The sequence below is a fragment of the Salmo salar genome, chromosome ssa01 (genome assembly GCF_905237065.1).
Source record: "Salmo salar chromosome ssa01, Ssal_v3.1, whole genome shotgun sequence".
In the NCBI taxonomy this organism is placed as follows: Eukaryota; Metazoa; Chordata; class Actinopteri; order Salmoniformes; family Salmonidae; genus Salmo; species Salmo salar.
The window spans coordinates 80,253,559-80,493,920 of record NC_059442.1 but is presented as its reverse complement, the minus strand read 5'-3'; the positions used below and the strand labels follow the sequence as shown (position 1 = coordinate 80,493,920).

At 40.8% G+C, this 240,362-nt stretch overlaps 9 protein-coding genes and 1 pseudogene across 15 annotated transcripts; 3 read left to right on the top strand and 7 right to left on the bottom strand.

The window, feature by feature from the left end:
• Window positions 1-1,483: 1,483 nt before the first annotated feature.
• LOC106612465 (serglycin) lies at window positions 1,484-17,017 on the bottom strand. Its single transcript, XM_014213617.2, has 3 exons — window positions 16,759-17,017; window positions 7,657-7,795; window positions 1,484-2,290 (listed from the first exon to the last, which is right to left on the bottom strand). Exons 1-3 carry the CDS (start codon window positions 16,829-16,831, stop codon window positions 2,080-2,082), a joined length of 423 nt encoding a protein of 140 aa, XP_014069092.1. The 5' UTR covers window positions 16,832-17,017; the 3' UTR covers window positions 1,484-2,079.
• Window positions 17,018-22,385: 5,368 nt separating this feature from the next.
• On the bottom strand, window positions 22,386-24,616 carry LOC106611525 (KIF-binding protein-like; annotated as a pseudogene).
• A 14,187-nt stretch (window positions 24,617-38,803) lies between these two features.
• On the top strand, window positions 38,804-42,118 carry LOC106612476 (interferon regulatory factor 2). Of its 2 annotated transcripts, XM_014213663.2 has the most exons (9): window positions 38,804-38,865; window positions 39,297-39,424; window positions 39,806-39,905; window positions 40,584-40,763; window positions 40,877-40,969; window positions 41,121-41,273; window positions 41,396-41,448; window positions 41,585-41,678; window positions 41,812-42,118. In XM_014213663.2, exons 2-9 carry the CDS (start codon window positions 39,338-39,340, stop codon window positions 41,889-41,891), a joined length of 840 nt encoding a protein of 279 aa, XP_014069138.1. In that variant the 5' UTR covers window positions 38,804-38,865; window positions 39,297-39,337; the 3' UTR covers window positions 41,892-42,118. The 2 variants fall into 2 exon arrangements, with proteins under 2 accessions (XP_014069138.1, XP_014069119.1); XM_014213644.2 differs by having other exon boundaries at window positions 41,585-42,118.
• A 233-nt stretch (window positions 42,119-42,351) lies between these two features.
• LOC106612469 (nucleolar RNA helicase 2) lies at window positions 42,352-62,144 on the bottom strand. The gene is made up of 14 exons (XM_014213631.2): window positions 61,976-62,144; window positions 60,785-61,018; window positions 58,827-58,967; window positions 58,631-58,703; window positions 56,218-56,396; window positions 52,176-52,293; window positions 49,570-49,755; window positions 49,267-49,412; window positions 48,543-48,692; window positions 44,137-44,298; window positions 43,668-44,021; window positions 43,369-43,503; window positions 43,143-43,187; window positions 42,352-42,812 (listed from the first exon to the last, which is right to left on the bottom strand). The coding sequence occupies exons 1-14, from the start codon at window positions 62,057-62,059 to the stop codon at window positions 42,582-42,584; spliced, it is 2,238 nt and encodes a 745-aa protein (XP_014069106.1). The 5' UTR covers window positions 62,060-62,144; the 3' UTR covers window positions 42,352-42,581.
• A 13,883-nt stretch (window positions 62,145-76,027) lies between these two features.
• LOC106613509 (B-lymphocyte antigen CD20) lies at window positions 76,028-84,153 on the bottom strand. Of its 3 annotated transcripts, none has more exons than XM_014215828.2 (8): window positions 83,990-84,149; window positions 83,345-83,496; window positions 82,356-82,481; window positions 81,986-82,096; window positions 81,731-81,787; window positions 77,048-77,224; window positions 76,691-76,804; window positions 76,028-76,253 (listed from the first exon to the last, which is right to left on the bottom strand). In XM_014215828.2, the coding sequence occupies exons 3-8, from the start codon at window positions 82,479-82,481 to the stop codon at window positions 76,215-76,217; spliced, it is 624 nt and encodes a 207-aa protein (XP_014071303.1). In that variant the 5' UTR covers window positions 83,345-83,496; window positions 83,990-84,149; the 3' UTR covers window positions 76,028-76,214. The 3 variants fall into 3 exon arrangements, with proteins under 3 accessions (XP_014071303.1, XP_014071314.1, XP_045579189.1); XM_014215839.2 differs by having other exon boundaries at window positions 83,345-83,491; window positions 83,990-84,136; XM_045723233.1 differs by lacking the exon at window positions 83,345-83,496 and having other exon boundaries at window positions 83,990-84,153.
• An 8,009-nt stretch (window positions 84,154-92,162) lies between these two features.
• Window positions 92,163-110,976, top strand: LOC106612488 (chitin synthase). 2 transcript variants are annotated; one of them, XM_014213682.2, is made up of 19 exons: window positions 92,163-92,311; window positions 94,459-94,594; window positions 98,350-98,535; window positions 98,649-99,730; window positions 99,960-100,061; window positions 100,440-100,604; window positions 100,775-100,922; window positions 101,096-101,161; window positions 101,312-101,546; window positions 101,867-102,067; window positions 102,318-102,602; window positions 106,822-107,001; window positions 107,383-107,899; window positions 108,020-108,165; window positions 108,600-108,943; window positions 109,409-109,519; window positions 109,612-109,829; window positions 110,013-110,079; window positions 110,288-110,976. In XM_014213682.2, exons 1-19 carry the CDS (start codon window positions 92,265-92,267, stop codon window positions 110,357-110,359), a joined length of 4,308 nt encoding a protein of 1,435 aa, XP_014069157.2. In that variant the 5' UTR covers window positions 92,163-92,264; the 3' UTR covers window positions 110,360-110,976. The 2 variants fall into 2 exon arrangements, with proteins under 2 accessions (XP_014069157.2, XP_014069148.2); XM_014213673.2 differs by having other exon boundaries at window positions 108,017-108,165.
• A 253-nt stretch (window positions 110,977-111,229) lies between these two features.
• LOC106612504 (mitochondrial pyruvate carrier 1) lies at window positions 111,230-120,715 on the bottom strand. The gene is made up of 5 exons (XM_014213689.2): window positions 120,421-120,715; window positions 118,120-118,123; window positions 117,654-117,750; window positions 117,217-117,349; window positions 111,230-111,752 (listed from the first exon to the last, which is right to left on the bottom strand). Exons 1-5 carry the CDS (start codon window positions 120,489-120,491, stop codon window positions 111,731-111,733), a joined length of 327 nt encoding a protein of 108 aa, XP_014069164.1. The 5' UTR covers window positions 120,492-120,715; the 3' UTR covers window positions 111,230-111,730.
• A 1,535-nt stretch (window positions 120,716-122,250) lies between these two features.
• On the bottom strand, window positions 122,251-170,127 carry LOC106612512 (ribosomal protein S6 kinase alpha-2). Of its 2 annotated transcripts, XM_045723232.1 has the most exons (21): window positions 169,378-170,127; window positions 150,018-150,134; window positions 149,820-149,901; window positions 148,812-148,892; window positions 147,744-147,823; window positions 141,875-141,981; window positions 139,141-139,178; window positions 138,844-138,986; window positions 137,953-138,023; window positions 137,783-137,871; window positions 132,939-133,003; window positions 132,356-132,458; window positions 131,609-131,742; window positions 129,900-130,025; window positions 129,335-129,424; window positions 128,905-129,063; window positions 128,630-128,791; window positions 128,464-128,540; window positions 125,691-125,808; window positions 125,456-125,593; window positions 122,251-124,517 (listed from the first exon to the last, which is right to left on the bottom strand). In XM_045723232.1, exons 1-21 carry the CDS (start codon window positions 169,474-169,476, stop codon window positions 124,392-124,394), a joined length of 2,205 nt encoding a protein of 734 aa, XP_045579188.1. In that variant the 5' UTR covers window positions 169,477-170,127; the 3' UTR covers window positions 122,251-124,391. The 2 variants fall into 2 exon arrangements, with proteins under 2 accessions (XP_045579188.1, XP_014069194.1); XM_014213719.2 differs by lacking the exons at window positions 149,820-149,901; window positions 150,018-150,134; window positions 169,378-170,127 and adding an exon at window positions 149,135-149,388.
• Window positions 170,128-184,621: 14,494 nt separating this feature from the next.
• On the bottom strand, window positions 184,622-195,070 carry LOC106612524 (ribonuclease T2). The gene is made up of 10 exons (XM_014213728.2): window positions 194,813-195,070; window positions 194,281-194,364; window positions 193,828-193,882; window positions 193,642-193,691; window positions 193,462-193,519; window positions 193,241-193,305; window positions 193,016-193,129; window positions 192,845-192,890; window positions 186,049-186,120; window positions 184,622-185,804 (listed from the first exon to the last, which is right to left on the bottom strand). Exons 2-10 carry the CDS (start codon window positions 194,355-194,357, stop codon window positions 185,622-185,624), a joined length of 720 nt encoding a protein of 239 aa, XP_014069203.1. The 5' UTR covers window positions 194,358-194,364; window positions 194,813-195,070; the 3' UTR covers window positions 184,622-185,621.
• Window positions 195,071-195,722: 652 nt separating this feature from the next.
• LOC106612511 (myomesin-2) lies at window positions 195,723-225,786 on the top strand. Of its 2 annotated transcripts, none has more exons than XM_014213695.2 (36): window positions 195,723-195,942; window positions 197,716-197,827; window positions 198,945-199,002; window positions 199,498-199,652; window positions 200,337-200,423; window positions 201,954-202,042; window positions 202,222-202,272; window positions 202,790-202,954; window positions 203,078-203,239; window positions 203,451-203,592; window positions 203,859-204,058; window positions 204,160-204,213; window positions 204,808-204,935; window positions 205,675-205,858; window positions 206,104-206,278; window positions 206,372-206,493; window positions 207,345-207,532; window positions 207,661-207,787; window positions 208,105-208,286; window positions 208,367-208,481; window positions 209,074-209,236; window positions 209,588-209,694; window positions 210,093-210,137; window positions 212,192-212,328; window positions 212,769-212,913; window positions 213,016-213,078; window positions 213,416-213,483; window positions 213,726-213,839; window positions 220,474-220,561; window positions 220,664-220,702; window positions 221,196-221,301; window positions 222,235-222,398; window positions 223,576-223,612; window positions 223,851-223,873; window positions 223,970-224,025; window positions 224,754-225,786. In XM_014213695.2, the coding sequence occupies exons 2-36, from the start codon at window positions 197,736-197,738 to the stop codon at window positions 225,207-225,209; spliced, it is 4,287 nt and encodes a 1,428-aa protein (XP_014069170.1). In that variant the 5' UTR covers window positions 195,723-195,942; window positions 197,716-197,735; the 3' UTR covers window positions 225,210-225,786. The 2 variants fall into 2 exon arrangements, with proteins under 2 accessions (XP_014069170.1, XP_014069178.1); XM_014213703.2 differs by lacking the exon at window positions 195,723-195,942 and adding an exon at window positions 197,438-197,606.
• Window positions 225,787-240,362: the final 14,576 nt, after the last annotated feature.

Sequence of the window (240,362 nt, the reverse complement as noted above, 5' to 3'; positions counted from 1 at the left end):
AATTAATCAAGGCATAAGAGAATCAAGGCATAAACTACAGCTAGCTAGCACTGCAGTGCATAAAATGTGGTGAGTAGTTTACTCAAAGAGAGCGATAGACAATAGTTGAAATGTTTTGAACAAATTAATTTCTTCAAAAATGGAGAAACAAGAGCTATATTTTGTCCTTAGTTTCAACGCTAGCAAATGCAGCAAGCTAGTTTAGTCTACTCAAACAGAGGGATGCTATGTTAGCTAGTTGGCTATCCAACACAACACTGGAACTATTCTAAGTCAAGTTAAGGTTTACCTAATTTATTGCCACTGGGCCCACCGGTGTAATTGCTAAACTGCTTACTGACTATACACTGTACTGCATGATTTAATTCTTTTATACCTTTATTTAACTAGGCAAGTCAGTTAAGAACAAGTTCTTCTTTACAATGATGGCCTAGAAACAGTGGGTTAACTGCTTTGTTCAGGGGCAGAACGACAGATTTTTACCTTGTCAGCTCAGGGATTCAATTTAGCAATCTTTCTGTTACTGGCCCAACGCTCTAACCACTAGGCTACCTGGCGCCCCATGATTAGCAGGGTTACGAACACGTTAGTTCTATTGGCTATGTTGACTATGATGTTACTTTAGCTAATATGGTGACAACGATGTAGACTGTGTGTAGCAGTCAGCGGTTATGATGTGGTTTGGCTTGGAAAGGTTTTTTCACCTGGTCACAGACAGCTGATGTATTGTGCATTGAAGTCCACAAGCAAAGGGAAAAGGTGAGAGCAGGAGAGTGTGTAGATGCGAGAAGGAATACAACGTGGCTGCTATGAAAGTGAACTGTGTTTAAGTGTGATGAGGGGTGTATTCATTCTGTCGATTCTGTTGAAAAACTTTTCTTAGACAGGAGCAATCAGAATGAAACGGGCATAAACAACCCTAATTTTGCAAATAGAAATTATTGTTTGCAAATGTTGGACTAATGATTAAGCCCTAGATCAGCAAGATGCAGGCAAGTGTATGCAAGGCAGTGTGTCACTGTCTGTCACCTCAAATTTGTCTCTCGACCTGTGTGCACCTACATTAAAAACATTAATTCATAGGCTATGTTGTAGCATCCTCCTGATGGGTGTAGAGAAAATTTGAGTATCATGTTGTAGCCTAAACCTATCGATGTTACTTTGAGCTGGGTGAATGGAATGAATGACAGTCATCCAATATGCTGTAATTGAAATAAGGCCATGCTCATAAGAAAAAGAATCGTCCTCCCTCATCTTAAACGGCACCCATTGCCACTGGATCTGAACCATGGTCTCCCACAGGAGAAACCAATGTATTGACCATTAGACTAACAGGGAATACCATGTGGTGTTGAGCGTGACTGATTCTGAAGTCACAGGCATGACTACCTCATCACGAGACCATGAGCCCGACTCATGTCCGCTACAGAAGCATAGGGAGCTCATATCCTCTCTAAAACAGTATTTGAGTTATAAATCATTGGATGATTAAAACATATGTTTATTTAATCGTTTAAATTGTCAAAACATTTTGCTCGGATGAGAAAATACAAGTGTGGAATGATATCATGTTAGATTGTGACCATCGTGGAAATTCTGAATAATATAGTTTTCATTGTGGCTCAGTTGGTAGACCCTGGCGCTTGCAATGCCAGGGTTGTGGGTTTGATTCCCACAGGAGACCAGTACTAAAATGTAAACAAATATATGCACTCACTACTGTAAGTCGCTCTGGATAAGAGCGTCTGCTAAATGACTAAAATGTAAAACAATAAAAGCACGATATACCCCTGAAAATCGTGTTTAAAAATCTAATTATTAACATTCTTGGCTGGTATTACAAATAATAATAAAAATACAGAAAAAAACACACGGAAGACTAATTTAATCTCTTTGGTTCCATGGGAAAATAACTACACTTCAGTTACCTAAATCAGATTAAATACAATCTTACACAGCCAAGCATCAATAACTGGGTCAAAAAGCATGTGCTACTGTAATCTTGAGAGGTTGCAAGAGCCAATTCATTTTACACAACCAGATTAACATCAACATTTCAATATTTTGCATTCTGGCAGGCTACAGGATCAGGTGATCCTCTTTCAATTCCCGAGCAGGAGGCAGAGCCTGATCCATGGTCATTTTCTGTGGGTAAACAAAGTCAGAGTAGTCAATCCCGTCCACATCTGCACTGGCCAACTGGTTGCCAGAGCCCTGCTCAGTGAAGAGGATTCCAGTGTCAGAACCCTCGCCTGACTGCTCTAGCTCGGAGCCACCCTCTTCCAGCACTCTGGAAGAAAAACAAAAGCACAGGACCATTAGTCATTACAGTCTACATCCTCTAAGCTCTTCCTGTGATTTTTCACTACAGCACAGGCTGGGGCGTCTCTACACTCCCATCATCCCTGCTTCCTTTGTCTGGGAGCCTTAAGTCGTATTCAGTTGAATTGTGCATTGAATCAAGAATATTTCACAAAGTGATTAACAAGAAAGGCTGAGTGATAACTCTAAAACCGTTCTATGAAGAGAATATATTGTTGAAATAGTGTTCCTTTGCTTACATTATCAACTAAGTAAATTAGAAAATAAACACATTTAGATGAATCTGTTGTAAAACATTAAAAAGTTGCTCTAATACCTGTGAAGAAACACTTATTACTCCAGTCACTACATTGGATTTGTTTCATAGTAAGAGTGGTGGAAAAAGTACCCAATTGTCATACTTGAGTAAAAGTAAAGATACCTTATGTCACGCCCTGACCTGAGAGAGCCATTTTTCTCTGTTTGGTTAGGTCAGGGTGTGACATGGGGTGGGCATTCTATGTGTCAAATTTCTTTTTTTTCTTTTCTTTGATTGGCCTAGTATGGTTTCCAATCAAAGGCAGCTGTCTATCGTTGTCTCTGATTGGGAATCATATTTAGGCAGCCCTTTTTCCCTCCTTCAGTGTGGGATCTTGTTTTTGTACAGCTCAGTAAGCCTGCAGAACGTGACGTTCGTGTTTCCTTGGGTTGTTATTTTGTTTGAGTGTTCAGAGTTACTATAAATATGAGCACTTTCCACGCTGCACCTTGGTCTACTCATTACACTTTAATAGAAAATTACTCAAGTAAAAGTGAATGTCACCTAGTAAAATACTACTTGAGTAAAAGTCTAAAAGTATTTGGTTTGAAATATACGTAAGTATCAAAAGTAAATGTAATTGCTAAAATATACTTAAGTATAAATAATTTCAAATTCCTTATTTTAAGCAAACCAGATGGCAAAATGTTCTTGTTTATTTTAATTTACGGATAGCCCGGGGCATGTTCCAACACTCAGACATTATTTACAAACGAAGCATGTGTTTAGTGAGTCTTTCAGATCACCAGAATATCTAGTTAACAGAAGAAAAGAAAGAGAAAATCAGGACAGAAAAAAAGGATATCAAAGTGAAACAGTTCTCTAAAGACACAAGAGACAATAATACAAGAAACAACACTTCTGTAGCTTGTCAACTATGTGTCTGTCTATCCCTGTTCTCTCCCCTCTGCACAGGCCATACAAACGCTTCACACCGCGTGGCCGCTGCCACTCTAACCTGGTGGTCCCAGCGCGCACGACCCACGTGGAGTTCCAGGTCTCCGGCAGCCTCTGGAACTGCCGGTCTGCGGCCAACAAGGCTGAGTTCATCTCAGCCTATGCTACCCTCCAGTCCCTAGACTTCCTGGCGCTGACGGAAACATGGATTACCACAGATGACACTGCTACTCCTACTGCTCTCTCCTCGTCTGCCCACGTATTCTCGCATACCCCTAGAGCATCGAGCCAGCGGGGTGGTGGCACTGGAATCCTCATCTCTCACTAGTGGACATTCTCTCTTTCTCCCCTGACCCATCTGTCTATCTCCTCATTTGAATTCCATGCTGTCACAGTTACCAGCCCTTTCAAGCTTAACATCCTTATCATTTATCGCCCTCCAGGTTCCCTTGGAGAGTTCATCAATGAGCTTGACGCCTTGATAAGTTCCTTTCCTGAGGATGGCTCACCTCTCACAGTTCTGGGTGACTTTAACCTCCCCACATCTACCTTTGACTCATTCCTCTCTGCCTCCTGCTTTCCACTCCTCTCCTCTTTTGACCTCACCCTCTCACCTTCCCCCCCTACTCACAAGGCAGGCAATACGCTTGACCTCATCTTTACCAGATGCTGTTCTTCCACTAATCTCATTGCAACTCCCCTCCAAATCTCCGACCACTACCTTGTATCCTTTTCCCTCTCGCTCTCATCCAACACTTCTCACTCTGCCCCTACTCGGATGGTATTGCGCCGTCCCAACCTTCGCTCTCTCTCTCCCGCTACTCTCTCCTCTTCCATCCTATCATCTCTTCCCTCTGCTCAAACCTTCTCCAACCTATCTCCTGATTCTGCCTCCTCAACCCTCCTCTCCTCCCTTTCTGCATCCTTTGATTTTCTCTGTCCCCTATCCTCCAGGCCGGCTCGGTCCTCCCCTCCTGCTCCGTGGCTCGACGACTCACTGCGAGCTCACAGAACAGGGCTCCGGGCAGCCGAGCGGAAATGGAGGAAAACTCGCCTCCCTGCGGACCTGGCATCCTTTCACTCCCCCCTCTCTACATTCTCCTCTTCTGTCTCTGCTGCTAAAGCCACTTTCTACCACTCTAAATTCCAAGCATCTGCCTCTAACCCTAGGAAGCTCTTTGCTACCTTCTCCTCCCTCCTGAATCCTCCTCCCCCTCCCCCTCCTCCCTCTCTGCGGATGACTTCGTCAACCATTTTGAAAAGAAGGTTGACGGTATCCGATCCTCGTTTGCTAAGTCAAACGACACCGCTGGTCCTGCTCACACTGCCCTACCCTGTGCTTTGACCTCTTTCTCCCCTCTCTCTCCAGATGAAATCTCGCGTCTTGTGACGGCCGGCCGCCCAACAACCTGCCCACTTGACCCTATCCCCTCCTCTCTTCTCCAGACCATTTCCGGAGACCTTCTCCCCTACCTCACCTCGCTCATCAACTCATCCTTGACCGCTGGCTACGTCCCTTCCGTCTTCAAGAGAGCGAGAGTTGCACCCCTTCTGAAAAAACCTACACTCGATCCCTCCCATGTCAACAACTACAGACCAGTATCCCTTCTTTCTTTTCTCTCCAAAACTCTTGAACGTGCCGTCCTTGGCCAGCTCTCCTGCTATCTCTCTCACAATGACCTTCTTGATCCTAATCAGTCAGGTTTCAAGACTGGGCATTCAACTGAGACTGCTCTTCTCTGTGTCACGGAGGCTCTCCGCACTGCTAAAGCTAACTCTCTCTCCTCTGCTCTCATCCTTCTAGACCTATCTGCTGCCTTTGATACTGTGAACCATCAGATCCTCCTCTCCACCCTCTCCGAGTTGGGCATCTCCGGCGCGGCCCACGCTTGGATTGCGTCCAACCTGACAGGTCACTCCTACCAGGTGGCGTGGCGAGAATCTGTCTCCGCACCACGCGCTCTCACCACTGGTGTCCCCCAGGGCTCTGTTCTAGGCCCTCTCCTATTCTCGCTATACACCAAGTCACTTGGCTCTGTCATATCCTCACATGGTCTCTCCTATCATTGCTATGCAGACGACACACAATTAATCTTCTCCTTTCCCCCTTCTGATAACCAGGCGGCGAATTGCATCTCTGCATGTCTGGCAGACATATCAGTGTGGATGACGGATCACCACCTCAAGCTGAACCTCGGCAAGACGGAGCTGCTCTTCCTCCCGGGGAAGGACTGCCCGTTCCATGTTCTCGCCATCATGGTTGACAACTCCCTTGTGTCCTCCTCCCAGAGTGCTAAGAACCTTGGCGTGATCCTGGACAACACCCTGTCGTTCTCCACTAACATCAAGGCGGTGACCCGATCCTGTAGGTACATGCTCTACAACATTCGCAGAGTACGACCCTGCCTCACACAGGAAGCGACGCAGGTCCTAATCCAGGCACTTGTCATCTCCCGTCTGGATTACTGCAACTCGCTGTTGGCTGGGCTCCCTGCCTGTGCCATTAAACCCCTACAACTCATCCAGAACGCCGCAGCCCGTCTGGTGTTCAACCTTCCCAAGTTCTCTCACGTCACCCCGCTCCTCCGCTCTCTCCACTGGCTTCCAGTTGAAGCTCGCATCCGCTACAAGACCATGGTGCTTGCCTACGGAGCTGTGAGGGGAACGGCACCTACATACCTTCAGGCTCTGATCAGGCCCTACACCCAAACAAGGGCACTGCGTTCATCCACCTCTGGCCTGCTGGCCCCCCTACCTCTGAGGAAGCACGGTTCCCGCTCAGCCCAGTCCAAACTGTTCGCTGCTCTGGCACCCCAATGGTGGAACAAGCTCCCTCACGACGCCAGGACAGCGGAGTCAATCACCACCTTCCGGAGACACCTGAAACCCCACCTCTTTAAGGAATACCTGGGATAGGATAAAGTAATCCTTCTAACCCCCCCCCTTAAAAGATTTAGATGCACTATTGTAAAGTGGTTGTTCCACAGGATATCATAAGGTGAATGCACCAATTTGTAAGTCGCTCTTGATAAGAGCGTCTGCTAAATGACTTAAATATAAAAATGTAATGTAAAGATCAGAGGCAGTAGGGATGACCAGGGTTGTTCTCTTGATAAGTGTGTGAATTTTACAATTTTCCTGTCCTGCTAAGCATTCCAAATGTAACGAATACTTTTGGTTGTCAGGGAAAATGTATGGAGTAAAAAGTACATTATTTTCTTTAGGAATGTCGTGAAGTAAAAGTTGTCCAAAATTTAAATAGTAAAGTACAGATATTACGTATTAGTAAACTTACCGATGCTTCTGTTTGCATGGTACTTTTAACAACCGTAGTACACAACATTTATAATTAAACAGTATTTCCTGACTTTTTGCCAATGTTTTTTTTAACATGCTTAGAGGGAATTTATAATGATAAGCCCTTTCTGTGCGACCTACAGTATAGGGAAGAGGGTTTCGTGAGATCCAACCCTTTTGGGTCCTGATGTTTTCTAACTGATACAATGTCTTGCTGAGGACTTAAACCACTAAAGGGGAAGCGCTGTCTTAGGCCATATGATAGCAAATAACCATATGATAGCAAATGTCTAGCTTCCTCAATAGTGAAAATGTTTAACAGAGCTGAGTACATATTGTTCTCTTCTGTCTGCTGTAATATAATTAATGCAGATATTAATGCTTGGGTGCTCCTTCACCCATGTATAATTAGATCACCTAATTCATATGGCTTGTAGTTTAAACACTCAACTTTCAGCAGGATAATCTAGAACCATAGAGTGTAGTTTAAACTCATAGTAGTAAGTCAATAAAGTGCTTACTTCTTGTATGCTACCATCACTCTCGGAATGAGAAATAATATGAGGCCATTCAAGTCACAGTACGCAACTACCAGACTGATTCTGTCATTAAAAAACATTTCCTACTACAGGAAATTGTATAATGATTCTTGAAAATTCTGAAATGTTATTGATCAAGTCTATTATTGCAATCCTTTATGGGGACATATCTCATCAAAAACAATGGAGCAAAGAAGCTAACTTAGTCAGGACAATTCTATCACATTATGTTCAATTCTGAAATTCAATAGCCCATCAAGCTTTGGTCTCCTGATAAATACATTTGCAATGACGTATACTTACATATCCTTTACTGCAAATGGAGGGAGTCTGTCAGGAGGCCCAGGCAAGTCCATCCAGGGACCCCTCTGTGTCTCACAGTTGGGATTCTTGGTGTCTGGCCTGCACTTAACCCACATATATCTACCTTTTGCTGGAGCACCTGTGTTTCATAAGGGAATAACAATATATAAACATAACTCATTTGTGACAGAGAATCTTCATGGACAATATTCCTATTGAATATGAAATGCAGGTTACTGCCAAAATAAAGGAAACTGAGTAAATGAGGGATATAAAGTATATTGAAAGCAGGTGCTTCCAGGTGTGGTTCCTGAGTAACATCAAATGAAATTAAATTAAATGTGATGTTATTTGATGCATTTGTCACATGCGCCGAATACAACAGGTGTAGACCTTACAGTGAAATGCTTACTTACCTAGGCGCCGAATACAACAGGTATACCTTACAGTGAAATGCTTACTTACAAGCTCTTAACCAACAATGCAGTTATAAGAAAAATACCTACAAAAAATAAATAAAAGTAACAAATAATTTAAGAGCAGCAGTAAAATAACAATAACGATGCTATATACAGGGGGAACCGGTAAAGTCAGTGTGTGGGGGCACCGGTTAGTCGAGGTAATTGAGGTAATATGTAAATGTAGGTAGAGTTATTAAAGTGACTATGCATAGATAATAACAGAGAGTAGCAGCAGCGAAAAATGGGGGGGGGGTAGCCATTTGATTAGATATTCAGGAGTCTTATGGCTTGGGGGTAGAAGCTGTTTAGAAGCATTTTGGACCTAGACTTGGCGCTCCAGTACCACTTGTCGTGCGGTAACAGAGAGAACTGTCTATGACTAGGGTGGCTGGAGTCTTTGACAATTTTTAGGGCCTTCCTCTGACACCGCCTGGCTGGTATATAGGTCCTGGATGGCAGGAAGCTTGGCCCAAGTGATGTACTGGGCCGTACGCCCTACCCTCTGTAGTGCCTTGTGGTCGGAGGCCGAGCAGTTGCCATACCAGGCAGTGATGCAACCCGTCAGGATGCTTTCAATGGTGCAGCTGTAGAACCTTTTGAGGATCCGAGGACCCATGCCAAATCTTTTCAGTCTCCTGAGGGGGAATAGATTTTGTCGTGCCCTCTTCACGACTGTCTTGTTGTGCTTGGACCATGTTAGTTTGTTGATGATGTGGATACCAAGGAACTTGAAGCTCTCAAGCTGCTCAGCTACAGCCCTATCGATGAGAATGGGGGCGTGCTCGATCCTCCTTTTCCTGTAGTCCACAATCATCTCCTTTGTCTTGATCACGTTGAGGGAGAGAATGTTGTCCTGGCACCACAATCCCATCATGCTTAGGGTCTTGCATAAAGATGTCCAGTTGCCCATTATTTCGCCTACCATGGTTAGAAGAGATATCAATGACTTTGAAATAAGCAAATAGGGGTCTGAAAGGAGCATCGAGGGTTTAAATGGTGTGTGTGTGTGTGTGTGTGTGTGTGTGTGTGTGTGTGTGTGTGTGTGTGTGTGTGTGTGTGTGTGTGTGTGTGTGTGTGTGTGTGTGTGTGTGTGTGTGTGTGTGTCTCAGTGACCAGATCACAACTCAATTGAAAACGTATGGGAGATTCTGGAGCGGCACCTGAGACTGCATTTTCCACCACCATCAACAAAACACCAAATGATGGAATTTCCTGTGTAAGAATGTGTAAGAATTGTGTAAGAATCCCCCCAATAGAGTTCCAGACACTTGTAGAATCTATGCCAAGGCGCATTGAAGCTGTTCTGGCAGCTCGTGGTGGCCCAACACGTTATTAAGACACTATGTTTGTAAGGTTCTGCTTTTCTTTTCTTAGTCAAACTTGTGTTATTTTTCTTTGTGTTCTTGAACGTAGCCTTGTTTCTTTGTGTTCTGGAACGTAAGCCCTGTTTCTTTGTGTTCTGGAACGTAGCCCTGTCTTTCATTTTTGTTCATCGATTTCACCTGTGTTCGTTTCTCACCTGGTCTCATCAGCTCCGTATTTAGTTCAGTTCTTTCTGTTTGTATGGTTGTGAGGTATTGCTTGTTTTTGACTGCCTACCTGTGTTTGACCATTGCCTGCCTGTGACCACAATTCCTGCCTTCTGGGAAGGCTTAATAAACATCTGCCATGCTCTGCGTGTGAATCTACACCTTTTTCTCCCTGAGTATTCATTACAATGTTGGTGTTTCTTCGATTTTGGCAGTTACCTGTACATGCTTATAACCATTGTATCTGCTATTGTAGCAAGAAATTGGTAAATATTTGTCTAGAACCAAAGTAACAGGACACAGTGACTTGCTTTATAGTGTTAACCTAAAGGAACTTGATTGAAGTGATTATTGCGAGCCATCAAGTTGTAGTTGTGCTTGAAAGGGTATTGTCATCTACATACACTAAGGTTATTCATTTCTACACATCTCGATGCTGATTATAATGCCTGCAGCCTGTGCATAATCAATAGGCCTGAAAAGGTTTAGGGCAGGGGTGTCAAACTCATTCCACGGAGGGACGAGTGTCTGCGGGTTTTTGTTTTTTCCTTTCAATTAAGACCTATAGACAACCAGATGAGGGGAGTTCCTTACTAATTAGTGACCTTAATTCATCAATCAAGTACAAGCGTGGAGCGAAAACCCGCAGACACTCGGCCCTTAGTGGAATGAGTTTTACACGTGCTCTATCTAAACTCTTCTGGGGCCTTATGTACCAAGCAGACTAGGAGTTCTGATTAGGGATCAGTTATGCCTTTAAGACCACAGTGGACAGAGGGGACCTGATCAGCACTCCTGCTCTGAGACGCTTGCCCATTTCTTGCCAGGATACTTGTTCTTGCAATCTGTGAGTAAATTATTGCTTTTGAAAAAATATAAATAATAGGTAGCCTACAGCTTAAGTCTTTGTTGGACAGGACCATTACTGCATTCGACAATTGATATAGGTCAACTTATTTGTATTTTTAAACCGAAAAGGTACAAATTCATTTTAATAAGGGGTCCTTATTACAGTGTAATTACACTGTAACAAGTATTGTAGTTAATTGTCATAACTCATAGTTACACTGTTATAACATGTAACTGGTGGTAATTGGAGTCTGTAATTACAGATGTGTAACAGCAAATGCTTGTTACAAATGGGCAAGTTTCCACTAAATTCACCAATTTAGTGTTAAGTTTCTTCTCAGCTGCATCTGATTCAGTAATAACTGTCCCAAGGCTGTAATCTCTTTTGGACAGATGCACTGGGAGTCAGAGATTACAAAGGTTGGAGGATCACTAGGCTATAATTACCAACCCATCTACAAAATCGCCACTCAATGTTGTATGTAATGACTTATTACTCATTACCAAGTGAAAATACCTACAAACAAATGGACAACCTGGCCGGCCAAACCCTCACTTAACCTGGACGACGCTGGGCCAATTGTGCGCCGCCTCATGGGTCTCCTGGTTGGCCATGACACAGCCTGGCATCGAACCAGGATCTGTAGTGACGCAGTGTCTTAGATTGCTGCGCCACTTGGGAGGCCCTTTACTATGACTTTTTAACCCAGCAGTGCTATTTGCAGAGTTAGCTCCAAGTAAATGTTGCAATTCTTCAACCATTCCTGAACCTGCGACCAGAATGACTGTTGCCTTTAGTTAGAGGTCAATTTTTTTATATGTAATAATTTCTACCCTCTGATTTCATATTCTGTAATGCGTGTATATGGGAGGCGAAGTCAAGTGCAGGAGAGCAGAGTAATATAAACAGACACACTTTAATACCGGTTACCAAATGACAGCGCATAACACATACAAGTGCCAAAAACACGGTCTAAAACAAAAGTACAACGCCTGACAATAATCCACGTAACAAAATAACAATCACTCACAAATACAACATGGGGAACAGAGGGTTAAATAATAAACAAGTGATTGGTGAGTGAAGCCAGGTGTGATAAGACAAAGACAGAACAAATGGAAAATGAAAAGTGGATCGGCGGTGGCTAGAAAGCCGGCGACGTCGACCGCCGAACGGAGTCCGAACAAGGAGAGGGACCGACTTCGGCGGAAGTCGTGACATATTCATTATATAAATAGGCCCGTTTAATTTTGTCTGGCTTGCCATTCCTAATAAAATTGAATATTTCTTGCACATATCATTTTAAAAAAACAAGTCGCTAGGTGTAGGCAAGGCCATAAGCAAATAGGTAAACTGGGATATGACTAAAGAGTTAATCAGGGTGATTTTTCAACAAATAGACAGGTATTTTCCATTCTACGGTTGCACGATCTTATCTGTTTTTACAAACTTTCTATTAAAATGTATTGTAATGAGATCATTTCTTTTTTTCGGGATATGAATACCGAGGATGTCCACTTCACCTTTAGACCATTTTATCGGTAAACTACACGGTAATGTAAAAGTTGTAATTTTTTGTGATTCAATACTTAATATTGTAAACATATCATACATTTGGTTGGAATCCAGAGACGTTAGAAAAAGTATCTAGATTATTTATGAGGCTGAGGAGGGATCCAATTTGTGGATTTAAAAGAAAACATGAATCTTTAGCATACAATGACACCTTTGTTTTTAAGACCTGGATTTCCAGGCCCTTGATATTATTGTTGGATCTGATTTTAATCATCTAACATTTCGATGGCCATATTAAATAGATATGCTGATAGTGGGCAACCTTGTTTTACTCCTCTTGACAGTTTTTATTAACCCCTTGTATAAGATTCCAGGCATTTATACATAAATTCCAGTCGTACTTTATCAAAAGCCTTTTCAAAGTCAGCTATGAATACCAGGCCTGGTTCCCAGATTTTTCATAGTGTTCTATTGTTTCCAGTACTTGTCTAATAAAGATCCAGTCCATTTAAACAATTGGAGGCCCTTATACCTAATCAGACATTTTTTTTTACATGGACAATACATTATAGATAATATATTTACCACTTGGGTCCTGTGTCAGTAATAATGAAATCTTGTTGAGTATCTGATAATCTGCCATTTGTATTGGAGTGGTTAAAACATGCTAATAACGGTCCTCTGAGTACATCAAAAATGGTTTGGTGTACCTCAACTAGTAAATAATAATAATAAGGATTTTTTTATTGTTAATACATTTATTAATTAGACGAAACAAAGATATAGGCCTACTCAATAACATAAATCTGTATCCTACAGTATGGTGAGTAGCATAGATCATTGTTTCCCAACTACAGTTCTGGAGTATCCCCAACACTACACATGTTTGTTGTAGCTCCAAACAAACACACCTGATTCAACTAATTTAAAAATATATCTATATTATTTCACCTTTGTTTAACCAGGGAGGCTAGTTGAGAGCAAGTTCTCATTTACAACTGCGACCTGGCCAAGATAAAGCAAAGCAGTGCAACACAAACAACACAGAGTTGCACATGGAATACACAAACATACAGTCAATAATACAATAGAACAATCTATATACAGTGTGTGCAACTGAGGTAGGATAAGGGAGGTAGAGGACTTGATGATTAGTTGAAAAGTTGAATCAGATGTGTTTGTCCTGGGCTTCAATAAAAATGTAAATACTGTTGGGGGTACTCGAGGACTGGAGTTGGGAAACACTGGCCTAGACAGATAATTTAGAAAAACAGGATTGTCTCTTTCTTCCCTTTTTAACATTACAAAATGGAAACTGACAACTGTCTTTGTCTTCATCTGTTTATTTATTGTAAGCAGAGACCTTATAGTCCAGTTCTCTGCTGCCAATGACTGGAACGAACTGCAAAAATCGCTGAAGCTGGAGACTCTTATCTCCCTCACTAACTTCAAGCACCAGTAGTCAGAGCAGCTCACAAATCATTGCACCTGTACATAGCCCATCTGTAAATAGCCCATCCAACTACCTCATCCCCGTACTGTATTTATTTATTTTGCTCCATTGCACCCCAGTATCTCTACTTGCACATTCATCTTCTGCACATCTATCACTCCAGTGTTTAATTGCTATATCGTAATTACCTCGCCACTATGGCCTATTTTATTGCCTTACCTCCATTATCTTACCTCATTTGCACACACTGTATATATACTTTTTTTTCTCTACTGTATTATTGACTGTATGTTTGTTTATTCCATGTGTAACTCTATGTTGTTGTATGTGTCGAACTGCTTTGCTTTATCTTGGCCAGGTCGCAGTTGTAAATGAGAACTTGTTCTCAACTAGCCTACCTGGTTAAATAAAAGTGAAATAAAATAAATAAAAAATAAATAAATAAATTGTAGGTATCTGTGGTAGAGAAGAAGAATATATATGACAATTTAGCATAGACACCATTACCTCTGGTTATCTTCATCATGATTTCTATGATTTAGGCATAGCTTGGCCTACCTAACTACCTAGCTAGTTTGTTGTGATATCCCACTTGCCATATTAGTGCTTGCTAACACTAATAACAAAGATTTGTTTAACTAACCCAAGATAGATCAGAGTCTGTCGTTTCCAATTGGAGCAAATTAATCATAGAGGGCAGAACAAGCACAAGCTAGTGAGAACCTATTGGCGCATTCTAGCATTTATTTGCATATTTCCGTTAGGGAACGCCTACTCTGTGAAGTGCGCGTGTGCAATTACTCGATTCACCCTTGCACTCATTCTAAACAACTCCATTTTTTACACTTTGGCAAGAGTAAAGTCTACAAAACGCAGTCCAATCTGTTTGTTACAGATTCTAGTTTTGGAAACAGAAAACTGTAGGAGATCAAATGTTTCATCGATGAGAAAATGATCAGAATGTCGGCCAAAATCAATCTTCTCGCACTGCTGGCTACTGGTAGTGAGTGGATACGCCAACCGGATGCTTCACAATTACACATCCGGTGAAATATCTGTCTCACTGTTCTATCTGTGCTGATAAATTATCTAGTGTTAAATTATTAGCTACATTGAAAATGCACTAACTTTACTCATAGTGTGTTGACACAAGTAGCTAGCTAGCTAACATGCTGGGTGTGTCTCACGTTATACCCAAGGTTCAGGGAAGATAAGACCATCGAGCCAAGCTAACGTTAGCTAGTTAGCTAGCAAGTAGCGACCATAGCATAATTGACAGCTTTAGCTAGCTAGTTATTCAAGGTTAGCATGCTAGCTAATCCCCAAAAAACTATATTAGATGGTAACTAGCTAGCTAACCTTGTTGGTAGGTCAAACAAAAACATGAGCTAACGTTTGCTAGGTAGTTACAGTTAGCTAACTAACATTAGGCTAGCAAGCTAACTACCTATGCTAAATCATTCAGCAGAATTCATGTGTTCAAAAAAGCAAAATAAGTTGCATGGAAACTATACTTTCTCTCTCATGTTGATGTTTTTGACCTACAACACTTTGTTTCTTTCATGTCTGGATTTTTGGTGCTTACAAGACACCTGGGACCTCGGAAAAACCAGATCAAATCATGACGTCAGGTCGGAAAGTCAGAGTTCTGGAAAGATGCCAGAGTTTCCGACTCGGAATTCTAAATTGGATGACCTTTCAAAACAATTTTCCCAGTCAGAGATAATTTTTTTCCGAGTTCCGGAGATTTCCCAGTTGTTTTAAAAGTGGCATTTGCACACTGACCTACTCGACAATATTCTCTGCGCACTGTCACATGACGCCAGTGTCAACACGTTCGACATGTTCGAGGTCATTCTTATTTCGAGCGTGTTGCACAGATAGGCAAATCTTGACATGATGCCTTAATTCCTGGGATAAATAAATAATTGCACCAATGCATCCCATTAAAAAGTGATAATGCTCCTCAACAGCGAAACCCTTGCAAGGTTACATGATGGAATAAGAGTTTATCTTATGATCATTTTAAGTGCATTTATAAACCATTATTCAACCAAGCTTAATAGGCTTACAATTTGGCAATTACGATTGACTATTTCACAAGTTTAACCATAACCAGGGGTGAAAGTAAGCCGGTATGGTCTGGTACAGCATCACGGAAAAAATAAATATTGGGGGTGTGCTGTACCGGTAAAACGTGAGCCTATCACAATAATTAACACAAAATCACATGAAAAATATAGGCTATTTTACACCATTATTTAACACTACCGCATGTCAGCCACATTAAAAAAATTACATTTTGACAAGCGGAGATAAGTGGCAACGACCGAGACGCGCTTGGACAGCTGTGGTTGCATCAATGCAGGCTGTGTAAACCTAATGACAATTGCAGAATGTCATTACAATACACGTTTGGGTGTTTTGTGACGGATGTCTCTTTCCATTCATCAAATTGCAGGAGCACAATGCGTGGACGAACATGCGCTGGTACCCTACAGGAGAGCCTTTTTGAAGTGATTGTTTGACAATCAGATGAAAACACTATGACTGGTTGTGTTTATGCCACATTAAAAGGTAATACATATTAAAAGTGATAGGACAAATATTTACAAAGCCTAGGCCCAAAGAGATCATATGAAATTAAAATGGATTATATATGTACTTGTCTGATTGAATCTAGGCTATAAAAACGTGTGTGTATGCGCTTGGGTAACATGCATTCATTGTTATACCTCTGTAATTACAGACTGCAATTACCAACAGTTACATATTGTTATTACAGTGTAACTATGAATTATTACAAGTAATTACAATAATTGTTAGGTTAATTCCATATGTAATTACGCTGTAATAAGGACCCATTAAAATAAAACGTTTCCGATCAAATTACACTTTCACTTATGCAACCACCCCTTTTAAATGGCAGATTAAAGTTATAAGCAACATGTGCATTGTTCTAATTTGTGGTTCTTCAAATGTTTTAATACTCTTACTCATACTTTATTCTGGTAGTGAAAAAGATATCCTTCAGACAGAAAATACACAGACGCGGTTTCGTGACATTTTGTCAGCAACCTAGGGTATTTTGTCAAGCGTGCCAAAAGCAGACATCAAATTGATAGCAGAAGTTCAGATACGTTTTCAACATGAATTAATCAACATAAATGTTATTGTTACAAATCCGTAACTACACCTACTTACTTTTCTCAACAGTTAAATACTGTAGAACCCAACATGTGGCTAATCCAAACATTTGATATAGCCTATTATTTATTTGAATAGGCTACTTACCAAATCCGTTATCTGCGAGAAAGAAAATAACAGCCAGTGTCAGACAGATCTTCAAATTCAGTAGTCCCTTCATTATTTCCTTTGTAATGAGAAGACGTCAATATATCCTTTAAAGAATAACCTCTGTGTGAATATTCTTAAATACACTTAATCGTGCTGTTGAATGTCTCCAAACCCTGCCCATATATGCGTCATTATTTCCTGAAACCAGACGTCTTCGTAAGAAGTTTAACATCCGCAGTGGAAAGTTATTGTCTTCCATATCTGGCATGCCGACGTTCACCACATTGAGTTAATAACGTAGATATAGCCTAAATAAAGATGATGAATACAGTATATCTGAACATTCAACGGCTATAAAAATTGGTAGTCCCACTGTAAAACTGCAGTAGACCATAATCTGTTGACACATAGCATCATTTGAATCATCAAAATTCTCTCTTTGACCCAATAGATAATCCAATAGATTAATTCATAGTAGTCACTCAGAAATGTCCTTGTTTTCCATGAAAACATACATGAAATGAGTTGCAAAATGAATAGGAAATATAGTCAAGACGTTGACAAGGTCATAAATAACGATTTTTAATTGAGATAATAATTGTGTCCTTCAAACTTTGCTATAGTCAAAGAATCCTCAATTTGCAGCAATTACAGCCTTGCAGACCTTTGGCATTCTAGTTGTCAATTTGTTGAGGAAATCTGAAGAGATTTCACCCCATGCTTCCTGAAACACCTCCCACAAATTGGATTGGCTTGATGGGCACTTCTTACATGCCATACGGTCAAGCTGCTCCCACAACAGCTCAATAGGGTTGAGATCCGGTGACTGTGCTGGCCACTCCATTATAGACAGAATACCAGCTGACTGTTTCTTCCCTAAATAGTTATTTCATAGTTTGGAGCTGTGCTTTGGGTCATTGTCCTGTTGTAGGAGGAAATTGGCTCCAAATAAGCGACGTCCACAGGGTATGGCGTTGCAAAATGGAGTGATTGCCTTCCTTCTTCAATATCCCTTTTACCCTGTAAAATCTCCCACTTTACCACCACCAAAGCACCCCCAGACCATCACATTGCCTCCACCATGCTTGACAGATGGCGTCAAGAACTCCTCCAGCATCTTTTCATTTTTTTATGTCTCACGAATGTTCTTCTTTGTGATCTGAACACCTCAAACTTAGATTTGTCTGACCATGACACTTTTTTCCAAACTTCCTCTGTCCAGTGTCTGTGTTCTTTTGCCCATATTAATATTTTATTTTTATTGGCCAGTCTGAGAAATGGCTTTTTCTTTGCAACTCTACCTAGAAGGCCAGCATCCCGGAGTCGCCTCTTCACTGTTGACGTTGAGACTGATGTTTTGCGGGTACTATTTAATGACGCTGCCAGTTGAGGACTTGTGAGGCATCTGTTTCTCAAACTAAACACTCTAATGTACTTGTCCTCTTGCTCAGTTGTGCACCGGGGCCTCCCACTCCTCTTTCTATTCTGGTTAGGGCCAGTTTGCACTTTCTGTGAAGGGAGTAGTACACCGCGTTGTACGAGATCTTCAGTTTCTTGGCAATTTCTCGCATGGAATAGCCTTCATTTCTCAGAACAAGAATAGACTGATGAGTTTCAGAAGAAAGTTCTTTGTTTATGGCCATTTTGAGCCTGTAATCAAACCCAGATGCTCCAGATACTCAACTAGTCTAAAGAAGGCCAGTTTTATTGCTTCTTTAATCAGAACAACAGTTTTCAGCTGTGCTAACATAGTTGCAAAAGGGTTTTCTAATGATCAATTAGCCTTTAAAAATGATAAACTTGGATTAGCTAACACAACGTGCCATTGGACACCAGGAGTGATGGTTGCTGATAATGGGCCTCTGTACGCCTACGTATTCCATAAAAAATCTGCAGTTTCCAGCTACAATAGTCATTTACAACATTAACAATTTCTACACTGTATTTCTGATCAATTGTATGTTATTTTAATGGACAAAAAAATTGCTTTTCTTTCAAAAACAAGGACATTTCTAAGTGACACCAAACTTTTGAATGGTAGTGTATATTGTTGTAAGTGACTGTATGGATACTATATATTACAGATGTTATTGGTAACAAGTGAAATGTTGAAGTGTGGTTAGTCACCATCTTGGATGTGGTTTGAGTCGGAAAACAAATGACTGCTGGAATGTAAAACTGTGGAAAACACCAAACAACTTGGTGCATTACAAGCCATACTCAAAATACACAAGGGTGAGAATATTAGAATTAGATGCATCTGACAAGCAATCTAAGCACTTTACCTATTTTGGTCACCTTAAGTCATATAAAATCTTAGTACATTAATGAAAAATGCTGAATGTGCTCTATCTGAGTTTAATTAGGAAAATTAAGTTAACTAATTAAGTTTGCAGTTGCGCTGTTGAGTGAGTTTGGGGGGGTGAATGTAGCAGATGGGGATCTGTGAAACTCACTCCTCAGCCTGAAGTGTCTCCACTTGCGCTGCCAAATAGGTAGCGTTTCGGTTGCGCAACTGGGTAAGACGCTTTCAGGGGGGCAGTCACATGTGTTTGTGAGGCAGAGGTCCTGGTATGAGCCAAATCAGGAGGAAGCGGTACAGCTCGCTAAACAAGACAGTCCTTTACTCTCATGTGAAGTTTATGCAACACTCCTCCAAAAAGTTTAGTTAACTCAAAAAGGCTGTGGAACTACTTACTAAAAGATCTTGAGCTGGACCAGCTAGATTTTTTTACACTGTACTGTAAAGTATGATGATTGATCTCTTTCATGTTAATTGTTCTCTTGAAATTCTTATTTTGAAAGGGTCATGTGGATGTGTATGAACGCTTGTTTTCAGCTGTGAGAGGATACAGGATGTGGGTGTATCGGGCCATTTTACCTTTCCTCGGGAAATTACATTTCAATCTCTTTATTGAGACATCCAACGCCACTACTGCAACTCATAACTTTATAAAATCTCAATCTCAATTTCAGATTAGATTTGTTTTCTTGGTCCTGTGCAGTTGTAAATCAAACAAATACATGTGTTAAGACAAAGTTTTTAAATTTCAACTTATTTTAAAATAGTGAATCGTGCTAAGGTGCCAATATATTTGACTGCAACTGTTCTTATGGGTCTAAACATAAAGCTCTGCCAAACTGTCCTCTTCAGAAAAGATTGCACTGGAGACCAAATTCCATATATTTTTCTTTTACATGAGAATCCTCTAATTTCTTCTAAGCAGTCATCTGATAATCCAGACTCTCTCTCTCTCCTGAACTGTTTCAACTGTCTTTAGTCAAATGCATCTGTAGGTGCCATTATGCCTCATCCTCTCCTTGTGTTGAGTATGCTGTCTGGTCTTCCACCCCCTTATGTCTGCTCCATATTTATCTCAATCTTCCTGTTGCTACCTGCTGTCAGAATAAAGGTTACATTCATCCAGATGTGGGAATCTCCTCAATTTTCATTAGAGTTCCATTATTTACATTTACATTTAAGTCATTTAGCAGATGCTCTTATCCAGAGCGACTTACAAATTATACTTTACCCTTCAACCACATATCCCATGAAAACACATTTCTTGGGATATTTCAACTATTGGACTAACTTTACTAATACCACTAAACATTTTATGACTGATAATCAAGTGTTTGTTTATGTTACTTGTACTCATGCTGTTTTTCAGATCAATCCTCATCTGGAATAAAAAGCAAGCTCAATGGATAATATCCATAACAAAAAAAATAGTTGTCCAGGACTAGGCTAAATCTGTGTCTGCAGGAAACCATCCCATTATGTTGAGCACTTACGCAAACAGAAGATTTTCTGGAGAAAGGTAGATATTTGAGACATTTTATTTTCTGCTTAGACAAGTTCCTAACTGTAAGGGGTGTTTAACTGGCGGCAGAGAAGTCCGACGTAGGAGAGAAATAACTTTTCCAACGGCGCAGTTTATTACAACAACAACAAAAAACACCGGAAAACATAATAATAAAAATCAATGGGTAAACATAACCCGACGCACACCAGTACATGTAACCGATGTGAAATGGCTAGTTAGTTAGCGGTGGTGTGCGCTAATAGCGTTTCAATCGGGTGACGTCACTCGCTCTGAGACCTGAAGTAGTTGTTCCCCTTGCTCTGCAAGGGCCGCGGCTTCGTGGGTGTCAATTGTTGATGTGTGCAGAGGGTCCCTGGTTCAAGCCCAGGTTGGGGCGAGGAGAGGGACGGAAGCTATACTGTTACATACACACCAGTACAGACGTACACATTCACTTACAATAAACAATCTCCGACAAGGACATGAGGGGAAACAGAGGGTTAAATACACAACATGTAATTGAATGGGATTGGAACCAGGTTTGAAGGAAGACAAGACAAAACCAATGGAAAATGAAAAAGGGATCAGTGATGGCTAGAAGGTCGGTGACGTCGACCGCCGAACACCGCCCGAACAAGGAGAGGGACCGACTTCAGTGGAAGTCGTGACACTAACGATACTACCATTAAAACTGCAGTGAATGAGGTCATCTAAATTATTTGCTGCCTGTCTGTCTCAAATATCAGTGGGAGTAAAATACCCTAGGTGAGCAAAAACAGAAGTGTTTGATGTGCAGTTTGATGACCTAGTAAATTAAATGTCTTAAACCAGTCATATTTCTAGAGCAGTGAGAAAGCATGTTTCAATTATAATATTGTTGTTTCTTTTAGTTTGTTATTGTGGACACCATGTTTGTTTAGTAAAATATATGAAATTCACATTTTTGACCCACAAAAATAATGATTCTCCACCTTGCCACCGAAATCAGCTTTTGCTTTAATAAAAATAAGTATTAGCTACTATTTTGGAATGTTTATAAAATAACAAGCATGCTCGTCAGCTGTCATTGCGGTCTGTAATCTCTCTTTAGCACACACAGAGAAAGGAAAATACTTCTTCATTGGGGTTTTGAAGACTGCACTGTCATTGTCAGGCTGAGGTTTCATCTTACAGCCAAGTCATACCAAGACGAGCTAAATGCTATCCACAGCTCTGTTTACGTGTCACTCTAGAGAATTCACATTCGGATGGTTTTGCATTCAAAGTATATTTAGAGCTGAAGTGGTAATACATCTTGGCACAGATACACATATATGCCTCTTAAAATTGTAATTAACTACTCACAGGACCTGAAAGTTACAATTATGTACATCTAAGTCTGTCTAAGCTGTTTTAGGGTCCATTTATCGATGGCAATCTTTTCTTATTTAAGAAATGTATTACACGTTTGTGTGAATGTTACAATAAAATGTTTCCTTTATGAAATAAATATTCATATACATCAAGCAACTTCCAACAATGAAAGCTTTTGAGAGGCAAGAAAAGGTTATTTGCACGTTATGTTTATTTATGGTTTCGGTAGTCAGTTGGAAATAGACAGATCCTTTTCAAAATAAATATCACATCAGTTAATTCATGTTTCCATTATATTGTTTTTAGCTACATATCTACAAACCATACAACATTATAGTTATTTTCAATCAGCCAGGAGAACAAATAAATTAGGGAATGAATGTGGCATCATGCATATAACTAATTATTTTCAGTGGTTAATTAGTCATCAGGAAATGCAGAACATCAAATGGGGGTTGAGGAGAATGACCTATTTAATATATGATAGGGGTGTTTAACCAGGCTTTGTAGTGTGGAGTTTAGGGCACATTCAGAATCAGTTAGAGGAGGCCAACTTTGCCTTGAGTCGGTTGATCTTGAGGGGCAGATGGCTGGCCATCTCTTCGCTCAGCTCCAGCTCTGTCTCGATGGCGATTTTGGCCTCTGAGTTGTCCTTGCAGTACTGGACCACAAAGTTGTAGCACTCCAGGGACCGGTTCAGGTTCTCCAGCTGAATGATTGTGCTGGTCGAGATGAGCCTGCTGTGGAGACAAGCCACACGGAACTTAGCCACAAGAACCGGCCTCAGTACCTCGTCCTCCAATTTATCCGGCCACTTGCCCTCTGGCGAGCGGACACAGTCGAGGAACATCTGGTAGAACTTGGTGGAGGAGGAGCAGAGGTGGTTAAACTTCTTGACCTTGTGCACGTCCAGGTCGTCCTGCTTGTTGGCCATGGACAGCTTCAGATCCATCATCTAGTAGTAGGTCCTCGGCCAGCTCAAACTGCAGCTGGCGGCAGATGAGGAGGTAGTACTGGGCGTTCAGGTCTTGCAGATGGGCTCCATCATGTCCACCCGCCGCTTGTGCATTTTGCAGCGCCGCTCCAGGTCCTCCTCAAAGAATGCCAGGGCCTTGAAGAGAGCGCTGTGGTCCTGCAGAATCTCAATGTGATCTGTGACATGGCCGTCCATCTCAAAGTACTCCTTAGCTTGGTTTACGTAGGCCTGGCCAACCAGAAAGATGGCGCGGGCCTCCTCAAAGTTGACGGTGAAGACACAACTCACCTTCTCCTCCAGGCCACAGATGGAGTCAAAGGTGTCAATGGAACCAAACAGAACAGCACTCTTCCTTCCTCTCTCCTTCTCCTCCTCCTCTTGTAGCTGCGTCACTCTCAGCTCTGCCTGTCGATCCACCTCTAGCTCTCCAATGTTGTCCTGTACAGAGAAGCAGGCATACAAATTAGATATTGTCTCACAATATAGGCTAATCAGCTACAAAATTACATATTGTTTGAAGATGTCTAAATTACCTCGAGAAGTTTCTTGGCATCTTGCAACAAATTAAGACAGTATTTTATCCAACACCTTGCAATTTCGTCTTTCTTCTGTCTAAGTTGGTCTCACTTCTCAGCCTCATCTTCACCTAAACACAAAGGTTTGAGATGTGTGTTAATGAGTACAGAATGATCGACAACATACAAACATTTCAGAATGAACATATACAGTCAAGGCTGAGTATATGACTTTAGAGTGAGAACTTACTCTCCTGGGCAGCGGCTTCTGAGGGGACCTCTCCAGCTAGGCCTGCTATGACAATGGCAGCAGATAGACAGTGCCTGCCCTCCATGTAGAGGGTCTGGCAGACAAAGTGGTGGGAAGAGAAAGATGTGTTAGATTAATCTATAAAAATATCATTTTAAAGAAATCAAGTCATTTACGCACTGCAAAGAAATGATAAGTAATTAATCTTGATGAAGAGATTACATACAGTTTATAATTTACCTTGGTGATGTAATATTGCGATAACGTGGCAGCGTTGATGGCCCATTCCAGAGGAATGAACTGGTTGAATTCCAGCTGTCTCTGAAGAGTGCTGTGGCAGTAGCCCCCAGCTTTCTCATACAGCTCCAAGTTCTTGTACATTTGTGCAGGATAGTACAGTGTGTGGGTGTAGGCCATTTGAAATCTGTTCGAAGAGAGTGAAAAGTTAAAGTTAAAAGAGCAACTTCACTTATTTCTGTCATTTATGAAAGACTCAACACAAGAATGACTTCCCTACCTCTTTATCCTCTCCTGTTGTGGTAATGCATCTTTCTCTGCCACAAAGAACTCAGTGAGGTCCATTGGGGGTTGCCCATCCTATGTTGTGAAATAAAACAATAGATTATCCAGTCTGAATTGTCAAGGTCACATTTAAACAGATGCCATAGGATTCAGTCTGCCGGAACAGTAAACCATATAGAATGCACCACAGCTGGCCTTCCAGATGACAGATGATGAGGCCTGATGACAATGATGCTGCTGCTTGCTCTTCTCCCAGAAAGAAAATGATAATGTAGGCAAATTATGCATAGGCAGGCAAATTGCACATAGACAGTCTCATGCCTACCTCTTTCATGTAACAAATATACATTGCTTCTGCAGTTTCCAAAAATCCTTGGGTTCTCTCAATTTCATCCCTACCAGCCCACAGAATACCCAGTTGATAAAATATATATATATATGTCAGTCCACAACATTTAGGGTAGGGTCATATTCATTAGATTAGGGCACACGGTAGCCATGCGTTTTGCAACAGAAAACATGCATGAGCGTTAAGTCACAGAGTTTCTAAACCCAGAGGCGCAACATCGCAACACTTCCGGGAACGCTTGCGAAACAGACCAAACAGACCAGGCTGGGGTTTGAGAAGTCAACGAGAGCGGTCTTCTTCTTCGATGAGGTTTAACGGCGGTTGGCATCCAATATGTTGCATTCTCGCACCTCCTAGACTGGAGTACAACTCCCTTATAGTTTGCTTGAAAAATAAATAAACAAATATCCTACCACCATACCTTCAAGACTGTTGGAAAAGCAATGGAGTGTGCAAAGAATGCCAAGAGTGTGCAAGGCTTTCATCAAGGCAAACGGTGGCTACTTTGAAGAATGTCAAATCTAAAATATATTTTGAATTGTTAAATACTTTTTTGGTTACTACATGATTCCTTATGTGTTTTTCATAGTTTTGGTAGCCAATAGTTTTGCAGAAAATAGTGAAAATAAAGAAACACCCTGGAATTAGTAGGTGTGTCCATACTTTTGACTGGTACTGTATATTTACCCCCAAAATATATGGGGGATTGGAAATGATGCAGACATACAGTACTGTTCAAAAGTTTGGGGTCACTTAGAAATTTCCTTGTTTTTGAAAGAAAAGCATTTTATTTTTTTTGTCCATTAAAATAACATCAAATTGATCAGAAATACAGTGTAGACATTGTTAATATTGTAAATGACTATTGTAGCTGGAAACGGCAGATTTTTTATGGAATATCTACATAGGAGTACAGAGGCCCATTTTCAGCAACCATCACTCCTGTGTTCCAATGGCACATTGTGTTAGCTAATCCAAGTTTATCATTTTAAAAGGCTAATTGATCATTAGAAAACCCTTTTTCAATTATGTTAGCACAGATGAAAACTGTAGTTCTGATTAAAGAAGCAATAAAAACTGGCCTTCTTTAGACTAGTTGAGTATCTGGAGCATTAGCATTTGTGGGCCAGAATGGCCAGAAACAAAGAACTTTCTTCTGAAACTCATCAGTCTATTCTTGTTCTGAGAAATGAAGGGTATTCCATGCGAGAAACTGCCAAGAAACTGAAGATCTCGTACAACGCTGTGTACTACTCCCTTCACAGAAAGTGCAAACTGACTAACCAGAATAAAAAGAGGAGTGGGAGGCCCCGGTCCACAACTGAGCAAGAGGACAAGTACATTAGAGTGTTTAGTTTGAGAAACAGATGCCTCACAAATCCTCAACTGGCAGCGTCATTAAATACTACCCGCAAATCACCAGTCTCAACGTCAACAGTGAAGAGGCGACTCCGGGATGCTGGCCTTCTAGGCAGAGTTGCAAAGAAAAAGCAATTTCTCAGACTGGCCAATAAAAATAAAATATTAAGATGGGCAAAAGAACACAGACACTGGAACTTTGCCTAGAAGGCCAGCATCCCGGAATCGCCTCTTCACTGTTGACGTTGAGACTGCTGTTTTGCGGGTACTATTTAATGAAGCTGCCAGTTGAGGACTTGTGAGGTGTCTGTTTCTCAAACTAGACACTCTAATGCCATTGGAACACAGCAGTGATGGTTGCTGATAGTGATCCTCTCTACGCCTATGTAGATATTCCATAACAAATCTACAATAGTCATTTACAACATTAACAATGCCTACACTGTGTTTCTGATTAATTTGGTGTTATTTTAATGTACAAAAAAATAGCTTTTCTTTAAAAAAAAACAAGGACAATTCTAAGTGACCCCAAACTTTTGAACGGTAGTGTATACATTGATGGAAGCTACAATCTATCCGCAATATTAAAGCTGATCTACCCCCTGTTAAAATATGAATAATAAAACATTCAAAAAACAGTTTCTCCTTATCTTCATACTGTACTGTCTTTGGTTTAGTGTTGGAGAACTTCAGGTAGTCCCTCCCTGTTTCAGTCTGTTTGGTTTCGGTTGGTGCCTAAAGAATAGAACCTTGGTCACACTCAGTACATATAGATGCCACCCAAAACAAGTGGGAACTCGGAACTGGGAACTCGGAAATTTCCGACTTCAGTGCGTTCAAAACCAATGGAACTCGGGAAAAAAATGACCTCCGACTGGGAAAGATCGATTTGAACGGTCATTCAACTCGGAATTCCAACTCGGGAACTCGGGCCTTTTTCCATACCAGGGTTTCCCAAACTTGGTCCTGCCCCTACAGCTTAATTTTAAACACATCATCAAGCTTTGATTATTTCAATCAGCTGTGTAGTGCTTAGGGAAAAAAACAAAATGGGATTTTTCAGTTAGCTAATTGAATTCTATATTATCCGAGTTCCCAGATGTTTTGAACGCTGCAAGTGAGTGATGGAACTCCGAGTCGTGGTGAGGCAGACATGTTATGTTTTTGTTTGTTTTGTGCATGAAGAAGTATGGTAAGTAAATCATTCACCACGAAACAAGCGTTAGTGTAACGGATGTCGTCGGATTGAGACCAAAACGCAGCGGGTATATGTGTACTCATCTTCTTTTATTACGGAAAGAAGGAAAAACCTAAATAAACATGTACACCAAACAAACACAACGACAAACAAACAGTCCTGTAAGGCCATAAGCTATACATGGAACAATCTCCCACAAACACTAAACCAAACACATACCCATATATAGGACTCTCAATCAGAGGCAACGAGAAAACACCTGCCTCTAATTGAGAGTCCAACAATAAACAAAACATAGAAATACAAAAAACTACACAGAACATAGAAATACACTAACATAGAACAGTACCCAAAAACCCGAAAATAATAAATCAAACACCCTACTAAATAAACCACCACCCCGAACCACATAAAACAAATACCCTCTGCCACGTCCTGACCAAACTACAATAACAAATAACCCTTATACTGGTCAGGACGTGACAGTTAGATGCGACTTTGAAGAAATGTAAGAAGGAAAGAGATGATCTGATCCAGACAGTTTTCTTGTTATACTTGTAATATTATTTGGAAATATTTACTGTGTCGTAACGCATTGGCTATTTGGTTTATTTTAAAACATTTACTATTTACTGTGTCGATAACATAGCGTCCAATGCATTTTATTAGCCTAGTCTACAATAACTTTGTTCCGTTATTATATATTTAATTGATAAATTCAATTGTAAATTCAAATATACACATTTGGTGATACAGTGTTGATTTTATATTGAAAAAGGCCTATATCATTAGAGGCTACAGCAAAAAAAATCAACAATGTAGCCTACTATGCTATATTTTCACAGCACAGAACTTTCCTCAACCCCAAGGCATTGTATTATTTCACTATATTGATATTGACAATATACACACTTGGTGATACAGGGTTTATTTTATATTAGAATAGGCCTATAGGCTACAGCACAGAAAATGTACATTGAATGCCAAATATGCTACATTTTCACAGCACAGAACTTCCTCCAAACCGCTACCATTACAAGAAAACAATAGCATAGGGCAGGTTACCGAGGTAAAGACAGTTTCAGGTTGGATATTCAATGGATATTCACGCTTTCAAACCTCAATAGCTTTCAAACCACTTGAGCCACAGACTCCAAATAAGTGTCATGATGTTGGAAAAATTGCGCACAACATTGCACAGGTCTTATTTTCACGATTTGGACATTAATTCGCTTTCCAAAGCAAATAAATATGTGGAAATGTGAGCAGCATTTTGTATTTCTAGTGGAATTAGTTAGGGAGCATAACTAAAGTACAAACTTTTTTACATTCGAATATTAATAGCTCCTTGGTCATGTGACCTACTAACTTCAAACAAGGTTTAGAATGTCCACCCAGTGGGCCTACACATTGCACACCCTTTAGTTTGTCCATTTTCATCTCAGATGATTTTACATGAATGTTTTAAAATTTAAAATTTCAATAGCTCCTTGGTCATGTCTCTGGTCACCCCCAAAGCCAGTTCCTCCTTTGGCCATCTCTCCTTCCAGTTCTCTGCTGCCAATGACTGGAACGAACTACAAAAAATCTCTGAAACTGGAAACACTTATCTCTCTCACTAGCTTTAAGCACCAGCTGTCAGAACAGCTCACAGATCACTGCACCTGTACATAGCCCATCTATAATTTTGCCAATAGAACTACCTCTTCCCCTACTGTATTTATTTATTTATTTTGCTCCTTTGCACCCCATTATTTCTATTTCTACTTTGCACTTTCTTCCACTGCAAATCTACCATTCCTTGCTATATTGTATTTACTTTGCCACCATGGCCTTTTTTGCCTTTACCTCCCTTATCTCACCTCATTTGCTCACATTGTATATAGACTTATTTTTCTACTGTATTATTGACTGTATGTTTGTTTTACTCCATGTGTAACTCTGTGTTATTGTATGTGTCGAACTGCTTTGCTTTATCTTGGCCAGGTCGCAATTGTAAATGAGAACTTGTTCTCAACTTGCCTACCTGATTAAATAAAGGTGAAATAAAAAAAATAAAAAAATGTGACCTACTGACTTCAAACAAGGTTCAGAATGTCCACTCATTGGGCCTACACATTGCACACGCTTTAGTTTGTCCATTTTCATCTCACATGATTTGACATTTTTCTACATTTAAAATTTCAATAGCTCCTTGGTCATGTGACCTAATGACTTCAAACAAGGTTCAGAATGTCCACTGACTATGCCTTCATATCACACAGTCTGATGTTTGTCTACTTTCATCTACTGCTATTAGACTTAAATCTGTAAGCTTTGCAGGCCTTCATTTACATGGGTGTTCAACTTTTTTTTTAAAGTTATTAACAAATGTTTCAGCCTCGCAATAACTATCTTTCACATGGACACTGAAAAGATCCGCAAATGGCTGTATGTGGTATGGATCAAGGACAGGAGAGGTGTTCAAACAGAGGTGCTTAAAGGAAGGCGCACAGGTGGGCCTCATGAAAAACAATGTTTCATATGCTCTTTTTAATCACAGTAATAGGCAGGGATTTGTCAGTCAGAGTGAGCTTGATAACGTGAAATAATCATTTTCATAGCATCACTTTCGTATACTGAATATTAACACAAATCCTTCTACTGTGAGTATTAGCATGCAGTTTACATAACTTGATAATGACTTGATATTTGAGTGCATTCACAACAAGCCACCTGCAGACAACTTACAAAATGCTATAGTGCATTTGAGGGTTTCCTTTTCTGATGAATATAGTTATTTGACGGAAAAATAAATTCCTATGTCTTTGTGTAACACCAAAATGTATAACATTCCAACCACAACTACACGTTGAAACTACAGTTTTCCTGTGCAGTGATCAACTTACATTTTGATAGCTTTTTGTATTTCTGAGTGACGTAAAGGAATCGACATAGTGATTAATTAACTTTTTATTGTCATTACAGAAAACATAAAACAACAACAAAATGACAGAGTTAACAACACATTAGAAACAGAGCGTGTCATGAAACTGGCAAATAAAGATGACAATGGAAAGGGAAATATTGATGATGGCCAGAAATTCAGTCAACACCAACTAGTTCATTACTCCAGAGACAGAGGGACAGAAGGTGAGGCAGAGACTCTAGAGGACTAGAAAGATGACATGCAAGCACAGTGACAATGTTTTTTTCCCCAAATGTTAAAGGATTGTGATATTTTGTTTTCAGTTCATGTTTAAGAGGACAATAACTCTTCTAAATGTGTTTCATTTGCATATTGCAGGTCACAGCTCTGCGGCGAAGAAACAATTGCAAGGTGGCGGTTGCTGTTGTGAGGTCTACAGACAAAAAGTCCTCTTTCCTTCTCCATCATTCAGAGTTTAAAACTCTGCAGCCCCACAAATGCTTATGGGTGAGGTAATAAATACTAGTCATAACATGACAATATGCATTTTTCTAATCACAATTCTAAACGTATTGTGTAAAAAAATTCATACAGTATGAAAGATGAACAAGTACATTAGATGTGCACCTAACCAAGTCTAAGGACATGTAATATCATTATGTAGTTAACTGGAATTGTAGTTGAATGTTTTTGATGACATACACTTGAATATTTATGGCCCTTATTCTGTCACTTTAAAGTAAATAGCGAAGATGTGTCATCATGTAAACACAGTATTGTCAGCAATAACACACTTTTTTGACTACATAACTGCTTATGTATGATACTTAATCTCCCTAACAGGGCATATATACAGTTGAAGTCAGAAGTTTACATACACCTCAACCAAATACATTAAAACTCAGTTTTTCACATTTCCTGACATTTAATCCTAGTAAAAATTCCCTGTCTTAGGTCAGTTAGGATCACCACTTTATTTGAAGAATGTGAAATGTCAGAATAATAGTAGAGAGAATGATTTATTTCAGCTTTTATTTCTTTCATCACATTCCCAGTGGGTCAGAAGTTTACATACACTCAATTAGTATTTGGTAGCATTCCCTTTAAATTGTTTAACTTGGGTCAAACGTTTCGGGTAGCGTTCCACAAGCTTCCCACAGTAAGTTGGGTGAATTTTGTCCCATTCCTCCTGACAGAGCTGGTGTAACTGAGTCAGGTTTGTAGGCCTCCTTGCTCGCACACGCTTTTTCAGTTCTGCCCACATATTTTCTATAGGATTGAGGTCAGGGCTTTGTGATGGCCACTCCAATACCTTGACTTTGTTGTCCTTAAGCCATTTTGCCACAACTTTGGAAGTATGCTTGTTTATTTGGAAGACCCATTTGCGACCGAGCTTTAACTTCCTGACTGATGTCTTGAGATGTTGCTTCAATATATCCACATCATTTTCCTCCCTCATGATGCCATCTATTTTGTGAAGTGCACCAGTCCCTCCTGCAGCAAAGAACCCCCACAACATGATGCTGCCACCCCCGTGCTTCACGGTTGGGATGGTGTTCTTCGGCTTGCAAGCCTCCCCCTTTTTCCTCCAAACATAACGATGGTCATTATGGCCAAACAGTTCTATTTTTGTTTCATCAGACCAGAGGACATTTCTCCAAAAAGTATGATATTTTTTCCCCATGTGCAGTTGCAAACCATAGTCTGGCTTTTTTATGGCGGTTTTGGAGCAGTGGCTTCTTCCTTGCTGAGTGGCCTTTCAGGTTATGTCGATATAGGACTTGTTTTACTGTGGATATAGATACTTTTGTACCCATTTCCTCCAGCATCTTCACAAGGTCCTTTGCTGTTGTTCTGGGATTTAGTTGCACTTTTCGCACCAAAGTACATTCATCTCTAGGAGACAGAACGCGTCTCCTTCCTGAGCGGTATGACGGCTGCATGGACCCATGGTGTTTATACTTGAGTACTATTTATTGCTTGTACAGATGAACGTGGCACCTTCAGGCGTTTGGAAATTGCTCCCAAGGATGATCCAGACTTGTGGAGGTCTACAATTATTTTTTCTGAGGTCTTGGCTGATTTCTTTTGATTTTCCCATGATATCACGCAAAGAGGCACTGAGTTTGAAGGTAGGCCTTGAAATACATCCACAGGTACACCTCCAATTGACTCAAATGATGTCAATTAGCCTATCAGAAGCTTCTAAAGCCATGACCTAATTTTCTGGAATTTTTCAAGCTGTTTAAAGGCACATTCAACTTAGTGTATGTAAGCTTCTGACCCACTGGAATTGTGATACAGTGAATTAGTTGTCATGCACAAAGTAGATGTCCTAACCGACTTGCCAATACTATAGTTTGTTAACAAGAAATGTGTGGAGTGGTTGAAAAACGAGTTTTAATGACTCCAACCTAAGTGTATGTAAGCTTCCGACTTCAACTGTATGTGACAAATTGCATGTGGCCAGAATATATTAGACAAATGTATTTGCTTTTGTTTTAAATCTCAATTAACAATCATTCTAACTAACCAATATTCTGTGAAATGTCTATGTATTTTAGATTATGCTTAATTATTTGTATAATGTTCTTCACATTCAAAGCATTTGTGGTTTTACTTTCTCTCCTTATACAGACAATCGAATGGTACTTTCAAGCAATCACAAAAAGCTGCGGTCACGGGACAAAGATTTACATCCTAAATCACTACTCAGCCCAAGTCATTCTAAATGGAGAAAGAAGTTTAGTGCGCAAGCAAAGTCTGGCAAAGGTACTTATACAATCTGTTAGTGGAATTTTAAAGGATTAACTATTGATAAAACATTTTTGGCTTAGTGGCAAGCATGTGAAAATATTTATTTCAGGTGAACTTCAGTAACTACAATGCTGTCATGAGTTTCTTGAACGTGAACCCGAACCACTGGAAGTTCATTGTGAGTAAAATCCTTTTTCCAAAATTGATTTAGGTACATTTTTGTGAAGGGGTACGAGGGTTGTGATATGGGTCATTTAATAGTAAAATATTTTAAGGGATCAATACATTTCTATATTGCTTCCCCAGTATCTGCATAAACCATCAGGCCAAGTGTTTTTGGTTGACCCTGCTGGACAGAAAGAGAAGGAGGAATCGGAACACGCTGCATTCAAATTCAGCTCTTAGTTATTCCATTGTACTGGATCTAATACATATTAGCATTTTACATACATTCATAAGTGTAATCATTTTTTATGACATACTGTGAAAAGCTGTCTTGGCTGCTGGCTTTGTCACTAAGGAAGTTGCACAGAACTTACCCAACAACCCCTCCCAAATTGATATAGAACCTTCACAAAAACACAAAAAATGGCTGAGGATATACTGAAAATGTCTGGTTTGTAATGACATTTAATTCTAAGTAAATGCTAATTCTTTATTTTTATGTCATTGTGTGGGACAGCCATATGTTCAGTTCATACCTATGATTTTAGAGTTCAACAAAGCCAACAACTGCTTCATGTGTGCCACTGATAAAGAACCTGGATGTGGCCCAAAGACTGACTGGGTAATTAACTATATTTACATGTTTATAATCTTTTGACAACAGTGACGGCATGTAAGATGTAAGACAATTTATGATATAACACAATGGATGGCTAGTTCGTCATACTGCATTGATATTTGATATTATTTACATGACCAAGGAGCTATTGACATTTTACATTTGAAAAATTCATGTAAAATCATGTGAGATGAAAATGGACACACTAAAGGGTGTTCAATGTGTAGGCACACAGAGTGTACATTCTGAACCTTGTTTGAAGTCAGTAGGTCACATGACCAAGGAGCTATTGTCATTTTAAATTTAGAAAAATGTATGTAAAATCATGTGAGATGAAAATGGATAAACTAAAGGGTGTGAAATGTGTAGGTCAACTGAGTGGACATTCTGAACCTTGTGTGAAGTCAGTAGGTCATATGACCAATGAGCTATTGAAATTCAAAAATCAAAATAAATAATTTAAAATAGTGCGAGATGTAAATCAACAACAAAAAAGTGTGTGCAATGTGTGTCTATGCCATCGGGTTAAATACAACCAGATTTGAATGTTTTAGGAGTAATGGTTAAAGAGCTATTGAAATTTGAAAAATTTGATTTGTCACTATGTTGACGGTCCCTAACTACTGTTGGTGGATGTAAGGAAATCTACAGGCAAATATCCTTCGAATATCCAACCTGAAACTGTCTTTACCTTGGTGGGCAAGTTATAACATTAACCCCTTCACACCACTGAGCTGAATGGAGGGAAAAAAACACCACTGAAAAAAAAAATATGTTGGTAATGAAGGATTTTCTGCTTTTGAAATGTGGCAACATTTTTACAATGTAGAACTAATTTCTAAATAAATGTTTATTTTAGTCAAGAAGATGAGATGAGTCAGACCAAACAAGATGGGCACTACAGTACTACCACAGACAGAACAATGAGCCAGATATTTCACCGGATGTATAAATTTGAAACATCCGCTTGACGTTTCCACTCACTACCAAATAAGATGGAACGAGAAGGATTTTGGCCAACATTCTGCTGATTTTCTCATCAATTAAACATTTGATCTCAATACAGTTTTCTGTTCACAAAACTAAAATCTGTTACGGACAGAGTGGACTGCGTTTTGTAGACTTTACACTTTGCCAAAGTAATTTTTGTTTAGAAGTAGAGCAAAGGCGAACTGAGTTATTACTCATACGTATATCACAGAGTAGGCGTTCCCTAAAGGAAATAAGCAAATGTCTGCTAGAACACGCCAATAGGATCTCACTAGCTCTTGTTTGGCTCTGCCCACCTCCTTGCTTGTTCTGCCCACTGTGACTCATTTGTTCCCATTTGAAACAACAGGTTTTATTATTATTATTATTATTATTATTATTATAACATTTTTTACCTTCATTTAACTAGGCTAGTCAGTTAAGAACAAATTCTTATTTTACAATGACTGCCTACCCCGGCCAGACCCTCCCCTAACCCGGACAACACTGAGCCAATTGTGCGCTGCCCTATGGGACTCCTGATCACAGCTGGTTGTGATACAGCCCAGGTTTGAACCAGGGTCTGTAGTGACGCCTTTAGCACTGAGATGCAGTGCCTTAGACTGCTGCACCACTCGGAAGCCCCATCTTGGTGTAGTTGTAAAAATCTTTGGTACTACACTGTGCCCCACAAGAGATGGTACAGGACCCTTTAACAAAAACAAATTCAGCTGCAACTTCATGTACAACAACAATGCCTATAAAGTCTTTCCCTAAGGCGCAATACACATGAAAGGCCAGTGGATGGGGAACTAGTCCCACTAATGAGGTGACCCAATGTGACATTAGGAATGGCTTCCAACTGTGGCATAACATGTGAGTGAAAGACATGGCAATTCTGTGTGATTGGGATTTTTGTTCTGTTGAAAAGCACATGTGGACAGTGGACAGTAGATGTTGGTTTGTTTGAAATTTTTCCCCCCTTAAACTTATAGAGGTACTCAAGACCTGGGTGAACCACAATCTGGTGTTGGATATCTTGTTCATTATAGTTTGCAGTGCTTTTCCAATAAAAAACAAAGAATTTCAATATGAGTTTTTAGATTTTTTTGCCTTTATGGCACATTATCACTCATATACAGTAAGCGTCTCAAAACTTTGTTTTGACATATATTTTTTGTAGCTGACAGTGTGCTGAATACATAGACCTAAAACAGTTGATGGTGCCTATTACATAAATGCCTGTAGAAGCCAAAATGTGAAGGTAATGAAAAATGGCAAAAAAAAAGCCTTAGTCTTTAGGGTTTCTTAAAGGATTCCACTCAGAGGGACGGAAGCAATACTGTTACACATACAAGTGAAATCTGAGGCTGCTGAGGGGAGGACGGCTCATAATACTGGCTAGAATCGAGTGTAATGACCCGTCCTCCCCTCAGCAGCCTCCACTGAATCTGACCATTAATCTTGAGCAGAAAGTGGACACATGGAGACAAGATACAGTTTTTTGCCGTATGCCACAATGAGCCAAACTGCAAGCTCTCAACACTCTATCACGACACTGAAGTTCCATTAGGTAAACAAACAATATCATGGCACAGTATCCATCCATCCTCATCACACAACATTCATGCAAGTTATTCATTGAAATAATATCTCAAGATGGTATTTTTCTCTTGTCAATTCATATGCCAGTAATCAAACTATCTTCATAAATTTAAGAACTCCTCACGTAAAGCGTTGTCTTGTCTGATGGTCCACATCCTGGCCACTGAGCAGTATTTGCACTTTCACCACCCTATGAATAGCTTAATCAGAAAGTGAATAACTTAATCAATTTATAGTGACATAATTAGATTACATTTTTTGTCTCCTCCACTATGGTTGTAGCTCAGAATCTGAATGTCAAAGAAATGGATCAATGATATCTCCATATGCATTGGAGTCAGGTCTTTCCTGGGTGTTTTACAGCTTGTTTCTAGCATAAAGCTTTGCCGACCAAAGCGCTGTTATACACTGAGTGTACAAAACATTAAGAACATGCTCTTTCCACGACATAGACTGATCAGGTGAATCCAGGTGAAAGCTATGATCCCTTATTGATGTCACTTGTTGCATCCACTTCAATCAGTGTAGATAAAGGGGAGGATACAGGTTAAAGAAGGATTTTTAAGCCTTGAGACAATTGAGACATGGATTGTGTATTTGCACCATTGAGGGTGAATGGTCAAGACAAAAGATTTAACTAAGTATGGTAGTAGGTGCCAGGCGCACCAGTTTGAGTGTGTCAAGAACTGCAATGCTGCTGGGTTTTTCACGCTCAACAGTTTCCCATGTGTATCAACAATGGATCACTACCCAAAGGACATCCAGCCAACTTGACACAAATGTCTGAAGCAATGGAGTCAACATGGGCCAGCATCCCTGTGGAATGGTTTCGACCCCTTGAGAGCCCATGTCCCGACAAATTGAGGGTGTTCTGAGGGCAAAAGGGGTATCAACTCAATATTAGAAAGGTTTTCCTCATGTTTTCTATACTTAGTGTATGTAAGGCTACAAGTTGTTACAACCAAGTTTGTTTTTGTGTGGGAGTCATATTTCTGTATATAATGTACAGTGGCAAGAAAAATATGTGAACCCTTTGGAATTACCTGGATTTCTGCATAGATTTGTCATAAAATTTGATCTGATCTTCATCTAACTCACAATAATAGACAAACACAGTCTGCTAATAACACTAATAACACACAATGTTACGTTTTCATGTCTTTACTGAACACACTGTGTAAACATTCACAGTGCAGGGTGGAAAAAGTATGTGAACCCTTGGATTTAATAACTGGATGGCCCTCCTTTGGCAGCAACAACCAAACGTTTTCTGTAGTTGCCATTCAGACCTGCACAACAGTCAGGAGGAGTTTTGGGCCATTCCTCTTTACAAAACCATATCAGTTCAGGATATTCTTGGGATGTCTGGTGTGAACCGCTCTTTTGAGGTCATGCCACAGCATCTCAATCGGGTTGAGGTCAGGACTCTAACTGGGCCACTCCAGAAGGCATATTTTCTTCTCTCGAAGCCATTCTGTTGTTGATTTACTTCTGTGTTTTTTGTTGTTGTCCTGTTGCATCACCCAACATCTGTTGAGCTTCAATTGGCGGACAGATAGCCTTACATTCTCCTGCAAAATGTATTGATAAACTTAGGAATTCATTTTTCCGTCGATGATAGCAAGCTGTCCAGGCCCTGAGGCAGCAAAGCAGCCCAAACCACAATGCTCCCTCCACCATACTTTATAGTTGGGATGAGGTTCTGATGTTGGTGTGCTGTGCATTTTTCTTCTCCACACATAGTGTTGTGTGTTCCTTCCAAACAACTCAACTGTAGTTTCATCTGTCAACAGAATATTTTGCCAGTAGCGCTGTGGAACATCCAGGTGCTCTTTTGCGAACCTCAGACGTGCAGCAATGTTTTTTTTGGACAGCAGTGGCTTCTTCCGTGACGTCCTCCCATGAACACCATTCTTGTTTAGTGTTTTACGTATCGTAGACTCGTCAACAGAGATGTTAGCATGTCCCAGAGATTTATGTAAGTCTTTAGCTGACACTTTAGCTGATTCTTCTTAACCTCATTGAGCATTCTGCGCTGTGTTCTTGCAGTCATCTTTGCAAGACGGCCACTCCTAGGGAGAGTAGCAACAGTGCTGAACTTTCTGCATTTATAGACAATTTGTCTTACCGTGAATTGATCAACATCAAGATTTTTATAGATACTTTTGTTACAATTTCCAGCTTTATGCAAGTCAACAATTCTTAATCTTAGGTATTTTGAGATCTCTTTTCTTCAAGGCATGGTTCACATCAGGCAATGCTTCTTGTGAATAGCAAACTCACATTTTGTGAGTGCTTTTTATAGGGCAGGGCAGCTCTAACCAACATCTCCAATCTCGTCTCATTGATTGGACTCAAGGTTAGCTGACTCCTGACTGAGCTTTTGGAGAAGTCATTATTAGCCTAGGGGTTCACACAGTTTTTCCAACCTACACTGTGAAAGTTTACATGATGTATTCAATATAGACAAGAAAAAAAAATAATGTGTGTTATTAGTTTAAGCACATTGTGTTTGTCTATTGTTGTGACTTAAGACGAAGATCAGATCAAATTTTATGACCAATTTATGCAGAAATTCAGGTAATTCCAAAGGGTTCACATACTTTTTCTTTCCACTGTACATAGAGGAGGGGCCTTAAAGGGTGCTGTGTGGGTGTAATAGAGTTTCCTAACTACCTGTTAGTGTGGGCACCTGTAGTTTAAGGAAACCCGTCAGTGCGAGCACACAGGAGGTTTGAGGATTCCATGCGCAGGTTAGTGAAGTAGCTATTATCAGGATTATTCTAAACAGTGGGGGATCAATTATAGTCAAATATGAAAGGATAAGTATCACAAAACATAGACATCAGTCATTATTAACCATGGTCTGGTTCATGTCTGAAAAGCAGTCTAGTTGGACAAAATTGTGCATGGTGATTGCAGAATTGAGTCAGTTGTATAACTAGTTGAGTGGGATCGTTTAAGAAAAAAGCTGTCGCAGTATTTATTTCTATTTGTTATAATCTTTGAGAGATTCACCTGACTATTTAGGGTCATTCCTCACCTCATTTTATAATCACCAGGACATACACATACTCACTTATCAAGCACAGTTCTGAATGCTGAATCCCCTGGACAAGACGTTGATGTAGTTGAACATAGTACAAATACATTTTGGTACAAAATGTGTTTTATTGGATGTCAGGTGTGAAGTAAGGCAGACTGCAACCCTAGGTTCATTAGAAGATGCATCAAGGTCGTCTAAGACTGCGACCCTGGCTTGAGGAGCAGATACAGTCAGGGAAATACCCAGGGGTCACCTGGCGTGATGAGGTAAATCATTGTTTCAGATGTTTTAAATCATTTTACAATAAAAATGTCATAATCCAGATTGTCATTGCTTTTGTTCTTGTATATTTGTAGTATGGTTATTCTGTACACTTAAATGCATTTATGTCCAACGTCTGATACAAAATATCTAACAAAAGCAAGATTTTTATGTAAGACTTCACTCACACCAGAAAATGCTTAAGTCCATATCCAACAGGTATCATATCTCAAGTGAAATATCTTTCTGGTTATAGCCAATATAATTTAAGTCCCCTCTCTAATAGAGGTCTCAGTTATTTATTTTGGGAATATACTGCTTTTGTCACAGTCCAGATGTGAAAGATAAAAGGTTTACCATTTGGACTACTCTGCTTTGATCTTTAGACAGCTCAAGTTTTTCAGATTCCTTGGAAGCACGCGGCTCGACATGGTTGGAATATAGACAAGGACGCCACTTTGTTCCGAAACTGGGCGATACACACAGGTAAGAAGCAAGTTCAGACACCAATGGACAAAGCTCTCTGATTGCACCATGAAAAGCTGTCTTCCACCATGGCATGAAGGTATTATGTATACCCAAGTTTCGCATGGTCCGTTGCCAGTAAAGTGCATTTATCACATCTCTAAAGCAAGTTAGAATAGCAGCAAATGTATCAGTTTGCTTGCTCCAATATTTGTCACTGATACTTGATATTATAAATTATAATACATCCAGGTCAGCACTAAATATCCACTTCATTGTGTCTAGTGTTTGGATCATGGACCTAAAGAACAGAGTTCTGCATTTTTACATGACCCTTGTGGATTAAACCTTATCAAATATTTTAATCTTATTCTCATCTTCAATGTTCAATGGCCATAGCAACTGAATCCCTGAAAAGCCATCTGCCTGTAAACACATCACACAACAACATTCTTATGATCTATTCAGATCTATGGATGGGAAAATCCATTTCCATTGTTGTAGATATGAATGTTTTTATCAATTGCCACAATTTTTTTCTGTACTGACAAGGGCAACAAATTGACCTATTTGTGCATGTTTTCCAAGTCAGTAGTGAGAACCTTTGGGATAAAACAATACTTTCTCATCCTTGCTTGTATGTAAAATGAAACTGTTCAGTTTTGCTTTGATTAATTCATTTTATCCCTTTGGTTTAAGGCAGATACAAACCTGGGATAGACAAGCCTGATCCAAAGACATGGAAAGCTAACTTCCGATGTGCCCTGAACTCTTTACCCGATGTGAAAGAGCTACAAGACAAGAGCATCAAGAAGGGCAGTAATGCTTTTAGGGTTTACATGATGCTGCCTGTTATTAAAATGACCAAACAAAGAAAAGGTGAGTAGCTTTAGAAAGCTATCAAGAGTAAACATCTCAATGACGGAATATAGCCCAGTGATAATAATGACAGTCATATGTTATTTGCTGCCATTTACTTTGTTGCTGTCTAGGACTAAAGGAGTCAGAAGTTGCCATAAAACAAAATTTGATCTCCCTCTCAGAAACTCAGGCAGGTTCTTGTGCGCCACTGGATAGATTTGCAGGTAGGGACAACTAACTACATAGTGTATTGGCAGAAAGTCACTGTCCTGCATTCTCTTATGGCGTGTTGATCAGTGAATTGGGTTCTCTTGGTATCAAGCCTTCTGTCAAATTCAATGTTTAATTAAGCATCAGTCACCCCTGTTTCCATAGAGGTTTTCCTGAAGTATAGAGGCGGGCAGGCCAGTCACAGCCCTGGTATATTTCATGTCAATGACAGTTACCCTCCCTACAACACCATAAAGGATGAACAGTCACCAGAACAGTCCTACTCTCACCAGTCTTCCTTAACACCTGAAGTGCATGGTAAGAGCTGCTAAGTATATAGCTAAAGTGCCAATGTATGTACATACAAAAGTAGTTCAAGCGCATAACGTTTTTTCTTTCTAGAAATAACTTTATGCATGGCCTCCTTTTTACGTTTACAGAAAGATCTGATACTACCACTGACGACAATGAGCAAGCAGAGGCTGTGTTCAAGGTAAACTAGCAGTTGAAGTTACTGTGATTTCAGAATTGTAATTTGTAAGCTCATTAATATGGCTAATATATGTAGATAAATTAAAATGACATTCCATGCATCTATAATTTTAAACCAGTGATATGTGCTCCTGCAGATAGTTGACCACCTAAAAACCATAGAGCACTGGAGCCAGTCTAATGAAAACAGAAGCTGGAGGGCAGCAGCCACCGGCTGGGTGGACTGTTACTGTAAGGCACTTGGCTACTGCCTACTTTCTCTTTACTCTCTAAAACAGACAACTTTTTCAAATAATTTCCTCAGATATGGTTAACTTTTTTGGGTGGGAAATTCTTCTCAATATGTTTATCCTCCACTCTACAGGTGAGGATATGGATTACTTGGGGTATCCCTTACAGACCGATTGCTACACACACAGTGCACAGCAAAGACCACTTCTATAAGACGAGTGGGATCAACATGCATCTAACAGACTGCCGTGCTAAAATCCCTGAAAAAGGTGGAGACATTTTTCTTCCAAGCCAGGCACAACTCTATAATGCTGTATTCAGATGAACTGGAAGACTGACCAAGCAGTTGAGAGCACATACAGTACATTAAAAACTGAGTTTAACACATTAAGCTGAACAGGTAACGACTGTCATTGTAGAATAGATGTTTTCCCCTAAAATGTTTGCCTTTTATTAAACTTAAATTGACAAAAGGCCTATATGTTTAAAGTTGTTTTCATTATAACTACAAACTCTTCTAGAAACTTAAATTGAGAGTATTAGCACAGTATCTCAGGAAATGCCCTTCAAGATACATAAAGCAATGTCCATGGAGGAATTTCTTTCTTTAGGATAAAAAGGAGCAGGTACAAAAAAGAAAGAAACCCCCCCCCCAAAATAGAGCAGATAACCATTTCATTCCTCAGACCACCTTTAATGAAAAAACATCTCATTCCAATGAATGAGTTTATCAAGTAGAGATAGTTAAATATATAATTGCAAAGCAATCAGCTCATACATATTTTGGGGATATACTTTCGGGCACAGGGTTAGCCAGTCCCACAAACACAAGTAAAAACCACCAGCTTGCTGTGCAGGAAACAGACAGCCATGTCATCAGTCCAGAGAACGGGAAGTCTGTGGTTAATAATCAAATGCACTGCTGAAGCTGCGTTTATGACTTCCTCCACCTCCTCTCCAGTTGCCACCACCGCTGCCGTTTCTGAAGCCACGGCCACCCCCCCGTCCTCCACCACCACGTCCACCGAAGGAGCGTCCGTATCCACGGTCACCACCCATGCGCTGTTTCTCCTCCAGCTCAGGGAGCTCTGTGGCGATTGACAGCTGCCAACGCCTACCATCCTGCCATGCATCCTGAGGAAAATAAAACTGGAGTGGTCACCACAAGTACAATAGTGTCTCTGTGTTACTAACCACATTATCTACGTTTTTTGTTTTGTTTTGTTTTTTTACGAATGAGGGATTGCTTTTGTTGTGAAACTTGAGGAGTAGCATCACTCATACAAAGCTTGACAGTACGGCTGGGGAAATAATACTCCAAACTGCACACGATGAAAATTCTGTTTGAAAAAAAAAGGGCTTGGATAATTGCTCCTCTTAGCTTTGAATCACCTTACACCAAGCCTTTTACATGTGTCCAATTGCTCACAGTTAAGAGGAAAGGTATCTCTGCTTTCTACTTACTTGGTACTCCTTTACTTTGTCAGCTGGAACATCAAAACAGACTCCCTGCAAAACAAAATTCACTCATAATATTAATATTTTCACTTAACATTAGGCAAGTCAATTAGTCTCAACAGTATTGTCATTATAGTACCAACAGTAAATGAGGGTGGTTTTATTTCAAAGATGAAAACAGAGATGTCACCTGTCCCCTCCCGACCTGAGGCACATTAAATGAAAAGCCTACCATTTTGCCCTTGAGGAAGGTCATCCCCCGGATCACATTGTCAATCTCCTCTCCCAGCTGCTCCTTTAGACCACGCCAAGCGCAGCCAATGTTGTGCAGCTCCTGGGAGCAGTTCATTGTCATTGTGGTGTAGCCCTGGAAGGTTTGAACAACAAACATGAACATTAAATATAAGTTCAAACCATTCAAGATGCATTTTAAACCATTCAGGGCATTTACATGTCAACATGTCATTCATTATTCAATTGCTGCATATAAATGGCACTGAATGTGTGAGTTAGTAGAGCCTGAACACTCACAGCGTCAGAGTTGAGGAGGGACCTCTGCTCCAGGGCAGTAGCACCTGATATGTGTGCCAGGGCGGCAGCCAGGGCATCCACGGCCCCACGCTCCTCAATCAGCTTGGTAGCAGACACACGGAAGTACTCAATGGCTTGGGGAGGCACAGAGTCTAAAAACCTCACTGCGTCTTTACTGGAGGATTTGATGATGTCATTGGCAGTGGGCACTCCAACTCTCTTAAATGTGATTCCTGCTTTCTGCTCTACGTATCGGAGCTGGTCTTCCTCTTTGCGTTGGTAGAAACAGATGCAGACGCCTGTCCTGCCAGCCCTACCAGTGCGACCTGACCGGTGAATGTATGACTCCACATCCTGGTAGAGGGTCAAAGCAACGGTCATGTTTTAATACATTGTTCTTACTAGATCAATTAAAGTGTTCCTACACAGGTATAAGAGCAAACGAACAGTTATCACAGTATTTGTCTACCTTTGGGGGTGAGCACTGCACAACCAGGTCTACCTCTGGGATGTCCAACCCACGAGCAGCAACGTTGGTGGCCACCAAGACCTCAAAGGTGCCACTTCTGAAGCCTTTCAATGTGATCTCCCTCTGCTTCTGAGGAATGTCCCCATGAAGTGACTGGGAACTCTGTAACATTCAACATTTATCACAATCAGATAATGAATCAGCCAATGAACCCATTAGAAATAAAGTCAACTACCTCACTTCATTTTCAATGTAATTTACATCTCAAGGTCTAACCTTCCATGTTTATCCTGGTCAGAGCCAGGCGGCCCTATACACTCACTACGCAATTTGCGTAGGGCCCTGCAAATTACGCAAGGGCCCCGCCTCCCCCTCGTGTCAAAGTGGGTGTCAATGTTTACAACTTCAATGAGAGGATGAAGCAGAACTATCCTTCTGGTCACGAAAAGAAAAGAAAAAAAACACAATGAGAGTGAATTGCGGGAACAGCAATCAGGTAAATTTGTGTTCTCTCCAAGATTGATGTCAGCAAATAACATGAATGTTAAGTTGATGTGCTAGCTTACAGTGCATCTCTCTCTAGTCTGTCTGTCATGCTAACCTAGCTGGGCAGTGCATCTCTTGGTCTGTCTTTGTCTTGCTTGCTTGCCAGCCACTTCCAGTGCTGTGTCCTGTGACTTTGTGCCTGACAAAAGTGAGAGGGAAATACAACTATTTATTACGTTTGATAAACGCCAACGGGCAACGGTGTTTATAAACTGCAGCTTGGAAAAGATAACCACGTGAACGAAATGAAACTCGCGCTTTCCAGCAGCAACCTCTGTGGGGACCAGTCCAGACAATATAGGGGCGTGATGGCACTCCTCATAGGTGCACATCATTTTAAAACAAGACAATGATTATCTAGTCTCTCAGTCAAGGTTTAGTTATAACTCTGGACTAATGCAAGACGGAAAGCAATGGACTGACATTGATTTATATATTGAATTTAAAATGTTGATTAGCTGGGCATACTGGGAAATATGGATGCACATCACTCAGTAAATAATAACCATCAAGTACTCAGCCAAGCCATAGTATAAATAGTATTTTATATTTGAAAATGTATAAAATGAAATCTGGGGGAGCCAGTTTGAATGGGCCTAATGTAGCTGATAACAATACTATTATTAATTTTACCTATAATTTACAGGTACTATGCTTACATTTGTCAATAGAGGAGATGCTGGATCATCAGCCAGTTCAAGCACAGACTCAGTTGAGTCTGGATGTGGATCCATCCATCCTGTTGATCCACATCCAGCCTCAGTCAGTACTAACACAGACCCAGTACAGCGGGCTTCAGCAAATACTAACACAGACCCAGTACAGTTAGCTTCAGCTAATAGTAACACAGACCCAATACAACCGTCTTCAGCAAGTACTAACACAGACCCAGTACAGCTAGCTTCAGCTAATAGTAACACAGACCCAATACAACCGTCTTCAGCAAGTACTAACACAGACCCAGGTGAAGTACAGGCAGCCTCAGCCAGTACTAGCACAACCAGAGGTGTACAGCCAGTATCAGATACAAGCAGCTCAGACCCTAATAGAACAGTTGCGGCTCCACCAAATTACCCAGCAGATTGGCCCCCAGTCTTAACATAATTAGCGTGCAAAGGTCCATTCAAACCAAGATTGAATTTTTCTTACCCTAAAGACAAGTCCAGAAGAAGTTTCCATTCAGGCTTATTACAGAGACAGCTGTCAAATGGGGAAAAGATGACCAGGAGCTGGCTTTCATAATCAAAAACTACGCTTTGTATTGTTTTGCTGTAAGCTCTTTTCTAAAAGACTACAAAAAAAGGAAGGTGCGAATGTCTGGTCAAATATCAACGCCATTCTGAAACACCATGTGGGTAGTCCTGAACACACAAACAATATGATTAAGTGGAGAGAACTTGATCTGCGCCTAAGTCAGGAACAGATTCTTGACCGGATACAAATGACAATTTGAGGCTGAAAGAAAGAGATGGCAGGATGTCCTTACACGTTTAATAAGTATCACCCAGTCTCTGGCTGAAAGAAACCTAGCATTCAGAGGTTCATCAGACAAACTCTTCCAACCAGATAATGGAAGCTTCCTGAAAGAGGTTGAATTACTGGCAAAATTTGACCCCGTTATGGAAAATCATCTCAGCAAAATCAAAGATGGAGAGACACATGCTCATTACCTTGGGAAGTGCGCATAGAATGAGCTGATACAGATTGTGAGTGACAAGATTCTGGAAGCAATAGTGACTCAACTAAGAGACTCAAAGAACTTATCCATTATCTTGGACTGTATATCTGACAGTCACCAGGAGCAAATGTCCATTATTCTGAGAAGTGTGGCTTTAAAGGGAAAGCCAGAGATCAAGGAGCACTTTCTCTGCTTTGTGAATGTTGAGGTTACAACAGGCTTGAATCTGTCCACTGTCATCTTAGATAAGCTGAACGAACTGAAGATTCCATTTGAAGATGGCAGAGGGCAAGCTTATGATAATGGGACCAATATGAAGGGCAAGCACCAAGGAGTACAAGCCAGACCGCTCAAAAAATATCCCAGAGCCGTGTTCGTCCCATGTGGAGCACATACTCTAAACCTTGTCATTGCAGATGCTGCATGTGCAAAAGCTCTTCACGTTCTTTTCAGCTGGCACACAAAGATGGGAGTGTTTTGAGGAAACATGTGAACATAACCGTGAAGTCATGGAGTGACAAGATGGGAGAGTAGGCTCCAAAGTGTTCATGCAATCAGGTATCAGGCTTCTGAGGTTTGGGAGGCATTACTGGAAGCCAGTCAGATGATCAACAATCCTGTAGCCAAAGTGGAGGCAGAAGAACTTGCAGAGTAAGTTGGGTCCTACCGCTTCTTGATTTACTGTGTCGTATGGTGAGATAATGAGAATGACAAACAAGGTGAACAAGCTCCTCCAATCCGCCTCAATGCAGTTGGATATCGCAGTGAATTTAAAAAGCAAAGGCCTCCCTCACTACATACCGGGAAACAGGATTCGCTGAGGCCCAGACAACAGCTAAAAGCATTTATGAAGAAATTAATATGGAGGCTATTCTGAAAGAGAGTAGACTGAGAAACAGCAAGAGGCATTTAAGCCATGAGGCTCCTGATATACCAGTGACTGATGCACTGAAAAACCTTGAAGTCAACTACTTCAACATTGTGGACGACTCTGCTGTGACATCCATGGATGAGAGATTTGAAACACTCAACCAGGTGAAAACCAAATATGGAGTGCTGCTGAACTTCAGCACTGCCTCTCAGATGTCCCGTGGATCTTTAAAGGCTCACTGCATGGAAGTTGAAAATACTCTAACCTTCAGAGATGACTGTGACATCAGTGGAATGGATCTGGCACACGAGATTCAGAATTTACTTGATCTGACATCAGATAAGATGACTGCCTTTGAGCTGCTTTCCTTTCTCTGTGAGAAAAACCTGGAGGAACTCTATCCTAACCTTTGGATAGCCCAAAGAATTGCAGTCACCCTACCAGTAACATCGGCAGAGAGGAGCTTCAAAAAAAATACCCGAGGTCTTCCATGTCACAGGAACGTTTTGAGTCATCTGGCCATCATGATGACATCATTGATGATTTTGCCTCAAGAAAGTGCAGAAGAGGATTCTTTTTTTGGTAAGATCTTAATTCAAACATTCAAATGTTTACACACTTAGTAACATTTAAGATTGTATGGCAGAAGTGCATTTCTGTAAATGACTGCTTAACTATGTGACATACTCTTAATTTCTTCCAGACAGTCCAGATGGACTGGTGCTGAAAATGCCCAGGCTGTAGAGGGAACCAAAGTTAATCACACAGATGTATAGGTTTTATTTTACTATTTTAAGACATATAGCTGCAGCCATAGCCTATAGGCTTATGTTTACATTGTATAGACAAAGCTAATTGTATAATATTGTGAGGACTGGACTAATTACCAGGCAGCAAAGCCAAAGCTCACTGTTATATTTGATTATTTTCTCAATTTTATATTTTCTACAATTTCTTATGTTAATGTTAATATTCACTTATCTTAAGATTCTATAGGAAATATTATATTCAATAAATATTGTTTGTTTATTCCTCATTCTGTATAGGTCTACTTATTCTTAGATCCACAGATGGAGCAAGCTGTTTTAAATGAGGGAGGATTGTAGTGGGAGCACTGGGGTGTCAGGTGTGACAATGGCAAATGGTTTACATGGCTCATGGGTCAGGCAGGAGGGCCCCTTAGCAGAATTTTGCTTAGGGCCCCTGGGAGGTCAGGACTGGCTCTGATCCTGGTATCAATGCCATACCTCACAAATGTTCTGTATGCACTGTGTAACAAATAAAAAAAACGCTATGGCAGGTTTCTGGTACCTGTTTTATGGAGGTGTTCATTGACAGCTCGTTGGCATCCTTCTTGGTCTCACAGAAGACGATGGTGCGGCCGTGGCTGCCACTGTACACCTGGACCACATCCCCAATGACTGCAGCCCTCTGAGACCAGTGACACGCAATGGCAAGGTGCTGGGTGGGGAGCAAGAGACGGAGAACGTTTAATAAAGTGCTGATAAGTGTGAAAACGACAATGTTCAGTCGGCCCGAGTGAACCAAACATAAAATAAAAACCATTTCTAAATGACTGCCAAGTCAGTATTGTGTGGTATTTTACCAGTTTGACATGAACCACAGAATAATGTAGACGGCGTGTAGGCAGGTTAAATATCTCTGCTATATGGAAACTGGGTTGCGTGTGTCAGAAGTGGCAAAAATGTGGCTCACATAGCTTTAGCCAGAGGAAACTGGTTCAGCAAGTAGGATATTTAAGAAACTTGTTGTACATTTCTTAAGAATCATGCAACTATTAACGAAATGTCCATGACCTGGAAAAAAAGTATTAATAGCAGCCTGGTGGCTTCACGTTACTCAATAGAAAAAGGCATAAATTATACATTTGTTTTCTAAAATGTACATTTCAAAGAGCAACATTTTCATCTGAATTAATCTTAAGTCTGACCAATATTTTAACCAAAGTGGAAACCATTGTCAATCAAAATAAAACATCACTTGTTGAAAGCATAACATATGTTTTCTTTGTTACCTCTACTGTGGTGGCAGCTTTCTGGGTCTTTTTGCCAATGAGGTCCACATGCTCATAGGTTGGCCTCATGTACTTCTTTGCCACAACATACACCCATGGTGGGCATGTGGCAGAGAAGAGCAGGGTCTGGGGATTGCTCTCAGAGTCTGCACACAGAAAACATTGGATCAGATGTGTGCATTTACTATCGTCTGACTCAGTACTACTGATGAGGTATACTATCAAGGCCTCCCATCCAACCTAAGGTAAACCTACAGCATATGGCCTAAAATCAAACAATCCTATATGAAAACGTCTCATTACCTTTTTGGTAAGATGCAGAAAGTATCTCCTCCACCTGTTCTGCAAAGCCCATATCAAGCATTTGGTCCACTTCATCTAATACAACGTGCTTCAATTGAGACAGGTCCAGTTTGTTATTCTGTAGATGGTCCTTGATACGACCTGGAGTTCCCACTAGGACATCGATGCCACTGCGGATTGCATCAACTGAGGAGGAAAAAAACAATTTTCCACAAATATGATCAACTTAACCATATGCAATTTACAGTATTACTTTTCACCCAAAAAATAAGGCTGAGGATCTGACTTTTCTGCACCCCGCTTCCCGGCGGCTGGGGCCGTGTGGCTTATGTGCATGTGTTGGATTCTCTACTTTTGCTCTACCCGTAGAGAACCTCACTTCACATTTCTCACTGTCAATCACGGATGATAATTCTTCAAATTTCACCGGTAAAACATCCATGCAGCATCTGTATAACTATCATTTGATCTCAATCAGTTTCATGGGGATATGCACTTAGATCAACTTTAGCTATAAGCTACAAATTCGAAGTAGCCTACAATGTTGTTTTGAATTATGTGCAGCGAGTGAATTAGAGCAGATGGTGTTAACAAACTGTAGCATAGCCTACCTATGTTTAGTTTCAATCAAAGCACATACAGTGAGGGAAAAAAGTATTTGATCCCCTGCTGATTTTGTACGTTTGCCCACTGACAAAGAAATGATCAGTCTATAATTTTAATGGTAGGTTTTTGAACAGTGAGAGACAGAATAAAAAAAAAATAAAAAACGTATGTCAAAAATGTTATAAAATGATTTGCATTTTAATGAGGGAAATAAGTATTTGACCCCTCTGCAAAACATGACTTAGTACTTGGTGGCAAAACCCTTGTTGGCAATCACAGAGGTCAGATGTTTCTTGTAGTTGGCCACCAGGTTTGCACACATCGCAGGAGGGATTTTGTCCCACTCCTCTTTGCAGATCTTCTCCAAGTCATTAAGGTTTCGAGGCTGACGTTTTGCAACTCGAACCTTCAGCTCCCTCCACAGATTTTCTATGGGATTAAGGTCTGGAGACTGGCTAGGCCACTCCAGGACCTTAATGTGCTTCTTCTTGAGCCACTCCTTTGTTGCCTTGGCCGTGTGTTTTGGGTCATTGTCATGCTGGAATACCCATGCACGACCCATTTTCAATGCCCTGGCTGAGGGAAGGAGGTTCTCATCCAAGATTTGACGGTACATGGCCCCATCCATCGTCCCTTTGATGCGGTGAAGTTGCCCTGTCCCCTTAGCAGAAAAACACCCCGAAAGCATAATGTTTCCACCTCCATGTTTGACGGTGTGGATGGTGTTCTTGGGGTCATAGGCAGCATTCCTCCTCCTCCAAACACGGCGAGTTGAGTTGATGCCAAAGAGATCCATTTTGGTCTCATCTGACCGCAACACTTTCACCCAGTTGTCCTCTGAATCATTCAGATGTTCATTGGAAAACTTCAGAAGGGCATGTATATGTGCTTTCTTGAGCAGGGGGACCTTGCGGGCGCTGCAGGATTTCAGTCCTTCACGGCGTAGCGTGTTACCAATTGTTTTCTTGGTGACTATGGTCCCAGCTGCCTTGAGATCATTGACAAGATCCTCCCGTGTAGTTCTGGGCTGATTCCTCACCGTTCTCATGATCATTGCAATTCCACGAGGTGAGATCTTGCATGGAGCCCCAGGCCGAGGGAGATTGACAGTTCTTTTGTGTTTCTTCCATTTGCGAATAATCGCACCAACTGTTGTCACCTTCTCACCAAGCTGCTTGGCGATGGTCTTATAGCCCATTCCAGCCTTGTGTAGGTCTACAATCTTGTCCCTGACATCCTTGGAGAGCTCTTTGGTCTTGGCCATGGTGGAGAGTTTGGAATCTGATTGATTGATTGCTTTTATATAGGTAACGAGCTGAGATTAGGAGCACTCCCTTTAAGAGTGTGCTCCTAATCTCAGCTCGTTACCTGTATAAAAGACACCTGGGAGCCAGAAATCTTTCTGTTTGAGAGGGGGTCAAATACTTATTTCCCTCATTAAAATGCAAATCAATATATAACATTTTTGACATGCATTTTTCTGGATTATTTTGTTGTTATTCTGTCTCTCACTGTTCAAATAAACCTACCATTAAAATTATAGACTGATCATTTCTTTGTCAGTGGGCAAACGTACAAAATCAGCAGGGGATCAAATACTTCTTTCCCCTCACTGTATTTTGCCTCGCTCGCTGTTGTGGCCACATGAGAAAAATGCGACCATTCACACAATCATCTTAAAATTTCATAAGAAATGGGTGGTGTTTTTTTTTTATCTTACACTGACATTATACTATGGTATTATATCCTGTTCTATTATGTAGAATACATGTGATCTTTATTAAGCTTTGATCTAACTTTAAAAAACAAGCAACATCTGCCAGAGTAGCGTTATCTCTACGATTGTGTGTGGAGTGAGGCTCCGTCACATGCGCAGACTTCGGAACCTTTAACTGTTGGGAAGGTTCTGAAAGGTCGGACCCGCAGTCACTCGTAAATAATAGGCACTTTGCAATGAAGCCAATTTTTTTTACCAGATCAATTGTAGGAATACTACTCACGTTGAGGGTTGTAGGAGCTTCCACCATAGAAACAGGTAACAGACAGTTTCTTTGTCATGTCCTTGAAATCCTTGGCTACTTGAATAGCCAATTCTCTCGTTGGAGCAAGGCACAGAACCTACAAAATTACAAAAAAAAGAACCGGTTAATGATGGGAAAAACAAAGCGTTCCGGGAGCCTTCTGGTCAAAAGATTATGGATGCTCCACAAAACTATTCTTAAGAAATAAGGCACGACGGGGTGAGGTATAATGGCCATATACCCCCCAAAAAATGTAAAACAGATACCCGCCTTACTGCAATTATAAATCGGTTACCAACATGAATATAACAGCAAACAAGTAGATTTGCTTCATACCTGTGGTATATTGTCCGATACATAGTGCCTTCAGAAAGTATTCATACTCCTTGACTTATTCCACATTTTGTTGTGTCACAGCCCGAATTGAAAACGGATTAAATCAATTTTTTTCACTTTATTGAAAAAGAAATACAATTTACATACAGTTGAAGTCAGAAGTTTACATACACCTTAACCAACTACATTTAAACTCAGTTTTTCACAATTACTGACGTTTAATCCTAGTCAGATAGGATCACCACTTTATTTTATGATTGTGAAATGTCAGAATAATAGTAGAGAATGATTTACTTCAGCTTTTATTTCTTTCATCACATTCCCAGTGGGTCAGAAGTTTACATACACTCAATTAGTATTTGGTAGCATAGCCTTTAAATTGTTTAACTTGGGTCAAACGTTTTGGGTAGCCTTCCACAAGCTTCCCACAATAAGTTGGGTGAATTTTGGCCCATTCCTCCTGTCAGAGCTGGTGTAACTGAGTCAGGTTTGTAGGCCTCCTTGCTCGCACACGCTTTGTCAGTTCTGCACACAGATTTTCTATAGGATTGAGGTCAGGGCTTTGTGATGGCCACTCCAATACCTTGACTTTGTTGTCCTTAAGCCATTTTGCCACAACTTTGGAAGTATGCTTGGGGTCATTGTCCATTTGGAAGACCCATTTGCAACCAAGCTTTAACTTCCTGACTGATGTCTTGAGATGTTGCTTCAACATATCAACATAATTTTCCTTCCTGATGAAGCCATCTATTTTGTGAAGTCCACCAGTCCCTCTTGCAGCAAAGCACCCCCACAACATGATGCTGCCAACCCCGTGCTTCACGGTTGGGATGGTGTTCTTCGGCTTGCAAGCCTCCCCCTTTTTCCTCCAAAAATAACAATGGTCACTATGGCCAAACAGTTCTATTTTTGTTTCATCGAACCAGAGGACATTTCTCCAAAAAGGATGATCTTTGTCCCCATGTGCAGTTGCAAACCGTAGTCTGGCTTTATTATGCGGTTTTGGAGCAGTGGCTTCTTCCTTGCTGAGCGGCCTTTCAGGTTATGTCGATATAGGACTCGTTTTACTGTGGATATAGATACTTCTGTACCTGTTTCCTCCAGCATCTTCATAAGGTCATTTGCTGTTGTTCTGGGATTGAGTTGCACTTTTCGCACCAAAATACGTTCATCTCTAGGAGACAGAACGCGTCTCCTTCCTGAGCGGTATGACGGCTGCGTGGACCCATGGTGTTTACTGAGTACTATTGTTTGTACAGATGAACGTGGTACCTTCAGGCGTTTGGAAATTGCTCCCAAGGATGAACCAGACTTGTGTAGGTCTACAATTATTTTTCTAAAGTCTTGGCTGATTTCTTTTGATTTTCCCATGATGTCATGCAGAGGCACTGAGTTTGAAGGTAGGCCTTGAAATACATCAACAGGTACACCTCCAATTGACTCAAATTATGTCCATTAGCCTATCAGAAGCTTCTACACCCATGACATCATTTTCTGGAATTTTCCAAGCTGTTTAAAGGCACAGTCAACTTAGTGTATGTAAACTTCTGACCCACTGGAATTGTGATACAGTGAATTATAAGTGAAATAATCTGTCTGTAAACAATTGTTGGAAGAATTACAGCTGAGTCTTTCTGAGTAAGTATAAGAGCTTTGCATACCTGTATTGTACAATATTTGCCCATTCTTTCCAAATTCTTCAAGCTCTGTCAACTTGGTTGTTTATCATTGCTAGTCTTGCAATAGATTATCAAGCAGATTTAAGTCAAACCGTAACTCTGCAACATTCAATGTCATCTTGGTAAGCAACTCCAGTGTAGATTTGGCCTTCAAAATTGATTTGGTCGTCAAAATCAAAAGTAACAGACAGTATCTGGTGTGGCCACCAGCTGCATTAAGTACTGCAGTGCATCTCCTCCTCATGGACTGCACCAGATTTGCCAGTTCTTGCTGTGAGATGTTACCCCACTCTTCCACCAAGGCACCTGCAAGTTCCCGGACATTTCTGGGGGGAAATGGCCCTAGCCCTCCGATCCAACAGGTCCCAGATGTGCACAATGGGATTGAGATCCGGGCTCTTTGCTGGCCATGGCAGAACACTGACATTCCTGCCTTGCAGGAAATCACGCACAGAACGAGCAGTATGGCATTGTCATGCTGGAGGGTCATGTCAGGATGAGCCTGCAGAAAGGGTACCACATGAGGGAGGAGGATGTCTTACCTGTAACGCATAGCGTTGAGATTGCCTGCAATGACAACAAGCTCAGTCCAATGATGCTGTGACACACCGCCCCAGACCATGACAGACCCTCCACATCGATCCCGCTCCAGAGTACAGGCCTCGGCGTAACGCTCATTCCTTCGACGATAAACGCAAATCCGACCATCATCCCTGGTGAGACAAAACCGCGACTCGTCAGTGAAGAGCACTTTTTGCCAGTCCTGTCTGGTCCAGCGACGGTGGGTTTGTGCCCATAGGCACATGGCTTACAACAGGCCTACAAGCCCTCAGTCCAGCCTCTCTCAGCCTATTTGCGGACAGTCTGAGCACTGATGGAAGGATTGTGCGTTCCTGGTGTAACTCGGGCAGTTGTTGTTGCCATCCTGTACCTGTCCCGCAGGTGTGATGTTCGGATGCACCGATCCTGTGCAGGTGTTGTTACACGTGGTCTGCCATTGCGAGGACGATCCGCTGTCCGTCCCATCTCCCTGTAGCGCCGTCTTAGGCGTCTCACAGTACGGACATTGCAATTGCTTTCCCTGGCCACATCGGCAGTCCTCATGTCTCCTTGCAGTATGCCTAAGGCACATTCACACAGGGACCCTGGGCATCTCTTTTTGTGTTTTTCAGAGTCAGAATAAAGGCCTCTTTAGTGTCCCAAGTTTTCATAACTGTGACCTTAATTGCCTACCGTTTTTAAGCTGTTAGTGTCTTAACGACCATTGCACAGATGCATGTTCATTAATTGTTTGTGGTTCATTGAACAAGCATGGGAAACAGTGTTTAAACTCTTTACAATGAAGATCTTAAGTTCTGGATTTTTACGAATTATCTTCGAAAGACAGGGTCCTGATAGAGGGACGGTTCTTTTTTTTGCTGAGATAGACATTTTTCAACTGGTGCCCTTTTGTAGGAGGCATTGCAAAAACCTCCCTGGTCATTGTGGTTGAATCTGTTTGAAATTCACTGATCACCTAGGGGACCTTACATATAATTGTATGTGTGTGTGTTACAGAAATCATGTTAAACACTATTATTGCACACAGAGTGAGTCCATGCAATTTATGTAATTTGTTGAGCACATTTTTACTCCTGAACTTTGGGTTTACCATAACAAAAGAGTTGGATACTTATTGACACCAGACATTTCGGCCTTCCATTTAATTTTTTAAAATTTATTTTATTTTTATTCAAAAAACATTCCACTTTGACATTATGTGTAGGCCAGTGACAACAAAAAAAAACACAATTTAATCAATTTAAAATTCAGGCTGTAACCCAACAAAATGTGGAAAAAGTCAAGGGGAGTGATTACTTTTAAGGCACTGTACACACTGCTGGCATGCTGTTTCAGCCAATCAGCATCCAGGACCCAAACTACTCAGTAATAATATGCAATTGACAACATCTTCGCACTAACAGAAAATGCTGAATATTTTATGGCAGAATCTGCAGCAGACCTACCTTTGGGGCTCTGCCCCGCCTCTTGTCATCCGGGTCATTTTGGATTTTCTCGATCAGCGGAATGGCAAAAGCTAATGTTTTGCCAGTACCTGTTCTTGCCTGACCAATTACATCCTTTCCCTCATACACTGAATTGAAGGTTTGGGTTTGGATGTCAAAGAGGAAAGATATGCCTCGTGCTAGGGGGAAAATAAAGTTAAAATGTAGGTTAGTGAATTAAAGTTGTTTTACCAGAAATGAAAGGGATACTTCAGGATTTTGACAATTAATCCCTTTTATCTACATCCCCAGAGTCAGATGAATTTATGGATTATTATGTCTCTGCATACAGTTTGAAGGAAGTTGCTAACTAGCATTAGCACAAGTGTGCAAAAGATAGAATATACTTCCAGTCATTGTGCTAAACTACCTCTTAACTTCCTTCATACTGAATGAAGAGAAAAAAAAATGTATCCATGAGTTTCTGACTCTGTGGAAGTAGATAAAAGGGCTTCACTGGAAAAATCCTGAAATAACCCTTTAAGTAAATGGATAACTAGTCACCTTAAACAATGCCACTAAATAATACCTACATAACTTATATTACTCATATCACATGTATATACTGTATTGAGACCCAATCACTGGACACTTTAATAAATGGGTCAAGTCACTAAACAATGTTTATATATCTTACATTACTCATATCACATGTCTATACTGTATTTTATACCATCTACTGCACCTTGCCTATGCCGCTCGGCCATCGCTCATCCATATATTTACAGTTGAAGTCGGACGTTTACAAACACTTCGGTTGGAGTCATTAAAACTAGTTTTTCAACCACTCCACAAATTTCTTGTTAACCTGTTATGGCTAGGGGGCAGTATTTTCACGGCTGGATAAAAAACGTACCCGATTTAATCTGATTATTACTCCTGCCCAGAAACTAGAATATGCATATAATTATTAGCTTTGGATAGAAAACACTCCAAAGTTTCTAAAACTGTTTGAATGGTGTCTGTGAGTATAACAGAACTCATTTGGCAGGCCAAAACCTGAGAAGATTCTGTACAGGAAGTACCCTGTCTGACCATTTCTTCCCCTTCTTTGTCATCTCTATCCATTACAAAGGATCTCTGCTGTTACGTGACACTTCCTACGGCTTCCATGGGCACTCAGAGCCCGGGAAAAAGCTGAATGACGTAATTCAAAGCCCTGGCTGAAACACACGAGCGCTTTTGCTAAGTGGTCTATCAGAGGACAAAGGGCTTAGGCGCCTGCACTGGCTGCCCCAGTCTTTCTGTTTTTCCCTCTATTTACCGAAAAGCAGATTCCCGGTCGGAATATTATCGCTTTTTTTACGAGATAAATTGCATAAAAATTGATTTTAAACAGCGGTTGACATGCTTCGAAGTACGGTAATGGAATATTTAGAATTATTTTGTCAGGAAATGCGCCATGCGCACGACCCTGATTTACCATTTTTTTTTTTTTTTCTCCTCGGATAGTGTCTAGAACGCACGAATAAAACGCCGCTATTTGGATATAACGATGGATTATTTGGGACCAAACCAACATTTGTTATTGAAGTAGAAGTCCTGGGAGTGCATTCTGACGAAGAACAGGAAAGGTAATAACATTTTTCTTATAGTAAATCTGATTTTGGTGAAGGCTAAACTTGCCGGGTGTCTAAATAGCTAGCCTGTGGTGGCTGGGCTATGTATTTAGAATATTGCAAAATGTGCTTTCACCAAAAAGCTATTTTAAAATCGGACATATCGAGTGCATAGAGGAGTTCTGTATCTATAATTCTTAAAATAATTGTTATGCTTTTTGTGAACGTTTATCGTGAGTAATTTAGTAAATTGTTAGTAAATTCCCCGGAAGTTTGCGGGGTATGCTAGTTCTGAACGTCACATGCTAATGTAAAAAGCTGTTTTTTGATATAAATATGAACTTGATTGAACAAAACATGCATGTATTGTATTACATAATGTCCTAGGTGTGTCATCTGATGAAGATCATCAAAGGTTAGTGCTGCATTTAGCTGTCTTCTGGGTTTTTGTGACATTATATGCTAGCTTGAAAAATGGGTGTCTGATTATTTCTGGCTGGGTACTCTGCTGACATAATCTAATGTTTTGCTTTCGCTGTAAAGCCTTTTTGAAATCGGACAGTGTGGTTAGATTAACGAGAGTCTTGTCTTTAAAATGGTGTAAAATAGTCATATGTTTGAAAAATTGAAGTTTTCGGATTTTAGAGGAATTTGTATTTCGCGCCACGCCTATCATTGGATACTGGAGCAGGTGTTCCGCTAGCGGAACGTCTAGATGTAAGAGGTTATTAAATAATAGATTACACCTTTAAAAAATAGGTAACAACTCAAACAGCATTTTAGTTGCATGAAAATTGACAAACAAGGAAAAATACCTTGAAGTAGTTTGATGGTGTTGGGGGAGATTCTGAAGTTTGAAAAGGCTCCCTCTTTTTGTTCTGGTGTCTCCTAAAGGCATGAAAAAGAAACACACTGATACAATGTTCTTAAAAACTCATTTAAATTGTTTTTCCACAAACCACCATGCTACATCTTCACTGATGAATGAGAATGTCACTGGGAAAGACTCACGATTTCTTTTTCCCCGTCACTGCCGGAGTCTTCGCTAGATTGTGCTGGAGTTGTCGTCGTGGAATGTCCATTAGTTTGTGCGATCAGCTTGGGAGTCTTAGGCAACACTCTGTTGACAACTTCTTCTGACGTCTTCTTTCTCTGTTGGTAATGACAAAATGGGACATAGTAAAGATGCCTTGCCATGGTGATTACTAATTAACATTTGATTATATTCATTCCTATTTTAAGACGAGCAAAAATAAATGTATTTGATAAGAGATATCCCGTGTAGCTCAGTTGGTAGAGCATGACGCTTGCAACGCCAGGGTTGTGGGTTTCGATTCCCATGGAGGACCAGTATGAAAATGTATGCACTCACTAAGTCGCTCTGGATAAGAGTGTCTGCTAAATTACTAAAATGTAAATATCAAAATAAATAAATAGCCATCCGTTGTAATGCAGTACTAAGTGTAGGAATGTTTTAACCTGTTTAGGATAGGGGGCAGTATTGACACGGCTGGATAAAAAACGTACCCGATTTAATCTGGTTACCACTCCTACCCAGTAACTAGAATATGCATATACTTATTACACATGGATAGAAAACACCCTAAAGTTTCTAAAACTGTTTGAATGGTGTCTGTGAGTATAACAGAACTCATTTGGCAGGCAAAAACCTGACAAGGTTTCAGGCAGGAAGTGGCCTGTCTGACAAGGTGTCGTTCTTCTTGTCTCTGTTTATTGAAGAGTGAGGATCTTAGCTGTCCCGTGACACTTCCTACGGCTGTCATAGGGTCTCAGAAGGCGGCAAAAAGCTGAATCGTGTCTTTGCAGGCTCTGGCTGAAAAAAAGTAGCGCGTTTGGGTAGTGGCTGGTTACAGTACTGTGAGACTCAGGCGCGTGCCCGCGTCGACCGAAAGCTTTGTTTACTTTCCTCAGTTTAGCTAAATGGACATTCCCGGTTGGAATATTATCGCTTTTCTACGAGAAAAATGGCATAAAAATGGATTTTAAACAGCGGTTGACATGCTTCAAAGTACGGTAATGGAATATTTAGATTTTTTTTGTCACGAATTGCGCCATGCGCACGACCCTGATTTACCATTTCAGATAGTGTCTGGGACGCACGAACAAAACGCCGCTATTCGGATATAACGATGGATTATTTTGGACCAAACCAACATTTGTTATTGAAGTAGCAGTCCTGGGAGTGCATTCTGACGAAGACAACAAAAGGTAATGAAACTTTTATAATAGTAAAGCTGATATTGGTGAGTGCTAAACTTGCCGGGTGTCTAAATAGCTAGCCCGTGATGCCTGGGCTATGTACTTAGAATATTGCAAAATGTGCTTTCACCAAAAAGCTATTTTAAAATCGGACATATCGAGTGCATAGAGGAGTTCTGTATCTATAATTCTTAAAATAATTGTTATGCTTTTTGTGAACGTTTATCGTGAGTAATTTAGTAAAATGTTAGCGAATTCCCCGGAAGTTTGCGGGGGTATGCTAGTTCTGAACGTCACATGCTAATGTAAAAAGCTGGTTTTTGATATAAATATGAACTTGATTGAACAAAACATGCATGTATTGTATAACATAATGTCCTAGGGTTGTCATCTGATGAAGATCATCAAAGGTGAGTGCTGCATTTAGCTGTCTTCTGGGTTTTTGTGACATTATATGCTAGCTTGAAAAATGGGTGTCTGATTATTTCTGTCTTGGTACTCTGCTGACATAATCTAATGTTTTGCTTTCGTTGTAAAGCCTTTTTGAAATCGGACAGTGTGGTTAGATTAACGAGAGTCTTGTCTTTAAATAGCTGTAAAATAGTCATATGTTTGAGAAATTGAAGTAATAGGATTTTTAAGGTTTTGAAAAATCGCGCCACAGGCTTCAAGTGGCTGTTACGTAGGTGGGACGAATTCGTCCCGCCTAGCCCATAGAGGTTAACAAAACACTACATACTATAAGTTACCTCAGTTGCTTTGTCATTGTCTGTAGACTCCTCATTGGAATAAGATGTGTTGTTCTTCAAAGGTGATTCAATATTTCCATTAACATCAATGGATTTGTTCACATCCCCATTTGCTTTGTCCACTTTTTCTTTCTTCTTCTTGGGAACAGGAGGTTCACAGTCAGGTTCCTCTTCAACAACTGTTTTATGTTTCTTGATTTTCTTTCCCTTCTTGGTCTTCTTCTCCTTTACTTTCTACAAACCAAACAGTGCGCCATGGATTAGTTTAAGGGGAAAGAATAGTAGCAAGCTATATCAATGTATAGCTACATTTCTTACCACATAACAGCGCTAGTGAACTTGAACCTGAGTAGAATGACAGATGGATCATTATTGACATACTGTATTGGATACATAGTTGCAAGTTCAATGCTGATTTGCTAGGTTTGCTGCAGTTCAACTGATAGTTGGAACTCGGACTCTTCTTACCTGAATGAACCTTGCACGTGTGTCTAACTACAACCAATTAGAACGTCGGGCATTTCTGAGTTTCCTGGTTCTAACTAGCATGTGAACGCGGAATTATGCCGCGTTCAAAACAATTGAGAACTCAAACTACGAAGTCAAATCACGACGTCAGGGATCTTCAGATCGGAGGTATAGAAAGAGGGCCGAGTTGGATGACCGTTCAAATCGATATTTCCCAGTCGGAGACCGTTTTTGTCTTAGTTCCCAGTTGTTTGAAAGCACTGAATTTGGAGATTACCGAGCTCCCAGTTGTCTTGAACATGGCATTAGAATGGCAACATGTCCAGCAACGTCATCAAGTGCTGTACGTTGCACAAATTGATCGGATGTGATTGTACCAGAGCACGCCGAGGCACGTTGATCCTTCTGTTATGAAGATCAGCTAAACACGTGTCATGGGCACGAGGCTGCGTGCACTGGTAGCAATGAACATGTCATGTGCGGCGCTACCTACTTTCTACAGTGATTGACAGATATTTAAATCTCGAACTACTTGTATTTTCCTTACCTCTAGCTAGCGTAATGGAAATAATATTAGAAATATGACATAACGTTAAATTAGCTACCATGCGGCTGTAGAATGTAACTAGCAAGCTACGGTAGCTGCTAACAGTCGGTGCTAACGCAGTTTCGGCTGTTTTAGCAAACGTAAACAACCAGCTATTTGTGTTCTATTTTACTTACTTTGGGTGTCGTACTGCCCGCACTAATGTCCAGTTCACCTTCCATCCCGATGTCTTCGGTTTCAAAAATAATCTTTGATGGCATCTTCCCGGGTTGTTTTCCCTTCGAGTGGACACTAGCTAACCCTACGGGCACGCGTACAGAAAGGAACTACACCACTGTGCGGTGTTGAGGTAGACCTTTTACAAGCATAGAAATTAAGTAGGTAGAATGGACCTCCCATTGGAAGCCAGTACAATGCAACTTGCACGCCGTGATGTGGAACTTTAAATTTGTTCTTTAGTTTATAAAGATTAGTGTATTCTTTGTAGGTGCTTTATGCGCCTTGGACTCCATACATGTTCATTTCTCAACAGCGCAGACATATGGTTTTATGAAAAATGATGTACAACATATATATTTCTGCTACTTCTAGGGATATGATGGAAAGCCAGAGTCATAACACATTGGTATTTCTATGTTGATGGGCTTTCCTGTGTCAGAGTACACAGATTATTTTGTATTTTTGCTTTATCCCAACACCTCTTAGAGATTATTTTTTATTATTTCACCGTTATTTAACCAGGTAGGCTAGTTGAGAACAAGTTCTCATTTGCAACTGCGACCAAGATTAGACTACGTCTGCCGCAATGCAGCGCCCCAGCAATTTAGGTGCCTTGCCTTCCCTTCATCTACACTGATTGAAGTGGATTTAACAGGATACATCAATAAGGGATCATAGCATTCACCTGGTCAGTCTATGTCATGGAAAGAGCAGGTGTACCTAATGTTTTGTACAGTTAGTGTGTGTATATATTTTACCAGAGAAATATTAATGTTTTTCATATGTCACATGTGCTTATCTAAGTCTTTTTACAGACTTCATCATTGGCAGTGTACAAGATCTTACTGCGAAAAAATGCCATGCTATTGTTTGAGGAGAGCTCCTAACAACAAAACACTTTTTTCACCGTGATAGGTTTGATAAATTCACCTCTGAAGGTGAAATGTGTACTTACATTCTGAAATCTTGCTCTGATTTATCATCCAAAGGGTCCCAGAGATAACATGAAGTGTTGTTTTGTTAGATAAAATCCTTTTTCATGTCTTAAAAAGGTCCATATAGCATGCATCGATTTTGTATTCCCACTTGTTCAATTTGCAAAGAAAGGAATCTGTGAAAATCTAACCCTAAACGTTGTTTCAACCAGTCAAATCATGTCCGTATGTATTCCTCAGAGATTTACATCCTAGAACGTAACCAGACTTCACTATATCTTTAGGGGTGTAGTATATCCTATACGACACCAAATTTGGTCAGAGAGCGACACCTTCATGGCACGCCGATGACGCGGCGGTCTACACTTGATCGACTCTAACTTTGTCAAATAAGCACCAATTGGGGTCAAACAAAGCTAGCTAGATAGCCAATGAGCTGGGCCCAGAAACCCTGTATCTGTCGCGAAATGTAGCTGCTAACCTTGTGCGACAGCATGCCTTTTCCTTTTGGACCAAAATTTTAAGAATATTCAGAGTTATGAAGTTATGAAAACTGGTTGTTTTGCAAATGTTGAACTTATAATATGGCTACTATTACTGGAAAAGCTAAATCAAAGTCCAAGTATACAGATTTGACGATATTCTTGCAGAAAAATGTAATATGAATGCAAATGTCTCCTTCACGATTTGCCCAAATATACCTGGGTGACTTCACACTAAATGTCATGTAGTTCGCTGATACTTCAAGTTATCCATCTGAAACTTTGCACATACACTGCTGCCATCTTGTGGACACCATCGGAATTAGAGTGATGGCTAGAATTTGGACTTTTATGTTGCATTTCAAAGATGGTGGTAGAAAAAAAGAAGTTTTTTTCCCCTTTGTATTTTCTGCTACCAGATCTATTGTGTTATATTCTCCTACATTCAATTCACATTTCCACAAACTTCAAAGTGTTTCCTTTCAAATGGTACCAAGAATATGCGTAGTCTTGCTTCAGGGCCTGAGCTACAGGCAGTTAGATTTGGATATGTCATTTTAGGCAAAAATTGAAAAAAAGGGGGCTATCCCGAAGAAGTTGTTAAAGCTTTGGGGGACCTGACCAAATTCACATAGACATGTGAGCTATAGATCTCTCATTCTCATTAAAATTAAGTCTAAGAAGCGTAGATTTGTTCTATGTGTGTGATTTCTTTGCTTCCTGTTCTTCAGTTTCGTTTTTGCATCTTTTACTATCAGTTTCAAACAGCTGAAAATACAATATTTTTGGTTATGGAAAAAATATTTCGTACACACAATGTATGTCATTGGTTGCAACTGATACTAGATGTCGGCAGCAACCCTCCAGTTGACAGTTCACTCACTGACTTAAGATTCGAACTGGCAATCCTGGGACTGCTGGCCAACCTCTAGCCTACCTGGCGCCCACACCAGACAAACACAATGATATTCTGGGCCGATGGGTTGTGGTATATGGTCAATATACCATGGCTAAGGGCTGTTCTTATGCATGATGCAATGCTGAGTGCCTGGATACAGCCCCTAGCTGTGGTATATTGGCCATATACCACAAACTTCAGAGGTACCTTATTGCTATTATAAACTGGTTACCAACGTAATTAGAGCAGTAAAATAAATGTTTTGTCATACCCGTGGTATACTGTCTGATATACCATGGCTGTCAGCCAATCAGCATTTGCGTGCTCGTCTCAACCTTTGTTTTCTTTAAACATGACATAACAAAAATGTAACATTAACCTAATAAAAACAGTTCTGTAGGAATGAGGTTTGTGCAGTAGGCCTAATACATTATCACAGCATATTGGCTATATACCTGGCCTACCAATATTGTATTCTCAGACCATATTATATTTGAAAACTCGAGCTTTGATAACAAAATAGATCAGTTTGTGTATCACTTGCAAAGCATAGCTGAGTATAAATTGAAATAATTAGCTTTTTTATTTAACTGGATTGATGGTTAAGGTGCTTTCAAGACAAATGGGAACCTGGAATAAAAAGAAGACCGAATCATGAGTAAGAAAATATTTACCAAATAAACTAAAGTAAAAAAGAATAAAAAAATTACATAATAAAATAACAATAATGAGGCAGTACCCTGTGTATATATCCTCGTTATTGTTATTTTATTGTGTTACTTTATTATTTTTTACTTTAGTTTATTTGGTAAATATTTTCTTAACTCCTTGAACTGCACTGCTGGTTAAGGGCTTGTAAGTAAGCATTCCTCGGTACTACACCTGTTGTATTCGGCACGTGACAAATAAAGTTTGATTTGAAGTCAGTGATCTTCAGGTCGGAAAGTCGGGGCTCTAGAAAGATGCTTGAGTTTCCTTTCCTATTTTTCCCAGTCGTCTTGAAAACACTGAAGTCGGAAGTCTGAGATTTCCGAGTTCCCAGTTGTTTTGAACACGGCATTAGTCTCAGCGGAGGGAGGGAGGGAAAGAGAGACAGTAAACAGGGCCCTGACAGTACATCTCAGTAAGACAAAAGCAATTGTGTTCCAAAAAGGGTCCAGTTGCCAGGACCACAAATACAAATTCCATCTAGACACCATTGCCCTAGAGCACACAACAAACTATACATACTTCAGTCTAAACATAAGCACCACAAGTAACTTCCACAAAGCTGTGAACGAGCTGAGAGACAAGGCAAGAAAGGCCTTCTATGCCATCAAAAGGAACAGAAAATTCGACATAGCAATTAGGATCTGGCTAACAACACTTGAATCAGTTAAACAACACATTGCCCTTTATTGTTGTGAGGTCTGGGGTCCACTCACCAACCAACAATTCACAAAATGGGACAAACAACTAATTCAGACTCTGCATGCCCGAATTCTGCAAAAATATCCTCTGTGTACGAAGTAAAACACAAAATAATGCATGCAGAGCAGAATTAGGCCGTTGCCCGCTAATTAGCAAAATCAGAAAAGAGCCGTTAAATTTGACGCTGGGGCAATTGTGCGCCACTCCATGGGACTCCCGATCACATCTGGTTGTGATACAGCCTCGGGATCGAAATAGGGTCTGTAGTGATGCCTCTAGCACTGCGATGCAGTGTCTTAGACCACTGCGCCAGTAGGGAGCCCATATTGTATATATACAGTTGAAGTCGAAAGTTTACATACACCTTAGCCAAATACATTTAAACTCAGTTTTTCACAATTCCTGACATTTAATCCTTGTAAAAATTCCCTGTCTTAGGTCAGTTAGATCACCACTTTATTTTAAGAATGTAAAATGTCCGAATAATAGTAGAGAGAATGATTTATTTCAGCTTTTATTTCTTTCATCACATTCCCAGTGGTTCAGAAGTTTACAAACACTCAACTAGTATTTGGTAGCATTGCCTTTAAATTGTTTAACTTGGGTCAAATGTTTCGGGTAGCCTTCCACAAGCTTCCCACAATAAGTTGGGTGAATTTTGGCCCATTCCTCCTGACAGAGCTGGTGTAACTGAGTCAGGCTTGTAGGCCTCCTTGCTCGCACATGCTTTTTCAGTTCTGCCCACAAATTTTCTATAGAATTGAGGTCAGGGCTTTGTGATGGCCACTCCAATACCTTGACTTTGTTGTCCTTAAGCCATTTTGCCGCAACTTTGGAAGTATGCTTGGGGTCATTGTCCATTTGGAAGACCCATTTGCAACCAAGCTTTAACTTCCTGACCGATGTCTTGAGATATTGCTTCAATATATCCATTTAATTTTCCTCCCTCATGATTCCATCTATTTTGTGAAGTGCACCGCTCTTTCCTGCAGCAAAGCACCCCCACAACATGATGCTGCCACCCCCATGCTTCACGGTTGGGATGGTGTTCTGTGGCTTGCAAGCCTCCCCCTTTTTCCTCCAAACATAACAATGGTCATTATGGCCAAACCGTTCTACTTTTGTTTCATCAGACAAGAGGACATTTCTCCAAAAAGTACGATCTTTGTCCCCATGTGCAGTTGCAAACCGTAGTCTGGCTTTTTTTAATGGCGGTTTTGGAGCAGTAGCTTCTTCCTTGCTAAGCGGCCTTTCAGGTTATGTCAATATAGGACTCGTTTTACTGTGGATATAGATACTTTTGTACTTGTTTCCTCCAGCATCTTCACAAGGTCTGGTGCTGTTTTTCTGGGATTGATTTGCACGTTTCTCACCAAAGTACATTCATCTCTAGGAGACAGAACGCGTCTCTTTCCTGAGCGGTATGACGGCTGCGTGGTCCCATGGTGTTTCTACTTGCGTGCTATTGTTTGTACAGATGAACGTGGTACCTTCTGGCTTTTGGAAATTGCTCCCAAGGATGAACCAGACTTGTGAAGGTCTCCAACTTTTTTTTCTAAGGTCTTGGCTGATTTCTTTAGATTTTCCCATGATGTCAAGCAAAGAGGCACTGAGTTTAAAATATACTGCTCAAAAAAATAAAGGGAACACTTAAACAACACATCCTAGATCTGAATGAAATAAATAATCTTATTAAATACTTTTTTCTTTACATAGTTGAATGTGCTGACAACAAAATCACACAAAAATAATCAATGGAAATCCAATTTATCAACCCATGGAGGTCTGTATTTGGAGTCACACTCAAAATTAAAGTGGAAAACCACACTACAGGCTGATCCAACTTTGATGTAATGTCCTTAAAACAAGTGAAAATGAGGCTCAGTAGTGTGTGTGGCCTCCACGTGCCTGTATGACCTCCCTACGACGCCTGGGCATGCTCCTGATGAGGTGGCGAATGGTCTCCTGAGGGATCTCCTCCCAGACCTGGACTAAAGCATCCGCTAACTCCTGGACAGTCTGTGGTGCAACGTAGCGTTGGTGGATGGAGTGAGACATGATGTCCCAGATGTGCTCAATTGGATTCAGGTCTGGGGAACGGGCGGACCAGTCCATAGCATCAATGCCTTCCTCTTGCAGGTACTGCTGACACACTCCAGCCACATGAGGTCTAGCATTGTCTTGCATTAGGAGGAACCCAGGGCCAACCGCACCAGCATATGGTCTCACAAGGGGTCTGAGGATCTCATTTCGGTACCTAATGGCAGTTAGGCTACCTCTGTCGAGCACATGGAGGGCTGTGCGGCCCCCCAAAGAAATGCCACCCCACACCATGACTGACCCACCGCCAAACCGGTCATGCTGGAGGATGTTGCAGGCAGCAGAACGTTCTCCACGGCGTCTCCAGACTCTGTCACGTCTGTCAAATGTGCTCAGTGTGAACCTGCTTTCATCTGTGAAGAGCACAGGGCGCCAGTGGCGAATTTGCCAATCTTGGTGTTCTCTGGCAAATGCCAAACGTCCTGCACGGTGTTGTGCTGTAAGCACAACCCCCACCTGTGGACGTCGGGCCCTCATACCACCCTCATGGAGTCTGTTTCTGACCATTTGAGCAGACACATGCACATTTGTGGCCTGCTGGAGTTCATTTTGCAGGGCTCTGGCAGTGCTCCTCCTTGCACAAAGGCGGAGGTAGCGGTCCTGCTGCTGGGTTGTTGCCCCCCTACGGCCTCCTCCACGTCTCCTGATGTACTGGCCTGTCTCCTGGTAGCGCCTCCATGCTCTGGACACTACGCTGACAGACACAGCAAACCTTCTTGCCACAGCTCGCATTGATGTGCCATCTTGGATGAGCTGCACTACCTGAGCCACTTGTGTGGGTTGTAGACTCCGTCTCATGCTACCACTAGAGTGAAAGCACCGCCAGCATTCAAAAGTGACCAAAACATCAGCCAGGAAGCATAGGAACTGAGAAGTGGTCTGTGGTCCCCACCTGCAGAACCACTCCTTTATTGGGGGTGTCTTGCTAATTGCCTATAATTTCCACCTGTTGTCTATTCCATTTGCACAACAGCATGTGAAATGTATTGTCAATCAGTGTGTTGCTTCCTAAGTGGACAGTTTGATTTCACAGAAGTGTGATTGACTTAGAGTTACATTGTGTTGTTTAAGTGTTCCCTTTATTTTTTTGAGCAGTGTACATCCATAGTTACACCTCCAATTGACTCAAATGATGTCAATTAGCCTATCAGAAGCTTCTAAAGCTATGACATCCTTTTCTGGAATTTTCCAAGCTGTTTAAATCCACAGTCATCTCAGTGTATGTAAACTTCTGACCCACTGGAATTGTGATACAGTGAATTATAAGTGAAATAATCTGTCTGTAAACAATTGTTGGAAAAATTACTTGTGTCATGCACAAAGTTGATGTCCTAACCGACTTCCCAAAAATATAGTTTGTTAACAAGAAATTTGTGGAGTGGTTGAAAAACGAGTTTTAATGACTCCAACCTAAGTGTATGTAAACTTTGCTCTTGCTGCTGGTGATTCTCTGATCCACCTCTATGCAGACAACACCGTTCTGTATACTTCTGGTCCTTCTTTGGACACTGTGTTAACTAACCTCCAGATGAGCTTCAATGCCGTACAACTCTCCTTCCGTAGCCTCCAATAGCTCTTTTAAATGCAAGTAAAACTAAATGCATGCTCTTCAACCGATTGCTGCCCGCACCTGCCCGCCCGTCCATCATCACTACTCTGGACGGTTCTGACTTAGAATATGTGGACAATTACAAACACCTAGGTGTCTGGTTAGACTGTAAACTCTCTTTCCAGACTCACATTAAGCATCTCCAATCCAAAATTAAATCTAGAATCGGCTTCCTATTTCGCAACAAAGCATCCTTCACTCATGCTGCCAAACATACCCTCGTAAAACTGACTATCCTACCGATCCTTGACCTCGGCGATGTCATTTACAAAATAGCCTCCAACACTCTATTCAGCAAATTGGATGCAGTCTATTACAGTGCCATCCGTTTTGTCACCAAAGCCCCATATACTACCCACCACTGCGACCTGTATGCTCTCATTGGCTGGCCCTCGCTTCATATTCGTCACCAAACCCACTGGCTCCAGGTCATCTATAAGTCTTTGCTAGGTAAAGCCCCGCCTCATCTCAGCTCACTGGTCACCATAGCAGCATCCAAGGCGAGCACTTATTTAACTACAACCAGTAAGCAAGTCGGAAATGTCAGAGTTTCCTAGTTCCGACTAGCACACGAACCGGACATATACCCAGGTATTTCTATCAGAGACAGAAAAGGAAGCGAAACACCGCGCTTGCTGTTTTTTGTTGTTACTTTTTTTGGTTCAATTAAAGTCAATGAGCCAAGTAGGTAAAGGTAAAAGGTAAAAATCTGTCGTTCTGCCCCTGAACAAGGCAGTTAGCCCACTATTCCTAGGCCATCATTGAAAATAAGAATTTGTTCTTAACTGGCTTGCCTAGTAAAAATAACATAGACCAGACCAACCTCCAATTGCATTGGTGTCGATGGGAGACACACCCAGTTAAGTAGACGGGAACTGAAAAAAAAGAAAAGTTCAACGGCCTGATTGAATTATTGCTTCTATTTAGATGTAACTTTTGCAAGGATTCTATGCACTTATTTAAGAAGAGTGCCTTCACGATGAATGTAACACAATAAGTCTGTCTTATTTTATTGATTTTCGATTATCTTATATGCTATTAACCAGTATATAAAACTATAGGCCTACTTAATGAAAATGTGAAATGTCATTATTTCAGAATTTAATCCAGTGTTTCACACTTATTGCAGCAAATGCCAACTTTATCACAGTAGGCCTGTACATACTGAATATTACTTATATTTTTTAATGGTCAATTTATTGAGTGAATCAGTGGCGACCCGTCATTCAGGGCAGGTGGGGCAGAGCCTTAACATGTTTTTTGCATGTTATTTTGGCATTAATACGTGTCACATATCAGTTTGCCAACAATGTAAAAAAATGTCTATATCATTGTTAATAAAGCCGCATACAAACATGGTCTCTTTTTTGTTTTCTTGAGTAAGGCAGCTCCAAAAGGCAGGTGTTTAAGCCTAGCTCAGGCTTTCTGTGGTGATGGGGCAAGACAGCAGAAAATAGGAGCATTGTACCGTGATTGGCTGAGCATTGCACCGTGATTGGCTCAGTGTTCTGTCACTCATGGGGACACTATGTCACCCACCTTTAGTAAGGGTAGATATCAAGAATGTGAGCCCTTTGGGTGCTGCCATAGAGTTACATTAGAAGTGCCCTTCCAAGAAGGCTAAAGGTCATTGGCCACAGATAAAATGACGTCAAATCGCGTTATATCTACAGTCGCTTTGATTGGACTGATGATGTCAACATCATCCTTTCAAAATCTTAGTTAGCAGTCATCATCATGAATCAAGTCGACAATCTACTGACAAATCCTTTTTAATCATTGTCATATGAAGAGAAATAATGAAGAGAAATTATAGATAAAACGTATCGGTGCTCATCGGCCATTGGACATAAACATTACACAAATTGGAAATCGCAAATTCAACAATGAGTGGTTTGGAAGGAATCAGTGTGTCTAACTGCAAGCATTGCAAAACAGTCATTAGCCTGCTATTCAGTGGAGTGGCTGTGTGGTCCCAAGTCTAAGATTATTGGTCTCTTTTCCTAGTTTAAAATGATAAACATACATTGGCCAAGCTGTCAATGAAGCATGATTTGTGCCGCGCTCAAAACAACTTAACTCGGAACTGCAAAATCTGACTTTAGTGAGTTCAAGACAACTGGGAACTTGGGAAAAACGAGCTACGACTGGGTTGTCTTGAACTTTGTCTTGAACTCACTAAAGTCAGATTTTGCAGTTCCGAGTTAAGTTGTTTTGAGCGCGGCACAAATCATGCTTCATTGACAGCTTGGCCAATGTATGTTTATCATTAGAATTTTCATCCAACTCAAAATTGTACATTTGGGACTTGGGCCTCTTTCTAGAGCTACAACCTGAAGATCACTGATCGTTATCATGATTCAACTTTTTTTTTCTTGAGTTCCCAGTTGTCTTGACAGAACCATAAATCCAGAGAATGCCAGACTTTGAAAGTTTGATGACAATTTGTCCACCTTTCTGTTCAAGTGAGCACAGCACAACAAGGTGAGTCCAAAAATGTATTGTATGCCGATGCATAAATGTAATAAGCGAGGGAGATATGTATAATGTAGCTAAAAAATATGTTGTATGTTGTGTAGCAAGCTGTTAGTGGCCCATGTGCCTCACCCTAATAATGTTGTTTATTTTCTCTTAATTTCACCTACTGTTCTGACTTGGTGGTGCACATGTAGCCTATAACCTGTTGAGAAATGTAATCTAATATTGTAAGAGCTTTCATTTTCTGCTTATATGCCCCCTTTATCCTACGGCTCTGACTTGGTGTACAGGGAGAACACTAAGAACGGCCCATGTTCTGAATTCTGTTGCTGTACATTTCAAAAGTGCTGAACAAATAGTTATATTGACTCTGTCCTAGCTCGCTCATGTCTTAATTGAAATTACGGATTGCCTCTTATCCGTTTGTCGTCCCCTTATGCCATAGTTTGTACATCTCAATTGTCATTAGAAACCACATTTGTTTAAGCAAGTTAGCCATATCAGCTATATTTTTGTAAAAGGCAGTAAATGAGGCTGATTAAACTGTTTCGGCTGCCAGACAAGGCTCCGCTGATAGCCAGGTGTAGCTGTGATAAGGTGTTGGGACTGCTGTTGGGACTCTGCTGTTGGGACAGCTTTATGTAGGCCCTAACTGTCACGGGTGTCGTAGGGTAGAGACCAAGACGCAGCGGGAAAATGTACACTCATCTTTATTTGGTGAAGGAAAACACATAAACGTATACAAAACAAACTTGACAGTCTTGTCAGGCAAACAAGAACAATCTCCCACAAAATCCCATGAAAAACAAACTCCTAATTATAGGACCCTCAATCAGAGGCAACAATAACCAGCTGCCTCCAATTGAAGGTCCAACCCCAATTAACTAAACATAGAACTACAAAAGACTAGATACAACATAGAAATATACTAACATAGAACAATGACTAACAAATCCCGGACTAATAAATCAAATACCCCTCTACCTAAACACATACACAAAACACACCCTGAACCACATAAAACAAACTCCCCCTGCCACGTCCTGACCAAACTACACTGCTCAAAAAAATAAAGGGAACACTTAAACAACACAATGTAACTCCAAGTCAATCACACTTCTGTGAAATCAAACTGTCCACTTACGAAGCAACACTGATTGACAATACATTTCACATGCTGTTGTGCAAATGGAATAGACAACAGGTGGAAATTATAGGCAATTAGCAAGACACCCCCAATAAAGGAGTGGTTCTGCAGGTGGGGACCACAGACCAGTTCTCAGTTCCTATGCTTCCTGGCTGATGTTTTGGTCATTTTTGAATGCTGGCGGTGCTTTCACTCTAGTGGTAGCATGAGACGGAGTCTACAACCCACACAAGTGGCTCAGGTAGTGCAGCTCATCCAGGATGGCACATCAATGCGAGCTGTGGCAAGAAGGTTTGCTGTGTCTGTCAGCGTAGTGTCCAGAGCATGGAGGCGCTACCAGGAGACAGGCCAGTACATCAGGAGACGTGGAGGAGGCCGTAGGAGGGCAACAACCCAGCAGCAGGACCGCTACCTCCTCCTTTGTGCAAGGAGCAGGAGAAGCACTGCCAGAGCCCTGCAAAATGACCTCCAGCAGGCCACAAATGTGCATGTGTCTGCTCAAACGGTCAGAACCAGACTCCATGAGGGTGGTATGAGGGCCCGACGTCCACAGGTGGGGGTTGTGCTTACAGCCCAACACCGTGCAGGATGTTTGGCATTTGCCAGAGAACACCAAGATTGGCAAATTCGCCACTGGCGCCCTGTGCTCTTCACAGATGAAAGCAGGTTCACACTGAGCACGTGACAGACGTGACAGAGTCTGGAGACGCCGTGGAGAATGTTCTGCTGCCTGCAACATCCTCCAGCATGACCGGTTTGGCGGTGGGTCAGTCATGGTGTGGGGTGGCATTTCTTTGGGGGGCCGCACACTCCTCCATGTGCTCGCCAGAGGTAGCCTGACTGCCATTAGGTACCGAGATGAGATCCTCAGACCCCTTGTGAGACCATATGCTGGTGCGGTTGGCCCTGGGTTCCTCCTAATGCAAGACAATGCTAGACCTCGTGGCTGGAGTGATTCAACAGTTCCTGCAAGAGGAAGGCATTGATGCTATGGACTGGCCCGCCCGTTCCCCAGACCTGAATCCAATTGAGCACATCTGGGACATCATGTCTCGCTCCATCCACCAACGCCACGTTGCACCACAGACTGTCCAGGAGTTGGCGGATGCTTTAGTCCAGGTCTGGGAGGAGATCCCTCAGGAGACCATCCGCCACCTCATCAGGAGCATGCCCAGGCGTTGTAGAGAGGTCATACAGGCACGTGGAGGCCACACACACTACTGAGCCTCATTTTGACTTGTTTTAAGGACATTGCATCAAAGTTGGATCAGCCTGGAGTGTGGTTTTCCACTTTCATTTTGAGTGTGACTCCAAATCCAGGTTGATAAATTGGATTGCCATTGATTATTTTTGTGTGATTTTGTTGTCAGCACATTCAACTATGTAAAGAAAGAAGTATTTAATAAGATTATTTCTTTCATTCAGATCTAGGATATGTTGTTTAAGTGTTCCCTTTATTTTTTTGAGCAGTATACAATAACAAATAACCCCTCTACTGGTCAGGACGTGACACTAATAGTTTGTGGCCACTCGTTGTCACCTTTATAGTGCAATTAATGTATTGTTTAGTGTTGTGTAGTGGCTTTGCTGGCATGCATCCCAAATTATTTATTTTTTGCCCCACCAATATCTACATGCTACAATCGCCACTGGAGTGAATTAATGCAGATTCTGGTCATTTAGGCTATAATAATAGGTCTACAATCTAGGTATTGACAGGCCTATAAAATGTCACTATTCTGTCTTGTTTCATGTTGGGATGTTAATTGTATTTTATAAATGCAAAACCAAATCGACCTGTTGTGTGCATGAAACTCAAAATCAGTTCTACAGGTTTGAAAAGGTGTTTATTGTTGCACAGAAGCCCTCTAGAGTCATTGAAAAATGTTTTTTATATTGTTGTCATAATATTTGCAATTGTCTAGCTAGCCTACAGATCTCTTCACATTGAACAAAAAGACTCCACGCTCTAAAGAGTTAGATTAAAACAAGTAATTAAAACACTCTGTAACCGAGATGAAAGCTGTGGGGTGCATGCTGTGGCCCTGCTGAGGAAACTATTTTTTCAGAGAATAGAGCAAAATCTCTATCTGGCCCACAAAATGTCCTGGCAGTTTATAGTCCCGTCCTGTCTTCTCTTTTCCCTAGTAAAGGTGCACTGTTGGACTTGCAGTTTCCATTCCCTTCCACTGAAATGATGGGGTCTCTGTTGGTATTGATCTACATTGGGGCACTACCCACACCAGATCAGGATGAATCTCTTCTCTCTGCTGCAGCTGCTACTTATTTGCAAATGGAGGAACTACAGCAGACTTTATTAAGGAGCCACCTGGACCCATCATCTAAGTCAGACTGCTCTGTTGCAGGTAAATAATCCATCTGTTCATTATTTCAATCGTATAAGAATAAAACACTTTTGGTAATATAGTCTGTGCTACCAGCCATTTGATGAAAAGGAAATGCTTTCAGATGTTCTCTCTCACTAAACAATTTGGGAAAGCACTTTTTGGCATTAGTCTACTGTGCCATGTCGTTTGATGAAGTGAAGACGACATTAAGATGGATTTCTCTTCAACTCTAATTCAAGTGGTCTTATACTGTACAAGTGACCGTCTTTGTAAATCACATATCTAAAGTAGGCAATGAGGCATTATAAATTGTGTGTAGAGTGACGTGACCTCCTTTTGTAGAAACCTAAAAGCAGTGAAAGAGAGTTCTCTGGCTCTTGTTTCTGGCATAAGAGAAAGGCAATGATATTTTGGACCATCAAGATGATCAAAACAAATGTCTAGTGGACATTTGTATGCACTTAACTGAGTGCTTTACTCATACTTGAGCAAAAAGTGATTTTTTAATAATGAGTAAACAAGCCGACAGTGTTCTATGAAATGATAATGCTGTGAGTGGCATATAATGAATGATCTTGTTAAATACTACTGTATTACATGGATGTGTTATTTTATTTTATTACATTTATTTCAAAGTAGAAATGAAAAGTGTATACAAAGACAATTTCTATATGTGGATTTAATGAAATGTTCTACACATTGAATACATTTATTTTATATCATAAATTCCAAGTTTTCTATCCATCCATCATGGCAGAGACAGTCATAAAAGGCTTGCTTTTTCTTCATTCAGTCTGCTGATGGTAGATTGTTCATTACCACAATTGCCTGTAAAGAAGAAAAAGGACAGAGTTTATCTTAGGCATTCACCTTGCAAGAGAAAGACAAAAAAACATTATGTACACTGTATACAGTACAAACATACCAGAGGAGGTTGGTGGCACCTTAATTGGGAAGGACAGGCTTGGGGTAATGGCTGGAGCGGTTGAGTGGAATGGTATCAAACACATGGTTTCTGTGTTTGATGCCATTCCAATTGCTCTGTTCCAGCCATTATTATGAGTCGTCCTCCCCTCACCAGCCTCCACTGAAACATACACTGTATTAACATAATTTACAGATAAGATTATGTCAGATTCTTTAGGGCACTTAATAAAAATCTAAATGTATTTGATTAATTGCACTGGCATACTTACCACAGTCTACAAGCCCCAGGCTAGGATAAATAAAAGGTTATAAAGTATGTCACTGGCACAGTACTTTACCTGTGTCTTACTGGACCGCAAGGCAGCCCTGGCAAATGCTGTCATCATTATTAGGAGCACCATTCCCACTAAGCTCTGATACATGAATACAGCCTCAAGGCTGAGCAACTGGCCCTGTCAGGAGAGAGAGCAAAATTAAGGGTCTCTTTGTTTAGAAAGAATGAGAAAGTTTACAGTTTAAAGCTGTGTTATAAGATGTTTATCCTTTCTTTATTCCATTTACTGGATGTGATTTTAAAGAGATTGTCACAAACCAAATACCCAAGAGAAGAGTGCCAATAATAATTTTTACAGATAGCAGTGATCCAGTTTCACAACAACAACAGCAAAAACAACAAAAACAACAACAACATTTACCGTATGATGTTTACGCCAGGGGACATCAACGCTGGTAGAGTTTGTGATGTCATCATAGTAGGAATGATAATAGCGGTAATGGTAATACTGCATGTTCAGGATGCCTTTAAGGAATTCAAAGAAAGCCACTGTGGCCCCCAATATAGAGATGATACTAAGGGCCAGGCTTGCTGTCACCTGGAGGGTGAGAACAAAGAAAATTGTGAAAAAACAGCAAGCACGGTGACTAAGCCTCTTTCAAGGCACGCATCGGAGTAGGATTCTATTGCATTGACAAGCCATACTCTACACAGACCTGCGTGGCATAATCGATCAGAGCTGCAGGAGGCCTATATGCAAATAGACCATTGCATGGAGCATGGAGGAGGTGTGATAGTGTGGGGATGCTTTGCTGGTGACACTGTCTGTCACATCCTGACCATAGTAAGAGGTTATTTTCTATGGTAGAGTAGGTCAGGTGGTGTTTTGTGTTTTTCTATGTTTTGTATTTCTATGTTAAAGTTCTAGTTTTTCTATTTCTATGTTGTTGTTTTTTGGGTTGATCTCCAATTGGAGGCAGCTGGTCCTCGTTGTCTCTAATTGGAGATCATATTTAAGTAGGGGTTTTGCTTCCTGGGTTTTTTGGGGTTATTATATTTTGAGTAGTGTTTGTTTCTCTCTGCGTCACGGTTTGTTGTTTTGTCATTTTCAGTTATTTGTGTATTGCAAAGTTTCATGGATTTAATAAACTGGAACTACAACCACGTTGCACTTTGGTCCGCTCCTTTCGACAGCCGTGACACTGTCAGTGATTTATTTAGAAATCAAGGCACACTTAACCAGCATGGCTACCACAGCATTATGCAACGACATGATATCCTATCTGGGACTATCATTTGTTTTTCAGCAGGCCAATGACCCAACACACCTCCAGGCTGTGTAAGGGCTATTTGACCAAGAAGGAGAGTGATGGAGTGCTGCATCAGATGACCTGGCCTCCACAATCAACAGATGGTTTGGGATTAGTTGGACCGCAGAGTGAAGGAAAAGCATTCAACAAGTGGTCAGCATATGTGGGAACTCCTTCAAAAGCTGGTTGAGAGAGTGTGCAAAGCTGTCATCAAGGCAAAGGGTGGCTACTTTGAAGAATCTAAAATATATACTATTCAAAAAATAAAGGGAACACTTAAACAACACAATGTAACTCCAAGTCAATCACACTTCTTTGAAATCAAACTGTCCACTTAGGAAGCAACACTGATTGACAATAAATTTCACATGCTGTTGTGCAAATGGAATAGACAACAGGTGGAAATTATAAGCAATTAGCAAGACACCCCCAATAAAGGAGTGGTTCTGCAGGTGGGGACCACAGACCACTTCTCAGTTCCTATGCTTCCTGGCTGATGTTTTGGTCACTTTTGAATGCTGGCGGTGCTTTCACTCTAGTGGTAGCATGAGACGGAGTCTACAACCGACACAAGTGGCTCAGGTAGTGCAGCTCATCCAGGATGGCACATCAATGCGAGCTGTGGCAAGAAGGTTTGCTGTGTCTGTCAGTGTAGTGTCCAGAGCATGGAGGCGCTACCAGGAGACAGGCCAGTATATCAGGAGACGTGGAGGAGGCCATAGGAGGGCAACAACCCAGCAGCAGGACCGCTACCTCCGCCTTTGTGCAAGTAGGAGCAGGAGAAGCACTGCCAGAGCCCTGCAAAATGACCTCCAGCAGGCCACAAATGTGCATGTGTCTGCTCAAACGGTCAGAAACAGACTCCATGAGGGTGGTATGAGGGCCCGACGTCCACAGGTGGGGGTTGTGCTTACAGCCCAACACCGTGCAGGATGTTTGGCATTTGCCAGAGAACACCAAGATTGGCAAATTCGCCACTGGCGCCCTGTGCTCTTCACAGATGAAAGCAGGTTCACACTGAGCACATGTGACAGACGAGACAAAGTCTGGAGACGCCGTGGAGAACGTTCTGCTGCCTGCAACATCCTCCAGCATGACCGGTGTGGCGGTGGGTCAGTCATGATGTGGGGTGGCATTTCTTTGGGGGGCCGCACAGCCCTCCATGTGTTCGCCAGAGGTAGCCTGACTGCCATTAGGTACCGGGATGAGATCCTCAGACCCCTTGTGAGACCATGTGCTGGTGCGGTTGGCCCTGGGTTCCTCCTAATGCAAGACAATGCTAGACCTCATGTGGCTGGAGTGTGTCAGCAGTTCCTGCAAGAGGAAGGCATTGATGCTATGGACTGGCCCGCCCGTTCCCCAGACCTGAATCCAATTGAGCATATCTGGGACATCATGTCTCGCTCCATCCACCAACGCCACGTTGCACCACAGGCTGTCCAGGAGTTGGTGGATGCTTTAGTCCAGGTCTGGGAGAAGATCCCTCAGGAGACCATCCGCCACCTCATCAGGAGCATGCCCAGGCGTTGTAGGGAGGTCATACAGGCACGTGGAGGCCACACACACTACTGAGCCTCATTTTGACTTGTTTTAAGGACATTACATCAAAGTTGGATCAGCCTGTAGTGTGGTTTTCCACTTTAATTTTGAGTGTGACTTCAAATCTAGACCTCCATGGGTTGATAAATTGGATTTCCATTGATTATGTTTGCGTGATTTTGTTGTCAGCACCTTCAACTATGTAAAGAAAAAAGTATTTAATAAGATTATTTCATTCATTCAGATCTAGGATGTGTTATTTTAGTGTTCCCTTTATTTTTTGAGCAGTGTATTTAGATTTGTTTAACACTTTTTTGATTACTAAACTGAGCAAAAAAAGAAACGTCATCTCACTGTCAGCTGAGTTTATTTTCAGCAAACTTAACATGTGTAAGTATTTGTATGAACATAACAAGACTCAACATCTGAGGCATAAACTGAACAAGTTTCACAGACATGTGACTAACAGAAATTGAATAATGTGTCCCTGAACAAAGGGGGGGGGGTCAAAATTAAAAGCAACAGTCAGTATCTGGTGTGGCCACCAGCTCCATTATGTACTGCAGTGCATCTCCTCCTCATGGACTGCATCAGATTTGCCAGTTCTTGCTGTGAGATGTTACCCCACTCTTCCACCAAGGCACCTGCAAGTTCCCGGACATTTCTGTGAGGAATGGCCCTAGCCCTCACCCTCCGATCCAACAGGTCCCAGACGTGCTCAATGGGATTGAGATCCGGGCTCTTCGCTGGCCATGGCAGCACATTGACATTCCTGTCTTGCAGGAAATCACGCACAGAACGAGCAGTAGGGCTGGTGGCATTGTCATGCTGGATGGTCATGTCAGGATGAGCCTGCAGGAAGGGTACCACATGAGGGAGGAGGATGTCTTCCCTGTAACGCACAGCGGTGAGATTGCCTGCAATGACAACAAGCTCAGTCCGATGATGCTGTGACACACCACCCCAGACCATGACGGACCCTCCACCTCCAAATTGATCCCGCTCAAAAGCACAGGCCTCGGTGTAACGCTCATTCCTTCGATGATAAACGCGAATCCGACCATCATACCTGGTGAGACAAAACCGCGACTCATCAGTGAAGAGCACTTTTTGCCAGTCCTGTCTGGTCCAGCGACGATGGGTTTGTGCCCATAGGCGACGTTGTTGCCGGTGATGGTGAGAACCTGCCTTACAACAGGCCTACAAGTCCTCAGTCCAGCCTCTCTCAGCCTATTGCGGACAGTCTGAGCACTGATGGAGGGATTGTGCGTTCCTGGTGTAACTCGAGCAGTTGTTGTTGCCATCCTGTACCTGTCCCGCAGGTGTAATGTTCGGATGTACCGATCCTGGTGTTGTTACAAGTGGTCTGCCACTGCGAGGACGATCATCTGTCCGTCCTGTCTCCCTGTAGTGCTGTCTTAGGCGTCTCACAGTACGGACATTGCAATTTATTGCCCTGGCCACATCTGCAGTCCTCATGCCTCCTGCAGCATGCCTAAGGCACGTTCACGCAGCTGAGCAGGGACCCTGGGCATCTTTCTTAGTGTTTTTCAGAGTCACTAGAAAGTCCTCTTTAGTGTCCTACATTTTCATAACTGTGACCTTAATTGCCAACCTAAGCTGTTAGTGTCTTAACAACCATTCCACAGGTACATGTTTATTTATTGTTTATGGTTCATTGAACAAGCATGCGAAACAGTGTTTAAACCCTTTACAACGAAGATCTGCGAAGTTATTTGGATTTTTACAAATTATCTTTGAAAGACAGGGTCCTGAAAAAGGGACGTTTCTTTTTTTGCATATGTGTTATTTCATAATTTTGATGTCTTCACTATTATTCTACAATGTATAAAATTGTCAAAATAAAGAAAAACCCTTGAATGAGTGGTGTGTCCAAATTTTTGACTGATATATGTTTTTTCCCCCTGAGCTTTCTATATCTCCTATATATACGAAAGATGCTTCAAAGCCTTATTCCTTATGATTTATTTTTTGACTGTCTTTTTTGCCATTTATGAATGTGTTATTCAATGCGTTTCTTTGGGATTTGGTACTAAAGTACAAATTCAATATTTTATAAAATCATTATTTTATTTTTTATATATATACCTAAAGGGGTCATAAAATTCAAACCAAATGTCTTATACTAAAGAGAATTACATTTCCTGCAGGAAAGTTATCCTGGAACAGGGTGATCAAATTAAGATCTTACATCTGTAATGCCTTTGCACTGAATTCCAATTCATGTTACTCACCAATTGTTTTGAAGTATTCTTCTCTGTGAGCACGTATAACAGCCCACAGATGATGAACTGCAAAACAGCGGAGGGAGCGGGTTTATAAATTCAAAAACACAAAACTGTCATGGGAGAAAGATATCATTGATTGGAAGATTTGAAAATGCGGGCTTAAGACTCCAAGTTATGTCTTACTGTAAGTTAGATGTTATGGTATGACATTTGGATTGTCAATATGATAGATTTATATATACACACGCAAGAAATGCATACCAGGATTCCTAGCCAAAAAGAGGTGAAATTCTCCGCAGAGGACTCCAGTGGATCCATTCTCATGGGAATCGCCAAGATGAAGAGTGATGAGCCCATGAACAGCATTACTATCTAACCAACCAGACAGAGAAATTATATATTTACACATAAATGACGGGGTATCTGGGCATATAATGTTTTCATTATGAGTAACTGCTGCCTGTTACCATGCTATTACCATGTTATTACCACTTTATTTGTACTGTAATGTAAAGTGCTACCACTACATTAACGGTAAATCCTCAAATTCAAAGTTTACATTTTTGTCTGCAATGATATCTTGGAGTATTTGTTAACAATGAATACATCAGTTCTCTGTTTCCAGTCTCACCCCAATACTCTTCGGCTCCCCTCTTATGAAGCGGTGCAGGGGTTTACTCCCTCCCACTGTGGCAGAATGTGGCTCTCTTACTCCCCCTGCTGGACTGATGTCAGACACCATATTCACCGACATCATCTGTTGAAGGATACAGACCTGTTAAGATCTGTAGGCTTAACAACACAACACTAATAACATAGTAACACAATAACAGCACAATAACAACAATAACACCATGACAACACTGATAACACCATGACAGAGAAACAAAAGAGGGACATAAACAAGATCAGCTTTGATTAAAATAATTGAACTCGTGTGGTTTTATTTACACTTTAAACTATGTGGGAACAGTATAAGAAAAGTGGCAAAGCAAACCTCAGAGCAGCCAGCCTTGAAAATACTTCTGTAAAGGGCCAGACCCAATCACAGGGGTCTAGAACTTGGTGAAAGTTCATAAATATGCTATGGTATGCATCACATAAAAACAATCTAGCAACAAATTAAACATTTGAAAAAAACCACTGAGCTCATCTTTTATACATTTGACAATCATCATAGGCCATAAACTGATAAGGCGGTTATAATGTATAGCCGGTTGCTATATGCCTCATCAAACCAAGATAGCCTAACTTTTTAGTGTTTTGAAAACACAATCAGGCTGAGATTAAGTACTAGGTCTGAATCTATAAATCAAAACTAACAAATGTCATAAATAATGTATTATACTGTATTTGTTTGAAGAGAACTGCAATATTCACCAAATAGTTCACCACCAACAAAAACAACACTAGAATTGCACAGAGCACCACAGAACCTATGACATAATATGGTCGTCATGTTCAAATGGACTTTGATTACTTTTGGTGACATATGTAAAGATAAGGATGTCCAATGTGTTGATAAGAGAACCTAACCTGTTCCAAATGCACAAATAATTGAATTGCAGAATATTTAACTGATATATATATAGCATAGAAAGTGGTAAAATAGTTACAGACCTGGCTTGAAACAGAACAGAACCTTGTCGATGAACAAATATTACACAATGGAGGGAGATATTGACACGAGGGAGACGGGTGGATGTGGGGGTGGTTGGGCGGGCGGTGGATGGAGGATAGTGCCACAGAAATGTGTTTACAATGAATCTGTCCTGAAACATTAAAAGGAACTGAACACTTTTGAACAGGTTTATTTAGTTTTTTCATGTTGAATGTCCATCAGTTGAACTTAGAGAAATGACATAGCTAGTTTGTTCTGCAACTGTTTTCCAACATGAGAGATGAAGACAGAGAGACCATAGAGAGGAGCAGTGGGGGAGGGGAGAGGGGAGAGGCGGTAGGGGGTTAACAGAAAGCAAAGGGAGTGGGAGGGAGAGAAAGAAAAAGTTTTACACAATGCATACTTCTATTTGGCAGGGGTTGAGATTAGTACAGTATTCCAGAAGAATGAGGAGAGGGAGGAGAGGGGAGAAGGAGAAGGAGATGGATCATAAAGGGTATAAAGGAATGGCTTGAAGCAATGTCTGTGTGTAACATCCTATACATTCAGGATTCAGAAAATGTTCCATGCAGAGATGCTTTCTGAGCTACCGAACAAGGGAAGAGATCGAGACATATAGGGATCAAGATCAAATTGTAGCTTACCAAACTTTAGAGACTTGATCCGTTGACTAAATCAAGAGGTCATCGATCTGAACTTTTCAACAAACTTAAACTTGGGCATTTCCTCATCACTGAAGCCCTCTTACCTGACGGCTCGTAAATAAGCTTTTCTAGCAATGTACAACTAACCTCGATTTCATGATACCACCTCAGCCCCCCCCCCACTTCCAGACCCAGCTTCAACCCCAACCCCCCTCTTCCCCAAAACAGCTGTGGAGTAAATAATTATCTTTGCCCAAACTAGTGTAACATCTCTCTCTCCACACACACACACACACACACACACACACACACACACACACACACACACACACACACACACACACACACACACACACACACACACACACACACACACACACACACACACACATACATACACACACATAGAAAGTGGTCAAATAGTAAGAGCTGTCTCAAATGTTTGTTCTCTCGGTGCTTCTGTAGGTTTATTGATTATCATTTGACAACGAATAAACAGAAATATCAGGTAACCATGCAACCAACATATCCAATTAAATGTTATTAACTTGCCAATCTATTGCATTGAAAACAATTGAGTATGAGTTAGGGTTGGGTTTGCTTGCTGGTTATGATAGTCAGTGTAAATGTGTGTCATATCAAAGTTCAAGTTGAATAGATGGCTGTAATTTACTGTAATAGTATCAGCTAGACCTGGCACATCGGCCAAGGGGTCATATTGCCCTCTCAAATTCTTCTGAGTGAACAACAGGGATATTTTTCGTTCTATGCTAATGATCTGTGATACCGTATTAAGTTTATAAAGTGCATCCCTGTATTTGTAATTCAGTTGAAAATCACAAAAACCTTTAAAAAATATATACCTAAAGAGACTAACTTGGATGAATAAATGTGAAATAAATTACATAAAAACTATTTATAAAAAAAAAAAAAAATGACTATAACTACCTATATTAACTATCCCTGAGGTTGAATGCTTAACCTTGGCCAGTCAAGTATAGAAGAAAATCTACTTTGTCATGTCATGTATAATGGATAAGGTCAATTCAGACATATTGATTGCTCTAATAACTTAAATTGTTTTGTTAAATCAAAAGGTCTTCACTTCCTCATGTCCTACATCCTTGGCAGGATTTTTATATATATACTGCTCAAAAAAAATAAAGGGAACACTTAAACAACACATCCTAGATCTGAATGAAATAAATAATCTTATTAAATACTTTTTTCTTTACATAGCTGAATGTGCTGACAACAAAATCACACAAAAATAATCAATGGAAATCCAATTTATCAACCCATGGAGGTCTGGATTTGGAGTCACACTCAAAATTAAAGTGGAAAACCACACTACAGGCTGATCCAACTTTGATGTAATGTCCTTAAAACAAGTCAAAATGAGGCTCAGTAGTGTGTGTGGCCTCCAAATGCCACCCCACATCATGACTGACCCACCGCCAAACCGGTCATGCTGGAGGATGTTGCAGGCAGCAGAACGTCCTCCACGGCGTCTCCAGACTCTGTCACGTCTGTCACATGTGCTCAGTGTGAACCTGCTTTCATCTGTGAAGAGCACAGGGCGCCAGTGGCGAATTTGCCAATCTTGGTGTTCTCTGGCAAATGCCAAACGTCCTGCACGGTGTTGGGCTGTAAGCACAACCCCCACCTGTGGATGTCGGGCCCTCATACCACCCTCATGGAGTCTGTTTCTGACCGTTTGAGCAGACACATGCACATTTGTGGCCTGCTGGAGGTCATTTTGCAGGGCTCTGGCAGTGCTTCTCCTGCTCCTCCTTGCACAAAGGTGGAGGTAGCGGTCCTGCTGCTGGGTTGTTGCCCTCCTACGGCCTCCTCCACGTCTCCTGATGTACTGGCCTGTCTCCTGGTAGCGCCTCCATGCTCTGGACACTACGCTGACAGACACAGCAAACCTTCTTGCCACAGCTCGCATTGATGTGCCATCCTGGATGAGCTGCACTACCTGAGCCACTTGTGTGGGTTGTAGACTCATGCTACCACTAGAGTGAAAGCACCGCCAGCATTCAAAAGTGACCAAAACATCAGCCAGGAAGCATAGGAACTGAGAAGTGGTCTGTGGTCCCCACCTGCAGAACCACTCCTTTATTGGGGGTGTCTTGCTAATTGCCTATAATTTCCACCTGTTGTCTATTCCATTTGCACAACAGCATGTGACATTTATTGTCAATTAGTGTTGCTTCCTAAGTGGACAGTTTCATTTCACAGAAGTGTGATTGACTTGGAGTTACATTGTGTCCAAATCAAATCAATCAAATTTATTTTTATATAGCCCTTCGTACATCAGCTGATATTCTCAAAGTGCTGTACAGAAACCCAGCCTAAAACCCCAAACAGCAAGCAAAGCATGTGAAAGAAGCACGGTGGCTAGGAAAAACTCCCTAGGAAAAACTCCCTAGAAAGGCCAAAAACCTAGGAAGAAACCTAGAGAGGAACCAGGCTATGAGGGGTGGCCAGTCCTCTTCTGGCTGTGCAGGGTGGATATTATAACAGAACATGGTCAAGATGTTAAAATGTTAAAATGTTCATAAATGACCAGCATGGTCAAATAATAATAATCATAGTAGTTGTCGAGGGTGCAACAAGCACGTCCGGTGAACAGGTCAGGGTTCCATAGCCGCAGGCAGAACAGTTGAAACTGGAGCAGCAGCACGGCCAGGTGGACTGGGGACAGCAAAGAGTCATCATACCAGGTAGTCCTGAGGCATGGTCCTAGGGCTCAGGTCCTCCGAGAGAAAGACAGAAAGAGAGAAAGAGAGAATTAGAGAGAGCATATTTAAATACACACAGGACACCGGATAAGACAAGAGAAATACTCCAGATGTAACAGACTGACCCTAGCCCCCGACACATAAACTACTGCAGCATAAATACTGGAGGCTGAGACAGGAGGGATCAGAAGACACTGTGGCCCCATCCGATGATACCCCGGACAGGGCCAAACAGGCAGGATATAACCCCACCCACTTTGCCAAAGCACAGCCCCCACACCACTAGAGGGATGTCTCCAACCACCAACTTACCGTCCTAAGACAAGGCCGAGTATAGCCCACAACGATCTCCGCCATGGCACAACCCAAGGGGGGGCGCCAACCCAGACAGGAAGACCACGTCAGTGACTCAACCCACTCAAGTGACGCACCCCTCCCATGGACGGCATGGAAGAACACCAGTAGGCCAGTGACTCAGCCCCTGTAAAAGGGTTAGAGGCAGAGAATCCCAGTGGAAAGAGGGGAACCGGCAAGGCAGAGACAGCAAGGGCGGTTCGTTGCTCCAGCCTTTCCGTTCACCTTCACACTCCTGGGCCAGACTATACTTAATCATAGGACCTACTGAAGAGATAAGTCTTCAATAAAGACTTAAAGGTTGAGACTGAGTCTGCGTCTCTCACATTGGTAGGCAGACCATTCCATAAAAATGGAGCTCTATAGGAGAAAGCCCTACCTCCAGCCGTTTGCTTAGAAATTCTAGGGACAATTAGGAGGCCTGCGTCTTGTGACCGTAGCGTACGTGTAGGTATGTACGGCAGGACCAAATCGGAAAGATAGGTAGGAGCAAGCCCATGTAATGCTTTGTAGGTTAGCAGTAAAACCTTGAAATCAGCCCTTGCCTTAACAGGAAGCCAGTGTAGGGAGGCTAGCACTGGAGTAATATGATCAAATTTTTTGGTTCTAGTCAGGATTCTAGCAGCCGTATTTAGCACTAACTGAAGTTTATTTAGTGCTTTATCCGGGTAGCCGGAAAGTAGAGCATTGCAGTAGTCCAGCCTAGAAGTAACGAAAGCATGGATTAATTTTTCTGCGTCATTTTTGGACAGAAAATTTCTGATTTTTGCAATGTTACGTAGATGGAAAAAAGCTGTCCTTTAAACAGTCTTGATATGTTCTTCAAAAGAGAGATCAGGGTCCAGAGTAACGCCGAGGTCTTTCACAGTTTTATTTGAGACGACTGTACAACCATCCAGATTAATTGTCAGATTCAACAGAAGAGCTCTTTGTTTCTTGGGACCTAGAACAAGCATCTCTGTTTTGTCCGAGTTTAAAAGTAGAAAGTTTGCAGCCATCCACTTCTTTATGTCTGAAACACAGGCTTCTAGCGAGGGCAATTTTGGGGCTTCACCATGTTTCATTGAAATGTACAGCTGTGTGTCGTCCGCATAGCAGTGAAATTTAACATTATGTTTTCGAATGACATCCCCAAGAGGTAAAATATATAGTGAAAACAATAGTGGTCCTAAAACGGAACCTTGAGGAACACCGAAATTTACAATTGATTTGTCAGAGGACAAACCATTCACAGAGACAAACTGATATCTTTCCGACAGATAAGATCTAAACCAGGCCAGAACTTGTCCATGTAGACCAATTTGGGTTTCCAATCTCTCCAAAAGAATGTGGTGATCGATGGTATCAAAAGCGGCACTAAGATCTAGGAGCACGAGGACAGATGCAGAGCCTCGGTCTGACGTCATTAAAAGGTCATTTACCACCTTCACAAGTGCAGTCTCAGTGCTATGATGGGGTCTAAAACCAGACTGAAGCGTTTCGTATACATTGTTTGTCTTCAGGAAGGCAGTGAGTTGCTGTGCAACAGCTTTTTCTAAAATTTTGGAGAGGAATGGAAGATTCGATATAGGCCGATAGTTTTTTATAATTTCTGGATCAAGATTCGGCTTTTTCAAGAGAGGCTTTATTACTGCCACTTTTAGTGAGCTTGGTACACATCCGGTGGATAGAGAGCCGTTTATTATGTTCAACATAGGAGGGCCAAGCACAGGAAGCAGCTCTTTCAGTAGTTTAGTTGGAATAGGGTCCAGTATGCAGCTTGAGGGTTTGGAGGCCATGATTATTTTCATCATTGCGTCAAGAGATATAGTACTAAAACACTTTAGTATCTCCCTTGATCCTAGGTCCTGGCAGAGTTGTGTAGACTCAGGACAATGGAGCTTTGGAGGAATACCCAGATTTAAAGAGGAGTCTGTAATTTGCTTTCTAATGATCATGATCTTTTCCTCAAAGAAGTTCATAAATGTATTACTGCTGAAGTGAAAGCCATCCTCCATTTGCGAAGGCTGCTTTTTAGTTACCTTTGCGACAGTATCAAAAAGAAATTTCGGATTGTTCTTATTTTCCTCAATTAAGTTGGAAAAATAGGATGATCGAGCAGCAGTGAGGGCTCTTCGATACTGCACGGTACTGTCTTTCCAAGCTAGTCGGAAGACTTCCAGTTTGGTGTGGCGCCATTTCCGTTCCAATTTTCTGGAAGCTTGCTTCAGAGCTCGTGTATTTTCTGTATACCAGGGAGCTAGTTTCTTATGACAGATGTTTTTAGTTTTTAGGGGTGCAACTGCATCTAGGGTATTGCGCAAGGTTAAATTGAGTTCCTCGGTTAGGTGGTTAACTGATTTTTGTCCTCTGACGTCCTTGGGTAGGCAGAGGCAGTCTGGAAGGGCATCAAGGAATCTTTGGGTTGTCTGAGAATTTATAGCACGACTTTTAATGCTCTTTGGTTGGGGTCTGAGCAGATTATTTGTTGCAATTGCAAACGTAATAAAATGGTGGTCCGATAGTCCAGGATTATGAGGAAAAACATTTAGATCCACAACATTTATTCCATGGGACAAAACTAGGTCCAGAGTATGACTGTGGCAGTGAGTAGGTCCAGAGACATGTTGGACAAAACCCACTGAGTCGATGATGGCTCCGAAAGCCTTTTGGAGTGGGTCTGTGGACTTTTCCATGTGAATGTTAAAGTCACCAAAAATTAGAATATTATCTGCTATGACTACAAGATCCGATAGGAATTCAGGGAACTCAGTGAGGAACACTGCATATGGCCCAGGAGGCCTGTAAACAGTAGCTATAAAAAGTGAGTGAGTAGGCTGCATAGATTTCATGACTAGAAGCTCAAAAGACGAAAACGTCATTGTTTTTTTTTTTTGTAAATTGATATTTGCTATCGTAAATGTTAGCAACACCTCAGCCTTTGCCGGATGCACGGGGGGTATGGTCACTAGTGTAACCAGGGGGTGAGGCCTCATTTAACACAGTAAATTCATCAGGCTTAAGCCATGTTTCAGTCAGGCCAATCACATCAAGATTATTATCAGTGATTAGTTCATTGACTATAACTGCCTTGGAAGTGAGGGATCTAACATTAAGTAACCCAATTTTGAGATGTGAGGTATCACAATCTCTTTCAATAATGGCAGGAATGGAGGAGGTCTTTATACTAGTGAGATTGCTAAAGCGAACACCGCCATTTTTAATTTTGCCCAACCTAGATCGAGGCACAGACACGGTCTCAATGGGGAAAGCTGAGCTGACTACGCTGACTGTGCTAGTGGCAGACTCCACTAAGCTGGCAGGCTGGCTAACAGCCTGCTGCCTGGCCTGCACCCTATTTCATTGTGGAGCTAGAGGAGTTAGAGCCCTGTCTATGTTCGTAGATAAGATGAGAGCACCCCTCCGGAAAACAGTTTTCAACCAGCGATTGAGTTGTGAGACTCTGCTGTAGAGCTCATCACTCCCCCTAACTGGGAGGGGGCCAGAGACAATTAATCGATGCCGACACATCTTTCTAGCTGATTTACACGCTGAAGCTATGTTGCGCTTGGTGACCTCTGACTGTTTCATCCTAACATCGTTGGTGCCGACGTGGATAACAATATCTCTATACTCTCTACACTCGCCAGTTTTAGCTTTAGCCAGCACCGTCTTTAGATTAGCCTTAACGTCGGTAGCCCTGCCCCCTGGTAAACAGTGTATGATCGCTGGATGATTAGTTTTAAGTCTAATACTGCGGGTAATGGAGTCGCCAATGACTAGGGTTTTCAATTTGTCAGAGCTAATGGTGGGAGCCGTCGGCGTCTCAGACCCCACAACGGGAGGAGTAGAGACCAGAGAAATCTCGGCCTCCGACTCCGACTCGCTTAATGGGGAGAACCGGTTGAAAGTTTCTGTCGGCTGAATAAGCGACACCGGTTGAGCATTCCTACAGCGTTTCCCTCCAGAAGACATGAGAAAGATGTCCGGCTGCGGGGACCGTGCGAGGGGGTTTATACTAACGTTACTATCTGTACTTACTGGTGGCACAGACGCTGTTTCATCCTTTCCTACACTGAAATTACCCTTGCCTAACGATCGCGTCTGAAGCTGGGCTTGCAGCACAGCTATCCTTGCCGTAAGGCGATCGTTCTCCTGTATATTATAAGTACAACGACTGCAATTAGAAGGCATCATGTTAATGTTACTTAGCTTCGGCTGTTTGAAGTCCTGACCAACCATGTCCAGATAAAACCTCCGGGGTGAAAAAGTTGAATGAAAAAAGTTGAGTGAGGGAAAAAGTAAAAATATACGGTAATGAAAAAGTAAAAAACCGTCAGGTAGCAAAGTAAGATCGGCAACAAAATGCACAGCAGCGTAAACAAGTCTGCAAGTTGTGACCGGAAACAGTGTTGTTTAAGTGTTCCCTTTATTTTTTTGAGCAGTGTATATATATATATTTCTAATTGATTACTGTACACATTAACAAGGAAATAACCCCTCTGAACTCTCTCTTAAGTCGTTGGAAAAACTTGGCTCCTCATGCAGTGGAGATTTGTATATCTTATTTTTGTACACATAGGCTACAAGTACAAACGGAGGATCTACATATACTAAGGGATATTTCGAACAAATTCATAATTTGTAATCCAACAAAACCATAGTTAAAGAAGGCCTGAAAGAAAAATCACATCTAAAAGTGTTTAAGATTGTGTGAGTGGTGGATTTTCATCTATGAGGTCCTTCATCATACTATGACCTTGCACTGAATCACTGTTAATTTATGCTCTGTAACAATATAACTAGAATATCAAACATGTTCTCAAAACATTGTTGCTATGTAACTCATCTTGGTAAAGAAATTGCCCCACTGAAGACATGTGAATGTTTGAGGTGGTTAATTTTGTACATACAACATGTAAATCAACCTTTCACATGTACACTGTCATAAAGGCAAACAAAAAGACACCTCATAATGCCACATTTCTTGTTTCATTAATTTCTGTGAGCAATAATAAAGATGTTAAAGTGTCTTACGTATGATCCTTGTACCTCTTTATGGTTAATGAGTAGTAAACGAGGGAGTGGCGAGGCGTTGCAGACAGTGGTAGTTGATTAAAGTAAACGTACTTAGTGCCTCAGTAAATGAACTGCTACTAAGGACTACTAAGCTCTACCACTAAGGACGGTGAAACATGGAGGAGCTCAAATTCAGAGGGCGGAAAAGGGAAGGGAGGCACAGGTAAGTTTTAGTCATCTAAAATAAATACATTCAGATCGAATGTGGGAATAATTTCAGGCAAAACTGTTAGGATTCACAGGGCCTGATCCTGAAAATAATTAGCTCTGTAGAAAAAAATGAAATTATTCCATAAATTGAAAATATTCTACCTATACTGAAATCATACTAAATAGAGGTAATACAACTATATCATGATACAACTATACCATGTACAATGACAGATATAATTTACCATTATTTGGAGGGTAATGAGCATTTTGTTTTGAAGATATACACTGAGTTTGCAAAACATTAGGAACATGACACAGACTGAACAGGTGAATCCAGGTGAAAACTATGATCCCTTATTGATGTCATTTGTTAAATCAAATCAAACTTTATTTGCCACATGCGCCGAATACAACAAGTGTAGACTTTACCGTGAAATGCTTACTTACAAGCCCTTAACCAACAGTGCAGTTCAAGAATAAGAAAATATTTACCAAGTAGGCTAAAATAAAAAGTAACACAATAACATTAACGAGGCTATATACAGGGGGCACCGGTACCGAGTCAGTGTGCAGGGGTACAGGCTAGTTGAGGTAATCTGTACATGTAGGTGGGGGCGAAGTGACTATGCATAGGAAACAAATCCACTTCAATCAGTGTAGATGAAGGGGAGGAGATGGGTTAAAGAAGGAATTTTAAGCCTTGAGACATGGATTGTGTGTGTGCCATTCAGAGGGTGAATGGGCAAGACAAAATATTTAAGTGCCTTTGAACGGGGTTTGGTAGTAGGTGCCAGGCGTACTGGTTTGAGTGTGTCAAGAACTGCAATGCTGCTGGGTTTTTCACGACCAACAGCTGTGTGTATCAAGAGTGGTCTACCAACCAAAGGACATCCAGCCAACCTGACACAACTGTGATAAGCATTGGAGTCAACATGGTCCAGGATCCTTGTGGAACACTTTTGACACATTGTAGAGTCCATGTCCCGATGAATTGGGGCTGTTCTGAGGGAAAACGAGGGTGTAACTCAATGTTAGGAAGGTGTTCCTAATGTTTTGTGCACTCAGTGTACATTAAAACCCACTAGTTTTCATTTACGTTTGGTTGAGTTGTCAACTCGCGTGAATTCAATTTGAAATCCACAACAAATTTCACCATGTCATTGGATTTAGGTTGCAAGTTGGGTGAAAAACAGACAAAGATCGCTTACGCTGATGACCTTTTGCAAATCCATGTTCCATGTTGATTCAACCTCATCACATTTATTGTTGTTTTTGTTGTTGAAATGACGTGGAACCAGTTTTTGCCCAGTGGGAAGGAAGCAAAGTTTAATTCCTTCCCAAATGCTTCTTATGACCTTTTGTTCTGATAAGCCTATCAATAGGAATGAAAAAACAAAGACATCTGACAATGTATTATTCATTACTACATTATGCTTACAATAAGTGTTTTGAGACTCATTCGAACGAGCATGACAGATGCATTGCAATACATTCATGTTTTAGGGTGAATAATAGCCTACAAATATAGGTGTAAGGCTTGTGATCAGGCCTATTTTATAGGTGGCCAGGTTGAGAACCACTGAGCTAGACCATAATCAACTGTCTATTCAGATTAATTATTTGAGACAAGATTATCAACGTTTGGTTCCCTCTTCAAATCAGTTTCTTTCAGTAAGCCTGGTAGAGATGACACTTAACCCACAAAGCTTGTATAAGCAATAGTTTACATAAGGTTAATATAATGGATAACGGTCTTATCTTTATTAGGGTGATTCAACTTGTACGGCTGGTCACAATTGGGTTGGGTATGTATTGGATGTTTCAAAGCCAAAGCTCATTAGATATATGTAGACTGGGCTATGAAGTTGTCAGTATCCACTGTACCCCATCAACAGTCCCATTTCCAATGATTCAATAGTGCCTAATATACTGTCACCTTTGCCTGCCACACACTTGAAAATGGATGTTGTTTGATGCCACTTGTGACTCACTTGTGCCACTGGACTTCCTTCGATATAACATATCTTCAAGTTAGATATTAAAGTAAAAGTTTATAGGGGGTTTATAAAGACTGGAAGTTCACGTTTTAAGGATGGTTTATGAATCAGTAAAACTGTTTTAACTAAATGTTTGAAATTGTTTTCGATACTGTCACAGGGACACCTGGGATCCATTCCAGTTGAATCCCATTGGTGCTGAGAAAGAGGAGAAGAGAAGATGCTTTGAGTTGTTCCAGCACCTGGTGGCAGGGTTCGTGGGGATAATGGTCCTGTCCAGTGCTGTCATCAGCAAGGTGAGCCACAATTAGGGACCAGCACCCTGAACCTGGCAACTACTAGATCAACACATTCAAGCATAATACCTTCTGTGATGTCATCTTATAATCATATTTTAAAGGAATAGTTCACCCAAATTACAGAAGAACACATTGGTTTCCTTATCCTGTAATCAGTCTATGGACAAGGTATGACAGCAATACATGATTTGGTTTAGTTTCCCTTGCACCATATGCTAACATTTTAGCATTTCCGGCAGAAATCCCATTTAAGTAATGGGACAGATATTAGCATTTTTTCGCACATCATGTCCAAATATTGGTCCCATGACTTGAATGATTTAATGGGATTTGTGCCACAAATGCTAAAATGTTAGCATGTGGAACAGTGGCAGGGAAATTAAAACAAATCATAGATTGCTGTCAGACATCTACCTTGTCCATAGACTGCTTACATAGACTGCTTACAGGGTAAGGAAACCAATATGTAATTGTGTGATTTGGGTAAACTATCCCTTTAATGTATATCAAATCCATACAGTATCAGATACAGTGCCTTCAGGAAAATATTCAGACCCCTTGACTTCTTCCACATTTTGTTACGTTACAGCCTTATTCTAAAATGGATTAAATATATATTTTTTCTTAGCAATCTACACACAATACCCCATAATGGCAAAGCGAAAACAGTTTTATCTACATTTTTGCAACAAAAAAAAGAAAAAGAAATATTTACAAAAGTATTCAGACCCTTTGCTACGAGACTCAAAATTGAGCTCAGGTGCATCCTGTTTCCATTGATAATCCTTGAGATGTTTCTACAACTTAATTTGTCAGAGAGGTGACCAAGAACCCAATGGTTACTCTGACAAAGCTCTAGAGTTCCTCTGTGGAGATGGGAGAACCTTCCAGAAGGACAACCATCTCTGCAGCACAATCAGGCGTTTATGGTAGAGTGGCCAGACAGAAGCCACTCCTCAGCAAAAAGCACATGACAGCCTGCTTGGAGTTTGCCAAAAGGCACCTAAAGGCTCTCAGACCATGAGAAACAAGATTCTTTGGTCTGATGAAAATAAGACTGAACTCTTTGGCCTGAATGCCAAGCGTCACATCAGGAGGGAACTTGGCACCATCCCTACGGTGAAGCATGGTGGTGGCAGCGTCATGCTATGGGGATGTTTTTCAGTGGCAGGAACTGTGAGACTAGTCAGAATTGAGGGAAAGATGACCGGAGCAGAGTACAGTGAGATCCTTGATGAAAACCTGCTCCAGAGCACTCAGGAACTCAGACTGGGGCGAAGATTCACCTTCCAACAGGACAACGACCCTCAGCACACAGCTAAGACAAAATAGGAGTGGCTTCGGTACAAGTCTTTGTACCGAATATCCTTGAGTGGCCCATCCAGAGCCTGGACTAGAACTTGATCGAACATCTCTGGAGAGACCTGAAAATAACTGTGCAGCAACATTCTTCATCCAACCTGACAGAACTTGAGAGGATCTGCAGAGAAGAATGTGAGAAACTCCCCAAATACAGGTGTGCCAAGTTGTAGCGTCATACCCAAGAAGACTTGATGCTGTAATCACTGCCGTAGGTGCTTCAATAAAGTACTGAGTAAATGGTCTGAATACTTATGTAAATGTGATATTTCTTTTTTTTAACATTTTTATAAATTAGCAAACATTTCTAAAAACCTGTTTTTGCTATGTCATTATGGGGTATTGTCACGATCGTCAAAAGGAGTGGACCAAAGCGCAGCGAGGTAAGTGTTCATCGTAGTATTTATTTACCTCAGAACACTACAAACAAAAGGAACAAACAATGAATACGACCATAACTTCTTCTGGCTTAACAAGCAGTAGAAAATAAAGATCCCACAAAACAAAGGGAAAAACAGGCTGCCTAAGTATGGCTTCCAATCAGAGACAACGATAGACAGCTGCCTCTGATTGGAAACCATACCCGGCCAAAACATAGAAAACAAAACATAGAATGCCCACCCACCTATCACACCCTGACCTAACTATACAGAGAAAACACAGCTCTCCTAGGTCAGAGCGTGACAGGTATTGTGTGTAGATTGATTAGGGAAGAAAAAAAATGTCATAAATTTTAGAATAAGGCTGTAATGTAACAAAATGTGGAAAAAGTCTGTTATTGGTATGTTGGCATTGCAGTTTTTGCATCCTTTTCGGTTTCTCTGACCTGGTGGGAAAACCCAGTGCAGGCGAGCAACAACATGCAAGAAATGCTGACTGAGTTGGACACCTTCAGAGACTTTGTGTTTGTGATATCCAGCCTCTTAAGGATAGTAGTCATTGCTGCTGTGTACCTCATCTACCACGTGTTGATACAGGAAAACATTGTATAGTCAGATTTTGATTTCACTCCTAAGGCCGATAAAGATGAAAATTCAATTGCAAGGCATAGAGAGACACTTGATATTGGTCTTATTGTCCTTTTCCTCCAAGCCTTTTTCTCTGCTGCATGCCATTGGTTTGGGGTGGTGGCTTGTAAGATCCACTCTATGCGAATGAGCTTCGCCTTCCCTGTCTGCTTCACTGGGCCCACCGTTCCCTTACCCACATCAGCAGTGATTCATAATTTACAAGGGAAGTGGTATGGGTTCTATATGAGACAAAACTCATGACTGTCTTTAATGAGAGGGTTTATATAAATATATGTCTATATCATAGAAGGTTGGTGGCATCTTAATTGGGGAGGACGGGCTTGTGGTGATGGCTGGAACGGAATAAGTTGAATGATATCAAATACATCAAACACATGGTTTGATGCCATTCATTCGCTTCGTTCCCGCCGTTATTATGAGCCGTTCTCCCCTCAGCAGCCTCCACTGATCTATATCCACATATATTATTTATGTGATACTTTAGGCCATGCATGACAAAGACTGAGCAATTTATTTTTTCTAACTAAATTAACAATGTTTCAATTGACAGAAGTGATACTTATTAAAGCCTCTTGTACGTTTCCCCTTACCGTCTCAGCTGGTATTGCCATCTCCATGGGCACGTGTGGAGCAAGAGAATTTATGACATGACTGTACCCTAGACACTTTGTACTCTCCTATCTGTTTTTCTCTCTAACATGTACACTGCACACATTCTCATTGTGAAGTCAAAATACTATGAAGGAAATGTTCACACTCACTATGTAATTTCAGGGTTGAGTAAGTCACTTTCTAAATGTAATCCTTTACAGTTACTAGTTACCTGTCCAAAATTGTAATCAGTAATATAACTTTTGGATTACCCAAACTCAGTAACGTAATCTGATTACATTCATTTACTTTTGGATTACTTTCCCCTTAAGAGGCGTTAGAAGAAGACAAATAGAGCCCATCAAACACATTTGATGTGTCATCATAGTGGTCTCTGACTTGTGGTTAGACTCACTCAGATGGAACAAACTTAAACTTGAGCCTTGTTTCAGTGCTGAATTTAATGTCATTGAGAAAACAGAAAGGTGTCATAATGTATTTTTGCCTATGTCCTTTCTGTATTTAAAAGTAATCCAAGAAGTAATCATCTAGTTTTTAAAAAGTATATGTAATCTGATTACAATATTTTTGATAGTAACATAATGGATTCCAGTGTTATTTAAAAAAAAATCTGATTACATGTAACTGATTACATGTAATCAGCTATTACACAACCCTGTGTAGATCAGTGTCTAAATTAATTAATTCAGTCACCTTTGATTTTATAATATAAGAAGTCTGATGTCAGTTGTCTTTACATCCAATCTGCAGGGCTCTCTGCTCGTTCTATCCACACTCTCAAGCCCCACATCGACTAGGACTCCCAAGGAAAGACAATACTACGTGCTCATGCTGGTGTGCTCTTTGGTGGTGCCCAACCTGCTCGTGTTCCTCAAGTCACTGTGGAAATGCGCTTTCAAGAACTTTGTTCCGCCAAACATGAGAACTATGGGAATTGTAAGTTGACACTGTGAAATACTATACAATTTGACTCCTTTGTGATCTTTGTAACTCTTAATTGCTCCTTGAATTGCTTGCTGTCAATACAAATTGAAATCTATATCTTTCAGGTGTGTGGCATTGAATGCCTGGTGTCTCTTGGGACCTCCATCCTGGTGCTGGTAGTGATGCCCCAGTTTGATGTACTCACAAACCTGTTCATCTCTGGGGGAGTCTGCATGCTTTCCTCTGTCCTACAGATAGCATTTCGCCTGCAGAGAGAGAACTGGAAGATCATCTTCCCCATTTGTTCTCTTATGCTTGTCCTGACTGGCTACTTTCTCCTTGGGGCAGACTATTACGTTCGGGTATCCTCTTTTGTATCAGGCCAGGAAGATGACTGTTATTGGTATGTTGGCATTGCAGTTTTTGCATCCTTTTTGGTTTCTCTGACCTGGTGGGAAAACCCAGTGCAGGCGAGCAACAACATGCAAGAAATGCTGACTGAGTTGGACACCTTCAGAGACTTTGTGTTTGTGATATCCAGCATCTTAAGGATAGTAGTCATTGCTGCTGTGTACCTCATCTACCACGTGTTGATACAGGAAAACATTGTATGGTCAGATTTTGATTTCACTCCTAAGGCCGATGACGATGAAAATACAATTGCAAGGCATAGAGAGACACTTGATATTGGTCTTATTGTCCTTTTCCTCCAAGCCTTTTTCTCTGCTGCATGCCATTGGTTTGGGGTGGTGGCTTGTAAGATCCACTCTGTGCGAATGAGCTTCGCCTTCCCTGTCTGCTTCACTGGGCCTGCCGTTCTTATCCTCGGCATGATCCTTTTCCTAACGCAATCTGAAGACCTAGCTGGGGCCGACACAACTTCTATCATAGACTTTTGCTCGAGCCTCGTTGAACTAAGCACAAAGAACACTAGCACAGTTGTGATGCTGGAGATCACCAAGAGCATCTGCAGGACTTCTTTGAGCAGCTATTACTGGACCTGGCCTTTCTCCCTACTTGCGCTGGAGGGGATTTGCATGTGGCTCGGGCTCATCACATGCACCTACTACGTGTGGAACTTCAGGGTCCAGAGGATCGAGCGGACAACTGAGCTGTTTGTGCGACGCTTATACGAGTCTGCCTTCATCGACCTGTCTCTGCTTCTGAACACCAAGATGAAGGTTGTACGAACGAGGAACCAAGAGAGGCAAGATTCTGCTATTTAATTGATTAAGTCCATGTGGTCCAATACTTCACATTACAGCAGTGCAAATAGACATTTGTTCACTTATTGTTTAGTTTTACCGACAGTGCACTATATAACACAGAGACTCAGTGGTATTGTGCTGAAATATACTCACATGATTAGAAAGAGTTCTCTCTCCCCATCCATCCAAACAAGTTCTCACACTTTCCCAATGTTTTTCATTCTACAGTAGTGTTGTTGATGACGTGGAGAATTGTGTCATTTACCTCTGTGCAACAATGTGGCATGAGACCTATGATGAGATGTTGAAGATCCTGACATCCATGTTCAGGTAAAGCAGAGGCCTCTTGTATACAACACAAAACAATGGCCCCGTACACACTCAAGTTGTATAACTCATGAAGCCTTTTGGCACAAACACATTTGGCACAAACGGTTGTGATACAACAGAGAGTTGTTCTGAACAAAAATAAGTACACAAGAGTTGTTGTGACACCGTAAAATTTTTGTGTAAACATGTTTGTACAGACAAACTCTCTGTTGTATCACAAGATATAATTTGTATCACAAACATTGTGTAAAATGCGTTGCATATTAGTTGTTCGGAGCCAAAAGACTCCGTACAATAGAACGAATAATAAGGAGGTGATCATAATGTTAAGCAGAAAAATCTGACTTTATGTAATCATATATGTCTTGATGGTTTCAGGTTGGACCGGTACAGAGGTGAACCAAAAGAGGAACATAAAGATGTTTTTGACTTTGAATGCCACATATTTGTTGATGACGCATTCATGATAGAAAAGGAGACAGGCAAAAAGTTTGTCAACGAATATGTGACCGATCTCATTCATGTGGTCATAGAGGTATACAGGTAAGTGGACATTTTGTTTTTCTTTGCTCTTTGTTCCATATAACAGAACCAATAGTGTCAATTAATGAGCACAAGCACTTGTAATGATGCATTCACTACAACTGACAATTCTATTAATCCAAAGACTGCAAACTGTATTATAATGAATCTTGAATGTTTGTGTATTTCAGGGTATTCACCAATAAGGAGCCTGATGATGTGTCAATTATTGAGACTCCCTATGGTGGCCGATTAATGTTTGTGATGCCAGAGGGAAACATGCTGTATTTCCATCTGAAAGATAAACAGCTGATCCGAAACAAGAAGAGATGGTCACAGGTTGGTGGGATGATTTTCAGTATTAAATATTTTCAATATTCCTGTATGTTAACATACTTTAATTACATTTCTTGCAGAATATATGTATATCTTGTAATTGCTTTCTGATTTTAGAATGGAAACACTTCAGGAAAATGAAATGGTTATAGGTTTGCATCTGACATGTCTTTCAGATCATGTACCTGTACTATCTGCTTGGGTGGAAAGGATACATTGTCAAGAATCCTCAAAAGATAACGGTATGTAATACATTTAATGCAAATGTCCATGTTATTGCCTTTATCCCTGCAATACAGGTGATCTGTAAATATGATAAATCAGTAGACAGCCATGGTTTCCATGGTTTTCCTAAATTAATGTGTATGATATTTGTTGTGTGTCTTGTATAGAGACAGAATAATCCTTGCCGTGCCAGTCTAATATCATTGGATGGGGAGAGTTTCCTGTTGCCACAGCATGACAATGACAGTAAGAGAAAACACATATCTGATGACAATACCTACATCATGGCTCTGGATGGGGATACAGACTTCCACCCCGCAGCTCTGATCTTACTGGTGGATCGACTTCGGAAGTACGGCAATGTGGGTGCTGCATGCGGAAGAATCCATCCAACAGGAATGGGTGAGTAAAGCTTTACTAAATATTTAGGTGGTCCACTCAGACATTGCTATGTCTAGCATATACACTGAGTGTACAAAACATTAGGAACACCTGCTCTTCCATGACACAGACTGACCAGGTGAATCCAGGTGAAAGCTATGATCCCTTATTGATGTCACTTGTTAAATCCACTTCAATCACTGTAGATGAAAAGGAAGAGACAGGTAGAAGAAGGATTTTTTAAAGCCTTGAGACAATTGTGGCATGGATTGTGTATGTGTGTCATTTAGAGGGTGAATGGGCAAGACAAAAGATTTAACGTGCATTGCATTCTATTGTAGGTCCAATGGTGTGGTATCAGAAATTTGAGTACGCTGTTGGTCACTGGCTCCAGAAAACAGCTGAGCACGTTTTTGGTTCAGTCCTCTGCAGTCCTGGATGCTTCAGCTTGTTCAGGGGATCAGCTCTGATGGATGACAATGTGCTCAAGAGATATACCACCACTGCAACTAGAGCCTCTGAGTACGTTCAATATGATCAAGGTGACTACTTTCTTATTCTCTCATCAACAACACTTGATTGTCGATATCAGCCTTTACACAGGTGGTTCATAGAAAGTATTATTATCACAGTTCCTTGAGCTATCTCTGTTGGCTTCAGTCGACCAAGGGTGCCATACATATTTGCAAGCTGATTAAGTGTTCCCTAGAGATAATCATTATGGTGCGCACCTGTCCTAGGACCTGATTCGTACATTGACTTTCATGAATCTTCCCTCTTCCCACTGGCCAGGTGAGGACCGCTGGCTGTGCACCCTGCTCCTCCAGCAGGGCTGGAGAGTGGAGTACAATGCTGCGTCAGATGCCTACACCAATTCCCCTCAGGAGTTCAAAGAGTTCTATAACCAGAGGCGTCGCTGGGGGCCCTCTACTCTAGCCAACACCCTGGACCTTCTGCACAGCGGCAATGAGACAGTCAAGAGGAACTCTTCTATCTCCAGGCTCTACATCTTCTACCAGATATTCACTGTCAGCTCCTCCATTCTTGGCCCTGCCTCCGTTTCTCTGATGATAGCAGGTGGGCACCAATCTCACACTGTACTGTTCGGTTATTTCTTGGAATTTTATGTGTATGAATAGCGATTATACTGTATGACTTAGAATAACTAGAGCTCTGGTTAAAGTAGATGTACCACTTATTCCCTTAAAAACTGGTGCGTCAATCTAAATTACATAACAAAAAAATACCCGTCAAAATCTGTCAGCTTAAACTAGAGATATCTGTTTTTTTGCATTGAATGTGTCTAAATCCACCGCATCCGCCAGTGTCGCACTTCCGCACCTGCGGTTTGACCTAGAAACTACACTGCTCAAAAAAATAAAGGGAACACTTAAACAACACAATGTAACTCCAAGTCAATCACACTTCTTTGAAATCAAACTGTCCACTTAGGAAGCAACACTGATTGACAATAAATTTCACATGCTGTTGTGCAAATGGAATAGACAACAGGTGGAAATTATAGGCAATTAGCAAGACACCCCCAATAAAGGAGTGGTTCTGCAGGTGGGGACCACAGACCACTTCTCAGTTCCTATGCTTCCTGGCTGATGTTTTGGTCACTTTTGAATGCTGGCGGTGCTTTCACTCTAGTGGTAGCATGAGACGGAGTCTACAACCCACACAAGTGGCTCAGGTAGTGCAGCTCATCCAGGATGGCACATCAATGCGAGCTGTGGCAAGAACGGTTTGCTGTGTCTGTCAGCGTAGTGTCCAGAGCATGGAGGTGCTACCAGGAGACAGGCCAGTACATCAGGAGACATGGAGGAGGCCGTAGGAGGGAAACAACCCAGCAGCAGGACCGCTACCTCCGCCTTTGTGCAAGGAGGAGCAGGAGAAGCACTGCCATAGCCCTGCAAAATGACCTCCGCAGGCCACAAATGTGCATGTGTCTGCTCAAACGGTCAGAAACAGACTCCATGAGGGTGGTATGAGGGCCCGACGTCCACAGGTGGGGGTTGTGCTTACAGCCCAACACCGTGCAGGACGTTTGGCATTTGCCAGAGAACACCAAGATTGGCAAATTCGCCACTGGCGCCCTGTGCTCTTCACAGATGAAAGCAGGTTCACACTGAGCACGTGACAGACGTGACAGAGTCTGGAGACGCCGTGGAGGACGTTCTGCTGCCTGCAACATCCTCCAGCATGACCGGTTTGGCGGTGGGTCAGTCATGGTGTGGGGTGGCATTTCTTTGGGGGGCCGCACAGCCCTCCATGTGCTCGCCAGAGGTAGCCTGACTGCCATTAGGTACCGAGATGAGATCCTCAGACCCCTTGTGAGACCATATGCTGGTGCGGTTGGCCCTGGGTTCCTCCTAATGCAAGACAATGCTAGACCTCATGTGGCTGGAGTGTGTCAGCAGTTCCTGCAAGAGGACGGCATTGATGCTCTGGACTGGCCCACCCGTTCCCCAGACCTGAATCCAATTGAGCACATCTGGGACATCATGTCTTGCTCCATCCACCAACGCCACGTTGCACCACAAACTGTCCAGGAGTTGGCGGATGCTTTAGTCCAGGTCTGGGAGGAGATCCCTCAGGAGACCATCCGCCACCTCATCAGGAGCATGCCCAGGCGTTGTAGGGAGGTCAAACAGGCATGTGGAGGCCACACACACTACTGAGCCTCATTTTGACTTGTTTTAAGGACATTACATCAAAGTTGGATCAGCCTGTAGTGTGGTTTTCCACTTTAATTTTGAGTGTGACTCCAAATCCAGACCTCCATGGGTTGATAATTGCATTTCCATTGATTATTTTTGTGTGATTTTGTTGTCAGCCCATTCAACTATGTAAAGAAAAAAGTATTTAATAAGATTATTTCTTTCATTCAGATCTAGGATGTGTTGTTTAAGTGTTCCCTTTATTTTTTTGAGCAGTATATTATAACCGCTCTATGGAAAGGGACACTCTCACAAACATTTATGAATGTGTTATTCAATGCGTTTCTATGGGCTTTAGTAGTAAAGGCCAAAATCAATATTTAAATTATCCATAGTATGACCATCTTAAAACAATCCATATGTCAGCTTAACACCCCCCAACATCTTACACTCTAAATAATTAAGTAAAGTTAAGTATTTCTAATTGTGACTATATTCAAAAGCTCAACTTCAGGCAGAGCGTTGACTGACTGGGTGGATGAGATTACATATGACTTTAACATTTTAGGGCACAGGGCTAAAGGTATAACCATAAAGTATGTCTACCCATCAGTTAAAGCAGGGGTTTTCAAACTGGGGTCCGCGGAGGTACTGACATTTCTTTATGAATATCGCTAGCTGCAACACAATATCACCTTGGATATCATTTTTACGTCTGCGTCCAGCATCAAGGAAGTTAGTTTCATGAGGAGGTAGTTTCATGAGCCAGTGCTAACTAGCATTAGCGCAATGAATAGTTAACATGCTAGCTGTTCCTGTTCGTCCAACTCTGGGGAAGTAGATAAATGGCTTCATTGCCAAAATCTCGAACTATCCCTTTAATATGGAGGAAATTACAGTCATTGGAGTTAATTACTGATACAGAAAATTACATTTTGGGATGGAAAAAAAGTTTCAGTGTTAACTTAGATGACCAAAAACAATTAGAAAGCATGCAGAAAAGATATTGAACTATACATATTTTTTTAATAATACCATCTTTGAGAACTAACAATCAAACACAGTCAGACAGTTAGGGAGAATAGAAATGTTTTAAACCGGGCATTCAGGACACATGACCATTGATATTGTTGTAATGCTTGAGCAGAGGAACACAGCATTAGCCATGGCAAAATGCATAGAATTGCAGCTTTAAAACTGCAACATTTTCTCTTAGCTCCGTGAAATAATTTGTAGAATTGCAGAAAATGTGCTTTACAAAAGCTAAATGTTTTCTATGCCGCCAAGATACCTTTCTAGCTAATAGACTATGTTAGACTTTACACTTCCTCTTCCAATGAACAGTGGGGAGGTCAAAATAAAGAAACTGTCTCCCAAATCTATTCAGTTTATTCACTTTTTTTTGCAAATTTATGATGCGGGTCACTGGGCCTCATGTTCGCCTGGTCAGGGGTCCCTGGGCAAAAAAAGTTTGAAAACCCATGAGTTACAGTATACAGTGCCGTGAAAAAGTTTTTGCCCCCTTTCTGATTTTTTCTATTTTTGCATATGTTTGAGACTGAATGTTAACCAAAACCTAGTATTAGATAAAGGGTGCCTGAGTTTACAAATAACAAAAAAAATGGATACTAATTTTATTTATTTAATTAACAAAGTTATGCAAACCAAACAGTTGACTCAAGTTTGCCAAAAAGCAGCTGGAATGATGATCATCAAGACTCTTGGAAGAATGTTCTATGGACAGATGAGTCAAAAGTATAACTTTTTGGACGACATCAGTCCCATTATGCCTGGCAAAAACCAAAAACTGCATTCCACAGTAAGAACCTTATATCAACAGTCAAGCATGGCGGTGGTAGTGTGATGGTTTGGGAATACTTTGCTGCCTCAGGACCTGGACGAGTTGGCTTAATAGAAGGAACCATGAATTCTGCTCTGTATCAGAGAATTCTACAGGAGAATGTCAGGTCATCCGTCTGTGAGTTGAAGCTGGAAGACAATGCAGCAGCAAGACAATGATCCAAAACACACAATCAAGTTTATATGAAAATGGCTAAAAAGCAACACATTTGAAGTTTTGGAATGGCCTAGTCAAAGTCCAGACCTAATCCCAATTGAGATGTTGTGGCAGGACTTGAAATGAGCAGTTCATGCTTGAAAATTCACAAATGTCGCTGAGTTACAGTTCTGCATGGGACAAAATTACTGATCAACAACCACAGGAAGCGTTTGGTTGGAGTCATTGCAGCTAAAGGTGGCACAACCAGTTATTGAGTGTAACGGGGCAATTACTTTATCACACAGGGGCATTCGGTGTTGTATAACTTTGTTTATGAAATAAATTAAATAAGTATTTCATTGTTGTGTTATTTGTTTACTCAGGTTCCCTTTATCTAATATTAGGTTTTGGTTGAAGATCTGATAACATTCAGTATCAAAAATATGCAAAAGTAGAGAAAATTAGAAAGGGGGCAAATACTTTTCACAGCACTGTATGACTTTTGCTTCGGTTCAATAAAACCATAAAAGTAATGTGGCGAAGATGAGTTAAGATGAGTTCAAATGGTATTGTTCTTATATGATCAGATCTCCATTCCAGGAAGTATTCACCCTTTTTCTGTCTTCCTCTTTAGGTGCTTTCCAGTTTGTGTTCAAAATTGAAGGAACCCTGTCCATAATCATAGCAGTCATCCCACCTATTTTCTACATGTTTATTTGCTTTTTGGCAAAACCAAACGCCCAGATCATCATTGCAGCCATTATGAGTGTGTTATACGCCTTTCTGATGTTAGCATCATTCTTCGCCATCATCGGTAAGCTTTGGCAATGACTTTTCACTACATACCACAAGTTGTTTATGCAAAGATAGAGGCTACCTCTTATCTTTTAAAGGGTGGGGGCTGGTGATAAATAAAATGTTATTGCCAGTCCCATCATCATAACTATTTCTATATTTTGACATTGTCGGTTAACCTATCATCAGTATGCCACAGGTAGACTTTGTTCTAGTTTCTTTTCACCCAAACATACTGTATGACATTGAGCTGTATTTAGTCTCATGACAGCTTAAGTAACTGATTTAGTTCTGGGTTCTGAGATTAAGCTGTAGTTTACCACTAACTCTTACATCACTATTGTTGATTGGTGCCAAGTCAGACTGTTACGAGTCACATTTAATTTAATTTGTTCCCCAGGTGACATGGCTATGCAGGGCACATTTATCACCCCAACTGGCCTCTTCCTGGTGTCAATGGCTGTCATGTACCTGGTAACTGCCATCCTTCATCCCCAGGAGTTCAGCATGATCATCTATGGTCTGATGTACTTCATCTGTATCCCCAGTGGTTATCTCTTGCTCACAATCTACTCGCTGGTGAACATGCACATTGTCACATGGGGCACCCGAGAGACAAACAAGGAAAAAGAAGAAAAGATGACCCAGAATGTTCTCTGTGATCGCAACTGCAAACTTTGCTGTTGGGATATGAAACTACAAGTTACTCAAGAGACCGATAACTTGCTACTCCAGCAACTCCAGCAGGTAGTCAATCCAAACACGCAAGTCACCGAACAGGTGGTGAAAGAACAACAGGCCAACTCTAAGAAAGAGATAAATAATGCACCGAATGGAGAAAACAACAAGGGCATACTTTCAAAGTCTTCAGACAGCAAATTGGCCAAGAGAGACAGCGACTCAAAATCTGATACAAGGCATGTACAAAGCATTTCACAAAGGCCCAAAGGATCTTGCTCATTATACTGTTTAATGCAAACTTTTATCAAATGAAGTGCTACATCTGTTGTAACTTTTCATAATCTTGTTCACAGCAGTGATGACAGTGTTGACAGCATTCCTAAAAAGGAGAGTGCGTATTCCAGCATTGAAGATGACAATGAAGATGATGATAATATGCTTTATGATGGTTCGCTTTATAGTGGCTTCACCGAGGAAGAAAGAGAAATACTACCTCAAAGTGGTAGGTGTTTCAGTACATGAAAGTCTAATCTTTACCATCCATTTGCTAACCTGCTTCTTGCTCACCCTTTTCAATTGAAAGCTCTTATTCTTACAGCACAGAAATGACTAGGCATTTATTGAAAAGTTACATGGTAAAATTGTAGTTACATCATAATAACCTATTAATTAAAAACATTTCATTAAATAAAGTACCACAAGCCACCATCTGGTATCAAAGTATCCACTGATTTCATACATACAATACCAGGTAAATACCAATAGAAACATCCTGTGAAATAATGCGCAACCTGTAGACATGATTATTGATAAAGGATCACGTCAATAAAAGAGTATAGCTGTAACCTCTAACATACAAAAAGTCAGTATGTAACTGCAAGTTGAATTATACTCAACAGCACCCTCATCTCTACACAATTTGCTTTCAATAAATAGATTGGGTTCAGCCTGTCAAGGAAGAGTTCCTGAAGAAATTGACCTACGCCAACATGAAAAGGAACCTTCAGGAGCAGATCCGCTACTCCCTGAGGAACAAGAACCAGGAGGATGTGTGTGAAGAGCTGGTGATGATGCTAACCGACACGGTGAATGGAGAGCTGAAGGACAAGGTGGGCCCAGAGGACGTGCTGAGCGACAGCCAGCTAGAAGAGCTGCAGTACGCCCTTAACGAGGCCGCCAGGAGGATCCTAAAAACCAACCGCATGGAGAGGCTGGAGAGAAGGGTGAAAAGAGCCATAGAGAAGACCCTCATTGCCCCACAGGTGGAGAAACTGACTGAGGTATTTGCTTGAGTGCCACATGCCATTCATATTGTATTTATATGTTATATTGTATCGCCTGGTGTCTTATCAATGCAGCTCCAGGCATTGTTTTCTCTACATATTTGGCCTGGGATGGACTTCAGCAACAAGTAGACTCAGTACTCTAGAACCACCCTTTGAATTATAATCTGAATCAGGGGCGAACTGGCTGAAATGACAGTTGGGCTGGTCCATTTTTAGTCCAGTGTGCCTCTCTAACCTGGGTTTTTAGCGCAAAATTATAAATTTCTGGCTAATAATAGGGCCATCAAGGAAAATAATCGTCAGGTGTGTTATAAATGCCAGGGCTGATTTCTGGTCCGAGTCCACCCCTGACCTGAATAGACAGTTGCGCAACAATGTGTTTGCCCTCATCTAGGTGGGGATTATGAATATTACAAATGGGCAAATATAGCTACCATGTTTCCCTATGTATTTTGGCAGGAAGAACATGACTTTTGGAAGAAACTGCTTGAGAGATACCTTGCACCTATTGTTGATGATAAAGCACATAAAGAGGAAGTGACAAGGGAACTGAAGTCACTACGGAACAAGGTGGGCTTTTATATTAATTTATTCTAAATCCGTCTACTATTCATTTACTGACATGGCTTGTAGAATGATATTTTATTTTTGCTGTTTTACAGGCAGTGTTTCTGTATTTCATTGTCAACGTTTTGTGGATTGTGGCCACTTTCTTTTTACAAGCCATTGGAAATGACGTGATTAGTATCAAGATCGAAAAAGTCTGGCCAAATGGCACATCATCTGGAGAATACCTGAAGGTGGAGCCTCTCAGTCTGATGTTCCTCTTGTCATTTGCTGTGCTTCTAGTGGTGCAGTTCCTGGCTATGCTTTACCACAGGTGGGCAAACATTTCTCAAACACAATACGATACATGATATATAATAATTTGATACATGATATATCAACATAACACCACCTTCCAAACATGCATAAGACAGACATTTACAAATAAAAGACAAAGACTAATAGAATACAATTACAACCTCAAACTAAAAGTATACTGTGTGGTTTCTCTTTTCAGAGTATATACTCTTATCCATGTAGTGTCGTACAGAAGCACAGAAAAAGACTACATTCCCAGAGACGAGGTGAGTGACCTGTTAATCCAAACAATAGGAAGGATAAAGTGTACTTGATCATTATGCACTTTAGTAGACAATGAATACTTTGTGTAATTATGGTGCAAATATATCTAATAGGTTAATAAATTATTTCCTAGACCTTGTATGAAAACATATTGTGCAGACCTAAAATGCTTGTTGTTGATCATTTTAACTATCTCCATTGTTCGTGCAGGAGGACGAGGAGGGGCTGATTCTTGAGAACCAGATAGCCAATGGCCTTGTGATCACCAGTGATGACTTGTGAAACAGGCTTTTTTGGGGGTGACTTTTTTTTTTTAACCAAGTGTTCCATCAATAAAAAGAGTGACTTTGTGAAGTGTATTGCACCTTTATGTCTAAACCTAATTCAGATATACCTAGCAGGGAAAGCTTATTATGATACTGCAGCAGTGAAATAGGAAACGGTATACTAGGATTAAAGCAGTTGTCCAATGCCTCAGTAAAAAAAATAAAAAATCTATTGAATAACAATATGAGTGATAAGATGTGTATTGAAAATAATTGTAATTTAGACAGATTGTAATTACTAACTGGGAAACAAGACAGTATTACGATCAGACAATAAATAAAATCATTAAACGCATACATACTTCTAATACACTAACCTCCATTTTTCAAGGGAAAATGACCCTTTCTAAATGTATTGCACTGAACCTATCCAACTGAAGGAAAGCCTGACCATAATAGGCTGTTTCTTGATAAAAAAACGTTAATTTTTTTTAATGAAGTGGGTTTTGCAATTTTCAACAGACAATGTAAAACATTTTAGGTAATTTTACTAGTATTTATACTGCTATGTTTATGATGTAAATGTGACTGCTTATGCTAAATGCAAATAAAAAAATGAATATTTTTAACAGATACTGTATTACGAGTCATAACATTCAATGGCCACTGCATGCGTCTATAAGAAGATATGTCTAGCTACTTCACCTCAAGTATCATTACTAAAATGAACAAGACATTTACAATAAAAAGCATGATGAGAGCAAGATACAACTTCAAAAAGTCATTGCAGTACACATAACTAAGGCAGAATGTTCACTGATGCCTTTCATCAAGGTCATTCAGAATGCAGCCTTCATGAAGGTAAAAGTTAAAATCAGCCACTCAATGGATATCAGACAGTTTATTAGACATTATGAGCATGTAGTTTGATCAGTGTAAGAGGAAGTTTCATTTATGGAAAATAGATAATGGTTTATTCATAATCTTCAGAAATAAACACTGCCATGGCAACACAGAGTAACACTTGTATTGCCTGTACATTCTGATAAAGATTGTGTTATTGGTAGCTAATACATTTACCAAAATGAGGACGTAACCTAGAGTGCATGTGTTACAGACCATCTCTTTAAAAGACATCTGTAAAAGGGCTTCTACAGACTCCATTTCATTAGTTTGTGCATGATACATGGTGCAAAATCAATCTATTCATTGACCTTATATACACCTGAAGAAACAGACATTGTGATCTTCAACATAAGTTGAAACTTAATTAACAATGAGTTTTACATAGGTATGCAATGATAAGATAAAATTGCCATACACCCGAAACCCATACAACCAAACGATGCTGGTTTCTAACTAAACTAAATATTCTGCAATTCCACCCCTAAGATGACTTCTTCTCCAAGCTGGAAAGAAGGGGAAAAAATCCATAAGAATTACTGGAGATACACATTATGTAGAATAGCATTAAGTCTTAAATTATAACCAGTGACTATGTTTCAATATCTATGTGGGTACAGTGTGTGTAATATATATATATATATATATCCATCCAGTTGAAGTCAGAAGTCAACATTCACTTTGATTGGAGTCATTAAAACTCATTTTCAACCACTCCACAAATTTCTTGTTAGCAAGTCAGTTAGGACATCTACTTTGTGCATGACAAGTAATTATTTCACGTATAATTCACTGTATCACAATTCCAGTGGGTCAGCAGTTTACATACACTAAGTTGACTGTGCCTTTAAACAGCTTGGAAAATTCAAGAAAATGATGTCATGGCTTTAGAAGCTTCTGATAGGATAATTGACATCATTTGAGTCAATTGGAGATGTACCTGTGGATGTATTTCAAGGCCTACCATCAAACTCAGTGCCTCTTTGCATGACATCATGGGAAAATCAGAAGATATCAGCCTAGAACTAAGAAAAAGAAATGTAGACCTCCACAAGTCTGGTTCATCCTTGGGAGCAATTTCCAAACGCCTGAAGGTGCCACGTTCATCTGTACAAACAATAGTACGCAAGTATAAACACCATGGGACCACGCAGCCCTCATACCGCTCAGGAAGGAGATGCATTCTGTCTCCTAGAGATGAACGTACTTTGGTGCAAAAAGTGCAACTCAACCACAGAACAACAGTAAAAGGACCTTGTGAAAGGCCGCTCAGCAAGGAAGAAGCCACTGCTCCAAAACCGCCAGACTACAGTTTGCAACTGCACATGGGGACAAAGACTCTAGTTTTTGGAAAAATTTCCCCAGGTCTGATGAAACAAAAATAGAACTGTTTGGCCATAATGACCATCGTTATGTTTGGAGGAAAAAGGGGGAGGCTTGCAAGCCGAAGAACACCATCTCAACCATGAAGCACGGGGGTGGCAGCATCATGTTGTGGGGGTGCTTTGCTGCCGGAGGGAGCGGTGCACTTCACAAAATAGATGTCATCATGAGGTAGGAAAATTATGTGGATATATTGAAGCAACATCTCAAGACATCAGTCGGGAAGTCAAAGCTTGGTCGCAAATGGGTCTTCCAAATGGACAATGACCCCAAGCATACTTCCAAAGTTGTGGCAAAATGGCTTAAGGACAACAAAGTCAAGGTATTGGAGTGGCATCACAAAGCCCTGAACTCAATCCTATAGAAAATATGTGGGCAGAACTGAAAAGCATGTGCGAGCAAGGAGGCCTACAAACCTAACTCAGTTACACCAGCTCTGTCAGAAGGAATGGGCCAAAAATTCACCCAACTTATTGTGGGAAGCTTGTGGAAGGCTACCCGAAACGTTTGACCCAAGTTAAACAATTTAAAGGCAATGCTACCAAATACACTCAATTAGCATGTAACTTCTAACCCACTGGGAATGTGATGAAAGAAATAAAAGCTGAAATAAATCATTCTCTCTACTATTATTCTGACATTTCACATTCTTAAAATAAAAGTGGTGATCCTAACTGACCTAAGACAGGGAATTTTTACTAGGATTAAATGTCAGGAATGATGAAAAACTGGAGTTCAAACGTATTTGGCTGAGGTGCATGTAAACTTCCGACTTCAACTGTGTGTGTGTGTGTGTGTGTGTGTGTATATATATATGTACGTAAATATATTTTTTTTTAAAGGAGAAAGACAGAGACTGTAGTTAAGATGCTATCATGGATATGGATAAAATAAATGACATGAAGTACTGTGCTTCCATGTTGTACATTTTTTGTTAATTTGATGGTAACTTTCAACATGTTCTTGGACGGGGAAAACCCAAAAGATGTTTGGGCTTCAAGGCTGTGGCCTCCTTGAAATATCCGTCTATTATACCCTAACAAGTGCCACAAAGAAGTTGTTACGGAGAGGAGACACATCTGAGCAGTGACTAAATCACATACAGTCAGAACACACCTACTCATTCAAGGTTTTTTCTTATTTATTTATTTTTTACTATTTTCTACATTGTAGAATAATAGTGAAGACATCAAAACTATGAAATAACACATATGGAACCATGTAGTAACCAGAAAAGTGTTAAACAAATCAAAATATATTTTATATTTGTGATTCTTCAATGTAGCCATCCTTTGCCTTGACAGCTTTGCACACGCTTGGCATTCTCTCAACCAGCTTCATGAGATCGTCTCCTGGAATGCATTTCAATTAACAGGTGTACCTTCTTAAAAAGTTAATTTGTGGAATTTCTGTCCTTCTTAATGTGTTTGAGCTAATCAGTTGTTGTAACAAGGTATTGTTTTTATTTAACTAGGCAAGTCAGTTAACCTCTTACATCTAGACGTTCCGCTAGCGGAACACCTGCTCCAATATCCAATGATGGGCGTGGTGCGAAATACAAACTCCTCTAAAATCCGAAAACTTCAATTTTTCAAACATATGACTATTTTACACCATTTTAAAGACAAGACTCTCGTTAATCTAACCACACTGTCCGATTTCAAAAAGGCTTTACAGCGAAAGCAAAACATTACATTATGTCAGCAGAGTACCCAGCCAGAAATAATCAGACACCCATTTTTCAAGCTAGCATATAATGTCACAAAAAACAAAACCACAGCTAAATGCAGCACTAACCTTTGATGATCTTCATCAGATGACAACCCTAGGACATTATGTTATACAATGCATGCATGTTTTGTTCAATCAAGTTCATATTTATATCAAAAACCAGCTTTTTTACATTAGCATGTGACGTTCAGAACTAGCATACCCCCGCAAACATCCGGTGAATTTACTAAATGACTCACGATAAACGTTGACAAAAAACATAACAATTATTTTAAGAATTATAGATACAGAACTCCTCTATGCAATCGATATGTCCGATTTTAAAATAGCTTTTCGGTGAAAGCACATTTTGCAATATTCTCAGTAGATAGCCCAGCCATCACGGCTAGCTATTTAGACACCGACCAAGTTTAGCCCTGACCAAACTCCGATTTACTATTACAAAAGTTTGATTACCTTTGTTGTCTTCGTCAGAATGCACTCCCAGGACTGCTACTTCAATAACAAATGTTGGTTTGGTCCAAAATAATCCATCGTTATATCCAAATAGCGGAGTTTTGTTCGTGCGTTCTAGACACTATCCGAAGTGTAAATAAGGGTTACGAGCATGGCGCAATTCGTGACAAAAGATTTCTAAATATTCCATTACCGTACTTCGAAGCATGTCAACCGCTGTTTAAAATCAATTTTTATGCCATTTTTCTCGTAAAAAAGCGATAATATTCCGACCGGGAATCTGCGTTTAGGTAAAAAGAGGAAAGAAAACAAAGCATTCGGTCAACGCGGGCATTCGGTCGACGCGGGCACTCGCCTGAGTCTCACAGTACTGTAACCAGCCACTACCCAAACGCGCTACTTTGTTTCAACCAGAGCCTGCAAAGCCACGATTCAGCTTTTTGCCGCCTTCTGAGAGACCATGTGAGCCGTAGGAAGTGTCACGTAACAGCAGAGATCCCCTGTAATGGATAGAGATGGCAAAGAAGGCCAGGAAATGGTCAGACAGGGTACTTCCTGTACAGAATCTTCTCAGGTTTTGGCCTGCCAAATGAGTTCTGTTATACTCACAGACACCATTCAAACAGTTTTAGAAACTTTGGAGTGTTTTCTATCCAAAGCTAATAATTATATGCATATTCTAGTTTCTGGGCAGGAGTAATAATCAGATTAAATCGGGTACGTTTTTTATCCGGCTGTGAAAATACTGCCCCCTATCCATAACAGGTTAAGAACAAATTCTTATTTACAGTGACGGCCTACCCTGGCCAAACCCAAACGACACTGGGCCAATTGTGCGCCGCCCTATGGGACTCCAACCACAGCCGGTTGTGATACAGCCTGGAATCGAACCAGGGTCTGTTGTGACACCTCTAGCACTGAGATGCAGTGCCTTAGACCGCTGTGCCACTCGGGAGGGTTGGTATACAGAAGATAGCACTATTTGGTAAAAGACCAAGTTAATATTATGGAAAGAACAGCTGAAATAAGAAAAGAAACCGACAGTCCATCATTACTTTAAGACATGAATGTCAGTCAATGCATAAAAATAAAAATAAAAGTTTCTTCAAGTGCAGTTGCAAAAACCATGAAGCACTATGATGATACTGGCGCTCATGAGGACCGCCACAGGAAAGGAAGACCCAGAGATACCTCTGCTGCAGAGGATAAGTTAATTTGAGTTACCAGCCTCAGAAATCGGCAATTAACTGCACTTCAGATTGCAGCCCAAATAAATGCTTCACAGAGTTCAAGTAACAGACATGTCAACTGTTCCGAGGAGACTGCATGAAATCAGGCCTTTATGGTCTAATTGCTGCAAAGAAACCAATACTAAAGAACACCAATAAGAAGAAGAGACTTGCTTGGGCCAAGAAACACGAGCAATGGACATTAGACCGGTGGAAATCTGTCCTTTGGTCTGATGAGTCCAAATTTGAGATTTTTGGTTCGAGCCGCCACGTCTTTGTGAGACACAGAGTAGGTGAACGGATTAACTCTGCATGTGTGGTTCCCACCGTGAAGCATGGAGGTGGTGGTGTGATGGTGCTTTGCTGGTGACACTGTCAGTGATTTATTTAGAATTCAAGGCACACTTAACTAGCATGGCTACCACAGCATTCTGCAACAGTACGCCATCCCATCTGATTTGCGCTTAGTGGGACTATCATTTGTTTTTCAACAGGTCAATAACACAAAACACACCTCCAGGCTATTTGACCAAGAATGAGAGTGATGGATTACTGCATCAGATGACCTGGCCTCCACAATCACCCAACCTCAACCCAATTGAGATGGTTTGGGATGAGCTGGACAGCAGAGTGAAGGAAAAGCAGCCAACAAGTGCTCAGCCTATGTGGGAACTCCTTCAAGGCTGTTGGAAAAGCATTCCTCATGAAGCTGGTTGAGAGAATGCCAAGAGTGTGCAAAGCTGTCATCAAGACAAAGAGTGGCTATTTGAAAAACCTCAAATATATTTAGAATTGTTTAACACTTTTTTGGTTACTACATGATTCCATGTGTTATTTCATAGTTTTGATGTCTTCAATATTATTCTACAATGTAGAAAATAGTAAAAATAAAGAAAACCCCTTGAATGAGTAGGTGTGTTCAAACATTTGACTGGTACTGTATGTGTTATTATATTTATTTAACTAGGCAAATCAGTTAAGAACAAACTCTGATTTACAATGATGGCATACACCGGCCAAAGCTGGACGACCCTGGGCCAATTGTGCGCCACCCTATGTTCAGGTTGTTGTTGCACGGTGCTTTGTAACCAAAATGGAAAACTGGTATAAAACAAAATTAGTTTGGCATTGAAATAAGCAAATCATGCAGTACAGTAAAATGTGAGCTTACTTGTATTTGATAAGTCGTGATCCTTGAATGAGCTGGGCTGTCTCATTGGTTAGGTGGCAAGCAAAGAGGAGCCAATTCCTTGGCTGAACTTTGTATGCAAACCTCATAAACAGGAGTGAGTAGCAGGTCAGAGCTGCGGGGGGGGGGGCAACAACAAAGAACACTGAATAAATAAGGACTTTCAGACATCCTTATCAGAAAAAAAACAAAATGTTCTTGCCTCGTGTGTCAGACTGCAGGAAAGGTATGTTTAAGTTCAAAGAATAATGTTAACCTATTGGAATTCTACTTTATCAAAGCATGGAGCTATTCAACAAGCGTGAGACTGCTGCTGGTATTATAGTGAACAGGTGATCAATCCCTGGCAGAAAGTCCCTAATGCTATAGCTAGCTAAAACGGCAGCAATTGTGTTGAGTCTGTTTTCCAATCGTCTCACCAAAGGTCATTCTGCCACTGATAATCTCAGGGCTTTTCTTCATGTCACTTATGGCAGCTATGGGCAGACCCCAGTTGGCCACAGGTCCCCAGAAGTGCTGGAATAGAAGTAGAAAACAAAATTAAGGAACAATTAATGTAGAGAGCAACGAGGTTACTGTAAGGGTCAAATGTATTCAAGTTGCCATAGCAATTATACAGTCTTGCCAACTAACTACCTATGAGAGGAGTCTATCTGCTATGTTCAATGAAGCCAAAAGATTCTGTGATTTTTTTTTGTATACAAAAAGTTCTGACGAAGGCCTTGAGGCCGATACGTAAAGCTAAATAAAGAGCAGTGATACTAACAAACGCAGTGTGTGGGGTTTCTTCTTTTTCCCCCTCGTTATTCAATTGTTACCATGTACCAGTAACACAGATAGCTCAGATGTGCGAGTACCTTTTGAGTAGACAAAAACAAAACTTACTGTGCTTATTTTGAACGTTCCCGGTAGGACACCAAGATGACAGACATAAGACAAAAGGAGTTTTGGTTAGGAGATATGCCTATACAGGAAAACAACCAACACATCGCATCATGCCTGACAAACTAATAATGCAGAGTTCAAGTCATGTCGGGAACTCGTGAATATGATCTTCCTACCAGGAAACATTGCATGTGAATGACCCTCCAACTCATAATTACGACAAGGAAACTCCAGTATGATCTCTGGACCCCCAGCTTTCCCACATGCATCATTGAAAATGGCCACAAACATGGCCGTGTTTTCGGCTGTCAATGTTGAGAAAGGAAAGATGCAAGAACCAATCTCAACGCTCCCAAGATGTTCCTCCGAAGTAGACAAGTCGTTCCTCTGATTACTCCAGACATGACGTAAACGCAGCATAATACTAATATAGGGCTGACATCACCAGCAACACATCAGCACACACAGCAGTAGGCTAGTTTGACAGCTAGCTCTCGAGAACCCAAGGAGGCCCACAAGGGCTTACAGCCGCCGGCCCCCTTTTGGGTTTTCGGCTGAAGGTGTCCTGACACTCTGTTTTGACGTTTAGAAATGTTAAAGCTGCAATATCTAACGTTTTGGGGCAACCCGACCAAATTCACATAGAAATGTGAGTTATAGATGTGTCATTCTCACTGAAGTGGTAAATCAAATCAGTCACATTCACGTCTTTGTGGGTGTAACAAAATACTTGTGAATCATTTCTATGTGCGCTATTTCTATGCTTCCTGTCTTAAATTTTGTATTTGTGTCTTACCACCATACACCAGCTTCAAATACAATATTTTTGGTTACTGAAAATTACTTCAGTGATTTAATGGGTACAATGATTCTCTAAACGTGCTTGTTGTCACAAAACGAAATTAGGCAAACTATTAGAATTCTGGCAACCAGGAAATGTCGGAGTGATTTCTGCATATTGCACCTTTAATAATCCTCGCTTGTGATACGGTTTTGGAAACCTTAACTTTCATACCAACGAGAAACAATCTTTCAAATACAAAAGACGTACGACACAGCCTCCAGCCGAGGTACCACAACCTCTCACCTTGCTCTAGCATTTCGATTGTTACACTCTTTCCTGAAAACCCACGTTGAATTGCGTAAGGAACACTCATGACCTATACATACTGTAATGAAACAGCAGGGAGCAGGGTTTCGAACCCTCGACATTCAAGCCCGAAGTCCGGCGCGCTTTCGACTGTGCCGCAAAAGCATGCTCGAGCGGCAGAGTCGATTTCCGCGCTTATAAACCCAGGGTCTTTACACTACTCCCTCCTTTCAAAGAGCGCGTCCTCGCGCTAGCTTGCGACTCAACGTCTTACAGGAAGGCGCTCACCGGCCAAGCACACGCACTGTCGTGGATGCAAGGTCCGATCACTTCTGACACCAATGTAATGAAACAGCAGGGAGCAGGTTTCGAACCCTCGACCTTCAAGCCCGAAGTCCGGCGCGCTATCGACTGTGCCGCAAAAGCATGCTCGAACCGCAGAGTCGATTTCCGCGCTTATAAACCCAGGGTCGTTACAATACTTTACCAGTTGTCCGTGCTTTTGGCGGTAAGAATGTGAGACAATATCCATAGGAAAGTATAATTACAACAACTTTTCAAAGCGCTGGTTGTGCATTCACATTTGATATCGCCTGAAACATTCGCACAAAATAAAAAAGGTTTGAAAAGGTGATGTAATTAAACTTTCAGGTAGATATATTGTCTCGTATTTCTACCGCCATAAGGACCAACCACATGAGCAACCCGTACTTTAAAATATAATTTTATTCAACATTCTGGCTTATAGAGGTCACGAGAGGAAACGGTCCTGATTCAAATCACATGCAATTCAATGTCGGGTTTCAAAGCAAGTGTTACTCGGAACACAGCTGGGTGCAACTTTGCTAAACTAAGTACGTTAAGTGTATCTTTTGTATTTGTAAAAAAAAAAATCTAACTCGTAAAAGTTAAGTTCGAAATGTTTCCCGCAAAATGGGACGTGCAATAATGACCCAGCAATGTAATTGGGGTCATGACAAGGGCTAACTTGAGTGATGCCAAAAACATTCAAGAACAAACGTCCTTCAGGCCGGACACAATATTTGTTTAAAAAAAAAAAAACGTTAACGGCGGGAGCTACAATTTACAACTAACGTTAGCTCGATGCGTTTGATAATTAATTGCATTGCTATATTAGGTAGCTGGCTAGTTGGTAAAGTAAAATTGTTACTGTAGCTAGGTATCTTCCAGATCTTGCAAATGCGTCATACCTCATGAGATACTCTCTGAACTCCTTGCTTTTAAGATGGTCAACAGCTTTACGTGCCAAAGTACCTGCCATGACTGTGGTGGTTAGCAGTGCAGAGGAAATTATAACTATGGGAATGTGCAAGCTGGATAAATGCAATTTAGGTTAGAGGACACTAGTGGTCACAGCTCGTCACCAAAACATTATATTCACGACACTATCGCAATCACTCAGTTAGGACGGCTCTCATTGGTGTTGCTATGCAATCTCACGATTTCCGGCCTCATGGTGATGACTCGCCTTTACCAAATATTGTTTACAATTAAACCAAGATAGAACAAAGCTTGTCGTTTCCGATGGGAACAAGTCATAGTGGGCAGAACAAGCAATGAGGAGGGCAGAACCAAGCACGAGATAGCGAGATCCTATTGGCGCGTTCTAGCATCATCTGCATATTTCCGTTAGGGAACGCCTACTCTGTGAAGTGCGCGTGTGCAGTAACTTATTCACCTTTGCACTCTTTCGAAACAAGGAGATTAAAAAAAAAACTTTTGCCACGGGTAAAGTCTACAAAACTTTGTCCACTCTGTGGATTACATATTCTAGTTTTGGGAACAGAAAACTGTATTGAAATGAAATGTTTAATCGATGAGAAACTTTGCAGAATGTCGGCTAAATTCCATCTCGTTCCATCTTCTCCCACTGCTGGCCAGTGGGTTTCCTCTCACTACCATATTTGGAAACGCCAAGCTGGTGCTTCACATTTAGGCATCTGGGGAAATATCTCTCATTTGTCTATCTGTGCATCTACTTTCTGAGATTGTGCAACTGATCCAGGATCAGCATCTTCTCTCTTGGTAGATTTATTTTTCATTATTTAACCTTTATTTAACTAGGCAAGTCAGTTAAGAACATATTCTTATTTACAATGACAGCCTAACCCGGACGACGCTGGGTCAATTGTGTGCCGCCCTATGGGACTCCCAATCACGTCCGGTTGTGATACATCCCAGGATCAAACCATGGTCTGTAGTGACGCCTCTAGCACTGAGATGCAGTACCTTATACCGCTGCGCCACTCGGGAGCCCAATACACATATTGCTCAAGAATAGTGGCTGAACTGGTTACACCACAATTCTCAGGTGTCCCTTTAGCTATCACTTACTGGCTCAAACATATAGCTACCACCTTTAAAACATGTAGAACCAGGAAACAATGAGCAACCGTTTTAGACTGACCACACTTCCATTCAATTAGGCTTTGATTTCAACTATTTGCATAGTATTATAATAATGAATAACATGCCATTTAGCAGACACTTTTATCCAAAGCAACGTACTGTAGTGTATGCATCACATTTTATGAGTGGGACCAGTGGAAGTCAAACCCACGACCCTTGAGTTGCAAGCACCATGCTCTACAAACTGAGCCACACAGGACCACAAATTGTCAACAAACTGCCATTAGTCAACGTGTGTATGCCTGACCCATATGCGATTTATGCTGCAATTCTGCATTTCATACGGGTCCTAACTGGACTATTTCTCTAATGGTTTCCAATAAGACATTGTGACTAAGATGCTCCGTGTGGATCCACACCAATGGCTAACCGCCCCCCCGGTTCTCAGACACCAGTGAATAGTCAACCAAGAATAGCTGTCTCAAGAGTCATCTTATAAGATAGGATGTACAGCTTGTGAAGGTAAGGAGGAAAACCTTAGAAAAACACTAAACCTGACATAGTGTAAGAAGCACCATCATCTGCATGTGGTGCCAATCTCTAGCCTCGTATACCAGACTGACCACATTGTTTCAGTCACTGTGTGTATGCCTGACCCAATCATCACAAAATATCAACAAGAGTTTATTCCACACTTGATTTATTTTTACATTTAGCCTACACAGTATGTACAGTCCTACTAGCACAGATACTAACACTCACACTGACTTTGCCAATAGCTACTTTGAGGAAAATGTACTTACTATGACTGAGATGTGTGGTTGCCCCATCTAGCTGTCTTAAGATGAATGCACTAACTGTAAGTCACTCTGGATAAGAGCATCTGCTAAATGATTAAAATGTCAATGTAAATGTACTCCTTTCACAATGTTACTTTTTACTTAGTGGTTATGAGACAGTGTGTGCTCACTTGAGGGCTTTTTGACTGAACAACACAGAGCTGAAGACACTTTGAATCAATTATCTTTGCAGAAGTACCTTCAGCATGCACAAAACACTTAAGATCTATACAAGCCACAGCAGCACAAGGAGAGGCATTGATCAAGGTACTCTATTGTGTTATTCTATGGTGGATTGTTCTTTACATCATGTATTTGAGTAGTTATTCAATGAAGCTTTGTGAAAACAGAAATTAAGGCTCACTGTGCAATCAGCTATAATGCTTTTAATTTTCTCTGTCCCAATTTAGCAAGTTGTACTGTCAAAATGATGAATATATTCTAAAGGTAAGTCTGTAGTATTTACCCTATGTAACCTGTTTTGTCATATTGGTGTGTATCCCATATTCTTCTTATTATGGAGCAACTAATGCTCCATTGTGGGCTTAGGTTGATTGATAAACCATTCCTGAATTCTGTGTGCTTTCTACCTGTAATTCTATATCTCAATGTGTGAGTACACTGAATACTGTTGAGATTTCTTGTGTGTTTCACATAGCTTCTTTACTACTTGACTTGCACATAAATCAGAAACAAAGGCATCCAAGGTGGCATTCTACTGTAGGTGTTTTTTGTTGTCCCTGTTCAAAAATGGAACAATAAATGTAAATACTCATGTGAATTCATATTGGTTCCATACTGTTTAAAGATGAATGGTATATTTTCTGAAAAATAAATAAATAATGTTTTACAGACGGCAAAACAAGGTAATGCTGATAAAGGCAATGTATTTGCTAATACAACAAATACTTCCTTCCAGAAAGTCACTTCAGATCAGGTATAAAACACTTAAATCTGTTGTGTATTAAAAATAAAATAAATAGACATTTACATAAATTAATACACAAAAATAATGGATAATGTAGAAACAAATACATTTGTTTGATCAAATAACTTAAATGAGTCACATTTAAAATAAATATAACTTGCATTGGCAATTTATAAATGGGTCTGTTTTCAGTAAACCCTCCAAAAACACGTAGAATGCTGTTAGAAATGGCCAAAACTATCAAAAGCATCCAAAATAATGCTCACTACATTTTTTTAAACAATAGAGTGAATTTGTGATCTACAGAAAATAAATATTGTACACTACAGTATATCGAACCTTATGAACCAACCTGAAAATCAAAGACAGATGCATACATATACTCTTTGTGCTCATTTAGCCATTTCAGTTTCTGTTACAAAAATGTATCAACGTATCCTCAGCAGCTGTAGCTGAACATTTACATTGCCAACAATCTGTCAGCAATTACTCTCCCAGATGAAGACTAATAAAAGTAACATTCCAACATGCCACAGCGAAAAATACAGATTTCCGATGTTGATAAAATCCCGTAAATGTAGTTAGTTATATGTAGTCATCATAAACTGTTCTCAACTTCTCTGTTACAGCCTTTATGACAGTGTCAACTTGAGGTTCTGTAAGATTACTTGGTCTTCTAGATAATATCATATGAAACATACTCTACATAATACAAAGGTGTCAAATAATTAAAGAGTAGCAGATGGCACCTAAAGGAAAAGGCAAATATGAATGAATAAAATATATGAACATTACATATCTTCAATACCAATGAACATTTGAACATCATTCTGGTTGGTCTTTTAATACCACCATTTGTTTCTAGTGCATCTAAAATCTGTAAAGATTTCTTTCTTAGTGCAACAACCGGATGTATCTTCTCCACATTTTTTTCTTCTTCTGATAAGTTGCTCCTCCTTGCTCCCACTATTGTGGACTTCCTGGTATTTTGGACGGGCACTTAAACCCCTTTTCTAACTCTGTCCCTGAATCATATATGAGGGTGCTATAAACCAGTGGATGTGAGTCTCTTCATTCCTCTTCTCTGCGCCAAACTTGAAGACTCCACAGGCTCCAGCTTTGGGGCCAGAGGCAAACGATTCAAAGCCAAGTATGTTGCAGCCATTGCACCCTAGAACGACAGAGAAAAACATCTTTAAATGATATAAAGCTGGAAAAATTGCTCTGTGGATAAAAACTGCATATTTAAAGGCCCAGTACAGTAAAACATTGGATTTTCTGTGATTTATTTACATACTATGAGGTTGGAATAATACTGTGAAATTGTGAAAATTATGATAATGTTCTTTTAGCGTAAGAGCTGTCTGAAAAGACGGCCTGAAATTTCTGCCTGTTTTGGTGGGATAGAGATTTTGCCCACCTGGTGATATCCTCAGGCGGTAAATTAGTTAATAGACCAATATGAAAGAGCATTCCAAACCTCTCTGCCGATAACAGCTAGTTTTCCGTTTTCACCTCACCACTCAGACCATTCCCAGACAGTCTTAGCAAAATTCTTAATAAGAAATTGCTAAGAAGCTATTATTTGACAATTTTAATTGAACAAAATCACAGTAAGGTATTTAATTGCTACCCAGAAATGATTTGATATTGAAATAAAAAAGGCTGCATTGGACCTTTTTAAGGGGGCAAAGCGAGCACAGTATGTGAAACTTTGAGCAGGTTTCAAATGACTTTGGCTGACAGAAGAACGCAAAAGGTCTACATGTAATGGCAGAGCTGTACACAGGGTGGCAGTAGAATGTCAGTGAATACTGAAATGGCATTTCTACAGAGGACAAATTAATTTGTAGAGACCTTTCATAAATCAGTGAGCTTTAGCAGGCAAAAATGCCTGCTAAATGCCTGCACAAAAATGCCTGCACAATTAGCTAACATAATTTGCTTAGGGACAAATCGACTAGCCTGGTCAATCAGTCAAACTGCTGGGCTGAAGTGAAACAATGTGGTCAGTCTGGTTTACGAGGCTAGAGATTGGCACAACCTGCAGATGATGGTGCTTCTTACACTATGTCAGGTTTAGTGTTTTTCTTAGGTTTTCCTCCTTACCTTCACAAGCTGTACATCTTGTCTGATGAGCTGACTCTGAGACAGCTGTTCTCGGTTGACTATCCACTGGTGTCTGAGAACCTGGGGGGCCGTCAGCCGTTGGTGTGGATCCACATGGAGCATCTTAGTTACAATGTCCTATTGGAACCCAATAAAGAAATAGTCCAGTTAGGACCAGCATTTATTAATCAAATTCAACAATGATGTGTCATTAATAAAAGCCAAGTAACCTCACCTTTGCAGCATCAGAAACTGTATCCCAGTTTCCTCCAATGAGGGCATATTTTCCACTACCAATGCGAGCCAGTATTTCCTCCGGGGTGTCATTAAGACCATTGGCAAAAGGGGTGAAGCTGTAAGCACAAGTGTGGGGAAGGACAAAACAATCATACACTTTTCAATAATACTTTAGGTAACTGAGTTAACCTTTTTCACCCTGCTCTACCGTAATGAATGTGCTAACCTGTTTCCCAAATAATTATGTATCTGGGTTTGTTTGAATTGGGGGGTCTTGTATTTCTTTTAGTATCTCAAATCAAAATCAAATTTAATTGGTTGCGTACACAGTTTAGCAGATGTTATAGAGGGTGTAGCAAAATGCTTGTGTTACTAGCTCCTAATAGTGCAGTAAAATGTCAAACAAGTAGGCCTAGACAAATAATAAAAAATAAAAAAACAATATTCAGAACGAATCCAATTAACACTATCAGTAATCCAAATGCAATCTATGCATATATACACCAGAAATAAATATACTAAGAATGATATGTACAGCAGTAGATATAAATGTTATAGTGCTTTCAGAAAGTATTCAACCCTCTTGACTTTTTCCACATTTTGTTCTGCCATAGCCTGAATTTAAATGGATTAAATTGAGATGTTGTGCCACTGATCTACACACTATACCCCATAATGTTAAAGTAGAAATTTGTATGTAGAAATTTTTACAAATTAATTACAAATGAAAAGTTGTATTCAAAGAGTATTCAAACCGTTTGTTATGACAAGCCTAAATAAGTTCAGGAGTAAAAATTTGCTTAACAAGTCACATAATACGTTTCATGGACTCACTCTGTGTGCAATAATAGAGGTTAACATGATTTTCAAATGACTACCCCATCTCCGTACACCACACATACAATTCTCTGTAAGGTCCCTCAGTCGAGTAGTGAATTTCAAGCACAGATTCAACTACATAGACCAGGAACGTTTCCAATGCCTCGCAGAGAAGGGCACCTATTGGTAGATGGGTACAAATAAAAAAGCAGACACTGAATATCCCTTTGAGCATGGTGAAGATATTAATTACACTTTAGATAGTGTATCAATACACCCAGTCACTATGACGATACAGGCGTATGTACTAACTCCGTTTCTGGAGAGGAAATAAACTGCTCAGGGATTTCACCATGAGGCCAATGGTGACATTAAAACAGTTACAGAGTATAAATGGCTATGATAGGTTAAAATTGAGGATGGATCAAGAACATTGTAGTTACTCCACAATACTAAACTAAATGACAGTGAAAAGAAGGAAGCCTATACAGAATACAAATATTCCAAAACATGCATCCTGTTTGCAATAAGGCACTAAAGTAATACTGCAAAAAATGAGGCAAAGAAACAACATTTTTGTCCTAAATACAAAGCCTTATGCTTGGGGCAAATCCAACACATCACTGAGTAACACTATATTTTCAAGCATGGTGGTGGCTTCATCATGTTATAGATACGCTTTTCATCGATAAGGACTGGGGAGTTTCAGGATAGAAATAAACATAATAGAGCTAAGCTCAGGAAAAATCCTAGAGGACAACCTGGTTCAGTCTGCTTTCCAACAGAGACAGGGAGAAAAGTTCACCTAAAACTCAAGGCCAAATATACACTGGAGTTGCTTACCAAGACGACATTGAATGTTCCTGGGTGGCCAAGTTACAGTTTTGACCTAAATTGGCTTTATAATCTATGGCAAAACCTGAAAATGGCTGTTTAGCAATAATCAACAACCAACTTGACAGAGCTTGAAGAGTTTAAAAAATAATAATAATAATGTACAATCCAGGTGTGCAAAGCTTTAAGAGACTTACCCCAAAAGACTCACAGCTGTAATCGCTGCCAAAGGTGTTTCTACCAAATATATTAGTTATTTGTCATTTATTTTTTCTAATTTTTCTTCAACTTTTCTTAAATGACAATTAAATCAATTTTAATCCCACTTTGTAACACAACAAAATGTGGAAAAAGTAAAGGGGGTTGAATACTTTCTGAAGGCACTGTATTAGCTAGGTCAAGAATCCAGTATAAATACGCAGTGTATAAACACTGTAACAAAAAATTCAATGTACAGTAGTAGATACAGTGGGTCAGAATGAGCTATGTCGAGAATACAGTATACACAGACAGTGTGAAAAACAGTATAAAAGAAACAGGAAGTGTCCAGTGTTTAATGTCTCTATATACATGGGACAGCAGCATTGGCTGTTGGTGTGTGTGAGTGTCTTTGTGAGTATGGGCTATATCTGAGGTGCTATTTTTAGGCCATTTCTCCAATAGCCTTATTGAGCAAAAACATAATAATAATAATGGCATCTAAACAGTGTTTGACATCTATGAAAGAATTCAGCTTTTTTTCTAATGCCCTGATTACAGAGATTTAAAACATGAGCCACAGGCTGGGACATTAAATTGTCAGAGCAGGTCCTGAGAGATTTGGCATTGTGCAGAGTACAATTAAAATCACTCTACCGCAGACTCAACCTCAGCTTAGAAAGTAATCCGTCGTCCACTGTCCCTCTCACCGTTCCAAAATGAGTCCTTAATCAGTGGTAGCCAGGAGAGGTAGCACAGTCCAGAATTCATTGTTTTTTGTTTGTTACTGTGAAACTGGTTTAACCAGGTTTCTAGCAAAGGTAAACTGTCACTTAGCAAAGGGAAATTGGGATATAAATGGTCTGACCCTGCGTGTTCAGTCTTCTTGAGGTTTAAATAAACCAGCGAATTAGGATTACCCTGCGAGCATAGTGTAGAGTAGGATTCCCAAACTCCAGATGTCACAAGCAGCATCATACCCCTGCTTCTTCAGGACCTATGAAAGACATGAAGAATCTGTGTCATATCACAATATAGAGATATACAGCACTTGAAATAAATAGAGCTGATCAAACCACTCCTTACCTCTGGAGCCACAAAGTTTGCTGTGTAACAGGGCGTCATGAGGAGACCATTTTCTGCCCTTAATTGTTTGGCGAACCCAAAATCACAAATTCGGATCGATTCCGGATCTCCCGTTTCATCCACATAGAGGATGTTGCTTGGTTTAAGGTCACGATGTACAACCTATGACAAAATAAATAAAATAAATTGCCAGTATGAATATGTCCTAGCTAGGAGCACTACTCCTTTCACTTTGATACAGATTTTAGTTGGACATATACATTCATGATACTGACCCCCTGTGAGTGAAGGTACTCCACTGTCTTGGTAATAGTGCAGAGCACAGCAGAGGTCTCTCGCTCAGAGAAACTCTTCTGATGGAGGATTCTGTCCAGCAGCTCTCCACCTCTCATCAACTCCATCACAAGGTACACATACTTCCCATCGTCATAGACCTAGGGGCCAAAAAGACAGTTTAATCCCACATGGAGTTATTTATGAACCAAGAGTACATTAGTCTAGTCCTCAGAGCCCACAAAAAGTGGCTAGTGAAATTCTAATAGAGATACAAATGGACAAGAGAAGATGCAGTAAAATATGATGGTCAGTGAAAACTCAAGTCTGCTGGACACATTTTTCATTAGTCATGCAAACTCACAAGGTTCTCTGTCCTTATGGAGGGCTTTCAGCATGCGCATGTGTTTGAGTCATTGAATGATTACTTACATCCTTCAGCGTGATAATGTTTGGATGCTGCCCATATCTCAACAGAATCTCAATTTCCTCAGATGGATCTTTTTTGGCTCTGTCGATGATCTGAAAGAGACACACCACACCCCGTTAGATTAGAACAGTTTTTTAATTTAATTTTTTATTTCGCAGACGCTCTTATCCAGCGACTTACAGTAGTGCATACATTTTCGTACTGGTCCCCCTGCTTGGTATCCCTCTTACGATAAAATGTGTGACAGAGCATCATCTGCACAAAATACAGAATCATTGTCGCTGCATGAATCATCCTGAGAGACTATATTATAGTTGAAAGGCTTGTAGTTGTTCCAGGATTCAAGGAAGTGAAATGTGTAAACTACATACAGTATATCACAAAGCTACTATAATTAAAGATGATATATCATTCTGGAATCCTTGTACTGATCGTAACATCCCCTTGCTGCGTATGATGCTGTTTCTTATAACTGATTGGCCGTGAAAATCATTTCTCTCCAAGAATGATAAAGTACCTATAAAAAATATTCCTCTTGAAAAGAATCTACCTATAGGGTTCACTTACTTTGACAGCATATTCAACACTGGTGATTTTGTGGATGCAGCGTTTGCAGACGGAGTACGCCCCCAAGCCCACATCCTCCTTCATCTCATACCCATCAGTGAAATGGATGTTGGTCCCATGAAGTTGCTGAAATGACAAACATATCCAGTCATCATGAAAACGTTTAAGCCTCTGCTCATATTTATGCTCTAAGCTTGTCATCTGATTTAGAAACTATTCGCTCATGTCATAATCCTGCTCAGGCAGACTAGGGAATCCATCAGTCTTCCTATAATCCTCAGACATATTCAGGGGTAGCACACTGGTATTCAAAACAGATCTACTGTAGCTATCAAATTATTCCCCTAGTAAGAATTGTCCTTGAAGAACATTCTATGTGAACAGTGTTCCAGCGAGAGTGCACTTTAGTGGCATTTCTCCTTTCTCTTGTGATGTAATGCTTCATAAGATTTAGGACGTGTTCCTTTATTGCTGTACAGTATGTCAAAACACAAATAAGAGCAAGAAAGGTGAACTGAAAATGTTCACAGTAACAGTCCATCTTGGGTTCACACATCCACCTTGCGGTCTGCAGTATAGTCCATGCTATATTGTGTTCGCTGAGAGACCTTGTCTGCACATATGTTGGCTCATTCATATTCATCCACACTGCAGTGGCATCTAATCTCACTTGTTCAATACAATGGAAATGTTCACCGTTGATCTATGCACCGCCGCAGCAGAGGATCCAAATGTTCTCAGAACGCTGCCACTGCAGAGCACCCATGGCCATGATGTCAGAGGGAACTAAGTGTTCTCACAAATCAATATGTTTTGCTGAGGGCACTGGGAGGCCTCTCTGGTGAGTGACTTCAATGAAATGCTCACTCAGGTATGAACCATCTGATAAGAATCAGTCCTGGTGGTTATGTAAGTGGATCTGTTTTTGTGTGTGCCGCAGGACACACAAAAGGGCCTCTCTGGAGCAGTGGCTAAGACGTGTGTTGTGGTTAGATCAAAAGATCAGGGGTCAGCCTTAAAGAAGAGGGTCACTTCGACCTCACTGTCATTTGTCCACTTAAAATAAATTGAATTCGTCAAAAGACAAATTCCTTAGATGTTTATGCTGTACTATAGGTAAGCGGACAGTCATGTCAGTAACAGCACCATACACAGAAAGACAGAGGTCTCTAGTGGCAGCTTGTTAGTACAGTTGGGCTACAATGTTATCTTCCTTAAGCTCCCACCTTTCATATGTGTCCAATGTGTAAGTAAGAGGACGAAGGTTGCAAAAAGGTATGAATTATGTATAGAGAAAATGTATTTAATTGAATCTTTTATGCCCCACACAATTACAAAATCACCAGAAATGACCTTTGAATATGAGTTGTATTGATGATTGTAAGGGGGCCTTTACTTTCTTTACTCAACACTTTCTGAATACAGTATCAAAAGTGGTTAATCCATTGTATTCTGATGTAATGCCATGACATCCCCCTGAGGTTCCTTCCTGATATCATATTGATTTCTTCTTCTTCCTTTTTACATACAGAAACAAGGCTTGACATTCTCCTTGATGTTGATACTCATGAGTTTTTTCTTCTTCTATATATAAATAAATAAAAGACAATAGCCTGAATGATGTCATATTAAGTATTTAAATAGAGTATGGTTGATAGAGCTGAATAACAGAGATGATTAGTCCTCTCCCTCTAGTCTATCATTCTCACTTGGACAATAGTGTTGACAGTTGAGTTTTGCCGTATTTCAGCAATGGACTGCTCCTGGTCCAGATTAGTGGCCACGAAGCTGAACCCTCTGAAGAGCTGGTGTGTGTTGGCACTGGGAGGGATGCCCGGCGAGTCTGATGGGAGAAAGGTACAGGAAATGTTACAACCACTACTGTCTAACGGGCAGGCACGAAACAAACATGGGAACTAGGACACATTGGCAACTGGAAATACATCACAGTTGACTGAATGTCAGTTATCATTAAATTCACTTTTGAAAAGGTTAGTCCCATTGTACTGTACAACTGTGGCCTAGAGGGTCTTGTCGACAGCTCTGACTTTGCAAACTAGCAGCTGATATAGGAGACTAAATAAATATTGGCACTTTTTGTACCACATTTCCTTTGCCCATGGACTATGATCCATTGAAGGATATAATACTTTCAGAGGATTCAAAAATCAAAGATTTAAAGTTGCAGCTGGGTGACTTTATGCAGATATATAAGTGTGAGTTTATGTGGACATTACAAGAGGGGGTTGTTTGTCAGTAATTGAGTGGCAATTTTATGTCAGTGTGTGAGGAGAAACCAGATGCATGGAGAAATTATTATTCTGAGCATAACAATGAAGCAAACAGCATGAAGTAAAACATAACATGATTAATGAAATTATGAGGCGACAGGGATGCAAGCACGTACACAGGCACGCACGCACAGATTAACTACTTCACCTACAATTACCAATCACCTGTTGGTGTGCGGGAGGTGAATTCAGGGTCAAAGTGGAAGGTGTCATCTGGCCTGCCCACTGCTGGTTTGAATGGAGGCTTGATCTCTCTTCTGTAAAGTTTCTGTGGTTTCACCATGAGGGGGAAAGGAAAAATAAAACTTGTATTTTTCCATTTAGTATTTGAGCTACAGATGTAGGATCCTGTTGCAGGAGAAGGACCCTGTTGCAGATGAACGGTCTTGCAATGCAGGAAAAATAAAACTTTTTTATTTGAGGTTTAAAAAGGCTTCTGGAGTTTGTAATTTCCACTTAGAAATGTCAGACTTTTTTCCCCCTTACAATTTTTTTTATCAACACCTACAAAAATGTCTATTAATTATAATCCACATATTAATTAGCTGTTAATCCTGTTGCTGCAGGATTATTTTACTGCTGTAGAAAACTGGCTCAAATGTAAGGTCCTACATGTAAGTACTGGGGTCTGGGGTAAAATACCTTTACTTCTTGTCTGAAGTTATGACAATCAAATCCTCAGGAGGACATATCCGAAGCAATGCCTTTAAGGATTTTTAGAAAGGGTTATGAAGAGCTTTATACTCACATTCCAATCTATATTTCCAAAGAAATTATGCTTTTTAATCTCCTCGACTCCATCTGGTCCAGCACCTAACAGTAAAATGCACCAGAACATTTAGATTGAATACTCTTTTTAGCTTCACTGGGCTGTAATTGCTCACTTACTAAAATTCTATCTCAAGTATCTCTGCTCCACCATATTATTCAGTGAGAATATGGGGTATTATGGGGATTATTAGGCTACACTCTCTAAACATGATTTTTGAACAAGTGTCTAGGGTGGTAAAATACAAGCCCTATGCAGTAATACATAAAGGCTCATATACATGCATATAATTAAGTGATAATGCCCTCAAAGCCGGTGTTTGGAGGATATATTTCCACTGGTTTTGTTCGTCAAGGGCCAGCAAACCATGCCAATATATCCTCCAAACACCGGCTTCGAGGGCATTATCACTTTTCTACAATGGGTGGTCATTCGTTCTATCGGTTCGGTTGCCAGAGACGCGACCCAGCCGTTCAGTCTTTTTGTTCTGTATCTATGGACGCGACCCAGTCGTTCGTACTAAATGTTCCATAGCCATACTGGCTGGCAATGTTCTTATCCCTTGCTTGCTAGCTAGCCAACTATAGCTAACTTACAGTCACGTCAAAAAGTGCAGCCAGAATAACAACAAAGTAGCCGCATTTGAATTTGTTTAATCTTTTTTCTAGTGACATTTATTTGGATACATCCATAAATAACAATGAGCTAATGAGGCGTGATTTTGCCTGGCATAGAAAATGTGCTCACTCACTCGTCAGGACACTACTGTTCAGAGGAGCTAGTCAACAACACAGTGAACACAATCACTTCAAACTGAAGCTGGAAAGACTGCAAAGTAGCTGCACTTCATTTCGTTTGAGCTTTTTTCAATTTACATTTGTTTGTATATATCCATAAAAATTATGCCATCCGATTCATGATTTCGACTGGCTGAGAAACGCTCTGTCTGTTTCGTCCGGACTCCCGACACGTTCATTACTATGGGACAGCTGGAGATGGAATTTGAATACTGAAACAATGTTGCAAATGTCGGAGAGACAGACAGCAAGGTTTATATAAATCTCCACTGTTGAAAACTAAAGGTTAATCTAAAAGAAATGTGAGATAATGTCTAGATGCTTTTTATAGGGGAGATCAAGTTTAAAAATTGCCTGGCTGGACTGATGAGACAGTGGCTTGCACAGTCAGATGGAACCGAGTAAATAGGTATTTTAACATCAGATTAAACCAGTGGTAACTTGTGGAATAGACACCAGCTGCAATGCCACCCGTAGACCCACCCATTGCATAACACGTAATAAAGCATTAAACCCATCTACTTTATGATAACCGCCATCGATAAAAGACAGTACTGTGCAGCCATCTTCATCGACCTGGCCAAGGCTTTCGACTCTGTCAATCATTGCATTCTTATCGGCAGACTCAATAGCCTTGGCTTCTCAAATGACTGCCTCGCCTGGTTCACCAACTACTTCTCAGATAGAGTTCAGTGTGTCAAATCTGAGGGCCTGTTGTCCAGACCTCTGGCAGTCTCTATGGGGGTGCCACAGGGTTCAATTCTCGGGCCGACTCTTTTCTCTATATATATCAATGATGTCGCTCTAGCTGCTGGTGCTTCTCTGATCCACCTCTACGCAGACGACACCATTCTGTATACAGTCGTGGCCAAAAGTTTTGAGAATGACACAAATATTAATTTTCACAAAGTCTGCTGCCTCAGTGTCTTTAGATATTTTTGTCAGATGTTACTATGGAATACTGAAGTATAATTACAAGCATTTCATAAGTGTCAAAGGCTTTTATTGACAATTACATGAAGTTGATGCAAAGAGTCAATATTTGCAGTGTTGAGCCTTCTTTTTCAAGACCTCTGCAATCCAACCTGGCATGCTGTCAATTAACTTCTGGGCCACATCCTGACTGATGGCAGCCCATTCTTGCATAATCAATGCTTGGAGTTTGTCAGAATTTGTGGGTTTTTATTTGTCCACCCGCCTCTTGAGGATTGACCACAAGTTCTCAATGGGATTAAGGTCTGGGGAGTTTCTTGGCCATGGACCCAAAATATCGATGTTTTGTTCCCTCAGCCACTTAGTTATCTCTTTTGCCTCATGGAAAGGTGCTCCATCATGCTGGAAAAGGCATTGTTCGTCACCAAACTGTTCCTGGACGGTTGGGAGAAGTTGCTCTCGGAGGATGTGTTGGTACCGTTCTTATTTCATGGCTGTGTTCTTAGGCAAAATTGTTAGTGAGCCCACTCCCTTGGCTGAGAAGCAACCCCACACATGAATGGTCTCAGGATGCTTTACTGTTGGCATGACACAGGACTGATGGTAGCGCTCACCTTGTCTTCTCCGGACAAGCTTTTTTCCGGATGCCCCAAACAATCGGAAAGTGGGATTCATCGGAGAAAATGACTTTACCCCAGTCCTCAGCAGTTCAATCCCTGTACCTTTTGCAGAATATCAGTCTGTCCCTGATGTTTTTCCTGGAGAGAAGTGGCTTCTTTGTTGCCCTTCTTGACACCAGGCCATCCTCCAAAAGTCTTCGCCTCACTGTGCGTGCAGATGTACTCACACCTGCCTGCTGCCATTTCTGAGCAAGCTCTGTACTGGTGGTGCCCCGATCCTGCAGCTGAATCAACTTTAGGAGATGGTCCTGGCGCTTGCTGGACTTTCTTGGGCGCCCTGAAGCCTTCTTCACAACAATTGAACCGCTCTCCTTGAATTTCTTGATGATCCGATAAATGGCTGATTTAGGTGCAATCTTACTGGCAGCAATATCCTTGCCTGTGAAGCCCTTTTTGTGCAAAGCAATGATGACGGCACGTGTTTCCTTGCAGGTAACCATGGTTGGCAGAGGAAGAACAATGATTCCAAGCACCACCCTCCTTTTGAAGCTTCCAGTCTGTTATTCAAACTCAATCAGCATGACAGAGTGATCTCCAGCCTTGTCCTCGTCAACACTCACACCTGTGTTAACGAGAGAATCCCTGACATAATGTCAGCTGGTCCTTTTGTGGCAGGGCTGAAATGCAGTGGAGATGTTTTTGGGGGATTCAGTTCATTTGCATGGCAAAGAGGGACTTTGCAATTAATTGCAATTAATTTGATCACTCTTCATAACATTCTGGAGTATATGCAAATTGCCATCATACAAAACTGAGGCATCAGACTTTGTGAAAATTAATATTTGTGTCATTCTCAAAACTTTTGGCCACGACGGTACATCTGGCCCTTCTTTGGACACTGTGCCAACAAACCTCCAAAACGAGCTTCAACGCCATACAACTCTCCTTCTGTGGCCTCCATCTGCTTTTAAATGCTTGTAAAACGAAGTGCATGCTCTTCAACTGATTGCTGCCCGCACCCTCCCGCCCAACTAGCATCACTACTCTGGACGGTTCTGACCTAGAATATGTAGACAACTACAATACCTAGGTGTCTGGTTAGACTGTAAACCTTCCAGACTCACATTAAGCATCTCCAATCCAAAATGAAATCTAGAATCGGCTTCCTATTTCGCAACAAAGCCTCCTTCACTCATGCCGCCAAACACACCCTCGTAAAACTGACTATCCTACCGAACCGTGACTTTGGCGATGTCATTTACAGAATAGCCCCCAACACTCTACTCAACAAACTGGATGTAGTCTATCACAGTGCCATCCGTTTTATCACCAAAGCCCCATATAGTACCCACCACTGCAACCTGTATGGTCTCGTTGGCTGGCCCTCACTACATATCCGTCGCCAAACCCACTGGCTCCAGGTCATCTATAAGTCTTTGCTAGGTAAAGCCCCTTAGCTCACTGGTCACCATAGCGACACCCACCCGTAGCACGCACTCCAGCAGGTATATTGCACTGGTCATCCCCAAAGCCAACACTTACTTTGGCTGCCTTTCCTTCCAGTTCTCTGCTGCCAATGACTGGAACGAATTGCAAAAATCACTGAAGCTTGAGACTTCTATCTCCCTCTCTAACTTTAAGCATCAGCTGTCTGAGCAGCTTACCAATCACTGTACCTGTACGCAGCCAATCTGTAAATAGCACACCCGTCTACCTCATCCCCATATTATTACTTACCCTCTTGCCCCCCAGAATCTCTACTTGCACATCATCATCTGCACATCTATCACTCCAGTATTAATGCTAAATTGTAATTATTTTCGCCTCTAGGGCCTATTTATTGCCTACTTCTCTACATTTGCACACACTGTACATAGATTTTTCAAATTTTCCTTTATTTTGTGTTATTGACTGTATGTTTGTTTATGTGTAACTCTGTGTTGTTGTTTTTGTCGCACTGCTTTGCTTTATCTTGGCCAGGTCGCAGTTGTAAATGAGAACTTGTTCTCAACTGGCATACCTGGTTAAATAAAGATTTTTTTTTTTTTTTTATACTTTAGGTAAATTGTTACTAATATTTAACGCAATCATACATACAGAATGACTTCCGGCTTTAATCTGACTGCACCACAGGTACCACACAAGTGATGCCTGGTACAGTTGAAATTTAGCTGGACTTTACTCTCCATCTTATAAATCATGGAGGAAGTGATTCATGGGGTTATATTCAATCCCAACACTGGTCAACCAGCTTCCACCGAGGGGTAAGAGAGCACATGCAGTAACTGTGCTTTCTAGCCTGCACTGTCCCTAAAACCCTCAATGTGAAGATGTGAAATGTAAAATTCCGATTTCAATGCTGTCTGTGTCACATTTAATAAATGAGAAATGGCTTATCTAATGCTGAAAATTAGTCTTCCAATTAGAGGAGCATGTGAAATGACACACACTATTCTTTCTCTTGACTACATACCTAATCTATTGGTAGGATTTCTTTTGAAGAGGGCCCGTATTAAACTTTGCACCTCTGGGCTTAAGAATTGCGGCATGCCAAGTTTTGCCCTACAAAACAGAAAAAAAATGTATTATTTCAAAAACTAATGCATTTCATATATATTTGCCATACAAATTGTCATATCTTACTTTAGTATGAGGGCCATTGTTTCCTTGCGATCTTTGCCTTGAAATGGTAGAGATCCTGTCAGCATTTCAAACTGAAAATAAAGACAAACAATGTCAGTGCCAATCCTCTAAATCTCTTTACAAAACAATGTATTCCACCACAATGTTGACAGTTTCTTGGGTGAAAAACTCAATATACTATGGCATGATATAGGAAAATAATATTTTCCAGTTACTACACATGCACTTGTTCTAACACTGCAGATGCAGAGAAAAGAGAAAGGAAAAGGGGGATACCTAGTCAGTTGTACAACTGAATGCATTCAACTGAAATGTGTCTTCAAGGTGATATCAGTGAGAGTGCCTGGCGGGTTTCTTTTGGAGAGAGCAAAGCTTGCGTTATAAATTCTGGCCCTAAAGGAATACATTTGGCAAGGTTTGTATTGATCTGGTTTTAACGTGAGGCTAAAGTACTGAGCTAAGAAACCATTAGGGAGTCCTTTGTTCTTTAGAGGTGGTGGAGTAATGTGTGGATTAGTCAGCAGCAACCTTATTATAACAGGTCTGGCTCTATTCAATCAGCATTCATATTTTAATATAAGAGGATTGAAGAGGTGAGACGTGAGACGTGAGACGTATGGCGTAGAAGTAGTGGACTACTATCATACCAGTATGTATCGTCATTATGATGTCTCCGCATTAAGATCCACATTTTGACTATAGGTTTGACCATTAGTGACCAGGTTGTACAGGCTATATGCATAGCGCTGCACATCCATATAATGTATGCAAACATAATTTCATTATATGAAACTCTGACCTGGAGATTGTGTTGCAATAACATTGCAGCCAACCAATAGCTATAGTATGTCTGTAATGCATTATCAAAAAGAAAGGGAGGGAAGTCCACACCATTAAGACACCAAATGACCACCAGTCAGCACTATGTGTATGTCCTCTTCTGTTGACCACCTCAGGGGCCATGTACTCTATTGTCCCGCAGAAGGAGTACGCTCGCTTGTCATGGTCTATTGCCTCTTTACTCAGCCCGAAATCTAAAATACATTTGATAAAAGGGATTGAAGTCAAAGACAGAGGAAAACAGCCACCAGCTATGGGCTTAATGGATTCAACATAGAGAGACTACTTCTATATCTATTCGAACTACTACTACCACTGCTGTATGTTTTTAAAACAGTCTTTAGTCACCTGTTATCTTGATGTGGCCCTCCTCATCAAGAAGAATACTGTAGAGGGAAGGAATGCGACATCAATATACATACAGTACCAGTCAAAAGTTCAGACACACCTATTCAATCGTTTTTCTTTATCTTTACTATTTTCTACATTGTAGAATAATAGTGAAGACATCAAAACTATGAAATAACACATGGAATCATGTAGTAACCAAAAAAGTGTTACATATATTTTTGATTCTTCAAAGTAGCCACCCTATGCCTTGAAGACAGCTTTGCACAGTCTTGGCATTATCTCAACCAGCTTTACCTGGAATGCTTTCACAACAGTCTTGAAGGGCTGAGCACATATGCTGAGCATTTTTTGGCTTCTTTTCCTTCCCTTTGCGGTCCAACTCATCTCAAATTGGGTTGAGGTCAGGTGATTGTGGAGGCCAGGTCATCTGATGCAGCACTCCTTCACTCTCCTTCTTGGTCAAATAGCACTTACACAGCCAGGAGGCGTGTTGGGTCATTGTCCTGTTGAAAACAATTATAGTCCCACTAAGCGCAAACTAGATGGGATGGTGTATTTCCACAGAATGGTGTGGTAGCCATGGTGGTTAAATGTGCCTTGAATTCTAAATAAATCACAGACAGAGTCACCAGCAAAGCACCATCACACCTCCTCATCCATGCTTCGTGGTGGAAACCAGACATGCGGAGATCATCTGTTCACCAACTCTGTTTCTCAAAAGACACGGCAGTTGTAACCAAAAATCTCAAATTTGGACTAATCAGACCGAAAGGAAAGAGTTCCACCAGTCTAATATCCATTGCTCGTGTTTCTTGGCCCAAGCAAGTCTCTTCTTATTGGTGTACTTTAGTAGTGGTTTCTTTGCAGCAATTCAACCTTGAAGGGCTAATTCACACAGTCTCCTCTGAACAGTTGATGTTGAGATATGTCTGTTACTTAAACTCTGTGAAGCATTTAATTCGGATGCAATCTGAGGTGCAGTTAACTTGAATAAACCTATCCTCTGAAGCAGAGGTAACTCTGGGTCTTCCATTCCTGTGGCGGTCCTCATGAAAGCCAGTTTCATCATAGGGCTTGAGGGTTTTTGCGAATGCACTTGAAGAAACTTTCAAAGCTCTTGAAATGTTCCGGATTGACTGACCTTCATGTCTTAAAGTAATGATGGACTGTCTTTTCTCTTTGCTTATTTGAGCTGTTCTTGCCATAATACGGACTTGGTCTTTTACCAAATAGGGCTATCTTCTGTTTACCACCCCTACCTTGTCACAACACAACTGATTGGCTCAAAGGCATTAAGAAGGAAAGAAACTCCACAAATGAACTTTTAATTGAAATGCATTCATGAATCTGGTTGAGAGAATGCCAAGAGTGTGCAAAGCTGTCAAGGCAAAGGGTGGCTACTTTGAAGAATCTCAAATATATTTTGATTTGTTTAACACTTCTTTGGTTACTACAGGATTCCATATGTGTTATTTCATAGTTGTGATGTCTTCACTATTATTCTATTAGAAAATAGTAAAAATAAAGAAAAGCCGTGGAATGAGTCGGTCTGTCCAAACTTTTGACTGGTACTGTATCACACACACACACACACACACACACACACACACACACACACACACACACACACACACACACACACACACACACACACACACACACACACACACACACACAAAAAAGGTTTGCTCCTAGAGACAGTGAGTCACGTGGATGTGGCTTCATATATAAAGCAGGCAATAAGGCATTAAAGCATTGTTACTGTTCTATTGAACCTTAGAATGGGCAAAACGAGTGACCTAAGCCACTGAGCGTGGTATGATCGCCGGTGAAAAGTGAGCCGGTTTCAGCATTTCAGAAACAGCCGGCCTCCTGGGCTTTTCAAGCACAACAGTGTCTAGGGTTTACAAAGAATGGTGCAACAAAAAACATCCAGTCAGGATGTTGCAGTGGTGTAATGGTGTGGGGAATGTTTTCCTGAAACATGTTAGGTCTCTTGATACCAACTGAGCAACGTTCCCATGCCCCGAAGAATTCAGTCTGTACTGGAGGCAAAGGAGGGGGTCTGACCTAGTACTAGATGGGTGTACCTAATAAACTATCTGTATAATAGAAATACTTTATATAAAATCTTCACATCTTACACACCTCTCGGCACTGCACACCCACACATTTATTGAGTGTTTGTTTGTTAGAACTAATGGATCTGTGCACAGCACACTTTTGCCCTTGGGTTGGTGTTGTTAATCATCAACAGTAAAGCTGGGAATAGCTCGTCCTTCAAAGACAAAAAAAGCAGAACCACTGAAACCAGGAATTACGCGAGACCTTCAAACGTAAATTATTCCCATGCCGAGAGTTCCTCTTTTATTTCCTCTCATCAAATACCCGAGAGACAATTTACAAGTCTAGGAGGAAAAAGATGCAGAACAGATGCATCCTTGATTGCACCAGAGACCTGTTGTTGTTTTGATAGACCTGTCACAGGCAGCACCACGGAGCAGTAACACAACCTTGTTTGAACTCATGGATCGGAATTATATGATATCAAATCCGACAATTATGTACTTGGTCATTCCCTATCAGAATATTCGTAAGTCTCGGAGATAAAGAAACAATGTATAGGAGTACTCATATGGGTAAAAATTGTATAGCTGTGGAGAATGGATATGCAAGATGCTCTTTGAATAAGGAAGTAGTCTATTGCACAGTACAGTCAGTGAGGCTTTACTTCTCTGGTTTGAGGTCTCTGTAGATGATGCCCAGACTGTGAAGGTGATCTAAGGCCAAGGCCAGCTCAGCCAGATAGAATTTCACATCCTCTTCAGTAAACATCACCTGCAGATGGAGAAAGGTGAAAGATAAAGTAACAGTCATTGACAAGATGCAAACAGTACATGTGTGATTTGTGATTGTGAAAATAAAAGCCGTGTTTTTAAAACCGTTGAGTAGCCTACATTGATGTGTTTTAAACACATAAAAAACAGACAGACAGCTTTCCATAATTCCAATGTCAGGTAGCCTGAGCAAAACAAGAGCACTACCCACAGATTGAACACTACTGAAACTCATTAACTTGATTACAAAGCCAGCTGTTTTGAACCTCACCCAAAATATTTGCATCAAAGATGTTACACATTTACATTTTAGTAATTTAGCAGACACTTTTATCCAGAGCGAGTTGCATTCATCTTAATAAAAACTTTGCTGAGTTTCCTCAGGTAGAGCATGTATTGTTGTCTTTCTCTTTGTTTACTAAATAGCACATTTTAACCACAGAAAGATTACTTTAGCTCTCAAATGGAATATGTGTGGGGAATAAACACTGCGGTGCCAAGGAGAGCATTTAATTGTGGTGAAAGTAACAAGTTGCTACCAGCATTAGGGCATCTGCTAGCTGTTCCAGATGAGTGATTTCCAAAACCAGCAGTAATTCATTCATATTTCAATTCCCATTTGTCTGTCGGCCCAGAAGAACAAATTTAAATCTAGAGACAAATTGTTTGCCCAATTTCATTCCAGTTATTATTTACAAAAGGATTGGTAGTAGTCACGATGACACATAGGAGGCAGTAGTTTTAGGAAACATGGGTGAATGGATGAACGCATTTCTAAAGTTGGTGGTCTATTATCCGGACTGCAGGTTGTTTTTATTATTCAATAATAATCAAGGTCTCCATCCATTTAATCATTTCTTTGAGCAAAACTCCCCTCGAATACCCCAGAGAGTTAATTTTATATGATCTATTCCAGTAGGCATACTAGCACACCCGATTCAACTAATCAGGGGCTTGATGATTAATTAGTTGGAGCAGGTATGCTAGTTGGAATTGAACAAATAAGAAGAATGGCTGGGGGTACTCAAGGAGAGGTTTGGAAACAACACAGAGCCGTGCATGAGGCCCCCCGCTGATCCGGAGGACTAGGTTATATCTCTCGTCTGTCTGTCTGTAAGGCCAGACGGTATTCCAGGGCGTGTCCTCTGGGCATGTACAGACCAGCTGGCAGGTGTCTTTCCAGACATTTCAACCTCTCCCAGTCTGTAATCCCCACACGTTTCAAGCTGACTACCATCATTCCTGTTCCCAAAAACACTAAGGCATCGCGCCACAATGACCACTGCCCTATAACACTCACATCTGTAATGAAGTGTTTTGAAAGGCTGTTCATGGCACACATCAACTCCGTCAGCCCAGACACCCTGGACCCACTCCAATTTGCCTACCGACCTAACAAATCCACAGACGATGCAATCTCAAGTGCACTCCATTCTGCCCTCTCTCACCTAGAAAAGAGGAATACCTATGTGAGGATGCTGTTCATCAACTACAACTCAGATTTCAAACACCATAGTGCCCTCCAAGCTCAGGACCCTGAGACTGAACACCTCCCTCTGCAACTGGATCCTGGACTTCCTGATGGGCCGACCCCAGGTGGTAAGAGTAGGCAACAACACCTCCGCGACTCTGACCCTCAACACAGGGGCCCCCAGGGGTGTGTGCTCAGTAGGGCTGTGACGATACCAGTATCGCAATATTTTTTCCATGGCAAAAATGAAAACACAAAGCAGAACAAATTCTTTGGTCCTTTAAAAATCTGATGTATGTAAAATACAGTGTGCTATAGCTGCAAATTCAAATAAACGTGACTCTGGATGACAACATGATGTTTGGTTCCAACATTAGGGCTGTTTTCCTAAAGTTAAATATGCTTCAAGTTTTGTTTCCTTGCCACGATACTAACGAGTATCGCGATACTGGTATTGTCCCAGCCCTAGTCCCGCACTTGTGGCGGTTTAAATCTCTGCTGTTTGTTGCTGTTCATATCAGCCCTGTGAGCTGTGCTGGCTGGAATTCCGTGGATAACCAGCATTAGCCTACGTTACTACCGTCATGCCGACCAAAGTTATAAAGAAATTTGGAGAAATGGAGAGAACAGTGTTTCACTATCACAGGTGCATGATCTTTTAAAAACCAACCAAAAATATGTCAACAAGCAATTGTTACAACAACAGGAAAATACCTTCAAGAGCTTTGTCCAAATACTGGTGGACTCAACTAACAAAATAATGGGCAATCTGACCAGAGAAGTCCAAGAACTTAGGAAGAGTTTTTCAGTTCTCCCAGGGAGAGGTGGATATCCTGAAAGAGACTTGCAGCAAGATGACAACAAACTGTAAGCCCACGCGAGATGACAGCAGTCTGTGGATCATTATTTCAGATGACTGGGAAAACAGTAGTGATATCAGGATATTATTTTTGACGATATATCATATCGTTTTGAAAATATAGGAATATTATTTTTGCCCTAGTTGGCTGTACCTACACCACAACTCCAATTTGTTTTGAGAACTTTTATTTCCTTGACTGATTTTCTCATGGCTCTGTCTTGTCCCTCTACAGCAGACATATGGTGAGCAATATGTTTGGAACATCGAATCGCAATAAAATCACAGTATCGAATCGCAATACATATAGCATCACGAGAATCGCAATACATATCGTTTCAGCACCTAAGTATAGTGATAATATCGTATAGTAAGGTCCCTGGCAATTACCAGCCCTACTATCTAGACTAGAGGGACAATCCAGGAGGAATAACATTGTTGTGGATGGCATACCAGTCTCCACATGAGGCCTGGACGGAGTCTGAGGAAAAAGTGGAGCACGCCCACAGGTCAGGAAAACCTGTAACCAGCCCAGATGATAGACCCAGGCCGATAGTGGTCAAGTTCCTGAGGTTCAAGGTCAAGACGGCTGTTCTGGAGAGAGCCAAGAACTTGAGAGAAACCAACATCTTCCTCAATGAGGACTTCTTTGAAGCTTTGCGCCAGAGCCGGAAATAACTTATCCGAGCTATAAAAGCTGCCAGAGAGCGTTGGGACATTGCTTACATCCGCTACAACAAGCAAGCACATTGTCCCAAAAGCCTGGGAGGAGTGAGAGAGCCAAGCTTCAGGTTCAGTTGTTTCAGCCCAACATCACACACACACACACACACACACACACACACACACACACAAGTTAATATTTTCTCTCCATATTATCTACGATAAGCTACCCAGGATAGGGCTAAGTATATTAATATATGTAACCTTAGAAATAAGGTTCATGAAATCAATAACTTGCTAACATCTGATAACAGTCATATACAGTGCATTCGGAAAGTATTCAGACCCCTTCCCACATTTTGTTACGCTCCAGGCTTAAAATTGAGCTCAGGTGCATCCTGTTTCCATTGATCATCCTTGAGATGTTTATAGAACTTGATAGGAGTGAACCTGTGGTAAATTCAATTGATTGGACATGATTTGGAAAGGCACAAACCTGTCTATATGAGGTCCCACAGTTGACAGTGCATGCCAGAGCAAAAACCAAGCCATGAGGTTGAAGGAATTGTCCGTAGATCTCAGAGACAGGATTGTTTCGAGGCAGAGATATGGGGAAGGGTACCAAAAAGTTTGGAAGCACCAAGACTTTTCCTAGAGCTTGCCTCCCAGCCAAACTGAGCAATCGGGGGAAAAGGGCCATGGTCAGGGGAAAAACATGATGGTCACTCTGACAGAGCTTCAGAGTTCCTCTGTGGAGATGGGAGAAACTTCCAGAAGGGCACGTAAAGGACTCTCAGACCATGAGAAACAAGATTCTCTGGTCTGATGAAATCAAGATTGAAGTCTTTGGCCTGAATGCCAAGCGTCACGTCTGGAGGAAATCTGGCACCATCCTTTCATTGAAGCATGGTGGTGGCAGCATCATGCTTTGGGGATGTTTTTCAGCGGCAGGGACTGGTAGACTAGTCAGGATCAAGGGAAAGATGAATGGTACAAAGTACAGAGAGATCCTTGATAAAAACCTGCTCCAGAGCGCTCAGGACCTCAGACTGGAGGCAAAGGTTCACCTTCCAACAGGACAACGACCCTAAGCTCACAGCCAAGACAATGCTGGAGTGGCTTCGGGACAAGTCTCTGAATGTCCTTGAGTGACCCAGCCAGAGCCCGGACTTGAACCCAATCGAAACATCTCTAGAGAGACCTGAAAATAGCTGTGCAGCGGCTCCCCATCCAACCTGACAGAGCTTGAGAGGATCTGTAGAGAAGAATGGGAGAAACTCCCCAAATACAGGTGTGCCAAGCTTGTAGCATCATACCCAAGAAGACTCAAGGCTGTAATTGCTGCCAAAGGTGCTTCAACAAAGTACTGAGTAAAGGGTCTGAATACTTATGTAATTGTGATATTTCAGTTTTATTGTTTACATTTTTTGCAAACATTTCTAAAAACCTGTTTTTGCTTTGTCATTATGGGGTACTGTGTGTAAATTGATGAGGGGGAAAACAATCTAATACATTTTAGAATAAGGCTGGAATGTAACAAAATGTAGAAAAAGTCGAGGGGTCTGAATACCTTCCGAATGCACTGTATATAATACATGCATCTTAGTTCATCATGGAGTCAACTGGCATGTTAAATATGATCATTGTTCGTTACAAACACAAACTATTGCAATCCACATAGCTTGGCGTATTGCCAATTAATGAGTAAAAAAAATATATGGTGTGATGAAACAATCTGCAGTTGTTAGCTGAATGTCCCAAAGGAACTCTATGAGTCAATGATTTCATCAATTGAGTCGTTATCTATAATTTCTTCATAATAGCAGTATTACAATACAGGCTATTGAAGGGGTGGGGAATCATTTTGAATTGAGGGCCACATTGGGATTTCGAAATTCAACGGAGGCCCACAGTTTTTTGGGGACCGATTTGCTCGTCAAAATCATTTTGCAGGCCAGAAAAACTGTAGTTTTTTGAAAATCATTTCTACATACTTTCTATCTAGTTGTAGATGTTCAAATGTGACCCAGAGTGTTATTTAACCCAAAATAATTATTCCCCCCCCCAACCCTGGGTTAGTGCACGGAACGAAGGAGATATTGTAATCTGACTGATGAGGTCTGGGCTGTTCATTGGCAGTGAGCACTTGAAAATGTTTGCATCGAAAGCCCATGCTAGACATACCACACAAGCCATTATGTCTGTGGTTTGAAATAAACCTGTGCTGGTAATTGGAAGTGAGCACATGAAAGAGCTACACTTTATTACTGAAGTAGCTTACTTATTTCAACTCACTATGAATGCATGGACATTCAGAGATGCTGAAGTACAAGATTAAAGCCAAACCAATTAGGAATGAACATTTACAATATAGGGACCTATTCCTGATGGGGTCCGGTCAATGGCAGGGTGTTTATACATATCGATTGAATCAGTGGGGTGGACGGACCTATTTTTAGTCACAGAATGAGTCCTGAAGCTTTGGAGTGCGCACGTGTGATGAATGAAAGTCCTACTTGTTTTTACTCTATAAGCCAAATTACCAATTGCTGTTGAGTTGACCAATAAAAAAAAAGTAATATCACGCAAATTGAGAATGCCTCGAAAATATACTGTACCTATTCAATCAAAAAGGGACATTTGCACCAAGAAAACAAATGATTGGAAATAAAAGTATATATTTTTTAAACATATGCATGTGGTGATTGAATGTATTAATAAAACAGTGAATGAGCAGTAAGCCATCACAGTGAGTAACAAGATGACTGACCTCTTTAGAAAGCCGTGTGAAGAGGTCTCCCCCTCTGAGGAAGTCTAGAATCAGATATAGCTTCCCCTCCGTCTGAAAGGCTGGGCCATAAAAACAACATAAATGGTCACGCAAAATACATATTCTCCTTCACTCATGACATGCAATAAAATGAAAACACTCCAAAGTGCAAGAGGCGTCACTACAGTTCATAGTTCGATTCCAGGCTGTATCACATTTGGCCATGATTGGGAGTCCCATAGGGCGGCACACAATTGGCCCAGCGTCGTCCGGGTTTGGCCGGGATAGGCCGTTATTGTAAATAAGAATTTGTTCTTAAGTTCTTAACTGACTTGCCTAGTTAAATAAAGGTTAAATCAAAAATCAAAAATAAAATAATTGTACAATGAGGCTCAGAGACGATTTGGCAGTTTTAAAGCCAATTTCCTGCAATTCTACACATTTAGCTATCATATGCTATCTGGGGGGCCCACAACCAGGGGGCCCACAACCCAAAATAAATACATTTGGTTGGGTACCACCTGGAGTTCAGGGGGCCCCGGGTCATGTGCCCTACGTGCCCATTCAGTAATCCGGCTCTGCTTAAAAGGTACATGTCAAGGCAAATCTTTTTTTCCCTGGTATAATTTTGATATTATGGACTTCTTCTCGTGTATTCCTATTATCTGCTTTGTTGAGTGCATCTGTTTGCCTGGGGCTGCTGTGGCAATACTCAGAGCATGCTAATAAATAAGGAGGTAAAGTGCTTTGAGACGGAGTGATGGCTTACGCTGTCTGAAGGGCTCCAGACGTCATTGAAATGTTTAGAGGGACGTGCCAAGCCTTATAAAACGCTTGGAGAGTTATTCAATGCAAGAACCTACTCCATTTGATATCACAATGTGTTTCTGCCTGCTGCCTAATGGCAGAACCATTCTAACAACTGATGGCTAAAGACAATCTCGTCACATAATTATTTGGCTGTCTTAACAAGAGGGTTTTCATGTCTCAATGTTTGTTGTATGTATGTGTGCCAGTCAGAACATGGTTGCATGGATGAGAAAGACGGCACTTGGGAAATACGCTCACCATAATGGAGTTTGACTATGAAGGGGTGGTTGACTTCAGCCAGAATGTCTCTCTCCATTTTGGACCGCACCCTATCCCGGACTGAAAAACAGACAAAGTTTATCAAAATGGTGTTAATGAATTAAGATACTTGTAGAACTGAACAGATGTGGACAAAAGCTATACATATACAACCCATTAGAGTTGGGCCGGTATCCGACAATACTGTATAAAATATCTCAGGTATAAATTTCTATACTGTCAAAACTGTTGATACAATGAAAATCTGTAAACCACTCAACCATGCATATGCAAGACTTCTCCCTCACTAGTCAGCCACTTACCTAATCAGTGCATTGGGAATGTCATCGCATAATCGAGACAGAGTGAGCTAATGCAATGACTTGCTGCATTATGCTCATCTATCTGCATTACCTAAGCCTTCTCCCTATGTCACCTGGGAAATGGAGGTCAGCTACTTCGTTATCAATAATAATCAAAATCATAATCCCCTCAAGCACCTGTGCTGCAATGCCAGCTTCCTCTTGCAACGGCTCTCTGCTTTGCAGAGGACATTCCTGCAGCTGTTCCTGTATTATGTAAGCAAGGAGAACATGATCTCCATTTCCTGAGACAGGGCCAAAAGGCTGCATTTCATTATCTAGAGCAGATTTTTTTAAACGTAAAGCGTTTGACTGAGATTTGTTGAGTACAGGAAACGCAAGATGTTTTTGACTGAGATTTGATGAGTATATGAAACGTAAAATGTTTTTGACTGAGATTTGATGAGTATAGGAAACGTAAAATGTTTTTGACTGAGATTTGATGAGTATAGGAAACGTGAGATGTTTAAAAAAAAAAGGGAAAAAAAGGATATATATTTTATTACTTATGCCGGAAAACCAGTTTGGCTGGATTTGGAATTAAATCATACCCATATCATGTCTGTTTACTGTAATAATATTACTCTCTTAGTAAGATTGGTCTGATGAAAAACATACCACTCTTCGAAAGTATCAGAATAAGTACCTTTTAGCGTTGCTTTCCTTAACACTTTCATGGCATAAAGCTGTCCTCTGTCAGAACCTTTGATTTTTCTCACCAGGAACACCTATGGAAGAGATTAATATCAGATTGAACAGTAGGGGAAATGTGATGAATGCATAGTACATACACAGTAGGTGTAACATAGATGCGACACCTTAATTCAGGTAACTATATGTTTACCTTTCCATAGGAGCCTTGGCCTAGCACTTTCAGCAGCTCAAACTGGGAGGGGTCTGCCTTTTCAAAGCCCTCTTTGGTGTGCTGGCTGATGTCGATCTCTTTCAGGATGCCATCGTCCTGTAGGGAAACAGATGGCCCTCATATCAATCAAGTGATTATAGGAATACCAAGAACACCCATATCGTCCAAAGAGAAGCAGGGAGAGCCAGAGAGAGGGATTTAGTCAGATGTACAACCTAGGGAAGTCAAATTTGATCAGGGCAAACGGAGACTACTCAACATAATCATGAATTAAGATGTTCCAGCTAGTATCATGAATATACAACTATCAGAGGAAACTTAGCATTATTACATCCAAGGATAGAACGCGCACATTGCTATTACACTTTTTGCCCTTATTATCCTCAATCTCCACACATATCCACGTTAACTGGTGACAATAGGTGGATTTGAAACAGATGTTGTAGGCTAACAGTCAGAGTGTGACCTTGGCTACAGAACCAGCCAGTAGTCCATCCTGTTCCCCTCTTATCAGGGGAGATTAGTGTAACCATGTTTTGCGTGAGTGGGGCTATGTGGCTGCCAAACGGGAGATCTTAAAAGGGAACACTCCGGCTATTAATGCTGTCTTCATGACGTGCCTCTGAAATATGCCGACCCAGGCATGTGAGAGTCCTGCCCTGACCGTCGCTGATTGATGCAGAATCTGCCACGCTGACACAGCAGAGAGCATGGTTAAACCTGTTTATCTCCCTCAATACATACAAGTACAACACACAGTTACATAACCCTTTGCATACAATATATCATTGGGATGAAATAAAAAAGATGCTTTTCAAATCCATATGCCGATTTGCCCCTTATGGTTAACGTTAACCTATAACTTCTCCTTCAACATATCATGTTGAACACAGCATTGAATAGGAAGACAATCATGTAGATGAAGAATCAATGGGTTAAGGATGACCTCTGTAGGGGCTCTAGAAAATAAAGGCAAATAAATCAAACAGTGGGATTACAAATTCTCTGTAGCTATCCAAGGTGTCAGTCCCATGGGCTTTTTATATTTCCAAACCTCTATCAAATCAAAGTTTATTTGTCACGTGCGCCGAATACAACAGGTGTAGACCTTACAGTGAAATGCTTACTTACAGGCTCTAACCAATAGTGCGAAAAAAAAGTGTGTGTGTAGGTAAGTAAAGAAATAAAACAGTAAAAAGACATTTGAAAATAACAGTAGCAAGGCTATATACAGACACCGGTTAGTCAGGCTTATTGAGGTAGTATGTACATGTAGGTATGGTTAAAGTGACTATGCATATATGATGAACAGAGAGTAGCAGTAGCGTAAAAAGAGGGGTTGGCGGGTGGTGGGACACAATGCAGATAGCCCGGTTAGCCAATGTGCGGGAGCACTGGTTGGTCGGGCTAATTGAGGTAGTATGTACATGAATGTATAGTTAAAGTGACTATGCATATATGATAAACAGAGAGTAGCAGCAGCGTAAAAGAGGGGTTGGGGGGGCACACAATGCAAATAGTCCGGGTAACCATTTGGTTACCTGTTCAGGAGTCTTATGGCTTAGGGGTAAAAACTGCTGAGAAGCCTTTTTGTCCTAGACTTGGCACTCAGGTACCGCTTGCCATGCGGTAGTAGAGAGAACAGTCTATGACTAGGGTGGCTGGGGCCTTTGACAATTTTTAGGGCCTTCCTCTGACACCGCCTGGTGTAGAGGTCCTGGCTGGCAGGCAGCTTTGCCCCAGTGATGTACTGGGCTGTACGCACTACCCTCTGAAGTGCCTTGCGGTCGGAGGCCGAGCAATTGCCGTACCAGGCAGTGACGCAACCGGTCAGGATGCTCTCGATGTTGCAGCTGTAGAACCTTTTGAGGATCTCAGGACCCATGCCAAATCCTTTTAGTTGCCTGAGGGGGAATAGGCCTTGTCGTGCCCTCGTCACCATTGTCTTGGTGTGTTTGGACCATTCTAGTTTGTTGTTGATGTGGCCACCTAGGAACTTGAAGCTTTCAACCTGCTCCACTACAGCCCTGTCGATGAGAATGGGGGTGTGCTCGGTGCTCCTTTTCCCGTAGTCCACAATAATCTCCTCAGTCTTGGTTACGTTGAGGGATAGGTTGTTATTCTGGCACCACCCGGCCAGGTCTCTGACCTCCTCCCTATAGGCTGTCTCGTCGTTGATCAGGCCTACCACTGTTGTGTCGTCTGCAAACTTAATGATGGTGTTGAAGTCGTGCCTGGCCATGCAGTCGTGGGTGGACAGGGAGTACAGGAGGGGACTGAGCACGCACCGCTGGGGAGCTCCAGTGTTGAGGATCAGCGTGGCAGATGTGTTGCTACCTACCTACCCTCTAACACCTCAACAGTCCGCTGTCCAAAAGTGAACAAAGAAATGAGTCATGATGCCTTGTACAAACAGTGATATTCCACAGTAACCAGTACACCATCCATTAATACTAAACTCTGCAAAAAAAGAAACTGCCCTTTTTCAGGACCCTGTCTTTCAAAGATAATTCGTAAAAATCCAAATAACTTCACAGATCTTCATTGTAAAGGGTTTAAACACTGTTTCCCATGCTTGTTCAATGAACCATAAACAATTAATGAACATGCACCTCTGGAACGGTCATTAAGACACTAACAGCTTACAGATGGTAGGCAATTAAGGTCACAGTTATGAAAACTTAGGACACTAAAAAGGCCTTTCTACTGACTGAAAAACACCAAAAGAAAGATGCCCAGGGTCCCTGCTCATCTGTGTGAATGTGCCTTATGCCTCCTTACAGCATGCCTGAGGACTGCAGATGTGGCCAGGGCAATAAATTGCAATGTCCGTACTGTGAGACGCCTAAGACAGCGCTACAGGGAGACAGGACGGACAGATGATCGTCCTCGCAGTGGCAGACCACGTGTAACAACACCTGTACAGGATCGGTACATCCGAACATCACACCTGCGGGACAGGTACAGGATGGCAACAAGAACTGCCTGAGTTACACCAGGAACGCACAATCCCTCCAACAGTGCTCAGACTGTCTGCAATAGGCTGAGAGAGGCTGGACTGAGGGCTTGTAGGCCTGTTGTAAGGCAGGTCCTCACCATACATCACCAGCAACAACATCGCCTATGGGTACAAACCCACCGTCGCTGGACCAGACAGGACTGGCAAAAAGTGCTCTTCGCTGACGAGTCGCGGTTTTCTCTCACCAGGGGTGATGGTCGGATTCGCATTTATCGTCGAAGGAATGAGCATTACACAGTGGCCTGTACTCTGGAGCGGGATCGATTTGGAGGTGGAGGGTCCGTCATGGTCTAGGGCGGTGTGTCACAGCATCATCGGACTGAGCTTGTTGTCATTGCAGGCAATCTCACCGCTGTGCGTTACAGGGAAGACATCCTCCTCCCTCATGTGGTACCCTTCCTGCAGGCTCATCCTGACATGACCCTCCAGCATGACAATGCCACCAGCCATACTGCTCGTTCTGTGCGTGATTTCCTGCAAGACAGGAATGTCAGTGTTATGCCATGGCCAGCGAAGAGCCCGGATCTCAATCCCAATTGAGCACATATGGGACCTGTTGGATCGGAGGGTGAGGGCTAGGACCATTCCCCCCAGAAATGTCCGGGAACTTGCAGGTGCCTTGGTGGAAGAGTGCAAGCAAGATCTGGCAAATATGGTGCAGTCCATGAGATGCACTGCAGTACATAATGCAGCTGGTGGCCACACCAGATACTGACTGTTACTACTTATTTTGACCCCCCCCCTCTTCGTTCAGGGAGACATTATTCAATTTCTGTTAGTCACATGTCTGTGGAACTTGTTCAGTTTATGTCTCAGTTGTTGAATCTTGTTATGTTCATTCAAATATTTACACATGTTAAGTTTGCTGAAAATAAACGCAGTTGACAGTGAGGACTTATTTTTTTGCTGAGTTTAGTTAAAGCATCAGTTTTGTTTTCAAACGAGGCCTATATTTGAAATAGTTTGCTTCCAATTATTCTATACCATTTTAGATTACAGAGAATTGCTTTATTATGCTAAAGATCAAACTAAAGTTAAGTCTGTGGGGAATTTAAAAAAAAAATACATTACTACTACACATCAGAAAGAAAGCGAGAATGGATTTTTTATTCTAAAATACTGGAAAGGAAAAGAAAACATTTACCTTTGGAGGGAGTCTACCTGGTAGTACTAGTAGGTTTTCACAGTACCCAATCAGTCTGTTGTTAAATCAGTCTTTTTAAAAAGACACCATTGCAGATTATCTTATTGAATCAAAATAATAAAACAACCATTGTCCAACTATTACTCTTTACCAATAAACATGGATGACAGACTGACATGCGTAGTATATTCTGAACACCAAGATTTGTTATCTGGGTCAACAGCTGTTGATGGTGTGTATTTCAAGATAATCTCTTTGATTGAAAAAGTCAACTTGACAAAATGTCTCAGTCGGTTGGACAATGGTGCTTGCAATACAATAATTTGGGGTATGATTCCTGCATGGGCCACCTGGATAAAAACATCTGGTAAATGCTGTTTTCATATTCAGCTATTTGCCATGACTTCATGTTTATGCATCTCAATGGTAGCTTGGTAGTTCTAATGTCAACTCTGATAGCAGCTATACCAGTTTACTATTACAAACCATCATCATCATGCATTCTGTGCATGCCGTTTGTAAAGGCTGATCATTCCGTGCATGCCGATCATTCCTAGCATGTCGTTTGTAAAGGCTGATCATTCCGTGCATGCCGATCATTCCTAGCATGCCGTTTGTAAAGGCTGATCATTCCGTGCATGCTGTTTGTAAAGGCTTATGACCTACAGTATACTGTACTTTTCAAGTCAAAGTAGGAATTGAGTTAAATGTTACCACAGCAGTTCATCTCTGCCCTTAATAATCTCAGTATCATGGCATAAAGCAGTCAAACAGGGATTTCGATAAACAATAACACAAACATACCAATGGTCTGATTGACTGCCATCTGTCTGATGAGTCTACCTGACTTAGTACCAGATTCTCCCTCAAGAAAACTACCCTTCATTTCATGGTCTTGGGTAAACTATACCTAACTCCCACAAGGGTTTGTCTTCATCCAAATAAAGTATTAATGACAACAATATAATGAAAATCACTTTGCGATGCAAAATAGCATTATTGTCTTGTGAGATTAATGATACAGACAGAATAACTCAAGAGGCAATCATGGAGTAAAATACCCCATTATGTCACAAGCGCTCAGATATCTAAATCCATCAGGTATTGTTTTGAAAATTGTTTCCATATATGTATTTGTATGCATTATGTTAATCATGCTTAGCATGCCTCAGTGTATTGCAGATGTGCAATATTAAATCCCCTACGTCTGGCGTGCAATATTAAATCCCCTACGTCTGGCGTGCAATATTAAATCCCCTACGTCTGGCGTGCAATATTAAATCCCCTACGTCTGGCGTGCAATATTAAATCCCCTACGTCTGGCGTGCAATATTAAATCCCCTACGTCTGGCGTGCAATATTGAATCCCCTACGTCTAGCGTGTAATATTAAATCCCCTACGTCTAGCGTGTAATATTAAATCCCCTATGTCTGGTGTGCAATATTAAATCCCCTACGTCTAGCGTGTAATATTAAATCCCCTATGTCTATTGTGTGATGTGAATGTCTGTTTCCTGGTGAAGGGATTGGGTACATGATGACTACATATTATCTCAGAGAGGCTGGTCTGTCTGAACATCTTGCTATGAGACACTCAGGAAGGATTACAAAGAGACGTCAAAGTGAATGTGATTTCTACTGATAACTGCACACAGACCGAAGCATTCTGTAAGACAAACAGTCACAAGCAGAGACATGTTTACACAAACAGTACCATTAGCTAACACTTAGAGCCCGACTAGTCTGAAAACATTTGCACCGAATACAACAGTGAAATGCTTACTTACAAGCCCTTAACCAACAATGCAGTTAAGAAACAATTGTGTTAAGAAAGTAAATAAAAAATGTTTAAATAGAAAACAATAAAATATTAAAAGAGCAACAATAAAATAACAGTAACAAGGCTCTATACACAGGACGGTCCTGGTACACAGAGTCAACGTGTGGGGGCACAGGTTAGTCGAGGTAATTGAGGTGCATGCTATACAGAGAAATATGTTGTGGGGTAACAGCCTAAATTTGTCAGGGCATGGCCTCTACAAGGTGTCGAATGCGTTCCACAGGGATGATGGCCCATGTTAAATCCAGTGCTTCCCACAGTTGTGTCAAGATGGCTGGATGTCCTATGGCTGGTGGACCATTCTTGATATACATGAGAAACTGTTGAGTGTTAAAAACCCAGCAGCGTTGCAGCTCTTGACACAAACCGGTGCACCTGGCACCTACTACCATACCCCGTTCAAAGACACTTCAATATTTTGTCTTGCCCATTCACAAATACACAATCCATGTCTCAATTGTTTCAAGGCTTAAAACCTCAAAAAAGGATCTGACCCTTTTTCTAAATTTTCACCTAAAATGACATACCCAAATCTAACTGCCTGTAGATCAGGACCTGAAGCAAGGATATCCATATTTTTGATACCATTTGAAAGGAAAACTGTAGAACCCAGTTCCTACATTTGAAAATAAAAATTGATTTTATCAAACAAAACTATGCTACATTTTGTGTCTGGGATCCACGGGATGACAAATTAGAGCAAGATTACTGAGTGCAAGTACATTATTTACCTTCAGAGGTGAATGTATCAAAACAGTTGCTGTGATAAAAGTTTGTTGCCATGCACTCTCCTCAAACAATAGCATGGTCTTTTTTTCACTGTAATAGCTACTGTAATTGGACAGTGCAGTTAGATTAACGAGAATTTAAGCTTTCTGCACATATAAAACATGCATATGTCCTGGAAAGATGGCTGTTACTTACGTCATTCTAGTCACATTAGAGCACGTTAGCAACAACCGTCCAGGTATAGGGACACCGATCCCGCAGAGGTTAAAAATCCTTTGTTAGCCTGTCTCCTCCCCTTCATGTACACTGAAGTGAAGTGGATTTAACAAGTGACATCAATAAGGAATCATGGCTTTCACCTGGATTCACCTGGTCAGTCTGTCATGGAAAGAGCAGATGTTCGTAATGTTTTGTACACTCAGTGTAGTATATCGTTTTGTATCGTACAGAGTTCCACACATAGTAATTTAATAGGATATCTGTGGTTCCACCACTTTAGAAGGCATTCCAACTCTGCGGGAATACCTTGTGCCTTTAACCATCACACAGCATTCAGCACCATGGACAGCACCATGGATAGCGTTGCGATCAATTTGAAATTTCGAATGGACAAAAGATTAATTGTCGATTCAGCACCACGGCTGCTGAACAGCGCCATGCCCAGGTAGCTTTGCAGTGTGGCGAAGAAAATGGTGGAGATTGCAATCACCGGTGTAGTGGTTGGGTTGGACATGTTTGTCTACTGTTCCAATTCCCATTCCCCCCGAAACTTACAATTGTAAAACTAGGCCTAGAGAATACGTTGAAGATCTTGGTTTCATGCTTAAATATTTCAGTCCAAATCTAATAAAGAATTAATAATTTGAAAGGGTCAATCTGGAGTTCAAACAATAAAGCACTCATCCGGCCACCGTTCTGGGTAAACAGCTTACTGATGGAGCTGGAGAAATGTAACCTCTCTCAAATTCATAGACTGGGATATAAATGCAAGGACTGACCATCCATTTGATCAATACGATAGTTGTAACCATGTTTTGAAGCTATACAATGTTTGTTTACAATTAGATTGTTTACAAACAATGGAGTAAAACAAGTTTATATTTTGGGTTCTGATTGGGTTAAACTGTTAAACTAAGCTCAATAAGCAAAAAAAGTTGTATTCTTCAAGAATCAATATAAGTAGTCTACATAAAAGTTACAAAGTTTAGCAATCGCAGACTGCCTCGTAAAAAAAAAAAAAAATCTGGATTCTTACAAATGATTAATCTCTTAAAATATAATAGTCCCTAATAAACAAATGAGCAAGTAGCCTAGCTACACCAAATCCAGCCCGCATTAGGCCTATATTAGGCTATGCTTAATCATGTGCACCTTAATTTGGGAGAACGGACTCGTGGTAATGGCTGGAGCGGAATTGTATCACATACATCAAACATGGTTTTCATGTGCTTGATGCCATTCCATTCGCACCGTTCAGCCATTATGAGCCATCCTTCCCTCAGCAGCCTCCAATGCATCTCAGTAACAGTTGCAATAAGACCAACTACTGAATACATTTAGGGCAGGGGTCCCCAATTACAGTGTCAGTCATAGTGAAGACATCAAAACTATGAAATAACACATATGGAATCATGTATTAACCAAAAAAAGTGTTAAACATATTTTAGATTCTTCAAAGTAGTCACCCTTTGCCTTAATGACATTGTTGCACATTCTTGGCATTCTCTCAACCAGTTTCACGAGGAATGCTTTTCCAACAGTCATGAAGAAGGTCCCACATATGCTGAACACTTGTTGGCTGATTTTCCTTCACTCTGCAATCCAACTCATCCCAAACCATCTCAACTGGGTTGAGGTTGGGTGATTGTGTAAAATGTAAATGTAAAAATTGTGGAGGCCAGGTCATCTGATGCAGCACCATCACTCTCCTTCTTGGTCAAATAGCCTTTACACAGCCTGGAGGTGTGTTTTGGGTCATTGTCCTGTTGAAAAACAAATGATGGTCCCACTAAGCGCAAACCAGATGGGGATGGCGTATCGCTGCAGAATGCAGTTGTAGCCATGCTGGTTAAGTGTGCCTTGAATTCTAAATAAATCACAGACAGTGTCACCAGCAAAGCACCCCCATACCATCACACCTCCTCCTCCATTTTTCATGGTGGCAACCACACATGCAGAGTTCATCCGTTCACCTACTCCGCGTCTCACAAAGACACGGCGGCTGGAACCAAAAATCTCAAATTTTGACTCAGACCAAAAGACAGATTTCCACCGGTCTAATGTCCATTGCTTGTGTTTCTTGGCCCAAGCAAGTCTCTTCTTCTTATTGATGTCCTTTAGTAGTGGCTTCTTTGCAGCAATTCGACCATGAAGGCCTGATTCACACAATCTCCTCTGAACAGTTGATGTTGAGATGTGTCTGTTACTTGAACTCTGTAGCATTTAGTTGGGTTGCAATTTCTGAGGCTGGTAACGCTAATGAACTTATCCTCGGCAGCAGAGGTAACTTTGGGTCTTCCGTTCTTGTGGCGGTCCTCATGAGCCAGTTTCATCATAGCGCTTGATGCTTTTTGCAACTGCACTTGAAGAAACTTTCAAAGTCCTTGAAATTTTCCGGATTGACTGATCTTCATGTCTTAAAGTAATGATGGACTGTCGTTTCTCTTAGGTTTTTTGAGCTGTTTTTGCCATGATATGGACTTGGTCTTTTACCAAATAGGGCTCTCTCCTGTATACCACCCATACCTTGTCACAACACAACTGATTGGCTCAAACGCATTAAGGAAAGAAATTCCACAAATGAACTTAACAAGGCAAACCTGTTAATTGAAATGTATTTCTGGTGACTACCTCATGAAGCTGGTTGAGAGAATACCAATAGTGTGCAAAGCTGTTATCAAGGCAAAGGGTGGCTACTTTGAAGAATCTCAAATATAAAATACACTGCTCAAAAAAAGAAAGGGAACACTTAAACAACACAATGTAACTCCAAGTCAATCACACTTCTGTGAAATCAAACTGTCCACTTAGGAAGCAACACTGATTGACAATAAATTTCACATGCTGTTGTGCAAATGGAATAGACAACAGGTGGAAATTATAGGCAATTAGCAAGACACCCCCAATAAAGGAGTGGTTCTGCAGGCGGGGACCACAGACCACTTCTCAGTTCCTATGCTTCCTGGCTGATGTTTTGGTCACTTTTGAATGCTGCCGGTGCTTTCACTCTAGTGGTAGCATGAGACGGAGTCTACAACCCACACAAGTGGCTCAGGTAGTGCAGCTCATCCAGGATGGCACATCAATGCGAGCTATGGCAAGAAGGTTTGCTGTGTCTGTCAGCGTAGTGTCCAGAGCATGGAGGCGCTACCAGGAGACAGGCCAGTACATCAGGAGATGTGGAGGAGGCCGTAGGAGGGCAACAACCCAGCAGCAGGACCGCTACCTCCACCTTTGTGCAAGGAGGAGCAGGAGGAGCACTGCCAGCGCCCTGCAAAATGACCTCCAGCAGGCCACAAATGTGCATGTGTCTGCTCAAACGGTCAGAAACATACTCCATGAGGGTGGTATGAGGGCCCGACGTCCACAGGTGGGGGTTTTGCTTTCAGCCCAACACCGTGCAGAATGTTTGGCATTTGCCAGAAAACACCAAGATTGGCAAATTCGCCACTGGCGCCCTGTGCTCTTCACAGATGAAAGCAGGTTCACACTGAGCACGTGACAGACGTGACAGAGTCTGGAGACGCCGTGGAGAACGTTCTGCTGCCTGCAACATCCTCCAGCATGACCGGTTTGGCGGTGGGTCAGTCATGGTGTGGGGTGGCATTTCTTTGGGAGGCCGCACAGCCCTCCATGTGCTCGCCAGAGGTAGCCTGACTGCCATTAGGTACCGAGATGAGATCCTCAGATCCCTTGTGAGACCATATGCTGGTGCGGTTGGCCCTGGGTTCCTCCTAATGCAAGACAATGCTAGACCTCATGTGGCTGGAGTGTGTCAGCAGTTCCTGCAAGAGGAAGGCATTGATGCCATGGACTGGCCCGCCCGTTCCCCAGACCTGAATCCAATTGAGCACATCTGGGACATCATGTCTCGCTCCATCCACCAACGCCACGTTGCCCCACAGACTGTCCAGGAGTTGGCGGATGCTTTAGTCCAGGTCTGGGAGGAGATCCCTCAGGAGACCATCCGCCACCTCATCAGGAGCATGCCCAGGCGTTGTAGGGAGGTCATACAGGCACGTGGAGGCCACACACACTACTGAGCCTCATTTTGACTTGTTTTAAGGAGATTACATCAAAGTTGGATCAGCCTGTAGTGTGGTTTTCCATTTTAATTTTGAGTGTGACTCCAAATCCAGACCTCCATGGGTTGATAAATTGGATTTCCATTGATTATTTTTGTGTGATTTTGTTGTCAGCACATTCAACTATGTAAAGAAAAAAGTATTTAATAAGATTATTTCTTTCATTCAGATCTAGGATGTGTTATTTTAGTGTTCCCTTTATTTTTTTGAGCAGTATATATTTAGATTTGTTGAAGACTTTTTTTGTTACTACATGATTCCGTGTGTTATTTAATAGTTTTGATGTCGACTATTATTCTACAATATAGAAAATAGTAAGAATAAATAAAAACCCTTTAATGAGTAGGTGTCCAAACATTTGATTGGTACTATATATAAACATTTTTTTCCCTCGGATAACTTGGGTAGCCAAATAAAATCTCCCGCAAGCTGTATTTGGTATTGGGGAACCCTGGTTTAGGGAAAAATTCATTTGAATGCAATCACTTTTTGCAGTAGTGGAAAAAGTACCCAATTGTCATACTTGAGTAAAAGTAAAGATATCTTAATAGAAAATAACCCAAGTAAAAGTGAAAGTCACCCAGTAAAATAGTGCTTGAGTCAAAGTCTAAAAGTATTTGGTTTTAAATATACTTAAGTATCAAAAGTAAATGTAATTGCAAAAATATACTTAAGTATCAAAAGTAAAAGTATAAATCATTTCAAATTGCTTATATTAAGCAAAGCAGACAGAACAATTCTCTTATTTTTTTTATTCATGGATAGGCAGGGGCACACTACAACAGTCAGACTTCATTTAAAAACGAAGCATGTGTGTTTCGCGAGTCCGCAGGATCAGAGGCAGTAGGGATGACCAGGGATGTTCGCTTGATAAGTGCATGAATTTGACCATTTTCCTGTCTTGCTTTTGGGTGTCAGGGAAAATGTACAAAGTCAAATGTACATTATTTTCTTTAGGAATGTAGTGAAGTAAAAATAAAAGTTGTTAAAAAATATAAATAGTAAAGTACAGATACCCAAAAAAACTACTTAAGTAGTACATTAAAGTATTTTTACCTAAACACCACTGACTTTTTCACAGCATCCCTTTTGATTTAACTTCTATGGGCTAGGTGGGACGTTAGCGTCCCACTCTATTCAACAGCCAGTGGAAGAGCGTGGCGCGAAATACAAAACCTCAAAAATGCTATAATTTCAGTATTTCAAACATACGACTATTTTACACCATTTGAAAGATAAGACTCTCGTTAATCTAACCACATTGTCCGATTTCAAAAAGGCTTTACAGCGAAAGCAAAATATTAGATTATGTTAGGAGAGTACATAGACAGAAATAACCACACAGCCATTTTTCAAGCAAGCATATATGTCACAAAAACCCAAAATCCAGCTAAATGCAGCACTAACCTTTGATGATCTTCATCAGATGACACTCCTAGGACATTATGTTATACAATACATGCATGTTTTGTTCAATCAAGTTCATATTTATATCAAAAAACAGCTTTTTACATTGGCGTGTGATGTTCAGAAATTGTATTCCCACCGAAAACTTCCGGTGAATTTACTAAATTACTCATGATAAACGTTGACAAAATACATAACAATTATTTTAAGAATTATAGATACAGAACTCCTTTATGCAATCGCTGTGTCAGATTTTAAAATAGCTTTTCGGCGAAAGCACATTTTGCAATATTCTGAGTACATAGCTCGCCATCAAGTTCGGGGCTCACTAAATTCAGAATTAGTATTAGAAAAATTGGATTACCTTTGCTGTTCTTCATCAGAATGCACTCCCAGGACTGCTACTTCCACAACAAATGTTTTTGTTCCAAATAATCCATAGTTATGTGCAAATACCTCCGTTTTGTTCGTGCATTCAGGTCACTATCCAAAGGGTAACGCGCGAGCGCATTTTGAGACAAAACATTTCAAAATGTCCCATTACCGTACTTAGAAGCATGTCAAACGCTGTTTAAAATCAATTTTTTAATGGTATTTTTCTCGTAAAATAGCGATAATATTCAACCGGACAATGCTGTATTCATTCAAAAAGGAAGAGAAAAAATGGCGAGGTCTCATGAACGCGCATTTCCAATCTCTTAGCCACCAGGCAGTCCACTGACAAACTGTGCTCCTGTACTCTGCCCGGAGACAGGAGACGCGTCAATCCGCTTTCTGAAGGCTTTAGAGAGCCAATGGAAGCCTTAGAAAGTGCTACATAACTACAGTGCCCGTGGGGTTTCGATAGAGAAGCAAAGGGAGAACTACAAAATCACAGACAGGCCACTTCCTGCTTGGAATTTTCTCCGGTTTTTGCCTGCCATATGAGTTCTGTTATACTCACAGACACCATTCAAACAGTTTTAGAAACTTCAGAGTGTTTTCTATCCAAATCTACTAATACTATGCATATTCTCGTTTCTGGGAAAGAGTAGTAACCAGTTTAAATCGGGTACCGTTTTTTATCCGGCCGTGAAAATACTGCCCCCTAGCCCAGACAGGTTAAAAGACAACTTTGCATACATGTTTGCCCATTGAAGAAGTTGTCAGATTGTTACTTTTTGGACCTGAATGCCAAACATTCAGGAGATAAAGGTGCTCAAAGTTGACTCATTTTGCATACCCCACCCTACCATGAGACATCCATGTCTTCGTCACTGGAAAAGATAAACGGTTGAGTTTGATATAATTTAAAAGCTTACAACAGGGTTGTCAAACTGTTTAAAAAAAAAATGATAAAAAAAGAAATAACATCAATTATCGTAAAACGTGAACAAAATAAAACAAATCATATTTGCATATGTTGTAGCTTAGACCCTATTTTACATCATCTGAGATGTTTGTGTTGTGTCCGCCATCGGTTGAGACACAACATGCTCTTGAATACAGGGAGGGTGTAATTTTAATCAGAAACATAATTCATAGAACAGACCAGTCCCTTAGGACCACTGGAATTGATCTGGTCCACCATTGACATTTTAATTGAATTGAAATTGTAACTTCTAAATTACTACCACAAAGATGGCCGCCGGTCCACCCACCGTGGAATGTCAACTTATATGGTCATGTCCATTCTATTATCTACCGAACAAAAATAAAAATAAAAACGCAACATGCAACAATTTCAATGATTTTACCGAATTACAGATCATATAAGGAAATCAGTCAATTTAAATAAATTCATTAGGCCCCAATCTATGCATTTCACATGACTGGGCAGGGGCGCAGCCATGCGCAGCCATGCGCAGCCACTTGGGAGACTGGCTGAATGGGTTTTTACCTACAAAATGGCTTTACAACAGTCAGAAATACTCCTCAGTTTCATGAGCTGTCTGGGAGGTTGGTCTCAGACGATCCCGCAGGTGAAGAAGCCAGATGTGGAGACCCTGGGCTGGCGTGTTTACACGTGGTCTGCGGTTAGACGTACTGCCAAATTCTCTAAATTGACATTGGCGTCTTATGGTAGAGAAATAGACATAAAATTATCTGGCAACAGCTCTGGTGGACATTTCTGCAGTCAGCATGCCAATTGCACACATCTGTGGCATTGTGTTGTGTGACAAAACTGCACATTTTAGAATGGCCTTTTATTGTCCCCAGCACAAGGTGCACCTGTGTAATGATCATGCTGTTTAATCAGATTCTTGATATGCCACACCTGTCAGGTGGATGGATTATCTTGGCAAAAGAGAAATTCTCACTAACAGGGACGTAAACAAATTTGTGGACAACATTTGAGAGAAATAAGCTTCTTGTGTATATTGAAAATGTCTGGGATATTTTATTTCAGCTCATGAAACCAACACTTTATATGTTGTGTTTATATTTTTCTTCAATATACAGTACATTTCTATGATTTCAATAGGTTTCCTATGGAGAATTGACAGTCTAATTTAAAACAGATATTCCCATTCAAGTCAACATTCTCTGATGTCTGGACCTCAAACCTTTGATGTACCATTTTAAGGTTAAAATGTCAGATTGTTTTCCTATTTTAGTACATTTATCAGCCAAAACATGGCATCCACCCTGTATTCAAGAGCATGTTGTGTCTCAACCAATGGTGGGCACAACACAAAAACCTCAGATGATGTAAAATAGGGTCTAAGCTACCACATATGCAAATATAAAAAATTATTACTGTTGATGCGTTGTTAGATCATTGACATTAAAGGTAAAAAAAAAATCAGGAAATTATCAAATAGTTTGACAACCCTGTTTGTAAGCTTTTAAATGCTTACAAAAATGGTGCTGGAAGAAATGGCAGCTGTTTTACAGGCGCCTAACCAATTGAGCTATTATGTGTTTTTTCTCACGTTATTTGTAACTTATTTTGTACATAATGTTTCTGCCACCGTATCTTACGGCAAAAAAAGAGCTTCTGGATATCAGGACAGCGATCATTCACCTCGGATTAGACTAAGATTTTTTCTTCAACAAGCAGGACGCATAGGATGTACTTCAGACACCCGACAAGGCCAAAATCCCCGTCAATGGCAAGAGAAAGAGACGCAGGTACAGAGGACACAGAGTGGGGTGCCTCGTAAGGATCCGCCGATGGCGAGTGGGAAATCTGCCTTTAACGTCAGTATTACTTGCCAACATACAATCACTGGACAATAAATTAGACGAAGTACGATCAAGAATATCCTTCCAACGGAACATCAAAAACTGTAACATCTTATGTTTCACAGAATTATGGCTGAATGACGACATGGATATTCAATTTGTGGATTATATGCTGCACCGGCTAGATAGAACAGCACACTCCAGTAAGATGAAGTAGAGTATCTCATGATAAGCTGTAGACCACACTATTTGCCAAGAGAGTTACCTATATTTTTTGTGGCTTTTTATTTACCACTAAGACCACACTCAGTCAGCTGTATACGGAAATAAGCAAACAGGAAACTGCTCACCCAGAGGCGGCGCTCCTAGTGGCCAGGGACTTTAATGCAGGGAAACTTAAATCAGTCTTACCTCATTTCTATCAGCATGTTAAATGCACAACCAGAGGGGGAAAAAATATAGATCACCTGTACTCCATACACAGAGACGCATACAAAGCTCTCCCTCGCCCTCCATTTGGCAAATCTGACCACAATGCTATCCTCCCAATTCCTGCTTATAAGCAAAAATTAAAGCAGGAAGCACCAGTGATCAGATGAAGCAGATGCTAAACTACGGGACTTTTTTGCTAGCACAGACTGGAATATGTTCCGGGATTCTTCCGATGGCATTGAGAAGTACACCATCAGTCACTGGCTTTATCAATAAGTGCATCGAGGATGTCGTCCCCACAGTTACTGTATGTACATACCCCAACCATGGATTACAGGCATGGAAGCCATTGATTACAAGCAACATTCGCACTGAGCTAAAGGGTAGAGCCACCGCTTTCAAGGTGTGGGACTCTAACCCAGAAGCTTATAAGAAATCCTGCTATGCCCCAAGATGAACCATCAAACAGGCAAAGCGCCAACACAGGACTAAGATTGAGTCGTACTACACCGGCTCCGACGCTCGTTTTATGTGGCAGGGCCTGCAAACTATTACAGACTACAAAAGGGAAGCACAGCCGAGAACTGCCCAGTGACACGAGCCTACCAGACAAGCTAAATCACTTTTATGCTCGCTTCGAGGCAAGCAACACTGAGATATGTATGAGAGCATCAGTTGTTCCGGATGACTGTGTGATCACACTCTCCATAGCCGATGTGAGTAAGACCTTTAAACAGGTCAACATTCAAAAGGCTGCGGGACCAGACGGATTACCAGGACGTGTGCTCCGGGCATGTGCTGACCAACTGGCAGGTGTCTTCACTGACATTTTCAACACGTCCCCGATTGAGCCTGAAACACCAACATGCTTCAAGCAGACCAACATAGTCCCTGTGCCCAAGAACACTAAGGTAACCTGCCTAAATGACTACAGACCTGTAGCACTCATATCTGTAGCCATGAAGTGCTTTGAAAGGCTGGTAATGTCTCACATTAACACCATTATCCCAGAAACCCTAGAGCCAGTCCAACTTGCATACCGCCAAACAGATCCATAGACGATGCAATGTCAATTGCACTCCACACTACCCTTTCCCACCTGGACAAAAGGAACCCCTACGTGAGAATGCTATTCATTGACTACAGCTCAGCGTTCAACGCCATAGTGTCCTCAAAGCTCATCACTAAGCTAAGGATCCTGAGACTAAACACCTCCCTCTGCAACTGGATCCTGGACTTCCTGACGGGCCGCACCCAGGTGGTGAGGGAAGGTAGCAACACATCCACCATGCTGATCCTCAACACTGGAGCCCCTCAGGGGTGCGTGCTCAGTTTCCTCATGTACTCCCTGTTCACCCACGTCTGCATGGCCAGGCACGACTTCAACACCATCATTAAATTTGCAGACAACACAAGTGGTAGGCCTGATCATCGACAATGACGAGACAGCTATAGGGAGGAGGTCAGAGACCTGGCCGGGTGGTGCCAGAATAAAAACCTATCCCTCAACGTAACCAAGACAAAGGAGATGATTGTGGACTACAGGAAAAGGAGGACCGAGCACGCCCCCATTCTCATTGATGGGGCTGTAGTTGAGCAGGTTGAGAGCTTCAAGTTCCTTAGTGTCCACATCACCAACAACCTAGAATGTTCCAAGCACACCAAGACAGACGTGAAGAGGGCACGACGAAGCCTATTCCCCCTCAGGAACTAAAAGGATTTGGCATGGGTCCTGAGATCCTGAAATGGTTCTACAGCTGCAACATCGAGAGCATCCTGACTGGTTGCATCACTGCCTGGTACGGCAACTGCTCGGCTTCCGACCACAAGGCACTTCAGAGGGTAGTGCGCATGGCCCAGTACATCACTGGGGCTAAACTGCCTGCCAGCCAGGACCTCTACACCAGGCGGTGTCAGAGGAAGGCCCTAAAAAATTGTCAAAGACCCCAGCCATAGACTGTTCGGTACTGCTTGCCATGCGGTAGCAGAGAGGAGCACCAAGTCTAGGACCAAAAGGATTCTCAATAGCTTTTACCCCCAAGCCATAAGACTCCTGAACAGGTAATCAAATGGCTACCTGGACTATTTTCATTGTGAGCCCCCCCACCAACCCCTCTTTACGCTGCTGCTACTCTGTTTATCATCCGCACATTGGCTACCCAAACTATCTGCATTATGTCCCACTAACCCCTCATTTACGCTGGTCCTATTCTCTGTTTATCATATATGCATAGTCACTTTAACTATACCTACATGTTCATATAGCCTCAATTAGCCCAACTAACTGGTGCCTGTATATAGCCTCGCTACTGTTATTTTCATTGTCTTTTTATTTCTTTACTTATATATTGTTCACCTAATACCTATTTTTTACTTAAAATTGCACTGTTGGTTAGGGCCTATAAGTAAACATTTCACTGTAAGGTCTACACATGTGGTCTACACAGGCGCACATGACAAATAAACTTTGATATCAGTCTCAACCATTTATCTTTCCCAGTGGTTGAATACATGGATATCTCATGGTATGGGTATAAAAAAAGGGGCCAACTTTGAGCACTTTTATATATCTCTTGAATGTTTTGATTTTCAGATCCAAAAAGTCACTTTCTGAGCACAATGGAAGGTTTCATTCAAATAAAAAAAGGGGTGCTGTCAAAATGTGAATGAATTCAAATGTGTTTACCCTTTAGTAAAAGTATGTTATTTATTTTTGTATAGCATAAGATCAAATGAACCAATCAAATGACATGCAAAAACACAGGTATTGAAACAAACAATTCTGAAAATCAACCTGCAAAAGGGCATCTGGGAAATATGATAATGATGAGCATGGTTTTGAGCAAACATTAATTTGTAATTTTACTCAAGTTTATTCAAATTCAGCTCACTTCTAGCAGAGTTTGTTGAGTAAACGACACATTAGCAAAAATTATTCACCTTTTCAAGTCCACTCAAACTCACAGATTAACGTTGATTAAGCCATTAGTTTAATTGTTTTTTTTGTGTGCGTGTGTGTGCAATACCATGCTAGACAGAATTCAACATGATTTTTTATGAAAATGTTGTGCAATGGTAGTCTACAAAGCTTGTCAAAATGCTGAAATTGTACTGGCAAGTGTAGCCTAATATCGGGTAACAAACAAGACCGACACAGGGTTCCACAACAGCCTACCACAACATCATTGAGTGACAGCAGTCAGTGGCAGCTGAATCACACCTTTAGCAAACAATTATTCTGCGTTATGGCACGCACAGCCACAAAGTAGTTGGGCAGTAAAGAACAATACACTTACCTCTAATCTGCAGAGGTTCGAGTTTTTGGACCGTGACTTCTTCTGAAGGTAGACGGAAAACCATCTCCTAACTGTAAATTTCTGCATGTTCGTGTCCATTGTGTGCCCCGCTTCAGATCCGCATTGGCAGTTTGTCTTTGCTCAACACCTAAATCCAGATCAGTACACAACAATAGAGAAGGATTTAGTTTCCTCCCAGCCACTCTTCTAATCCACTTCCTATATGGCAGATAAACAACAACCAGGAAAACCAGCGATTTGGTCACTGTTGACACCACTGCAGTGTCCGTCCGTCCTTGCTACAGCGCAATGCTTTGATATGCACAAGCATTTCGCTACACCCGCAATAACATCTGCTAAACACGTGTATGTGACCAATACGATTTGATTTGATTTGACAGTGCCATCCAAGCAGCAGTGATTCTGGCGATTAGGCTCCTCAGCACCCGCCGCTATCCCTTTTGTCCCGCTGAATCAGCACGGTGCAGTCATGCAATGTGAAGCAAGCGAGGGCTCCCCTCCTCCCCAACATTCAGCTTCTTTTCGCGCCCAATCAAACTGTACTCTCACCGTTGGGAGTAGAGAACTCCCCTTCTCTGACAACAGAGAGCAACTAATCCACATGTTCATGATACACCCCTACCTCATGTAGATATCAAGGAGGGTGGACACAGACTCCGAGAGCAGCATACAATGTTGGTATGAAGCCCAGTGAAATTATGAGACGTCTCATCTGTCGTCAGGCATGTTAGGGATGCATGGATCACAGGCGAATGTTGTTGTGTTTTTAAGGCTGTGTTTACACAGGTAGCCCAAATATGTACATCCTCCCACCCTCAATAAATGAAGGTTGGAGTGTCGGCTGATTAGTGTCTGCTTCAGACAAGGATCAGCTAAAAGGAAATCAGATTTTAAACATTGATGCCATATTTCTAATTCTATAAAATATATCCAACTAATTGTACAATAAAGCGAGGGAATTATTTCCACTGAGGTCCTATTTTTTACACAAATACATATACAATTACATGGATACAGACACATTACAGAGATACCCGAAAGAAAGGTTATACTGTTCACCAGCTTTTGACATTCTTTTTATAAGTTGTTATGGTTAGTATGGGTTTGAGTTGTTGTGGTAGTTTCCACTCAACAGCACCAGTATATAAAAATGTTCTTACCACATACTCTTATTTAAAACAGTGAATTTTAGAAACTCTAGCTATGGTATTATACTTGTGAACATCTCTCACAAATGGAAAAGAGTTGGACAGAAGCTAGGGGACTGAGTCTGTGATAATTCTGTAGACCAGACCAAGTTGAATTAATACTACTCATTTTTTCCACAGATAGCCAGCCTATCTGATTAAAATGCTCGACCTTCAGATGCGTATGAGGGGGGAGTTTAAGTACAATTCTTACAAGCTTGTTTTGGCTGATTTGTAGTTTATTCTTTAGATGTTTGGGGCTGCTGGTGAACCATGGATGTGCAGTCATAATCAAAGTGACACTGGACAAGCATACTTGCCAGCATCTTAACTGTGTCGATAGCTAGGTTGCCATCCAACTGGCAAAATATTTTCATGCCAATATTCTAAAATCTGTATAAAAACAATAGGCAAATTGACTTGTTGCAGATAAGTCTGTGTGTAAATACGTAGTGCGCATAAAAATTACTTTTGCGGTTAAATTCCCAGGTACTGATAATGTTGCTTAGGTATAGTGAATGTGCCCACTCTGGTATTTTCACATGCGCTCTAGTCAACAGCGCATAGGTACAGTGCGGGTATAGCCAACATGATGAGATTATTATGGACAAAGGTGCGAGATCATTTTTTAATTGTCCAACGGCAGTCAAGCATTGATCATCATGTCACCAGAATAAGACCCTCGATATTTATTGAAAGGAGCATCAAGCTCATCACCGTGGACTTTCACCACCCTGTGAAGTTAATCATAATTTATTTAATCTGTAAGAAATTGCATGCTTTCCCATGATGATGTGACATTTTTTTATCCGACATGTACGTTACTCACATAAAGGTTGGATGGAAACCTGGTTAATGTCAAGCCATTTTGATGATGCTGGAATTATATTTTGGATGAACGTGCCCATGCCTACATCAGACTTCTGCAGCAGCCTAATCATATTCAAATATTGTGACTGGTTGTGTTTATGCTACATATAAAAGGTAATATATTTTAAAAGTTAAATGACAAATATTTAGGCTATATTGAAGCGTTAGGTTCTAGGTGTGCGAGGAATAGCCGCCCAGATTGGAGAGGAGGCAGAGCGCACGTTAAGCTTTCCTGAATAACTGGGTCTGCCGGGAACATATGTGGCCACATTATTGTATGACGACTTGGGAGAATGATGATCTGCAACAGGAAGCACATCTCAGTATCAGAAGTAAAAATACAGCCAGACTGGCCTGCTACTGTGCGTTTCTAACCCTTGTAAACTGTTGAGAGTAGACCCACAATTGATCCAAATGGAATTAAACAGAATCACAGAGCTTTTGCGCCATTATTCAAATGACATTTTCACTGCAGCCTAAAGTAAAAACATGCTCTCACTTGAAAACAATAATGCAATTATTCATAGCATTATGGTGTTGTTGGCTAGTCTAGGTAGGATAATTGTATTGTCCCTAAACAAGATCAATAGGGGAGCAATTTGAGCTGAATGTCTCATGTCTTGACTGTTCTTTCATGCACAATGATGCACCTGGCCTCCCCGCTACCTATCAAACTATTCCTATTTGTTCTTGTGGATTCATATTGAAAATTGATGCAGCTTTGAATGCTTTTATGTGTGGTATGATTGATAGTTAGCCTATTGCAGATCTGGACAAATGATCCACCTACCACTATTGTCACTAAGAATGGTGGACAGAGGGCAGGATAGATACTTCGATAGATAGACTGGTAGACTATATTGACATGTGGTATAGTAAAAGTTGGCGTCTGGAAAAGTGTAGTGCATAAGGGAAGTACCAATACACCTTGCTATAGGGGAGGTGCATGCAAGCAGATGAGGAAATTTGGCTAGGATGTAAGAAATGATATAGAGTAAACCCTACAAATCAGCGAATGTTAACCTGAGAAAAAACCCACTACCCTCCACAGTGCCCAATAAAAAGAAACACAACCGCCCCAAAGCAAAAATAAATAAAATAATGAAGTTAGACAACCCTACCCTTTTTTTGACCCCCACCCCCCCACCCACCCCAGTAAATTTCAAACTGTCCCCAGGAAGATGATTAAGATAAAATGCAAACAACCTTTGCAAAATTAGAATGCCTGTAATATAACCTGGTAAAATCACTCATTTGAAATGTATAACCCATGTACTCAATTGACATGTACAATCAATCTTGATAGTGTGCATTGAGAATCCTAATTGACCTCTTAGGAGTAGCTCATTATATAATGTACATTAGTTTATCAATATGGGAGAACTCCATTAAGCCTACCATCTAACCCCTCTGTCTGTCTATACCGTAGAGGGTCATCACAGCGCAGCTACAAATACATAAACAACTTTGAATAGGTTTGCTGTGTAGAGATTGTTAATGAAATGATGCACACGCTTAGCTAGTTTATGCAATGATGTATTAGGCCTACAATACAGTGAAAGTATGGTTAAAGTGGTACCTGGTTAAAGTGGTACCTAAGCCAATGCTTTGTACAAATGTAAAAATCTGATGTTGCATACAGAGCCACACTGAAACCTTTAGATAGAACATATTTTTCTCCTTCTGCATGTGCAGCTTAGAGGTAGTGAGGTGAGAAATACCCATTGCAGTGGATCAGATTTTTTTTTTCACACTCATATGTTCCACATTCATCAGAGCATGCTTACAGTATATGAACATCCAGACATAGCTTATGTTGGGAATAGATTGCACTTGTACCAGTACAATCAAACAGTGATAACAGTTGTTACCAGACCTATAGGGACGCTTGCTTCTGTTCTCACAAAGGGGACAATGCCTCTAAGAATAACAAGATTATAATTAGCAATGACCCAGTCCCAGACTCACCAGGTCACCGTCTGATCTAAGCCTGATCCAGAGGCTATGGGGAGGACAGGACACCAGACCAGACGTTGTCAGGGGGCATAAACAACTTTTCATACACCTGTAAGTTAAGGATAATGATATTTTCACCAAATCTTGTGAAAAAAATTATTGGGACAAACATGTCATTATTTTCCAGAATCCTCTACAGTTGTTTGTTTATAGCAGAGCAGTACTTTTATAGTCGTTAAAAGGCCTGCATACACTGTATGTGGTGAATCTTCAGTAAATGTGAACATTTCCATAATACCTCATTCCTTTGGACAACACAAGGCATTCATTATTTCTGGCTCTGGCCATCTGTGGGACAGACTGCAATTTATTACACCCTGGTGGGTTTTAAATTCCTAAACAAGACTGTTAAATAGCTAATCAACTGGCTATCCGGACTATCTGCATTGACCCCTTTTTTAACTAACTCTCTTGCACTGACTATGGACACACACACACTGGACTCTACACACACAGTCACACAGTCCTTACACTGACACCCAAACACACGCTGCCGATACTTATTTTACTCTTACCTACATGTTCAGTACATAGCTACCTCAATTACCTCATACCCCTGCATATCAACTCGGTACTGGTACTCCCTGTATATAGCATGTTATTTTCTACTCCCTATATATGGACATCTTATTTTACTCCTTATTTTTGTTTGTTATTCACTGTCACTATTTCTATTTTTTTTTATTGTATTTATTTATTATCTTATCTTTAACTCTATATTGTTGGAAAAGGACCCATAAAAAGCATTTCACGGTTAGTCTACAGCTATGGTCTACGAAGCGTGACAAATGAAATTACACCCTGGTAGGTATTATATTTGCAAACAAAAAACAGAAACATCTGAGTGATTCTGCGAGAATCTGTCCATATGTTAATATCTGTGAAATACTACAAATAACGAGATAACGAGTCATTCACAAATGTGGTAATGGCACAAAATATCATACCTAGAAAAACCCAAAGACACACTTTAGATTGGAATTTCATGGAGTACTGTCTGACAAAGATAATAAAGGTCTCAAAACCAATCTTTCATATCTTTGGAGAGTCACTGCTGTGAATATATTCCTTATTGGTGAGACTTCAAAAGAATGTCAGGATTTGACATGTAAACCCACTTTAAAAAGTCAACACCCTACTTTGCAATGACAATGTCAAGACTTCAAAGTGCATGCTTTACTTGATATAAGCACCTAAAAATGTTCCCCTTCGGAGCAACCGTACAGCAAAAGTGTTGCGGTGTGTTTCTCAAAACAAACATCAGAGAGGATTTCATTCAAAAAGCTTTGCCGTGTCTTTCTTGACATACTCGCTTTCCATACAGTAATTTACCTGGAACGGATTGAACCATCAGGGTTCTTATATCCGACTGGGATTCATGATACAAAGCTGTTCGCCTATTAAAGTACATTTTCCTAGTTGCAATAATGTCCTTAGAATCTGTTCAAGATGTATAAGAAATGTCTATATGCAATTTCTTTATTTTAGATTCACAGGGTGTGAAAAAAAATTCAGTATTCACTTTAGTTTGTATAGCAGTCATATGGACTGAACATAATTGTACTGGACATGATCCCACTGAGAACACAGATGGAAGGTGGGAGTAATCATGCAAATATTTCCTCATAGAACCTACTGGTGTTGTGCAGAACTAACTACTTACATAGACATATTGAGCACATCACATAAGGCAAGTACAGTCCATAATAATTATTATTATTATTTGGTGTGTGCTTATATTTTTCCTATTTCACATGTACAAGTGTGTATTAATGCAGATTTTCTTTTGCACACTTTTCCCTGAGACCCCTTCCGAGTGGGGTCACAGCCAGGGCCTGGCATTATCAACAGCGACCCTGGCACAATTAGGGTTGAGTGCCTTGCTCAAGGGCATAGACATATTTTTCACCTAGTTGGCTCGGGGATTCCAACTAGCAACCTTTCGGTTTATTCGGATCCACATTAGCATATGGAACATTTCTGGGATCTTTTATTTCAGCTCATGAAACATGGTACCAACACTTTAAATATTGCATTTATAATTTGTTTACATTTACATTTTTTTTTACATTTTAGTCATTTAGCAGACACTCTTATCCAGAGCGACTTACAGTAGTGAATGCATACATTTCATACATTTTTTCCCGTACTGGTCCCCCGTGGGAATCGAACCCACAACCCTGGCGTTGCAAACACCATGCTCTACCAACTGAGCCACACGGGATTTGTTCAGTGTAATTTACTAAATTAGACTGTTTTGCAATGAAGGTCCACTGTAGCCTCAACTGCACTCTGTAGGGTACCACTATTGTGTTGTTGGAGGACAGCTAGCTTCCGTCCTCCTCTGAGTACATTAACTTCAATACAAAACCTAGGAGGCTCATGGTTCTCACCCCCTTTCATAGACTTACACAGTAATTATGACAACTTCCGGTGGGTATCCTCCAACCTATCAGAGCTCTTGCAGCATGAACTGACATGTTGTCCACCCAATCAAAGGATCAGAAAAGGAATCTAGTACTGAAAGCATAAGCTACAGCTAGCTAGCACTGCAGTGCATAAAATGTGCTGAGTAGTTGACTCAAAGAGAAAAAGATCATAGCTGAAAAGTTTTGAACAAATTCATTTCTTCGAAAGTGAAGGAGTAACAAGAGAGAGAGGAAGAGAGCTATATTTCGTTGTTTTTTTCTCACTTTTCACTTACTCAGCTAGCAAATGCAGGTAGCTAGTTTAGCCGACTCAAACACTTGGCTCAAACAGAGGGATGCTATGTTAGCTAGTTGGCCATGACTATCCAACACAGGAACTCTTCCAAGTCAAGGTAAGCTTTTGGTTTCAAAAATGTATTGCCACCGGGGCCCGTCGGTGTAACTGCTAAACTGCTTACTACACTGTACTGCATGATTGTAGCGGGTTTACTAACATGCTAGTTCTATTAGCTATGTTGACTAGGACGTTACTTTAGCGAACCTGGTGACAACAATGCATGTTGTGTTTAACGGTTATGGTATGACGGGTTGGCTTGGAAAGGTTTTTTCACCTGGTCACAGACAGCTGATGTGGTGAACATTGAAGTCCACAAATGAAGGGAAAGGGTGAGGAGAAGAGCTTGTAGATGCGAGAAGGAACACACAAGCTGTTTAGTATGTGGCTATGAAAGTGAACTGTTTGCTTGTGATCAGGGGTCGATTTATTCTGCCGATTCTGTTGTAAAACCATTTCTTAAAACGGAAGCAAACGGAATGAAACGGGGATAAACATTCCCGAATTTGTCCAATCGAAACTCTCGTTTGCAACTGTTGGACTAATGATTACATTACACCCTCCATCAGCTAGATGCAGGCAAGAGTGGGCAAGGCGGTATTGAATGTGTCACTGTCTGTCCATGTGTCACTGTCACCTCAAATCTTCCTCTCGACCTGTGTGCATCTACGTTGTAAACTTTAATTTATAGGTAAGGTTGTAGTAACCTCATGATGGGAATAGGGAAAATTAGAGTATTATGTAGTAGCCTAAACCTATTGATATTACATTGAACTGAGTGAATGGAATATGAATGACAGTTTACTGTAATAGAAATAAGGCCATGCTCATAAAAACAATTATTGTCCTCCATCCTCTTAATAATATCCTCTTACATCTAGGCGTTCCGCCAGCGGAACCCCTAGCCAACAGCCAATGGGATCGCATGGTGCGAAATACAAAACCTAAAAAATCCAATATTTTCAATTTTTCAAACATATGGCTATTTTACACCAATTGAAAGATAATCCTCTCCTGAATCCAACCACGTTGTCCGATTTCAAAAAGGCTTTACAGCGAAAGCAAAACATTAGATTATGTTAGGAGAGTACATAGACAAAAATAATCACACAGCTATTTTTCAAGCAAGCATATATGTCAATAAAACCCAAAACACAGCTAAATGAAGCACTAACCTTTGATGATCTTCATCAGATGACACTCCTAGGACATTATGTTATACAATACATGTATGTTTTGTTCAATCAAGTTCATATTTATATCCAAAAACAGCTTTTTACATTGGCGTGTGATGTTCAGAAAATGTATTCCCACCAAAAACTTCTGGTGAATTTACAAAAATACTCATCATAAACGTTGACAAAATACATAACAATTATTTTAAGAATTATAGATACAGAACTCCTTTATGCAATCGCTGTGTCAGATTTTAAAATAGCTTTTCGGCAAAAGCACATTTTTCAATATTCTGAGTACATAGCTCGCCATCACGGTGAGCTATTCAGACACCCGCCAAGTTTGGGACAAACTAAACTCAGAATTAGTATTTGAAATATTGTATTACCTTTGCTGATCTTCATCAGAATGCACTCCCAGGACTGCTACTTCCACAAGAAATGTTGTTTTTGTTCGAAATAATCCATAGTTATGTCCAAATACCTCCGTTTTGTTCGTGCGTTCAGGTCACTATCCAAAGGGTAACGCGCGAACGCATTTCGAGACACAAAATGTCAAAATGTTCCATTACCGTACTTAGAAGCATGTCAAACGCTGTTTAAAATCAATTTGTATGGCATTTTTAACGTAAAATTGCAATTAATATTCCAACCGGACAATAGTGTATTCATTCAAGGAGGAAAAAAAAAAAACTGCGTGCTTGCGGGAACGCGCATATCCAATCTCTTTGTCCCCAGGCAGTCCACTCAGAAACTGAGCAACTATACTCTGCCCAGTGACAGGGGAATGCTCAAAACACTTTCTGAAGGCTTTAGACAGCCAATGGAAGCCTTAGAAAGTGCAACGTGACAGCACAGATACTGTAGTTTCGAAAGGGACTTGAAAGAAGAACTACATTTCTCAGATCCTACACTCCTGGTTGAATTTCTCAGGTTTTTACCTGCCATGAGTTCTGTTATACTCACAGACACCATTCGAACAGTTTTAGAAACTTCAGAGTGTTTTCTATCCAAATCTACTAATAATGCATATTCTCGTTTCTGGGCAAGAGTAGTAACCAGTTTAAATCGGGTACGTTTTTTCATCCGGCCGTGAAAATACTGCCCCCTATCCATATCAGGTTAAATGGCACCAACCGCCACTGAAAGGAACATATCTATATTATTACAGACCAATAAAAAAGCCAATTAGCACAATGAAATTAGCTAATTTCGAGTGATCTTTCAAGCAGATTATGTAAACCTCTCACACAGCACTGGTCCCCATGGAGCTGAAAATGAATAACTGTCTGAATACAGTAGTAGATCTGAACCTTAGCCTGCAGGTATAAGCTTATGAAATGTCTAATGCAGATATTTCATTCAGTATATCAGAACCTTACATTTATGTTCAAGTCATACAATAAATTAACTTCTATGAAATGCAAGGCTTGTAGTAGTGTATCCATATTACTGCACTCCTTAACCTTTTACTGCAGTGTGCTAAATCAGGGTCACACAGTGTTTCTTGGTAGTCAAACAAATCAAATTATTTGTTACATGCGCCAAATACAACAGGTGTAGACCTTACAGTGAAATGCTTACTAACAAGCTCTTAACTACTTTGAAATAATAGTATACACCTCACACACATGGTTCGGCGTTTTAAAAAAAAGAAACCTGTACCATGTCAGATATAGAGTTGAAATGTATTCAGTTTTGAGTTTGCGTCCCAATATTACACTTTATATACATCACAGACGACTGAAATATTACAAAGCCGTTTGACATAGAAACACAGGATTTTCTGAGGTTTATATTTGTTTTATTAATTATGAAAAATATGAATATTCCATCCATGAGGGAGCTTTGGTTATTCTACTGCAGGAAAGGGATTTTAAATATCCCTACAGAGGTTTTTATACTTACCTAAGTAGTATTAAAATACCTGATCATAGTACTGTTCCTTGATAGAGGTAGACATTAATTAAAATAAATGTGTCTTGTTTAATGAAATCAAGACACAGTATGGAAAACATTGATCTTTTTTAATTAAGAAGGTACTGGAATGGATTCACTGAGCACATTATTTGAGCCATTGTTCATGCTCAATCAGCAAAACATCCTCCTGAAAAACTGTCCATTCCACATTACCCCTCAAATATCATAATGTACATTAATGAGAAATGGCATGGTTGTCAGTGCAGTCCAAACCCTTGCTTAGGTAGGGACTGCTTTGCTTTGTTGTGTCTAAATGGATGGAAGAACTATAGTTAGGCAGGAACATACAAGCTATAGAGGGCTTGAAGGCAGAGATACCGAAGTGGAGAAGTATCTGACTTGCAGCCAGGTCTGACCTGTGGCTGATTAGAGTTATCTTGCCCAAAGCCAGGAGTGTTGTGATTCATATAGAGAGCAATCCATTAGGACCCAGACTGTCAGCCACACCTCTGTATGGTCTTTATGTCTGTCTACTGTTCTCTCCGCTCTCTGGAGAGAACTGCTTTCATCTCACCTGTGCAGATGCACACGTTCAATACAGCATCTATTACAAAACCGTTTGACGTAGAAACACAGACTTTTCGGAGGTTTATATTTGTTTTATTAATTATGAAATTATTTAAAATATTAATATTCCATCCATGAGGCCACTAGAGGGCGCTTTGGTTATTCTACTGCAGGAAAAGGATTTTAAATATCCCTACAGAGGTTTTTACACTTAACTAAGTAGTATGAAAATACCTGACTATAACTGTTCCTTGATAGAGGTAGACATCTGCAGTTGACATGATCTTATTGTGGATTTATTAATTTCCTTGAAAAGTTGTGATTCCTTAGATGACTGATGTATACAGTGCATTCAGAAAGTATTCAGACCCCTTGTATTTTTCCACATTTTGTTACATTAAAGCCTCAAATGGATTAAATTGTTTTTTTCCCCTCATCAATCTACACACAATACCCCATAATGACAAAGCAAAAACAGGTTTAGACATTTTTGCAAATGTATTAAAAATAAACAAATACCTTAATAACATAAGTATTCAGACACTTTGCTATGAGACTCGAAATTGAGCTCAGGTGCATCCGGTTTCCATTGATTATCCTTGAGATGTTTCTACAACTTTATTGGAGTCCACCTGTGGTAAATTCAATGGATTGGACATGATTTGGAAAGGCACACTGTCTATTTCAGGTCCCAAACAGTTGACAGTGCATGTCAGAGCAAAAACCAAGCCATGAGGTCAAAGGAATTGTCTGTAGAGCTCCGAGACAGGATTGTGTCAAGGCACAGATCTGGGGAAGGTTACCAAAACATTTCTCCAGCATTGAAGGTCCCCAAGAACACAGTGGCCTAACATAACTACACAATTCTAATCACCGCATAGGTGAGTAGCAATGATAGACTTAACCAACTTATAAAATGCCTTTGTTTGAAAATCTGCACATCTCTCGTATTGTCCCTGACCAGTGCATCACTGAATGATTACCCGCCTTTAACTACATTTTGGAGGACAGACTGAGCCCTGAGAATTAATGTATACTGCTCAAAAAAATAAAGGGAACACTTAAACAACACATCCTAGATCTGAATGAAAGAAATCAATCTTATTAAATACTTTTTTCTTTACATAGTTGAATGTGCTGACAACAAAAATCACACAAAAATAAATCAATGGAAATCCAGTTTATCAACCCATGGAGGTCTGGATTTGGAGTCACACTCAAAATTAAAGTGGAAAACCACACTACAGGCTGATCCAACTTTGATGTAATGTCCTTAAAACAAGTCAAAATGAGGATCAGTAGTGTGTGTGGCCTCCACGTGCCTGTATGACCTCCCTACAACGCCTGGGCATGCTCCTGATGAGGTGGCGGATGGTCTCCTGAGGGATCTCCTCCCAGACCTGGACTAAAGCATCGGCCAACTCCTGGACAGTCTGTGGTGCAACGTGGCGTTGGTGGATGGAGCGAGACATGATGTCCCAGATGTGCTCAATTGGATTCAGGTCTGGGGAACGGGCGGGCCAGTCCATAGCATCAATGCCTTCCTCTTGCAGGAACTGCTGACACACTCCAGCCACATGAGGTCTAGCATTGTCTTGCATTAGGAGGAACCCAGGGCCAACCGCACCAGCAAATGGTCTCACAAGGGGTCTGAGGATCTCATCTCGGTACCTAATGGCAGTCAGGCTACCTCTGGCGAGCACATGGAGGGCTGTGCGGCCCCCAAAGAAATGCCACCCCACACCATGACTGACCCACCGCCAAACCGGTCATGCTGGAGGATGTTGCAGGCAGCAGAACGTTCTCCACGGGCGTCTCCAGACTCTGTCACGTCTGTCACGTGCTCAGTGTGAACCTGCTTTCATCTGTGAAGAGCACAGGGCGCCAGTGGCGAATTTGCCAATGTTGGTGTTCTCTGGCAAATGCCAAACGTCCTGCACGGTGTTGGGCTGTAAGCACAACCCCCACCTGTGGACGTCGGGCCCTCATACCACCCTCATGGAGTCTGTTTCTGACCGTTTGAGCAGACACATGCACATTTGTGGCCTGCTTGAGGTCATTTTGCAGGGCTCTGGCAGTGCTTCTCCTGCTCCTCCTTGCACAAAGGCGGAGGTAGCGGTCCTGCTGCTGGGTTGTTGCCCTCCTACGGCCTCCTCCACGTCTCCTGATGTACTGGCCTGTCTCCTGGTAGCGCCTCCATGCTCTGGACACTACGCTGACAGACACAGCAAACCTTCTGGCCACAGCTCGCATAGATGTGCCATCCTGGATGAGCTGCACTACCTGAGCCACTTGTGTGGGTTGTAGACTCCGTCTCATGCTACCACTAAAGTGAAAGCACCGCCAGCATTCAAAAGTGACCTAAACATCAGCCAGGAAGCATAGGAACTGAGAAGTGGTCTGTGGTCCCCACCTGCAGAACCACTCCTTTATTGAGGGTGTCTTGCTAATTGCCTATAATTTCCACCTGTTATCTATTCCATTTGCACAACAGCATGTGAAATTTGTCAATCAGTGTTGCTTCCTAAGTGGACAGTTTGATTTCACAGAAGTGTGATTGACTTGGAGTTACATTGTGTTGTTTAAGTCTTCCCTTTATTTTTTTGAGCAGTGTATTTCTAGGCTCTGTGGTTTTGAGGACCTCACAGGCACTGAATGGAATATATAGGAACTCTGCATGCATCGCCTCTGTTGTATTGCTAACAACTCATGTATTCCTGAGTTAGCCAGTATATCATAGTTATTTGTATGTCTTCCAAACTCCTCCCTTCTACTGAAGCATTTTAGAGATCAACACATAAGATAGCTGGATACTCTCACTACAGCACATCTCTCTGATTCAGAGGGGTTGGGTTAAATGCAGAAGACACATTTCAGTTGAATGCATTCAGTTGTACAACTGACTAGGTATCCCCCTTTCTAGTATGTGTCCTCTGTATCCACTGGCTATTCTTACTGCTATACTACAGGAAGTTTTAATGAAGGATATCAGATACTGAACATGTAAAACACAGATACTGCTTTAGTATACTAACCTGTGCTATATTCAGGAGCTCTTCATAAGGACCCTCGTCTTCGGTCAACGAGGCGAAGGCACTGTCGACAGACAACGTCTCCATGTCCGCACATGCCAAATCCAAACTCAGCCTTACATTCCCGCTCACTCCAGTCAGGGAGCACTGGCAATGACTCATGGTGAAGTTACTTCCTTTTCGGCCCCGTCACCCTTACAGGAAGAAGGGCAGAACCAACACAGGATCTCTGCTCTCCTCTACCACAGATATGAGTGAATGACAAAACAGTTGCTTTCAAGGGCAGCCAGAATTGCTCTCAGCCATAACCATTATCTCTGGGACCAGGTCCTATTAATTCACACTGCTTAAAAGCCAGTTGGCTGGATCTGACTTACAACCTCCACCAAGAGGAAACTACCCTGGCTATAGAGGAGCTGAGGTATAAGGCCATGAGTGCTCTTGTGTGCAGTGACTATCCCATGCTGTCTCTGTTGACTTGAGGACATAAGACACTTAACTCTCTTCAAAAGGAGAGGGAGGGAAGAAGAGTGAAATGCATTTCTAATGGGCCTTGTCACCAATTAGGAAGCAGTGATGTAGCCAAGCCATTGTTCAGCCCTCGGAATGGCTGCGAGCCAGAGATTTTTTAGTCAGGAAGAATCAACCTGACTACTTCACTCACTGATAAGCTTCAATAACCACATTAAGAGTAGTGCATGGATCTCACTGTGTGTAATACCCACTGAGGCAACCGTTGCCTCCCTACAACTATTTGGTTCTGCCCGTTCTTGGCAAATAAGATTTCACATTGACACTATAACCTCTTATCCTACGATGACAGCTTACATAAAACTGATTGCACCACACATAATATCCATTATACCGACAGCCAAGGCCCATAATACAACATTTGAACTCTTATTTTGGGGACAGGGATTCAGATGCAGTTCACAAGGGGAATATTAAACTATGCTGAAATATAAGTAGACAAGTTATTGTGCAACGTAATATTTCAACATTCCCAGGACAGATACACATTTGTCATATTTTTGATAAAAACCTTTTATATGAAATGTAAAATACTTGTTGCAAAAATAAGCTTTACATACCACCGGTCACCAACAGACAAATCTCTTCAGTGTGCTGACATGCCTTACATGAGGTCTAAAAAGCACAATGTTCCATGTACTCCTACATCCTAGAAATCTCTTACACACAAGGTGTCATGAGGATAGATAAATGGCATGCCTGTAGGGACAACTAGCATATACACCACCAGCATTGCTATTCTACCACTTGTGAACACTATAGTAAATAGCTTTACTTTTTTATATCAAAAATTGCTCAGGAGTAATCATCATCTTTGTTCTAATATACATCTGGCTATACATCTGCAGTTGACATGATGTTAAAATTAAGAGAGGGTTACAATACAAATACAGGATTTTAAGTCAAAATCATCAGCATTCCTGGACATGGAGTTTTATATAATTGGATACTTGTTGTGGATATAACATTTCTTTAAAATGTGTAATTTGTTAGACTGAACAATGCCACACAGTGTTAGACAGGGATACTGCGTCTTTTGTCCATTGGTGTTGTGTTGAGGTTTTCTGACCTCTTGTGGCATTTAGTTGAATGTGCATACTTACGCTTGTTAACTGGATTCACTAAAAAGCTAATTGCAGGGTAAATAGTAAGTACAAACTGCTGCAATAGAAAAATTACTTTAATGAATTGTACATAAACATTACAGAGGATTGGAACCTACCAAAAATGGCCACCAGTTAAAAACCAAAGATTATCCCACAATTCAATGAAATCAAACTAACTAAACAGCAGAAATGACATTGTTAGATATAATACCTATATCTGGTTAAATCATGATCATCATAGCCTTGTTAAACTGTGTGCAGAAAATCTTGACTTTAGTAATGCCATCTCCGTAACTTATGTTAACCAATGCATTTTAACCACCACCACGCACATTCTTACCATAATTACTCAACACAGTTTACAATAAAATAAAATGAAAAACATATTGAAAGACAACATTAATGAAGGCAGTCATCAGACCTCTTCATAAACTGTGCATCAAACTTTAAATGTTATGTTTAACAAAATGTAGGACCATACTTTAAACAAACTAAGGCCTATTTAAAATGACTCACAAATCCCTTGAAAGCAAATGTCATCCTATATTACAGGTGGCATTAGTGTTACATTCCACAAACTCACATTATACATCGACAGGCTCAAACATGGACACCCCTTTCCCTCTACAGGATATAATGCACTGCATACTACATGACTGACGATCACATGTAGCATCCGCCACTAGGCTACGATACCTGGTGTCATATATTCCCATCTTTCTCTGCCACATCTAAAATGCTCTGTGGGGAACTTCTTATTTACGTACATTTTATTATGATTTGCAAAGTATTATATATATAAACAAAAAAATCTGATTGTTCCTTGAGTTACAACATGACCACCCTGTTTCCAAGAATCAAGCAGTACAATTTTAAGTTTGAATGCCAGCAAACAGATCCAAATAGCAGTAGACACATTCAATTAAAAACTGTTAGGGTTTTTCAGATAGAGTATTTCTGTGCGAACTCACACCAAGTGGAACCTTCCTGTATCTATGTTCCATGTGAGATATGACACTGATTATAATGGAATGCATGACCATACCGCACTAGCCACTACACTAACAGTTTCCCCTTCAGGGGAGGGTAGTAGACCGGTGTGGCATGGTCACACACACTAAACCCTGCACCCTTAACATTGAGGTTCACAGTGTCTGTCTCAGAATGCTCACAGTCGTCCAGTTGAAAGTCTGAGTTGAAGCAGATCTCGATCTGCCCCAAGATTTGCACCTTCCCTTCCTGTAAACAATAAATAACTTAATGATAAATCTAGAATGTATGGTTAGGATTCATGATTTTATCTTTAAGTTGTGTACAATGACTATTCTTCATGTAGAATGATTAGAGAAACGTATTCTAAATACAAAATGGTATGCAATTCTTGTTATCCTATACTCGTCAAAGAAAACCTGTAGCATATCCATTAACTAGTTGTGCTTGAGTTTGCATTTTACCCAAAGACAAAATATAAAAAACATGATACCTTTGGATGAATACACTGAATCTTTGGTTTCACGTTGTAGAAGTTGAGAATGTTTCCTTCAATGAGGTCAAACTAAAAACAGACGTAATCAATTTTACCACAAGTACTCATCACATGCTATTAGAACCTGACCGACATGGGTTTTTGGGTTCCGATTCCAGACCTTTTTCACATTTTGTTGTGTTATAGCCTGAATTTAAAATGGATTACATTTTTATTTTTTTACAAACAAATTAAAAATAAAAAGCTGAAATGTCTTCAGTCAATAAGTATTCAACTCTTTGTTATGGCTAGCCTTAAGTTCAGGAGTAAAAATTTGCTTAACATGTCAAATAATAAGTTGCATGGACTCACTCTGTATAATAATAGTGTGTAGCATGATTTTTGAACGACTACCTCATCTCTGTACCCCACACATACAGATAATTGTAAGGTCCCTCAGTCAAGCAGTGAATTTCCAACACAGATTCAACCACAAAGACCAGTGAGGTTTTCCAATGCCTCACAAAGAAGCTTACCCAAATAAAAAAAAGCTGACAAATATCCCTTTGAGCATGGTGAAGTTATTAATTACACTTTGGATGGTGTATCAATACACCCAGTCACTACAAAGATACAGGTGTCCTTCCTAACTCAGTTGCCGGAGAGGAAGGAAACCACTCAGGGATTTCACCATGAGGCCAATGGTGACTTTAAAACAGTTACTGAGTTTAAAACCCCCTAGAGTCGATGTCCACACCCCCGTGGAAATCGAATTAGATTATTATAATTTTTTTTAACCCGTCAGTTTAAACCAGAGTTTTTTTTTGTTGTTGCATGGGCTACGTCTCAATCCACCGGATCCTGTTCCGCATTGGTGGTGAAAGGTGGCAGAGCTTGAGTGGTGTTTATCAGACCATGAGATATCCCGAAAATCGGTCCTGTCACAACATATGTAGCGACCGAACGGTTTTGCTCTACGACCCCCACAAGTGTCACGGGACTTGTCTGAAATCGGTACAGCCGATCTGACAGCATCTGTGTGTACAACCCAGCACAGTTTGGGCTACACACTAATATGGAAAGGAGATTCTCTCACTAACACATACATGCCAGTTGTTTTGCTCTAGAACACCTACAAGTCTCACGAAACTAGTCTGAAGGTAGCCAGGTACCAGTTTAAAAAACAAATGGCAGTATTATATATGGAGATTAGTTTAATGCCTAAAATATGGGGTTAAATACAGTGAGGGGAAAAAAGTATTTGATCGTTTGCCCACTGACAAAGAAATGATCAGACTATAATTTTAATGATGGTTTTATTTGAACAGTGAGAGACAGAATAACAACAAAAAAATCTAGAAAAACGCATGTAAAAAATTTTAGAAATTGATTTGCATTTTAATGAGGGAAATAAGTATTTGACCCCCTCTCAATCAGAAAGATTTCTGGCTCCCAGGTGTCTTTTATACAGGTAACGAGCTGAGATTAGAAGCACTTTCTTAAAGGGAGTGCTCCTAATCTCAGCTTGTTACCTGTATAAAAGACACCTGTCCACAGAAGCAATCAATCAATCAGATTCCAAACTCTCCACCATGGCCAAGACCAAAGAGCTCTCCAATGATGTCAGGGACAAGATTGTAGACCTACACAAGGCTGGAATGGGCTACAAGACCATCGCCAAGCAGCTTGGTGAGAAGGTGACAACAGTTGGTGCGATTATTCGCAAATGGAAGAAACACAAAAGAACTGTAAATCTCCCTCGGCCTGGGGCTCCATGCAAGATCTCACCCCGTGGAGTTGCAATGATCATGAGACCGGTGAGGAATCAGCCCAGAACTACACGGGAGGATCTTGTCAATGATCTCAGGCAGCTGGGACCATAGTCACCAAGAAAACAATTGGTAACACACTACGCCGTGAAGGACTGAAATCCTGCAGCGCCCGCAAGGTCCCCCTGCTCAAGAAAGCACACATACATGCCCGTCTGAAGTTTGCCAATGAACATCTGAATGATTCAGAGGACAACTGGGTGAAAGTGTTGCGGTCAGATGAGACCAAAATGGAGCTCTTTGGCAACTCAACTCGCCGTGTTTGGAGGAGGAGGATTGCTGCCTATGACCCCAAGAATACCATCCACACTGTCAAACACGGAGGTGGAAACATTATGCTTTGGGGGTGTTTTTCTGCTAAGGGGACAGGACAACTTCACCGTATCTGCTATTCAATGCGTTTCTATGGGCTAATAGCAGTAAGGCCAAATTCAACGTTTCATGAAAAAAAATTATAATAATGGACCCCCCAGCTTAGACGCTTAAAGATGAATGGCTGTCATAGGGAAAAAATGAGGATGGATCAACAACACTGTAGTTACTCCACAATACTAACCATACAGGCAGGCCAGAGGTATTTCAACTAGGACTTTCCCCTCAAAAACCATGCGGATGAGGCCTCAACCCTTTCCTTTCATATTTGCCCTGTTCTTTCTTTGTTTCGGACTATTACCAAAATCATTGATGTATGGTAAAGTTGCCTGTAATACAGACTATAGTACAGCAGTCTTTGAAGATCTCAGAGGATTCACCAGCAATTGTTAGTGGACACGGACTGTCCACCATCTGAAGCTCTTTTCCAGCACACCTTGATCACACCGTTACTTTTTAAACCTGATCGTGAGACCTCTCAATTTCAGGGCAATGGCAGCATACTAAAACCAAACAGGGAATCATTTATACTCAAAATTCTTTAATGAATTTATGTTATCCATTTGCAGGCTAGTTTAATACATACATGGTCTGTCTGTGTACCTTTTTATCATATGTTAATGTTTCCCGTTTTTAACATTGTGTCAGTATAACGTGTCGATAGCAAGGGGACTTTTTATTTACTTTTACCCCTCAGAACTACAGATGTAGACAGGTCCTAGATCAGCACTCCTACTCTGATGCTTTGTGGATACGGGTCCTGATCTCCACAGGTTAGTATTGCGTTGAAGAACTGATTGATTAGTTGGTCTAGCCTGTTATGATGGACTGTATAAACCTCAGACTTGTTCTAGGCCTATTTCTAATGATATTATATGTATTTTACTGGTATTTCAAGATGGGCAATATAAACCAGTGACTTGTTCCTACCTCAGATTTCTACATTTGTAAATATGTATTTTAAAAGGATATGTTTTCTTATTGTCAAGAAATATAATTTGGAAGTTTGATGTAAGTGTTTGTGATTAGTTTGACTTGAGACAATTGCCAGCAGCATACCACCCTTTCCCTGTGTAGGGTGCGGTCTTTCAGATGGGAGGTTAAATGGTTGTCCTGACACTCTGGTCATTAAAAATGGCACTCATCTTAAGAGTAGGGGTGTTAACCCTGGTGTCCTGGCTAAATTCCCAACCTAGTCCCATTCCATCAAGGCCACCTAATCATCCCCCTCATTTCTAACTGGCATATCACTCCTCACCTGATGGGTGGTGAGCGCTGTGGCACAAAAATGGTTGCCATTTACTATGTAAAGTCCTTTGAGTACCTCAGTTGGTACAAAAGTGTTACATAAATCTAAAAAATCTAATCTATTTGACCGAGTGAAAAGAAGGAAGCCTGTACAGAATAAAAATATTGCAAAACATACATCCTGTTTGCAACAAGGCACATAATATTGCTGTGGCCAAAAAATTTTTTGTCCTGAATGCAAAGTGTTATGTTTGGGGAAAATTCAATACAACACACTACAGAGTATCACACTTCATATTTTCAAGCATAGTGGTGGCGGCATCATGTTATGGGTATGCTTGTAATTCTTAGAATGGGGAGTTTTTCAGGATAAAAAAGAAGCACAGGCAAAATCCTAAAGGAAAATCTGGTTCAGTGTGCTTTCCACCAGACACTGGGGGATGAATTCACCTTTCAGCAGGACAATGACTTAAAGCACAAGTTGCTGACCAAGAAGACAATAAAATGTCCCTGAGTGGCCCAGTTACAGTTTTGAATAAAATCTACTTGGAAATCTATAGCAAGACCTTAAAATGGTTGTCTCGCAAGAATTTAAAAGAATAAATGGGCAAATGTTGCACAATCCAGGTGTGGAAAGCTCTTAGAGCAGGGATGTGCAACTGGCGGCCCGCAGGCCGGTCCTCGGATCATAAACAAAAAAAGAGCTAGGGTCTCAACTTACTGTTTCAAGTTAGAATAGTAGAAGGTGCAATTTCAAAATTTGGTTGTGCATTAGCAGTTTCTTTTGTTATGTCACTAATAATAGCTAATTTTCCTTTCAGCCCCATGGCAAAATGAGTAGAATTGCATGAAATTAGATAGAAAATCAGAAAATCTTATCTCCACCCCATAGCAAAATGTGTAAAATTGAGGAAATTAGCTGTGTAACAACTATGCACGTGGGTACGCAGAACCACGAGCAACTGCAGCCCCTCGTGAGTTGTTCAGATTTTTTGTCTTAGAGACTTACCCAGAAGGACTCACAGCTGTAATCGCTGCCAAAGGTGCGTCAATAAAGTATTGACTCAGGGGTGTGAATACTTATGTAAATGAGATATTTCTGTATTTAATTTTCAATGAATTTGCTACAATTTCTAAAAACATGTTTTCACTTTGTCATTATGGCGTATTGTTGGTGAGAAAAAAAAATATTTAATCCATTTTGGATTCAGGCTGTAACACAACAAAATGTGGAATAAGTCAAGGGGTATGAATACAGGGCCTTCTGAAAGTATCTGCTGATATACAGTTGAAGTCGGAAGTTTACATACACCTTAGCCAAATACATTTAAACTCAGTATTTCACAATTCTTGACATTTAATCCTAGTAAAAATTATCTTAGGTCAGTTCGGATCACCACTTTATGTTAAGAATGTGAAATGTCAGAATAATAGTAGAGTGATTAATTTATTTCATCAAATCCCCTGTGGGTCAGAAGTTTACATACACTCAATTAGTATTTGGTAGCATTGCCTTTTAAATTGTTTAACTTGGGTCAAACATTTCGGGTAGCCTTCCACAAGCTTCCCACAATAAGTTGGGTGAATTTTGGCCCATTCCTCCTGACAGCTGGTGTAACTGAGTCAGGTTTGTAGGCCTCCTAGCTCGCACACACTTTTTCAGTTCTGCCCACACATTTTCTATGGGATTGAGGTCAGGGCTTTGTGATGGCCACTCCAATACCTTGACTTTGTTGTCCTTAAGCCATTTTGCCACAACTTTGGAAGTATGCTTGGGGTTATTGTCCATTTGGAAGACCCATTTGTGACCAAGCTTTAACTTCCTGACTGATGTCTTGAGATGTTGCTTCAATATATCCACATAATTTTCCTACCTCATGATGCCATCTATTTTGTGAAGTGCACCAGTCCCTCCTGCAGCAAAGCACGCCCACAACATGATGCTGCCACCCCTGTGCTTCACATTTGGGATGCTGTTCTTCGGCTTGCAAGCCTCCCCCCTTTTCCTCCAAACAAAACGATGGTCATTATGGCCAAACAGTTCTATTTTTGTTTCATCAGACCAGAGGACATTTCTCCAAAAAGTATGATCTTTGTCCCCATGTGCAGTTGCAAACCATAGTCTGGCTTTTGTATGGCAGTTATGTAGATATAGGACTCATTTTACTGTGGATATAGATACTTTTGTACCCGTTTCCTCCAGCATCTTCACAAGGTCCTTTGCTGCTGTTCTGTGATTGATTTGTACTTTTCGCACCAACGTGTGTTCCTCTCTAGGAGACAGAACGCGTCTCCTTCCTGAGCGGTATGAGGGCTGCGTGGTCCCATGGTGTTTATACTTGCCTACTATTGTTTGTACAGCTGAACGTGGTACCTTCAGGCGTTTGGAAATTGCTCCCAAGGGTGAACCAGACTTGTGGAGGTCTACAGTTTATTTTCTGAGGTCTTGGCTTATTTCTTTAGATTTTCCCATGATGTCAAGCAAAGAGGCACTGAGTTTGAAGGTAGGCCTTGAAATACATCCAAAGGTACTCCTCCAATTGACTCAAGTGATGTCAATTAGCCCATCAGAAGCTTCTAAAGGCATGACGTCATTTTCTGGAATTTTCCAAGCTGTTTAAAGGCACAGTCAACTTAGTGTATGTAAACTTCTGACCCACTGGAATTGCGATACAGTGAATTATAAGTGAAATAATCTGTCTGTAAACAATTGTTGGAAAAATGACTTGTGTCATGCACAAAGTAGATGTCCTAACTGACTTGCCAAAACTATAGTTTGTTAACAAGAAATTTGGAGTGGTTGAAAAACGAGTTTTAATGACTCCAACCTAAGTGTATGTAAACTTCCGACTTCAACTGTAGTGTTTTAAGAGGGGAAATTAAAGAGTAATTTTTCCACACTGATTTCTTAAAAATTGCCATCCTGAAGACCAATTGTCCAAGAAATGTGTTTCAAATGTTGATTCCTTACATTGTGACAATAATGAAACATCATGGGAATGGCTGTGAATCTTCAGTTGAGCATGAAATTCCCTTTTATTCATCCTATTTATTGAATATAGGTTATCGTGGTAAAAGGCCAATACCGCCCGATAACCTGGTATTGAATGCATGCACACATCTGGGTCATTTTACTGCCAGTAACTAAGTAAATAGGAACAGGAAGTCAAATGACTTGCAGTAAATTAGCCACTGTTGACATCACATACTCGCACATTTCAAATTGTCCGTGTTCCCAAAACACACAGTATAGTGTGTTGTTTGATACGATGCGGAAATGCTTGAAGTTTAAACATGCAACTATTTACTCTGTGAAAATGACATTGTCCCTTGGTAATGTAGTAATATTGATTTCATGTACTTACCGTGTAGTAAGTCTCAGAGGGCACAATGTTACATTTCTTCATCACCCTGAAAACATACAAAGAATTTATAAATAACTAGTAGAAAACATAAATTAGGGTTCAGGGTATTGAAACCATACATTATCCCATATGTTTCATGAGGGTACTTTATTGTTAATTCAGTACACTTACCCATCAAGGTCTAACTTGTGATACAGCTCCAGGGCTTTGCCAAAGTATTTGTGTTGACTGTTTAGGGACTCCGCTTTTGCAGCACATGTTCCATGTTTTTGCCATTCATATTTCCTGTAAATAGAAGATCAAACACTAACATTTGTTTAGAAAAATATTGTTACCTGAAAATATAACAATTACCTGGAGTAAAGTATTAATACAAAATAGAAAACTGGAACAGACCAGAATTTAGAGGATTCTGGAATTTTTAGATCCGGCCACCACTTCTGCATCTCTGGAAGTAGGTCCTGTAAAACATATTCATTATCAAATATTTATCTTAATTTCAAAATATATAAACACGTTTACTTTTACCATCAAAATGATATTTTGTCATGAATAAGCTCGAACTGCCTTTTGTAAATGTTTGTATTTTAAATGTTTTTTCCCCCAGCAGAACATACCTGGATTAGAGTTTCATTGAAGTGCAAAGATGAATTGCATTCCTGGCCTTTATCTGGCCTGTAAGACAGACATTGGTTAAATGTGTACAAAGATAAACTGTTTTGCATTCTGTTATGTTATGTTATCTGGTCAGTCAAAAAAATGCACTTTCCTACTGAATGTTGGAAGTCCTTCCTTACCACAGTCCATGCAAAGTCCAGTAGTCAAATTTGGAATGACAGTGTTCCATCTGCAAATAGAAATGTTAATTTTGTCACACAAGTTGGCAAATCTGGCAATTTAGGGCCACCGTATCAATCATACGATCAGATCACATGATACGCTGAGTTTATTATGCCATGAAACCATATAATAAAGTAACTTACACTGCAAAATGTGCTCGGCCAGTGGTGAGTCAGGATCAGCTTACTCCACATATGCCTGAAATAAAGTTACATTGAAGTGTAACATTAGCATAATCAAAGTGCCTCACTCATTTAATGGCCTTCAATTTGCATAGAGGCCGACGATGGAATGACACCAGCTCAGTGGTCTTGTGGTTAGTGTCCTCCCCGAGATTGGAAGGTTCCCTGGTCAAAACAAAGCTCTAAAAACGGGAAATGATCCCTCTACTTGGCATTCAACATTAAGGAGATGGATTGGAGGTAACCTCCTGTCCAGGGTGTGTACTTGTACATCAAGCTGCCCTATGGGCCATTGTGGCTTGAAAAAGGCTACTTACTGACTTTAGAATGACAGACACAGTTAAGGGCTTGATGCAGAGGACAGGGTTGGCATCTGACATTAACCAGACAGATATAACCAGTAACGTTACTTACGGCAGCTCGAGTTCGAATGAAGAAGTCATCAGACTGCAGCCAAGGCACAGCAGGACAACAAATGCCAATGACTTCATATTTACACTGAAAGAAAGATAACTTACAATTAGGAGAAGTAGATTTTGGGTCATAGATGGACTGATTTTAGCTGGTCTAATATGTGATGGTAGGCAAACTCTTACAATTATAAAGCCTATTATAAACTATTCAATTTTAGTTTATAGATAGCTTGTGTAACAAACAGTTATATAATGGTTGGCATGGCGTGATTGTTATTTTGGTGCCTGTCAAATACTATTGAGTTTATATTTGCGCCCATCAACACCGCAGTCAAATAATGGAACGCTTTTCGCAACTCTGTTGCCAACCACCAAACCTGACGTGAATGTGGGGGAGTGCAACTTCAGTTTGCACAAAAGGTTACATACGTACATTATTTTACAAACACAAGGTCTCCAGTATCACCTGGGCCTGCCACCTGGCTAAACGTAGACTGTGTGGGTAACCTACGACGGACTCAATAAGTTCTTACCCGTGTTTTGTTCCTGTGGTTAAAAATAAAGTCGTATATACAACTATACGTTTGGAAGGGTCATTTAGATGAGGAAACAGAGATGTCGTTTGATAGATTAGCAATATGAAGATCCCACTAGTATCACTTATTATGGTTTAAAATGAGACAGCCACACTCCGTCCGATTAGACGTCTGGTAGAAGCCTACAACAACAATACCGTGAAATTGTTTCCCTCAACAGCTGAACTGAGAGTCACATGCTCAGAAAATGTAAGTCACGTGAGATCATGTGAAACGTGCATTGTAGGCAGCTGTACCGCACAGGCGCGCACACATACGATGATATTCCACTGGGCCACATACAGTTTAATAAAAATAAAAGCAAGACAAATGTGTTGAACCTTTATTGCAATTGCATTTATCTCTGTAATCCTTCTATAAAAAAACGGGCAGACATTGCAAAATGTTTTACAATGTTATTTTAGACAGTAGGCTATGTTATTGTATCATTTTAGACCTTGTAGATAAGTAATGGAGGAATTATGCTTGCATGAAGCTAACAAACTGTGTGACATTGCCTCAGGCTATTGGCAGGAATAGCCGTAGCCTAGGCTGTGTCTGTTAACCCAATCTCTTGTTAAAAATAGTGCTTGGCTACAGTTCAGGTTTCAGGAGGTCATCTTAAGATTCTGTCTTAAGGTTCCTTCAGTTGAGTATAGAGCTAAGCAATATTATATTAACATAGCTTAAAGCTAATAAATATAAAAACAAATATAGGCTATATCAAAATTATCCTAAATATCATGGATAGAGTTGAAAAAAAAAGTATGAAATTATTTAAATGATGTAAACTGAACACATTGTGCTCAGTCCAAATTTTGTAAATATTGCCAACTGGATACAGTTTTTATGACCTATTCAGTGATCAAAGAATAACTAATACTACGTGATATGTGCCTAGCCTACTGCAAGTAAGAAATTATGTTAAGGGTTGATGTAAAAGCTATATATAGTCATATGCCTATCCATAAATGGGATGCAAGAGTTGCTGCACTCTGTGTGGGTAATCTTTGGTTTTCATCAGCCAGTGACTCCCAAGCGGGTTTAGGCTGACCTACCTCTGCTTTGCGCTCGTGTAATCTCTTGGGGTAAGTCAGGCCTATTATTTCCTTCCTTTTCAGATTATTGGATTTTTCAGAAAGGTGTTGAATTGAGAGATGCATGCTTGGTTCTTGGTTATATCAGAATGTGGAGATTGATTAGTCCAGTTACCTAATTAGGGCCTAGGCTACTGCCTAGACCTTGACATAATAAGGATATTATCTAGCAATATTCATTTGAATAGTTTTTGGACACAAATGATTGATATGAGAATATTGCTCTGATGGCATGTTGATAAATGGAGGCATCAGCTTATATATTTTAAAATTAATTCTATAAAAAGACAGTTTACTTTGTCTTCTATATGCAGAGAAATGTGGCTCAGGAGTTCAAGTGTCAAGAGGTTGATATTTCTGGTACCTGAATCTCTGATGTTAAGCACTTTTGCTGCACTTGAGAATTAGCTGAACCTGACTGATAAATGAATGAGCGAATAAGATAGAAAAGGAAAAGAATAGAGTCAAAAAGCTGTTATTTGGTTGTAAACCTATTCCAATATACATTGAGAGGCAATATGCAACTTTGTAGGATTGTGGGAATTTAAGGCTGCCATAGGCCTATAGAACATTTCAACTATTTCCATATTCAGAGAACATTTTCAAAGCTACAGTAAGTTTTAAAGTAACTGTCCAGTGAAAACCTCACTTTTAAAAGTTAATATTCTGTTAACTGACACCCAAATAATGTTGTCCTTTACTCGTATTTGTGGCCAAAGCATACATTGGTGAAAAACACTTCAAAAACTCCACCTCAAACTTGTATCTCAAACAGACCGTTCATAAAATGCTTGCTATTTCCTCACAGAAAATGATGTCATTTTGGCTCATTGGCTGAGCTGGCCAATCAGCGGTCTACTGATGTGAATATTTTTTATGACCGGTTAACGCCCACACCATTCTGTTGTTGGGGTTCGCCCACATCATTCCATCAAAGAAAAGCTGCTTTTTAATTAACATACTTAACTAAACATTTTTGGAAGGATAACTATTTCACTCATATTATAATTAATTATAGGTCATATTTCATAGAAATCTGCAAACACTGGACAGTTACTTTAAACTAAGTTTTGACCTTATTCCCATATTATTTACTGCAATTAAAAATAACTTGCAAGTGCTCAGACTGTTCTTGTGTCTGTTAATATTCAATCTGTTAAAGGCTATATGGTTTTGTATGTTCTTATTTATCACCACATCACCTGTGAATATAGGCTATATTTAACTCCTTCATATTTAATAGGTGTCTGAATTACATTTAGATTGCTGTATTGTGAGAATAACTGGTAATAACTGAACTTTCATAGATGAATACTTAAGCCATTGACTAGCTCTAAGCCTCAACCCCCCCCCCCCCCCCCACACCATCTAATTTAAACCTCCAATGAATTTGCTTTCCATTTCTTCTGCCCATAACTCAGACTCTTCCATTACATAAGAATAGGCCCAATCTTTCTCCCGCAGTGCAGGTTTGATGGAATTCTATCCCCAGTGTCTGTAACCTCACAGGCACTAATACCTAAGACATATAATTTGACGTTGAAGGACATACTGTACCGTACTGCATACTGTGCCCTGAAATGCATCAATGGATCAAAGAGCCCGAAGAGCCATGGATCTGTTGCATTGCATTGTAGTAATTCTACATTAACATGGTTTGTTGCCATCATCGAGATACAACTATTATACTGTATTTCTATGTTTGCCATTATATTGCTGTTAGCCAATAGAATACAGTAACTGTGTTCCTCATTTGAATCGCAGGTTATTAAAAGTTATCAACTATGGCTGCGACAGTTGCCAGACACAAGCACGTGCACGTCAGCCATGACTACCACAGTGCACAGTCTAAGGTGGTAGCAAAGCAGTACACAAGGTAAGGAGATGGGCCCATTGGAATCCTATGCTTCATTTGAAACATACTAGTGGTTTGGAAACTGGTGGCCAGATTTACAATTGTTTGCACAGGAGTATAAATTGCACCTGCTATTTACCAGAGTAAATTAAGCATTTAAACTGTTTAGAGCTTATTTAGCATAGTTAGATTAAATGTAAATTAAGACAGTTAACAATTTTTTTCTGGTCTTTATTCCCCTCGGAGAATAAAGAACTGGTGTAAATACATCAAGTAAATCTGGCCCTCGGTGTACAGTTTCAAATGGTAGTTAGTGTATTCAGCTGGGCATTTAACAGTGGCTAAGTTTACACCTAGAGAGAGCACTTGTAACCCACTAATAGGTTGGTTCCCTGCTAATTGTCAAATCTCATGTAACTATGCAACCATCCAATTGCTACTACATCACTGGATCACATTCTCTTCTATAAACTGGGGACACATATGCTTTACTGTCTTTTATGGTGACTAATTGTCATATTTGTTTGGGTATGATTATAATACCATTAACGTTTTCCACTGTAATACACCTTGGACTGATTTGCCTTTAAAGAAGGGTATGTTTACTTCTGTTTGTCGACGTCAGGAGTAGAGACAGGACACTCATATTAGTTTGTACCATACATTCTATGGATTGTACCCACTTTCATCTGTGTCATCTCCGATCACGTAATCTATATTACCGGTACACACTTCTATGATCATTCTGTCAGGTATGTATAGATTGATGATTCATCCGCAATAAATAGTACATTAGGTCATCTGACAAAAAGGGCATGAGAATACTGTCAACATGATGCTGTTAGAGGTCTTTTGATGCTAACGAAGTGCTCTGTAGCTCTATGACTACATTTACTCAGCAATAAGCCAATGATTAAAATGCAAATAAGATGCTTACTGTATGTATAGCAAATAATGATTGTTATGGTTAGACTTAACATAGATGTTTTTTGTGGTGCTTAGGTTTTCACTGTGTTGGGCCTTTCTTATATTAGTTCGTAAATGCTTGTTAACTTAAACAAAATTAGCTGTTTACACTGTTTTATGTTGACTTTTTGTAAATTATCCTTTAATAACTAAGTTTGTTTTGCTCATATAGCTCTGAGGTGGTGGAGGACGATTATCATCACAAACAAGAAACAAGAATCCAGGGAGTGGTAAGGTCCTCATCTGTCATGTTGGGAGATTTCAGCATGTCATCATAATTAAAGATGTCATTTGAAAAAGATGAGCGAAAATATTAAGTATCAGATCTGCACAAGTACACTTTTCACACATTTGAGCCAAGCCAAACCGTATTGTGCAGGCTCGGATATTTACTTTTTCCATTATCCTGTCTAGTCTAACCTGTCTAATCGGTCCCGTGTGGCTCAGTTGGTAGAGCATGGTGTTTGCAACGCCAAGGTTGTGGGTTCGATTCCCACAGGGGACCAGTACGGAGAATAAATGTATGAAATGTATGCATTCACTACTGTAAGTCGCTCTGGATAAGAGTGTCTGCTAAATGACTAAAATCTAAATGTAGCACAGTTCCAGTAACTATGATGGATGCATTACCTGGCCATGGCAGTACAGGTCGCCTCAGCTTGGCTTGGCTTAGTAGTTTGAAATGGGTATTGAAGAAAAATGTAAAATGTCCATTTTGCCTTCAGGTGAGGAAGAAGATGGTTGAGAAGTACGTCCGTGAGGAGTCTATGATCAGGGGCCCTAAGTTCCTGACCACACTCCGATCCCATACTGTTTGGGAGCACACTCCCGTGAAGCTATACTGCACGGTCGAGGGCTACCCAACCCCTTTTGTGAAATGGTGAGGATTCAGTCTAAATACAGATGTAGGATTGTCATTTGAGCCAGTTTGCTACAGCAGTAAAATAAGCCTGCAGCAACAAGAAATGTGAATTATTATGTGGATGATAATGAATGGACATTTTTAGTAGGGGTGATACATTTTTTCGTTATGGCAAATCAAGTCTGACATTTTTAAACCTAGAATACACTACAAGTTTGCAAGAAAATTCTCAGTTACAAAAGCGTGATCAAATTAAAATCCTACATCTGTGTCCAAAACAGTCATTCAGCAAGTTCAACAGCAGCATTTAGCGGCTTATTTTTCGGTGCAGAACGTTATTGTACTGGTGTAGCACAAAGGGAGAACTGCTTAATGCTAGTGTTTTTCTTTCATACCCTCTGTTAGAGTGAAATAGTGGTCAAAGTTTTACGGATGATTGATGGTGTTAGATTTTAGCTGAGGTTAAGAAGTCAGCATAGCTAATCTTAACCTGTTACTGTCTCTGTAATAATGTTTTTTTTTCTCATTCTTGAGATTTACGTCTTATAGTTTTACACTAAAGGTATACGTTATGACAAAGGTACAGACTACTTATACACAGTCACATCACAATATTCTGCATACTGTTATTACTTTTTTCCTGTGTTACCACAGCCACTTGAAAGACTTCACCTTAACCATTTCTAATTGATTTCTCTCCAGGTATAAAGATGGTGTCAGCATTGACTTATCGTCAATGAAATACAATGTGCAGGACAATGTTGGAATTCATAACCTGGAGATCGTCAAGTAAGTTATTCTCACGGGAGGAAAAACCTTAGGCTGCACAGTGGATACACACATTCAGTGGTAAAACAATCACAGGTTTTTATATTATGGGAAATCACAGGTTTTTATATTATTTAGATCCATTTGTCCGGAAAACATTATCCTCTCATGGTAGCTTATCACCCCCATTTAAAAAGTCTTATACAATATCATGACTTTGCTCCTGGACCATCTGAGATTTTCATTGTGGCCTCCCTGCATTTCACTCACAATCACATTGTTTACTGTTAACTTAATTAACACGCAAGTGTCCACAAAAGGGAGCCTTGTGAATGGTGGAGCCGTAGCGGTGGAGCTTTTCCAATTTAGTCTAAAGCCCCCCTGGGCACTGCCCTCGTCTTGAGGACTCATCAGCTGTTCATAGCAAAGTGCTGAGCTCTTTGTCATTTGATCCTGGAGCTCCTTAAAGAGCACTGTATACGCTCGCTGTCAGTGTCAGGAGCACCAACGCTAAATCGCACCTTAAGTCTCAAAGCCCTTTTTGCCTCTCCAAATCAAAGTTAAGGGTCTCAATAAAGAAATGCCACTCTGTATTCTCCCTGGGTTCAAACTCTTTCACACTCAAAGAAAACAACCATGGTTTGGAAACAGTGAGGGAGAGTGAGCATGGACAGCTTTAAAATGGTATGTGCGGGGTCAAGGTCTTATATCTGTCACTATTTTCAACCTCCTCTCTCCTGGCAGCTTCAGATGTTTGCCATTCATGTCTTAGAGCTTCTCATGAATATCTCATGAATAATTAATGCAGTATTTTTTTTCCTGCATAGCATTATTCTCCAGTCTTAAGTTCCAAACATTTGATAATATCTGACCTTGAGTGTGTGGTTATACTGTAGAGGTCAAAATCAGAGACCCTTGGGGCGGAAGGTACTGTAGCCTTGTGGGTAGGAGTGTTGGGCCAGTATCCGAAAGGTTGCTGGATCGAATTCCCGAGCTGACAAGGTAAAAATCTGTTGTTCTACCCCTGAGCAAGACAGTTAACCTGCTGTTCCCCGGGCGCAGATGACGTGGATGTTGATTAAGGCAGCCCCCCCGCAACTCTCTGATTCAGAGGGGTTGGGCTAAATGCAGAAGACACATTTCAGTTGAATACATTCAGTTGTACAATTGACTAGGTATCCCCCTTTCCCTTTCTTTTCCCTTACAAGCTAGAAAATGATGTATATTTGCAGTATTCATTTACTGTGCATTCATAAAGTCATAGCACCATTTCAAATGAGGATCATGGCTTGATATTTCCCAGTAATCATTTTGTCAAATAGCAATTTGCATAATCTGCATAATTTATTATCCTTTGAAAGTTTACCATCCTGTAAATTCAACTCAGGAAATTATGTTTTGGTGGTTAGTCAATTAATCAAAGTCCTACATACAAAAATATACCCACACAAACTATAGATGGAGACAAAGTCTAAGCCTTAGGTATTGCTGAGATGTTTTTGTGTGTTCTTGTACATTATCAACAATGTATTCTTCTGGTATTCCCTATAGGTGTGAAACTGATGACACTGCGCAGTACACTGCTGTAGCTAGTAACATTCATGGACAGGTCTCTACTCAGGCCTCTGTCATTGTCAAGAGTAAGTTTGGCAAAGCAAACATAGATACGTTTTGTTAATGCATTGATTTTCATGATATGGCTTATTTAAATGATAACGGTATGTTTAAATACTTGATTTATACCACAGTACAATATTACAGTGTAATGTATTTTGTTGTTGTGTAGTGATTGTATGTGTATAATATGTCTGTTTCGCAGGATTCAGAGAAGAAGGGCATTTATCTTCCTATGCATGGCTTCCTTACACATGTAAGTCCACCCAACACCACTGTCCTGTGTATTCTTCCTGATACATTTATCCTCTGAGTAGATCTTGACCACTGTTGAGTCAAATCCAGTAACTGGGGATTGTTTGAATATAGCAACATTCTTCTTGCGTTGCAAGGATGTAGCCTACATATAAACAATGTTTATACTATTGTGAGAGACAAACATAAACTACTGTAGATGGTATATCAATTCAATCATGCATTCTCAACATATGAAAATAATGTTCTTTTTTATTTATCCCTGTAAGAATCGACAGAGACATTATCTGATGAAACTATACTAGTCACAACATGAATTGCACCTTTGTATGGATTTCTTTTAAAGAACACTACTAAGTCTTCCGAGTAATTCAGTGCTTTCTCTCTTTTAAAGTCTATGTAATTATATAAATCATTGCAGAATATATCATGGCCATCTGATCATGGCCATCTATAATTATATTACTAAAATAGAGTCATAATACTGTAAGTTTATCCTGTTTTACTATCTTCTGCAGTTCCCATGTTGCCGGAGATCAAATACACCAAGATCAACATCACCTTCCTGGAGACTTTTGGCTCGGTCTTTGGAACAGAAGGAGACACGGTCACATTGGCAGCCACAATGAACATTAGCCCCAACCTAGCCAATCTGCAGCCTGAAGCTCAATGGTTCAGAGATGGTAACACATTTTCTCTTGCAATCGTAACTGCTTTCAATAACAGCCGATTTACAAGACCATTTTTGTAACTTCAGCCACGGACAGTTCCTCACTTTTAATGTTGGCATTTTTGTTTTGTTTTAGATCATCGGCTGTCAGACTCCAAGTGGGTGAAGATAGAGTCTGGTAGAGGCGAGACCAAGCTGACCCTGCCTCATCTGAACAAGGATGATGAGGGCGTCTACACTCTCCGTATGGTGACAAAGGGGGGAGAAGCTGCGCACAGTGCATTCGTCTCCTGTGCCGGTAAAAAATCTTCTAACTTTGAGAATTGTATACCATCTCTGTGTGTACCAGCAATAAATCTACTTTGAAAACTGTAGTATGAGCCATATTCTTCTATTTTTCAAAAAGCTCTTTGGTCCTTGAATGATACTGTTCACAGGGAATTTCAAGTATAGCGTGATGTACTTTGACAGACTGTGATGATGTGACTTGCTTTGTGTCCCTATGCCAGATGGTCCACCCCCAGTACCTGGGTCTCCAGGTGCCCCTATGGACATCAAGATCCATGACGCCAACAGAGATTATGTCATCGTGTCCTGGAAGCCTCCCAACACCACTACTGAAGGCCCCATTATTGGATACTTTGTAGATAGGTAACGGAAGGTGTTAAAATGGGAATCAAATGTGAATATATCCAGCTACTTTTTCCCGCTACTTTTTCCCTGATGCCATTACCTGACCAGGAAAAACTCCAGGACCTCGTTATATACATTCTGGTAGTTTTTTTCTTAAAATCACATATCATTCTAGGCCAAAAATGGGAGGCAAATCTGTAAATTACAAGCTATAATCTCCCACAACTGTTCGTAGCTTGTAGCTATATATTGGAGATGTACCAATTTTCCTCCATTTTTTGCAGATGTGAAACTGGAACTGAAAATTGGGTGCAGTGCAACGACTCCCCCATTAAGATCTGTAAATACCCTGTGCCTGGCCTTTTTGAGGGCCACTCCTATTACTTCCGTGTGCGGGCGATAAACTCAAAAGGCATCAGCAAGCCCTCCAGAATGTCTGACCCCATTGCCGCCCTGGACCCAACTGAATTTGAAAGACTCCATGGTAATGTGAGGATGATATCGTAAACTTTAACTTGTGAGGTCACGTATTCCCTAGAATCAAATTAATGTATATCATTTTCTGTTTTTATCTTTGTTTGACAGCCATCAAGTTGGGTGGTAAACTTGACGTTGTAACTTACTACGATGACGTTGAAGGTACTAAATGGTTTTCTATGATGTATGGGGGTCCTTGAAACTCGATAACTAGTTTGATACAAAAATCTTTGATGTTCTTCTAAGCAGTCATGCTATTACTTTTTTAGGTTTATTTCTTTATACTTCATCGGTGTCAGTAGCACTAAGAAGAATAATGAGGGTAAACTACTTATTTAGAATATTGAGATATCATTAGCTCCTCACATTGTACCATGTCTTCCATCTGTACAATAAAACACCAATAATAACTGTCACATTTCACATTTTTCTTTTCACGATTCTCCCGTCTCAATAATTAGCAATAATTATACAGCCTAAATTTGGGCTCATCAGAGAGCTGCTGATTAGTTTTTGATGAGAATTCCATCAGGATGCTATGATCCAACCATCTGTGGCACCTTCTTCAGACTGAATGTAACACATCTATACTAGCAACAGATCAATGTGCATAGACAGGCTAGAGAAAAAGTATTCAGTACTACAATTTCATAACCTTGAAAACATTTGTTATTGTGGCAATATTTTTGTCAACTCGGGTGAATGTTCCCACTTGGGCAAAAGACAGGAAATCTCTGTGATGTCTTGTGTCCGTAGACGAGAAGAAGGTGCCAGGAACCCCCTCAAAGTTGCATGCCCCAGAGACCGACCGAACATATGTTGTCCTCAGCTGGAAACCTGCCCCCTATCACGGCCGGGCCCCAGTGTGGTACTATATTGAGAAGGTTGGTCTCTCACTGTTCTCCCCCAGGTTTTTTTTTTTTTTCCGAAATTTTGCAGCTACGGAATAGAGACACATTTCAACATGGAATTGATAGATTTGTGTCCTCTAAAACAGGGTTCTCAAAGTGGGGTCTGTGGCCAGATCTCAAAATATAAAAAAAATATAAAAAATACAAATGTCTCATTTATTTTTAGGATTATTACTAACAAGAACAGATTCAATATTTTTATTAAATAAATGCACTGTAACATCTCTCTGCCTCATGCGACATTTGTAGAATTGCAGGATCTTAGCTTTAAAGCTGCAACAACATATCTGTGCCACATTACAAATGGTGTAGAATTGCAGGAAATTAGCTTGAAAACTGCACAAGAGGCGGGCCTTTAAAATGTTCCTTCCTAGGGCCCGAGACTTGGTTCGTCCGGCCATGCACTGTGGAAGTTGTAGTAAAATTCCTTGTATGTAAAATGTTTTTTTTTATCTCACTCAAGTTGTGTTCTGATTATGAGGTCAGCGGGCCCAACAAGTTTGAGAAACTCTGCTCTAAAACAGATGGAATCTTTCTTAAGATGCGTTCAATAGTATAATCGAGGGCAAAAACAATCAGGGTCACCACCCGAATGAATAGCTGAAGTCAGCAAAATGAATTGGGGTTCTAACTTTCTCTCTATTTCATTTGCCTCTTTCTGTGGATGTTGTAACAGGGTGTAAATGTTGTTTTTGGGGTTCTTCCGTCACAGTGCCTAGCTGAGACCGGTGCGTGGCAGAGGGTGAACACTCAGGTGCCTGTGAGATCTCCTCGCTATGCCGTGTTTGACTTGGCTGAGGGAAAACAATACTTGTTCCGCGTGCTGGCTGCAAACATGTACGGCAGCAGTGAAGCCTCTGAGCCTACTGAGCCTATTCAGACTCAAGAGCTGCGTGGTAAGAGGGTCCTCTTCAATGGCTTTTTAGGTATCTCTTAGAGTCCTCCCCAAGGTTGTGCTCAAGTATTCTCTCTAAAAGTCAAACTCCCTGCAAATCACAGCAATAGTCAAGGGTGGAATTTGATATATATTTTTTTAAGTAATTCATATTGTAGATTTTGCTAAGAAATAATAGTCCTTCAATTAAAGTAAGTAGATAGGTGACATTTTCCCCTAGACATTAACCCTGTTAATCTACTGTAGGTGTCCCCTCCGCTCCTGGTCAGGTGGTTGCCACAAGGCAGACTGACACATCTCTTGTTATCCAATGGGCTGAACCCAAGGAGCCTAATAACCTTATTGGCTACTACATCGATGTCTGTGTAAAAGGCTCCAAGGACTGGGATTCTGCTAACCACAAGCCTCACAAGAGCAACAAGTATGTATTCAGTCATAGACTTATTATTTGAAGAGTGTGATTTCATTCATCATAATATGTTGACATTTTACTTCATCTGCTATTTTTGATTAGATTTGTGGTTCAAGGCCTGACCACTGGTGAGACGTATGTCTTCCGTGTGCAAGCCATCAATGAGCTGGGTCTTAGTGATGAATCACAGGAGTCGTCCCCCCTCTCTGTCAAAGCTGCCCTCAGTGAGTACACACACACACACACACACACACACACACACACACACACACACACACACACACACACACACACACACACACACACACACACACACACACACACAGGATATAATTGTCATTAGTCAAGGTTCCAACCAGGCGTAAAAAGTGCTGGGTTCAATCTGGCAGTAGCAAAAGTAACAGCAGAAGAAAAATGCAAATACACGATTTTAGCGACCCACTGTGCTTAGCTGGAGACTCTTTTCTCTGTGAATGATCATAGTGATTCAATTGTACCAAGGTTATCAAGACTGTTTAAGAAGTCTGTTGGTAGCTGTCCAGAAATATGACAAACAAAGACATCTAACTTTGATGCCTTAAGTTGGCCGAATATCTAAAATCAATGTCTCCAATAAAAGAGGACCATTATCCTTCCAATTCAAAAGTTTCAGCAGGACAGACTGGGAGCCTATTTGATTTAGCCAATCGTCATGTACTTTTCTCGTCCAAATAATGTGAATAATTTAGGCAATATGAGTCAAAAACCAACCATTGGCTCAGAGTTCCTTTGGGACATTCAATCAACAATTGCAGATTGTTTCATCACACCATACATTTTTAAACTCATTTATTGGCGATACTCCAAACTATGTGGATGGCAAAATGTTGTAGTTTGTAGTGAACAATGATCATATTTAACATGCTAGTTTACTCCATTATGAATTAAGATTGATGTATTATACAGTGGATTCGGAAAGTATGCACTGTTTACATGCTACTTCAAGCCTGCACAACCAGTATTTCACCAGGAGTTAGGGAGCCCTGCTATATATCCACCATGATACATGTTTAAGACACTTTTAAACTGTTTGCAGCGATTCCCTCTGCTCCATATGACATTGCTCTGCTCGCTTGTGATGGAGAGTCCATGGTTCTGAACTGGAAGCGGCCCGTCCACTCTGGTGGCTCTCCGGTGGCTGAATACTACATCAACAAACGCAGGCACGGAGAACACACATGGAGAGAGGTCAACATCCCACCCATCAAAGAGAGGCTGTTCAAGGTATAAATCTGATTGACCTTAGTAAAAAAAGAAATCTGTTACAGTTAGGATCATAGGATCATAATGAATCTATTATGCAGTGATTCAAACAGTTTTAACAGTTTTAATACTTTCCCTATCAACTACAGGTTGAACATCTGAGTACAGGTGCAGTCTATGAGTTCATGGTTTATGGTGGAAGTCTTGCTGGTCTTGGTGCCCCCTCTGCCCCTAGCAAGGCTTTCCACTGTGATGCCTGGACCATGCCAGAGCCAGGTACAGTACTGAAAACCTCTCTGAAACAAGTTCATATTTTAAAGATGAAACAAAGTGTGCATAGTTCAAAGAAGCGAATGTCATTTTACATGCAAATACCGTTGCATATTTAAACCATAATGCATATCTCATCCTTTTTATGTGATGATGAATTCTGGAAGAGGTGCATTCAAGCTTATCGGCAGTGCCACTTCCAACATCAATCATTAAGATAGCAGCACGTACACATTACACAGTCTGACCCCTATGTTCTGTGTGTCTGACTTAAAGAACTGCTTGGCTGTAATTTCCTACATTCACTGCACTCTGAATTTCAGGTCCAGCTTATGACATGACCTTCTGCGAGATCCGTGATGACTCTGTGGTGGTGGAGTGGAAGGCTCCCATCTACACCGGCGCCAGCCCAATCACAGGCTACTTTGTGGACTTTGCCAAGAAAGGCTCAGATGAATGGCACTGTTCCAATGAGAGCCATGCTGTCAGTCACCGCTACCACAAGGTACAGAGTATTCCTAGAATACCTATGAGTTATGACAATGTACCCTGTCTGGCACATTTTACAGTCCTTGTCGTTTTCAGGTGACTGGGCTGGAAGCCGGTGTGTCATATGTGTTCAGAGTGCGTGCGGCGAACTCTGAAGGTGCCGGCAAGCCTTCCTTGGCTTCTAACCCTGTGGTTGCCAAAGCAGTGGAAGGTACTGTTAGACAGACACAATTTCCGATGCTGAACTTCAATGTGGCTTAGTACAGAGCAGCATTCATTCAGAGCGTTCCACAGAGAATGTTTATTTGAGTCAGGATTCCCATTAAAATGGGAGTTAGATTAGCTGAAATGTAGGAGAGTAACACCACGAAGTGTGGGGTACACTAGACAGGGATGTTGAGGAGGGGCCTAGGGAGGGATTGTCTGTTCTTCTGTTGATAAGGAACATTGGGAGGACGTGGGAGGAGAGAAAAATAGATGACTCATATGGAGCTCTGTAAAGTGGTTGGAATGAGAGCATCAGGCAACCAGCAGAGAGCAGTGTTGTATTCTGCAGGGACCTCAGCAACTCAAGCACTGGGTGAGATCAGGGAAAAGTCATTATCACTATTCTTTTGATATCAATTCAACAGAGGATGCAGAACATACAGACACAAATACACTGTGGACATATAATGAACATACTACGCTAGTACTGTATGACTGCACCTAAACACCCATCTCTAGGACATGCTGTACTTGCAATGCCAGATTTTTATTGCTGTTGCCTGTCAACTTCACTCTTTGCTTTGTCAATCCAAAAGGTGCCCAGGAGATGACCTGCACAGTGGACAAAGAGTCAGGTGACATCATCCTGTCATTTGAAAGCTGTCAAATTACGGAGAGCTCCCACTTTGTGTGGAAGAAATTCTACAAGGAAATCACTGACTTCTCCAAAGAAATTGTCATCAAAACAGAGGGCAGCACGTAAGCTATGCACAAAACTTGTCAACAGATCAAATATATTTTATGTAAATAAAACTTCTCAGTAGTGATTCAGAAATGCGTAATAGGTAGCAGGTAGCCAAGTGGTTAGAGCGTTGGGCCAGTAACTGAAAGGTTGCTAGATCGAATCCCCGAGCTAACAAGGTAAAAAGCTGTCATTCTGCCCCCTGAACAAGGCAGTTAACCCACTGTTCCTAGGTCGTCATTGTAAATAAGTATTTGTTCTTGACGGACTTGCCTAGTTAAATAAAAAAATATATACTTCTATTGATGTGCTAAATATCTACTGGACCCTATATTCAATGGTGTGTCTTTTCTTTTATTACATTCTAGCTCCAAGCTTATTTTCAAGCACCCTGACCAGGGGGATGTGGGTTGCTTCTCTGTTTCTGTAACTAACACTGATGGTGTTTCTGCCAGCCATGAAATCCATGCCGAAGGTAGGCCCTGGGTGGGGAGTGGATCATAAATAGGAGGTTACTTATTTATAACCCTCATTCTGGACAGATCATGGTATAAAATAGATTTTGTCCATACATGCATGCATACTGTACTAGTACATCTAAATCAACACAACAGCACTTCATTATACGGCAGACAATAATGGCCCCTATCACAGTCTTTCATAAATATGATATGATCTAGTGATACAGTACATGCATGTCTGGTCTTGTGCAGTGCAGATTACTGTTACCGTGGAAGTATACGATGACGTTTCATGTAAAAATGCTTTGCTGTGAATGAAGCTGTTTGGCTGTTTCCTGAAATCAATTTGCGAAACAGATATTGGATCATTGGAATACTGAAATGCATTTCCCCTTATTTACCTCTATTACAGCGCTGGAGAAAATGCTGGCAAAGAGCTATGGTATCAGACACCCGGGTAGGTTTTGTTCGGAATTATTCAAAATGGATTTTTTATTTTCAATCTCATTCATTCTGGTCCCCATCAAATTATATTTTGGAATACACAGCTCAGGGTAAAAGGACGATTACATTTTTGGGGGTTTGGCTTGAATAATCTGCATATACTGTATGGGCGTGTGCGCCGTTGTAGACTGGTGATGAGGTAAGATCCGTGTAAACCACATAAAAGAGACAACTGTTAATCCCAGAAAATTGTTTTTGTCAGCCCTTGATCCATCAACTTTTTAGCATGTGGTTCATCACAGCCTATTTTAGTTTATTTAAAAAACAAATATTTCACCTTTATTAAACCAGGTAGGCTAGTTGAGAACAAGTCCTTTATTTAACCAGGTAGGCTAGTTGAGAACAAGTTCTCATTTGCAACTGCGACCGGGCCAAGATAAAGCATAGCAATTCGACACATACAACAACACAGAGTTACACATGAAATAAACAAAACATACAGTCAATAATACAGTAGAACAAAAGAAAACAAAAAGTCTATATACAGTGAGTGCAAATGAGGTAAGTTAAGGCAATAAATAGGCCATGGTGGCGAAGTCATTTCAATATAGCAATTAAACACTGGAATGGTAGATGTGCAGAAGATGAATGTGCAAGTAGAGATACTGGGGTGCAAAGGAGCAAGATAAATAAATACAGTATGGGGATGAGGTAGGTAGATAGATGGGCTGTTTACAGATGGGCTATGTACAGGTGCAGTGATCTGTGAGCTGCTCTGACAGCTGGTGCTTAAAGCTAGTGAGGGAGATATGAGTCTCCAGCTTCAGAGATTTTTGCAGTTCGTTCCAGTCATTGGCAGCAGAGAACTGGAAGGAAAGACGACCAAAGGAGGAATTGGCTTTGGGGGTGACCAGTGAGATATATCTGCTGGAGCGCGTGCTACGAGTGGGTGCTGCTATGGTGACCAGTGAGCTGAGATAAGGCGGGGCTTTACCTAGCAGAGACTTGTAGATAACCTGTAGCCAGTGGGTTTGGCGATGAGTATGAAGCGAGGGCCAACCAACGAGAGCGTACAGGTCGCAAGGGTCGGTAGTGTATGGGGCTTTGGTGACAAAACGGATGGCACTGTGATAGACTGCATCCAGTTTGTTGAGTAGAGTGTTGGAGGCTATTTTATAGATGACATCACCGAAGTCGAGGATTGGTAGGATGGTCAGTTTTACGAGGGTATGTTTGGCAGCATGAGTGAAGGATGCTTCATAGGAAGCCAATTCTAGATTTAATTTTGGATTGGAGATGCTTAATGTGAGTCTGGAAGGAGAGTTTACAGGCTAACCAGACACCCAGGTATTTGTAGTTGTCCACGTATTCTAAGTCAGAGCCGTCCAGAGTAGTGATGCTGGACGGGCGAGCAGGTGCGGGCAGTGATCGATTGAATAGCATGCATTTAGTTTTACTTGCGTTTAAGAGCAGTTGGAGGCCATGGAAGGAGAGTTGTATGGCATTGAAGCTCGTCTAGAGGTTAGTTAACACAATGTCCAAAGAGGGGCCAGAAGTATACAGAATGGTGTCGTCTGCGTAGAGGTGGATCAGAGAATCACCAGCAGCAAGAGCAACATCATTGATGTATACAGAGAAGAGAGTCGGCTCGAGAATTGAACCCTGTGGCACCCCCATAGACTGCCAGAGGTCCGGACAACAGGCCCTCCAATTTGACACACTGAACTCTATCAGAGAAGTAGTTGGTAAACCAGGCGAGGCAATCATTTGAGAAACCAAGGCTGTCGAGTCTGCCAATAAGAATGTGGTGATTGACAGAGTCGAAAGCCTTGGCCAGGTCGATGAATACGGCTGCACAGTAATGTATCTTATCGATGGCGGTTATGATGTCGTTTAGGACCTCGAGCGTGGCTGAGGATTCTAATTCGAATCTATTCTAATTTTCTGAGGAGGAAAATGTATACCTGTTGAACAAATTACATTTCTTTCATGACCAAATGTCATTTATATCACAAAACTTACCTCTATTTGCATCACCTTCTTCCTCCCTTCTTCCTGCTTCCACAGTGATCCCTCTAAAGACTCAACTGGCCTACAAGATTCTGGAGCGCGGTCGCATGTGCTTCTGGCTGCAGGCTGAGCACATCTCCTCTGCTGTCACCTACAAGTTCTTTGCTAACAACAAGGAGCTCTCAGCAAATGATGTAAGAGTCACATCCTTATTCCTGTCATCACTAAACTGACACATTGTCTTTGTCCAAAATGTATCCAAAATGGTACCCTATTCCCTAGTGCACTTTTGACACCCATTCCTTATTTAGTGCACTTCTTTAGAAACCCTTTTCCGAAAAAGTGCACAACTTCTGGCCAGGGCCCTAGGAGGCTAACCCTATGGGGCTCTGGTCAAAAGTTGTGCACTATACAGGAAATAGGGTGTCGTTTCAGACACAACATGCACAGACAATTTTTTTGTTGTCTTTGAACTAGACATTCTACTCTCATCACTATGTATGGCATGAATAGCCTTTTTAAGCCAAGACTAGAGTAGATCACACAACATAACTACATTATTGGATTCGCAATATTCCCTCAGTAAAGTCCTCTCCTGTAAACTTTCTTGGTGTCTTCTTCTCTGTGTTCTCAGCCAAATCATGCAAGTCACAACGTGGGGACTGGTATCATTGAGTTTGTGCTGGATCATTTCACAGAGGACAGCGAGGGCACCTTTACTGTTCAGATCGAGGATGGCAAAGCCAGAGGCCAGTCCTCTCTGGTGCTCATCGGAGATGGTGAGAACCTGTCTGCTGTGGGGGAGTTGTTGTGCTCTAATCCAGGGTAGGTCCATGAGGTATCCAGGATTTATCCCATGTATCACTTTGTTTGGGTTGTAGATTTCAAGGCAGCCCTTGCAGACGCAGAACACCAAAGGAGCGAGTACATCAGAGTGAAAGAAGGTAAAAGTAAAAAAATTGTGAAATTAAGTTGAGTAATATTTAAATGAAATATTAATTTCAAACAGCCAGTACACTAAAATGATGATTAGGTATCATAATGGATTATTAAGGTTCACATTATTTATGGAAACCACACACTGTTATCGCACCTGCAAGTCCATAAGCCACCCATTGTTACAAGGATATTACAAGGATACAAGGATGTTATTAGCAAAACAATGCATTAAAATCTGACCTTTGTGACCCCTCTCCCCCTCCCTCCAAATCCCCCCCCTCCCCCACCTCTCTCCCTCACATCCCCCCTTCTCCCACTTTCTGTCTCTCGGCCTATTTCCAGGCCCCCACTTCAGTGAGTTTTTATCAGTCCATGTTGGGGACGACTGTTCTGTTGCACTCGTCTGCAAGGTAATTAAACATTCACCTTAAGTACAATTAGATTAGACAAAGAGATTAAATGGAAATTATGGCGTGAGTTATCGCTAATGCCAATCTAAACGACAAACACAGTCAGCATGATTCAGCTTAGTCATTGTTCCCCTCTGTTGAGAGGCATGATGACAGATGGTGTTGTTGTAGTGCAGTCATGCCTCTTTGTTTGGGCTGGTCCATCTCTCTGCGGGTCATGGGTCTATTGTTTCATAATGCAGGTGGATAATCTGAAGAAAGAAACAGCGCTGCACTGGTTCAAGGATGACGTTGAGATTACCCCTGAAGGGCCAGCCAATCTGGCATCTGGAGCCTGCAAGCTTCCTATTTCCCTGGTAATTTTATCACACAAACACACAGATTGAACAAAATACATATAATAGCAGTTATGTGGACAGTAGGCAGAAGCACAATGGAGTTCTTGAGACCCTGTAGTTTTGATAATAGGCTACAGTGAAGGACCTTACCGTCTGGATTCCAGTTAAACTGGGTTTGGTGCATTCATACTGTGACCTCCATTGCTGGAAATCTCAAGGCAGCCATTGAAGAGGTCTATGGCTTTCCATATCATCAGCAAACATCTAGACACAATCAGGCCAAGCAAGAGTCAGACAGACATCTTTGTCGCTAGTACTACAATATATTGCACTTGTTTGTGTTGAAGGAGGGTATTATCCGCCTACACGCTCATGCAGTCAGTTCCTAGGGGAACGGTTGGCTTTATACAATAAGACAAGACAAAAACACAGCCACCAAAACATTTGGTGATCATGAAAGAGAAGTATGAGAAGCGGACACTGATGCAGTCAAGTTGAGTTCTGACTCTCAGTCCTAGGAACACTAGCCATTTATAGGAAACAAGAGGAATAACCCTGAGGGGAAGAAGACGAACGCCTCTTTCCTCAGTAGAGCACCGCTGTCATAGAAACCAGTCACATCCAATGATGTCATTATAAATAATCACACCCTGCAATCTTGCATTCTCACTCATACTATGTCCTCACAAAGCTATGAGATGGAAAAAGAATACTCTGATCCTGTGCTTGACATGCAGTCACATGTTTCATACTGCTCATCAAGTGGCCACATGTACAGTGCCTTCAGAAAATATTCATACCCCTTGACTTATTCCATATTTTGTTTTGTTACAGTCAAAATGTATTAAATTGATTTTCTTTCTCACTCAACAACCTACAATACCCCATAATGATAGTGTAAACATGTTTTTCAAAATGTTTGAAAATGTATTGAAAATGAAATACAGAAATATATAATTTACATAAGTATTCACACCCCTGAGTCAATACATGTTATAATCACCTTTGGCAGCAATTACAGCTGTGAGTCTTTCTGGGTAAGTCTCTGGATTGTACAGTATGTGCACATTATTCTGTTTAAAATTCTTCAAGCTCTGTCAAGTTGGATGTTAATCATTGCTTGACAGCCATTTTCAAGGCTTGCCATAGATTTTCAAGCCAATTTAAGTTAAAACTAACTAGGCCACTGAGGAACATTTGATGTTGTCTTGGTAAGCAACTCCAGTGTATATTTGTACTTGTGTTTTACAGTGAGGGAAAAAAGTATTTGATCCCCTGCTGATTTTGTACATTTGCCCACTGACAAAGAAATGATCAGTCTATAATTTTAATGGTAGGTTTATTTGAACAGTGAGAGACAGAATAACAACAAAAAAATCCAAAAAACACATGTCAAAAATGTTAGAAATTGATTTGCATTTTAATGAGGGAAATAAGTATTTGACCCCCTCTCAATCAGAAAGATTTCTGGCTCCCAGGTGTCTTTTATACAGGTAACGAGCTGAGATTAGGAACACACTCTTAAAGGGAGTGCTCCTAATCTCAGTTTGTTACCTGTATAAAAGACACCTGTCCACAGAAGCAATCAATCAATCAATCAGATTCCAAACTCTCCACCATGGCCAAGACCAAAGAGCTCTCCAAGGATGTCAGGGACAAGATTGTAGACCTACACAAGGCTGGAATGGGCTACAAGACCATCGCCAAGCAGCTTGGTGAGAAGGTGACAACAGTTGGTGCGATTATTCGCAAATGGAAGAAACACAAAAGAACTGTCATTCTCCCTCGGCCTGGGGCTCCATGCAAGATCTCACCTCGTGGAGTTGCAATGATCATGAGACCGGTGAGGAATCAGCCCAGAACTACACGGGAGGATCTTGTCAATGATCTCAAGGCAGCTGGGACCATAGTCACCAAGAAAACAATTGGTAACACACTACGCCGTGAAGGACTGAAATCCTGCAGCGCCCGCAAGGTCCCCCTGCTCAAGAAAGCACATATACATGCCCGTCTGAAGTTTGCCAATGAACATCTGAATGATTCAGAGGACAACTGGTGAAAGTGTTGTGGTCAGATGAGACCAAAATGGAGCTCTTGGCATCAACTCAACTCACCGTGTCTGGAGGAGGAGGAATGCTGCCTATGACCCCAAGAACACCATCCCCACTGTCAAACATGGAGGTGGAAACATTATGCTTTGGGGGTGTTTTTCTGCTAAGGGGACAGGACAACTTCACTGCATCAAAGGGACGATGGACGGGGCCATGTACCATCAAATCTTGGGTGAGAACCTCCTTCCCTCAGCCAGGGCATTGAAAATGGGTTGTGGATGGGTATTCCAGCATGACAATGACCCAAAACACACGGCCAAGGCAACAAAGGAGTGGCTCAAGAAGAAGCACATTAAGGTCCTGGAGTGGCCTAGCCAGTCTCCAGACCTTAATCCCATAGAAAATCTGTGGAGGGAGCTGAAGGTTCGAGTTGCCAAACATCAGCCTCAAAACCTTAATGACTTGGAGAAGATCTGCAAAGAGGAGTGGGACAAAATCCCTCCTGAGATGTGTGCAAACCTGGTGGCCAACTACAAGAAATGTCTGACCTCTGTGATTGCCAACAAGGGTTTTGCCACCAAGTACTAAGTCATTTTTGCAGAGGGGTCAAATACTTATTTCCCTCATTAAAATGCAAATCATTTTATAACATTTTTGACATGCGTTTTCTGGATTTTTGTTGTTGTTATTCTGTCTCTCACTGTTCAAATAAACCTACCATTAAAATTATAGACGGATCATTTCTTTGTCAGTGGGCAAATGTACAGAATCAGCAGGGGATGTCACAGGCATCGTAGTGAACAGACCAAGGCGCAGCGTGTTGAGTGCTCATCTTTTATTTTTGAATGAAAAAAGCACTTCACAAAGAAAAACAAACGACAGCCAAACAGTTCTGTCAGGTATCCTAACATACTAAACAGAAAACAACCACCCACAAAACCCAAAGGAAAACAGGCTGCCTAAGTATGGCTTCCAATCAGAGACAACGAAAGACACCTGCCTCTGATTGGAAACCATACTCGGCCAAACATGGAAAATGAAGCATAGAAAATGAAAACTAGAACAAATTCCCCTTGAACCAAAAAATCCCAAAACACAGAAAACAACCCCCCTGCCACGCCCTGACCATTCTACTATGGCAAATGACCCTTTTCACTGGTCAGGACGTGACAGGGGATCAAATACTTTTTTCCCTCACTGTACTGTAATTTCCGGACTATTAAGCGCACCTGAATATAAGCCGCACCCACTGAATTAAACATTTTTTTTTTTTTTTTTTAACATAAATAAGCCGCACAAGTCTATAAGCCGCAGGTGCCTACCGGTACATTGAAACAAATGAACTTTACACAGGCTTTAACGAAACACGGCTTGTTACAAAAATAAATAGGCTTTAACGAAACACGGCTTGTAACAAAAAAATTAAAATTAGCAGTAAGCTTTAGTTGACTTTTTGCACTGAGTCAATTCCTCACGCTGCTGTTTCCAACGTCTTATCATCGACTCATTAAGACCAAGCTCCTGTGCAGCAGCTCTATTTCATTTTCCAACAGCCAGATCAATCGCCTTCAACTTGAAAGCTGCATCATATGCATTTCTCTGTGTCTTTGCCATGATGAGGGTGACAAAAGGACTACCGTAATCAGAATGATGGGAAGTTTGAGAGCGCTCGATTTAATCAAAACAGTAAACAAAAAAGTTGTTTGACCTTAACCCGTTCGGCAATTTCATTGGTCTAATGAAAGCTTCATGCCGCCAAAAAACTGAGCATGTCACAGAATGTGTTTGAAAAAAAAAAATTGAAAGCGGGAAAAATCCATATATTAGCCACGTCATTGTTTAAGCCGCGAGGTTCAAAGCTGGGAAAAAAGTTGCGGCTTATAGTCCGGAGTTTACGGTAAGTTATTAACCTGCTGAAAGGTGAATTTGTCTCCCAGTGTCTAGAATGCTATTTTACAGTAAACAAATTGACAACAGACTTTCAGCACGCTTATAGGGAAGGACATTAAACAAGCACAGCACTTACACATATGGCTGAGGATTTGTTGAGAGAAATTGATTAAAAAAAGATTGTGGTGGCTGTTTTATTAGACTTCAGTGCGGCTTTTGACATTATCGATCATATTCTGCTGCTGGAAAAATGTATGTGTTATGGCTGTACACCCCCTGCTATATTGTGGATAAAGAATTACCTGTCTAACAGAACACAGAGGGTGTTCTATAATGGAAGCCTGTCCAACATAATCCAGGTAGATTCAGGAATTCCCCAGGGAAGCTGTTTAGGCCCCTTGCTTATTTCAATCTTTACTAATGACATGCAACTGTCTTTGAGTAAACCCAGAGTGTCTATGTATGCGGATGACTCAACACTATACACGTCAGCAACTACAGCAACTGAAATGACTGCAACACTTGACAAAGAGCTGCAGTTATTTTCAGAATGGGTGGCATGGAATAACTTAGTCAAAAAATATTTTTAAAACTTAAAGCACTGTGTTTGGGACAAATCATTCACTAAACCCTAGACCTCAACTAAATCTTGTAATAAATAATGTGGAAATTGAGCATGTTGAGGTGACTAAACTGCTTGGAGTAACCCTGGATTGCAAACTGTCATGGTCAAAACATATTGATACAACAGTATCTAAGAAGGGGAGAGGTCTGTCCATAATAAAGCGCAACTTTACCTTCTTAACAGCACTATCAACAAGGCAGGTCATACAGGCTCTAGTTTTGTTGCATCTGGACTACTTTTCAGTCGTTTGGTTAGGTGCCACAAAGAGGGACTTAGGACAATTGCAATTGGCTCAGAACAAGGCAGCACGGCTGGCCCTTGGATGTACATAGAAAGCAAACATTAATAATAAGCATGTCAATCTCTCCTGGCTGAAAGTGGAGGAGAGATTGACTTCATCACTACTTGTGTTTGTGTGAGGTATTGACGTGTTGAAAGCACGAGCTGTCTGTTTAAACGACTAGCACACAGCTCAGACACCCATGCATACCCCACAAGACTTGCCACCAGAGGTCTCTTCACAGTCCCCAAGTCCAGAACAGACTATGGGAGGCGCACAGTACTATATAGAGCCATGACTACATGGAACTCTATTCCACATCAGGTAACTGATGCAAGGAGTAGAATCAGATTTAAAAAACGGATAAAATACACCTTATGGGGACTGTGAAGCAATACAAACATAGGCGCAGACACATGCATACACACACATGATAACATACGCACTATACACATATGTACACATGGATTTTGTGTTGTAGATACGTGGTAGTGGAGTAGGGGCCTGAGGGCACACACGTAGTGTGTTGTGAAATCTGTTATGAATGCATTGTCATGTTTTTATAAAATTGTATGCCTGCCTTAATTTTGCCTTAACAGCAGCTAACGGGGATCCATAATAAATACAAATATAAATACAAACCAGGTTTTCCTCTAGGATTTTGCCTGTGCTTAGCTCTATTACGTTTCTTTTTATATACAAAAAATCCCTAGTCCTTGCCGATGACAAGCATACCCATAACATGATGCAGCCACCACCATGCTTGAAAATATAAAGAGTGGTAATCAGTGATGTGTTGGATTTGCCCCAAACATAACACTTTGTGTTCAGGATATAAAGTTAATTTCTTTGCCCCATTTTTTTGCAGTTTTACTTTAGTGCTTTATTGGAAACAGGATGCATATTTTGTAATATTTTTATTCTGTACAAGCTTCCTTCTTTTCACCCTTCATTTAGGTTAGTATTGTGGAGTAACTACAATGTTGTTGATCCATCCTCAGTTTTCTCCTATCACAGCCATTAAACTCTAACTGTTTTAAAGTCACCATTGGCCTCATGGTGAAATCTCTGAGTGGTTTCCTTCCTCTCCAGCGATGGAGTTAGGAAGGACACCTGTATGCTAGTTGTGACTGGGTGTATTGATACACCATCCAAAGTGTAATTAATAAATTCACCATGCTCAAAGGGATATTCAATGTCTGCTTTTTTCTTTTTTACCCATCTACCAATAGGAGCCATTCTTTGTTCGGCATTGGAAAACCTCCCTGGTCTTTGTGGTTGAATCTGTGTTTTAAATTCACTACTCGACTGAGGGACCTTACAGATAATTGTATGTGTGGTGTACAGAGATGAGGTAGTCATTCAAAAATCATGTTAAGTGAGTCCATGCAACTTATGTGAATTGTTAAGCAAAAATATACTCCTGAACTTATTTAGGCTTGCCATAATAAAGGGGTTGAATACTTATTGACATTTCAGCTTTTCATTTTTCATAAACAATGACACAATCTCAATTAAATCTATTTTAAATTCAGACTGTAACACAACAAAATGTGGAAAAAGTCAAGGGGTGTGATTACTTTCTGAAGGCAATGTAAGTCCCAGAAGAGCTGAGAAAATTATATGAAATTGGGACAATTTGTTTTCAATTATATGAACAGGAAATTACTAAATTAAAACAATTATTCTCAATGTAATGCAGCTAATGTAGTTTACATGGTCTCTGCTACTATTGCAGAGGGTGGGCCTATCGACTGCATTCTATTTTGATCCCTGAAATTGTGCTTTGTTTTTTATCCAACCTAGTTCTCCAAGGCTTCCACTGGCATTTACAAAGCTACCATCAGTGATGACAGAGGAAAGGATCAGTCCCAAATTGAAATATCCGGCCATGGTAAATATTAATATGAAAACTATATTATGTTGCATCTGAAATATTGTCTTACTGTAAACATACTTTGAACAAAATTGTGTTTTATCAACATCTCTCTTACAGCCTTTGATGAAATAATCGAGAAGCTTTCTAAACTTGCTGGTAGGTACTAATATCTTCTTGATTGTCACTTCTCTTTTTAGTATTAAAACAAATTTGCTATCAGTTTATTCTGCTTGTTGTTCAACCAGTGCAAGAAATCAGTTAGACTCACTTGATCGTTAGATTGCAGATAATTTGTTCCTCACACAGTTCTGTGGTTTTTCTCAGTGCAGCTAAATCAGTACAGCACAACTAATGAGGAGGATTGCACAGCCATTGGGCATATCAAGGGTCCTGTTACTCCACCCTCATGAACTGGGCTGCAAGTAACATCTGCACTGTACCTGTCATCCTAGCCAGAAGTCGTATCTCCATTACGGCATTTATTGCACTGATTCCGATTCCCAGCACCGGCCAACCAATTAGTAAACCACTGCAAATACCCAAGTTGTATATATCTAAGAAGATATGTTAGCTTAAGAGAAGTATAGAACATAAATGTCAGCATATGTACACTAAAGGACGCATGGTTTTTACTTTTTTTTCTCTCCAGGATCCTCTGCAGCGGAGCTGGCAATTCACTGCACTGCAACAGGCATTCAGCTCCACTGCCACATGAAATACTACACAGAGGAGATGAAAATCCATTGGCTGCATGCGTAAGCATATGCAAAGTTTTTTTTGGGGGGGTGCTTTTTTATTCAATTATGCAGATAATTAGAAATTATGGAAATGTTTATGGAAATAGAATCCACACAAGGTTTTATTCCAAGGCTTAACATGAGCCAGGCATGTAAACATGATTTGAGATTATTATAAAAAGGTGGTTATTGAAAATGAGTGACACAAAAGGGAGACTAAAGACTGCCTTTCTTCACACACTATCTATACAAAACAAATCTATCATATTTACAATTTTCCCAAATGATCTGTTCTTTGGAAACAATTATGTAGGCCTACTGTACCTAGCAGAATAGCTACAGGATTTAAAAAAACACTCCCTCAGGCTTGTGGGAAGTCATTGGTTACAGCAGCTTGTGTAAGGCAAACCAGTTTCAGCTAAACCATGCGTGGGTCTTCTAATCCCTGTATGAACATTTTGAAGTAGCTGCTTCAGGTCTTTACTTTCTTGCAGTGTGCATGGCACTGACAGGGGGAGCATGTTTCAGCATGGCAACAATTTCACACACAATGAATGAACAAAGCCTACCATTTCCCATGATTCCTCGCAAATTTGAGCTGGGCAAATTTCAGGACCTCCCTGACTGCCAAGAGGGCAATGGCACATAAATAAGGTAATGATGATGCGCAAATGGTCCAGCACAACAATTGTAGCGGGTCATTATTTGATAAACTACTAGAAAGTACACTTATTATGCGAGAAATCTGGACATTTGACTATTTTCATTAGAATCAATCACAATTTCATATTATGTTTTTTTGATGTTCTCCTAATAAATTCCTCATCGAGCTACCTGTGAATTTCAGTTGATACCATGTTTCATTGACTGCTCTTTGAGTAAACCAGTAGGGACCTACTCAATCCAACGCAATGGATTCCAAAAACAATACTTCCCCTTTCACCCTTTCAGGGAAAGTAAACTCTCTCACTCTGAGAAGGTGCATATTGGAGGTACCCCTACCATGGCCATTATGGAGATCCTTGAACCCACAGAAAAGGATAAGGGTCTGTACCACATCCAGATAATAGATACGGAGAACACCTACAGTCGCACCATTGACCTTTCTGGAGATGGTAAGTCAGACGATATCTGATATTGAGTATGCATGTTGTTGTACTTGTACTTTAACAACCTACTTCTCCGTCAGTCTTGCAAATAGCATAATAAATGAATTCAAAGAGTGATATTAGCACGTTCAGCATGTATGAACCTCAATGACAATAGCAGGATAATGGTAACCTAGAAATGATAAACCTGATAAATGGAGTTCCATTTTTTTAAATATTCACATGCATTTGTAGTTGTCTTCATTAGTATGTGTACATATCTTAGTATGTGTACATATCTTAGTATGTGTACATATCTTAGTATGTGTACATAACATCTTAATATGTGTACATAGCATCTTAGTATGTGTACATAACATCTTAGTACGTGTACATAACATCTTAGTATGTGTACATAACATCTTAGTACGTGTGCATAACATCTTAGTACGTGTGCATAACATCTTAGTACGTGTACATAACATCTTAGTACGTGTACATAACATCTGAATGTAGAAAAAGCAGAGGTTGTATATCATTACCATTGCTCTGGCAGTATATCAATGAGGTGGAGTCTTCAGTTGCACCACAGTAATGAGATCACTGCACATCTTTATTAAAATGACCAACTACTAAACACTGTTGCAGTTTTTGCATACCATCTCTAACTATTGCCCACACGACTGTTGTCCTGCCACAGTCTTAGACTAACCCATGCAGTGTCCAGTCTCACACTGTTGTTTTGCAGATTTCTACATTTATAATTAAAAGGGAATCTCTGCAGCTGGGTACACAGAAGCAAGCTGCATATTTAGGCAAATCCGGGGGATGAAATAACAGGAACAACAATATTAAAGGTGCAATCCTGGCTCATACTTCAGTTAGTCAACATATTGTTTGATGACAAACATAATCAAGGGCTGGTCCCTGACAGGTCATGCGATTTTGTGGGCTGGAAACAGTAATGAGTGACCGAGGATGAGCTATTTCAGGCAAAACAGAACAACATTACAATATTGAGGTACGATATGTCTCTGCCACACTGCTGTTGTGTCTCCAAGACAAGTAGCAGTAAGTACAGCAACAAATAGAAATAAAGTAGGCTACTCCATCTACACTTCAAAATTGGTTTCGTATGGTGTAACATTAATGAAACGTTATGAAAAGCCCAACTGTAGCCTCTCTTTTCTTTCTTCGTTCACAGCCTACGATAAAGCCTTTGCGGAATTCACAACACTAAAGTAAGATAATCACGTCATAATTCTGTTCAGTGTTCATTTCATGCACATATATGTAGGGCATCAGTACTGTATAAATGCCACGTTCCTACAGCTAAAATGCAGCTCGGATTTTTACATATTGTTAAAGTATTTGGCAAAGCAGAACATGTGTACGGAGTCACAATCTTGGGGTGAAATATAGCAAGCCTCACTGTGCTAATGAACTCAATAACAATGTCATTCTTCTATTGTTTTCCAGAGAGGAAGCATATGCTGAAGCCAGTGAGTACCTTCTCTTGTCATAATGCTAGATCGTGGCTCTGTGGGAAATCTTTTGATTCAGACAATTTTGTGATTATATGATATCTAAATTTTTAGACCGTGGCAAAGTGCTGGGCGGTCTGCCTGATGTTGTTACCATCATGGAGAAGAAGGTAATTTACATTTTATTTAGCGATTGAATACAATTATGTGAATATATTTAACGCTAGAACAGGTAACCAGACATGATTTAACACATTGGGAAAGTCAGTGTCAACTATCATAACCAGGTGGATGCAGCTGATGTCTATGCTCCCAATTTCCATTCAATCTGGAGAGCCTTCTGATTGAGTCCACTGTAGCCTACAGTTGCATTATACACCGCACTAGAGAATCACCCATAGGGCGAAGATTGTGCAGATATATTGCCTTTTACAGCACTTCATGTCTGGTTTCACACAGCATATGAAATATTGTGGGGTAAGCATAAACTGGGGTCCTTATGAAACAAATACAGTGTGATGTATGTGCTAGGAGTATTCTGTAGACATGTCATAGAGGTATATGGTTTACATAATGGCAGAATAGAGCTACTTGTAAAGGTCACTGACACGTCTCTCCAAAGTGACTACACACGCTTGTTTGTAGTGTGATTGGTTCTTTTACCTTGATGCTACAAGAGGGGATTTTTCCAGCGGATTGAGAAACATGCTCATCTCAGAAAGGCAAAGACAAGAGACTAGCGAAATAGGACATGATAAACATAGTAAACTCTGATTAAATTAAAGAACAGCACTGCTTAGGTGAGAACAACATGAGTAACATTCTATGTTCTTCTGTTATATCTGTGTTGGTAACCAAGGTCTTTCCATTCCTTCAATTCCTTTGCCCCGCTTGGTAGACCCTGAGTTTGACCTGCACAGTGTGCGGAGACCCAAAACCTCAAGTCACCTGGTTCAAAAATGGTGCAGAGGTGTATCCTGATGACCAGTACTTGGTGTCCCTCGAGTCCGGAAAGTTTGCCAGTCTCACCATCAAAGGTGTGTCCCTGGAAAACTCTGGCAGGTACACCATGACGGTGCAGAACAAATATGGAGGAGAGTCTGTGGATATCGTTGTGAGCATCTACAAGCATGGCGATACGATTCCTCAGGCCAAACCAACTGTAACGCCCAAGTCGATTATCCCACCTAAACGTCCTATTGAGATCCCAGGTCCCAAGGTTGTCACTCCTTCCCCAGCCCCTGCTCATGTCTCTTCTCCAGCCGGTGCCAAGTCCCCCACCCCTCCTAGGGGACTTAAGTCCCCCACCCCAGCTCGTGGCATGAAGTCCCCTACCCCAACAAAGAGAAAGTAAACAACAAAAGCATTTCAATTCCAAAGAGAGAAAGGAAAATAAAAAGTGATTAATCTGTTAGCATGAGTCATCAAATAGAAAGTTATTTAACAGTAGAAATCTGTCATGTTTCACTGAAGATGCAGTTGAGCTCTCTTACACTTTTTCTTCTTATGATAGAGCCAATGTCTCGGAGAGAAAGAAAGGGGGTTTGGGAGCGGGAAGCCAAGAGATATTTAGTGTGTTGGAAGTTGTGCCACAAAAAAAAAGAGAGAGTTTGTCACCAATGTTTACAAAGCTGAATGAGCCTTCTAATGAACTTGGCTCTGTCTCCCTTGAGGCGCTTTGGTGAAAAATGACCAGCTTTGATGTTTAGTTTATTAAATCTCTGTTTTAAAAGCTGCATTTTCAATTAGCTGGTGGAATCTTGAGGTATTGGCTCTCCCTACGGATGGATAACCCCAAAGTGCTGGACCTCCACTTAGCCCATAGTGGCAGGTGCAGCGTTTCTAGTCACTGCCCCAAATAAATCATGTTACCCTCCTCGCCGCTGCGTGTCTCCCCTTGCTTTTGTGTTAATAAAAAAGAGCCAAAATCACTTCCCACTGTGTCGTCCCTGAGCTGTTTACTGTTGGGTTCCAGCGCACACTCACCCAAGGTGTCTGAATGCAGTCGCAGCGTAAAATATGTAAACAATTAGAGTGGCTACAGGCATATCTGAATCGCATCAGTACTTTTCACAGCCTCTTTGCCCACTCTCATTTTCAAATCAACAAATCACTTCCTGTATGGCTGTTTGCACATTGCAAACTTGCCACCAGATTCACCACTATTCATTGGGAGTTGTAAGTAAAGTATCTCCACAAGGATATCGTTAATATACACAATCACACGTCTTCTTTTGATGGGAAAGGAAATAACTTTATTCATGTTGCCTTCTCCTAACCTAATTGAGTGTGTTCAATTCAAAAAGCCAAATATGAGACATGTCAAGCACAAGCCAATTAACTATTTGCGTCACACACTTTCTGGGTAGTTGATAAACTGTTTCAGCTTGATACACTTCAAAGCCCTAGCCCTTGAAGTAAATTTGCAACGTCACAGTTTTTCCTCATTTCACTGATAAACTGTCTCTAGTAATCATTACACTGGAGTTGGGATTTGATTGGAATAATTCAAATTAAGGAAAATGGTCTTATTTAGCTTTTGAAATAATTATAAATGTAAATGTAATTAAATCATACATATTTAATCACTGGAAATAATTGTCTATATAAATCAGCGTTTTCAATAGTAACTTATATCAATCAATTATGTAAATATTGGTCCTAGTTCCCATCTATCTCTCACTCGTCCCCTGAAAAATGTTCATACATATGGATTATTGCTACTTGCAAACAGGCTCTAAATGGAAAAGCTGTAGAGCTGTATTTGTAACCCCCCATCAATAGCCTAAATGTGCATTTCAACTCAAATACAGTATAATATTGGAGCCATTCCTTGAAATGCAGTTTTGAACAGGTATTCTATTTCCTATGACCACATGGTGGCACTGGTGCTTCATACAGACACCTCCCATGTACAACCACTAAACCCGATGGGAGCCACCAGTCACTGAATCATGTGGCTTACTTTTACACATCGATTTGCTGTGGGAGGATGAATCACAAAACTACATTGTGGACAAAATACCACCCCAAATACACACAAAAGCAAGAGATTTATCTACTTACTGCTCCCAAAGGGGCTATTCAACAAATATGAAGATAAGAACATGGCTGGAAAAGGAGGATATTCAGTGCTAATAAATTATACATTTCTACATTTAGAATAGTTCTAATATCTCCAAGGTATATTCAACAGAAACAATCATCAACCACAAGTGATTGCTGACCAATAATACTGTAATATGGGAATTATCTATTATACTTTATTCTGTATGGTGCTGCTTACATTTGGTATTTATCAAGTGTTTACTAGGAAATGATGTGTTATCACTGGGTTGTTTCTGGGTACTTTTACAACACAATTGGCAACTAGTACCTGGTACCAATCAATGCTGGGTGAATCCCAAATAAACAAATATATAATCCATGTTATTAATGTATAATGTACCATAAGATATGGCGCTATTAAATCTTTTGATGACTGATCATCAGAGGCATCATGCACCCATTGTTTTTAGAACACAAAGTATATGAGGATGAATTTTTGAAACACCTGAAACGTTTTCCTGCAATCTAGAGCCATAACCTTTATGGAGCACACTGCCACACTGCCAATCTAGAGCACACTGCCATGCGATCTCCATAGACAAACATTGCCAGTAGAATGGCCTTACTGAAGAGCTTAGTGACTTTCAACTTGGCACCGTCATAGGATACCACCTTTCCAACAAGTCAGTTTGTCAAATTTCTGCCCTGCTATTGTGCTGTTATTGTGAAGTGGAAATGACTAGGAGCAACAACGTTTCACCCGCAAAGTGTTAGGCCACACAGGCTCACAGAACGGGACCGCCGAGTGCTGAAGCGTGTAACATGTAAAAATAGTCTGTCCTCGGTTGCAACACACACTCCCAAGTTCAAAACTGCCTCTGGAAGCAACGTCAGCACAAGAACTGTTAGTTGGGATATTCATGAAATGGGTTTCCATGGCTAAGCAGCCGTACACAAGCCTAAGATCCCTAAGCGCAACGCCAAGCATAGGCTGGAGTGGTGTAAAGCTCGCTGCCATTGGACTCTGGAGCAGTGGAAATGCTTTCTCTGGAGTGATGAATCACACTTCACGATCTGGCAGTCCGACGGATGAATCTGGGTTTGGCGGATGCCAGGAGCATGCTACCTGCCCGAATGCATAGTGCCAACTGTAAAGTTTGGTGGAGGAGGAATAATAGGTCTGGGGCTGTTTTTCATGGTTCGGGCTAGGCCCCCTAGTTCCAGTGAAGGGACATTGTAACGCTACAGCACACAATGACATTTTAGACGATTCTCTGCTTTCAAATTTGTGCAAACAGTTTGGGGAAGGCCATTTCCTGTTTCAGCAGGACTATGCCCCCATGCACAAAGTGAGGTCCATACAGAAATGGTTTTTCGAGATTGGCGTGGAAGAACTTGACTGGCCTGCACAGAGCCCTGAACTCAACCCCACTGAACATCTTTGGGATGAATTGGAATTCCGACTGCGAGCCAGGCCTAATTGCCCAACATCTGTGCCCAACCTCACTAATGCTCTTGTGACTTGAATGGAAGCAAATCCCTGCAGCAATGTTCCAACATCTAGTGGAAAGCCTTCCCAGAAGAGTGGAGGCTTTTATAGCAGCAAAGGGGGGACCAACTCCATATTAATGCTCATGATTCTGGAATTTTTATTTTTATTTCACCTTTATTTAACCAGGTAGGCCAGTTGAGAACACGTTCTCATTTACAACTGCGACCTGGCCAAAATAAAGCAAAGCAGTGTGACAAAAACAACAACACAAGAGTTACACATGGGATAAACAAACGTACAGTCAATAACACAATAGAAAATCTGTATACAGTGTGTGCAAATGAAGTAAGGAGGTAAGGCAATAAATAGGCCAATAGTGGCAAAGTAATTACAATTTAGCAATTTAAACTGGAGTGATATATGTGCAGATGAGGAATGTGCAAGTAGAAATACTGGTGTGCAAAAGAGCAGAAAAACAAATATGGAGATGAGGTAGTTGGTTGGATGGGCTATTTACAGATGGGCTGTGTACAGCTGCAGCGATCTGTAAGCTGCTCTGACAGCTGACGCTTAAAGTTAGTAAGGGAGATATGTCTCCAACTTCACAGATTTTTGCAATTTGTTCCAGTCATTGGCAGCAGAGAACTGGAAGGAAAGGCGGCCAAAGCAGGAGTTGGCTTTGGGAATGACCAGTGAAATATACCTGCTTGAGCGCATGCTATGGGTGGGTGGTGCTATGGTGACCAGTGAGCTGAGATAAGGCGGAGCAATACCTAGCAAAGACTTATAGATGACCTGGAGCCAGTGGGTTTGCCGATGAATACGTAGCGAGGACCAGCCAACGAGAGCATACAGGTCGCAGTGGTGGGTAGTATATGGGGCTTTGGTGACAAAACGGTTGGCACTCTGATAGACTGCATCCAATTTGCTGAGTAGAGTGTTGGAGGCTAATTCGTAAATGACCGCCAAAGTCAAGGATTGGTAGGATAGTCAGTTTCACGAGGGTAAGTTTGGCAGCATGAGTGAAGGAGGCTTTGTTGCGAAATAGGAAGCCGATTCTAGATTTAACTTTGGATTGGAGAATGAGATGTTCGACGAGCAGGTGTCCACATACTTTTGGTGATGTAGTGTATATTTTTCTGCATAGGTTATCTAAACATACCTCTTTAGCTGTTCAATTGTCATTTTAATGAGGGTGTCATTCGACTGTTGTAAATCACACATCTCAATGTACTGCACTAACATGCCTAGGCTATTGCATCAAAATTACAACACAGTACATGGGATCATAACACACATCATCAATACAGGCACATCATGGCATAATAATGAATACACAAATATCATGATTTAAATCAAGTATTTTTCTTAATATCCATACCTTTTTAGCTGTCTGTATCCTCCTGACTTGTGGTTCTTTTTTATAAAGAAATGAAATATGCTTCTCTACATTTCTGCTAAAATCTGGGTTAAAGATTGAAAGGAATGTGAGTTTTATTCAGTACATTTGGTAATTGCTTGCTTTTCTAAAGTCTAGTAACCTTACCAGCAGCCATGCCAGCTAAGATATTTATTTACACAAGCTACTCTAACTTGATAGCCTAAAATGTCTTGGTAGAGAGTTATGAGTTTGGGAGATTGGGAACCTATCTAGCTGTCTAGCTAAAGCCAGCTTCATAAAATCGCTATGTGGCTAATATTACAGAGAGAAAAAAACAATTTGTTTTATTTGTTCATCAAGAAGGAATCAATAGGCTACGTAGCTTGATCAAATTAATTTACAAATATACCTCCTGTGAGCCCTGCCCATCACCTGCAGCTAAAATCAAATAAAACGCTGGGGGGGGTCACTACACCCTTTCTTCTCCTCCATTGACGATACTGTCTGCAAGCACTAAAGTATCTAGCATCCTGCCTAGCATATCTTTGCTCTTTGGTGCACCTTGGAAGGAACCACTTACTAGGGGGAAGGGGGGGGGGGGTACTCTTTACCCTGTCCAGTCAGTGTGCCTAATCCGCAAAATACAATTTTATCAAGATTTATGATAAAACGTGGGTTTAAAAATAAAGTTGAGTAATTAATTTAACTGACAAATTTAAAAACACAACATATCTTAATAAGGGGCACGTGCCCTTGTGCCTCCTATGGGCATGACGCCCCTGCTGATCATTATCAGTGATTTAAAAATAGTTGTTTGTGTTCATTGATTTAATAACCCAAAACAAAGAGAGCACTACTACTGTAGTTACTTGAATAGAGGGCTCTATTCAATCCGTATCGTGAAAGTTCAACGTTACAACGTGATTGAAATTTACGGTTAAACACTGCAAAGGTTGGCACAATCAGAATTTACCTTTACATTTTGATCGCGCAATCTGGAACGCTTCAGTGATACAGATTGAATAGAGCCCTGAGTCTGTGATACAATTAGTTTTAGAACAGAAGTATCTTGGTTCTCGGTGTATGAGAGTAAAAAAAAAGTCGGATTTTAGATTACTTTGAAGTAGAAACTGCCATTGTTATCATTGGAGGCACAAGGCATTTTTCACTTTCAGATAAAGTGAGTGTGGGTGAAATCCCTTTGAAGAAATGTTAGCTTTCTCTATACAGAACAAAGGAATGGTGCCAACAGACATTTCTGAGTCTCTCTCATAAATACAACATTTTGAAATGATAAGTCTTGTAATATTGTGAACTTTACCAGCTATTTTTGCTCTGACTAAAGTAAAAGCAAATTCTATGCTATGCTGTATATCACAATGTATTGTATCTAAACGTGAAATGTATTTCTCCGGTCTGCAATATCCAAGGTATTGTTCACCTGGCCACTGGGGAGTTGGCTATACTGTGTGTAGTCGTCACAGGGAATGACTATCTGGTCAGAAAGTGAAATACATCTGGTTTGGAATATCTCCAGGACATGAGGGTTAATACCTTTACCTCCTACGATAAGTGCCCCAGAACCTTTTATAATAGCCAAAGCGATGGATAGATCCAGACAATGAAGGATTTGTCACATGCCAATAAATACATCAGTGTTATTTGATAGTAACAGGCTTACAGAACGGATACTTTATAAAGAAGACAAATCATGTCAGTGTTCATGTTGTAATACTGCACAAGTCTGAGACAGGTTACTTTCTGAGGCCATGCAATTTTACTTAAACATGTTGTGTGTGTTATAGGAAAGTGCATCATTTCGCAGAAATTTTATAAAATAGACAGCAATTGTTTACTTGTTTATGCTTAAAGCTCTTTCTACATTTCAGTTCATGCTCCAAATGTGTTCGCTAGGGTCATCCAGGGTTTCCGTGCACACCTTTAAACAAATCTTTGGTGAAAAAAATTAATTTGATAAACAACTGATAAACATCCTATAATTCAATTCAGGCCAGAAACACGTTATACAAAATTTACTTGGAATGTGGACCTTCAAACCACAGGATTACTACAGGATGGAGTGGCATTCCAAGATGAAGATTGGGCCGAAGATGATTCATACAAATTGACCACATATCATTTTGTGAATGAGTGTAACAAAGAGTGTTGGTTTCGGTGCGTCATTTTGTGAGTCACGTTTGAAAAGTCAGTGTTTCATGGTGTTCACTGAGGTGCTATCTTAATTTTTTTTTTTTACCTTGGCTACATTTAACATTCTAACATATGCTTCCAAGGGGCTTTAATGATAGTCCAGGGAGGATGGCAATCACATTAAACGTTTTGAAGCCGGTCCACTCTGCACCGTGAAATTACATGGCAAGGCCTCTATTACAGGTATATAGTTCTTACGTTGTTCCCCCTCACCAAAATGTTTCAGGGGGCACCGATAGCCAAAGTCTGTTCATTTATATTTTATTATCTAAAAATGTACAGTATCAAGTTGAAGGTCTTGTGCCCCTGAGTTTCAATATGTGCGACACTAGTCTTGTAATCCTGACCCTAGGCAACAGCTGGTTTCAATAAGCGACTCTTGTGGCAATTTCCATAAGGGGGAAAAATATTCCAGGGTGGGTCCTCTTCAGACAGACAACTCTCCCAACAAATCACAGGAGACAAGCCAGAACGTTGCGATTTGAAACCAGTCTGCAGACCAAACCTTTGCAGTGGTTTTAGTGAAGGTAGTTGATGACAGCTAGACAAAATGCACTCATTAAAAATAACCTATGTGATCTCCATCTTGCTAGCTACTATTTAGCATTTTTTTCAAGCAGATAAGGTAGTGATGTAAGCAGTGGCGTAGGTCCTCTATGCCAAACGGACGTTCTATTAAATGTTAAATGTTCTGTTAAGCCAGAACATTTTAAAATTGTGGGAAGCAACTCAGATGTCTAGAGAGACTAGCGTGACATCTCTGCACTCCAATCGACACTAGCACACTACCTAAAAATGGACAGCTATCTTGACAGTTTATCATACAGTCAGTTCAGACCTGGCGCCAGGATAAAGTGACTAAGGGGGCAGCTGAAATCGCAGAGGGGCAAAACATTTTCGGGTTCTTGCATTGGAATGATATTGAATTCTGCTTATATTACCACGCCATGCCATAATAAACATAAAGTTCAAATGCCGAGATTCCGAGATCATTGAGTGCTTTTGAAATCGGTAGCCTATCTCTGCTGCGCTGTATCAGCACAATGAACAGCCACCTATAGCAATGCCGTTTAGATGGGCAATTACCCTATTGCAAATAGCCTATTTGAATGCATCCGTACACACAGCTGTCTTGCCAAAATAATGCAAACTAAATGCTGAAAGTAGTAGCCTAGTTATTCATGCATGCAAACAAAAATACTGAATAGCAGTTTGGCTTAGAATACCGACACAACTGCGATAGCGAATGAATGAATAAATGCGAACAGAACAAAACAGCGGTACCGAGTAGTGGGCCTAGTAAACTAAATATCAGATAAATAAAGGTATGACACAATCTATATGTAGGCTAGTTACATTAACAGCAATAAAACACAGTAAACTAAAGGCTAATGGAGATCCAAATAACCAAAATATAGCCTACAACCTGCTACAGTGAGATGCAGCCATGCACAGCTGTCTGACCAAAAATAGGCCTATACAGGCGCACTTCAAGCATGGAAAATCATGCCGCTCGCTCTTGAGTTCAGCAACACGTTGTGATATGGCACAATACATTTCTGTGAATCAAATTTGACCTACGTAATCAATTAAGCAATGCCAGCCTACCATAAACACGTTTCCAATACGTACAGTTATTTATAGCAATGAAAACCAATAGGCTACCAAGAAAGCCTACGTTCTTATGGTTATCAATTTCTTTGATGAAACATACCGATATACAGCTATACCCAGGGGCGTCACTTGGGTTCTTGCATTGGAATTATATTGAATTCTGATTATATCACGCTATACCACAATACACATAAAAGTAAAAAAAAAAAAAGAAGGCTTTTGACAAAGAAGTGACAGGTTCAATGGCACAAAATCACGCTGCGCTCTATCAGCACCATGGACAGCGCCATACACAATAAAGCAACCAACCAGCTAGATTGTTTAAATCTTACCTTTTCAACAGAGTTGCAGCTTGATGCTCTGTTGAAGTTCCTGAGTAATTGATCATTTCATTTCCCCCCAAATGTTCTTGTAAGATCCCCATCAAATACCAGTTGGATTAGTTGAGCTTTCCTCCGGTGTAGCATGCTTCTTCTGTGCTGACTGAACACGTTTGTCAAAGTGGAAAATTAGTTCTTGCACGTAGCTGTGGATGTCCCAAAAGTCAGTCCATGTTTCAAAGCAGTAAGCACGGTCAGAATAGCGGAGAGAGGCCCAGAGAATCGTTGCAGGATATCAAGTGGGGTCCATTTGTCCTCATTGGAGCCAGAGCAGGCGATTTAAATCTGCAAAAACTGGCGAGCGACACTAAACTCAGCTTCCACTAAATCTGTTTTACTTAGATCCAGCAGTTGCTTCACCCTTTTCACATCTAGAAAGCAATGGTTCTCTGGGTCAAGGGCACACAGGGCCTCCACCAGTTGATTGTTGCGTTCGTTGAATCGTTCTGACATTTCACCAATGACAGCATCCATCATGCTGAAGAACAGTATTTTACACTGTCTCTTCTCCTCTGTCCTGCTGGCCTACTGTACTGTCCAGTGGATATAGTATATTCTACAGTGGATATAGTCAGCACCCCCTGACAAATCTGAATAAAAAACAAGTAAATAAATATTATTCTTTGAAAAAAAACATTTTAGGCCTTTAGTCCTGTATTAGCGGACCGATATAGTCGTCTGCAGCGCAGGCAAAATGTTTTTCAGCTGCTGCTGCTCATTGCTCTCCTCCTTTGTTTGGGTACTTTAGCGAAGCCAATTTCTGATATCCATCTAGGCAGATTAGCTGGTTCGTGCTAGCTAAATAGTCTAAGGCTTATAACACTAATGCTTTTTACAGCTATAGCTAAGAGTGAAGCCGCTTCAATGATATAATTAACCCTTTTAAATCAAAATCAAATATTACAGGCAGAGGTGTATCACGTTATTCACTTAGCCTACCACAGAGAGGAGAAATGAGGAGCGTTTTTCGCTTTTTACATAAATCCAAAGGAGTCATACCTAACCACCTAGTGGCTTTCCATAGTCCCCCTGCTGCAACCTGGTCTCAGAGCATTTTGTTTTATTCTGTAAGTAAATCTGAGACACTCCATTTAATATGATACATATTGATACATTTTTGTATGATATGTTACAAATTTAAATATGTATATGTTACGATCTGCAAAATGTACTACAATATGTTATGAATTTACAAAACGTGCAATACGTTTTTGCCTTAACGCTGCATAGAAAAGTTGAGTTATAGTTCTGTCTTTCTTGTTGAGTGTCCCGGATTTACATTTACTATGTTACGTCTAGTCTATGAGACCAGGCTGCCTACACACATGGTAGCCAGCCCTGTCCATTGTGCTGACACAGTGCAGCGGAGATACAGATTTGTTGGTGCCAATCTGTCACTCAATCATTTTAACTTTTTTGCAACTTTTATATAGGGACATAAAAATAAAGTTGGAACTGAAGGGGCTAAGCCCCGTTTAGGCCCCTCGTGGCACCAGACCCGAGTAAGTTGACAGAAGCAAATTTACTTATGAAGGGATGCAGAAGGAGGTACATCTAATGGGATTCTGTAGTCTTGCCTCATCGTTATAATAGATTTAATGGACTGTAAAATGCCAGAACATGACATCAACCATTGTGAAGCTCATAGGAAAACAAACGTTTGATGCTTTGAATTAACATAAGAGGATCATGTCAGGTTGCTATAAATGCCTTCTTTCAGACCACTTCAAGTGAAGTATTACTAAAATGCTTTTATCATTTTTGTCAAGAAAATGTAAGGGATTTCAAGGGGTGCTAGAACATGTGTTGCCTGATAGACATGACCCCCCCATATTCTGAAATGGCATTTTTGTCTCCCCCAGTTTTATCATTGCACTGTGATACAAAAAGCGGTATCAGTGTGCTTTAGGACTATTCGGAAGCCTCCGAGCATTCGGGTAGGCTGTTTTGAAGTTTCAGACGGCTGGATTTAGGACACCACAGAGCCTGCGAAAAGAAGCAGCTGTTGTCTGTCTCTGTTGTGCTTTTTCTCAGTTGTAAAAGCAAGCAGAGCAGAAACTGGCTACTCTTTATTTGACTGATGTAGCTGGCAAGTTAACGGCTGTTTGACTTAACAGAAAAAAATATATACTGCTCAAAAAAATAAAGGGAACACTTAAACAACACATCCTAGATCTGAATGAAAGAAATAATCTTATTAAATACTTTTTTCTTTACATAGTTGAATGTGCTGACAACAAAATCACACAAAAATAATCAATGGAAATCCAATTTATCAACCCATGGAGGTCTGGATTTGGAGTCACACTCAAAATTAAAGTGGAAAACCACACTACAGGCTGATCCAACTTTGATGTAATGTCCTTAAAACAAGTCAAAATGAGGCTCAGTAGTGTGTGGGGCCTCCACGTGCCTGTATGACCTCCCTACAACGCCTGGGCATGCTCCTGATGAGGTGGCAGATGGTCTCCTGAGGGATCTCCTCCCAGACCTGGACTAAAGCATCCGCCAACTCCTGGACAGTCTGTGGTGCAACGTGGCGTTGGTGGATGGAGCGAGACATGATGTCCCAGATGTGCTCAATTGGATTCAGGTCTGGGGAACGGGCGGGCAGTCCATAGCATCAATGCCTTCCTCTTGCAGGAACTGCTGACATACTCCAGCCACATGAGGTCTAGCATTGTCTTGCATTAGGAGGAACCCAGGGCCAACCGCACCAGCATATGGTCTCACAAGGGGTCTGAGGATCTCATCTCGGTACCTAATGGCAGTCAGGCTACCTCTGGCGAGCACATGGAGGGCTGTGCGGCCCCCCAAAGAAATGCCACCCCACACCATGACTGACCCACCGCCAAACCGGTCATGCTGGAGGATGTTGCAGGCAGCAGAACGTTCTCCACGGCGTCTCCAGACTCTGTCACGTCTGTCACGTGCTCAGTGTGAACCTGCTTTCATCTGTGAAGAGCACAGGGCGCCAGTGGCGAATTTGCCAATCTTGGTGTTCTCTGGCAAATGCCAAACGTCCTGCGCGGTGTTGGGCTGTAAGCACAACCCCCACCTGTGGACGTATGGCCCTCATACCACCCTCATGGAGTCTGTTTCTGACTGTTTGAGCAGACACTTGCACATTTGTGTCCTGCTGGAGGTCATTTTGCAGGGCTCTGGCAGTGCTCCTCCTGCTCCTCCTTGCAAAAAGGCGGAGGTAGCGGTCCTGCTGCTGGGTTGTTGCCCTCCTACGGCCTCCTCCACGTCTCCTGATGTACTGGCCTGTCTCCTGGTAGCGCCTCCATGCTCTGGACACTACGCTGACAGACACAGCAAACCTTCTTGCCACAGCTCGCATTGATGTGCCATCCTGGATGAGCTGCACTACCTGAGCCACTTGTGTGGGTTGTAGACTCCGTCTCATGCTACCACTAGAGTGAAAGCACCGCCAGCATTCAAAAGTGACCAAAACATCAGCCAGGAAGCATAGGAACTGAGAAGTGGTCTGTGGTCCCCATCTGCAGAACCACTCCTTTATTGGGGGTGTCTTGCTAATTGCCTATAATTTCCACCTGTTGTCTATTCCATTTGCACAACAGCATGTGACATTTATTGTCAATCAGTGTTGCTTCCTAAGTGGACAGTTTGATTTCACAGAAGTGTGATTGACTTGGAGTTACATTGTGTTGTTTAAGTGTTCCCTTTATTTTTTTGAGCAGTGTATATTGCCAGTGCTGAGCTAGTAGTGTAACTGACATGTAACTTTAGCTAATTTTAATCCCCTCTCAACTGAAGTTCTGTCTGAAGTGAATGAACTAGCTAGCAGCTAACATAGACAGTTCAGCTCTAGCTTCTAGCTATCTGTATCTAACAGCTGTTGTGTGTATAGAAATTTGTAGCCTTTGCTTTGTTCCGCTTCAATGTAAGTAAATTAACTTGGTCATTTTTCGCCAGTTGATGTACCAAAAGTTGGCTAACGTTAGCTAATATTTGTGCCTCAATCACACTAAACATGAATGAAATGATGAAACCACCAGCCAAATGATTGAAGAATAATATTCTGAAGTTTTTTGACAACGCAATATGAGTTTTTATTAGTCAGTATAGCAATGTTGCAGTGGAAAACTAAAGAGAGTAAACAAATGTGAAAGATGAGGAAGGCCAGTGATGAAGACGCGTCTAGCGACTTGCTGGCACCGAGGGCCAGCGTGATGACACAATCACGATTTCTGGCAATGTTTGCATGACAAACCATCTGTGGGCTATCACAGCGGTCAAACACACCTTATCTGTGGCAATCTTGATGAAGATACATTTCCACAGAAGTCAGGAGAGGTGAAGACTGATGAAACTTGAATCGACTAAATGAATGTCACTGTGTGAATTCAATTGTCATGTTTGGATTGTTTCAAGAGTTCATGAAAAGCTATGAAATTTGATACATTTCATTGTACTGTAAGTGCTATGGATTTATTGTTACAGAGAAACTGTGTTATTCTGTTCGTCGGACAGGGAATAGTTAAAAGAAGAGTGATACAGTGGTGAATCCGTATAATTTAGATAAATGTTGTGATGATTAGATCCAAGAATCTTTGTGTTGTTTTCATGCCTTTTTTTATGTTTTGGGCCATGCAAAGTGATGTTAATTAGACGATGGAAGATACTGAGATTTGGCGCTCTTGGAAGAATTAAAGCTGGGTTTAAATGTTGATCATGGAGTCATTGGTAAACCGATCTCCTGATATACAGTATGCTTGTATGTCAGAGTGGTGAATTTTATTCGTTGTTAAAATACTTATATTTTTGTATTCTTTTCATCATGAAGATTTCTGTTATGTACCATGTGTTAATTCTATTCTTATTGCGAAACTGTAATAAATCAGGTTATTTTTAAATGGATACAAACCGTAGTCGTCACATTTCTGTGTAATATTTCTTGAATTATTATTTGGTGAAATGTTTAATGGTAAATGTTATTCACAATATACATAGCATATATGCTCTGTCTCTAACTGTGCATCTATGAGCTAAGGTTAACTCAATCATTTTATGCTAGGACATTGATTGCAAGATATTAGTTCTTTGTTCCTTAGCCTCTTAATAATTGCATAATGGTAAACCTAGACACGTGCATCTTATAGTATTCTGAGTGGTGACGCAAGGCTCGCAACCTTGGCTATACCCACTGGATACGATTATGGGCCTTTAGCCTTAGAATTATAGTGGAGTCAGATAGTACATCATATATTAGGGTCCCTCTACAATTCTCTGTCATCCTCAGACAAAGTGAATTTTCACTATTCTACAATGTAACGTTATTGAGCTGTCAGTTTCCCAAGCTAATTCCCTACTTTTCACACTGACACGGTATAAACAGCTCTACAGGCTTCACTGGCATGGTGCACAGTCAGTATACGACACTATGCTCATCATGTCTTAGCAGGAAAAGATGGTGACAGGTGTCCCAGCAGAGTCAGACAGCCAGGGAAGACCAGTCTACAGAGCTCAGGTGAATTTTGCAGTATATTATAACAATGGATACAATGTTCCATCTTGAGTTGATGGGTAGGCTACCTTTTTGGGATCTGGGAATAATGTTAATTTCAATTGAACCACTGATTTTACACTTGGATAATATAATGTATAAATGTACACCAAGGTAATTATTTGTCATACCTCATCTGAGCAGGATCAGATGATGACAGGGGTCTCAGCAGGGTCAGGCAACCAGGGAAGACCAGTCTGTGACAGCGCTGAGTAGAACTTTTTCAGATGCACACTTAATTCTCTCTATTGCAAACACTGGACGAGCCAGAAGCTTCAATGATTGAAACTACTGTATTTTCAGGTAGTCTGACAAATCTCTAAAAAGTTAATTTCCAAACTGTATCAAGGGTTGATAGAGGCACAAAGCATGTAAAACAAAAATGTGAGAAAGACCTGGGAGACACTATTGATGATGAATGGATACAGATATGTTTGAATTCCCAGTCATGTTCATATAATCTCAGACATAAATTACTGCAGTTTAAAGCCATCCATAGAATGTACTATATGCCAGTGAAACTGAATATCATGCACTCAGAAATGTAATTCCTCAAAAGGGGACATACAGTGCCTTCGGAAAATATTCAAACCCCTTGACATTTTCCACATTTTGGTAAGTTACAGGCTTATTCTAAAATTGATTAAATAAAAATCCTCTGCAATCTACACACAATACCCAATAATAACAAAGTGAAAACAGGTTTTTATAAATATTTGCTAATTTATAAAATGTAAAAAACTGAAATATCACATTTACATACTGTACATATTCAGACCCTTTGCTATGAGACTCAAAATTGAGCTCAGGTGCATCCTGTTTCCATTGATCATCCTTGAGATGTTTCTACA

What these genes read in the sequence shown, in the direction of transcription:
- LOC106612465 (XM_014213617.2), bottom strand. Translation starts at nt 16,831, where the DNA reads ATGAAGGGACTACTGAATTTGAAGATCTGTCTGACACTGGCTGTTATT. An exon ending in TCTCGCAGATAACGGATTTG is followed by an intron (nt 7,796 to 16,758) that starts GTAAGTAGCCTA and finishes TATGAAACACAG; the next exon opens with GTGCTCCAGCAAAAGGTAGA. An exon ending in CCATTTGCAGTAAAGGATAT is followed by an intron (nt 2,291 to 7,656) that starts GTAAGTATACGT and finishes TTTTTCTTCCAG; the next exon opens with AGTGCTGGAAGAGGGTGGCT.
- LOC106612476 (XM_014213644.2), top strand. Translation starts at nt 39,338, where the DNA reads ATGCATCAAGGTCGTCTAAGACTGCGACCCTGGCTTGAGGAGCAGATA. An exon ending in GGGTCACCTGGCGTGATGAG is followed by an intron (nt 39,425 to 39,805) that starts GTAAATCATTGT and finishes TTTGATCTTTAG; the next exon opens with ACAGCTCAAGTTTTTCAGAT. An exon ending in GCCACTGGATAGATTTGCAG is followed by an intron (nt 40,970 to 41,120) that starts GTAGGGACAACT and finishes CTGTTTCCATAG; the next exon opens with AGGTTTTCCTGAAGTATAGA.
- LOC106612469 (XM_014213631.2), bottom strand. Translation starts at nt 62,059, where the DNA reads ATGCCATCAAAGATTATTTTTGAAACCGAAGACATCGGGATGGAAGGT. An exon ending in CACCATCAAACTACTTCAAG is followed by an intron (nt 56,397 to 58,630) that starts GTATTTTTCCTT and finishes TTTTCCCCCTAG; the next exon opens with CACGAGGCATATCTTTCCTC. An exon ending in AAGCTCCTACAACCCTCAAC is followed by an intron (nt 49,756 to 52,175) that starts GTGAGTAGTATT and finishes TTTCCTCCTCAG; the next exon opens with TTGATGCAATCCGCAGTGGC.
- LOC106613509 (XM_045723233.1), bottom strand. Translation starts at nt 82,481, where the DNA reads ATGATGTCGGTGAATATGGTGTCTGACATCAGTCCAGCAGGGGGAGTA. An exon ending in AGAATACTTCAAAACAATTG is followed by an intron (nt 77,225 to 81,730) that starts GTGAGTAACATG and finishes CTCACCCTCCAG; the next exon opens with GTGACAGCAAGCCTGGCCCT. An exon ending in TGCGGTCCAGTAAGACACAG is followed by an intron (nt 76,254 to 76,690) that starts GTAAAGTACTGT and finishes TCTTCTTTACAG; the next exon opens with GCAATTGTGGTAATGAACAA.
- LOC106612488 (XM_014213673.2), top strand. Translation starts at nt 92,265, where the DNA reads ATGGAGGAGCTCAAATTCAGAGGGCGGAAAAGGGAAGGGAGGCACAG. An exon ending in AGGTGGAGAAACTGACTGAG is followed by an intron (nt 108,944 to 109,408) that starts GTATTTGCTTGA and finishes GTATTTTGGCAG; the next exon opens with GAAGAACATGACTTTTGGAA. An exon ending in CTGGCTATGCTTTACCACAG is followed by an intron (nt 109,830 to 110,012) that starts GTGGGCAAACAT and finishes TTCTCTTTTCAG; the next exon opens with AGTATATACTCTTATCCATG.
- LOC106612504 (XM_014213689.2), bottom strand. Translation starts at nt 120,491, where the DNA reads ATGGCAGGTACTTTGGCACGTAAAGCTGTTGACCATCTTAAAAGCAAG. An exon ending in CAGTGGCAGAATGACCTTTG is followed by an intron (nt 117,350 to 117,653) that starts GTGAGACGATTG and finishes CCCCCCCCGCAG; the next exon opens with CTCTGACCTGCTACTCACTC. An exon ending in TCACGACTTATCAAATACAA is followed by an intron (nt 111,753 to 117,216) that starts GTAAGCTCACAT and finishes CCTTCTTTCCAG; the next exon opens with CTTGGAGAAGAAGTCATCTT.
- LOC106612512 (XM_045723232.1), bottom strand. Translation starts at nt 169,476, where the DNA reads ATGGACACGAACATGCAGAAATTTACAGTTAGGAGATGGTTTTCCGTC. An exon ending in TCACACGGCTTTCTAAAGAG is followed by an intron (nt 141,982 to 147,743) that starts GTCAGTCATCTT and finishes CTCCATCTGCAG; the next exon opens with GTGATGTTTACTGAAGAGGA. An exon ending in TTGGAAATATAGATTGGAAT is followed by an intron (nt 132,459 to 132,938) that starts GTGAGTATAAAG and finishes GTGAAACCACAG; the next exon opens with AAACTTTACAGAAGAGAGAT.
- LOC106612524 (XM_014213728.2), bottom strand. Translation starts at nt 194,357, where the DNA reads ATGAAGTCATTGGCATTTGTTGTCCTGCTGTGCCTTGGCTGCAGTCTG. An exon ending in TCATTCGAACTCGAGCTGCC is followed by an intron (nt 193,883 to 194,280) that starts GTAAGTAACGTT and finishes ACTTTATTTCAG; the next exon opens with GCATATGTGGAGTAAGCTGA. An exon ending in TCAATGAAACTCTAATCCAG is followed by an intron (nt 193,306 to 193,461) that starts GTATGTTCTGCT and finishes TATGTTTTACAG; the next exon opens with GACCTACTTCCAGAGATGCA.
- LOC106612511 (XM_014213695.2), top strand. Translation starts at nt 197,736, where the DNA reads ATGGCTGCGACAGTTGCCAGACACAAGCACGTGCACGTCAGCCATGAC. An exon ending in AAGCCTCACAAGAGCAACAA is followed by an intron (nt 206,279 to 206,371) that starts GTATGTATTCAG and finishes ATTTTTGATTAG; the next exon opens with ATTTGTGGTTCAAGGCCTGA. An exon ending in GGTTGCCAAAGCAGTGGAAG is followed by an intron (nt 208,482 to 209,073) that starts GTACTGTTAGAC and finishes TCAATCCAAAAG; the next exon opens with GTGCCCAGGAGATGACCTGC.